Source organism: Pelodiscus sinensis, chromosome 11, assembly GCF_049634645.1.
Source record: "Pelodiscus sinensis isolate JC-2024 chromosome 11, ASM4963464v1, whole genome shotgun sequence".
Lineage (NCBI taxonomy): Eukaryota > Metazoa > Chordata > Testudines > Trionychidae > Pelodiscus > Pelodiscus sinensis.
In genome coordinates, this window is record NC_134721.1 from 34,570,794 (window position 1) to 34,847,189 (window position 276,396).

The window sequence follows — 276,396 nt, forward strand, 5'->3', positions numbered from 1 at the left end:
CAGGTCAGAAGAAATTAACTGTATAAGATGAGTTTCCAGGAACTCCCCATATATGCATTACTTTCTTGAGCATTAAATTGAGTCGCAAATAAAATAAGTCTGAAGGTTGTTTGTTCTGCAATAATGTTATGTAGTAATAGTCACATAACTGAATGTAAACTCATTCACACAAAATTTGGTTTACTTAACCACATTTCCATCCCAAAGGATTTTACTCTCAGGAAAGCACATTTCACATACAGAAGTATTCCCTTTCTGATGCAAGTGATCAGTAAGACAGAGTCATATGTGTTACCATAGCGGCAGGGAGATGACAAATGTGGAACAGAGAGGATCCTTATTCACTCTGATCCCTCTCTTAATGCTCTCAGTACTACAGCATATACTGCCTGCATGCAGCATATTTTTTACTTGGATGAAATTTTACAAACTTACCAATGATATCTGAGGGTCTCACAGCATTATATAATTGCTACTCACTACCCTTATTCCTGTTTACAGGTGGAAAACCTAAGGCACAAGAAACTCACTTACCCAAAGTCACATGGCAAGTCAGTGCCAGAGCTAGGAATGGAACCCAAGAATCCTAACTCCCAGCCCCACCCTGATCTAAGGCACTCGGCCCCAGACCTCCCTTCCAGCTGGGAAAAGAAGCCACCACTCCTGGCTCCTACACCTGTGCCTTGTCCATTGTGCTGCAATGACACCCTCACCCTGGATCTGAGGGACCTTCTTCTCCCCTCTGGGCAGGGCTGGTGGGAGGTGCCGAGAGGGGAACCTGGGAAGTTCTGAGAACATACCCAACTCATTGCACACAGGCGAAGGCCCCGGTCGGCGTTCTAATCTGCCCCACCGACCCTAGCAACAACTGCTCCTTCCTGATTAGCCAGCGCTAGGGATTTTTCTGATTGGAGTACACTCATGACGCTAAGCCAATCAGCAGGAGCCACGGGACCCTCTTCACCCCTCAGCGGTGGAAGGTGGCCGGTACCAAGTGGGCACTGGGACCCGTCCATGCCGTCTCTGAAGCAGGGGGGTGGGCTGTAGGGAGTTGAGAATTGGATTCCTTCCAGCTGCGTCCTCCCAAAGGGGGCTCTGGTTGGGTTCGAATTGAACCGCTCGCTGCTCTAAATAAGGGAAGCTCTAAGACGAGACCACAGAGCGTGACGGGGGGGGGGGGGTGTAGTTCCCATAGAGGCGAATGAGGGTGGGGTTACTAGGATGGGTGCGGATGGTATATCCCAAACGGAAGTGAGGTGTCTCTTGGTTTCAGGACTTCCGGCGAAGTGTGGGGGGGAGGAACGGCTGGTGTTGGTGGTGGGTGCAGCAGCCCGAGGGGCTCTCGGATCTTGGTGAGTCCGAGCGCTTGGGGTGCATGGGAGCCGGGGAGCGAGGGGCTGTGGGAGGAGCTGACCCTGAGGGACATAGGGAGCGGGGGGTGCTGGAAGGGGAGACCGGACCTGGGTCGGTGGCGTGTGAGAAGGGGGCTCGATACTGGGCCTGAATAAAGTGTTTTTGGGGGGTGATGAGTAGAGTGGGCAGGGTAGCGCCTGTGTAGAGGGAAGTATCTGAGGAGCTGGGAGGGGGCACTGGGGCTTAAGTACTTGTTGGGGGATCTGAGCTGTTCAGGTTGGGAAAAGGGGGACAAAGATGATGTGAGGCGTAGCAGAGCCCACATGGATGAAAAGTGCCTTTTTATGGCTTCCCCAAAAGTGCCTGAGGTGGGAGGGGTGGTTTTGTGTGTGTTTTGGTGTTATTCGTGGACTGTGGGAGAAGGGACCCTTAAGGAAATTGATGTCTTCTCTTTCCTTCAGTATTGAAAATGATGAGAGAGCACTTATGAGATAGCTCAGGTAGAAATGAACATCTCTTCCCCTTTCCAATTCATGTAATGTCTTCCCTTTCCTCTGTCTCAAATTGCAGTGAAGCTTAAAACCCAACTTGTGGGAGGACATAAGTTAAAGGAGAAGCAAGCATTAAAAATGGGTGCGGTGGGAGAAAGTATGAATGCTGGAGTTGTCCTATCTGCCTCCAAGATTGAAATGTATCCCAAGCACTTTATATAGTAAGTCTTGCTTAGTGGGAGAGGAAGGCTCAGTTCTACCTTCCAGTATGGAAGGTTGTCAGGATTCCCTGGAACCAGAATTTGAAGCCCAGTGGAGATAACATTGCCATATGGAAGGCTGATAAATAAGATTCTGCAGTATATAAATGAGGTATTTTTCAGGGTAGAAACTATAGATACCACCTAAGCACTCTTAGTACTTTCTGATGCAAAGGGAACATGTGAGCGTGTCTTGAATAAAAAATTCACCTGTCCAGTCCCTTCTTAACACACTGTCAGTTATGATTTCACTCCTTCATTTCAGAATGAACTGGTTTCAAAGATGCTCAAGGTCTGTCTCTCATATGTGCTCCCGTTTCCATCCTCTTCATCTATCCTGTTTGAGTATTATCCATGAAAAAGTATGCCCTAATACAATTGTTAGTCTTTAAGAAGGCACCACAAGACCTGTTGTTTTTGCAGATACAGACAGAGTAACACAGCTACCCCTCTGGGCCTGTTTAGACTGTAAGCTGTTTGAGGCAAGGTCCCTCAACTATGCTAGGGGTAGGCAATAGTTTTTGATGGGGGATCACTCCCAAGATTTTAGTAAGTGATCAAGGGCTGTACTTTTTTATGGAGGGTCAGGGATAGATGCAGAAGGGAGCTCAGAGTAGGAGATTGGGATGCAAGAGAGGATGTGTGGTCTGACTGAGTTTGGGTAAAGGAGGGGGTTGTGACCTGGGGCATGGGATTGGGGTGTAGGGTCTGGCATGGAGTATGAGTGCAGGAAAGGATTCTACCTGGGGGGAGGGATGTAGGATGGAGTTCAGGGTCTGAGGGAGAGTTGTGACTTGGGGTGGGGGAGAGGTGCAGAGAGGGAGGGGCAGGTCACCACTAAACTTTCCATACCTCCCCCTCACTTCAGGTCACAGTTCCCTCCCAAGCACTGCGCACACACCCACGTCACTCACCTAGGTCAGAGTTCTCTCTTACACCCATACCCCCTCTACCTCCCAGGGCAGAGAGGCACATAGAACAGATAGCAGCTTTGGGTGGCCTGGAGCTGAGGCAGGCAGGAATCCTGCCTGAGGGTCCTACTGGTCTGGTGGCTGGATTATAAAGGCTTGGTGTGCTAGATCCAGCCCAAGGGTTGTATCATACCTGCTCTAGGACTATACTGTACAGTGCCCTGTGTAATGAAGCTCCTTTCTTGGTTGGCCCGTAGATACTACTGTAGTAAAAAGGGTTAAGAATATATAGGCAGTGAAGCACTTCCAGAGCCTTTGGTGTGAAATACATTAATGAAATGTAAAATATATTAATGAGCTAGAAAACTCTAGAAATGCTTAAAGTACTACATTATTTTAATGCTAAGTGGACTGACTGAAACTTTTTGTGTGGGACATGGAAATGATATCCTTATGAGCACCTCCAAATGGTAAACCCTGACGTGTGGATACAGGCTGTTAGCATTCCTGTTATTAGCTACTTGCAATGGCTATGGTACGTGTAGCTCCTCTGTTTGAGTAACTTACGTAGCTAGTCACGTGCAGGCTCAGAAACTATCATCTAACATTTTAACCACAACTCTGCTAGCTGTTTTATATAGTTTAAAATACCTTAATCTAAACATGATTATAATTCACAGGTTTAGGGGGCAATGAGTTTTATTTAAAATGAAGCAATGAGAAAGATGTCTCAAAAAAGCATCTATAAATAACTTCCTGAAAGAAACAGGACATGGCCAAAGAAGCAATCTGAATGGCTAACTATAATACTTCTACTTGTGATATGGGAAATGTATGACAGCCCTAGTGTCTGGAACTACTTTGTCTTACATGTCAGTGTTTTGCTTTTTACAATGTGATGCTTTAATGTTCTCTCTCAGGAGTGCTGCTAATCAGTCTTCAATATTTAAACATTTGGAAAATACACATGTCTCTCTCTCTCTGCTCTTGTAGCTGGAGAATTATGAGACCAATGATCATGGGTTCTATGCCTGGCTCTGGAAGAGAGTGCTCTTTAGTTGGTAAAGCAGATAATTCTGGGAGTTATAAGACCTAATTCTGTTCCCTTGCCTGTTACTGGCATATTTTATTGTTTGTCATTATGTTAGTGCCTTGAGGCCCCACTCTGCTAGTTGCCTTCAATACACTTGCCCTGAAAAGCACATAGTCTACTTTTAAAAAGGCAGAGGATGGGAGAGAAAAGGAATGATTGTTGTTCCTGTTTTGTGACTTAGGTACAAAATGATAGTGATGTACCCAAGGACACGGAGCAATTCAGGGACAGAACTGGGAACGGTACCTAGATTTGAGTCTCAATCTGGCACTTCATCACTACAGAACCATCCTTCTCCTGACTTGCTTTGTGCTCATAGGCCATGTGCTCCTCTCCTCTCCCCCCCTCAATAAGATGTGAATAATGTCCCTATTTTCATACACCAAGAATCTTGACTGAAAGGTGCTAATCAGCATGGTTTTGTGGATAGAACACTGGGTTGGGGCTCAGGATACTTAAGTTCTATTCCTGGCTCTACCACTGGTCTGCTGGGTACCTGTGGGTAAATCACTTTTATTTTCCTGTAACTCGATTTTCACATCTGGAAAATGGGGATAATGATTAGACCACACTGAGATCTACTGTTGAAAAGTGCAATAGGAGCTAGGTGCTTAATTTATAAATGTATTAATCAAGATATTGAATGTTGTTTTTATGGCATATATCAATGAGCATTTGACCAAAGAAGTTCACATAGTAGCTAAATGCACAGTGTATAGAAGTCATAGATTCCAGGGCCAGAGAGGGCCATTGTGGTCATCTAATCTGGCCTTCTGTGTGACACAGGCCATAGAACTTCCCCAAAATAATTCTTAGAAGGGATCTTTCAGAAAAGATCCTATCCTGACTTAAAAATTTTCAATCTACCATATTTGGTAAATTGTTCCTTGGGCCTAATGTCTTCACTGTTAAAATATATGCCTTATTTTCAGTCTAAATTTATATAGCTTCATATTCCAGCCATTGGATCATGTTTGACCTTTTGTTAGATTGAAGAGCCCATTCTCAAATATTTATTCCCATATAGGTAATTACAAACTCTTAATCTTCTCTTTGTAAAATTAAATAAAATGAGCTCTTTAAGTCTATTATATAAGGTATGTTTTCAGATCCTTGAACCATTCACATGGCTCTATGCTTAAGCCTCTCCAATTTTATCAAAATTCTTGCTGAACTGTAGACACCAGAACTGGACACAGTGTTCCAGTAGTGGTCATACCAGTGCCAAATTCAGAGGCAAAATAATCTCTCTACTCTTATTCAAGAATCTGCTGTTTATGCTTCCAAGAATTATTAGCCTTGTTGGCCTCAGTGTCATAGGGCAAGCACCAATCCCTGTAGGACTGCACTAAAAATATACCCTAGTGATGGTGATTCTCCCTTTACAGTCACCTTTTGAGACTTATCAGTTAGGCAGATTTTAAAATACTTAATGTGCATTCTGTTAATTTTATTCTATTTTTAATGAAAATGTAGTCCAGTATCAAATCAAACACTTTACAGAAGTCTAAGCATATTTGTCAATCATTCTTAAAAATCTCATCAGTAAATGATACCATGTTAGCGTGACAATGTCTATTTTCCATAAACCGATGTTGAGTGACATTAATTATATTTCCCTTTTAGAATTCTTTATTAACCAACTCCCGTTACTATTCCATTCCATTACCTTGCCTGGCATCTGTCAGACTGGCAGGCCTGTGTTTGTCTAGGTCATCCTTTTTACTCTTTTTAAATATTAGCACAACATTAACTTTCTTCCTCTCTTGTGTAACTTCCCCAGTGTTCCAAACTTACTGAAAATCAACATTAACTTTTTTAGCAGCTTTTTTAAAACTTGTGGATGCAAGTTATTTGGATCTGCTGATTTTAAAATGTCTAACCTTAGTAGCTGCTTTTCTATTCCACTAGCATCTCTGGAGGATGTTAGAATACCTTCATTATGTGATATGATTATTATCTGTGTTTTCATATAATCATAGGACTTGAAGGGACCTCAAGAGGTCTAGTCCAGTCCCCTTCACTCATGGCAGGACCAAGCACCATGTAGACCAGTGGTACACAACCTGTAGGTTGGTCGCAGATGTCTTCCCAGGGGGTTGTGGCACTTAGAGCCGGCCAGGGGGCAGCCATGCAGCGCAGTGTTTAGATCCGGCCAGCTGGGGGCTGGGCGCGGCTGCGCACAGCACTTAGATCTGGTTGGCCGGTGGCTGGTCCCAGCACTTTGCAGCCCCTGCAGAGCGGGGGTCGCAGATCAAAAAACTTTGTGCACCACTGATATACACCATCCCTGACAGGTTTTTGTCTAACCTGCTCTTAAAAATCTCCAATGATGGAGATCCCACAACCTCTCTAGGTAATTTATTCCAGTGCTTAATCATCCTGACAGCTAAGAAGTTTTTCCTGATGACCACACTAACTCTCCCTTGCTCCAGTTTAAGTCCATTACTGCTTGTCCTATTCTCAGAAGTTAAGAATTTTTCTTCCTCCTTCCTTGTACCAACCTTTTACCTACTCGAAAACAGTTACCATGTCCCCTCTCAGTCTTTTCTTTTCCAGATTAAACAAACCCAGTTTTTTTTCAATCTCATAGGCTAAGTTCCTGGTAAGCTGTTGGTCCATGAGGCTGCGCAGCTTCCCGTTAAGCCCTGCACAGGGCCTTGGGGCTGCATTAGGGAGAGATGCTTTTCCTTGAGCCCCAAAGTTGATGTGGCCAGCAGGAGGGGAGGTGCCCCTTGCTGGCCTTGGCAGGGAGTTGTTGCAGCTGAGGAGTAGATTCTCTTCCATACCTCCAGCTTCCTCATGGCTAAGGCAGCTCTGTGCTGGGGCCAAATACAGCAGAACCTTCTAGGCAGGGGGACCATAAGACTCCCTGCACTGCCTCTACCCTGTCAGTGAAAGCAGCAGGTGCAGTGTGCCATGGAATCTCATGCTCCACCTCTAGGATACCTGCTGGTCACATTCGGGGTGCAACCTGCCTTAGCACCGCTGTCCATGAGCTGCCCAGGTAAGCCCAAGTCCCTGTCCCACCATGAGACCTCCTCAACCTGGAGCCACCTCCTTCACCTCAAAGCCCTCATCCCAGACTCACCTTGAAGCCCACACCCCCAGCTCAGTGTCTGTACTCCCTCTTGCACCCCAATCCTCAGCCTTGAGCCACTCCCCAAACCTGGAGCCCTCCTCCTGTCCCACAAATCTCTCATCTCCACCAGGGAACCTGCATCCCCAGCTGATACCTTTATATCCTAATCTTCAATCCCAGCCCTGATCTCCTCAACCCCAGCCCCCACTCTAGAGCCTACACCCACAGTTGAAGCCCTCACAGTCCAGCCTTCTGACCCAGGCCTGAGCCCCCTTCCACACTTAGAACTCCTCGGCCCCACTCCCACCACCTGAATTTTGCTATGTGCACCAATTTAAAGGTGATGTGTTGCACTTCACCTCCACATTGGTGCACTTAAAATTAATTTTGCTTGGGGCAGGAAAAACTAGAGGGATTTCTGTTCATTGGTCATGTTTTCCAGACCTTTCATAATTTTTGTTGCTCTTCTCTATACTTTCTCTGATTTAACCACATCTTTCCTGCAGTGTGTGGTGCTCAGAACTGGACACAGTACTCCTATTGAGGCCTAATCAGAGCAGAGCAGAATTACTTCTTGCATCTTGCTTATGACACTCCTACTAATACATCCCATAACAATGTTTGCTTTTTTTTGCAACAAGTGTCACACTGTTGACTCATTTTCTTGTGGTTCACTATAATTCCCAGATTCCTTCCACAGTACTCCTTCCTATGCAGTCATTTCCCATTTTGTATGTGTGAAATAGATAGTTCCTTGCTAAGTGGAGTACTTTGCATATGTATCTATTGAATTTCATGCTATTTAGTTCACACCCTTTCTCCAGTTTATCCAGAGCATTCTGAATTTTAATCCTGTCCTCCAAAGCACTTGCAACCCCTCCCAGCTTGCTACTGTTTTCAAACTTTGTAAGTGTACTTCCTGTGCCATTGTTTAAATCACTAATAAAGATATTGAACAGAATTGGGCCCCAAACTGATTTCTGCAGGACCCCATTTGTTATGCCCTTCCAGCATGATTGAACCAGTGATAACTACTCTCTGGGAACAATTTTCCAATCATTTTTGCACTCATCTAGGTTGCATTTCCCTAGTTTGTTTATGAGCGGGTCATGGAAGACGGTATCAAAAGCTTTACTAAAGTCAGGATATACCGTCCCACCCCTCCCCTCCCCCCATCCACAAGACTCATTACCCTGTAAAAGAAAGGTATTGGGTTGGTTTGACATGATTTGTTCTTGACAAATCCATGCTGACTGTTACTTATCTTATTCTCTTCCAGATGTTTGCAGATGGATTCTTAAATTATTTGCTCCATTATCTTTCTGGGTACAGAAATAAAACTGGTCTGTAATTCAGTGGGCTCTCCTTATTTCCCTTTTTATGGATGGGCAATATATTTGTCCTTTTCCAGTCTTCTAGAATCTCACCCATATTTCAGGACTTCTCTGTATTTTTCCCAAATGCAGAACAAAAATAGCTATTGACTCCTCTGCTTTTTCTGCATTCTTGATCATTCTACCATTTACAACTAGTAATAAACCAAACAGTTGTTTTTGTTCTTAATGTATTTTTAAATACTCCTTTTGTCTTTAATTCTGCTAGTCATAGATTTCTCCTTGTGTCCCTTTGATTCCCTTATTCATTTTCTATTTTTCCTGGATTCTGACTTGTATTCAATAGTTAACTTTGTCTTTCTTCCATTTATTATAGTTTATCTTTTGATAGCTGGAATGTGCTACTTCACTTCCCCTCTAAATGAGGTCAGTCTGGCCTATAAAATGTAATGGAGAATCCTTGAAGGAGCAGGGTAAAAACTGTCTAGCTTGGAGAAAGCTCAAGTTTTCATTAATTTTTCTGCTCAGAGCCTGGACAGTGCAGGAAAACTGTTTTCATGGTTAGGTTTATAGGCAATACAATGACAGTATTCACTTTCTTGACTGAACTATATGGATTGCATAATCACCACTGAATAAATTGAATTTTTGATGCTAGCGAAAGGCTGAACTTGGATTATGGCCTCTCTGAAGTTTTGATCTGTTTTCAGCAGGCATTTGTTTTAATATATCAGTTGGCCTTCCTGATTGTCTAGGTTCAGCCTCCTGCATAACAGAGGCCAGACAATGTCACCTAGGGATTCCTGGATCAAGTTAATCAATTCTGTTTTGAGTTAGATCATGTCAGATATTTCAGCATTCATTATACACCTCCAGGGTTGGAGGAAAATACTTCCTCTCCTGCATATGCCTCTGGTATAATGTTGGTATTAAAAACTAATCTTAGTTGTGGGTATTAAAATACCCGTGATTTCACAAAGATGTGATGCTATAGAACCTATGATGTCATGGCCAAATTCCAGCTTGGAGATTTGCTTTCTTCTTAGCTAAAATTCTCCTCAAAGTTCCATCTTGATGGATGTGTTTTTTGCTCCCAGTTATAAATTGTTTATCGGTGCTGCTGTGTAGCTGTTTAAGAGCTTCTCTCTCCTACCCTGAAGGTGGCTGCATCAAATGATTCTTTTGTTTGTAATGTGCTTTGGTATCCTTAGATAACTATTTACATCCAGGTTAAAGGAAATTTGCTATGTGATCACCTAGGGTGTGCTAGGCATTTTACAGACGAATATTAGAAGACAAGTTCTATTGCCTGGTGGGAACTTACATAATGGCTGGCCAATCTAAAGGAGATAGAGAGGGGGAATGTATTGAAAACTTTAAGCCAAGAAGCAGCAAACCAAATACAACAATGATCCACAGATCCCTTACTATGCACATTTGGTGTCTCCCCCCCCCCCCCCTCCCCCGAGATGATCTAAAGGCAGCTGTGGATTTATTTCATACCTACAAACCCATATGCTCATGTCTGTCTTCTCTCACGCAGGTCGTTGGGCTGGGGAGATGTTCCGATCAGCAATCATGATGGCTGCCAGCCTGGCTCTGACATCAGCAGTAGTGGCTCATGCCTATTATTTGAAGCATCAGTTCTACCCAACAGTGGTATACCTGACCAAATCCAGCCCCAGCATGGCAGTGAGTATACAATTCATGGGCTGTACAGGTTGCTCTGATAATGGCTCAGGCTGTCAAATACTGGTATTTAACTTGCTCTGCTACAGTGGCCATCCACAGCCCTGTGGAACTGGCTTGTCTCCAGGGGATTGGTAATGAGAGCTAGTCTTTGAACTCCCAATTTGGTAGTGACTGAAAATCATTCCTGTTTTGTGCTGATCAGAATATGGGGGCCTTGTCCGCTTTGAGAATCAAAGCTGCAATTAACTCAACAAAGTTGGCACAAATTTTCCCCCTTACTGTCAGTATCAGCAGAGAGAATGTAAATTAAGTTTGCCATGGAATTGAAGCTTTCATCTTACAGTTGAGATGTGGTATAAAAACAGAAGGAGGATTAATGCAAACTCCTGTCAATGCAGTCCTTCTAATCAGTGCTGTACAGGCTGTCCTTACTTACGTTCCAAAACACTTGGACTTATAGCGAAACAACTTAAAGCAGGGAATTTTTTTTCCCCTGTGGCTGACTTCCATTTGCACAAATTGGAAGGTTTTTTTGCACAACTTAAGAACAGGGAATGGAAGGACTTACAACACGTCAGTTCCTACAAGCGTCAGCGACTTTAGTGTGGAACAGATGTATATCAGAGTGACTTATAGTGGGGATGCCCTGTATTCCAGTCCCTGAAAATAATTTGTCATGGAGTGCCTCATCATTTACATAGGGGCTGTGTCTACACTGGGCCACTTATTCCGGAAAATCAGCTGCTTTTCTGGAATAAGCTGCGAGCTGTCTACACTGGCCCTTGAATTTCCGGAAAAGCAACGACGCTCTACTGTACAAAATCAGCCGCTATTCCGGAAAAACTATTCTGCTCCCGCTCGGGCATAAGTCCTTATTCCGGAACACTGTTCTGGAAAAGGGCCAGTGTAGACAGCCCAGTAGTCTTTTCTGGAAAAAAGCCCCGATCGCGAAAATGGCGATTGGGGCTCTTTTCCGGAAAAGCACGTCTACATTGGCCACAGACGCTTTTCCGGAAAAAGGGCTTTTCCGGAAAAGCAGCCTGCCAATGTAGACGCTCCTTTTCTGGAAAAACTGAAAACGGAATAGTATTCCGTTTTAAGCATTTCCGGAAATTCATGCCAGTGTAGACACAGCCAGGGAGAGAGGGACATCAGTGTTTTCAAAAGAGCTGAAATCAGGGTTATTTGTTGCAGAGCAGAGCCAAGTCCTGCACAGTCTTTGGCTCTGTCATTTGCTTGGATTGATTAACTCTTAAATTGGAGGCTTAGCAGTTGAGGTCCCCAGTGAATCTTGCTAGCCAGTGAAGATATTGGCTTCCATGTTCATTGTGCTTTCATTTAATTGAGTACATGTAGTGTCATTGAAAGATGATGGATTGACAGCTCTGGAGTCTCTCACGCTGCTTATCGCAAGCATAGGTAAAGCATTGCCAGCAGCAGGGTAAGTATTCCATACTGATCCTCCACTAATAGGCTTTAGCTCTGGCCTGAAGAGAATTCTGTCTCCATGGTCTGTTGTGTATTTAACCACTCCACTGAGGATGCTAATAAATGCAAACTGTGATGGTGACTGTATCCATCTGTTAAGGAATGGACAGAATCCTGTCCTTCTCCTCCCATAGTTTACTTCAGGGATCACTGGACAGCATTCAGATGAGTCGTTTCTCTTTATCAATATAATTCAGTGGCTCTTTTTTCAGTTCACTTCTGCTTTCTATTCCCCCAGGGTATATTGACCAAAACAAACACTTTCACGCTACAGCAGTTGCTGAGCAAGTAGTACTCGGAACAAGCTACTGCTTTAGTGTGGGAAGTATTAATAAGCATGTGTGCATGCAACTGATTCCACAGCTGGCTTGCAAAATTCTAGCTAAATTTGGAAAGTCTCATTAATCTGTTTTCAGTTGGGCTTTTTTAACTTAGACAGTAATGTGCAGGTGCACATGGGGGTAGAAATCTGTTCATCTCACCAGCACCACGCAGTAACCAAAACACTTTCACAATAAAAATTCCAGACCCAGCGGTACACAGATTTCACGCATCCTGAAGCACATAAGGATGTTCTGAAAGCGTTAACTGAAAACTAGTTGGTATGTTGCTTTGGGGATGGGAAATAAGATGAGAGTGTTATGTGCCTTGAAAGTGGACAGAGGAAGTCATAGCTGGTTAAAGTAGATCCCTGGGGTATTGTAAATCTTAGATTTTAAGCATTGGAAGATCTGATCTAGGTCAGGAGTGCTGCAGGATTGTTCTCGCCAGCCTTTTCTTGTGATCCAGTTTGGTTCATTAGCTCCAATGTGTTTCTTTTGGTTCAATCTCTCCCTTTTCCTTCCCTGCAGGTTCTCTACATTCAGGCTTTCGTTTTGGTTTTCCTCCTGGGCAAATTCATGGGCAAAGTGTTTTTTGGCCAGCTCCGAGCAGCAGAAATGGAGGTGAGTGAGATCTCTGGCAGTTGTAGCAAACTACTTGCAGCAGAGTCTTACATTGGTGATGAAGTTACGTAGTAGTAGAGGGCTGCTCCAAGAGCTGCATTGATTGTAAATTAATGGGGTTTTGGCACTGAGCATAAAATTATGCATCTGTCTTTGGTACTTGCGTGACCTCCATTTTGGGTGTCTGAGCATTTTGGTCTCAAATGTATTTATTCTCCCAACTTTGGTATGAGGCAAGGCACTGCTGTTACCTCATTATAAATCTATGGTACAGTGGCTGAGTAACTTGCCCAAAGTCACTGTGGTGAAGCAGGGACTTGAACCCCATTTTTCAAAACCACAGGACTATCCTTCTTTTCACATACCTAACTTGTCTTGTTGTTGAAGCAGATGAAGGACCTGGGTTCTGTTCCTTGCTCTCCCCCCACTGATGCATCATGTGGCCATGGATACAAAGCTCTTGTTCGTGTATAATAGAGTTAATACGTAGTTCACAGTGACATTGTGAAGTTTGACTATCCAAGAGCTTAGAGGTCCTCAGAGGAAAGGTGGCAGAGTGTAAAAGAAAATGATTTCCCTTAGAAATCAGAGTATATAAGTTCCTTCAAATCCTCCCATCCCATCCTTCAGCACTGATTGCTAAGACAAGTAATATGTGGGGCTGCTAACACTTTGTCTCTGACTCAGCACCTACTTGAGAGATCATGGTATGCAGTCACGGAAACTTGTCTGGCCTTCACTGTCTTCAGAGATGACTTCAGTCCCCGTTTTGTGGCCCTTTTCACCCTCCTTCTCTTCCTCAAGTGCTTCCACTGGCTTGCTGAGGATCGGGTGGACTTTGTAAGTGTGATATATTACTGAACAAGATGCCAGATTGGGGTTGACTGTTGTCTATCTGGGGAGTCATTCAATAATCTTGGTAATGAACAGGAACCTATCTAAGGCAGTGTTTCTCAATCTTTTTTTATAAAGTACCCCCTTAAAAGAAAAAAAAAAAGGTACCCCTAGTACCTACAGTTTTCAGACACCCATTTTTTTCTATCATTGCAACGTATTTGTTTAAACAACTTAATCGTAGCCGGGTGGGCAATTAAATTTTTGAGTGTAAAAAGTACAAAAATAATAAAGCACTGTAAAACTTAAAACAAAAATTCAGTTTTCTCCAAATTTCAGTTGTTGACGTATCCCCACCTTCTCTCGAGTACCCCTAAGTGTACTCGTACCACTGGTTGAGAAACGCCGATCTAAGGTACTTCTGTGGCCTTCAGAGGGATGGAAATGCTTGTCACTGTGCCTGGATTGTCACACTGCATGATGTGTCCTGTGTGTAGAAAGCATGGGAAACAGACTCTTTTGTGTCCTCTGCTAGTCCTACATTCATTTTTTCTCATTAGTGCTTCTGTAAGCACTGGATGGTTGTACTCTTCTCATGTTTTATAAGATTCCTGAGATAGGGACCATTTTTTGTTCTGTTTGTACAGTGCCTAGTACAAGGGAGGGCCAGTTCATGACTGTGGAGCCTAAGTCCTAAAGTAACACAGATAGTAAAAACACTGACTCCATAGGAGCTAAAAGGACTCAGTACTTCAGAGTGCTCATCTCTTTGGAGGATCAGCACAACACTGCGATGCCAGCAGAAAAGGAACCAGCAAGACACAGTGATACTTGTGGTGTAGATACTAAAATGGATAGAAAATAAGATTGTTCCTAAGTCAGTAACTCTGCAATTCCTGGGTATTTCATGCAGTGAGAGTGCAGAGAATGGAGTTTAGAAAAACTAGGCGGAGAACCCTAAAAGTTCATTCATTTCTTTCCAGATGGAGAGGAGTCCAAACATCTCCTGGCTCTTTCATTTCCGCATTGCCTGTAAGTTCCATTATTTTATCCCCTTTCCCTGTCTTTAGCCTGCAATACAGTGCAATTGCCATACTTTCTCAGATATGAGGCCCATCTAGGATAGTGTCCTACCTCTGAGAGAGCCCAACACCAGGTGTTTCAGAGGTATGAAAGAATCTACTTGCAAGGGAAGTCTTTAGCCATGTAGGGAGCAGGATTGGTTCAGTATGTTAACATATGTGGCTTGTGGTGTGAGAGTAATTGCTTGAAATTCTCTTCTGGTCATATGTGGAATCTCATTTTCCCTGCCTAGTTTCTGGTTCTTGAGATCCTGTTTTGATAGGATCGAATAGGGTTCTCTTGTCCGAGATTCATGGATTTCGAAGGCACGCTTTGTCCCCATTTTCCCAAAACAGCTATACAATTCATCCTCGGCAATCTGTGTTGGGAGTTTAGGACTCAAATAGCAAGAGATGCAGCTGGTCAGGACTGAGAGTATTGGCAGATTTATCTGCTAGAGAGATTCCAAAGCAGGGTTGGTAAGGTTGGGGAGTGCAGCTGCAGGTCAGGATTGAGTAGCATTGGTAGAGTTGTGCATGTGGGTGGAGCTTAGTGCTGGAATAGCAAAAGAACTGCACCTCAGGATCCAGGGGCATCAGCAGAGTGCTGTAGACTCAGGGAGAACACAGGATTGGAATAGCAGACAGCTGTGGGTCATTGAGGGACTTTGACAGAGTTGTGAGTTAGGAGCTCAGAAGTAGTATAAAAGGGAGCACAGAAAGTCAGCATTTAGAGGCAGTGACTGAACTGTGTGTTGGGAGAAAGTCCAGGACTAGACTAGCTGGGAGGGCTTTGGATCAGAACTGAAAGCTCAGAGAATGCAGGACTGGAGTAGCAGGGGATGCAGAAGTTCAGGGTTGTGGACACTGGCAGCAGTAAGGGAAGATCCAGTACGGGAATGTGGGGGCTGCAAGATGGGATTGAGGGGCACTGGCTGAGGTGTGCCTGTGGGAACAGGTCAGCTGTGGGTGAGAAGCTTGTTGTCCTCTAACTGTACTGGTAGGACAGGCTCCAGGCAAGACAGAGGTGGTTGACAAAAGGAAGGTGACAGCAGGGGGCTTGGGGAAGTGGGAGATAGTGGGCATTGGGGTGACAAGCTTGGCAAGGCAGACTTGTGTAATAATGAAAATGAATAAGTGTTACCCACGTAGAGAGAAGGGTTTGGAGAAATCATTAAAGTAACAAAGTTTAATGCAGGCATGACTTAGCTTGATTATGTGACACAAATCTCCTGGGGGGGGGGAAGTTTCTGTACTCTGAATGTTTCTTCTCCAGGACTTGACAAGCAACAACAGCTGGCCAGGAAAGATAATTTCAGATAATAATTTGCATGTGAAGGCTAAATACGCTAATGTAAAACCCCTTCTCATTTGTGTAGCTGAGTGTGAGACTATTCAGAGTTACAAACTTTTTGACAAAGATATTAATGTCTTCCAGAAAGCTGTTTATGGCTTAGATTGCTTTGTTCACCTTTAGGTTGGAGCAGAACAGCTGTTTAACAGCTCACAGCAACTTAGTTGAGGACAGGACATCAGGGAGACTCCTGTAGCTAGTTGAAACTTCAGGAAGGAAGAATGAACCTATGCAACACACTGGGGTTAACAATGGGAAGCTGAGGTTTTCAGAAGACTCTAAGGGACCCATTGACATTTGTTTGTGCTATGTGCTGGAGTCAGCTCTTGGCTGAGACTGTCATAATATAAATATCAGTGTCTGACACATCTGAATGGCTTTCAGCCCATGCAGTTAAATGTTCTGTGTATGGGAAACAGCAGTTCTGTAACTTGTACGTGGCACTTGCTTAGTGCTTCCCAACCCTCTGTGAGAAGGGTGTTGGTACTGTTTTACAGATGAGGAAACTGAGACATGAAATGAGTTGCCCAATGTCACATGGTGAATCCGTGGAAAAGTTAAGAGCATAATCCAGGAATACTGGCTCTCAAACCTATACTCTGGCTACTAGATCACACTTCATTTCCAGGGATGGGACTAGATTGTGGGAGGCCTAGCTCCTAGTCTTATGCTTAAGTCATCCATTTCTTTAGTTCTGTCAAGCCTGCTTCATGTGGGCCTTAAATCACAGTTCAGTAATTTAATTTCTGTGTCTAACCTCCCTTCTTTCTGTGTCCAGCTCTGATGCTCTTGTTGGGCGTCCTGGATTTCCTATTTGTCAGCCATGCCTATCACAGCATCCTCACCCGGGGAGCCTCTGTCCAGCTGGTCTTTGGGTTTGAGGTATGGAATGGTTCTGCCTCTGTGGGAGGAATGGAGGGAGAAAGGAATATTTGCCTTGCTGACTGCAAATCAAAGCACTGTGATGCATTGTAAGACACTGGGGCTGACTAAGCAGCCAGCGCATCAGAGTTCTCTCGGTAACTTCTGGATTTTGGTCTCTCATCTTCGTGGTTGAGTTTTATTTCTTCAAAAATGGTAGATGCAAACAAAATGGTAATTTCTAAGTCCTTTTCCCTGCCCTGAGATTTCTGATGGAGACCATCTGCTCCATGCAGGTCTGGCTCCCCAAGCCCTCTGCCTTTAAGTTAAGGTGAGTCTTTACTGCCTTCTACGTAGGCTTTCCTTCAGCCTGCTTCCTGTAGGATTGCACTCCCAGGCTATTTGCCAGGGAGCTAAGGAGAGCCTCCCTACCTTCTTCTCTCCCTGAACTCAGACTGTCTTTTGTATCCATGCATTCCTAGCTCAGAGACACCAGTTTCGTACTGTGTGACTTGGTCCCTTCACCTGGAGAGGTGGGCTGAGCTTGGCACAGGGTACAGATGAGTTCCAATGCCTTTAAAAGGTTAACTTGTCCTGTGACGTGTCTTTCTTTTTTTTTTTTTTCTTTCCTGCCACCTCAGTATGCCATCCTCATGACTATGGTGCTCACCATCTTCATAAAGTACATTCTACATTCAGTCGACCTGCAGAGTGAGAATCCATGGGACAACAAAGCTGTCTACATGCTGTACACTGAGCTCTTCACAGGTACATGTCTTCTCCACAGCTCTGGAAAATAGCTGGCCCCTTCCATAGCCCATTGGGGGCTTGTATGTTCTCCCATATCAACATCTAACAGCCTGTGGAGCCTGAATTGTGGTGCTATATGGGGCCTTCCTGGAAGCATGGTTGGGAGAGCTGGTTTGTATATGACCTCACCACTTCATCGATCCGTTGAAGGGAAGAAAGTGAGATTGAGTGTGAAAGTAGGAACTGTGTGAAAGTAGGAGCTGTGTAAGAGAAGCCTGTGGAGATCCAAAATGATTTAATGTATAGTTAACACTGAGAACAAGTCTACATTACAAAATTAAATTGACCTAAGTTACGTTGACGTGCAGCCACCACAGTGATTGATTCGGTTTTACGCATTCACACTATGCTTATTGTGTTGGTGGTGCATGTCCTTACACAGATTGAATGGGTATTGTGGGGGGCACTGTAGGACTGTTTCTGAAAGGCAGCAACAGTCACTTGTAAGCAACATAGTGTTTACATTGGCACTAAAGTGATTTAATTAAGTTGACTTAAGTGTAATACCTTCCTTGGCGATTGTGTTATTAAGTTTGTTGAGTGAGCTGGTGGAAGCTACAGTTTAGACTAGACACTTATGGGGTTAGGTCAGGGCTGGGCAAGATGTGGCCCCAGGGTCGGATCCAGCCCACCTAACACTTCGATCTGGCCCCCAGACTGCATCTGGCCATTTCTATTTACATCCTGCTGCCCGTGCCACCAAATTTCCACGCGGTGGATCAGGCAGCAGGATCCTATTTAAATGGCTCCCTACTCATGGTCACAATGCTACCCTGGCAGGGTCTGGAGCTACAAGCCTTTTAAATAGCTGCAGCAACTTTAAGCAGTTCTCCAGCAACGCAGTAGCGGCAAGGAGGGGAACCATGAGCCCTTACTGTATTTCTAACTCAAAGCCTCCAGCCCCAGACAACTCTGGGGGATGGCTAGTCCCCAGTCCTGCCCCTTCCGCCCAGACTCTGCCCCTTCTGGGGGTGTGGAGCTGGCCCATGACCATGTTGCAAAATTTATTAAGTGGCCCCCCTGCAAAAATTATTATAACCATTATTGGTTATTATTATAACCATCCCGGGTTAGGTTGACATAAGCTGCCTTATGCCGATCTAACTCTGTAGTGTAGACTAGGCCTAAAATGCTGATGGTTTGGCTCACTAAGAGTAGAATAAAAAAGCAGGTTGGGTGGATTTCTGGAGGCTGCAGTGGGTTAGTTTATGCAGGCATTGTGGTCTGGTGGGTAGAGCAAGGAGGATGGGGAGTCAAGATCCCTGGGTTTTATCCTTAGCTTCGGGAGGGGAGTGTGGTCCAGTGGCTAGAGCAGGGAAGAATTGGGAGCCAAAACTCCAAGTTCTGTTTTTAGCTCTGGAGGGAGTGTGATTGAGCTACTAGAGCCTCCTGGGTCTCCTCTTAGCTGGATCACTGACTCATTGTGTGACATGGGAGAGCAAGTTGCTTCTCTTCTGTGCCCCTTTCCCCACTTGTAAAATCAAGTCTTGTCCCTTCCTCCCAGGTTGGCTATGGGAGTTCACTTGTATTTAAGGGCAATGATATCCTCCTAGCAGAGGCACATGAGAGAGAGCACTAATCTTTCTCCTTCCTCCTCAGGCTTCATTAAAGTGCTGCTGTACATGGCGTTCATGACCATCATGATCAAAGTGCACACGTTCCCTCTGTTTGCCATCAGACCCATGTATCTGGCCATGAGGTAAGATATCTCTGGGGTATCAAGCGAGCGCGTGCTGAGTGTCTGATACTATTTGTGTGTGTCAGTGTCACTCCAGCAACTTGTGTGTCATTTCAGGCAGTTCAAGAGAGCTGTGACTGATGCCATCATGTCACGCCGTGCCATTCGCAATATGAACACTCTGTAAGTATCCAGCTGAGACTTCTTGAGGTTGCAGAGGCATTGTACAAATTGAGATTGGGGTGGGGAGGAGCCCACTGGGCCAGGCACTACACAGACACAGAGGGAGATGGCACTTGTCCCAAAGAGTTTACATTTGAAAGAGGCAAAGGGGGGGGAGCAGGAAATGGACACAGAGAATAGAAGGAACGTGCTCAAGGTCAATGGCAGAGCTGGGGATACAATCCAGATTTCCTGACTCGCAGTTCAGTCCTCCGTCAACAAGGCTACACAACCATGTTTGCACTGAATCTCCCTGGACCTTTTAAGTTTCATGAATAGAGGGGAAATCCGTATTAGAGCAGTCTGTCTTAGGATACTCAGTTCAGTTCATAGCTTGTTAAGAGGCCCAGTAGATCCCAGCTAATCCAGCATAACCCCTCAATCCTGTCCCATCCAGTTTGGAATGCCATGGGCAACGTTGGCTTCCCTTGGGAGTAGGTGGACTGTTTCATATAGCTCTCCCTGCTATCCAGCCTAAATTTCCCTTTGCTTAATTATCTTCTGTTATAGCCCCCTGCTCCTTTGTTGGCATCTCTGCCCTTGTAGATCTTCACAGAATATATAAGTTACTGCCTCCTAAAACTCTGCTGCCTCCCCAGATACCCCGATGCCACTCCAGAAGAGCTTCAGGCCATGGATAATGTGTGTATTATCTGTCGGGAAGAGATGGTGACAGGTGCTAAACGCCTGCCGTGCAACCACATATTCCACACCAGGTGAGGAAAGACTTACTGCTAATTCTTCTGCCCACACAGCAGCTTCCAGATTTCTTTCTATGAAGTATGGAGTTAGCTGCTGAAGGCATGAAAATACAAACCCTATGCTTGTGTAACTGAGAAGCTAGGGCATGGTAATTTCCTCCTTGCTCTGGTGCACATGGAACTAGGGAAGAACCAAACGACTAAAAAGGATTTGTAAAGGAATTCAGTCCTCTCGGCTATAGATCACTGGTTCCAATCCATCTTTTCTCAACTGGGATGTCTGGTCATTGCTGTATAAAGACCTGGGAGTTGATGGCTCCAAATTAGATTCCTAGCGAGCAGGTCCATGTAACAAACATCCTGTGAACTGAACTCTTTGGCTATCTTTGTCAAGATGTCATGGATTGAATGAGCTACACAGGCTGACCCCTCTTTTCCAGCTAATTGTTGGTGGGTGTCTCCAGCTAATTATTACCTGTTTAACAAGCCAATATTAACCAGCCTTTTCCCCCTCCACAGCTGCCTGCGTTCGTGGTTCCAGCGGCAACAAACCTGCCCCACTTGCCGCATGGATGTCCTCCGTGCTTCCCTTCCCACTCAGTCCCAGACGCCGCCCGAGCAGCAAGAGCAGGCACAGCAGCAGCCCCAGCCACACCAAACTCCCCTGATTCCCCAGCCACCTAACTGTAAGTACAGCTTCTCTGGACACCAAGCCAGCAGGGCTGAGCTGTTTCTCAGTAGTCCTGTCTGGTGCCATTCATCCCTGATGGGGATCACTACACCCAGCACAGACACTTAGCCACCTCTGGGATGAGGTGCAGCAGCTGGTGATCCTGGCACTGCTTGCCCTGCACTGAAAAATGGAAATTTATTACCATGTTGTACTAATACTTAATGTGCTTTGTTGGGGTCAAATTCTGCCTTTAGTTGTATGGCACAACCTCATTACAATGAGTTGGGCCATAAGGGACATAACCCAAGAAATTTGTAGAGCCCTCCACATCCACATCTGTATCAGCAAAAATGAGCTGTGGATGCCCATGGATATAAAGCGGATATCTGTGGATCTGCAGGGCTCTAGACATTTGGCCCTTGAGCTGCTGTGGCATTAGAAAATAAGAGTTATGTGTAATTGAAAGAAATTGTGTAATCCTTGAAGCAACAGAACTCCTGGCTTCTGTCCCTGCTTCTGGAGGGGGAATATGAGCCAGTGGTTGGAGCTGGGTGTGGGGGTGCTGAGGAAAAAGACTCAACTCTGCCACTCTTTGTGTGACTGCCACTCTACCTAAATGTGCCTCTGTAAAACGGGTAGTACACTGACCTACTTCCCTTGAGGCTTTGTTCATGTCACAAGTGGCTGGAAGGTGCTGGAGAAATGTAGTGGCTATCTAATATCTTTTCTCCATGGATGACCCCCTTCTCTCCTTGCTCCACAGTCCCCCAAGGAATCCTGCCCCCATTTCCTCCTGGGATGTTTCCTCTCTGGCCTCCCATAGGCCCATTTCCTCCAGTGCCTGGTGTCCAGCCACCCAACAATGCTGAGAATCCTTCTGCTGCTTCCAGTGCACCTTCCACTTCGGGCAGTCAGACAACAGGTGAGAGTCCAGTCTCACCTTATCCTTCATTCCATCACTGGGGCAGACCTCCCTCTCGATGCTCCGCCTGATTTGCTTCTGATCCTTCATGGCCCAATTGCTTCTAGACCTGTAAGTTGAGACTGTTCAAACCACTGGAGTAACTGGCTTCCTTGCTGGCAATGACTTGCAAGCAAGCCACAGAGGTGCCACAAGATGAAAACAGTTTTGACATTTGATCTGTGGTTGGTGCCCTAAGGGGAAAAGATCCTATATGCCATTCCTTGACCTTTTGAGCCAGCCAATCTTTCCAATCTGGGGCAGGATTGGACTTTTGCCCCTGAGTTTGGAAAGGCCCTGTATCCAATTCTCTGACCCAGCCAGTCCCCTTAGATGAGGGACTGGATCTGAGCTAGTACTTCAGAGAAAGAAAAGATCAGTATTCCATTCCCTGCTCCTCTGAGATAGCTAATCTCCATCCCTGGAATGCCTAGAGATGAAATGTCCATATTCCCTTACTTTCTTGATGTTATTTTAGAGTGTGGGATTAACTAACCCTGACCCTACAAGGGTATGTATGTTTGAAAACATACTGAAACCTCATTGGCTATGTCTAAATCAGATAGATGGGCATAAATGTACCATGACTGTTTAACCAAGCTATTGTCTCTTCTTTGTCCACTTCACTCATTGCAGCAAATACCTCGAGACCTGGTGGTGATTCAGCCTCTGGAGCGGATACTGCCCCTGTAGGAACAGTGCCTGGCTTTCCCTTCCCTCCCCCATGGATGGGAATGCCATTGCCACCTTTATTTGGTAAGCTAGGGTGGCTTCTTCCATCTAGGGCTGGATGGAGGAAGGAAGTTTCCCTACTGGGAGCATGGGGAGGGAAAAGAAAATATCCAAACTTTGTCTCTAAAAGCCACATAAGCCACTATGCTCCTGACAAGTTGCTAATGTTGTCTTCAGTAAATTGATAGATTTTACCAGAAATGAAAACCTTGCCTATTGGAGGGGGAACCAAGAAGCTTGCCTTGAGTCCTTTCTGACAGATCTGTTTTTCTTCTGAAAAGGTTTCCCTCCTATGCCTGTGCCACCTGCTGGGTTTGCTGGGTTGACAGATGAAGAGCTGCGTGCCATGGAAGGCCATGAGCGGCAGCACCTTGAAGCCAGGCTCCAGTGTCTGCAGAACATTCACACACTCCTAGATGCAGCCATGTTGCAGATAAACCAGTATCTCACCATTTTGGCAACTATTGGGTAACTATCCAGCATTGGGGTAGGGTTTGGGATCTTATACTCTGTTGGATACATGGTGCAACCACTGACTTGACTATAATCCATCCAGCTCTGTGTTGTAGCCATATAACATAGTAAAAGCACATTGCAATGCCATGTGATTTCCAGCTGTTGGTTCCCTGTCCTCACAGTGGTAAAAATGGGTGGTCTTCATTGGTGGTAACAGGTGTCCAAAACTTGTACCACTAATGTGTGCAGCCTACAACATAAAGTGCTGGACTGGAACTCGGGAGATCGTATTCTATTCCCAACTCTGCCACTGGCCTTGAGTTTCTCCATCTTTAAGATGAGAATAATTACAGTGACCATCTTTGAAATTTGCTAATGAAAAGTGCCATGTACAATCTAGAGATTATGTTCTAATGTAAACCCATGATGTAGGTCAGTATGGTGTAAATGTGGGGTGTGGAGCAGAAAGGTGGGTGGCTGTTGCCACAGATAAACTCCTGCTCTGAGAAGCTCAGTTCCTGGCAATATCTCCTTTTCATGGCACTGAGTAGATATTTTAAGATTGGCATGCTTGTATGGTAAATTAGCAGTGAGGTGTGAAAACACCCATATTTCTATCCTTGGGCCAGGAGTAAGCCTGCATTGCAAAATTAGGAAGATAGTTGCACTTGAATTAAGGCCAAGGTTCTGCCACCATCCCTGTGAAAGGAAACGTGAGCTAAGAAAACAGAGTTTGGAAGCCAGAAGTGGGAACTTGTGGCTAAAGTATTGTAATGGGATAAACAGGCTGACCTGCAGACATCCTGTGTGAGTTGGAGCACCGATCTCTCTTTGCCTTAGCTTTTCTGTGTATAAAGGGAAGGACAGCGATTCTTTGTGTGTCTCGTTCACTTAGATTGTAAGTGTTTTGGGGCAGGAGCACTCTTTAAGACACAAGATTCAAGTAGGACTTAATATTGAAAGTTATGACAACAAATTTTGGAAGGGATATTGAACTTCCTATTCATTGCTTAAGCTAATTTTAACTACAGGAGGTCAATGTGGGATCTGTCAAGAAAGAAACCCTTATAAGGGATCTGTCGAAAAAGGCTTTCTTTCTTGACAGATCCCCCTCTAGACTGACACTTTTTGCCAACAGTGCTGAGTTAGCAAAATGCGGTGGGCATTTTTATGCAAATTAGGCACAGGATATTTAAATCTCTGCCTCATTTGCTATGTCGACCTGCCTAATCTGCATCCCTCTGTCGACAGAGGGATGCAGTCTAGACCCCCACCCTGTGAGAGGTGCAGATTACCCGATATCTGCCTACTGTCAGGTTCTTACAGCTGTTTCTGAAGCACTTAGTCCTGACTATTGTTAGAGACAAGATTCTGGACTAGATAGACCGGGGTGGGTAATAAGTGGCCTGTGGGCTGGACACAGTTCACCAGGTTTTGCTGCTGGCGGGCCACTGGATGCTTTATTTACTTGAGTGTCCACAGGTACAGGCACTTGTAGCTCCCATTGGTTATGGTTCGCTGTTCCCAGCCAATGGGAGCTGCAGGAAGTGGTGCATGTTAGGCCACCTCTTCCTGTAGCTCCCACTGACCGGGAACAGTAAAGCATGGCCAACAGAAGTTGTAAGGGCCATATCTCTGGATGCTCAGGTAAATAAACGGCTTGCCAGCTACAAACCCTGGCAAATTGCATCTGGCCTGTGGGCTGCTTATTGTTCACCCCTGAGATAGACCAATGGTCTGACCCAGTCTGACAATTCTCTTGTAAAGTGCAGCTGTGACCCTTACCGCCTGTGGAGCCTTGAGGTGATAGCATACTACAAAGAATTAATCGTGGTCCTTTTATAGCTCTTCACATTGTAACACTCTTGTGGTTCCCTATCTGGACAGATCACCCCGTCCTACACAGCTGCCAACTACCCTAAACACTTCGACCTCCTCTCAAGAGACACCCACCAGTGAATCCACCACTTTCAATTCACCCAGCAGTACCTCTTCCCCGGGGACATCTGCAACAATGGAACCAGACTCGACAGGTCAAACAGGTAGACAGAAGTCCTCCTTGTAGGACCTTGTAGTGTGAAGCCTTACACTGTTGCTGTTTAGCTACAGGGTCTAGGACCAAGACCTAATCCATTCCCTAGGGAACCTTACAGATTGGCATGCTTGGCCAAAAGTTGTTGCAACAGGCATTAGCAGCTAATGGCAGGGGTCTACACCATGTTCATCCTAGGTGCAAGACGTTTACTATCTGTGCAGGATACAACTGCCTACAGGAGAGGCAGCATCTGTTATGCTGTTGTGTGTCCCAGCTGGGGGTTTGCTGCTGAACGAGACATGCCACGTGGCTGACGCTTTAAGTGCTAATAGGCACATTTGGCTTCCCTGAAGTAGTGGTTCTAAATCTCTTTGAAGCATGTGGAAGCAAAGGAATCTGGTGGATGTCAACCTGAACTGATTTCTTCTCTGCTTGCTGTCTCAGATCTATCTGGATTGGTGGGTGCAGAGGGATACACAGCGCCAGCTGGACATGAGGAAGAAGAGGAGCAGCAGCCTTTACCAGAGGAGCCTGACACAGCAGAGCTTCGCAGGCGCCGGCTTCAGAAACTGGAATCTTCTTCTCCCCCTTCCCATTGACACCCCTCCCACCCCTCCTTCCTAGGTACCTTGTCTTGCCTGGGTTACTGTTTGACACTGACTCTTCCTTTTGAAAAGCAGCGTGTGTGGTGGTGGTTGGGGATGCAACAAGAGAACAGAGTGATGGCAGTCTCGTTTAGGACACTGTAAACTGCATCAAGTGCTGACTTGACATGAGAGTGCTAAGGCCGCTATGCTGGGGCTTAGAATTGACTCTTTAATCTGCCATGGTTTCTCATTTAAAAACAAAAAAACCCACCACCTAGTCTGCAACTGTCCTCTCTCTGGGCAGATTCAGTCATACCCACCTGTGCACTATCTGTTCTAATCCCAGAGCCTACTCAGCAGCATTCCCTGGAAACCAGGGTCCTACAAAATATGATGCACAGGGCTGAGGTGATCAGACTCCCAGGGACTTCTGTGGTGTATCACTTCACAACAGTGGGCATATCTGTTGTTTAGAAAGTTGGCCTTCCTCGTCCCATCCACCTAACAGGAGTTGAATGGCAACTTCTCAAAGTAGTTTTCTCCTGCTTTAATCCAGTTCTTTCTACCTCTGTGACATTCATGTGACTGCTGGACTCCATCCTCAAGCAGTGTCTTCTGGGCTCACCTTAACAATGTTAATGTCTAACTGGGGTAAGTCCAAAAGAAACATGCTCCCATCAGGAAAGGGGAAAGGAGGTGTATTTCCTTAAACTACCCATGGGAGGACACCTGTTAGTGAACACAGTCTCGGCTTTTATACATAGGAACAATGTATGTAGGCAACTCAGCTCAAGGTGAGGAGTTTGTGAACCACGTTCATCCTCTGACAATACTCAGCCAGAACTTGGAAGCCTAAGGACTGCAGGATCCAGACCCTAGGTATTGCTGGTAGACATTACTAGTTTGGATAAGTTTGTGTTGGGGTAAATTTACAAGTTCAACCATTGCTTCTGCTTTACATATTTTTTTTGAATTTATTTTTGTTGAGTGGGGAGCACTGAATGGCGCAGGCTTGAGGCCTATGGGATGCTGTGAGATAGTTGTTAGATTATTTTACAGTTGATTTTAACTTTTTCATCTCTAGTGTGGGTAGAAATCAACATTCAGAATCATCTGAGGAGGCCAATAGGAGTTCTTGCAATTTAGAATATATCTTAGTGCAAGTGGCTTCAGTATTGATCACAAACTGTGATGCTCAAAGAGTTTTATCCAAATGGCACTGGGATGATTGTTACCATGCAATTGAAACTCCTCCCCTAGGTTACACTGCTTAGATACTCATCCCAGAAAGAACATTATCTGCTGAATGTAGAATGGAGTCTGCTAGACCTCTGAAACTAGAGTATTGATTTGCTTGAGTGTAGCAATGAATCTGTGCTGATGGCATAGATAGCAAAGAACTTAGAAGATATAGTTAATATTCCTCCTTTCTCTGTGCCTCATCACTAGAGAAGCACTTGTCATGTTTCCAACACTGAAGGATGGAGAAGCTGCAGTAACCACGGCTACTCAATCACCCTCCTGGCCTTTGATATCTCTAATGTTACAGCTTTCACACACTTTGCTCATCATAGTGACACTTTAATTTCTAAGGAGCTGAGAGATGAAATGCCTCTTCACTGCCAGTCTTACTTGGAAGAGAATGGGCCAGCCTCTTCCTTTGTGATTCTGCTTAAATCCATGCTTTTATGCAAGAGATGAAAGTGACTTATTGACCAGGTTCATATTATTCTATCTGTATACAGGCTATGATCCCATAGCCATTTTCTGTGAATTGTTCCCATGGATCTTGTATTTCTCCTGGCACCATGGTCAGGTTCTTTAAGAGCTGCTTTCAAGATACAAAACAGTCACCTCTGCTTTTTTTTCCCCCCCAATAGTAGTGCCCTAACAACTTCAGAAGGGCTTTTTAAGGGTTTACTGAGCTCATGTTGATTGACAGTATTAGTGGTGGAACTCCTAAAGGAAAATACCTTTGCTTTGGAAAAACAAGTAAAAATGTCCCATTAGCAGTGAGATCCTGCTCATCCAGTCTGTTTTACGACCCAGACTCCGTCTTAAAGGATGTTAGGCTAATTAGTATAAAAACATATGCCTTTATGGGTTTGTGACTTGTAACACTTGACATATGTTAGATTTTAGCAATGCCTCCACATTCCATCCAGCCTAGTTCTCTCCCCAGATACTTGCTTACACGCCAACACACCTTAAAAGACTTAACACCAAACTCTAAACTTTCTGGATTGACATAAGCAAACTGTTAGAGTTGTCATTGGTTATGGACATTGAGTTGTTCAGTCTGCTAGCAAGTAGTTGGAAGAGACATTTTGGCTACCGTGGCCACTGTGATAGGCTACTTCTGTCCCTTTTTGAGTGAGCCTATATAATTTAAAAAAACAGGAACAGTAGTTTAAGACACAGATGGGGACATTCACATCCTCAAATATTGTTTCAAAAATGTAATTTGAGAAGACTAATCTGGCTTGTATAATTGTTTGACACATCTCCTGAGTGTAAGTCATGACAAGGAGAACACTTCTGTGACTTAGGAGCATCAATCCTGTTAACTTTCAGTGGGACTGGTGGTCCTAAAGTGATTTGAAAATCCCTCCAGTATAGTTATGTGAACTCACATACCTAATGCATATATTATACAGTATACAAACCCCTGTATCTAAAAGGATATCAGTTTAATGGGGAAGTAAACCATAGGCTGGATTTAGATAGGAGAGAGGTAATGAAGGATAAGGTAAGCATTTTTGGTTTAGGGAAGATGCTCTTCAACAAGCAGTAGATGTTGTTACAGAACCAGCATTGAATGAGTCATAAAATTCCTCCTCTCCCCCAAGAAACCCCCAAAATTGTGTGTGTGGTAACCCTAAACCTTTTGTTTGCTATTCAGTCTTTTTTGATTCAGCAATTGGTATAACCCTTCAGTGCTTCTCTTAAAGTGGCTTCTAATCATACCTATCTCAGGGAAACAATCCAGAGGCAGCACTTAAGGGTTGGAAATTAGTTTAATATTTGAGTTCCTTCAGGAGAAGGGCAAAAGTAGTTAAAGATTTATATTTTTAAAACGTAGTGTTTTTGAGGCATATCAGAATTACAGTACTGGCTTGGACTGGAGTCCGAGTCACTGAAAACTAGAACTGAGCATTAAGGATAGGAATGGGTGACTGTGACAAAGGATGGTGATATCTTGCAGACAGCTAGAATCCTGGTGCTCTGGTATGGAGAGAATGTCAAAAGGCAACCAGGCTGTGCATCACTTTGAAACAAGACAATGGGCTAAATGTGCATTTGATGTAATAACTATGCATTCTTTATATCCAAATCTTAAGAAAGAAAATCTTGGTTTTAAGGAAAACGTCCTCCCCTCCAAAAAATAGCTTCTGTATAATACATACAGAAATGCAGAGTCATCTGTGAGTGTGAATTGAAAACTTCCTTTTCTCTGGTCATGGAACATTGAGGTAATGAGAGACTGCATTTTTTTCTTAGAGGGCTGCATACTTGGAACATGTGCATTTTCTTTGCTGAGCAGTCTCTCTTCATTCTGTAAAGGGACAATACGATCAGTCCTCTCAGAATTTGACATGTGTTCCTCATATATCCTCTTTGATTCCAAGCTTAATATATGCTGAGGGTCTCCTCCTTTCTTTCCCTCCTATGCTCCCAAAATAACTTGTTTGGCTCCTTATTAGAAATAACAATGGTAATATCAGGAACTCTGCAATAACAAGCCAGCCTGCATAAATAACTTTATTTCAGTATTGGATGTGCAGAAGAGGCAAAAGCTTGATCTCATTCTTCCAGGGGTTGTGATTAGTTTTTTTTTTAAAATACTGTATGCCATATGTCCTGTTGAAAAATTAAATTGAGTTTAAAAATGGGAATAGTTTAGGGAAGTGTCCATATTTTGTTTGCAATTTCAAGAAAATGACAATTTAGGAGAGGATGTGCTAAAGTGTGCCACACATTCCATGATATTTGAATTAAGAGTTTATTTGTATACTAAATGAAGAGAGAGATACAAATGAGAGAGAGCATAAGGAAATGTTCATGGCCTGTGTTCATCCGAATGGCTTCCTTTTAACTTCTCTTTCATTGTTTTTGTGTTGCAGAGATGTATGTTGGAGGTGAAGAGGGTTTGGATAATTATTTAATTTGTAAATATTGTGTACATTTTTAATAGCTTAAATTGTATATACAGCAAAATAAAACTTACTTTAAAAATGGTGTTGTAGTGCTTAGATAGTTTTTGGAGGGAAAATGTTAGGCAGCCTTGCCTACACATGGTGTTCTAGCTCTTCCTATAGTAAGTAAGCACTCCTACTATTTGCCTCCTATTAGCAACTAAAGATGATTTAATGCTGATAGCAGGCATGAAAATGGCAGGTTGCTGGATTTTCCTACATGGTTCTGCCTTTACTTAGGGGAAACGAGGGAGGAGGCCAATACCAAGCTATAACAGTGTATAGGTCTGGAAAATAAGTTACCACCAGGTATGTCCTAGAGCAGGGCTACTTAACTGTGGAAGCCCCAGGGCCCACAATGATACTCACAGCACATGCCAAGGGCTGGTATTTAAGTGTTGTTGCATATATATGCAAATAGCTTTTCACACTGATGGGCATGAATACAAAGATTAAGGCACGACTACACACAGGCCCCATTTAAGTCAGTTCTGCTGATAGTTAAATATTACATTTTATTAATGATTTCCACCCATGACAGCACTTGTAATGAGCAATGACAGTCCAGGAATTTAACTACTAAAATGCATATCAACAGAAGACCATTATCGTGACTACTACTTTGTTTTTGCTCCCACCCAGAGGCCATGTTGAGCCCTGCGTAAACCCAAACCGCACTGCAAACAAGCAGCCTACATATTGAGTAACCCTGTCCTAGAGTAACATAAGGCTTAATGTTGCAAATACAAAGTGTAACACTGATCAATATAAATATGCCAAGCTCCTCCCTTTGTTTCTAATTCACGAACACATCGGAGGCAGATGAAGGAATCTCTTGGACTCTCCCTAACCTGTTTTTCACCAAGTCTCCTATCCTCCTTCAGACTACCCAGTAGCGAGGGAAACCACAGGCCTCCTGCTTATCCACTCTAGACCTCCTTTATCCTGGCCTCTATGGTTCCCCTTTTGGGTTTTTTTGCTATAGTGGGTGCCATGGGACTCTGACCCTCGATCTTTCTCCCCTCCCTCCTCTACACAGAGGCTCCAGGCTCTGCTAATCTGAAAAGCCTCTTGTCGCTCTAGCTTCTCTTCTACCAACTCTCTATGGTTCCGCCGCATAGCACAGAGCCCTAGAAGTGTCAGCCGCCAGCTATATGCCCAGTGGGAGTCCAGAATGGGTCATGGGGCCGCTCTAGCCTCTTTCCCGCCACACACTCTGGCTTCCTGTACTACGCCAACCTCATCCGGGTCCTTCTGACCAACGTAGGCGCATGCGCACTGCTGGTTCAGTCCGTGGCGCCGTCAATCGTACTAGCTTCGGGAGAAGATGGCGGCTGAAGGGTTGGAAGCGCCGGGGAGCCCACGCTGTGGCGAAGCCGGCACCGAGAAAGCCCCCGGTGGGGGAAGCGAGGGTGGGGAGACCGGCCTGGACGTGGGCGGTGAGAGCGGGAAAGGGGGGCTGGACGGGTCAGTCAGGGGCCGGGAGAAGCCCGCGCCAGGCTGCTCCGGAAGGTGGTGAGGGGGAGGGTTCCCGTACATGGCGGTGCCGCGCTGGGAGGAATGACCCGGCTGCGGGTCTTCGCGGCGCGCTGGGAGCCCTGGACGAGAGATGGTCCCCGAGGGTGGGGGCCGGGAAGAGGGAGCCCTTCGGGCAGAGCGAGAGTCCTCTGCGGGTGGCGGAATCGGAAGGCGAGGAGTCCGGCTGGGGGCGGTTCCCCTTGGGCCGGCGGTGGAGGGGCGTCTGTGGGGACGTGCTTCTGGAGGAGAGATTCTTCGGGGATTCCCCTGGGAAGGTACTTACGGCTGAGGACCTTGGGAGAGAGGGGCCTGCCGGAGCTGTGAAATGGCGCCCCGCTATGGCGGGGCCCGTGGTGTTGCTGGTGGAGGGGATAAGGTGAGGGGTGAGGTATTTCATGGGCTGCGAAGGGCACACCAAAATGGATCCCTGTATCGGAATGATCCCTGATGTGTATGGTCTTCTCTGAGGAGTGGAAGGTTTGGTAGTCAGGCTCTGGACACTTACCCAAGAACATAAGAACAACCTTACTGGGTCAGACCAATGGTCCATCCAGCCTAGTATCCTGTCTGCTGACAGTGGCCAACACCTGATGCCCCAGAGTGAAGGGACACAATAGGTAATTCTCAAGTGATCCCTCCCGTCACCCACCTCCAGAGAAACAGAGGCTAAGGACACTATTCCTACTCATCCTGGCTAATAGCCCTTGATGAACCTAACCTCCGTGAATCTATCTGGCTCTTATTTGAACCCTGTTAAAGTCTGAGCCTTCACCATATCCTCTGGCAAGGAATTCCACAGATTGTGTGCTGAGTGAAGAAAAACTTCTTTCTGTTTGTTTTAAACCTACTGCCTATTAATTTAATTTGGTGACCTTAGTTCTTATATTTTGGGAACTTTTCCTTAGTCACTTTTTCCACACCAGTCATGTGGACTGAAAAGTCCAAGTCTTTTTAATCTTTCTTCATATGGGACCTGTTCCAAACCCCTAATCATTTTTGTTGTCCTTTTCTGAACCTTTACCAATGCCAATGTATATTTTTTAAGATGAGGTGACCACATCTGTACACAATATTCAAGATGTGGTCATACTATGGTATTATATAGAGAGGCAATAAGATATTTTCTATCTTATTCTCTAGCCCTTTTTTAACTCCTAACATTCTATTTGCTTTTTTGATGATTGCTGCACACTTAGTGGATGTTTTCAGAGAACTATCCACAATGACTCCAAGATCTCTCTCTTGAGTTGTTGTAGCTACGTTAGTCCCCATTATATTGTACATATAGTTGGGATAATTTTTTCCAATGTGCATTACTTTACATTTATCAACATTACATTTCATTTGCTGTTTTGTTGCCCAGTCACTTAGTTTGTTGAGATCTTTTTGAAGGTCTTCACAGTCTGCTTTGGTCTTAACTATCTCGAGCAGATTCCTCACTGTTTACCCCTTTCTCTAGATCATTTATAAATAACTTGAATAGGATGGGTCCCAGGACAGACCTTTGGGGGACTCCACTAGTTACCTCTCTCTTCTCGGAAAACTTACCGTTTATTCTACCCTTTGTTTCCTGTCTTTTAACCAGTTATCAGTCTGTGAAAGGAACTTCCCTCTTATCCCATGACAACTTACTTTACTTAAGAGCCTTTGGTGAGGGACCTTGTCAAAGGCTTTCTGGAAATCCAAGTATACGATATCCACTGGATCCCCCTTGTCCACATATTTGTTGAGCCCCTTAAAAAACTCTAGCAAATTAGTAATGCATGATTTCCCTTTACAGAAACCATGTTGACTTTCCCCCAACAAATTATATTTATCCATGGGTCTGACAATTTTATTCTTTACTGTGGTTTCAACTAATTTGCCTGGTACTGACGTTTGACTTACTGGTCTGTAATTGCCAGGATCACCTCTAGAGCCCTTTTTAAATATTGTTGTCACATTAGCTATCTTCTAATCATTAGGTACGGAAGCTGATTTAAAGGATAGGTTACACACCACAGTTAATAGTTCAGCAATTTCTCATTTCAGTTCTTTTAGAACTCTTGGGTGAATGCCATCTGGTCTCGATGACTTGTTACTGTTAAGTTTATCAATTTGTTCCACAGCCTTCTCTAATGACACCTAAATTTGGAACAATTTCTCAGATTTGTCACCTAAAAAGAATCTCCCCAATATCCTCAGCAGTGAAATTAAACAAAAAATTCATTTGGCTTATCCGCAATTACTTTATTATCTTTGAGTGCTCCTTTAGCATCTCAACCATCCAAGGGCCCCACTGGTTGTTTCTGATGTACAGGCAGTCCCTGGGTTACATACAAGATAGAGACTGTAGGTTTGTACTTAAGTCGAATTTGTACTTAACTCGGAACTGGCGTCCAGATTCAGCCGCTGCTGAAACTGACCAGCGGCTGACTACAGGAAACCCGAGGCAGAGTTTCTCTGCCCCAGGCTTCCTGGAATCAGCTGCTGATCAGTTTCAACAGCAGCTGAATCTGGACACCTGAGACAGAGCAGCTGGGGCGCTGCCGGGTAGGTCTCCGCAGTGCTGGTCTCCTCAGCGCCGCACCTCAGCGCTGCAGGGACCAACCCGGCAGCACCCCAGGTGCTCTACCCCAGGCGTCCCCAAGTCAGCTGCTGCTGAAACTGATCAGCAGCTGATTCCAGGAAGCCCAGGGCAGAGAAACTCTGCCTCGGGCTTTCTGTAGTCAGCCGCTGGTCAGTTTCAGCAGTGGCTGACTTGGGAACGCCTGGGGCAGAGCATCTAGGGCGCTGCTGGGTTGGTCCAGTAGTGCCGAGGAGCGGCGGTACTGGACCAACCCAGCAGCACCCCAGCTGCTCTGCCCCAGGCGTCCTGATTCAGCCGCTGCTGAAACTGATCAGCAGTGGCTGAATCAGGACTCCTGGGGCAGAGCAGCTGAGGTGCTGCCGGGTTGGTCCAGTAGCGCCAAGGAGTGGCGCTGCGGGACCAACCAGCAGAGCCCCAGCTGCTCTACCACAGGCGTCCACGAGAAAAGCCTGGTCTGCTGGGGGGGGAGGAGGCGCACTAGCTGCACGCCCCCCGCCCCCCCCCCCAGCAGACCATGGAGACGCTGGCAGTGGGACCGAGACGCGCCGCTGTGCCGCCGCCCGGGTCCTCCACGGCTTTGCTCCGCGTCTCCCTGGTCTGCCCCCCCCCTCCCCCCCGCCCCAGCAGACCAGGGAGACACGGAGCAGCTTTTCTCGCCCCAGAGGACGCGGGCGGCGGGATCTTGGCGCGTCTGGGTGGTCCCGCCACCCGGGTCCTCCGGGGCGAGAAAAGCCCCGTTCGTAAGTATGGATCCGACATAAGTCGGATCCGCGTAACTCGGGGACTGCCTGTACTTCCTGCTTCTGATGTACAGGCAGTCCCCGAGTTATGCGGATCCCACTTTTGTCGGATCCTCACTTACGAACGGGGCTTTCTCGCCCCGGAGCTCTCAGGCAGCGGGACCACCCAGAGCGCAGCGGTCCCGCCACCTCGACCTCCGGGGCGAGAAAAGCTGCTCCGGGTGCCCCTGGTCTGCTGGAGACGGTCCCCAGCAGACCAGAGGCACCGGGAGCAAAGCGGCAGCGGCGGCGGAGTCCCGCGCCTCTGAGGCTTTGCAGCCTCAGAGGCGCGGCACCCTCAGAGGCGCGGGACTCCGCCGCCGCTGCCGCTTTGCTCCCGGTGCCTCTGGTCTGCTGGGGATTGTCTCCAGCAGACCAAGGACACCTGGAGCAAAGCCGGGGAGGCGAGAGGTCCCGCGCCTCTGAGGCTTTGCTCTGGCAAAGCCAGGGAGGCGTGGGACTCCACCGCCGCTGCGGCTTTGCTCCCCGTGTCCCTGGTCTGCTGGGGGGGGGGCAGCAGTGCCCTCCCCCCCCCCAGCAGACCAGGGAGACGTGGAGCAAAGCCCCGGGTCTGTGGTAGAGCAGGTGGGGCACTGCTGGTTGGTCCCGCAGCACCGCTCCTTGGTGCTACTGGACCAACCCGGCAGCACCCCAGCTGCTCTGCCCCAGGAGTCCTGATTCAGCCGCTGGGGCTTCCTGGAATCAGCCGCTGATCAGTTTCAGCAGCAGCTGACTTGGGGATGCCTGGGGTTCTTAAGTTGAATCTGTATGTAAGTCAGAACTGGCGTCCAGATTCAGCCGCTGTTGAAACTGATCAGTTTCAGCAGCGGCTGAATCTGGAGGCCAGTTCCAACTTACATACAGATTCAACTTAAGAACAAACCTACAGTCCCTATCTTGTATGTAACCCGGGGACTGCCTGTACTTAAAAAACATTTTGCTATTACTTTTTGAGTTTTTGGCTAGCTGCTCTTCAAACTCCTTTTTGGCTTTTCTTATTATATTTTTACACTTAATTTAGCAAAGTTTATGCTCCTTTCTATTTTCTTCACTAGGATTTGACTTCCACTTTTTAAAAGATTTTTTTTTTATTGGTCACTGCTTCTTTTACTTGGTTGTTAAGCTACGGTGGCACTCTTTTGATTATCTTACTGTGTTTTTTTTAAATTTGGGGTATACATTTAAGTTGGGCCTCTATTATGGTGTCTTTGAAAAGTTTCCATGCAGCTTGCAGAGATTTTACTTTTGTCACTGTACCTTTTAATTTGTTTAACTATCTTCCTCATTTTTGTGTAGTTCCCCTTTCTGAAATTAAATGCTATAGTGTTGGACTGCTGAGGTATTTTTCCCACCACTGGAATGTTAAATATTGTTACATTATGGTCACTATTTCTAAGCGGTCTAGTTATATTTACCTCTTGAACCAGATCCTGTGCTCCACTTAGCACTAAATCAAGAATAGCCTCTCCCCTTGTGGGTTCCAGAACCAGCTGCTCCAAGAAGCAATCATTTAAGGGATCAAGAAATGCTATCTCTGCATCCTGTCCTGAGGTGACATGTACCTAGTCAATATGGGTATAGTTGAAATGCCCCACTATTATTCAGTTTTTTATTTTGATAGCCCCTCTAATCTCCCTTAGCATTTCATAGTCTCTATCACTGTCCTGATAGGTGGTTGGTAATATATCCCTAATGATTCTTTGGAACATTTAGGGTCATTTAAGATTTTTACTTCATTTTATTCTATATGATTTTTCTTTCACATATACTGCCGCTCCCCTACCAGCACAATCTGTTCTGTCCTTCCGATATATTTTGTACCCTGGTATGACTGTGTCCCATTGATTGTCCTCATTCCACCAAGTTTCCGTGATGCCTATTATATCAATATCCTCTTTTAAATATACCTCTCTGTCAGCTGAATTAGTCTGAATGGTCAACTTGCTTTGGGATAAATCTGTCCACAGGCTGTTTACACAGCAGGAAAACGAGTTTTTCATTTTGGGGTTGCACAGAAATAGTGGACCTGTGTGTGACTTTGTCGAAGGCCAGTGGAACTGATCAGTTCATCTTTTTTGCTTGATACTGTATTATGAAATAGCAGTGAGTAGTGGTTAGATACTCCTGGGTTCTAGCTGGCTGGGGTTTGGGGTGGGATCTAGAGGAGAGAGCAGAGGAGGAGCCAGGATCCCTGAATTCTGTTCTCTGCTCGGGTATGGGGAGTAATGGTCTAAGCTGCATCATAGGTAGGTGCCCTTTGTTGGTATAGTGTACTGGGATAGCTGTACTGGGAATATGCTCTTTGAGTCTTACTCTCCAAAGTTTTCAAGTTAGCATTTTTCACTGGAACTAATTTTGCAACAAAATGTAAGAAAAACTAATAGGAAATATTAGGCTCCTAGGAATTGCCAAGCTGTTACAGATCAGTGACTACCGTATTTTCTGGCGTATAGGGCGACTGGGCGTATAAGACGACCCCCTATCTTTTTAATTAAAAGATAGGGTTTCATCTTATACCCCAGCGCCCCTCTGCCTCCTTTGCTCCCAGTGTCCCTGGTCTGCTGGAGATGGTTCCCAGCAGACCAGAGGCACCGGGAGCAAAGCCGCCAAGAGCGCCTGGGCTGCCCCCCCCTCCCCCGCCGGAGCCCCTCCGCGGCTTTGAAAGCCTCGGGGGAAGCCGGCGGCGGGGCATCCCAGGCGCGCATGGGCTGCCCCCCCGCCGGAGCCCCTCCGCGGCTTTGAAAGCCTCGGGGGAAGCCGGCGGCGGGGCATCCCAGGCGCGCATGGGCTGCCCCCCCGCCGGAGCCCCTCCGCGGCTTTGAAAGCCTCGGGGGAAGCCGGCGGCGGGGCATCCCAGGCGCGCATGGGCTGCCCCCCCGCCGGAGCCCCTCCGCGGCTTTGAAAGCCGCCGCGGAGGGGCTCCGGCGGGGGGGCAGCCCATGCGCGCCTGGGATGCCCCGCCGCCGGCTTCCCCTGAGGCTTTCAAAGCCGCGGAGGGGCTCCGGCGGCGGGGCATCCGGCGTACAAGACGACCCCCGATTTTTGGGGGATGTTTTTTAACATCAGAGGTCGTCTTGTACGCCAGAATATACGGTAGTCCAGTATTATGTCTCTGGTACTGAGCACTGTCAGCTGCTTCAGAGGAAGATGCAAGAAATTTTATAGAAGGCAATTGAAGAATACAACAAAGTAGTTTGGTTTACATCTTTAGCTTGTTATTCAAAATCTTACTCAACCATCCTCCCCTTCTGTATAATACTATAGATATGCATTCCTAGAGTAGGGATATTCTGCTGGTGGGACTCTTGAAACCTGAGTTTAGTTCCCGGTGCAGTAACAGACATTCATGATCTAGAATAAGTCGCTTAGTGGAACCGGTTAGTAAAATGGAGATAATTACTTCTTTACTTCTAATGGGTGTTGTGAAAGATGAAAAGCCCTCATTAATGATTATGAAATGCTTAGATACTATTGAGATGAAGATAATATCAGTACAGAGAGCTCGTGTTTCCACCTCATAATCTTACTAAGGATGTTAAATATAGGTTAATTGAATACTTTATTAACCTAATGAATTTTTATCAGTTAGTCAACTGCACAGCCACCTCAACTTACGACCATTCACACTTATGACCAAAGCAGTCGTAAATGCAGGCTCCAAGTTACGAACGCGATCCGCGCTTACGAACAGCGCGGTCTCAGTGTAACTCAATGGGTTCTGAGATGTGACCATTCCGAGTTACAGCCAAGCGTTTGGTCCGTAACACGTTCGTAATTCAGGGACCGGCTGTATTCTGTAGTCCCTGGGGACGAGACAGCAACCTGTGCGCTCCATCCCCGCTCCTGAGGAGCCCCCTGCCACGCCGCGCTGCTGCCTCTCTGTCAGAGGCAGCAGTATGGGGTGCCAGGTGGGAGTTGGTCCACAAGGGGAGCCAGTTTAAAAACCAGCTCCCCTTGCAGACTGGCTGCCTGTCACCCCACGCTGCTGTACAGCACAGGGTGGCAGCAGACCCTTGTCCAGGGAGAGGGGCAGGGCTGAGCTCCCAGACCCTGCGCGAGCCGGAACTGAGCCGGGCCACCTGCCTGCCTGGGTCATAATACACTTTAAATGCAGAGCCACAGCAGGGTAGGTCCTGGATCTAGTACGAGCCAGGACTGAGTCGGACTGCTGGCCAGCCTGCTAAAAAATTGGTGGGTGGAGGAGAAGAGAAATGGGTGTAGTCTATAGCATTAACCTATAAGCTTTTGCTAATCGGTTAATCAACTACACTATTACATCTCTAAATCATACCCACCCATACTTAGTGTTATGTTCTGGGGGACAGATATTTCTTTTTTAACCATATTATTTCCACCTGTATTGGTACAAATAAGAAAGTGAAGTAATTTCCAACACCAAAGAAACATTACATTTCTTCCTAAGTTACTTAAGCTATATTTTGTATCTTAATTTTTGTTCCAAAATATTGCCTGGAAATAAGGTGCGTGTTAATTGCAGAACGACTGTTCTTTCTGTAATCTGTGTTTTGAAGTTAATGATGAAAATATGCCAGGTCGCTTTGGACTCTACCTGCTTATCTCCTTCTTCCTAAATACAGGATTGCTTTCTGCAATATATTCTCAAGGGCTTTGACCATCCAGTTTTCAGTGGCTCAAGCAGATGCTTTTATAGTCTGATATTTATCTTTATTAGGATGTTTCAAGATATTCGGGTATATAGCCTGAAGTTTTTGCTCTGTTCAGTTCTGTCCTGATGCTTGTATTTAATAGGGAAGTATGCGAGTAGTTGAGTCAGCTTCTTGAGTACTCGCACCCCCCCTTCCGCCTCTGTATTGGGAGGGGAGTGGAGGAGCTGGCTTAAAAGTCAGTTCCCCCTAGCACCATCTCTGATAGAGGACCGATCAGATATCATGGCGATGGACATGGTATAGATTAAGGATGTTAACTGCATTTTAATTGACTAGTCAGCTAGTCAATGGAATTTCCGTCGACTAGTCGATAGGCACTTTCACATTTCTGCTGGGGCTCTTGTACATTTCAAAGGAGGAATGGGGAACTCCGTGTACAGCCTGGGGCCAGCAGGAAGTCCTGCTAACTCCAGGCTACATGCGAGTGCCTTCTTTGAAATGCACAAGAGTCCCCAGCGGGGGCTCTTGTGCATTTCAAAGCCATGGAGCCCGGGGTCAGCGAGGGACTCCAGGGGTCAGCTGAGGAAATGCTGCGGGAGCCCGGGATTAGCTGGGGAGTCCCCAGCTGACCCTGGGCTCCAGGCAGTTGCCCCTTTGAATAACATAGATGCATGGTTTAAAGGGACAGCCTCCACACAGCTGATCCGCGGAAATGTCCCCAGCTGACCCCGGGTTCCTAGCAGCATGCAGCGTAGCATGGAGCCCAGGGTAAGCAGGGGACTCTTAAGTGGGGGCTCTTGTACATTTCAAAGGAGGAAATGCTTATCGGATAGTCGACTAGTTTTTAACTTCGTTAGTATAGATATCTGAACTGAAGCTAGACTGAGGAGGCTTGTGTTGTCTTTCATTTTATTTGCTTCATGATCAAAGCACCTTGACTGCTGTTTTTTACCCGCTATGTTGACACATACTGGATATTGAATGTATATCAAGCAATGTTGACACAACTTTGATAATATTTAACTGTTGCACATGCATAAAAGATGGTAATATCTGGCAGCAAGGCAGAGAAACCCAAGATAGACCTCTCACCTTCTCACTGATCTTAGGTCCCAGCCAAGACTTGCTCCCGAAAGCACCAAATGACTCTACCGATAAGCAGGAAGACACCAAAGCAGTGCAAGGGTGCAATGGAGTTAATGCTGAAGCCAGCGTGATGGTGTCAGGACTCAAAGACCCTGACGCTAGTGAAGGGAACTGTCAATATCCAGCCCCCAAGGAGGGACATGCAGCAGTGGCTACCCCTGTGTCAACAGAAGAACCTTCCCCCTCCTACCCTCTGGAGTTTGAGAAGTTCTGGAAGGCAGCTCAGGAGAATCCTCATGATTTCACGGCATGGACAGAATTGCTGCAGTATGTAGAACAAGAGGTAAGGGAGTGAACTTTCTTGGTGCATGGAGTTATGAAAAAGGCAATGAGGAAATTAACAGTAGTACAGGTGCCACCAGCTTCTGAAGTTAATATTTCTACAAAGTAATAGCAGCTCCTTTAATTTAGAACACAGAAATAAGTTGTCTAATGGTTAGAACTGGATCCTGTACTGAGAGGACTTTTGGGTTCTGTTCAGATCATAGCTGTGGGAGAAGATAGGGATGTAAAGGGTTAACTGGTTACCTGGTAAGCAAGTGCCTTACCAGCATGCTGGGGTAACTGATTATCCAGCGGGGGGCTGGTCTCAGCCAGAGTAGCCCCTGACCTGGCCAGAGCAGCCCATGGTGTGGTGGGCCCAACAGCGGTGCTCTGGCCAGGCCAACTGCACGGTGACTGGAACAGCCCATGCCATGGTGGGCCGGTCTGGAGCAGACCTCCACAGTGGGATCTCAGTTAGCCAGATAAGCATTCTGTTTAACCAGTTAACTTTTTAACTGGGATTTTACATCCCTAGGAGAACAGTAGGGTCCAGTGATTAAAGCAATGTGGAGAAGAGGAGTAAGGATTCTTGTATTCTATTCCTGGCTGTCAGAGGGAATTGAATAGTTAGAGTGGCAGATAAGGGACAGGACTCCTAGGTTCTGTTCCCAACTAGGGATGTAAAATCCTGTTTAATTGGTTAACTGATTAAGAGGGAAGGGGCACCTACCATTAGGGATGTGAATGACTAGTCAAGTAGTCGACTAGTCGTCCTCCCCTCCCCCGTTGTCTCTATCAGAAAGAGGCAGCAAGGGTTGGAAGGAGGGGGGGGTGTCGAAGCGGCACCGCTGTGTTTAGCCGAGGGCTAGCTGGGGAGTCCCCAGGCTGCATGTGGCATTTCAAAGTGGCAGCACCACGTGGAGCCCAGGATCAGCTGAGGACTCCCCCCCGCTGACCCTGGGCTCTGTGTGGTGCTGCCGCTTTGAAATGCTGCATGGAGCCTGATGCTGGGCTCTCCTCGGCATTTCAAAGCAGCAGCACTGCACAGAGCCCGGGGTCAGTGGGGGAGCCCCCAGCTGATCCTGGGCTCCATGGGGCGCTGCCACTTTGAAATGCTGTGGTGAGCACAGGGCTGGTGGGGAACTGCCCTGCTGGCTTTGTGCTCCTCGCAGCACTTTCACTTTTGCAGTGTAGCAACAGCTCTGGGGTTGTTTCTTCACTTCGAAGGCTGAGACGCCCTTATCAACTAATGGAATAGTCATTGCAAATTGCATTGACTATTCAATTAGTCAATAAAAATTTAACATCCCTACATTCCCCCACCCCTTCCCCTGCAGACTGGGGCTGCTCCATAATGGCCCCCAGTTAACCATTAACATCCCTATTCCCAACTCTGCCACAGACTTTTGTAGTGTTCACCTGTCTGTCTGTTTCCTCATTTGTAAGATGAGTCACTTTTGTGCAGCACCTTTTGCTTCAAACTAATTACAAACCATCTTAAAGTCTGCTTCATTCAGTCTTGCCACAAACAAATGCAACCTCTTTGAATTCTCTAGTGTTAACTTGCTTTGTCAAGGGCTAGATTTGTTCTAGCCCATTTGATTAATTTTGATGGGATAATTCTTAAATAGGTATCAGTACTAATTAGAGGTTTAATGTACCTCTCCTGCATCCTCAGATGAAAGATAAATTGCCATGTGAAAGGGAACTCAGATAATATGGAATAGCCTAAGACTTTCTTAAAATTGATGGTGTTTCCCTTTAAGAATGTGGTAGAAGTGACTCCCCCAACTTCTTATATTGTAAAATCCAAATTAGGTTTTGTCAAATGCTGAGTAAGAGCAATATGTTCTTGTTCGAAAACTTTCAGTTGAAACTGGTTTTAATGGAACATTGTGTTTTTGGTTAAAATAAACTTTTTGAGAAAAGTGTCTGCTGTCTGTGTGTAAATGTTTGGTGTGTGTGTGGGTTTTTTTTTTGTCTTTTGTCAAAAATAAACACCCCCTCTAGTTTGTAGTTGGACAATATTTTCTGAGATACACAAGGTTAATGCAGCTACCATGGTGCACAGTGTCCCCTCACAAATAGGGATGTAAAATTGTAACTGTTTAAATGGTTAACTGAAAAGCATGAACTTGTTGGTTTCTGTTACAGTTATGTGCTGGCTCCCTGGGAGTTGGCTTCACTGCATAATGCAGAGCCTGCAGTGTAGGGATATAAGCGACTAGTCAACTATCCAATAAGCAAAAGCTTATTGGATAGTCGACACATTAGTCGACTAGTCACTTACCCCCCTTACTGTCTCTATCACAGAGGCAGCAAGGGGGGGGGGAAAGGAAGGAGTGCTGGGGGGAGCTGGCTTAAAAGCCAGTTCCTTCCTGCTCAGTGGGATGGGGTAGGGGTGCAGTGGCGGTGCTTCCTTTTTGAAATGTACAAGTTTTTGCATTTCAAAGATTGAAACATTGGGTGGAGCCAGGACCAGTGGGGAATCCCCTCCTGACCTCTGGCTCCATGCAGCACTTCCGCTTTGAAATGTACAAGAGCCCCAGGCAGGGCTCTTATGTGTTTCACTTACAATGCCACATGGAGCCTGTGGTTAATGGGGGACTCCCTGCTGGCCTCGGACTCCACATGGCATTTCAATATTTGAAATGCACAAGAGTCCCCAGTGGGACTTTTGTACATTTCAAAGTCGGAACATGGACTAATCGAATAGTTGATGGAAATCCCATCGACTATTTGATTAATTAATTGATATTTAACATCCCTACTGCAGTGAATCCTCCCTGGGAGTGGGACCAGCAGCACCTGCCAGCCCCACTCCTGGGGAGTCTGCTTCCCTGCAGGCTCTGCAGTATAAACTCTGTGCGTGCGTGCGTATATGCATATATATTTATATATTCTTCTATATAAGCTTTATAGTGCAGTGCCCGAATGACTTCTTACATCCTTACTCACAAAGAGGGAGAGACTGCAATGCATCATGGGAGTTATCTGACTAAGGAAACCCATCCTATGAAAGAGAATTTCAGAACTGAAACACAAATGATACTGTGTGTGTATGTACCCTGCTTCTCCTACAAGCTCTAACTGTAAGGTTGCTTTGGGGCTGGCAGGGTTTGGTTTCCAGCTCTCCCAGTTCCAGGGCACTTCACACGTTCTTATTCCCCTTCTGCTGTCTTCTCTCTGTGCAGAATCACATCTTTGCAGCACGAAAAGCCTTTGATGCGTTTTTTGCTCACTACCCCTATTGCTACGGCTACTGGAAGAAGTATGCAGACATGGAGAGGCGTTTTGACTTCAGCAAGGAGACAGAGGAGGTAGGAGGAAGAATTACTTGGGATTTTTGCACCATGCTACTGCAGCCCTTCCAAGTTTGAATATTCCAGTGGCTAATTCCTTGTTGTATGGACCAAATGTAATAGGGCCAAAAATTCTTCACAAAGCTAGTGCAAAAGATCCTCCTTATCTGTCTCAGATATCTTGGTAACTATTTAGCAGGAATGCATTGCTTCATCAGATAAGCAGTTATTGTTGAGAGTTCATGGAGGGTTAGGGAGGTCCCTGAGGCTTGGCAAAGGGCAAATACTCTCTTGAAAAAGGGATAAAAAGACCACCTGTGGAATTATAGACCATTCAGCCTAACTTTGATACCCTGAAAGATATTGGAACAAATTAAACAATTAATTTATAAGCACCTAGAAAATAACAAGCTGTTAAGTAATAGCCAGCATGGATTTGTCAAGGACAGTTAAATCAAACTACTGTATATTCCAGCGTACAAGACGACCTCTGATGTTAAAAAACATCCCCCAAAAATCGGGGGTTGTCTTGTACGCCGGGTATACATCCCAGGCGCGCCTGGGATGCCCCTGCCACCGGAGCCCCTCCGCGGCTTTGAAAGCCTCGGGGGAAGCCGGCGGCGGGGCATCCCAGGCGCGCCTGGGCTGCCCCCCCGCCGGAGCCCCTCCGCAGCTTTGAAAGCCTCGGGGGAAGCCGGCGGGGCTCCTCCGCGGCTTTGCAAAGCCGCGGAGCATCCCATGCGCGCCTGGGCTGCCCCCCCGCCGGCTTCCCCCGAGGCTTTCAAAGCCGCGGAGGGGCTCCGGCGGGGGGGCAGCCCAGGCGCGCCTGGGATGCCCCGCCGCCGGCTTCCCCCGAGGCTTTCAAAGCTGCTGCGGCTTTGCTCCCGGTGCCTCTGGTCTGCTGGGGACCATCTCCAGCAGATCAGGGACACCGGGAGCAAAGGAGGCGGAGGGGCGCTGGGGTATAAGATGAAACCCTATCTTTTAATTAAAAAAATAGGGGGTCGTCTTATACGCCCAGTCACCCTATACGCCGGAAAATAATTTCCTTCTTTGACAAGGTAACTGGCCTAGTGAATGGGGGGAAACCAGTAGATGTGATATGTCTGGACTTTAGCAAGACTTTTGATATATTTCTGCATTATAGTTTCATAAGCAAACTAGGGAAAAATGCTGTCTAAATGAAATAACTATGTGATGGGTACATATAATTGGCTAAAAGACCATGTCCAGTTTTTATTCGCGAAGACTTTTTATGAAATGATTCACTATCAGACTGGGAGGGCATATCTAGGGAGGTCCTGCAAGGTCAGTCCAAGGTCCAGTACTATTCAATATTTCCATTTATGATTTAGATAATGCAGTGGAGAGCATGCTTATAAAAAAATTGTGAATGATACAAGCTGGGAGGGGTTGCTAACATTTTGGACAGGAGTATAATTCAAAATTGCCTTGACACATTGGAGAAGTAATTTGAAAATCAATAGGATGAAATTCAAGGAAGGCAATTGTAAAGTATCACACTTAAGGTGCATCTACATTGCACCCAAAACTCAAAATAAGATACGCAAATTTCAGCATTAATGGGAATGTTGTATAGGATACCCTCGTGATTTGCAGTTCAACGTATTCATGGATGTATCCCCACCGGGGGCAGGGGGAGGTTGGCCTCTGTGGTGAGTTCGGGAGCCACAGGGAGCTCATTGTGGGGGCTGGGAGCCATAGCTCCAGTATTTGCGAATTTTGCCATTTGTGGTGGTGCCAGGAACTCATTCACTGCAAATGGCGAGAGTCTCCTGAATATAAAATGAAGGAGGTAATTGTTCTGCTGTATTCAACAGTTACATGCTGTTAGCTGGAGTACTGTGACTGATTTTGCCCCCACACTTTAAAAAAGACATGAACAAAATGGAGTGAGTTCAAAGGAGAACAACAAAAATAAGAAGATTAGAAAAACATGACAGAAAATAAAAAGTTGAAAGAATTGGGCATGTTTAGTCTAGAGAAGAGAAGACTGAGGGGGGACTTAAACTTTTAAATAGGTAAAATAGTGTTACAAAGAGGACAACAATCAATAATGTTACATGTTTGCTGAGGATAGGATAAGAAGTAATTGACTAAGTCTGGAACAAGGGAGATTGAGGTATTAAGAAAAACTTTGATTCTAATGATAGTTAAACTCTGGAACAGATTACATAGGGAGGTTGTAAAATCCCCATACCTGGAGGTTTTTTGGAACAGATCAGACAAACACCTGTCAGGAATGATCTAGGATGTACCTCTGTAGATAATGGAGGCGGATGAGATGACATCCTGAATTCCTTCCAGTCCTACATATGTTTTTCTCTGATTGTCTCCTTTGAAGCTCTGCTGACCAGTGGGTGCTCTTCCCTGGGACTGGTCTGACACAGTTCCTGAATTAACTGCATCTCTGACCAATGTTCTCTCTGATCTTTTCTATCCATGTGCGGAATAAAGTTTTTATGTGAACTGAGGCAATTGCAAATGTGTACTACCAGTAAAAACACAAACCTAGTTGTGGGCCCTCTACTAATCATCTGGGCAGCATTTGAATTTCTCCTGAGCAGCTGCACAAGCACACAGCTCACGGGAAATGCTGCCTCTGACCCACATTTCCTCAAGGGCATTACACTTAGGTCTCAGGGCTCCAGCGTCACCTTTCTCAGGGTGGAATCCCACAATTCTCACTCTCTCCAGTCCAGTTCCTTAGGTGCAGAGCCCTGCAATTTACTGTGATTGACTCAGTAGCTCTGACTTTAGTTACATGCAATTCTCAGGGGTAATGACAGAATTATCTAGTCATCAGCCAGTTTTGTAAAGCAAAGTACCAATTATTCACAACAAGAATTGAGAAAAAAATATAAACAATAAACAGCTTATGTGCACATCTTGTTTACTACATGGTCACCTCTCTTCCATGTGAAGGCCTCGGCAAGACTAAAATATTTTGGGTCTTACTCTGTTTATAAGCCTCTCGTGCCTGTCAGTTACTGAATAATTTGACTGTATCTCAGGTCAGGGTTGTTATTTTATGAAGTTTCAAGTCCTTTGTCTGCTAAGACCTCTGATGCATGTCAGATTAGTCTGTGTGCTTTTTTCCTCATGAGGTTGAATCATCAAAGTTAGTTGCATTGTTTCAGTATTAGAAATATGCATTAGTTACCCTACTTCCTTTAGTTCCTTCAGGAAGCATACTGTATCTTATCATTTTTAGCTAGGAATATAAAAGCTAATGGTCACATATAGATGCATACAACATTTTTAAAGTCAATCTAATAGTCTTTGAATATACTACAGCATTTTTCATGTGGATGAGATGGGCGAGAGCATTATGAAGCTTCTTTTTTGATGCTGTCATTGTTGGAACCCTTTGCTCCACAGGTGTTCGAGCGAGGGCTGCAGTCCATCCCCCTCAGCATGGACCTCTGGATCCATTACATCTCTTACCTGAAGGCTACCTTAAATATGAACCTTCCTGAGTCCATACAGAAGATCCACAGGTACATAGCCAGAGTATTAAAAACACAGGACAACACTGTGCAAGGCATTAGGGGAGCCTGTAATACTGATACGAATCATTAGTGAAATACTAGAAGATTCAGGGATGTGGCTTTCTCTGGGGTGGCTGTTTGTATTGCACTGGTGGCAAGAACTTAACCATAATGCTGTGCTCTGTGCAGATTTATAGGGGGAGAGAGTCTTTGTCCTAAAAATGCAATAGAGTCTAAATAGGCAAGACAAAAGGTGGAGAGGAAAAAGAGGAGAAGCAACTTGCCTATGAAATCAGAATAAAACTCAGGTCTCCTGAGTGCCAGTCCAGTGCTCCACCCATTAGATCATGCTGCCGTTCTTTCTCCTTTACAGTGTGTTTGAGTCAGCCGTAGCTGCTGCAGGAATGGACTTCCGCTCAGACAAATTGTGGGAGATGTACGTGGAGTGGGAAAGAGAACAAGGTGATCTGAAATGCATCACTACTATTTATGACCGAGTGCTCGCCACACCAACCCAGATGTACAGCCACCACTGGGAAAAGTAAGTCTTATTCAGAATGAAACAAATCCCTGGATCTCAGCACTAACTGCCATAGTTTGGCAGTAATTGGTTCCCTCCCTTTGCAGAGAGACTATGTGTTGATTGGGGTAAGCCGTGTAGACTGTCCCTCTTTCTTTTTCCCTAGAAGAGGTGTGTTTGCAAGGTATCATAGGAATAATCTGTCTGGACATAGAAATTAGGTTTAATAAAGGAATGATAACAGCACCATTCTACCTCACTTGGGAGTGGGGGAGGGGAGTGAAAAGGGGATTGTGAGGCACTCAGATGCTGCACAAATGGGAACATCTCTTTACAAAAAATTTCAACTAGCAATTTGGCGTCTTGGGAAGGGGCTGTCTCGGAATATCTGAGATGATTTACATGTTGAAATTCTCTGCTCTGTTATATAAGGAGCTCAGGATAGATGATCTCATGGTCTGTTCTGGTCTTAAACATTGTGAGTTACCTGACTGGACCAGGCCCAAAGTCCATCTAGTTCGGTATCCTGTCTGTAACAGTTGCCCATCCCAGCTGTTTCAAAAGAAGGCATAAAAGCTCTGGATTAGCAGACATGGATTAATATGGTTCCTACATTTAGGTTCCTCCTGATCTCTAATGTTGGAGACTGGCTTTACCTGTGAAGCTTGAGGTTTAATATATCTTCCACAGTATTTATTGTCATTAATTATTCCAACTCTGGATTTTTTTATAGCCATGTAAGAATCCATTTACCCCGTGAGATTCCCGGGGATGTATGGGGAAGTAAGAATAGGACCTCTGTACCCTTCCAAGCATGCCTTAAGAGGCGACTAAGGAGGGTTGGGCATGGAGCTAGCAACCCCATCCTGTAAAAATATGCTACAAAAACATCAACAATTTCAATTTGAATAGCAAGCCAGCCTTCCTTGACTAAAAGAGGCCCTCAAAGAGGGGTTATGATGCGGGGCAGCTAAACCTGAAAGGATAGAAAAATTTGCACTCTTGCTGTCACCAGAGGCATGGGAACCTGCAGGGCCAAGAAGTATCCTTGCAACATTCAGGACCATAAACAGTAAGATCATTGGCCTGAAGTGGTCTGACAGGGTTAAAACATTAGCTTATGGGAAAGAGCAGAGCAATGCCCAGTAGAGCAACAGATTTTGAGAAGAAGATGGCGATGGATTGGCCATACACTGAGGAAGCCACCAGATAGCATTACCAGACAATCCCTATCCTGGAACCCACAGGGGAAAAGGGGACGAGGAAGGCCAAAGACTAGTTGGAGAAGAGACCTGGATGTGAATGTGAAGAAAACTGGCAAAAGCTGGAGAGAATTAGAAAAGGTGACACATGACAGAGAAGCTTGGAAAGAAATTGTTGATGGCCTATGTTCCCATAGGAGCTAAGAGCAACGAAGAAGAAGTATCCATTTATTCTTTTAATCTGGAAGAGTTTTTAACCTATTCCATAGATTAGATAACCACACTTTCTATGGCTCATTGTGGAACTTAATACTGAGGTTAAATTCACACACAAAATTCACAAAAATATATCTTTTGCAACTTGTAAACCATCACAGTTATGCTGGGACAGCCCCCTACACATCGCTTTCCCAAATAGCCAAGTTCCTAGCTGAAATTTTTTGTAAAACAGATATTCCTATTTGTGCAGCATCTGAGTACTTCTCAATCTTTTAATGGCTCCATGATCCCCTTTCTACTCTCCTTTCCCCAAGTGAATGGGAGAATGGTGCTATTATCCCATCTTACAGATGGGGAGCTAAGTGACTTGTCTAGGTTCACAGAATGAGTTTGAAGGAACATAAATTAAATCAGTTTCTCCCCAGTCTCAGGTTGGTCCAGTAGTTAGGATACTATCCTTCTTCTCAACCCACTTGCTGCCATTTTCACAGTTAAACTGTGGAAATCTCTTTGACGGGGCATTGAAGGCAGACATCTTAGTTAGTCTGAGGAAATGATTAAATACTTTAATTTTCCATCTTTAAGTTCCAGAGGGTAGCTGTGTTAGTCTGTTTGCATACAGCAGTTCCTCTGCTTTTGGCTCTTCAGAGCAGTTTGAGTGGCCAGACCTAGAGGTCCTCACTGTGACTTGAGTGGGCTTTGGTGGAGTATATCTGTCGTCATCTATTTTTCCTTCCTCCCATCTTTCAGGTTCAAGGAGCATGTGATGAGCAACTCCCCTAAAGACATCCTGTCTGCAGAGGAGCTGCTCTGGTTGCAATCCAAGATCACCACAGGAACTGTACAGAAGCGTGTGGAGACAGAGGTGGAAGAGGTGCCACCCGGGGAAGACTTGCCTCCAGGGGTGGAAGTCAAGCCAGAAAAAGGAGCTGATGCCCAGGTACCCTGACAGTTGCAGACTGTGACAGTTATACTGAGTTGGCATCTACTGTCGGGGTGGTGGTTGTTGTTGTTTGTGTTACAGTAACACAGAGAGGCCCTGACTAGTGATGGGAATGAGCTCTATTCTGCAGGGTGCTGGGCAAACACTTAGTGAGACAGTCCCTGCTCTGAAGAAGTTAGAATCTAAATAGACAAAAGATGGAAGGTAAAAATGGAAGCGCAGACAGGAAAAGGGACTTTCCCAGGATAAGCGGTGAATGACAGCCAGGAGTAGTAGTCCGGTCTCTCCTGGTTCGCAGTCCAGGGTATGCTTCACTCTCAAATAGACATGAGAGATTGCTGCAGACTTGACTCCTCTTCTCCCACCAAGAACTCACTCTGTACTGCGTCTTGCAGACTCCAATGCAATATGAGATTTCCTCAGTTTTTGCATGTGAAGGCCTACACAGTACTCAAGGTTTCCACTTTGGAGCATTTTCCCAACCTGGAGAACTGCAGGAATTGGTGGTAGTGACCTCATTATGGATCACTTATTACTGTAAGCCATGATACCTCAACATGATAGAAAGGATTAAGATGTGAAACCTAGAATCTTGTTATTGAAGATACCCTGGCAGTTCTTGTCAAAGACAGCCTGTGACCCTCCTTTTTTGGCCACATTACGACGTACTCCAGCTACGTGCTGGCTCCTTGAAATTCTCCTCTTTTAATTTCATTTGAATTAAGAAGCCTGCTTTACCAACTGTTTTAAAGCTTTAGATAGCATGGCTGTGCTCCACATCAGAGGCAGCCATTATATAGTGATCCTTTCACACATGGTTTCTTAAGATCTAAATGAGATGGAAGGTACTATAAAGACGTAGGTTATTACCATCTCTTTTCTCTGGTTCCTCTTCCAGGGAGACCTGGACCAGGACAAGATCCGGGAGCTCGTTATCTCCATCCGACAGCAAGTGTATACCCAGAACGAGACAGAAGTCAGCAAGCGCTGGAACTTTGAGGAAGGGGTAGGTAGCCATGGACTCAGCTGTAGGAAAGACTCCATGGCATGGACGAGGTGCTTAGCAGCATCCACTATCTGAGTTGATACCTCAGTCCCTATGTGCAGAAGCCTTAGGTTCTGTTTGGTGAAGGGAAAAACATGGAAGGTTTTGGCAGGAGTTCGCAGAAGTCTTTGTGTAGTTTCACACAGCCATCTCTAATGGAATGATCTAAAGCCAGAGGGGATGGCTCAGTGCTCTCAGTATTATGTTAGTCCTACCTAGACTTCCCATGGTGGAATCATTACTTCATCCTTCTGATGTAGTTAAGCTGAGCATGGTGTTGTAGTGGGGGGCTGGCAGACGTAGGGCATAACCTGAGCTCCTGTCTTTACATGAACTCAAGATTTCATAGTGCTTTTTGTAAGAGAGATAACTGGCCACATTTTGCTTCCTTTGCTGCTGTGTATTGTGGGTTTCCTCTCATCTCACCTCCAGACATGGCTGCATTTGCTGCCTGGATAGCATTTCACAAACTATATCAGGATAGGTGAGGGGATGTACTATTATGGTGCCCCTTCAACAGCTCCTCCCAGGGCTGAACGCTGCTTTGAATGTCTGCTAATATCTTGTGACATCGAAGAATCCTAGTCAGGGCTGCATTGTACAAGGCACTGTAAAGCTAAATACAGTTTCTGCCCCTGAGAACATTTTCGCTATGTTAACTCTCCCATGCCATCCTGTGACAGAGCTTGCTTTCTCTGCAGCCCTCTCTTACCTGTCTTGAGAACCTCTGTTTATTCCTCCCCACCCAAAACATTTTGCAGATCAAGAGGCCATACTTTCATGTCAAGCCCCTGGAACGAGCACAGTTGAAGAACTGGCGCGACTACCTTGACTTTGAGATCACCAGTGGCTCCCATGAGCGCACCATTGTGCTTTTTGAGCGCTGTGTCATTGCCTGTGCCCTTTACGAGGAGTTCTGGATCAAAGTGAGCACCTTCCTTCTTTCTCCTCCTCCCTAGGGGTTGCCCCGCATGTCTGAATCTTGCTGACTTCACGCTGAAGATGGGCAGTGCTGTGCTCCCCTCTTTCTCACACACCACTCCAGCTCTGCTTCTAAGGCAGTTAAGGGGATGCTATAAAAATCTCCTCATAGCTGTGTGTTGTCTTAGCCCTGGAAGATGTTTACCATATTTTCATATGTCTGAAGACAGACAGGAAATAAGCCAATCCAAAACCTCGCTGCAGTCCCAAATGTTCAAGGATTTGTGTCTATATTCTGCAGCTAAGAGCAAATTTTAACTTGAATACTTCCGGCTGCTTTTTTTTTTTTTTTTAATGGCTGTGGGTAAAGGGGGAAGCATCTGCCAAATCCTTAGGGCACACGGGCCTACTGGGGTTTACAGACCTGGAACAGAATTGTTGGATGGCGTCTCTTGCTGTTTCACAGGTTTGAAGTAAATTGCATTTACCCTCTAGCACTAGGCAGGGTCTAGCAATTCTGCTCCGCTTTAGCATTGGGCAGAGTCCCCTAGCTCTTGGACTAAGCCAGCAGCGTCTTGTGGGGTGGGGGTATAAATGCTCCCTGGGAATCAGAGTTAATTCTGCACCAGGGCCTGTCATCCCTTCCCACCCTGGCTGTTGCCCACATTTACTTGTGCAGTCAGCACGAGTTCAGGTGGTGCTCTCTTACGGATTTCCAAACGTTTCATTTATTTTTTTTTATTCTGCATGTATATTGTGGAGCAAAATTCTAACACCCTTCTTTTAAATTCCGTTGCTGCTTTTTATCTGCCCGTGTTTCCTACCTGCCTAAGAGGGTGCAGGAAATTCTGAAGAGAGGTGTGTTAAGCCCCTTAACGTGAGTGCACCATAACCTTCTCAATACAAGCTGATGTAGCAGACTTTCATACATTCTATGCCACAGAAAGTGGGCAACCTTAACGCATTCTTGTTTTTTTTGTATCCCCACTCCTTCTAATCTAGTACACGAAATACCTTGAGAACCACACTGTGACTGGGGCCAGGAGTGTCTTCCAACGAGCTTGTGGCTACCATCTCCCCAGGAAGCCTAACATCCACCTCCTGTGGGCTGCATTTGAAGAGAAGCAAGGTTAGAGGAAACTTACCCTATCTGCACCCCTCTGCTGATTTGCTGACCTCAGAAACCCTTGGTTAGCTGGAAGTTGACTTTATTAAGCAGTTCAATAGTGGGAGAAGTGGAAGAGTTTCTCATTGACATGTCACTAAGCCCACCCAACCCACTGTTTTGGAGTGTTCGCAACAGCCTGTTCAGTGAATCTTATTGAAAGGTTGAGGCCAGATCTTAAGGGACAGACATGACTGATTTAATTCTGGACTCTAAAATTAGCTCTTCAGGTGCTAGTCTCTCCCAGAATGCTTAGTGGGCAAAAGAATCTGGAAATACTGGGTTAAGATTTTAAAATCAGCTAGTGAGTTTTAGTGCCCAGCTTGACACCTGATGTTTTCTTAGGGGTTGAATGCTTAGTAGTTTGAAAATCCAGGCTCCTTTAAGATATCTCAAGTTGAACAAAATCACTAACCATTTCTCTTGGCTCTGGCCCACTTGCTTATAAACTCACATATAAGTTGGGAAACCGCACTGGGGTGTGTCTTAAAACCCCCAGTAGAGAAGAGCTGCAAAAATTATTTGAGAGTTGGAAAAAAATTTTTGGAGAGGCTTAAGGAGCTCAATCTCTTTAGCTTACAAAAAAAAAATCAAGAAGTGACTTGATTATGGTGTACCTTCATGGAGGAGGGGGGAAATATTAGATACTTGAGGGACAGATAGTTAAAGAAAGGCAGAACAAGAACTGATGGCTGGAAGTTAAAGCCAGACCAATTCCCATTAAAACAAGGCATGTTTTAAACAGAATGACCTCCCAAGCAAAGTGGTGGATTCTCTCTCTCGAGGTCTTCAAATGAAGACTGGATGTCTTCCTGGAAGATATTTCCATCAATTACATGGGGGGAAATGGCTGATTTACTAGTTTATATTACACAGGAGATCAGACTAGACAATCTAATGGTCTCTTCTAGCCTTCATCTGTGAACTGCTGCTTAGTAAGGGACACAGAAACTAAGGAGCTTCTGCCCTCAACCGTTTCCTTTAGCTGCATCCATGTGTTTAAAATGTGTTCTTGTCAGATTTATATTGATTTCAATTGCAAATATTGGCCTCTACCATGTTTAAATTGCAAACCCAAGACCATGATGTGTATCCGTGATGGTGCGCTATCCCCTTCAGTCTTTACAGGCTTAAAGCGGAGGTTAGATGATTTGGAAAATGCCGCTAAATCCTTTAAGCCCCCTAGTGTGGTAAGTTTTGCCTTTGAAACGAGTGAGACTCTCGTACACCATAGATTTAAAGCAAAATAAATATAGCCTCTAAATTCACCGAGCACCACATGTGCTTGCCATGCTACCTGTCTTCACTGCCATTGTCACCCCTCCCACATCTGTGCAGGAGATCTGGAGGAGGCACGTCGCATCTTGAAGTCTTTTGAGGAGTCCATCCCTGGGCTAGCCATGGTTCGGCTGCGGAGAGTAAGCTTGGAGCGGCGACATGGCAACCTGGAGGCAGCTGAAGCTCTGCTGCAGGAAGCCATACGGGACAATGAGGGGATGCCCCTGGCCTCATTTTATGCCATTAAGCTGGCCCGACAGGTGCTGAAAGTTCAGAAGAATCTAATAAAGGCTCGGAAGATTCTCATGGAAGCATTAGAGAAAGATCCGGTGAGATTTTGGGAAGGGGAGGGTGATGCTCCCAAGAAGACTGCAGAAGGGTATCTTGGTGAGACAGTGTCTCTATCCATATAGCCCTGGTATCCGCAGATACCATTATTGTAGATATGGATGCTGATAGCTATTTTATATCTAGAACTCTGAAAATTTGAGGATATCCACGTTATATACACAGCTATCCTCAGGGCTGGACAAATAATGCAATCTACTCACCCGTGGCGAGTAGATTGAAACTCAGAAGAGCTGGGTTCAAGCGATCTGCGCATGCGCAGATCGCTGGACAGCGCAACTGGCGAGCAGGGCTTGCCGTGGTTCGGTGAGCCCTGGATATCCTCATTCATGGATGCAAATATCTGTGGCTCATTTTTGCAGATATGGATGAGGATACAATTGTATTTGTGCAGGGCTCTATCTAGGAGGGAGCAGATGCTGTGGAAGACTGTACAGCATAATTGCATATTTTTATTAGTATATTGATTGCCTCTAGGCTCCTGCTAAGATTGATGGGGTTCTAGGTACTGCACACAGACTTTGACCAAAATGGGAAGAGGGCATCCTTTTATGGTGCTGGTCACCACACAGGCACCAAGTGAGACTTCCCTGCTGCCCCAGAGAGCTCACAGTAGTCAAGGTTTGTGAGGGGTGTAAGATTGTCTAATGTGGCTCATGGGTGTGAGTGCCAACCTCACAGAGGACACCCCAAACCGGTGGTGTTTTCTATAATTAGATTTCACTAACCTAGTAACAAATGTGAACTCATGGATCATTATAACAGTCTTATCATGGAGACATAGACAGTGCCCTTAGACTTTCCAGTCTTTATTGCCACTAGACAAACTGGACTTAGTGATTAACAGTCACTTATACCCAAAATCTTGCCACATTCAGATTGCTTCCAGTCCAAAGAGACCACTCACTTAACTACAGATCAGTTAGTACCTTAGATCTTACACCAAAGAGAATGCCTGAAACCAGTCGTTTAATTAAACTATGTAAAGATTTATTAACTAGGCAAAAGAAATAAAAGTTATTTACAGGTTAAAGCAAGCAAACATACACACACACATGAGTTACAGTAACACTCCAGTTGTCCGGCAGCCAGTGGTCCGGCACTCCTGCTAGTCTGGTACCACCTGGAACCCGGACGTGCTCCAGGCAGCCGGACAATTGGAGTTGCTCTGCCCTGGCCTTCCCCGAGTCAGCCGCTGGTCAGTTTCAGCAGCGGCTGACTTGGGGACGCCCGGGGCAGAGCGCTGCTGGGTTGGTCCCGTAGCGCCGCCCCTCGGATTCAATTTAGAATCTAATCTCTCAGAGTTCAAACAGACAGAAAGATGGAAAATTTTCCTGAGACTGTTTTTTTTCCTTCATTCAGCTTCCAAGTCCACAGGACAAGCTTCCTTGCTTATAGCATTTACCAGTTGTGATAGGGCAATTAACCAGTCTGTTGTTTGGTGATTTTCTTTGATGGCATCTGATTTCGAAAGTCCTTCTGGATGGGTGGGAGGCATATGCTCCAGTGTATAATTTCAGAGAAAATGTTTTCAAAATTATAAAGCAAAATGTACATATTTTCTTATGCATGGAAAACAGGCATTGCAAGTGAGATTAATGTATGCAGCAATTTACAAGCATTTCATAGAGTCTGAACACTAAGAATGATACCTATTTTCAGCAAAACAAATATACAGGTGAACTGGTCTAGTCTCCAGGTACAAGTTTATTCACTGTTAGATTATGTCTGCCTCCTGGGCACAAGCTGGTATTTGTGAAAGGCACTGAGAAAGTAAAACTACACTTCAGCCTGATGTTTTGGAGTGGCCCAGTCAATCAACTTTTAATATGAAAGCAGTCAGGTGAAGATTTATGGGAGTGTGGGGTATGGTAAGTAAGGATCAAAGGGCAACAACCACTCATTGGCTGTTTTGGCTTATTTTGGAATCAAAGTCTTAGTTGAATTCCAGGTTGGACCAGTCCATTCTGCCTCTCACTCACACTTGCAACTGTGTGTGATTATTTTGCTTCTTGTACTAAATCATGGTGCATTATTTTGCTGTGGGTCAGCAGCTATTATGCTCCACTCCAGAGATAGCTACGTTTTGGTAGGGCAGGAGGGATTCCCATAGATAAATGAAGAAGCAATTCACAACAAGAGCAGCTGGGGAATTTTTTGAGTGCTGGAGAGACCACCCCATAATTCCTAGAGCTGAAGGTTATGCATCCTTGGTCCTAAGATATATATTGTCAGCAGGGAGATTTCAGCAAAACTTCTCTGGTGCCTTCTTAACATATCTTTTTACTCCTGGGCCAAGCACCACATCTCTGATATTTAATTCTCCCCCATGTCATGTAGGAAAATGCAAAGCTCTACACCAATCTCCTGGAGATAGAGTTCAGCGCTGATGTCAGGCAAAATGAAGGCAACACCATGAACTGCTTTGAGAGAGCCCTGAACAGTGGCCTCCCTGAGGAGACCAAGATTGTCTTCTCACAGCGGAGAGTGGAGTTCCTTGAGGACTTTGGTTCTAGCATACACAGGTAAGAGAATACCCTATTAGTGTGGGGCTGTTTCTGAGACCCTCACCTCTTGGGTACAAAAAGGCAGATAATAATATCTGACCCGTCTACAGTGCTTGTATTCAGCAGATCCTGAAGTTGGCTGGTACCATTATCCCCCATTTTACAGACGGGGGAAATTGAGGCATAGGAGTTGCCCAGGATCACCCAAAAGGCCAGTGGTAGAGCTAGTAATAGAGCCAAGGCCTCCTGCATCCCATTCCAGGGAGTACTGGGATGCCACACTGCCCCTTGTGCCAGTACCCAGAGAGCAGAGTGTTCTTACAGTTCTCCTTCACTCTGAAAGATACCTGATTGATGGTTCTAGATTCGAGAATTAAGCTTTCTGCTCTTACAGAATCCTCTAGCTCTGGAACTGACTTTGGGTTAAACTGTAATTAATGGAGTAATGCCAGTAATGGAGTAATGCCAGCCCCCTGCCCTTGAATTACCTCTAGGGACAGTAGTTGAGACTTGAGGGCTTAATCTTCCATCTTTCAAGTCTGCCAATAAGGGAGCCAGTCTAAAGTCAGAAGAGACTTGGGCTAGAAAAGTTGAGCCATAGAGATCCTCTTGAGACTGTCACCTGATGGGCTGATCATACCACTGAGCCTGCCTACCTGACCTTTGGGGCACTCCACCACCATGTCTGGCTGAGCCAGAACCTTTGGTCTCCCCCAGCGATGGCACAGAGTTGGGTCATGGCCCACAGCAGAGCAACAAGGACACAGAGTTCCACTCAGCTCTGGGAATGCTCAGTCAAAGGGATTTGACACAGCACCAATGGAACCAGAACCCCAAATTTATCCATCTTTGCATAAAAGTTTTATACAAAGCAAGCTCATAAGTTCACTCCCTTTATCAATGAAAGAGCAAGATGCACAGTTGTTGCCCCCCCATAACAATTATTTACACCTGAGTATATTAATAAACAAAAGTGGTTTTATTAAATATAAAAAGCAGCATTTAAATGATTTCAAGTAACAGCAGACAGATCAAATTAAGTTACTAAGAAAAACAAAACAAAATATGCCAGCTAAGCTTACTACTATAAGAAATTTGTTTCAATTTCTTACCCTAACAGTAGTTCTAAAAAATTTTTCTTGCAAGTTAGGCAGCATCCTAACTTGAGCCTGATCCTTCCTCCTATTCAGTCCTAGATGTTTCCAGCAGTCATCTGGGTGCTAAGCAGAGTGTGTCTTGATGTATGGCAACTGCCTCTATTGTTTGGTTTCCTGCCTATACATAGATTTTACCCAAGGTGGAAAGCATTTGGGTTCAGTTTCAACCCTTTCACACTCCCCATGGAAAAGTACACATCAAATGGGTTCCAGCATCAGGTGACCTGGCCATGTGTCTTGGAAGGACCAATCATAGTTCAGGTGTACAGAAAAGCAAGATCATTCAGACATCATTCACAGGAGCACTGGACCATTAAGTTCCTTGAATACTAGTAATGGCCTTCATTAGCCCATCTAGATATATAAATAGATGTATACTTCATATTTCTAACTTCAAGCACAGGAATGATACATTCACACACACAGGATATGATATATACATTCAGCGGATTACAAGCTTTTCAATGACAGGTTTTGCATAAAACATATTTGAGTTAAGACCTATTCATATTCAAAAACTTATTTCTCTAAAAATATGTGTGCACAATATTACAGGACCACTAGTCTGACCAGCATCTCAACACGCTAGTGGTGAGAATGAGGTCAACAGGAGTAAAATACCCATCTTGTTGCAGGGTAAAGAGTTGGCTCAAATGGTTGGATTTCAGCATGCTACTTCTATTCGCACCCCTGGTAGGAAGCACCAAGAGCTAGTGGAAGCTCGGGGCAAAACAAAGCACTTTCAAAGTTAGAGGTGCAAAAGCTTGCTCTTGTCACCAGTGCAAATGGTAAAATGACTGATATACATGCAGCAAGTTCTCCTGTTCTTGACCATCTGTATTCTTGACCATCTGTATTCCCAGCTTGCTGACAGCGTATGATGAACATCAGAAGTTCCTTAAGCACCAGATGACTAGGAAAAGAGCCCCTGAGAATGGGTAAGGCACAGATGTTACTAATTTTTAAACAGCCTCACATACAGTTGAATAGAGAAGACAGTCAAAATATTATATATGAATTAGATCAGGGTGGCCAAACTTACTGATCCTCTGAGCTGCTCATGACAGTCTTCAGAAGTTCAAGAGCCAGGGCGTGCCTGCTGGAGCTTTCTCACAGGAGGTGCCTACCAGGGCTCCAGCCCCACTTCTATTGAAGCACCAAGCCCTGGCAGGCACACCCCACAGGAATGAACCCTGCCCTCCTAGGCAGAAACCGGAGACAACATATGGGGGAGCATGTGGGATCCCTCACAGATTTTTGCCACGATTTGCTGACCCTGCTTGTTACATGGTGTCACCAGGCCCCTCCCAGCATGGAAGCTGATGGAGCCCTCAGGCTGGAAGGTGTGGCTCAAGAGGCCGGGCAGTGCAAACATCTGGGAGCTGCAAGGAATGCTGCTGGTTTTACTTTTGCCTCTCCTTATGGAGCTAAAGCAGCAGCCCCTCCCTGCAGCTCCCATCTGTTTGCTTCCGCCTCTCCATGTGGAGCTAACACCTGGGAGCTGCAAAGAGAGGTCACTGAGCGTAAGGAAGGAATGCCTGGGGTGTGCAATTCAAACTGTTTGGGGGATAAATCTTTAAATTGTGCCTCCAACTCTCAGCAGGCACCGGTTATCTATAGTGAAAGTCCTTAGCACCACCACCTTGTCGCCCCACAATCCTGCCCCATGCCTAGTAGTTGAAAAATGGGAGAGAGAAGTAGGGGCAATGAACCTCATGCAACTCATGAACTACAGTTTGGCTATCCCTGAACTACTTGATCTCAAGGACTAGAGAAATAGAAATGGGATGAAACTGAATAGCACAAAGTGCAAGTTTGTGCACTTAGAAACTAATAACTTCATCTTTAAATCATGTGCTCGTCAGTTGGAAATGAGGACGAAAAGATGTCAGTGTGTAAGTCAGTTAAGGTATAAGGTTTACTGAGATCCATCAATGTGATGTAGTCATGTAAAGGGCAAATGCAGTCATTTCAGGTGAGAGATTTCCAGTTGAGATAAGGAAGTAATAATGTCATTGGGAAAGGTACTTGTAAGAGCTCATCTGCAGTGCTGTGTGCGAGCCTGGTCATTTGTGTTCAAGAAAGATGAATCCAAAGTGGCATGTTTGCAAGAAGGGCTCCTAGGATGATAGGAGAATGGACAGCCAGTCTGAGTGAAGACTGAAAGAAATGGGTTTGTCTGATCTGGCAAAATGAAGGTTGAGAAGGGATCTGATAGTTCTTTGAGTACACTGGAAGATAAACCTCAAGGAGGGAGAAGAGCTGTCAAACTAAAGAACAATGATGGCACACAAACAAATGGAGATAAATTGGCCAAGAATACAGCTAGACTGAAAATGAGAAGGGTATGAACAATCAGAGGATTGGTATTCTGAAACAGTCTGCCAGTAGAAGTGAATAACCAACAAGTTTGAAGATGGACTTGGATCCCAAGTTTGTAAATAGGATTGTAACATGAGGTTGCCTGTGATAGCATGGATTGGACTCAACACAGGGGATTTCTTCTGATCTGTTTTGTTTTATGGTGCACCAGAGTATGTGCTCAGACAGATCTTGGACTGCTTTCTATCCATATCTGATCTTGAACGTCACCCTACTTGATTAGGACTCTTGCTTGTCAACTGTTGTACACAGACTAAGCAGCATCTTTGATGTTTGACATTTTTAATAAAATAATGCACACGCCAGAGCCCAGACAAAGAGGTGCTGTGTGCCATACTGGATTTCCCCTCTCTGATTCCAGACTCCTCTAGGCCCTGTGCTGTGAACAGAGTTATTGATTGCATTTTAAACTTTTTTCCAGCTGCTCTGATGAACCAGAAGACAAAAAGCTGAGAGCTGAGGATTCTCATGGGATGCTCAATCCTGGGATTACTGCTGCAGGCATGGCACCAGCGATGGGCGGAGACATGAGCACCAATCCAGCAGCCGCTTATAACTACAACACCTGGTATCAGGTCAGCAGTGTTGCACTAATGCAGTTTTCTGAGCCCTGAATGCTAATGCATCTGGTAGGATTGAAATATGTGACATGTTCCCATGTTCTTTCCCTGTTTATAGCAGGATAGCAGCTCTGCTATAATTCAGATTGCAAGTTGATTACTGATTAAGAAGATTGCTATAAAATCAGTATAGTGACTCAGCATAGTGTGATTACTAGCTGTGTCTTACAGGGACGTGGGAATAGTTAGTGGATCAAATTTGGATGTTGAGCAGTGGAAAAGTAGGTTGTGTTACATTGGTGCTGAGAGATTTTTTTTTCTTTAAAGAGGAAATTAAATGCTTGAAAATGTCAACATTGCCTTAGTGGTGTCTTATGCTCTTTCAGAATTTAGAGAGTAGCTAAGTTTAAACCACAGAACACCAGGAAATTAAGAGTGAAGGTATATTCCCCATTCTTCCCCACAAAGCAACCTTAACACTGCCTTTTTTAAGCAGTACCCTGCCTACTATGCCAATAATGTCCATACTAAAACTACCACCTTGCAGATGCTACAGAGCACATGAGCACTGTAGGACCCAGTCTAAGTACCTTCTTTTTGCTAAGACAATCCTTGCATTTAGGTCAGGTGTGATGAACAAGGGCTATTTACACTCAAACATAATGTATTTTACACAGACCATCCCAGACCTGCTAAATGTTACCTCCCCTTCACCCTTACCCTGGGAACTCCTTCTAAGTTATTGCCTTCACTTATCCCTCACAAAGCCTTAGACCACAGACTACCAACAAAATCCCTTTGGGTTCTACCATGTGGGCAGGGGACTGGACTCGACCTCTCGAGGTCCCTTCCAGTTCTAGTGTCCTATGATTCTAAGAAGATACCTTTTGTGTACCTCTGTTGACCAAACCTGTAGAACTTGGCAGTTAAAAGAGAAATACTTACTCCTTTAAAGTACATGTGCACCTCCCTTCATATCACAGTAACAGGTCTTCATGATGCTCCTATCAATCCCTTCGCCATTCATTCTACCACTGAACATAAGTGGTGTGCATGCAGATTAATACTGGAATTTGGAACTCTGGAAAACAATGGCATTCTCTCTTAGAATTTCCTTGTATCTGCTTATTGTAGATTCATAGCTTTTAAGGCAAGCAATGAAAATTGGATCTTCTAGTCTGATCACCTGTATAGCACAAACCAGAGAATGTCACCCAGTTGCCTCTATATTGAGCCCAATAACTTGTGATTGACTGAAGTATCCAGTCTGGATTTGAAGTCCTCAAGAGATGGAAAATCCACCATTTCTGTTTATAATTTTATTCTTTACAACCACCTTTCCTGATCTATTTCTAGTAGCTATTGCCAGCTGTGGGCAGTAAGTAGGCAGAGTTAAGTTTGCATTGAAGGGGTAATAGTATATGTCTTAGTTCCATATTTTCTGGTTTTAAAAGATTTTTGGTTCATCACTGCACATTCTAGAAGAGCATAAGGTAGGGCTGGGGAGCCTTAACTGTGTGTTAACAAAGTTCTAGGGTCTTTAATAAAGAAGAGTGTGATCTCTGGTGATGGGATCAAAGGGCTGGGCTTTAGGATTCCTGGGTTTTGTTCCTAGCTTAGAGAGTTTTTTCAGATGTTTAGGAGAGGGGTGAGAGTTAGTTGTCTGCATTTTATTCCCAATTTTGGATGGGGAATGAGTTCTTATTGCAAAAATAGAGCATCAGGACTCTTAGGGTATGTCTACATTGTATTCCTCTTTCGAGAGAGGAATGCAAATACAGGTGAATGAAATTGCAAATTAAGCATGGATTTGAATTTCCCGCGCTTCATTTGTATAATGGCGTCTGGGCACTTTTTCAAAATACCCTATTTCAAAAGAACAAACGCCGTCTAGATGGAGTTATTTTTAAAAAAACAACAACCCTTCTTTCGAAATAACCCTTACTCCTTAAAAAATGAGGTTTAAGGGTTATTTTGAAAGAAGGTTTTTTTCTACCCCCCAACCCAATGCCTCATCCCTCCCCCAGAGCCAGGCACATACCCCTTCTAAGCCAGTGACTCCCCCAGAGCCAGGCACTCCCAGTCCCCCCCCTCCTACCCCAGCCGAATGCCTGGGTCCTGGAGCTGCCACCACACATTTCTTCCTCTGGTACTGGGGCAGCATGAGCACAGCGGCTGGCTGTGAGCATGTGCTGAAGCACAGAGCGGCCCAGCCGGCTATAATCTGCAGTCAGCCACATGCTCCAAACGGCCAGCAGGCCGCACTTTATTTTTTTATAAAATGTAGTGGCAGGCTGCAAAAAATTTTGATAGGGCTGTATGCAGCCTGCCAGAGGCCTATTTGACATGCCTGGTCTAGAGGAATTGCTCCATAATTTCAAATTATTAACCATCATAAAATGTAAACCTCCTTGCTCGAGACCCAATAATTGATTGGTGTTAGGAAGGAAGTTCCACTAAGAGTAGGTTATCCCAGGATAATTTGTACAGCAGGTAGGAATGGCCATACTGGGTCAACCAATAGGTCTCTTCAGCCCAGTATCCTGTCTTCTGACAGTGGCCAATGCCAGGTGCCCCAGAAGAAATGGACTGAACAGGTAAACATCAAGTGATCCATCCCATCCAACATTATCCATCCTTTGCCCTGACAAGAGACTAGGGACATCATCCTTGCCTTCCTGGCTAATAGCCACTGATGGACCTATCCTACATGAATGTATCTACTACTTTTTTTGAACCCTGTTAAAGTCTTGGCCTTTGCAACGTTCTTTGGCAAGGAGTTCCACAGGTTCACTGTGCATCATGTGAAGAAATATTTCCTTTTGTTTAAACCTGTTGTCTGTTAATTTCATTTGGTGGCCTCTAGCTCTCATTTACTTCTCATTACACATTTCCCCCTCTTTGCTTTCTTCAGACCAGTCATGATTTTATAGACTTCTGTCATATTACTTTCCCCTCCCGGGCCTTAGTCTTCTCTTTTCCAAGTTGAAAAGTTCCAGTTCTGTTATTCTCTCCTCATATGTTAGCCATTCCACACCCCTGATCTCTTTTTTGAGATGAGGCAACTGCATCTGCGCACAGTATTTAAGATGTGGACATGGATTTATAAAGCGGCAGTAAGATATTTTCAGTCTTATTATGTATTCCTTTCTTCCCAACATTCTGTTTGTTTTGACTGCTGCTGAACTTTGAGTGGATGTTTTCAGAGAATTATCCATGGTGACTCCAAGATCTTTCTCAAATGGTAATAGCTAATTCAGATACCCAGGTTTTGTATGTATAGTTTGGATTATGTTTTCCAATATTCATTGCTTTGCATTTATCAGCATTGAATTTCATCTGCCATTTTGTTGCCCAGTCACCCAGTTTTGTGCGATTTTGAAGCTCTCCACAGTATGCTGTGGACTTAATTATCTTGAGCAGTTGAGTTTCATTTGCAAATTTTGCCACCTTACTGATTACCCCTTTCTTCAGACCATTTATATGTTCAATTGATGCCAATATAGAACCCTGAAGGACACCACTAGTTTAGTTACCTCTGTCCATTCTGAAAACTGATATTTATTCCTACTCTTTGTTTCCTATCTTTTAATCAGTTACCAATCCATGAGAGTGGACCTTCCCTCTTATCCTGTGACAACTTAACTTTACTTTAGGGTATTTGGTGAGGGATCTCGTCAAAGGCTTTCTGGAAATTGAATATACTATATCTACTGGATCCCCCTTGCCCAGATGTTATTGGCCCCCTTACAGAATTCTAGTAGATTGGTGTGGTGTGACTTCCCCTCACAAATACCATGTTGACTCTTCCGCAAACTGTGTTCATCTATGTATCTGACAATTATGTTTTTTAAAGATAGGCTTACCAGCCTGTAAGTGCAAGGATCACCTTAGGGATGTAAGAGAGCTTAAGCTTATAGGGTAGTGGTCCACTACTTGGATTCTCTCCCCCACCCCTGCTGCTGACTCTATATCAGAGACAGCAAGGGGCAGAAGCACGGTCTCCGCTTCCCTCCCCTGCACTGCCTCTATTAGAGGCAGTCTGAGGGAGGCTTCTCTAGCAGCAGCCCCTGTCCGCAGGGTGTCCCAGCTTCCCGCTGGGACCCTTTGTTGACAGAAGCTGCTACTGGCTGGGCTGGCAGCCCCACTCAGTCCCTGCTTGTGTTGGGTTGGGGACTAAACCCTGTTGTGGCTCTGCAGTTTAAAATTCAATAAGACCTGGGGGGCTGGCTGCCCAACTCCTACTGCCCTTTAAATTGTAGAGCTGCAGCGGGATTTGGACCCAGCGCGAGCCATGACTTAGGCTTCCCCTATTGAGTAGTCAATAAAAATTCTAACAACTATTCAATTACTAAAATAAACCTCAATTTAACATGCCTAGATCACCTCTGGAGCCCTTTTTAAAAATCAGCATCATATTAGTCATTTGGTACAGAGGATGATGTAAAAGGATAGGTTACAAATCATAGTAATTCTGTAATTACCCATTTGAATTCTTTTAGAACTCTTGGATGAGTGCCATCTGGTTTTTTGGTGACTTGATACTGTTTAACAATTTGTTCCAAAGCCACCTCTAATGACACCTTGACCTGAGACATTTCCAGAGTTCTGTCACCTAAAAAGAACGTCTCTTTTGGGACTCTTCCTCATGTCCTTAGCTGTGAAGACTGACGTAGAACATTCATTTAGTTTATCAACAATGTTCTGATCATCCTTTAGTGCTGGTGTTTTTTGGTTGGGTTTTTTTTTTTTTTTTTTTTTTTTTTGGTTGTTTGGTTTTTTTGCTATTTGACTAGTTCAGATTCTTTTTTGGCCATCTTAATTATGTTTCTTTCATTGCTTCTGTTACTTAGCTTGTTAACCACAGTGACTTTTTGGGTTCTCTTTATTTGGGGTTATACATTTAAAATTGGCAGGAGGGTAGCTACTGTCCACGATCAGACAGGATATGGGACTAGGAAGTGAATCACTGATCTGATCCACTATAGCAAACTTCACTTTCCTAGCCTAGTCCATTGTTACTGTGAGCTGTTTAACAATGGTTATATTGCATTCTAGAAGTGGATGAAATGCTTCCTTTATGTATAGTATTTTAGATCCTTTGGGTTAAGGGTGCTATAGAAATTTAGTTATGGTGGCTTCACTGTCAAAGGGGAAGAAGTTAGTATTGTGCTTTGCCACACTGTAATTATGTCCTCTGTTCTGTTTCAAATGCAGAACTACGGCGTCTACGGGTATCAAAATCCATGGAACTACAACCAGTATTACCCACACAGCTGAAAGTGACAAAGTGTGAGAGATGCAATCAGTTCAAAAGATCAAGGAGCAGCCACTTTACATTTGCTTCCAAGAAAAGACATGAAAGGAAAGTGGCTATTGACTCTCTGTAAGAGAGAGAAACTGAACTGTCTTATTAAAGTCCCATTTCTCCCCTCATTGTGGTGCCCTAACTCCTTCCTTAACCCACATTATGAACTGGGTTAGATCATGTCTGATCTTCATCTCCAATGGTGGCTACTGCCTCTTTGCACTGAATTGATCTCTTTTAGTGGGGAAAGTCTAAGAATCATTTCCTGTCTGTGGTGAATTCAAACTAGCCTCACTGCAGACCAACAGGGATCCAAAAGCTGAAGTCACTTGGCAACAGCAACCCATGAATGATTCCTTACTTGGTGCTCATAGAGCAGAAGTTTTTTTTAAATTAACTTTATTGCAACAATCACCCAGGGAAGGGTCATTTTGTAAACTTTTCCTGTACATTTCATGTGGTGTAAATAAACATACAATTAATCAGACCGTATTCTTCTGTGGAGCAAAAGATGGAGTTTTGTTCATGTGGGTGTCGTAGTACAGTTCTCTCTCGGCAAACAATATTGTGCTAATATGATAACATGAGTTTTCCTGTTTTTGATGGGGTATAATATAGAGGTTACTGGAAACTTGTGCCCCTGTGGTTCCTTGCAGCTGGTTCATCTGGATCTAGATTAGTTATAAGCAAGAACACATCATCCTTAGCAGGGGACAGATAGTATTAATCAGCACAAAGAAAACAGAACTGTTTGTTTATTTAAAACCCCTTGTTCAACAGCCACTCTTTCAGTTCATTGTCAAAATAGCCTTTAATACGGATGCTAGCAGTGACTTCATTGACTTGAATAGGTGGTGGTTTCCCAGCAAGCTGAGTGAGGAACTCCTTAACTTCCTTCTCCAGGGCCTGAAGTTAAAGAAACAGAACAAAAATCATGTCTCTATTTAACTAAATCAAATTGACAACCCAAAATTTGGTTTAGTCATCAAATACTAGGCCAGGCTCTCAGCTGTTAGGATCATGTTTGACTTGGTTTAAAGCTGGGCATGCATCAGGCATAACACCAAATAGTCCAGACATGTTAATTGTGTTGTAGGAGCTGTACGAACAGCAGTCACTAGTTTTGCTAGTCTGGTATTCTGCTTCCTGTTGTGGTAGATAATTCTTTTACAAATATAACTCAATTTTCTGCACCCATGCATGGGAGGAGGAAACTCCTCAGGAAAAAGAACTTTACTTTTTGTTCTGGACTTGAATAGCATCCCTATTAGCTTTTTTCTAAACTAATGGCTGTTATGGGGAATATGTAATTGTCTCTCCAGCTGCTCAGCTCTGAAGGCAGCACTGCCATCACCAGCAGCGCAGCAGTAAGAGTAGCATTACTGCATTCCCCCTCCCCCTTTTTGGGTCAAGACTCAAATTACCATGAAATTTCAGATTTAAATAGTTGAAATTATGAAATGTACTCTTAAAATCCTATGATTGTGAAATTGTCCAAAATGGACCAAATTTGGTAGATCCCTCACTATAATTCTTTGATTTGCTGTAAGACTTTTGCAGAATACAGCCACTCCCCGAGTTACAACCACCTCTACTTATGACCATCCGCACTTACGACCAAAGCAGTCGTAAATGTGGATCCGTGTTACAAACGGCGATCCGTGCTTATGAACAGCGTGGTTGCCATGTAACTCTATAGGATCCGAGTTACGAACACTTCGAGTTACGGACCAAGTGTTGGTCCATAACTCAGGGAGCGGTTGTACATTCAATACATTTTCTCCTATTAAATTTGCATTCCATTTTGAGGGGTAAGGAGAATCATTGAATGTACACTTTTAGAAGCTGTGTAATTGTGGATCTGCTGTTCGTCCCTAGTGGAATGAGTTGGAATAGCACATACCCAGATATCACCTTCAATTTTCCTGATGACAGTCATCCGCCTGTTGCCACTAGTAATGTCCTTATAGACTGGAACGTTGTGCATCCGGGAACGTCTTACAAAGTAAGGAAGGGCAGGTGGAGTATCTAATCAAAAAAATTGATTTCAACTCTAGGCTAGAACAATGTCTGGTCTGTATGCTCCACTAGTGAGCTGCAATCAGAATAGTGACTCTGATGAAGCTCAAGTCATTTCAGTTTGCAACTCTACTCTCCCTACCACAACCTTTCACTAACATCTAAAAATTCAACTGGGTTGTTCCTGGCTAAGGCAGTCACTGGTAAATATGCAATCGGAATTTAGCAGCCTTATGCATAAAGGCAGAACAGACACCTGTTCATGCCAGTAACTTTACTAGGGAAAAACCCCCAAAAAACAAATTGTCACTTTTCTGATACCAACTACTAACAAGGTTTGTATTTCTCAAGTTTTAGAAACATAGGATAAAGTATTCCAACAGCCAGCCTATGTTGATGGAAGGACTACTACAAGCATTAGTCTCTTTCTGTACCATACTCAAAATCACAAATCTTTCAGGTTACAGGAAACGAGGCCAGCATTAGGGGCCGTCAGGAGAGACTGCTATTGTTTGACTGCCTTCTGGTCCTAGAAAAATGTACCTTTCTATACCTAAAAAATGTAGGTTTCAGAGACAAAAGGGCACCTGTTATTGCATAAAAACTTCCTCATACCAAAATATCTCTGTAGCAGGGATGGGCAATTACAAATAATGGGTGGGCCACATGATTGGCCCTCCTTCACCTCAGTGGGCTGCAGTAACCCATTGCCCTCTGGATATTCACCCCTCGTGCTCTCCCACATGCCTTCCAAACTGAGGCTCCAGAGTCACACACTGCTCCCTCCCTTCCCAGCAGTTTCAGAATGTGTGAATTGCCTGATTTGCACTCAGTGCCCACCTTGCTCCATCACAGCTCTAGGAGGGACAGAGCATGAACCAGGCAATTCATGCATTCCAAAAGTGCTGGAAGGGAGGAGCAGGTTAAGTGAGGGGCTCTGGTGCCTCAGTGTGGGTGGGTGGGGGAGGGGAAAGGTGGGCCTGCAAAGCACAGGATGCCCACTACTGGTTTATATATATCATGACTAAAACCCACCACTTTAAAAATCACATGAAAAAAAAACAATCTAATGGAAAATAACAGTGGTTGACACGCGTTCCCCTTCACTTAAGAGCAGTGGCTGTTCTGAGATACTTACATTCAGACTAAAGATGGGTTCCTTGCAACAAAGGAGTGGGTAAGAGAACCTCTGAAGGCTGGATCAGCTGGTGGATACAGATTACCACTGCCCTGCTGCTTCCCCCATCCCCAGGACAATCAAGACCTGGGGATGGGAGTGTGTGAAGTCTCCTTTCCCCACCCCCCAAGGGTGCACAGCACCAGAGGGAATCACCTGCTGTTCTCTCTAGCCTCTGCTCCCAGGCCCTGATAAAGTCTCCTCCCACCCAAGGGGCATGGCATCACAGTGAACAGAAGCAGTTCTCTCTAGCCAGCACATGCCCCAGGCAGGGCGGGGGCAGAGGCTGAGGGAATTCACATGCTCCCAGGCTCTGATTGGCCTGGAGAGTGCTCGAAGTCTTCAGTTGCAGTGCCTAGAGGGAACTGCCAGCTGTTTTAAAACTGCTGGCACTTCTCTCTAGCTGCTTGGGGTAAGTGGGGGGAGAGACTTCATGTGTTTCCCCCACCCCCAGGCTAATCAGGATCTGTGGGCAGAGAACTCTTCCTGCCCTGTCCCACCCCTTCCAGGGGAGCCCAGGTCCCCTTTAGAAATCTATGAAGTGGCTCCCTTTTAAAAATTATTGCCCACCCTTGTCACAACATTACAATCTCTGGCTCTCGGTCAATGCTGTGTAGTATTCCAGCTCTGGCATGCTAAATCAGCACAAAATAGTTGCTACCAGTAGGCTGAGTGGAATTTGTTTTGATAGATAATGTTTTAATTTAAATTTCCAGTTGTGCAAAATCGTGGACTAAGTATTTTATTGATTTAAATTTCCCACAATTGTGAAAACTTAAAACATGTTGAAATTCAAAGTTAAACTGTTAACATACAAACTTATCACATTTAAAATATACAAACTAAATAGTACACCAAATTAAGTTATTAAGCAGTGTTTTTAGGTTGACTAGCTGTGTCAGTTATCAATGAAAATATTTCAGGTTTGTGTGCATGTCGTGAAATGGACTGTTAGTGATGAACTCCTCCCAAGCCTAGCTCCAGGACAGATGCCCTATCTATACGGTTACCTGATGGAGGTCTCCAGCCAGACGGGGTGGGGTACTGGTCGTGTTTGGGGGGAGCAGGAATTCTGGTGGGTGGAATGAGTCTCTCCACAAATTTATATTCTTCAGTGGATTCGACAATCCCGGGGTAGTGAGGATCGCGGGTCTCAGGTTCGTCCCGGGACTGGCTCTGAAACGCACGGGGTGGGGGAGGGAATAACGGTCAGGCCATCCTGCCTGCAGAAGCCACGCGCAGCCCGGCCCATGGCGGGCGCCTTCTCACGGCTCTAGCCGCGCAGCGCTGTGGGGGGCGGGTCCAAGCTGCAGGCGCCAAGGACGAATCAGCCACCCGCGCGTCCCTCTCCTCGGTACCTGCCGGGCTGTCAGCTGCAGCAGCCGCCGAGCCCCCGCGCCCCACAGGCATCTCGGCCGCCTCCTCAGCCCCGCCAGGGACATGGCCGCTGCCATCTTGCTGCCGCCTGCGGCTGGAAGGTGGGAAGGGCTGTGACGTAAAAATCTGGCGCCTCCGCGGGCGACAGCCGTCGCGTGTGACGTGACGCAGTACGCAGTGCGCGCGCCCCCGCCGTACGTATATGAACGTGCGCGCGACTCGGCTAAATTCTTTTCGGCTCCATCTTGTGAAGCGGCGGCGTCTCGTGGTGAGCGAGGTGCCGGTGTTCCTCCCGCCTGAACCGGGTCTGGAGTGGGGGATGTAGAGGGGCGGGGCACGAAGCGCTTCACCCGTCCCCTGCGAGCTCAGCCGGCGAGCGGCCTGGGCGCGGGGCTGGCAGCTGTAGGGCGGGGTTAGTGAGGGGGGAGCGGAGATGCAGCCTAAGTCCCTACGGCCGGCGCCTGGCTGGGCTGACAGGCCCGCTGGGGCCGACTCCCGTCAGGGACCGTGACCCGCCAGGAGATCCCGGGCTGGTCAGCTCGGCTGGGCACGTTTAACCGCTTCTCCCCAGTGACCCCTCCTGGTTCTGTCCCCGGGTGGAGTCAGCGGGTTTTAGGGCAGGGGCGGGCTGGGAGGCAGAACCTCTGGGTTCTGTTTCAGTGGCTACGGGGGGCTGCGTGTTGCACAGCCCTTCCGACTAATCCCGGCCCAGGCGGTAGCAGCTCTGTCTGTTGCCAGGATGGTAGCGAAGTCCATCTGGGAAGGAGCATCTTTGTGCCTTAGCTGCTCTGCTACCTGTGAAACCTGGGCCATCGTTGGGAAGGTGCAGAGACTGACTTTGGTTAGACAGTGCTTGGTCTGGGCAGTGGAAGCAGAGTTCAGGGGTCTTTTGAAATATCTGCCTTTGCTGGGATTTGGGTATCCTGATTGCATTGTAGGTAATGATTTACTGCTGCAGGCTCAGTCATTTAACTCATGTTTCAATATGGAATTCACATCTAGAGAAGGGAGCTGGCAGTCCAGTCTTCTCAATTCCATCACTTGATCTTGTGTTGAAGCAAGTGACGGGACTTCAGGGTTTGTCACTGGCTCAGGAAGGGTGGGAGTAGAGTCTAATGGACTACAGCAGAGATGCTGATAGTCAAAATTCCTAACTTTTATTCCTAAGTATTTCACTGACTCAGTGTCTGCTTGTTTTCTGTTTGGATTTTATCTTTAGTGCTCCCAGTAGGTTATTGGGTAGCTGCTGAGAGCTGACAGGAAAGCTGCTTGTCTCTCTCAGGCTGTATAATGCAACGAAGGCACAGAATGCAAGACTTAATATCTTTAGGCTGCTGTGGAAATTGTCTGATTTTGAGTAATTTGCCCTAACCCTGGTTGTACTGTCCATTCAGCGTGACTGGAACCATGCAGCTGTTCATCCGTGCTCAGAACCTGCACACCCTTGAGGTGTCTGGACAGGAAACAATATCTCACCTTAAGGTAAGGAAGGATTCCCTAGCCACATTCTGTCTTATGCCACGCTTAACCGTTCTGTCAGGCTTTTCAATGCATCCTTTTGACAGAATGATCCTGTCCAGAGGGGATGGCAGAATTGCTGCTGACTTCTGATCACAAATACTGGCAGAGAACGTATTGGGCACCATATGTCCCTTTCCTCTGCTTCGTCTGTGTTGAAAGTAGCCCTGTGAGAATTAGGGTCATGGCTGCCCAAAGATGGACCACATCAGGCTTTGATCTTGACATTATAAGCTAAGCATGTGCTTTCTAGACCAGAACTTGGATGGAAAACCAAGATGTTCTGGAGTTGAATAATTAAAGAGCACTCTGAGTCTGTACCGATTCCAGTGCCCTAGCATGGTGTTGGAAAATGCAGTGCTGAAGGAAGTAGGGTGGGATAGAGCTCTGGTGGGATTGTTTTCCCCTCTTGAATTAGTACTGGTGTCAACCAGTACTCCCTAGTGTCTAGTCCTTCAGAAAAAATAGTAAACATTCCTGATTGCTTGATATCTGGCACTTTCAGTGATCCCAAATTATAATTGGGATAATTGCATTTGGCCTTTTAGTTTGAATGAAGGGCTGTTAGTTCATCCCATAATTTAGTGGTACTATTCCCCAGTGCCACTCTAAACAACTCTAGCCAGCTTTTCTATAGCTTGTATGCCTTAGTGCAGGGATTCCTCTCCCCTCCATGGCATTTGCCTCGTTCATGTCCTCAGACACTTTTGGAATGCATTCTCTTTCGTTGCAAAGCCAGATGTGACAGCTCTAACTCTCCTCGTAAATCAGTCCATCTCACTTCTGTTCAATAGTATTGGGATCTGAGCTCCATTCTACCACTCAACCTTTTTAGGATTGTGCTGCCCAGAGAGAAAGTCTTTGATCAGGAATGGTGTGCCCCCTTGGGTCACATCCCTCTGCCTTGTGCCATGGAGGGGAATCTGATACCCACTGACTTGTGGAAGGTGTTTGATTAGCTTTGCTCTCCCAGCCTCCCTAGCTGATTGTATCTTGTGTCTCTTATCAGGCTCACATTGAGTCCCTGGAAGGCATTGCACCAGAAGATCAGGTGGTTCTCTTGGGTGGAACTCCTTTGGAGGATGAAGCTATCATTGGGCAATGTGGCATCAGCGAACTTGCCACACTGGAGGTGGCTGCTCGCATGTTGGGTGGTAAGTATTAAAAGGCCCTGGTGTACTGAAGTAAAATTCCATGAGGCCCCTGGACAAGTGGAGGAGGCATGCAAAGAATTCCCATCCCATTCTCCTAATTAGCTGTATTTCAGGAGTGGATAGTCAAGCTGTTAACTGCCAGCTACAGCAGGGTCACGCTAGAGTGAGACCACTGTGGCTCTGAATGGTGCCTGGGAAAAGCCAGAGGACATGGAGGATGTCTGTGTAAAACAAGCTTGTTGGGTCTCAGCCCAGTGCACGAGGATCCAATAGCAGAGAGCACTCTGAGGCCCCAGAGTGAATGGAACACTTCAAAGAACAAACTTCTCTCCAGCCTAGGACTGAGCCCATTTGGCTTAGCTTGACCACGGGAACCTTGCCAGCCCTTTGGATGGCCATGTAGACTTCCCTCAAAAATCAAAACAAAACACAACCCACAGCGCACACGGGGGGGAGGAACAACAACCCCACAGCACAGTCTCAGCCTGAGACTGAAAGTACACTGCAGTTCTGTAGCCACGACTAGTGACTAAAACACAGGCCCTGGAATGACAAAGTTGGGATTAATCTGGTCAACTGTCCCATATACACTCTACATAATGCCCAATATCCTGTGTTGCTGAGTGCAGCTCTCTTGACTTCTCTTGCCAGGTAAGGTCCATGGCTCCCTGGCTCGTGCTGGGAAGGTGAGAGGCCAGACTCCCAAGGTAAGTGATTCTTTTGGTTCACAGATATAAAGGGGTGAGAGAGGGAGACAGGGATGACATTCACCCACTGCAGACTTTGAGAGTTTTTTGCACTTTACCTGTAAATGTTTTGAGACCACCAGAGGTTCCCAAACTAAGGCCCACAGGCCATGTCAAACCTACAAATTCATTTTGATTGATCCCCCTGAATGCAGTGGCATTACAATTACAGGGTACACATGGCCCATAATCTGATGGGTTGTAAGAGTCTGTTTACATTGAGCATCTGCAGTTCATCATTCCCAGCCAATGGGTGCCATAGGAAGCAATGTGGGCTGCAGGGACAAGCTGACTGCTGCTCCCGTTGGCCAGGAATGGCAAAACAAGGCCATTGGAAGCTGCAGGTGGCCATCCCTGCAGATACTTAAGGACATAGTTCAAGTTCAAAAGCTCTACTCACCAGATGTTCCCACAAGGAACTTAATATGTACACATGTCTACAGAAAAGCACACTCCAGGACTACTTAGAAGCCTGTTAGAAGGACTCTTCTTCATCTTTCCCTTTTTCTTATCTTCCCTCTCCATTTCCCTTTCCTACCACCTCTTGCTTTTCCCTGAGCTGCTTCCTAAGATAAAATGACTACCCACACTTACCGACTTTTGTCTGCTGTCTTGTCTGTTAACTTTAAGCTCTTCAGGGTAGGAATAGTCTTACACTGTTTATGGGGATTGCCTTTGTGTAAAAAAAAAATTGTATCAGGGTAGTCATGTTAGTTTCAGCAAAAATGAGGAATCCTGTGAGATCTTTGAAGTGCAACAGGACTAATTTGTACAAAATATGCATTTTCTACAATGGGCCTGCTCCAGGCCCCCATAAGAGCAATGATGTGGCCCTGACAGCTAAAAGTTTTGGGACCCCATGCCTGGTGGTTAGCACGAGGGGAGGCCAGGAGTCGAGTCTAGATGAGTGCTGCCTCTTGGCATGGCGCTAACCATGGGCTCTCCCTCAAAGGTCGCCAAGCAAGAGAAGAAGAAGAAGAAGACTGGCCGTGCCAAGAGACGCATGCAGTACAACCGGCGCTTTGTCAATATTGTGCCAGGCTTTGGCAAGAAGAAGGGCCCCAATGCTAACTCCTAAATCATGCACCTCACCCAATAAATCAGATGTCACTTGAGCTCACTGCCTTGTGCCTGCTTTCATTTTCAGGCCCTGAAATCAGACTCTTCTCTTTTCCCTACCCTTGCATGTGAGCTGTTCAAGATGCCCTTGAGTCCCAGCCACCCCTGCCTGCCTGTGCTTCTGATTTCTTTGGGGCACTTCAAGGAAGGGATCCAGCTGTGAGTGACCCGAGGGAGGGGTTAGGAGCTAGGACAAGGGAGGTGACCTACAGGTTGTCTTACGTGCTGCCTTAACTCAAATGTTTACATAGTGCTGCATGTTCACCGGAGCCTCAGTGCATTCAATGTCCTGCGTACAACCAACATTATGGGCTCTCTGAACAGGAAGGGGAATGAGCACTGGATTGGACTGCTCAGTGAGCTGAATTCTGAAATCACTTTTCTCTTTAAAACAGTGCAGATTCTGGAGAGACTTTATCCTGGGCACCAAAATGAGTTCTTTCTGGAAGCTGTAGCTACACTGAGCAGGAAACTGTTAATCGGTATAAACAAATAGGGTCATCAGTAGGGAAAAAACAGATACATCTAGTGACTGATCTGAGCACTGACAATCTGGGTAACTTGGTCCTTCCTAAATTGAGTAGGGAATTTTTTGGGGTTAGGGGCTGCTCACCTCTAGAAAAATCAGCCATGGGAGAAGCAGAAATTCCTGTGCACCCCCCTCCCCCCAACCAAAAAACCAAAGCCTCACTGACTTGGCCCCTGACTGAAGAGAGACATTCCCCTTGCACACCAGAGCCAGGGGGGCCCTAGGTGAGAACATTTTGGGGAAGGGGGGGGCTAGAGTGCCAGCACTGGCTTCCCAGTGCTGGCTGGGGGAAAAGCCCTGAGCCTCTGGGGGCCAGATCCAGCCCCCAGGCCTCTGCTAAACAGTAAGAGCTAGGACCATTTGGTATGCCACTTCCTCTAACATAACTTAAACAAGGTGTAAGGGGTTGCTTGTGCCAAGATAATGGGTTATGTGTGGAATTTGCTTGTTGCTAATAAGGGAAAGGGAGGAGTCTGGCAGGAGGGGGTTATACTGGAGAAAGACTACAGGAAGGCAACAAGGGGCCAGAGAAGGGGATATGGACAGCTATAGCATTGTGCTAGTGGGGTGGAGAAAGCTACAGCTATCTGATACATTTCAGAGTGTTTATGCCTCTGTTTCCTAACTGTGGGACATGCACCTCTTCCCCAGCTGTGCCTACTGGAGCCACAGCACCCATGAATAGGCTCTTCTCACCTGACTCCTAGCTGCTATGCTAATGGAAGGCTGGGGCAATCCTCTCTCCTGGGCAGCCTGTGTACTGACCCCCTCATTCCTATCCCTGAGCAATTATTTAAATTAAGAAAAACAAAACTTATTTTGAGTTAAAAGGCCAGAGCAATGAAGTGCTGGGAACTCCTTGGACAGGACAGCAATGTGTTTACACTCCCTGCCTTTTCAGGAATGGAGGGCTCTGTTTGTTATTACTGCAGCTTTGAGGATGTAATGCTGGATCTGTAGTGTTGAGAGAAGCAAGTTGCTTCTAAGACTAAAGGAAGAGGGTGTTTCATAGGGCTCTGTGTTGCAGGATTCCAAAGCAGTGCTGCTGGGGTTGTGTCTGGGGTGGCACAGGCTCGCTTTTTGGCAGTGGTGACTTTCCTTAAAACTGGGGTAGTGGACAGCTTTGGTGAGGCCACATCTGGAGTACTGTGTCCAGTTCTGGGCCCCCCACTACAAAAAGGATGCGGACGCATTGGAGAGGGTCCAGCGGAGGGCAACCAAAATGATTAGGGGTCTGGAGCATATGACCTACGAGGAGAGGCTGAGGGACTTGGGTCTGTTTAGTCTGCAGAAGCGAAGAGTGAGGGGGGACTTGATAGCAGCCTTCAACTTCCTGAAGGGAGGTTCCAAAGAGGATGGAGAGAGGCTGTTCTCAGTAGTGACAGATGGCAGAACAAGGAGCAATGGTCTCAAGTTGTGGTGGGAGAGGTCCAGATTGGATATTAGGAAAAACTATTTTACTAGGAGGGTAGTGAAGCATTGGAATGGGTTACCTAGGGAAGTAGTGGAGTCTCCATCCCTAGAGGTGTTTAAGTCTCGGCTTGACAAAGCCCTGGCCGGGTTGATTTAGATGGGATTGGTCCTGCCTAGAGCGGAGGGCTGGACTTGACGACCTTCTGAGGTCTCTTCCAGTACTGATTCTATGATAAGGGGATGGTTGGATGAAATAACATGATCTTGGTAACTAATTGACCATTCATTTCCAGTTGGAAATAGGTCAATGGAGGGATGATAGGAGTTGCTATAGGGAACTTTCTGGGTGTCTGGCTGGTGAGTCTTGCCCACATGCTCAGGGTTTAGCTGATTGCCATATTTGGGGTCAGGAAGGAATTTTCCTCCAGGGTAGATTGGCAGAGGCCCTGGAGGTTTTTCGCCTTCCTCTGTAGCATTGGGCACAGATCACAGCTGAAGGACTCGCTGCATGTTGGGGCCTTCAAAGTATTGGAAGGCTTCAATATCTGAGACATAGGTGAGAGGATTATTCTAAGAGGGGTGGGCGAGATTCTGTGGCCTGCACGGTGCAGGGGGTCAGACTAGATGATCATAATGGTCCCTTCTGACCTTAAAGTCTATGAGTCTATGACAGGAGGGGAAAGTGGTCACAGGGATGCAGGTTTTGCGGGGGGAGGGGCACGCAGACCGTGGAACAGCCTGACTACGCGTGGAACAGCCGAAAGGACGGGGGGAGGGGCGTTCCGAAGCTGAGGCTGAACACGCGAGAGCAGGGGCCGTGCTCCGAGCGTTTCCGAACAAGGGCGAAATCTCGCGAAGTTCTACGAGCGCTTCCGACCGGGAGACGGAAAGGCCCGAGCCGCGGCGGTGGCGAACGCGCTCGAGCGAGTCCGAAGTGCAGGCGGAAAGACCCGAGCGCTGCCAAGATGGAGGCGGCCGGGCCCTGCGGCCTGTGCCTGAGGGAGCGGGCCCCCTACACCTGCCCCCGCTGTAACGCGCGGTTCTGTTCTGTGCCTTGTTACCGGGGCCACGGGGCCTGCGCCGAGGCCTTCCACCGCCAGCAGCTGCTGCTCCGGCTCCAGGGCCAGCGGGGGGACCCGGACTCCCGAGCCCGCCTGAAAGAGGCCCTGCTCCGGCTGCGGGAGCTGCGTGAGCTCGAGGACGCGGAGCCCCAGCTAGGCCGCAGCCCGGAGGCCCACGATGACGGTCTGTGGGAGCGGCTGAGCCCGGCCCAGAAGGCCGCCTTTCAGCGCCTGCTGAGCAGTGGGGAGATTGGCGCCTTCCTGCCCCCGTGGAGGCCCTGGTGGCGTGGAGGGGGCCGCGGGCTGGTCCAGGAGCTGGGGGCCGCCGAGGATACCCAGCCCCCTGCGGGCAGTCAGCAGCCGGAGGAGCAGACCCAAGGCTCCGCACCCATGCACCAGCCCCGGGTGCCAGGAGGTACTTGCCCCCCCACAGGCACCCAGCAGCCAGAGGAGAGCCCAGGCAAGGCAATCACCCAGCAGCCAGAAGTGCCAAGCCCTGTGCCTGCTGTGCCTGCATCCATTCCACCACTGAGCTCCCTGACCCGCAGCCCAGCTTCACCCCTGGTGTGCTTCCAGCTGCCTAACGTCCTTTATGCCTATGTCTTTGCCCTCACACTCTACAATGGGGACTTGAGTGAAGCTGAACTACTGCCTGAGTTCTCTGACACAGTCCTGGATGTCTCCGGGGCACTAGGTGCCAGGCAGGTCTTCCATTCTACAGCAGAGGCACTGCAGGCTGCTTTCCAGGCAGTGACAGCCAGCCATTACCCCGAGTGCCCCCTGGGGAATGCAGGTGCTATCATGGCAGTGGCCCTGATTCTGATGGGGGAGAATCAAGCAAAGCAGAAAGGCTACAGCCTGGCAGCCCTCTCCCATCTTGCCATGCTGCTGGGCAAGGCCAAGAAACTGGTGCCAACAGAGGAGCGGCCTCGGGTGTATGGTGCCAAGAAGAAATGTGAATTTCTGCTCTCTTGGGTCAATGAGAACCAGGAATCTTTGACTGTCCTGGCTCTAGAGGTGCAAAGAGAATATAAAACACATTTGGAAGCAGTCAAAGAGATGGATGTAGTTACCAAAGAACTGGAGAAGATGTGGGGTGGGAAACTGCCTCCTGCAAAAAAGCCATTGATTGAGGAGTTGGACTGATGGCTGGAACTCAGTCATTCCTAATACCATCCATACTTAAAACGTTAGGGCATTGGAGTGACGACAGGCCCGTTTAGAGACTGGATTTTTTTTAAAGATAGTCTTCATTCACCAAGATAATCTTGGTGAATAGTTATTTTGAATAAATCCACCTCACTAAGTCTTGGCATAAATGTTGATCTGGTTTCAAAGGGGTTGAACTGTAGTAATAAAAACCGCAAAGTAATTGGATGTGTGCATTTTTGTCTTCCATTGGGTGGGATCCTTGGTGTGTTCCATCCACTTGGCTGTTACTTTGATGGTTTCAGAGTTGGTGTGTTCCACTGGTGCTGCGGATGTCTCTAGCTGGTCATAAAGTCCCATGCTGTGTGTTCTATATCCCACCAAGTACAGACTTTTGCAGGAATCAGTTTTAAAAAAAAGGCAGCTAAGCACACCTCAAGAGCTAGAGTTGCTGCAAGTCACAAAGCTAGCATTTCAAGAACAAACTTACTCTGGATCCTTACATCAGTGCTGACACCTGTTATAAATTACTTTCACAATAACAGACCATGAAAAGTCCTTTCTTTCCTGTGCATTAATATGGAAGTATTTCCCCCAAGTGTTACTCTGCGTCATTAGCCTGGAGTTTCAGATAGAAATAACTAAAAGACAGCTCCTTTTGAGAGAGATGCTGAACCTGTTCACAGCTCAGGAGTGAGCAAGAGACAGTGGCAGGAGAGAATGAATGAATAACAAGTGTTTTTAAAATCTGGTATTTAAATGTATCTAGTCTTATCTAGCTAATGTTTCTCTAAGCTATTGTAACTGATCACTGTTGTAGGAATGTAAGAATTGCTGGCCTGCATGAGACATGTGGTCCATATTTTTCTGTATTCTGCCTCTGATAGTCGTCTGCAACAGATGCTAGAAGAAGGTAGGCAGATGTAGAATAATCTGCCCCTGCTGCTCCGTAGGAGTTAGATTGGCTTTAAAACCTGAATAGCAAGGTTTAATGTTCCTTCTATAATGTTGTGAGTTATGACAACTGGATATTATTGATAGCCATATAAATAGTTCATTCTTTTTTTTTATAGTACTGAATTCTTCATCTCAGTGACTTCCTGTGGCAGTGAGTTCCACAGTGTGTTGTTTCGAAAAGGTCTGTTCTGTTTTATTTGTGACACAGAATGTACAGCATGGGGCTTTGGTTAAAGGCTTGCCAGGATAGTTGTTGGCAAATAGGCCGATATCCAAACTATCATAGGGTATCACAGGTGAATTTCATGTGTCTCAGGGAGGAGGGTGTCATCCTCTAAATGTTTGGAAAACTATTGATGCCCCTAAGTCCCATTGGAGAAGTGTGATTAGTTAGAGTTCTAACACCTTAGTCTTACCCTATCGGGCCCGTGGTGGGTGACAGGCTTCATATAAGGATACTTTAAGGTTCTGGTGTGAGCGCGCTTGAATTTGTAGTCTTACAGGACATGCTGTACAACTTATCTGTTCTTTTGCTTGGGCTGAGAGCTAGATATTGAGTGGGGGTTCTGATTTAAGGAGTTGTGGGGAGTTCATAAGGTTATTGTTGGGGGGGGGGCGGAATTGTGGTACTGCTACCCTTCTGCCTTGAGAGCGGAGCCACTGGAGACTGCTGGCTGGAAACCCAGCTTTGAAGGCAGAACCACTGCCAACAGCAATGGTGCAGAAGTAAGGATGGCATGGTGTGTTATTGTCACCCTTATTTCTGTGTTGCTGCTTGCAGAGCAGGACCCTTAGCAGCCACCACTCTCTAACACTCAGCTCTGAAGGCAGCAGTGCAGGGGCATGGTATAATATTACCATCCTTACGTCAGTGCTGCTGTTGGTGAAGCACTGCCTTCAAAGTTGGGCATCCGACCACCAGTTGCCACACTTCATGCGTCATCACTCTCTGGCCACCCAGCTCTGAAGGCAGCACAGATGTAAGGGTGGCCTCCCTAAAATAATTTTGTAAACCCCCTGCAACTCCATTTTGAGTCAGGAACCCCAATTTGAGAAATGTTGGTCTCATGAAAGCCGTATATATACAGCAGGGCTGGGCAACCTTTTTTAGGTTAGGGGCTACTGCCCCACACAAAAATCAGTCAGGGGCTGTGCGCAAATGAGAAGCCCCTGATTGAGAAGCAGAAAGACGTGCCTCACATTCTCCTTGCACACCAGAGCTTAGGGTGCCCCAGGCTAGTAGATTTTGTGTGCTCCAGCCCTGCAGGTGGGTGGCAAGGGGCCTGGAGCACCAGTGCGGGCTCGCCAATGCAGGGGTGGCAGAATCCTTAAGCCTCGGGGTCTCAATCCCAGCGGCCTAAGGTCCTGCACCCCGGTATACAGCAAAGAACACAAAAGACCAGATTTTATAGTGGGAGGCCAGATTTCATAACCCATGACATGTTTTTCACGGCTGTGAATTTGATAGGCCCTTACTTATAATGATATCCAGTGGTCCGCAACCCACTTCAAATTTCTTTGCCCAGCCAAAGAAGAGTTAAGGTGTAAGTTTAGAACTAGCATTCACCTGTCTTGGCTGGAAGGTGGCCTTATGAGTTGAGAACTTTATTTGGTTTGGGCACTAGCCAATGACTTAGGAGACCTGGGTTAAAATCCCTGCTCTGCTGCAGATTTCCCTTATGGCCCTGGGCAAGTCACTTAGCCTTTCTGTGCCTCAGTTTCCTCATGAGCATGGTAGGGATTATAGCACAGCCCTACCACATATTAACACTGTGAAGATAAATACATTACATGTTGTAAGGGCCACAAATAGCACTATGTTTGGGACTGTATCAGTATCCATGGGCACATGTACATTGCTTTGAAAGATCTGTGGCATGGCTGTTGCTGGCACAGGTCACCTGACTTGGGTTGGGGCTCTGAAGCTATAAAATTGCAGCATAGACATTCAAGCTGGGGTTAGAGCATGGACTCTGAAACCCTTCCTGGGATCTGAGGGCCCAGGCTCTAACCCAAAAGTCTACACTGCATCTTTACTGCCCTGCAGCATATGCCCCATGAATCTGAGTCAGCTGACCAGGGTAGATCCATTGTGGGCAACCAGCAGTCCACGGGCTGCATGTGGCCCATTGAGGTTCAGTGTGCGACCTGCAAGATATTTTGTTTTCACTGCCCATGCACAAGGTTGCCAGATTTTGTTTCCCAACAGACTGTCTTTGTCATTACAATCTTTCAGCCCACTGAGATGAAGGAAGGTCCCTCATGTAGCCCACTCACTAGCCTAGGTTGCCCATCACTGGTGTAGATTTACTTCAAGATAGAAGCATAAAGTGGGAAATGAGTCACTGGAGATCATCCCAGGGCAGAGCTGGGACTAGAACCCCACTCTGCTGAGTCCCAGTGCTCTATCCGCTATGCCACATGGCCATAAACACTCCTGGGCTATGGGCCATTCAAGGAGTCAGAATAACCGGTTCCATGCACATACCATTCTGTATTAGTCTGCAGGGTTTTCCTGACTTCTGCTGGCTTGCAACCTTTCTGAAGCACTTTGCAAAGTTTGAGACTCCGCTGTAGATGTGCCCTTTTATGTTGGTACACAATTGAGCTGTGTGGGCCTCTCATGGACCTAAGTCCTGAAGGGATCATTGTGATCATCCAGTCTGATTTTTCCCCATCCTCCAAAGACACTAGAATTTTCCCCAGATGCTAGATTAAAACTAGGGATGTTAGAATGTAACCAACTGTTTAAGCAATAAGTTGGTGCTTATTGGTTAATGGCATTGGTTACACTCAGCTGGCTCCTGGGGAGAAGGCTTCCTTGCAGCAGGGAAGCTGCCTCCCCAGGAGTGAAACAGGCAGGGGCTAGCATCCCGGTTCCCTGGGAGGCAGCTTCTCTAAGGCAGGGAAGCCTCCTCCCTGGGAGCAGAGCTGGCAGCATGTAACCACTGAGATGTTCAACAGTTCACAAAGATATTTAGTTTTACCTTAAAGACTCCAGGCAGTGGCCAGCCGGCCTGTTGCTCTAGTGTTTACTCACCCTCCTTGCTAGGAAATTGATTTCTTTCAAAATTACATTTATGATTTGTCTAACTTCAACTTCCAGCCTTTGGATCTTGCCATCTCTTCCTCTGCTAGACTGAAAATCCAAATAGCCCCGGGCACAGAAAAGAGTTCCTAGGCCAGTGGTTCTCAAAGTATTAAACAGATCTGACTTTAACTTTCTCATGTTAGTTTTGCAAACTTCATTTTAAATAAAGAAAAATATTAATTTATGTTCAACACAAAAGGGCCCCATGTTTTCTTTATTTATGGCAGAGGTGGGGAACTTTTTTGAGATCCGGGCAACTGACCCACAGAAAAATCAGTTGGGGACCACGTAAGTGAGAAGCGAAAGAAAAAAACCCTCCAAAAGTCCCCAACCCTCATTGGTGTGGCCCCCAACTTCGCTCCACTGGTGCTCCAGCCCTGAGGGGAAGGGAGGATTGAGGTTCAGGACTTCCCATAGGCCAGATTTACTCTTCTGGCATTCCAGAGTTAGTCAGTTTTGTGCCCCCCACCTCCGCGGACTCTGAGGTTGGGACAAAAATGAGGGGTTCAGTGTGTGGGACAGGGTTGCTAGCAAGAGGGGTGGGGGTTTAGGATCTGGGCAGGAGGTGAGCTCCAGGAAGGAGTGAGGGTGCGAGGTCTGGATGGGAGATAGGGTTCGGGAGCAGGCTGGGAGTAGGGTGTCTGGTGAGGGGGAACAAAAAACAGGACTATGTAGCACTTTAAAGACTAAGTAGGTTTATTAGGTGATGAGCTTTCAGGGGCCAGACCCACTTCCTCAGCAGAGTGTGGCCAGGAGGGAAGATACAGGAGCAAGGGAGGGGGCAGGAGTGGTCTAGGGATCTAATAGTGTAGTCAGTTAACCAATTCACTGATAAAAGCTTATAGATTAATGCTATAGACTACACACATTTCCCACCCCTCCATCCCCACCCACCAGTAAATTTTTTAGCAGGCTGGGCAGCAGCCTGGCTCAGTACTAGCTAGTGATGGGTCCAGAACCTACCCCCGCTGAATCTCTGCATTTAAAGTGTATTAGGAGCCGGGTGGGCAGGCAGCTTAGCTCAGTTCTGGTTCATGCTGGGTCTGGGAGCTCAGACCCTCCTCTAAACAAGCTGCTGCCACCCTGCGCTGCTGCCCCTTTATCAGCGGCAGCAGCACAGGGCAACAGGCAGCCGGTTCACGAGGGGAGCTGGTTTTTAAACTGTTTCCCCTCACGACCAGCTCCTACCTGGCACCCTGCACTGCTGCCTCTGATTCAGAGACAGCAGCACTGAGTGGCAGGGCTCCTTGGGAGCGGGGCTCAAACACAGTAGCTGCCGGCCCCATCCCCAGGGACTATAGAATAGTCGACTGCAGTGCTTTTTTTGTTAAAAAAGAAAAAAGTGCCAGTACACCAGAGGAAAAGTTGTTGAAGAGAAAAAAAAAGCCAGGGTGGGCCTAGCATTGCCCTTTTAAGAGACATGGCCCCTTTAAGACACGTGTCCCAGCTGACTGTCACACATTTCTATACAGAGGTGCCCGTATGCTCTGTTCTTTCCAGGTAAGCTCTGACTGGAGGTGCCGGTACCGCGTACCAGGCAGTACTGTCACAAAAAAAACACTGGTTGACTAACCGATAACAATTCATGAGCTTACTTGACTATTCAATTAATTGATATTTAACATCCCTAGAGTGGACTGGGGGTAGAGAGTCTGGCCAGGAGGAAGGGTGCAGAAGTAGGGTGTCTGGCCAAGAGGGAGGGTGCCGGAGCAGGCTGAGAGTAGGGTGTCTGGTCAGAAGCAAGCTGGGGGTGTGGGGTCTTGGCAGAGGGGTAAGTGAGGGGGATTGGGGTGCAGGGTCTGGGCATGGGGGAGGGCGCTTACCTGGCTTTGTGCCCCTGTCATTCCCAAGCACGGCCTCCTGCTGCTCCCATTGGCCAAAACTCCAGTCAAGGGGAGCAGCAAGGAAAGCCTGCAGTGTGTCACTGCACTGCTGTTTTCCCAGCAGTGTGGGGATAGGGGTTGAGGAGTGACAGTGCATGGAGCCACTTGCTCTGCCCCTCTCTGTGAGCTGGCTCTGCCGGGGAAGGTTGGAGCTTTCTTTCCCACCACCAACCCCTGCGTCCTCCAAGCAGGAAGCTGGAGCTGGTGCTTCAGCCCCACGGCTGCAAGGCTAGACCACCAGCACAGGCTCGACGGAAGGGGGGGCTGAGCTGAAGCCATGGACCACCTGTCAGGTGGCTGCACTTTGAGAGTGTTACCTGTGTGGCTGGTTGTTTCCTGTATTTAAGAGCTGACAGTTTGCTTATCTAGCCCTCAAAAGCATCGCAAACATTTGATTTTGAACTCAGATTGAGACTTGAGTTTAATATATTTTAATAAAATCATCATCACTTCAGTGCACTGTTCAACACGCCAGCTTTCCCCAAAAGGGGAATTTCCCCAATACTTAAAATTACAGACACAGCAAACAGACACAGCAAACCGAACTGGTATTCCGCTTCCAGCCAAAGCAGACTCCCAGCTGTGACTCGGTCTTTGGGGCTTGTATTCAATCTGGTGTTAGCTCAAGCTCATGTGTAGCTCCTACCCTGACTCCTGCCCAAACAGATCTCTAGCCTGAGTTAAATGGTATTTTGAAATCAAGCTAACTGGCCTGTAAGGGGATGGAGGTTGAAACTGGAGGGCTACTGCCACTCAAGCTAATAATGCCGTAGGGCTACAACAGCTTGAGTGACAGGAGCACATCATTTGCTAATCCCATCACTCTGTACAGCTCCATATTGTTTCACGGTGCAGTTGCTTTCACGCTGCTCTCAGTGTATATCTACACTGCTTTCTGAAGCATGACTGCAGCTTGGGGGGAGAGGAGGTACCTGTACTAGCTTCACTCTTAACTAGCCTGGCTAAAAACAGTAAAGATGCAGCAATATGTGCTGTGCAAGAATCACAGAACTGGAAGGAACCTTGAGAGATCATCAAGTCTAGTCCCCCATCACTCATGGCAGGACCAAGCAGCATCTAGACCATCAACCCTGCACATCTACATTGCTAGTTTTAGCCACACTGGCTAGCTGAAAGGTACTTTGGCTATGCCAGTCTAGGCTGCACATGTCCGATTGCTGGGCAGACATACTCTCACTTGAATTCAGCTAGAGTAACTCCAGTGTACTCATTTGAGCTAACTGTTGCAGTAAGACAAACCCTTCATCTCATCATGACCTGTGCATCTGTCAGGCTGAACTTTCTGCTGCAGCCTTGCACCTCGTTACAGCCACAGAGGAGACTTCAGATACAGTCCATTCTCAGATAGCCAGGTTGCAGCCAACCATGGTGGTTGTGATATGGTTAGATTCTTTCATTAAAGCATTACCAAATGAGCAATGAGCTCCTTCGTGGTCCCTCACAGAAGGCAATGCTTTAAGCTTGAGTGAAGCACAGAGAAATGCAGGTCAGACATCTAGTGCTGGTATGAAAACTTTGTGGGTTTTGTTATACATCCAGGTATACCACCTGTGATTAGGATGTTGGCAGGACAGCTTCCAAGATATAGAGTTTGATTTTGTTGACTGTCAAAGGGAAACCTTCCTAGAATACAGGTGATGGTGGCATGTAATCTATGTGTTACAGTAGAACCCAGAAGCTCTAACTGGGATTTGGGCCTCATTGTACTTAGTGCCGTACAAAGGAGATACTGGCGGCTATTCTCTGACTGAGTACTGACCCAAGTGGTCCAGGATGGTTCTAGAAGATTGTGCAGCTTAGTTGACTGTGCTGTCCCCTTGGAGTCCATGGTGATTTCAGTGCCCCAGTCTGGTGTCTAGTGAGGCAGTGTTGCAAGGAGCTAAGTACAGGACACTTTCCCTAGTGCTGATCCCAGTGTCCAGTGAGGTGCTAGGGGGGTGCAATGCTGCAGGAGGTGAGGCAGGGGACTCAGGATGGGGTGTTCCCTGTCATTGCTGTCACCTGGGAGGTGCAGAATCTAAATTGTTGGAGGTGCCACTCTTAAATGAGATATCAAATTGAGCCCATTATTAAATATCCCAGGCCTGTTCCAGGAGTTGGGGGCGAACCTCAGCATCTTGTTCACAATCAAATGTATGCAGTGTTGTCAGATGTACTAGTAACTACATTCTTCTGTCCTAAATAGGCCTAGTTGTTTGAGTTCAATAGGATATTTGCATATTGACATACTGTTGTGTGCTGTTAAACAGTTGGGCTGTGTCTACACTGGCCACTTATTCCGGAAAATCAGCCACTTTTCCGGAATAACTTGCCAGCTGTCTACACTGGCCCCTTGAATTTCTGGAAAAGCACTGACGATCTACTGGCAAATTGTTAGTGTTTTTCCGGAAAAACTATGCTGCTCCCGTTCGGGCAGAAGTCCTTTTCCGGAAAACTGTTCCGGAAAAGGGCCAGTGTAGACATCACCGTAGTGTTTTCCACAAAAAAGCCCCGATCGCGAAAATGACGAGCGGGGCTTTTTTGCGGAAAAGTGCGTCTACATTGGCACGGACGCTTTTCCGGAAAAAGTGCTTTTCCGGAAAAGCATCCCGCCAATGTAGATGCACTTTTTCCGGAAATACTTATAACGGAAAACTGTTCCATTTTAAGCATTTCCGGAAAAGGGTGCCAGTGTAGACGTAGCCCTGCTGTGTTCCACCTCAGAGGCAGTGGCATAAAGTGATTTCTGCATGTGGAGCACTTGAGTAACATACGATTGTATTACTAGTAAGATCCTCCCAGCAATGCTGGTACCAGGTCTCTTTCTGACCCCATATCTGGGTATATCTTACTTAATCAACTCCCTGCCATTGCAGGGACCTTGGTTCACCTTGGTCCCTCCTACTTTGTGTCTATGACACTTAGGGTAAGTCTACACTGCACCATAGCTTGAAATAAGATACGCAATTTGCGTGGCTCAAATTGCGTATCTTATTTTGATCTTATTTCGAAATAGCTTATTTTGTAGTTTGGTGCCAACTTTCGAAATAACCGGCTGTTCCGAAATGCTCCTTACTCCTCGTGGAATGAGGCTTACAGGGATGTTAGAATAGTGAGCCCATTATATTTTGAAATAACGGGCTTGCTGTATCCCAAAATAGCATTGCAGTGTAGATGTAGCCATGATAGCTTAGGCTCCTGTAGGCTGTAGTATCTTGGTCTCATTTCAGTTGTCAGGTTCAGTGTGTTGGTGGCTTGTGATACGCAGGAGTCAGAATAGATGACCTGGTGGTTCCTTCTGGACTTAAATTTGATGACTCTAGGAAAACTCTGGATACTACTTATAGATGAGTCATCTACTGCAGAGGTCCCCAGACTGAGGCACGTGCCTCTAAAGGGGTGTAGGGGAATGTTTAGAGGCACATGGGGGTAGGGAGGGAGTACCACCCAGTTCTGCCCTGGCTGCTGGCCCTGGCTCCCCATGCCTAGGATTCTGGCCACCATCTTCCTGTGCCTGGGGCCCTGGCCACCAGCCAAGGCTCCTGGTCAACACTCTGCTCCTGGCCTGGCTCTCAGCTCTGGCTCCAGCCTCAGCCCTCATACCCTTGTCTACATCCCCCCCTCCTAGAGCCGTGTCCTTGCTCCCAGCCTTAGGTGGGGTGGTAGACAGAGGTAAGGGGGAGTGTGAGGTAAAAAACTTGGGAACCACTGACCTAGTGTGAACTGTGGGGAGCACGGACAACTTCGTGTAGGTCTCTCTAGACTCCAGGATGGGGAGAGAACCATCACCTGCTGATCACACACAGCAGCTTGCAAAGCACTTTGAGTCTGTTCTATTTCTGCACCCACTCTGTGGCACAATGGCTTTCTATTGCAGTACTGGCACAAGGTGGGTTGACTGGCAGCTGCTGAGAGCCTCTTGAAGGTCCCAGAGACATAGGAGTTCAGCCTCCGTGAGCCATCCACTTTCTGTGAATTGATGCGGTCCCACAAACAAATCTACAGTTCCAAGTGGGAAACTGCCATGAAGGCAGCATCTTGTCTCCTAGGCACCGCGCCACTTGCCTCGATTTGGTCACAGTTCCTCTTCAGCCTTCACTGGCAAAGCTCGGTGCAGCCCCAAACTGCCTTTGCGCACCAGGGATAAGCAGCCATTAGTGTACAGTAGGGCTGAGGGTGTTTGGGGCACAGCAGATCAAAGCGACTTCAACTGTGGATGTTCAGAAGGTGGAAGTCTCCCCACTTGCCCTGGGGGCTGGATTTATTCCATAACAAAGAAAAAAGCCTCATCACGGGATGATCTTCTCTCCCGCAGGGGCCGGTTGCGAGCAGCATTGTTCAAACCACTTAAAGCTAGACAGTGCATAGCTCCATGGAATAACACACTGGAGGGAAAATTCCTGTATTTCCAGTGGGATGGACTTAATCCTCTTTGGGGACTGGCTCAGCGAGGACGTGTCATAGCACAGATGTGGTAGGGGATGACAGCGTGCTCCAGTGATTAGGACAGAGGCTAGTGTCCCACCAGCCTTTGGGGCAATGTCGGGCAGATGTGAGTTGTCAGGCCTGAGTCTGCATGGAGCATGCAGTGCTGGGCCACATCTCAATAAAGGTAAGGGAAGATCCTGTAGGGAACTCGCCGGCAGTACTCCTGCCAGGCCAGCCCGTACTTCCGCAGGCACTGGTGCTCGTCCCGGGCCTCCCGGTGAATCAGCAGCATGGTGAAGTAGATGACGTAGAAGTAGGGCAGGACATGTGTAAGGCCTGTGGGGAGGGAAAGACATGGTGCATGAGGAAAGGAGTCCAGGAGCCCTCCCTCTAGGGCCTCTAGTGCACTGGTTCTCAACCCACGGGCTGCTGTGGTCTGGTCAACGCACAACTGTGGCCATGTGACATCCTCAGGCCATACAGGGAGGATATATGTTGTATGGCTGCAGCCCCCATACCACACAGAGAGCGGAGTCTGTGGCCCATAATGGTAAGTAGCTTGAGAGTCAGTGTCGTAGTGGATAGTGTCTGAGAGCTGAGCAAGCTTGTCTGTGGTGTAGATTCCTCCCCACTTCCATGCCAATGATATAGTGATGCCAGCACTTTGATGGGGCGACTGGCACCCTCCACCCTGGAACTTCAGGCCAACCAGACCAAGTGTCTTCTACATGGCTGGAGTATGGGGCAGCATATTGGGGCCATCTGCTTAGGACACGACTAGGATGTTGGGCCAGCACAGGCACCTTCTCTGGCTCATGAAAGACACAATGGGTGCCCCACAGTAGACACTATTGCCCTGAAGGCTAGAGAGATGCTCCCCTGCTTTTATTGCAAAGGGCAGTAGGGATATGGCCTGCATGTCCTACAGGCTCAGATTCAATGGGGCCACAATGCTGTGGGCAGAAGGAGACAATCCCCTTGTGAGCCTTTCCCCCAGCCCCCCCATGCAGGATTTATACTCACCACAGGGCAGCGACCAAGCCAGAGCCATGATGAGATCCCCCAAGTAGTTAGGGTGGCGCACAAACCCCCACCAGCCAGACACCAGGAGCCGCCGGCCTGTGGCTGTGGGGATGGTTTTGAGACCTGGGAGGAGAAGGGCATTACCCACACGGCATCCATTCCTCCCACTCTCTTCCATTAGCCAACCCTCCCTTAGCATTCCCGTCTTCTCCCCTTCTAGGCTCCTTCACTCCAAGTCCCCCTACAACTTCCATCCCAAAGGCAGCTTCAGCTCACCAGCTACTCGGGGATCGTTGGGGTTCCTGCGGAAAGTGTTCTTCTGGGAATTGGCGCTGCGGAAGATGCAGTAGCCCAGACCTGACAAGGAGAGAACCAGAGTGAGGATAGGCTGTGGGAACTCTAGGTAAGGGATACTGGGACTTCTGCCATGGATTGGTAAGGGAACGGACTGCTCTGGAGAAGACAAAGGGATGGATGAGAATGGTGGTGGATGCTAGCCTAGAGCGTGGCATTGAGCAGGATTTTCAATCCTTAGGCTTCAGAGTGTGGCTTGAGGCTGGTCAGGAATGGATTTCACCCCAGTGTACAGCAAGGTGCATTGTAGGCTTGGTGAGGCAGGGAGAGTTTGTGTGCATTGGGGCTGGGGGTAAGATACTGTGTTAGATGAGGTCATGGAGTGAAGTGAGGGGAATATTACACCTATTGGTCATGCCTAAGTGGATCCATTGGTCTGAGGGAGGAGGAGGGGGGATATGGGCCTATTAGTTTGGTACGTGAAAGGGGATCACCCAAGCCTCACCATTCAACAAGAGGATCCCGACAGCCATGGGCAGGCTCAGCTTCTGGGGGTGGTTGACCAGGAAATAGGCCTGGAGGCTGTAGGTGAAGGGCACCCAGGCAAGGTCCCCAAAGGCCAACATGAAGCCAAACCCATCATGCACAATGTCCATGGTGGTGAGGATGGCCTCCTGCAGGACACAGTGAATTCACATCCAGCACAGATAAAAATCAGTAGTAAGAATTAAATTATTTTAAAATCCCTAAATCTCTTCAAAATTAAAATTAAAATTAATCTATGCTAAGGCCTAACCATGCTACAATATATTAAATCATTTAAATTAAAAAAAAAAAACAATATTAAGCAGGATATGTTTGCTGCCAAGTTTAAAGAAAATTAAAACATGGAACTGCTTGACATCACTGGCTAGGCACCAGGAACCAAAGTTTGTTGAATCGCTAAATCTCTTGGCAGCAGTCTCTTCTGCAGGTGCAGAGAGAATATTTTTAGATTCAAAATTTGTATCCACATCTGCATCTGCAAAATTGAGCTGCGGACATTCGCATCCATGTCCACAAGTATGTCCACAAATTTGCAGGGCTCTAAATATTTTCATTTCATCCTATTCAACTAAATCAGTTCAGCAACTGGTTGTTTTGAAGTTAAGAAATCAATTGGGAGCCAAACAGGCAGGAAAGCTAGTTTTTCTCTTCCAATCTATGAAGAAAAACTAGATGTGAGAGGATGAGGTCTATTAGTTCTAAAATCTTGAATGACACGGTGACCAGAAACACAGTTAAATTCACTAACTACAGATACTTTCTTTGTTTGTGTAATCGTTTTTAAAGAGAACATATTTATTTATAAACTTTTTTAATATGTATTAGCAACAAAGCAGTTTTATTATATTAAAAACTCTAACATGTTGTTTATAGGGATTTTTTAATTGAATTTTAATTTCCATCCAAATACAGCTGGACATAAATTGCAAGTAAACATGAATCATCATATTGTGAATAAATACAACATTCACCATCTTCTAACATAATAAAAAGTGTAAAAATTAGAAATCTGAATACATGCACAGGAAGCTGATTAATTGCTCAAATAAATGTATACATAGAGGCTACATCTACATTGGCAAGATTTTGCGCAAATACTTTTAACGCAAGAGTTTTTGCGTTAAAGTATTTGTGCAAGAGAGCGTCTACACTGGCATGTGCTTTTGCACAAGAGATGTACTTTTGCGCAAAAGCATCCGTGCCAGTGTAGACACTCTCTTGCACAAGAGAGCTCCGATGGCCATTTTAGCCATTGGGCTTTCTTGCGCAAGAAATTCATGTTGCCTGTCTACACTGGTCTCTTGCGCAAGAACAGTTGCGCAAGAAGGCTTATTCCTGAGCAGGAGCATCATAGTTCTTGTGCAAGAAGCACTGATTTCACACATTAGAACGTCGGTGTTCTTGCGCAAGAACTCCCCACCAGTGTAGACAGGCAGCATATTTTTGCGCTAAAGCGGGTGCTTTTGCGCAAAATCATGCCAATGTAGACACAGCCATATACTGTGTCCTCCTTGTTTGCAAAAAGAAGTGCTGAATTTGGTATATAGCCAGGGTACACTTGGTTGCAAATTAACATTTTTAATAACTACCAACCAATGAGAATCAACTTTTTGTTAAAAAAAAACCTCTATAAAGTAAAAATGCAAAACTTGATTAATAACAATTATTTAAATTGCTTTGCTTTAAATCAATCCATCCTGAATGCATCTGTGCTTTATATCACCAACTCCCACTCCCTTCTCAGTTGGGTCCTCTCTCTCCCAGCCTCACAGCTTGGACCACTGGACTTTCACTCTCCTCCCAGACATGGGAAGAGAACGCACAAGCCTCCTCTAGAGTTTCCTTTGTATCCCCTAGCCTAGTGCAGGCCCCAAGCCAAGGCTAAGCCAGGGATGTAAGAGCGACTCACCTCATTCCACAGTGCATCCACCACATAGAGCAGCTGGAAGGCATTGACCAAGAGCATGGCCAGCGAGGGGCTGCCTCGCAGCTCAGTTTCTTTCACCAGCATGGCCATGTTCACCAGTGCCTGGCAGGAGGGGAGCAATCAGGCAGAGTTTGGAGAAGATCTGCCTCCTACCCTGCTCCTTTCCTTGCCCCCTACACCCTGTCTGCCCAGAGAAAAAACACCTGATTGCTGAATGGGACCCCAAACATCTCTCTGACATTCTGGAGAAACCAGACTGGTATCCTCCTCTTCCCACTGCCCAGCATTTGACCAAAGGCAAATCTAGCCCCGTGTAAGACCATACTTCCTGGTTTACTCCTACCCCTGCATCAGACCAATGGGCCCATCCATGCTTGGCATCCCACACTCCTGCTGCCCCAGTTCAGACCAATAGGTCTGTCCAGTGTGGTATTCCGCACCCCTCCCCACCATGCTTGATCAGACTAATGGGTCCATCTAGGGCAGGATTTCTGGCTGTGGATAGTATCTGGTACACATGGACATCTGAGTGAGGAAAATTCCTCTGCCAACCCTTCCCACAGGACTAGTGCTCCCCTGCAGCAGGTTCTCCGATTATCCTTTGACTTAGCAAGTGTTACCACACAGGTCACCACAGCCATGGGCCCATGGGGCTTTCTGCAGCAGGGAGCGCACTGAAACCCCACCCACTTACCCAGCCCAGGAGGCCTGGACGCAACTCGCAGAAATACTTCAGGTCGAAGGAGCCGACGCGAGGGTTCAGCTCGTGGCCCATGAAGAAGTCATATATGGGGTTCCCTGTGTGACCAATAGCACGTCAGGCTACTCTTCCTTCCTTTCCCTGCCACCTTGGACCAGACCAATAGGCCCATCCAGCCCAGTATCTCCCCTGCTGCCTCAGATTAGACCAATGGGTCCAACAAGCCTGGTATGCTCCCCTCCCTGCCGCCCTGGATCAATCCATGTGTCCCATCCCGCTGGCCTGGTAGTCCCCCTTCTGTTGTGTTAAATCTGGATGGCTACATCTAGACTGGCATGATTTTCCGCAAATGCTTTTAATGGAAAAGTTTTCCGTTAAAAGCATTTGTGGAACAGAGCGTCTGGATTGGCACGGACGCTTTTCCGCAAAAGCACTTTTTGAAGAAAAGCGTCCGTGCCAATCTAGACGCGCTTTTGCGCAAAAAAGCCCCAATTGCCATTTTTGCGATCAGGGCTTTTTTGTGCAAAACAAATCTGAGCTGTCTACACTGGCCATTTTGCGCAAAAGCTTTGCACAAAAGGACTTTTGCCCTAACAGGAGCAGCATAGTATTTCTGCAAGAAGCACTGATTTCAGACAGTAGGAAGTCAGTGTTCTTGTGGAAATTCAAGCGACCAGTGTAGACAGCTGGCAAGTTTTTCCGCAAAAGCAGCTGCTTTTGCGGAAAAACTTGCCAGTCTAGACACAGCCGATGTGTCTGGTCTCCAATGGGTGCTGTTGCTGGATGCTTCATTAGAAGGTGGAAGGGTGTGAAGAGAGGAGGGCCTGATATCACAGGGGTTAAACAAAGCCTTTTAGCCCAGCTAGCCATGCCCTGCTTTACCTGTTGCCGATGCCAGGCCTGGAGGGAAGATAAAAGGAAAGGAGCCTGGCTCAGTTAGGAACTGACCAGCAAGGAGACAGGAGTGTGGTTCTGCTGTCTGCAGGATAGGTACCAAAGCCTGTCAACTTGGCCAGCCACAGGAGCACATAAACTTCCAACCCCACCTCCTAGGACACAGGGGGAAACATGCTAGAACCCTACTAAGGGGAAATCTAGACTCTTGGGGCCACGCCCCAAACTTAAGGACTATACTTATATAGTGGGCTGGAGTTTCCAGGCCAGGGCACCAGCAGCAAGGTCTGCACCCCTTTTCTGCTGGCTAATTTTGGGACCTAACCACTAGGCCATGCTGTTGGCAGGGAGACCTGGCCCCCAAAGTTTAAGCTCCCTATAAGAAAAGTGGTTCCTTCCTGACCCTTATCAGCTGACCAGATACCTCCCTAAACTCCTTGCAGTTTGCACACCACGACTGGCATCACTGTCTGCTTTACCCTGCACTTTCCATTGATACACTAGGTGTGACCTGTGTATCTAAGAGAGTGTCTCTGTGTATCCCTGTGTATGTGTGATGCACAAATGCCAGTGTGAGCATGTCTGTGCATTCACACGTGTACATAGATACATACATCTAAGTATGCGTGTGTGTGTTTGTAGAAGATTATCCCTGTGTCTGCATGCCCCATGGGAGAGGACAGACTCACCTGAGTTCCCACCAGGTGCCAGTGCTGTCTCTGGAGCAAAGAGGGACTTGAAATAGAGGAGGAAGCTGAGGCCAAAGGCCAGCAGCAAGGCCGAGAAAGCCAACTGCAGGAAGTGGTCATAGATGTAGCTGAGGCGGAGTCCGGCTGCCAGTCCAGCCCCCACCACGAGGGCTGTGACGCCCATCGCATGGAAAGCTGCCGTGTGGGAAGAGAGAAAGCAGGATTAGGAGAAAGGAGAAAGCTGATTACATACAGCATCACTTTGTGACTTTTAGTCGAGGATCCTTGTGTCTCAGCCCATTGTGTTGTTCTGGGCAACTGAGGCACAGAGAGGGAAAGGGACTTGCCCAAGGTAACACAGAGAATCTGTGGCAGATCCCAGATCCGAGGAGTCCTGACTCCTTGTTCAGACCCACTATGCAGCACTTTCCCCCAATACTATTACTTGTTACAATGAGGATTCAGTAAGTGATATGATCGGCTGCAAATTCTGGGGCAAGGCACAGTCGATTTCCCCTCCCACACCACACCTGACACCCACCATTGATACGATACTGGAGCCGCCTCTTGTCTCGAAGGACGATCCCTTCTGTGACCTGTGGGAAAACAACACAGCCTATTGGCACTGATCTCCCTGCTCTTGACTCCAACCCCTCATGACTCATCCTCCCTGGAACTTCATGCACAGCCATGTAGATTAACTTATTTTGAGCAGGTGTCTGCCTATATGATGCAGCTATCTGGCCATGATCTGGCTCAGCCCATGGCCCATGCAACTTGCATGTGCCCTTGACAGCCCATGGGCAGCCAAGCAGGTACCATTAGGCAGAGGGCACCCAGCAGGGAAGGGGATGTTCTGCCCTCTCCTCTGCCCCAGTGAGGCGAGACCCAGCATTACCTTCCCCATAGGCAGCATGTAGAGGGCAGCCTGCAGCCCGACCCAAGCCAGGAGCAACAGGAAGGTGTGGGGGTTCCAGAGGGTGCTCAGGGGTGGAAGTGGAGGCGGGAAGTTCAGCACACTGGCTTGCTCTGTGCCACATGTCAGCAGGAGATAGAAGACAGTAGCTGGCATGAGAAAGATGAGGATCACGGCTCCTGCAAAGGGAGGAAGGAGGAGTTAGAGGGACAAGGTCCCCAGGGCGATCAGAATTGTGGGTGAGTGATAGGCAGCAGCATCCCTGAGAGAGAAGACCATGCAGTGAGTCAGTGGCAGAGCTGGGAACCCAGGATGCTGACTCCCAGCTCCGCCCTGCTCTAACCATGTAGCTGCATGCACAGCCCTGAAGCACAGCTCCAGTTCATCCTGCCTTTCAGGGTACAGGAGCCACTGCCTTCCAACCCCCCTCACCCTGGCCTTACCCAGGGGCCCTCCAAACTCCAGCTCTTTGGTGCGTGGGATCTTATAGCGATCCATCATCCTCCTGATGCCCCAGCCCTCGCTACCCAGGCACAAAGCTCTCCCCACAGGAACAGCAGTGGAGCTTCTCAAACCACAGTCACTTCCTCCTTCAGGAGCGGCTCTTGTGGATCAGACCTACGGGACACAAACAGGTAATTAGCACTCTCAGAGGACAGTGGGAGTCAGCTGAGACAGGTGGGAAGGTTGGAGACACAACCTGCACCGATCTGGGTTGGATGTTTAGCTTACAGCCGTGTCTACACTGCAAAATTATGAGAAGTCCTGTGGCACATTATAGACTTTAAGATGCCACAGGGTTCCTCATTGTTTTTGCTGAAATAGACTAACATGGCCTCTCTGAAACTACAACATTATGTCGACCTAACTTATGCCTGCATGCAACCACAGCAAGGACGACGCCAGGAGGCTTACATTGGCCCAACTGTGCAGCGTAGACCATGCCTACGTTGTCTGGAGTTGTCACATACACGGGGGGTGTGAAGGGTGAGACCTCCTCATGGTCTCCTAAGTAAGTGTGAGGGGGCTCTGTGGCCACCTTCTAGGTGGTCCTCAGCTTGAGTTCAGGCCGCCTCCTCCTCCCTCCCATAGCGGGGAGCCTGTGCTGGTGCTCTAGCCTTGCCCTCCCACCCATGAGGTTGGAGCACCAGTGCTGGCTTCCTGCTGGTGGGGGGAGACAGCCCTGAGCCTCACTGCACAATCTGGCTCGCAGGGAAGAAGCATTGCACCCCCCTCTCCGCTTCCCACGGCTGAGGAAACAGCAGCATGCAGGTGTACTGCCTGGAGGCTTTCCCTGCTACTGCCATTGGCTGGATTCCAGCCAATGGGAATAGCAGGAAGCAGTACTTGGGAGTGATGCAGGGTGCAAAGGCAAGTAAGTGCCCCTCACCCCCTCAAAACCAGACTCCCCCAGCCCCTTCACACCTTCCCTCCACTGAGACCCCGCACCTTCACCCTGCTCCTGCCCCCTCCCTCCTGGCTAGACACCTACCCCCAGCGTGCTTCTGTCCCCACTGCTCTGGCCAGACACCCTACCCCCAGCCTGCTCCTGCACCCTTCCTCTTGGACACACACTGCACCTTCCCTTGCTCTTGCCTCCTCCCTCTGGCCAGACACCCCAATGCCAGCCTGCTCCTGCAACCCACCTCCCATTCAGACCCCCACCTTCACCCCCTCCTTCACTCCACCTCCAGCCCAGACTTTGCACCCTCACTCCCTCTTGCACCCCACCTCTCACCTTAGAGCCTGCACCCACATTCTTCTTTCTGGCAGCCCTGTCACACACACTGAACCCCCCATTTTTGTCCCAACCCCAGAGCCTGGGGAGGTCCACAAAATCCACTAATCCTGGAACCCAAGAAGAGTAAATCTGGCCTATGGGAAGCCTTGAACCTCAGTCCTTCCCTCCCTGTCCCTCCCCCTTCCCCAGTGGGGCTAGAGTGCCAGATGAGCAAAGCATCTCAGTTGGGGGCCACATCAGTGAGGACTGGGGGGTTTTGAAGGAATGTTTTTTGTTTGCTTGCTTGTTTGTTTGCTTCTGACTTGTGTGGTCCTCAATTGATTTTTCTGTGGGTGAGTGGCCACTGACCCAAAAAAAGGTTTCCCACCCCTGCCATAAATAAAGAAAAGATGGGAAGCTTTTTACTTTACTTAAAATGAAGTTTGATAAACTAACATGAGAAAGTTAAAGTGTTTAGTCTGTTTAATACCGTAAAATCACAAATATAATGCACACTTTTTCCCCGGGTTTTTAGGCTCAAAGCCAGGGTGTACATTATACATAGGAGCAATTTTTTAAAGTTTTAAACTCCCCCTCCCCTTCACACAAAAACTTTCCCGCTGAAGCACAGTACGAGGGCTGCCGCCCCGCCAGGCTCCCAGACAAGGTGAGGAGTCGGCGGTGCCTCCAGGCGGCAGCGCCCTGGCTCACTGCCTGCCGAGTGCTCCTTCAGGCTGTGCCTGGGGGTCCCTGCGGCAGGCGTGAGCTCGGCGCGGCGCACGGGCAGCTGTCTGCTGCATGCGCGTTTTCCGGGCGAGCCTACAGGTAGGAGCAGCACATCCTTCCCTTCCGGTCTCCTGCAGCCCGGGGCTGCCTTTGGGAAGCGGACAAGGCTGGGCTTGGTGCTGGTGGGTAGGCTCCTGGCGTAGCAGGGCAGGCTGTGTTGCCGCCTACAGCCAGAGACCAAGACATTCTGGACTTCAAAAACAGGTTACCTCCTGTTCTCCTGTACAATGGGGTGCGCATTATACATAGGTGTGCATTATACTCTCGATTTTACAGTAATTTAAATTAATATTTCTTTTCGTACTGGTTAAATTAAACGGTTCTCTCTCGCTGCAGCACTAGCAAAATGGCTCGGGTGTAATTATGTAATCAATGGCGAGTTTCCATTAGCAATTGGTGATCCACAGAAAGGTTTACATGGAGCCTGGTGGGCCACAGGCCAAAAAGTTTGAGAACCACTGGTCTATAGATAAGGGGAAGACGAGGTTACTGGCTCAGAGAAGATCTGGAAACGTTTCCAGCAAGAGTTAGATAATAGCCCTGTCTGCTCTGGAGTTCCTGGGCCACAACAGTGTTTTGTTGTAAAATATGTTTGTGGAAGGGTCTAGGGCTGGGATGATGGGGGGAGGGGGCTGCACATAAGGCCTGAGAGGGAGGAACCTCTAATGGGACCAGCAGGTGGGGCAGCAGGTCAGGTCTGAGGGCTGGCAGAGCTGGGGTGCAGAGACCAGGAGGCTGCCGGTCAGGGCAGAGGGGCATTGGCTGGCCTGGGGGGGAGGCCAGGAATAGAAGCTGAGGCTGCCGATTGATACTGGGGAGCCCCAGCAGGGCGTGAGGGGGGAGCCCGGGGCTGCAGGGCATCGGTGTCCAACAGGGAAGGCGGGTCCGTGCAGCCCTTGCACTGACAAGAGGGGAAGAATTTCCAGCTCGCCTCTTTCGCACAGCCCCGTCCCGGACCAGGGCGCCTGTCAGCCCCAGCGCCCGCCGCCCCTCACCGCTGCCTCCCTCCCGCTCCCCTTTCAGCGCAGCCCTACCTGAGAGCCCGGCTGCGTCTCTCCAGCCGCGGGGGCGAGCACGGCTCCGGATTCCCCCCGTGCGCACACCCCTCCCCCGGTGACAGCAGCAGCAGCTGTAGGGCCCCCGGTCATCGTAGCTCGTCCCCTCGGTCCAGCCCGTCTCTGCGGCCGCACAGCCAATCCGGGAGCGGGGAGCGTGGCCGAACGAGGGGCGCCGCCGGGGCGTCGGGCCTATGAGCGTGAGGCCGAGCCTCTTCTGAACCGAGGGGGTGGAACAAGCTCCCTCGTCTCTCTCCTCACTGGCCCAGAGCCGTGCTCATGGCAGTGGCTCGTCCCAGGAGCTGCCTGGGATGGGCCATGGGCGGGCCTGGAGTGTGGGAGCGCAGGGTTCACCGTTCCTGCCTTAGCTGGGAGAGGCGCTTGCGAGGGCAAGGAGGCAGCAGAAGGGAGGTGCCGTTCGGGGCTGGTTCTGCACAGGCTCCCTGCAGCTGCCACCGCTTTGGTCCCTGCGGTTTAACTTGTATCTAGGGCAGGGCGACTCAACTTGGGAAGCCACAATGATCCTCACAGCACATACCGTGTGGTTGCAGATACATGCAAATAGCTTATTTCACACAATGCCCCAGTGCTCCCAGCACCTCCTCCCTGGAGCTAGAAACCCCAACACCCTGTGACTGACTGTTCCAGCCGGCCCGACCGGTGCATCTTTCAGTGCTCACCCCACCTGGGAGAGGCCTCACCGCGGTTGTGGAGCGTGTTCCCAGTGGAGGCATAAGGGATCATTCGACAATGGCTTTCCCTGTTGATCGATCCACGTCTTGACTGCCACGTTGTGCCGACAATCAGCTGAGCCTGCCATTTTTTTTAATGAAGGGGGGGATATTTAAATCCCCGCTTCATTGACTATGTCGGTATGTCTAATGTACATGTCTCTGTCAGCAGAGGCATGTAGTCTAGACATACCCTATGTAATTGGGCAACAAAATAGCAAATGAAATTTAATGTTGATAAATGTAAAGTAATGCACATTGGAAAAAAATCCCAGCTATATGTACAATATAATGGGGACTAATTTGGCTACAACTAATCAACAGAAAGATCTTGGAATCATTGTGGATAGTTCTCTGAAAACATCCACTTAGTGTGCAGCAACAATCAAAAAAGAAAATAGAATGTTAGGAGTCATTAAAAAAGGGATAGAGAATAAGACTGAAAATATCTTATAGCCTCTATATAAAACCATAGTATGACCACATCTTGACTATTGTGTACAGATGTGGTCACCTCATCTTAAAAAAGATATATTGGCATTGGTAAAGGTTCAGAAAAGGACAACAAAAATGATTAGGGATTTGGAATGGGTCCCATATGAAGAGACATTAAAAAGACTTGGACTTTTCAGTTTAGAAAAGAGGAAAAGAAGGGGGGATATGATCGAGGTTTATAAAATCATGACTGGTATGGAAAAAGTGAATAAAGAGAAGTTATTTACTTACTCCCACAATAAAAAAAATTAGGGGTCACCATATGAAATTAATAGGCAGCAGCTTTAAAACAAACAAAAGGAAGTTTTTCTTCACTCAGCACACAGTCAACCTGTGGAACTCCTTGCCAGAGGATGTGGTGAAGGCTAGAACTTTAACAGGATTAAAAAAAGAGCTAGATAGATTCATGGAGGTTAGGTCCATCAATGGCTATTAGCCAGGATGGGTAGGAATGGTGTCCCTAGCCTCTGTTTCTCTGGAGGTGGGTGACAGGGGAGGGATCACATGAGGATTACCTGTCGTGTTCCCTCCCTCTGGAGCATATGGTATAGGCCACTATTGACAGACAGGATACTGGGCTAGATGGACCTTTGGTCTGATCCAGTATGGCCGATCTTATGTTCTTATGTCGACTAACCGATAAGAATTCATGAGGTTACTTGACTATTCAATTAACTGATATTTAACATCCCTACCTTATACTCCCATGTCCTTGCAGCCCCTGGCACATCCCAGTTCTCAATAAATGCTCTTCTAAAATTGCATGAATTAATTTGAAATTTTATTGGCAAAGATAACAACAAAAAAATCAACACAGCTTTTCAGTGAGACCGTTTAGGAAACAGCACTCATACAAAAACCCAGCTCCCGGCCGAAAGCCCCAACCACGTCTATAAACACTATCATTAATCATGTTGTGTATTGTGATGGTTTCTAGAGTCCCAGTCATGGGCCAGGATCCCATTGTGCTAGGTGCTTACACATGCAAAACCAAAAGATGGTCTCTGGCCCAAAGAGCTTGCAATTTCAGGCCACATCTACTCTCAACAGTTTTGACAACAGTATTTTTGCCACCATACAGCTGCAGCTATTCCAATATCAGTAGCACAGTCTTTGCCAGAACCGTACAGTCTCACCATGGAAGGCTGTGTCAGCAAACAGCGCACTGCAATGTGAATAAGTGTAGCAGTGCCCCCTGTGACTCTATCTGGCATGCTGCCTTGTGGGTCATTTCTGAAGTAGGGGCAGGGGCATTTTGTTCTGCATTTGTAAAGCACGGAGCACCAGAGGACTCTGACTTGGTTCCTACAGTAACACAATATAATAGTAATTACCAGTACCAGCCCTCCCATTGGGTGAACGCTTGCCTAGGTCTAAGTAAGGATAAAAGGTGTGTTTTTAACACATTCAAACCCCAGTATAGACAAAATTATTGTGGGTTTACCTTGGTAAACTAACATGCTAAAATTGCAGCTCACCTGGGCTGCATTATGATTTGAACATGCCAACAGGTTTAAGTAACAGATGTGGGCTCACACGTGTTAAAAATCACACCTTGTTCTCTAGGTAAGGCATGATCCCACTGGAATGTAGCCAGTGACTGAACCTGCATTTGTGCTAAACGGAGCCTGCCTAATGTCCACAGCATACCCATAATGCTCCAGAATTGAGAAAGCATAGCCCCTACTTTGTCAGGAGCTGTACGTTAGTATGGGATTTCAACCTATTCTGCTGGCATTAGAGGAACAGGGCTGATGACTGTGAGTATTTTAATACACCTAAGCTTTAATAAATCTCCAAGTGCCTCTACTGCAAAATGGGCAAAGGAGAATTGCTGTACAGCCGAGGGCAGGACAGAATATCCAGACTCCCAGTGCCCCTGATCTAACCGCTAGATCTCCCTGTCTTCCTGGAGCTGGAAACCAGGGAGCCTGACTCCTAGCTCTCTGCTGAGGCCCCCTCACTCCCAGAACTAGAAATACAACTGAACTCAACTCCCCTCCCCGCCCCTCCCCCATCCTTCCAACCACTAGACTCTACTCCCAGAGTCAAACCCAGATGCCTTGACTTCTAGTCCAGGCTGTGTTTATGCCTTTGGGAAACTGGTTCACGACTGAAGGGGACTGGGCATCGTTGTCTGTGCCAAGCGCATGGCATATGGTACAGCTTAAAAGCCACACAGGTGGAATCCTGTGCTGGGGAAAGGACGCAGCGCGGGCTATGCTACTTGACACAGCTGCCGTGGATGAAGGAAAGGAGGGGCATTGCTGGGAAGGGAGGGGTGGGCACACGGCAGGTGATCCCTTCCTTCTTACTACTCAGGGTCAGGTTGGTGGAGTGCAGCCAAGCCTCCAGGTCCAGCAAGCTGCAGTGGCAAAGCAGAGAGACCTCCTGGAGATTCAGGAATGCTAGTGCATGGAGCGGCTCAAAAACAGACGGTGACAGAGTCATCAAGTGGTTACTCTGCAGCCCTAACACCTGCAGGGAATGCAGGTCCTGGAACGACCTGTCTGGGAGCAAGGCTATGAGGTTCCCAGAAAGATCCAGAGCCTGGAGAGACACCAGTCCCTGAAATAGACCCTCAGGCAAAGTCTGGAGGTTGTTTCTGCTGAGATTCAAGATCATCAGCCTGTCTAGATGGTGGAAGACATCCACACAGCCCCCTGAATTCCAGACGATATTCAGAGAGTTCTGGGAAAGGTCCACCACCCTGAGCTGGCTTTGCCTGGGTGTGGCTCTGTCCTGGTGCTCAGAGCACGTTGAGAGCAGGTTGTGTGATAGGTTCAGGAACTGCAGGGCAGGGATGCCCCTCAGCTCGTTCCAGATGCCTCTGAGGTCTTGCATGCGGTTGGAAGACAAGTCGAGGAAGGTCAGGTTTGTGGAAAGCTTCCCAATCCCCCAGGCATGCTTGATCCTGTTCTGGCCCAGCAGCAGGCGCTCCAGGGCAGGGAGTCGCCCTGGCGGTATGCGTGAGAGGGCATTGTCCTGCAGATCCAGCATCCTCAGAGTTCTCAGTCCCTCCAGGGCATTGTGCTGGATGGCCCCAATGTGGTTGGACTTGAGGTTGAGGTGCAGCAGTGGGGATTGGCTTAGGCGCTGGAGAACCTCCGTCTTCAGCTCCCCCAGCAGATTGTGAGAGAGGTCCAGGGTGCAGAGGTGCTGCAGCCCAGCAAAGGTCTCCCCATGGATCTCGTGGATCTGATTGGATGCCAGGCGCAGCATTCTCAGCTCAGGCAGACCCGAGAAGATCAAAGGGCCCAACTTGGAGAGGAAGCCATGAGACATGTCAAAGGAGAGGACTCTGCTACGGATGAGCCCTGAGAAGGTGGAAGCAGAGAGGCCACGCAGGTTATTGAACCCAAAGCCCCTCCCAATGGCCCCTGAGTGCTGCAACTTCAGATGCCGTATCTGGGCACCCCCCATGGCCTTGAAGAACTGTTCAGCACCACCCACATCCCATGGGTTGGAGGAGACATCCAGGGTTTCCACTGTGATGCTGTGGAAGGGACTGGGGCAGGTGCGGTTGTACCAAGGGTCTCTATAGGACAGCAAGTTTGACGAGAGATCTAGGAGGGACAGGTGTTGTCCCCCAAGGTGGGTCAGATCCTCCCCGCAGATTGCCTTGATCTTGTTCAACCGCAGATGGAGGGATGTCAGCAGCTTCAAGCCCTGGAAAGAGGAATCAGGTCTCAGCCTCTTTATTTGGTTCCCTGTGAGATCCAGCCTTCGGAGGGACACCAAATCCTGGAAATAGCCGCCTTCCAGAACAGCCTCATCAAGGCCATTGACATCCAGCAGGAGCACCTCAAGCTGCCGCAAGCCGGCCAAAGCCATAGGATGGAGGCTCAGCTTCCTGTTGCCCCCAAGGTCCAGAAATGTGACATTGGCCACCTTCTCAAAGGCCTTCTCTCCAATGGAGAGTGATCCCCCCAGCTGATATCCCAGAGACAGTTTCCTCAGCCTCTCCAACCTGGGGAAGGAGGAGGCTGAGATGTTGGAGAGGAGGTTGAAATTCAGCAGAAGAATCTCGGTGGATGAATCAATTTCTGGCACCGTTTCATGGAGTTGAGCTTGGCAGCTAGAGATCACCGAAGACTGGGCCACGGAAACATGACAGCTCCGAACATCAGCCAGGGCAGGACTAGAGCTCAGCAACCAGAGCGCCAGGAGCCAAAAGAACCGGCGCATGGTGGCACCTACCAAAGAGTGAGAACAGTGTTACTCCACCGTACCCCCTTTTGTAATGGGACACTTGTATTGTGCCTGCTGGTGGTGCTAGATGCAGGTGCAATTCACCCATTCTGGGTAATACACTAGCTCCCTCTCATCATGGCTGGTTGATGAGGTTGCTACTGGTATAATAAAACTCTCTGGCTGTGTCTAGACTGGCCAGTTTTTCTGGAAAATCAGCCGCTTCTCCGGAAAAACTTGCCAGCTGTCTACACTGGCCGCTTGAATTTCCGCAAAAGCACTGACTTCCTACTGTAAGAAATCAGTGCTTTTTGCGGAAATATTATGCTGCTCCCATTTGGGCAAAAGTCCCTTTTGCGCAAAACTTTTGCGTAAAAGGGCCAGTGTAGACAGCCCAGATTTGTTTTGCGCAAAAGCGCGTCTAGATTGGTCACGGACGCTTTTCCACAAAAAGTGCTCTTGCAGAAAAGCGTCTGTGCCAATCTAGACACTTTTTTCCGAAAATGCTTTTAACGGAAAACTTTTCTGTTATAAGAATTTCCGGAAAATCATGCCAATCTAGACGCATTTGCCTCTCTCTTGAGGGAGTCTGCTTGAAATCCCAGGTTTGATTCCCACTACTAGTAACAACCCACCCAAAGGACTAGCGGTATACAGAGACAGCAAGAAATCTAAAAGGGGACTGGTCTATGGCTATTGATTTTAGCTGGCAGGTGCGCAGACACCATTGTGATGGTCTGCAAGATAAATCCCATAGACTGAAGGTGTCTGCCTGTAGCTGGGACAACAAGAAGGGTCTCCATACATGACAGCTGGCAAGATCCTTTGTCAAAACATATTGTTTCCCTGACAAAATGGCTTTTGTCTAAATCTGAGTGTTTTGTTGACATTTTTCATGTCATGGAAAAATTTCCACTTGTCTGATAAAAAAAAAAATCTGGAAACTGAAAAATGTTTAAATAAAATAATGTTGGTTTGGGTAAAATGTATTCATCTTTTTGTTTAAAAAATCAGCTTTTAGTCTTCAATATGTTTTTGGGTAATACATTTTGGCTACGACTAGACTGGCATGATTTTCCGCAAATGCTTTTAACAGAAAGGTTTTCCGTTAAAAGCATTTGCGGAAAAGAGCATCTAGATTGGCACAGACGCTTTTCCGCAAAAGCACTTTTTCAAGAAAAGCATCCGTGCTGATCTAGATGCGCTTTTGCGCAAAAAAGCCCTAATCGCCATTTTTGCGATCAGGGCTTTTTTGTGCAAAACAAATCTGAGCTGTCTACCCTGGCCCTTTTGCGCAAAAGCTTTTGCGCAAAAAGACTTTTGCCCGAATGGGAGCAGCATAGTATTTCCGCAAGAAGCACTGATTTCTTACATGAGATCGTCAGTGTTCTTGAGGAAATTCAAGCGGCCAGTGTAGACAGCTGGCAAGTTTTTCCGCAAAAGCAGCTGATTTTGCGGAAAAACTTCCCAGTCTAGCCACAGCCTTTGTGTTATGAAAGCAATAAAACAATATTTTAATGGAAAACTGAAACAATGCTCCCAACCACTTTTTGGTTCATTTTTTTCCATCAAAGAAACAAGAACTTCCTATAGGAACATTAAAGCAATAAAATAAAGATAATTTGCATTTTCTGAGCAGCTCTGTCTCTAACAGAACCTGGGCTTGTGTCGAACGTGGAGTGAGAGGGCCATCCTAAGGGCAGTGGAGCTAGTAGCTGATGTTGCATGGGCTGGAAGGGATCTCAAGGAAGGTGTTTGTAAAGCACTGGGCACAAGGGGGCCCTGTGCATGACTGGCGCTCTTAAGTACTACTTGGATGCAGATAATGAAGGTGGAAGGGATCTGTCTGGGATCTCGGCATTGAGCAGGTTGAGGGATGCAAGATCTAGGGGTCCCGAGCAGGTGATTTCTTTCTTTCCCATGGTGCTAGATGAGTGAGTATAGAGGGAGCTGAGAGGACACTTGATTTGCAATTTCTGTTGTGTGCTAGAGCTGTAAGGTGCAGGCACAAGTAAAGCCAGAAGGCTCTCCAGGGTAGCTGTGTGTGCGTTTCCCTCCCTCATATACTTGCTGCCTCAGGAATCGGGTACAGGGCACTGCAGCTGGGGGAATGGGGAACCAAGTAGCTTCCCTCTCCAAGGCAGTGACTTCTGGCAGTACCCAACAACTGCCCAGGAGCCTACGAGAAACGAGTGTGAGGGGGCTCAGCTCAGCTGGCAGTAACTTGCTCCTTCCTCTCAGCAGAAGGCCCCAGGGACAGCTCCCTTGGAGCAGCCATACTCACAAGGCACCCCCAGACCCGCACTGCAGGCACCCTGCTGTATCCTCTCGCTGAGCTGCCCCTTCCACCCAGCATGTCCCCCATCCCTGCTGGAGCCTCTACTCACCCTGACCAAGCGAGGATTCGTGCTGGAGGCACCACAGAGCAGTCACGTTCACCACCTGTGCCCTTTGCTGTCCACCCGTCTGCTCCGGCTTTATGTAAGCCTGCACCGCGGAAGAGGACAGCTGTCTCCAGACGCTCTGGCCCCCACCTCGGCGGCTGTTTACTCAGTGGGAGTTCAGGAACTTGCAAAATGGGAAGTTGGGGGAAATTCCCCTCTGGCCCCCTTGCTGCAGTTACTGCTTCCTGAGGCCTTTGCTGTGAATGGTCGCTGGTCTTGCTAGCAAGCTGGGGTTAGTGGCCTTACATCTTCTTGAGGCAACAAACCACAGCCATGCTCTCAGCCTGCCTGTTCTAACTGCTAGACATCACTCCCACCCAGAGCTGGAATAAACCTAGGAATCCTGACACCCAGTCTCCTACTTATAACAGTACATGTGTGAAAGGCTGATCATTTGGACTGGGACTCTGGTGACCTTAGGATGCTTCAGATCAAAACGTCCTTGTACCATCCTGGTCCCTGGTGACCAGCTTCAACTGAAAAATGAGGCTGGAGAATCCCTGAGTTATGGTTGGCTTGGATACCCTGTGGGAATGTGGGCAGATCATGGAACCACTCTGGGCCTCTATGTCCCATCTGTGAAATGGGGGAAATATTTGTGTATCTGCCTTGTTTATTGAAACTATCCTGGCAGGGGCCGACTGTCACTGTGTCTGCAGCAGTCAGCACAACAGGGCCCTGAAATCAGTCAGGGTCTGTGCAGCACCTGGCACAATGGGGCCCTGATCTCAGCTGGGGCTGTTGGTGCTGCTGCAACGCCAATGATAAATGCTGCTGCAATGTTGAAATAGTGCCTGTGGGCCCCAGCCGGGACCCCCACGTTGGCATCGTGTTAGAAGGGAGGAAAAGGAAACAAGGTGGACACTTTGGGCTGTTCTGTGATGGCAAATGACATTTCAGTTGAGCCAGGAGAGAGCCTGGCCAGGAAGAACCAGACTCCCACAATGCTTCCTCCTTGAGCTGGTATTTTCCCAGGTTGTGATTTACCTCTTTGTCAAAGCACGTTCGCTTGCCCAACCCTGGAATGTCCCTGCCTCTGAGCAGCACTGCAGGGCACAAGGGGTTACAACTTCTGCGCACACTCAGCGCCTGGGACATACTGTGCGCAAACTGCACCGTGCACAAGAGTATTACCCAACTGTGGCCCTTTCAACACAGCCTGTGCGAGTGCCAGGTTGTGGGGCACACGCTGTCCTCTGAAGCAAACAGAATCAGTCCAAGTTACGAAACCAGGGGTGTTCTGACTGCAGAGGGGCCTAGGGTCTGAGGAAGTGGGTCTGGCCCACGAAAGCTCCTCATCTAATAAACCATCTTGTTAGTCTTTAAAGTGCTACATAGTCCTGCATTTTGCTAGGGATTGGGATGCAGGAAGAACCACTCAGCCATGAAAGGGCCCTTTTTATGCAACCTCTTGCTGCTGTTTGGGAGGGTAGTAAAGAAAGAGCCAACTGCTAGACTGCTGTGAGCTGGTCACCCCAGCATTAAGTCTGGCCAGGATTTAGATGGGAGACAGGGTAGAGGTTTTGCAAGGGGTGGGTGGCATAGGTTGCAGTGAAAACCTTCTCCTTGCAATCAATACAGATGCCCCCACATGGTGGGAGGGGGTGCTGTGATACAGGGCCTGGGGTGGGGTCTCAGTGTGGGAACCTCTTCTCTCAGAATCAGTGCTGGTGTGGCATTAAGGACTGTTGTGCTGCCTGGAACAGGAGAGGAGGCATGCTCCCCTCAGGAGCAGTGCTGACACTACCGGGATGCAGTGGGGTGGGGTGGCTCCCACTGTCCTGCTGAAGTCATTTGCAGGACACTCAGTGTTGCAGTTCTAACCCCTGGTGCAGATTAAAAACACGTTCCCCAGGCATAGCAGCATTAAACGCACCTTCTCAAATTCCAGTCACCCTGCTAGTCCCAGTTAAATCAGGGCTGGAGGTGTTCCTGTTCTAAACGGTTGCTTTGTACAGTGTTAATGCTAGCCACACTCTACAGCAGCAGCCACCGCATTTCAGCAAGCAGTGAGCAGTCTTTTTGGGAACAGCTGTGTCCCACCCCAGAGGCACCAAGCGTGTGTGTGCACCACAAAGGTGTAAGTGAAGCATGGGTAGATAAATGCATCTAGCTTTAATATCTCGCATGGGTAACAATAGCAAAGAGCGGGTAGTACAGGCAGCAGTATGAATATCCGTAGAAGCCTACCAGGGACCGTGGCTACTTATTTGAGAGGCTAGTCCGTGTTACAGTCCATGATACAACATCTTCACTGCCCTCGTTTCCTGTGCACTCTAGGCTAAAGCTAGCATCAGTATGCCTTCTCCCAGTACAGGCATAGCCTCAGTACTGAGTGAGTGGTTGTTGTGTAAACAGCTGCTGTGCCTCCCCCAAGAAGTAGGTGCTAATGAGGCTTAGGGTATGTCTACATTTAAACTACAATAGCAGCACAGCTGCAGCTGCGCCACTGTAACACTTCAGTGTCTACAGCGCCTGTGCCAACAGGATTCTTCAGTTGGTGTAGTTAATCCTCCTCTCTGAGGCTACGTCTAGACTGGCATGATTTTCCAGAAATGCTTTTAACGGAAAAGTTTTCCGTTAAAAGCATTTTCGGAACACAGCGTCTAGATTGGCACGGACGCTTTTCCGCAAAAGCACTTTTTGCAGAAAAGTGTCCGTGGCCAATGTAGACGCGTTTTTGCGCTAAACAAATCTGAGCTGTCTACACTGGCCCTTTTGCACAAAACTTTTGCGCAAAAGGGACTTTTGCCCAAACGGGAGCAGCATAGTATTTCCGCAAAAAGCACTGATTTCTTACAGTAGGAAGTCAGTGCTTTTGCGGAAATTCAAGTGGCCAGTGTAGACAGCTGGCAAGTTTTTCCAGAAAAGTGGCTGATTTTCCGGAAAAACTGGCCAGTCTAGAGACAGCCTGAGACAGTAGCCCGGTCAATAGAAGAATCCTTCCATCACTGAACTACGCCACAGGCTAGGTCAGCATAACTGCATGTCCCTCCGTGCAGTTATGTAAATATAAGTGCCCAGTGTAGATCAGCCCTCCGTTATCTTTGTGAAAGATTTGACAAACCAATCCCATTTATTGGTATAATCTGCCCTCGGCATTAACCTCTGGCCTGGGTGAAAACACCTTCCTCGCTGCCCAGCCCCACTCTGGAGAATGGGGATGGAGAATCCCACAGAACAGGGCATTTTCACTCATGTGTGGCATCTGTACTGTGGCCAGCACCTCCCTTTCTGCACCTGTTAGAATTAAGAGGGAGACAAAGAATTACTCAGTGAGGAAGGAGAGCAAACAATGAATGATATTGGGAAGGCTGAAGTGGTTAATGCCTGTTTTGCTTCAGTCTTCGCTGGTTCATTGGGACCAGATACTTAATAGGGTTAATACGAAAGAGAGGCAGGAATGCATTCTAGAATAGGAGAAGAACATGTTAAAGAAGTTAGATGTATTCAAGTCAACAGGGGCTATCTAAATGCATGATAAGGTAGTTAAGGAACATGCCAGAGCAATCTGCAAATCAGTAGCTACTATCTTCAGGAATATATGGAGAATGAACAAGGTCTCAGAGGAATGGGAGGAGAACACCTATCTTCAAAAAGGGAGAAATTACCGTAAGGTGGATGCTTAACCAATTGAAACTCTATCCTCCAAGACTTCTTATCAATGATTTGCTGTACTGGGAGTATATATCTAGTGGGGTTCTGCAGGGTCTGTCCTGACTCTAGTGCTATTTAATATTTCCATTCACGACTTGGATGGTGCAGTAAAGACTATGCTTATAAAATATGCAGATGAGACAACGCTGAGGGGAATTGCTAGCACTTTGGAGGACAGGGTTAGAATTCAAAGTGACTTTGGATAAATTGGAGAATTGGTCTGAAATCAACAGGGTGAAAGACAATAAAAACCAAGTGCAAAGCAGTACCTTGGGGAAGAAAAAAAAATCAAACACCCAAATTCAAACCCAGGGGCTGTGTCTACACTGGGCCACTTATTCCGGAAAATCAGCCGCTTTTCCGGAATAAGCTGCGAGGTGTCTACACTGGCCCTTGAATTTCCAGAAAAGCAACGATGCTCTACTGTACAAAATCAGCCGCTATTCCGGAAAAACTATTCTGCTCCCACTCGGGCATAAGTCCTTATTCCGGAACACTGTTCTGGAAAAGGGCCAGTGTAGACAGCCCAGTAGTCTTTTCCGGAAAAGTGCGTCTACATTGGCCACAGACGCTTTTCCGGAAAAAGGGCTTTTCTGGAAAAGCAGCCTGCCAATGTAGACGCTCCTTTTCCGGAAAAACTGAAAACAGAATAGTATTCCATTTTAAGCAGTTCCGGAAATTCATGCCAGTGTAGACACAGCCAGGGTATGTCTACACTACGGACGTTAGTTCGAACTAACGGACGTTAGTTCGAACTAACTTTCATAGGCGCTACACTAGCGCTCCGCTAGTTCGAACTTAATTCGAACTAGCGGAGCGCTTAGTTCGAACTAGAAAAACCTCATTTTACGAGGATTAAGCCTAGTTCGAACTAGCTAGTTCGAATTAAGGGGTGTGTAGCCCCTTAATTCGAACTAGTGGGAGGCTAGCCCTCCCCAGGTTTCCCTGGTGGCCACTCAGGCCAACACCAGGGAAACTCTATTGCCCCCCTCCCGGCCCCGGACCCCTTAAAGGGGCACGGGCTGGCTACAGTGCCCGTGCCAGGTGCAAGCCTGCCAGCACCCAGCCAGCAGACCCTGCACCTGGCACGGCTCGAGCCACCCACCCGATGCTCCCCAGCCCTCCCCCTCTTCCTGGGACCAGGCTGGCGGCTCCCGGGAGCTTGCCCGGGACCGCAAGAGGCGGGCAACCGCCTGGGCTAGTGCGGACATCGTGGACCTCGTCCACGATCTCCGCACTAGGCACAGGAAAGTGGCTGTCTAGGGCAGGAGAGCTGCTAGCCTAGCCACCCAGGAGCAGGTGTGCATGAAAATCAAGGGGGTCCACTGAGACCCCCGACCCTGAGCCCTGAGCTTACAATGGCCGTCCTGGGTCAGACCAAAGGTCCGTCTAGCCCAGTAGCCTGTCTGCTGACAGTGGCCAACCCTAGGGACCTTGGAGGGGATGGACCGAAGACAGTGACCAAGCCATTTGTCTAGTGCCATCCCTCTCCAGCCTTCCACAAACCTTGGGCAGGGACACCACTCTTACCCCCTGGCTAATAGCACTCCATGGACCCAACCTCCATCACTTGATCTCACGTCCCTTTAAACTCTGTTCTAGTTCTAGCCTTCACAGCCTCCTGCAGCAAGGAGTTCCACAGGTTGACTCTTTGCTTTGTGAAGAACAACTTTGTTACTAGTTTGAAGCCTGCTACCCATTCCTTTCCTTTGGTGTCCTCTAGTCCTTCTTTATGGGAACTAATGAAGAACTTTTCTGTATGCACCCTCTCCACCCAACTCCTGCTTTTAGAGACCTCTATCCTGTCCCCCTTCCGTCTCCTCTTTTCTAAGCTGAAAAGTCCCAGTCTCTTTAGCTTCTCTTCATATGGGACCTGTTCCCAACCCCTGATCATTGTAGTTGCCCTCCCCTCTCCCACCCTCTCTCTTCCCCTCTCCCACATCCTTTTCCTAGTCTCCCCCAGTTTTGTTCAATAAAGACAGATTCCATTTTTGAACACAATTGTCCTTTATTTTGTACATCAAGAAAAGGGGCTAGGGAAGGGTAAGTGGAAGGAGGTGAGGGAGGAATGGGGCACGAGCCCCCGATGGGGAGGACTGGGCTGGCTCTGCGGGCTTCTGGGGGTGGAAGCTCTCCTACAGCCCCCCAATTGCCCCCTCTCCCCAGATGGCAGCCTGCGGCAAGTGCAGCCGGGCTGATGGCCGAGTGCTGTGATGTGCCCAGTGTGGGCACTCCGGGCACTCCAAGCCAGGACTGGTTTGCAAGCAGGGCACCCCTGAGAACTGTCTGTCCGGGGTGGGGGTCGGGTCCCTTTAAGCGCAGCCCTCGGCTAGCCTGAGACAGCATCTTCACGCTCTAAGTCCTCCTCCGATGCCCTGCCGGCACTGCTTCCGGCCATCCTTAAGCCCGGTTCAGGGTCCACTTAATGTGGACATGCTAGTTTGAATTAGCAAAACGCTAATTCGAACTAGTTTTTAGTTCTAGACGCGTTAGTTCGAATTAGCTTAGTTCGAATTAGCTCTGTAGTGTAGATGTACCCCCAGGGAGTAACTGGCTGGGCAGCAGTACTGCAGAAAAGGAACTGGAGGGCGCCATAGAGGATCTCAAGTTGAATATGATCCAACACTGTGATGCTGTTGCAAAAACAGCAAAGGTCATTCTGGGATGTAGTAACAGGAGTGTGGTATGTTGCATGTCAGACACAGGATCTAATTGTTGGGCTCTACTTGGCATTGCGGAGCCTGAGCAAGCATCCTGTGTTGTTTTGGGCACCAGACTTACATGCAAAAGGTTGCTATAAATATCAGTTGTTCTCCACATCCACACAGAATCGGACAAGAAGTAAATGGATTAGACTGCAGCAAGGGAAACGCACGTTAGTTACCAGAAAAAAAACTTTCTAACGCAAACACTAGGTAAGGACTAGAAGAGGTTACAGAAGGAGCAAGGCAGAATCCCCCTTACTGGAGGTTTTTAGAACACATTAGACAGACACCTAGCAGGGATGGCCAAGCTATACTCGAGCCTGCAAGGATGGACCAGATCAGTGGTCAACAACCAGTTGATTGGGATCTACTGGTAGATCTTGGAGCCTGTGACAGGTGATTCTGTCTGGTTTGACCAAGAGGCTGTCAAGTGCCCCTCCCCCCACTGCTGTGCATCTCCTGCCCTTTGCCTTGGAACTGTCTCCTGCTTGCTGTGCAGGACAGGCGATGGAGAGAAGAGGTGCTGATGTCAAAGTACCTCCCTCCCACTCTGTATCCTGTCTCCACAGAGCAGGGAAGGGGGCACAACAGGACTTGGGATGGAGGGAGTTTGCTGGCTGCATTTGAGAGTGGTGCAGGTCCAGGGCAGGAGTGAGCCTGCCTTAGCCCCACTGCACCACCACCCAGGAGCCACCTGAGATAAGCAGGGCCCAGCTGGAGTCCAAATCCTGAAACCCTACCCCAGTCATGAACCCCTCCTGCACCCCGAGCCCCTGCCCTAGCCCTGAGCACCCCTGCATCCAAACACCCTCACAGAGCCTGCACCTAGAACCCTGCCGGTACCCCAACTGCCTGCCCCGAGCTCAGCTCAGAGCCCCTCTCACACTACAAACCCTTTAATCCAAGACCAGAGCCTGCACCCAAACTCTCTGCCCCAGCCTGGCGAAAGTGAGGGAGGATGGGGAAGGGAGGGAGGATGGAGTGAGCAGGGGCGGGGCCTCGGAGAAGGGGCACCGAGGAGGCGGGACAAGGGTATTTGGATTTGAGGTAGATCTTGAATTGCACTTAAATTCAAAGTGATCTTGTACTCAAAAAAGGTTGGAAACCCCTGGACCAGATGATCTCGAGGCCCCTTCCAGCCCTACCCTGCTATGATTCCATAAATCGCACAAAGCGAAACGAGGAGGCAGAGAAGGAACGGGCGAAGAGATGAGTTTTGAGGAATACGAGAGGCCGTTGAAGATGGCAGTTTGAAGAGGCAAAAGCTCTTGCATTTACCTCCGGTAAGGACAGAGGAAAAGGCTAGTGCTGGATGGGAGGGGCCGTTCTGAGAAGGGGGCGGGACATCTTTATCCAGACCTTGCAAGTAACAAGGCACTAGGGAAGCCGTATATAATGGGGGGTGGGGGTGGGGAGTCTTAGAGATTGAGGCCGATGGAGGGGAGCCAACCCCGGAGCTGGCAATGAGCAGCAGAGATGTGATAGACCATGGTATGTTTTATTCAGCACATTCCCCACTCGGCCCAATAAGAGCCAGGCTAGCAGCAATGGGCATGTTCACAGGGCATCCCTCCCTCCTCTGATATGTTCACAGGCCATTCTTTGCCATGCTCCCAGGCACTCCTCCCAGCCAGCTGGTGTGGGAAAGGTCCAGTGGAACAGATGAGTCTTAGGGGTACAAGTGTCCGCTCTCCGGCCAGGAGTAAGCTGGCGTCCGCCTCAAGGCTCAGTGGACTCCCCTGGCATTAGCCCCTCTCGCAGATGACCTCGATGACACTCTGCTCCATGGGCACAGGGTCCAGGCAGCGGTGGGCCGTGCTGCCCACAATTTCATCTAGCAGGAAGTGCACCAGGTTCTCATCGCAGACAAAGCGCCACAGGTAGAGCTGTAGATAGTAGCAGTCCACCTGGATCTGCTGTAGGCCATAGCGCCCGAAAGTCCGCAGCCGCACACACTCCAGGAAGGTCTTCAGGCTGATCTTGATAATGCCGGTCAGGACGGAGACCTATGGGTATAGGGGACAGTGCTTGAATGACCTCCCCTCCCATGCACGTAGAGAACGCGGGGGAAGAATGCTCTCCAGGGCTCCCCACATGGCAGAAATCTCTTGTGGAGGAATGAAGCCAGATCTGGGCTGCATTCCCAGCCAGCAGGCAAGGAAGTCAGTGGCAGCCAGGGAGCAGGGAAGTGAGAGGGAATATGGAGTGGATGTGTGATGGCTCTGGAGGAAGGGTCAGGGGAGGTCTGTGGGGAGCTCTGTTCCTCCTCTAATATGTTGGTGGCGGGGTTCCATTGAAGATTAATGGATCCTACGGCCAAAAGAGACCACTGCGATCAGACGGAATGAGTGGTAGGGACTGTGTCCCTGCTCTAATGCCTGGGTGAGAGAGGAACTAGAGGATTGGTTGGCTTTAAATGGGCTCTGATCTGTGGGTGACTCTCCCACCCCCCTGGGGTGGCGGCTCTGCTCACCTTGTTGAACTCCACAGGGCTGAAGATGTCGATGCGCTCAGAGAACAGCTTCTGAATGTTGCTCAGGAGGTTAGTGTCCAGGGGGGCACTGCATGGGGGAAAGCAGAGACAAGGGGTTACACACACAGGCAGCACAGAGAAGAGACTGGATCTGGACAGGCCTCCTCACCTGAGGCTGCGTCTGGAGCCTGGCTCCAAGCCTGCTCCTCTGGCTCAGGCCGCTCACCCTGAGATGTAGCTGGGAAGGCAGGCCCTCCACTTCAGCTCTGCCAGTGCCCCTCAGTTCCCCCCACGGCCCCTTCTATTCCAGCCCTGCCAGTCCCCTCAATCCTAAACCACAGCCCCTTGCTAGTCCAGCCCTGCACTCCCACCTCCTGACCTACTCCACACCCAGGTGCAGCCCTTTCCTCCCCGCCCTGCCAGTCATAGCCCCCTGACCTGGGCGTGTAGCTGGGTGCATAGCGGCTCTGCTGCCGGGAGCTGCTGTACACGGAGAAAGTCCTCTTGCTGGAGTCGCTGCTCTGGGCCTTGCGGATGCCCTCTTCGTACAGTAGCCCCACCTGCCCAGGGGGAGACAAGAAGCCCAGGTGAATGCAGGGTCCCTGGGGTACAGGAAGTCCTGGGTCCCCCTCTCTCCCACTGACCTGCACATCTATGGAGGTGGTGTCCTCCACCACCCTCTTCATGACGGCCCGCACATTGCGCGGCTCAATGGTGTTGACCCAGTCGCGCGTCTCCACGCTTTTGCGCAGCATCTGTGAGATGATCAGCCCCTGCACCTTCACGTAGTGGTTGAGCAGCCTCTGGGCTGTCTCACGGGCCTCCGCACACAGGCTAGTAACCGGGGTGATGGGCGTGTGGTCCTAGGGAGGGAGAACAGCGGGTCAGTGGTGCCAGACAGGGCCCTTTCCCCAACACCCACTAGCTCTGCGTGAGGGACACTCAGAAGGGACGGGCTGCCCTGCCCTTCCCCCCATGCCCTGTAGCACCACCAGTTCCATGTGGGTCAGGGTCGCTCCCCATCCCACCTCGCTTCCCTACTGGCTCTGTGTGGGCAGAGGCTTCACCCCCCCACACCCAATTCCTCATCAGCTGCGGGGGACGGGGCAATCAAAATGGCATGGGATGCCCCCATCCTACCCTGCCCAGTGCCGTCCAGCCATCACTTCCCCCCCAGGCTGCCCCAATCCCTAATGCGTTCCAAGTCCCCACTGCCTGTGGGTGAGGATGGAATCTTATGCTTGCTGAGGGACAGGTCAGAGCAGCTGGGGCATGCAGCAGAGCTTGCAGGGTGCATGCCTATTCAGTAGGTCGCCCACTGACGCTCTCGGTCAGCCCATCCACAGATAGCCCATCCCTTCCCCATGGCAGATGATTCCCAGCCCCAGGGAACAATCCCTGAAAATGTGGCTGAGTCACATGCCCTGGGGCCATGTCCCAGCACACTCCTCTTTGGGGCTCACAGCCCTAAGAGGGAGATGGCCTCTCTCACCCTGTCCCGGTCCATCCCACTAGCCCGATGGCAAAGGAGGCCTTGGGGAATGAGGGGCTTTGAACTGAACACAGGGCCCCTGGTGGAGGATACCCAGAGCCAGCCACCAGGAACTCCCCGCCTGCCATACTGCAGGACAGGAGGCTTCTGGGATTGAGGCCAGGATCCTCCTTGCCCCGGGTCCCAGGGATTGGCACCTGCACTAGGAACTGCTCATCGGTCAGGGTGAGGATGTAGCTGATGGTGGAGGTCTCGTAGTCCAGGCAGAGGCGGGAAAGCAGGAGCAGCAGGGTGGGGGGAGTGGAGCCACCCTTGTCCCCGGTGGTCTCACAGAACTGCCGGGCTGTCTGGCATATGGACTTGATGAAGCCGACGATGAGGCCCTCGCGGACACCCTGGCTGCAGAACTCACCCTGGGGGATGAAGTGGGGGAGGGGACGGTTCAACACTTTCTCTTACTGCTTGATAGAGTGGTTCCACCTGGAACCAGGCAGCAATCCTGACAGCATCTCCCCACTCCACGCCTGCTCCCCCAGAGCACTGCCTGTGGCATACTCCCAGACAACAGGCCTGGCAGGGCTATGAAGGGTAACTCGCAGAACTGTCATAGTGGGGGAGCCATGGGGGACAGTGGGTTGGGAGAAGTTACAGGGCACAGGACTCAAAGGGATCTCCTAGGTTACCGAGTCCACCCCTGCTATCATGAGCAACTAGGCCAATATGACCCAGCCACTAACTCCCTTGGAAAACCAGCTGGGCTGTTTGTCCCCTACTCCTGCTGGGAGGCTGTTCCAGACCCTTTCTTCTCTGGGGGGTAGAAATCGTCTCACTGCCAGCCCCAGCTGATGCCTGAACATTTTATCCCCATCTGCTCTTGTGCCAACATTGTCCTTCAGCTTCACTATCTCTTTGCCTTCCCTGAGGTTTGCTCCTCTGCTGTACACAGTCAGATCCCCTCTTGGCCTTCATCTGACCAGTCTAAACTAGCCCAGCTCTTTTAGTCCCCTCTCCTATGATCAGTTCCCATTTCCCCTCATTAGCCCAGGAACTCTTCTCTGCACATGAGCCACCCTGAAAATCTGCTACAAGGGGCTTTTCAGTCTAGCAGACGAAGGCACAACAAGATCCAGTGGTTGTAAGTTGAAGTTAGATAAATGTATCCTTGAACTAAAGACATTTCCTAGCAGGGAGGATGAGTGAACAGTGCAACAGCTCCCCAACGGAGCAGTGGGCTTGCCACTGCCTGGAATTTTTCACTGGTGGGGAACTAAGGCCTGGGGGACAGATGTGGCCCCCCAGCTTCCCTGGATTTGGCCCCTCAAGGCTCAGGACTCCCACCCGGTATCGGGGAGCCTGTGGTGGCGCTCTCAACCCTGCCCCATTCAGCCCCGTGATGGGGTGGGCATACAACATCTACTAGCCTGGGCCCCCACTAGGCTCCGGAGTGCAAGGGGAATGTGGGAAGGTCTCAGCTGGGGGCTGCATCAAGAAGGGTTTCTGTTGGGTTTTTTTTGCTTCTCCCTTGTGTGTGGCTCCTGACTGATTTTTCTGTGGGTCAGCAGCCCCCGACCCAAAGAAGGTTCCCCAGCCCTGCTTTAAAACAGAACTAGATCTTTCCAAAACACATGCTTTAACCCAGTGACTGAAGACAATTCTACGGTCTGGCTGCATGGGAGAGGACTGGGTGATCACAACAGGGTCCCTTCTGGCTTCAGACTGCATGAAGGGCCCACATGACTCCTTAGTTCAGGGGACAAAACACACCACTGAATTGGGTGCCAACATAAAGGGTGCATTGCTAGCGGAGTCTCAATTGCATAAAATACTCGCAGGGGGGTAGGAGTCAGAAAAGCTGAAAGCCAGTTCGGAAGTCAGGGAGGGGCCTGCGGCAGTCAGGAAATCCCTGCAGACTGATACAGAACAATATCTACAAGGCGTGTGCTCCCTAGGGAGGCAGAGAATGCTGGGGGTGAGGGGCACAGCAAGGCCCGGACCAGTCTCCAGAAAGCACCACCTCTCTGCCCCCAGCTCTGCTCCTGTCCTGCCTGCAACTACATCCCCAGCTCCCAACCCTGTGCCTGGCCCTGGCCCCAGCCTCAGCACTGTTCTGCTCTTGGCCACAGGCCCAGTTGCCAGCCCCCACAGCAGCCTGACTGTGGCTCCACCCTTGCCCCCAGACCTATCCCCACCTGTGGCCCCAGCCTCAGGCCTCTTATCCCTGTCCATGTTCCCCCTGCACATGGGGGTGGGACACAGATGGGGTAAGGGGGTCACCACAAAGGTGGGGACTATGGTGTTATTCTCACTCCCTGGAAGATCCATAGCCAAGGATTCGGTGTTTATGGCCATGTGGCTTAGAGGATAGCACACAGAGACTCAGCAGACTGGATTCTGCTCCCACCTCTGCCACTGTCCTGCCGGGGGACCTTTGGCAACTCATTTTCCTCCTTGAGTCAATGTGTATCTTTGGGGCCATATCCAGACCTACCCTGGCATCTGAATGCCTTACAGTCTTCAACATAGCGATCCTCACAATACCCCATGCAGCAGGCCAGTCCTATAATCCCCCTTATCTAGATGGGGGAAATCGAAGCACAAGGTTACAGAGGAAGTCAGAGCAGAGCAAGAAATTGAACCTGTCTCTGAAGTCACAGGCTAGTGCAGGGGTGGGCTGCCGGCTGGATCCGGCTCGCCAAGCCCTTTAATCCAGCCCATGGCCCACCACTGTGGCAGGGAACAGTGCTGCTCAAAGCAGCTGGCTGCTGCCTGTGGCTGTCTATGCTATGGGGAAGGGGCAGTCTTCATGCACTGTCCCTGCCCCCCAGCAAAATCTCTGATCTCCTATTGGCTAGAAACTGGTCAATAGGATTGGAGAGATTTTGCTGGGGGCAGGGGCAGGGGCAGCACATGAAGCCTGCCCCCAGCGCAGACAGCCATATGGAATAGAGTGCTGATGACCAGGGGCTGGTTGGGTAAGCGCCTCCCAGCCAAAGCCTCTCTCTAGCACCTCATCCCCTCCCACAACCCAACTCCCTCCCAGAGCCTGCACCCCCTCCTACATCCCTACCCCAAGCCAGAATCCTCTCCTGCACCCATACCCTCCTATGCACCCCAATACCTTGCCCCAGGTCACAACTTGTTTCTTCACCTAAACTCCCTCTCAGACACCACAGTTTCTCCTGACCCCAGTACCCTACCCTGAGAGCTCGTGTCTGTGCCCAACCTCTGTCCCAGACCCCGACCTCCCTCCATGGAAAAATGCAGCCCTTGGCCACTTACCAAAATCTTGGAATGGCCTCCCCCATTAAATATTATTGCCCACCCCTGGACTTGTGCCTGAACCAATGGACCATCCTTTTGGGTTCTTCATCTCTACAAATAGAGCTAATGATAGCAACCTCCATGACACAGAACTTTGAAGCTGTCCTGATGAAAAGGGTGAGAAGAGCTAGGAATTGCTAAGGGGCATCAGAACAGTTGGAGGAGCAACTGAATACACCTGATTCTCAACCTCTAACTTCCAGGGCTCACAGTCCCCTCTTCCTCTCCTCACCTTGAAGTATGGCTTGTTGGAGAAGGTGATGTCCTTTGCTGTGAAGAGATGGACGTAGGCGAGCACTGACTTGATCTGGTTAAGGACGGAGGCCGACATATTGCCCAGCAGTTCGGCCAGGTTGGGGCTCTCCTTGCCTGCCAGGCGTGGGGCAGCTAGCGACTGGCGCACATCAGTCAGACAGTCCTGATAGAAGTTCTGCAGGGCCAGCAGGTACTGGCGGATGCGCTCCTTGGTAGCCCGCACCACAATTTCTGTGCCCTCAGCTGCCACATTGGAGGCTGGCAGCAGCTTGGCCAGGGCTTGTAGGCGCCGGTGGAAGCGGTCCAGGGCCCGCACCAGCAGTGAGTTGTCCCCGACCCCTTTCTCCAATTGGATGCGCCGCTCCACCAGGGAGAAGTATGTCTCCATGAGGCAGTTGACAAAGGCCACTAGCTTGTCCTGTGCCATGCGGGTGATGTCCTGCACTTTGTCTTCTCGGCTGACAAAGAGCTCCTGATAGGAGGCAATCACCAGGCACATGTTGCTGACAAAGATGTTGCAGCCACGGTCAATGAACTCCAGGATGTCATTGATAGGAGCACCTCCTGGCTGCCCCAGCTCTGTCTCTAGGGTCTCCAGCTCAGCCTCCAACCGGCAGCGGGCATGAGAAAGGAACTCGTCACACAGCTCCTCTGCTGGTTCATCCAGCTGCAGCAGCAGCTCCACACACTCAGCCAGGTCCTTTGCTCCAGAGCCTCCATCTCTGCCAAGGAGAGAAAAGGGCATTGGAGATGGCAGAGGAGCTGAGATATGGATCTCCACCTCCCCCACTCTCAGTGCATCTACAGTAGGGTTTAAAGGACGGTTATTGGAATTAGCAACAACAGCTAGCTCCTGGACCTGAATCCAGTCCATTTATCACAGCTGGGATGATGATTCTGAAACCTAATCTTAAATCTCAGCCTTACTGATTTCACATTGTCATTAAGTTTCAGAGTTAACAACCTAACTGAAATGAATGGGGGCAGTTGTGTGACTAAGTTAATAGTTAACCTAGTTCACTTTGAATCAGACCATTGCACCCATCTACTCTGGTATCCCTCCCACTCTAGATCAGACCAATGAGACTATCCCACCTCAGTCTTTGTCCACTCCCCCAACACTGAATCAGATCCAAGGTGTATACCTGAATTTCTCCCGCAGCTTCTGTGCCAGGTTGGCCATGATCTTCTGGCAGTCGTCCTGAATGCCCTGGAAGGAGGGCATGTGCTGGTACTGGTGCAGGATAGAACGGGCTTTGCTGTAATAGCGCACTGCCTGTCCATAGGCCTCCAGCTCTACACACTTGGTGAGGCGTGCAGGCAGCTCAAAGAGAAACTGCAGCTTGCGCAGGAGTGTGTGGACCCCTGGGACCCAGAGAGACCCTGTTAGAGGCAGTGCCAGCGTTCCTTAGCACCTCCTCCCTACGCTCTTCTCAGGCAGTTTATAGCCTGGGGCTTTTAATGGACCCACCCACCACCCCATTTCTAGCCTGATTCTTCTGGTCACTGGGTGGTTTGCTGGGCTGTTCTCTGCTCTTCCCCCTCCATCAGCTGCCATCTTGGCCATAGTTGAGGGAGAGACCATGGAAACACTGCTCTTCTGAGCTGTGGAGAATAGCAACCACTGGCCAAGAACAGGAATGAACAGTGCAGCTTCAGGGCTCTTCCTCTCAGGCTTTTCTCCACACCTCATTTCTAGCCTTGGACATCCCGAGTTCCTGCTGCCTGAGAAGAGACTGGTGACTTGACCCAGCCAATGCAGAGGACAGCACTCTCCCAGAATCCTCTCTGCTCTTGAACGTCACGTAAGATTTACTGTGTCAGATACAACCAATGAACTCATCTACCCCGACAGCATCTCCATGCTATCTCTGCTACACTGGATCAAACCAATACACCTAGTCAGCCCGGTATCCCTCCAACCTCAAATCACATCCTTGGACCTTTCTAGCTGGTTCAGAAGATGGCTTGTGGACAGTACCTGAGAGCTTGGTGATCTGCTCATGCTGGTCTTGCAGGGTGCTGCTGATGCGGGCGCTGAACTCTGTGATGACAGCCATGTTGGCAGCCAGGCAATCCATCTCATCCTCCATCTTCTTGAAGTCATTCTTCATCTTGCGGATTGTGTCTGGGGAGTAGAAGAATGAATTCAACAAGGCCCAAAAATTCAGTGCTAAGGACACAGGTCTCCCTCATTCCCCACATCTGGAGGATTGGGATCTGAGCAGCCCTGCATGTTACCTGTGGCTGAGATGAACTTGTTGTAGTTCTCATACACCAGGGTTTGCATGTCACTGTCCAGAGAACGGATCTGCTTTACCATGTCAGTCTCACAGTCCATAAGCTGGGCTAGTGAGCACTCCTTCCGCAGCTAGGAAGAGTAACAGTAAATAAAGGGCATGGACAAAGATGCCAGTCCTGCCACTGTTCTTCAAACCCCCCCTGCTTCCTTGCTATCCCACCACTGGGCTTTATCCTACAGTTCTGCCAATGCCTCTCAATACTGATCTGCAGCCCTATGCAAGCCAGGCTTACACTATATGCCTTCCCCAGCTCTGCTGGTGCATTTTAAGCCTGATCTTCAGTTCCCTGTTATCCCAGGACTGGGCTTCCTCCCTACCCTGCCAAATTCTATCAATGCCCCTCAATCCTGACCTGCAGCCACTACAGTCTCATACCTGGGCTCCCCTATTCTCCAGCTCTGCTGGGGCCCTTCAGTCATGACCCACATCCCCCTAATATTGGGGGAGGGAGGTGCATGGGAGGGAGGAGGGTCTCCAAGAGAAGCAGGCCATAGTCCCTAGCAAGGTTGCAATATTGAAAGGGGCTTGACAGGATGGACTTTCTGCAAGAGAGGCCGTAAAGTGGAACCCTTTGGTGGAGCATCCCCGGGTGCAGTCACTGCGGTCACAGAGCTGCGGGGAAGGCAGTGTGTGGAGTGTCCCGCAGGAGTCTGGGTCCCAGCTAGGGGTAGACCAGGCAGTGGAGAGGGGCGAGCCCTGGAAGTCAGCATGGGAGGGCAGGTCCGGCACAGGGGTCAGCGTGGGGGGCTCATAGAGGGATCCTGGGGAGGGCCTTGATACGCGGGGATCCCGAGGTTCTGTGGGTCCCCACTGGAGGTGAGCACATCCGGGTCAGCGAGCACCTTAGTGAGGAAGACTTCCGGGTCGAAGTGCGCCCCGTTGATGTCAGTGGGCCCCCCGAAATCCTCTCCTGGGGCCAGGCCGCCCCGAGCCTCCCCCGCCGGGTCCGGCAGCCCGTAGTAGAGCTTCAGCATCCCGTGCGGCCGCCGCTTCCCGCCCGGCGGCTCCGAGCCGCCCTCGGCCGGGCCCGGCAGGGGACCCCCCTGGGCAGCCGACATCTTCCCCCGGCGAGAGCCACAGGCTGGGAAGGGGGGAGCAAAGCCCAGCTCACTTCCGGGATCAGTGACGTCCTGTTGACATTCCCCAACGGCGGTGAGGTCACTTCCGGTATGGGTAGCGCCCTGAGCACGCGCCGCTGGTGCAGACCAGCCCCTGTGTCTGCGTCTCTGCGTGAGCCTGGACTGGCCGGAGGCGGGCAGCGCTAACCACAGGCCGGGGCCTTGCAACTGGTGACATCATAGGTTCCGTGTGGTTCCCTGGACCTGTGGCAGTGCCCTGTCATGCTGCGACGTCACCATGTTAATCGTCCAACTCTACGTACATATGAGTGAATCAGCCTCCTGCACAGCTGTGGTTTTATCACATCTCCTGGTCCTTATTTTACCAACACCTTCAAACTGATTTATGATGTCATCCTGTTACTAGAATTTCTCAGTGGTTACATTCGTTTTCCAAATTCAGCACTATCAACATAGGACTGAATAAGGATCTCAACTGCTTAACACTTTACAAAGGCAATTTCCCTTCTCTGAATATACACATCTCCACACCAAATGAATGTGTGAATGACCCACTTCCACTCTCACTTGATTAGATTCATGAACACAAGCAACTTCTTTCTTATTTATACCCACGTTTCTGTAACTTGCACTCCAATACATCTGGAGAAGTGGGCTTTACCCATGAAAGCCTATGCTCTAATAAATCCATTAGTCTCGAAGGCAAAATACAGGCTGTGTGCCGGATCCGGCCCACCAAGCTGCTGGATGTGGCTCTCACGCTGCTCTGCCAGGACTCTCAGGCACAGAGCAGCCAGCCACTTCAGAGCAGCTCCACACTGCTTTAAGCAACTGGCTGCTCCCTGTAGCTCTCTGCTCGGAGTGCTGGGGGAAGACTTCATGGAAACCAACGAAGGGAGCTGAGAGATTTTGCTGATGGCGGGGGCAGCCCGCAAATCCTCCCCTTCGCCCCAGCACCCAGAGAAAAGAGACACAAGGAGCAGTAGTGGGCAGGGAGCCTGCCTCAGGGTCCTTCAGGGCTTCTGACCAGGAGTCATCTAGGTAAGTGTTCCCCTGCCCCAGCCTATCTATGGCACCCCAGCCTCTCCCTCTCCCAGGTCACCACTGCTTTCTGACCAGGTCATCATCCAAACCCTCTGCATCCCTCCTCCCTAAGGTCACAACTCGCTCCGAGATCCTGCACCCCCTTTTACATCCCTCCCCCAGGCCAGAATCTTCTGCACCTCCTCCCAGAACCCTGCCTGCATCCCAAGCCTCTACTCCAGATCTCAACTCCCTTCTTCACCCAAACTCCCGGGTTTCCTTCTGCACTCAATTTCCATCCCAGACTGCCCCATCCCACTTAACATAATCTTGGAGTGACCCCACATCCAAAATTATTGCCCACTCCTGCTCTAAGGTGCCACAGGATGATTGTTTTTTCAGTGGTTACAATCTGTTAGTCTAGATCCTAGTTTAATCTGTGGATCCATCCACAAACCTAATCTATCATCTAATCTATCCATCCATCCATCCCTTTACACACCCTTCTATTCTAATGCATCCAATCATCCATGCCCTCTCACACTATTTAATCTGTCCAAACAACCATTCATCCCATTGCTAGCTAATATCCCATATTTGTTCATGTAGCCATCCATAATCTATCATGCATGGGGACAATCTAATTTAACACGGTGGTATCTCAAATTGGGACTAAGGGTTTCTAATGATTCCCCATCCTGTGTTTTCTTTTCCCCTCTCACAGTGTCCCTCCACTCATACTTCTGCAATCTCTCCTCCTAGTCCCTATGGCTTGGCTGCAAACTGTTCTAGAACTCATTTTTTTATGATCTCAGAACCACTCCTAGCCTGCAGTGAGGTCATGCCATCACTACAACCAGCCTCCAGCCTGCCTTCTGGAGCTAGTCACTCCTTCTTGGCATGGTCAGCAGGATAATTACCAAACACTTGGTTCTTACACCTAGCACAGGATGGGGAGGCATGAGTTGGAAGGACCCTTTTGTCACTATTACTTTCCCCAGCAAAATAATCTTCACCATTGCTTCCTTCCTGATGTTGCTAGTGCACATGGGTGTCTTTGGGGGAGACCTGTACCACTTCTTTGTGACCCAGAAATTCAATCTTATGAGCTTTCATGGCACCACCGTACTACTGGTAAGAGGAGTCCCCTTGCTCTTGTGTCTTGCAGCTTGACCTAGAGGTTAAGGCACTAGCCACAGGTACTTTAGACTCCTGCTTTCTACTCCATGTTCTGACCTCAGGCAAATCACTTCATCTCTGAAGTGGAGATAACCCATCCCTAATGGACAGGGACATACAGGTTCTGGCCATTGTCAGACCTGAGGTCCCACTAAGGTTGGCCTTTCCTGTGCCACTAATATATTTGAATACTGAGGTATGACTATAGCATGAGGGGGGCAGTATTAGAACTCCTGGGTTCTATTCCAATCTCTGAACAGGAGCAGGAAGACATTTATGAGGGAAATGGGGTCTAGCAGGTTAGCACTGGGCAGTGACAGAGGAGGGAAGAGTTCTGACCATCTCCTTTTGCACTGGTCTCTGCAGATATCCCATGTGATAAGTTTTTACTGGGCCTTGCTTGGAACATTTTACACCATTGAGGCTCATGACAGAGTTCTCAGGGGGGTTGCCCTGACCTCGTTGGGTAAGTGACTCCAGTTAATGCCTGAACTGATGGGTGTTTTCAGCAAGGGCAACAGGAGAAGCGCCACTTTAAGTGGTGGGGAGAGGAGGGGGGCCTAGAGTCAAGACTACTGTGTTCTATCTTCAGCTTTAGCTGAGGACTGTACTCTAGTGGGAGCACCTTCCACACCCAGCAGACAACCCAACAATTTGCATGGGATATGGCTGCTGTAATTTAGGCTCCCCACCTCAGAATCAGAACCAACTGGGGCACAGCCAGGTGACTCATGTATGTGAGAGCGAATGTGTGGACACTCCGTTGTTTTGGGGGACTCAAGCACTTTCTCCCCCAGCTGTTTAGCTGTCATGTGGGTCCAGCTGCAAAGGGTACTTGTGAACTCCATTCCTTTGACAAGGGCTCTGATTCTATCCCCTTTAGTGATGAACTTCGCCCTCTTTGTGAGCCGCTTCTGCCTGGACTACTTGACTATCGAATACAGGGAGGAGATTCACTGAGACCCAGCCTGACCTTGTCAGCAGCCTTGAAGAGGTGCACACACAGCATTCACCCCTAGCTCTGTTGGAATTAGGAAGCGGGGAGGAAAGGGGGCAGTAACACACTGCTGAGGCTGTAGCCAAAATCAAGTTTAATAACAATACAGGATATTGCTGTAGTGCTAGAGACAGTGTCGTTCATTAGTCACATCATCTTCCTGGGAGGTGGGAGCAAGGAAGTCATGACAGCCAGAATCTTCCCAGATGGCCAACCCTCAGTGGTAGCATTTGGCCACAGGGCTCCTCCCATTCCACAGCAATGGCCCATCACTCAATTCCTACCCCAACAATGATCATAGGGTAATGCTAAGGGGCACAACAGAGGGGGAAGAGGTTCTGACATCCCTCTCCCAATAGCCACCCACCTTCCCCCCTCCCCCCGCCGTGGAATCCTAGAGGACTCATGTTCACAGCTCTCCTTTCCACTGGCGGTGGCTTTTGAGGAAGGTGATATTTTTCCTCTATTGCCTTCTAGGTTAAATTCTATACCACCTGCTCTACTCCGGAACTAGCAGATCCAGACAGTCATTGTCAAAGAGGGGCGGGAGCTGGAAAGGTTGCAAAACAGCAGATCTGCACTAAGGCGCAGTCAAAGATCTGGAAGCATGAAAGGAGTGGGATTGGAGGTGACTGGATTGGATTGGTGTGGGGGGCAGGTTTCCTCTCTGGTCACTGAGACTACTTGGTGTATTTCACACCCTGTGGGAAGGATTATTTCCTATCAACCATTTCAATAAATAGAAGGAAAGAGGCTGTGTTTAAAGCATGAAATCCTTGCCCATCAGAGCTGACAGCCCATAAACCAGGAAGTCTCTTCCTCTTCCACCTCCCTTCTTTAAACTCCAGTACTAACCAGCATGTCCCATCCCCACCCTAAACTCCAGAACAGGGCAATACTTCTCCCCTCACACCCCCCTTCCAGTGGTGGACATCCCACAGCCCTCATGGTGTCAGCTCTGTACAGACCCAGAAGTGACCAGCTTTGGAATTTCACCCACCCACTCCTATAGGGTCAGGGGGACACCAACCCCACCCCACTCTTGTTAGTAAAATAATCACACCCAAGAGGCCCAGACTCCTTCCCTTCCCCCTGGTATTATGAGATGGGAAGTGAAGGTTCCCTTTACTAAGATGATGGCAGGAGAAGGGGTTTCAACATCTCATGGCTGTAAATAATGCAGGACATAGAGTGGTGGATCTTAGTTTTCACCCCTCCCATTCTGGTAAAGTTAAGGACCAGGTAGTTACTGGTGTGAAAAATCAGAATTGATGAAAGTATGTTACACCTCTCCCATGAGGGGGCAGGGGGGAGGGAGAATAAGGATGTGACAAGGGGCTGGTTCCTGTCATTTGGTTCAATGAGAGTTCTCACCCCCGTTTGCAAAACTAGTTGGGATCCAGCACCCATTTGATTTGAACCCCCAAAGGATGTGTACAAGGGGAGGGGGGGATGATGGGAAATTCTGTACCACTCCCAGCAAAAGAGAAGGGCAGTTTTATGTGGGGTCTATAGAGTGGGATGCCCCATTCCCAAGCAGGAAAGGAGGCTTCTGTTGGAACAGGCCTCCTCCCAAAAGTCTTAGCAGCTGGCTGGATCAAACAGATCCTCTGTCACCCATCTAGTTGAGACCAGGAACATAACTGCACCTTCCTCCCTGGGGCAAAGGGTTTTTCAGGGATAAGGTTGAGGAAAGCACAAGTAGAAGGACTTAAAACCAGAGAGCTCTGCAGTGCTTTGACTACAGGAATGGACCCATCAAACCTGGGATGTTTTTCACAAGGCACCTCTGAGGAAGCAGAGGCTGCCCAGGATTAGAGAATGGAAAAGGGGAACAAAAGGGCCCTGAACCCTTTCAAACACCTGCATTAAGACAATCACGTTCTCACCCGCTAAGACAGATTGGGCTGGTAGGGTCCAAGTTCTGGGCAGTTGAGGGACTTGGGGGATAAGCCAGCTCCTAGGAGAAGGGCATCAAGCCGAGGGTTGAAGGAGCCAGATGCCATTGTCAGGGGAGAAGGGCTGTAATACCAAGTAGTTCACACTTCCAAGAAGGTGCAGGGTATTTGCCCTTCAATGTTGCTAGCACCCAGCTTTCTGCAGACAGGCATGGAAATGCCCCATTTTCCTGAACACTCACCACCAGCAGGAAACTGAGACTTGGGGCAGGGAAGTGACTCACTTGAGGTTGCACAGCAGGGTCAGCAGTCATTGGGAACAGAACTCAGGATCCTAGCTCCCAATCTCCCTGCTCTGACAAACAGATCACCCATTCACTGTGGGCTGGCAATGGAACCCAAGAGTCCAGGCTTCCATTCTTGTGCTGCCTCTCACTTACCCCAGTCCTTAGCCACACTCGCACCAGCAGCACAAGCCCTCCCCGGTTACTAGTGCTTGAAGCTTTCCTCTTCCCTTGTCCTGAACAGCTCCTGGGGCTGATTCTCAGCTGGAGCAGGAAGCGACTACAGGGCTCATTCCAGCCCACGGTGGGGTCCCCAATCCATAGCTGTACAAGTCTCTCCATCCCTCCCAGTCCTGCTCTGCCCCACCCCACCTAGAGATTTATTTGAGTCTCATTTTTAAAAAAGAGGCCAAAGTCACTTCACCCCCCCACCCCCATCAGTTTCATGTTTTGACTCTCAGCTGAGCTGACCCAGCAGTGTCCTGGCTGGGGGCTACCCCTTGTACTCCCCCCAGCACCCCACTTGCAGCTGCCAGTCCCCAGCATCCCTGCCTTGGCAGGCCAATCTCGGAGCCCAGGGAGGCATCACCAGCTCAGTTCATTCCTGGCCCACCCGGATGTGAGGGTTAAACATGGGGTCCAGGTTGGGGTCGTTGTCAGCCGAGGCCCGGCCCAGCTTCGACATGATGATGATCAGGGTAAGAAAGCCAATGCCGCCGATCAGGAGGATGATGACAAACCGTTGCATCAGGGATCGTGGCTGCCGCTTCTTGGATCCAGAGCGACTCCTGCCAGGGGGACTTGTTATTAGCATGAGAATAAGCAGTGCCCAGAGGCCCACAGTGAGAGCGGGGCACACTAGGGCATGTGCATCATTAGCAGTACAGTACCATAGTAGCACCTAGAGACCCCAAACAAGACTGAGGACACATTAGCAGTATTATGATAATACCTACAGATTCCAATTGAGATTGTAGCCCTATCACGGATGTGAAGTGGTTCCTCCCACCCCACCACTGACCACTTACTTCAGAAGCTGTGCAAACCAACTGAGCGCTGGCCGCCGGCGGTACTTGTCCTCATCGCAATCGATCTGGGTACCTGGTGCCCTGCCACCTCCACCTTCTCGAGTGTCATAGACCTTCCGCGGTGTAGAGGCTGCTGGGAGATGGGGCATGTTAGAGTGTAGCAGAGAGCCAGAGGCACCAGGAATGAAGAATGCAGGCACCCCCAACCATATTTTGTCCCTCACTCCTCCAGACTAGATAACTCTGAGGCAAAAGATTGTGGGTCCACCATAGCTAACAGGGCTGAGGAAGAACTGGTTTATGGGTTATCTTGACCCCTAAATCAGACAGGAGTGAACAAAAAACAGGCATAGATGCTACAACTAGGGGTGCTATTGCACCCTCTGGGCTGAAGTGGTTTACATTTTGGTTTAATGGCTCTCAGCATGCCCATTGTACAAATTGTTCCAGGACCCGTGGTATCAAGGACATGACACACACAACTGCAAGCCCACTCAGAAGGCAGCCACTGAGTCCTCATTTCTTAGGGGCTGTATCTCACTGAATACCACCTCCTGCAGGGGAGGACAACTGCGCTGCTCACCTGCATTAATGGTGATGGTCTCATTGCTGGCATTCCCCATGTCGATGACTGAGTGCTCCTCCTTCACGCCCCCATTGTTCACACCCTGCTGCTGCGGTGGGGAGGAGAGGCCCGGTGAGGCACTATAGGAATAGGTTGAGAGGGCACTTTGCTGCATGGTCTCCTCTGAGCCAGAGCCTGCAGTTGCTACCAAGAAAAAAGGGAGCAAACTGAATCCAGTGTGGATTGGGGGAGCCTAAGATGGGTGGCTTCCATCTACAAATGTGAGACAGCAAACTATGACCCACTGGCTCCATGATTCTCCATGTCAGGGACAAACTATAACTTATGCCCTAGAACTGAAAGGTCTCATATCCCATTCCTTAATCCCTGAAAGCCAGCCAGTCTTCCCCTCCCATCTCTTGAGAAAAGACAATCGACGAAATTGGACCCCTTGGTCTCATCCCAGACAACAGGGAGATGGCGATTCTGAAACAGATGTCTCAGTTGGTCTCAGCCAGTGTGAAAGGAGGGGATATCAGACTAGATGGGCCACTAGCTCTGATCATCTGAAGAAGTGGGTTGTGCCCACGAAAGCTCAGGAAACCATCTATATTTTTTGTTAGTCTTTAAGGTGCTATAGGACCATTCATGTTTTAATTTTTTTTAGATCTGATCTGTGTGGTGAGGGTGGAAGAGGTACATACTGGGCTGTATAGGACATGTTCAAACATCTGTGGAACCATTTTTATACTCATAGCCTGACAGCACTCACCAGAGAAGCTAGACCAGTCAGTGTAATCTGTGGTATCAGGTGACTCTGTTTCTTTGATGTTATCAGCCTCATCAATCTGAACAGAACAAAAGAAAATTGCATCAGCCCTTAGACACCAAAGCAAACTCTTCCCTCATCAACCCAGCCAATCCCAGACTTTGTCTGCTGCTCAAGCTGGAAACTAGACCAAAACTGGTGTCTCTTCTGTGCCATCTCCCAAGAGGACAAAGGCTGAATATCTTGTTCCCCATCTTCTGATGAACAGCTGTATCCATCCAGCTTTGCTGTCCTCCTAGCTCCCATCTTGAAAACTCCAGAGAGCCACAGAACAAAGGGGGAACCTCAAGGGTAATCTCTTACCAGTGGCAGCCCAAGCCCAGCCCGAGCCCAGTTCACAGTCGAAAGTTTCTCTCGCAGTACTGATGCCACTGGACTGACCAGGTTGGCTGGAGGGAAGATAGGACCCTGGCAGCTGGGACACTGGTAGCCAGCTGGGGCTGTGTTCTTTGGGAGCTGGTTTGCCATCTCGTTGAGACATGACCAATGAAACAGATCTGCAAAGGTAAAGAGCATGGAATGTCTTTAAGTGAAGGGTCTAGATCGATTACTCCCCAGATGTCTCTTAGTCAGATTTACTTCACAAACATCCCCCCTTCCATTAGTCCCCAGGGGCAGCACAGCTGCTGGAAGGTGAACTGGAGATCATTCTGCTATAGACACTGTATTCATCCATTCACTTCTCATACTTGTATGGTCTTTACTCCAACACTCAGAGGCCAATTGGCTCTTAAGTAGCACAAGGGGGTGAGGAAATCTGTATTTAGAGATACTCGGTCTGAAAAAGAAGTCACAAAAACAGAGTAAACAGAGTCATGCTGACAATCACTTTTCTGACTCAAGTTTTAAATTTGCTTTAAAAATAACCAGACTTTGGGGGCCCAGTCTGTCACTTGCTAATGAAAAGAAAACCAAGCAAAACTGTTGAAATGCCCCAAACCCATGGCTTAAAGCACCTCACCATAACACACAAGCCGGGCAGTTTCTTTAGCGGACAGGAGGGTGTTGCAAAGACGACAATTGGGGTTGTAATCACTATCCTGAAGCCACTGGAGATAGGACTGAACAATGCACTGGAAAATACAAGAAGTTAGTGAGAGAAAGCCCATGGCTTGGAGGAGGTAGGGGTTGCTATTGGAGAAGCAGCACATGAAAAGACTTACAATTTTTAAGGCCAAAAGCGACCATTACATTTAGTTGAGTTTGAACTCCTACTACAATCCCAGAATCTCCCTCAGTGATTCCTGCATCAAGCCCATAACTTGTGTGTGAGCTGAACTATCTATTGAAGAAAGATGTTCACTTATTACTTAAAGACTGCAGAGGACAGAGAATTCATCATATCCCTATGGGGAAGCATTTGCAGATGGAAACATCCAATGAGGTCCATGCTAACAGGACCAAAATTATATAAGGATCAGACAAACCATGAGGATGGAGTCTACTGCTAGATATTAACAGGATGCACCATTCCAGAAGACATGACACAGGATGGGAAAAGCTTGATAACCAAGAACTCAAGTTGATATGTGGTAGGAGAGGACTTTGAGCGCAGAGGACCTTCAATTAGTACCAACCTGGATCAAATACAAGCCACTGTCCAAGAGGGGAAAGCCCCATATCCCATTCCCCACCCTTCTGAGCCAGCCAGTCACCCTCCCTGGGGCCAGATTGGAACTGATGCCCTACAGCAGGGGTGGGCAACCTGCAGCCTGGGGACCAAATTTGGCCCACTACTTAATTTCATTTATCTGGCAGCAAATCTCCATACCACAAGCATTCCCCCTAAGTGCAGGGGAAATCAGGGAAGATGTGTGTGCTGTCCCACATCCAGCTCTAACGGGAACAGAAGCCAAGAGAAGCTGTAGCGGTGGTGCCTGCAGGCATGAGCAGCATGTACCATGCAGAGCTGCCTGAACCCACTGCATAAGGACTTCTTCTGGGAGCAGCACAGAGCCAGGTCATGCAGGGGCTGGAAGCTGCCTCAGGTAAGCAACACCCAGATGGAGCTGACAACAATGTTCCCTCTAATTTTTTCCATCCATGTGCACCCAGGCATATTTTAATATTTACCAATAGAAAAACAAAGCCTAACTGTGGGCATGCTGCCAATCAGCTGGGCAGCATTTTAATTTCTCCTGAGTGGTTGCACAAGTACATAGATTACAGGTAACACTGGACCACACCCTGAACCCCCTCCCGGAACCCAGCTCCTTCCTAGACCCCAGGTCCCCACTGCTCCAGGTCAGAACCCCCTTCCATGCCCACAACCCAACTCCCTGCCCTGAGCCCACTCCTGCAATCAAAACCCCTTAACCCCAGCCCCACCCCAGAACCTGCGCACCCTTCCAGAGCCCTCATCCCTTCCTGTATCTCAATCCTCTGTCTCAACATGGAGTTTCTCCTGCACCCTGAACTCCTCATTTCTAGCTTCACCCAGCACCTGCATGCCAAGAATCATGAGCACCGTCTTGTCCGATTGTGGGGGAAAGCTTGAGATTGATTTTTTTCTGTACTCCAGTGGCCCCTTACAGAAAAAGGTTCCTCTCCCCTGCCCTAGAAACTCCCATTCCCTAGCAGTCCTGAGATGCCACAACTCAGCAGCCAGACGGGGGCTGGAATCCAGTTACCTTGGAATGGTTTGCGACGAGGCAGCTCTCACAGACATTCACTCGGTGCTCAAAACAGAAGAGGTTGGTGACTTTCCTTTTGGGGCATTTGCACAGCCCCATGGTGCTTCACTAGTAACACAGCGGGAGAGAAAGGGCACTCAGCAAAATCAAAGCCCAGACCGACCCCACAACCCTCCCAGTGGTAGGGCAGAACCCGGGAGTCCAACACCCCCCTGCTCTGACCACTGGACACCACTTCCCTCTCCGCTCCAGGGAGGAGCCCAGCGATCCCGGCTCCCATCCCCCACTCTGACCAGGGGACAGCAGGCTCCAGGAGTCCTGGCTCCCAGCCCCACTTTGCCCCTCCCCCTCCATAGGGTACCCCCTGGACTCACAGGCTCTACTGGGGCTGAGTGCGCCGCTGCCACGTCTCTTCCGGGTAGGGTGCAGTTTGATGACGTTCCAACCTAACCGACTCCCCGCAACTCGGCGCGTTCCGGGGAGGATCGCGTTCGAAGCCTCGCGAGAAGGGACCAGACGTAGCGGCTGCGTCACTTCCACTGTGGCGGCGGGCGATTCGAACGGGGCTTGGTGGCGGTTTCCCACCCGCTTGGCGCGGAGCGGCCGGGCCCAGGGATGGCGGGCGGGGGCCAGAGGCGGACCCGGTCGGCGGGCGCGGCCCCAGCAGGGCGCGGAGCGCGGGGGGGTGAGTGTGGCCCGGGGCTGCCTATGGGGCGCTGGGGCGAGGGTCTCCCTGGCGGGGAGCGGCCTGTGTTGCGGAACGGGGTGTCTGGGGGCGGGGCTCGGGGGCACGCGCGGGCGGGTTCTCTGAGGGGGGGGCCTGGGCAGGCGGGGGGCGTGGCCGTTGGGGGCGCTTGCCCGGAGGGGCGTGGTCTCGGGGGCAGCAATGCCCCTTAGGGGGATTGCAGGCGGAGCCGGCTTAGAGCGGATTCCCCTCCCTGAGAGCAGCATGTGGAGGATCATTTGCTGGAGCGCTGTGGGGGGCTGGAGGCGCAGGGTATGAGGAGGAGGTGTTGCTCCCTGTGGGCCTCTTCCCTGAGGCTGGGCCAGAGTTCTCACTGGAGGAGCAAGGTGTAAGGATGTTAAGAGGCGGGTACTTGAGTAATCGTGTTGTGGATACAATTTGTATCGATTACACCATTAGTCAGTGTGCGAAAGTGCTCAGGAAGAGCCACCCCTGCTGCGGCTCTGCAGTTTAAATGTAGTAGGAGCCAGGTGTGCAGGCAACCTAGCTCCAACTACAATTAAACTGCAGAGCCGCAGTGGGGGTAGCTTCTGAACCTGGCATGAGCCAAGCTTGCTCAGTCCTGGCTCAAGCCAGCATCCCCTGTCCGTGGAGGGTCCCACTGAGGAGCTTGTGTCCTCCCACACCCTGTACTGCTGTGGGGCACCAGTGGAGGCTGGTCTGGCAGCAGCCTTAGTCCATGGGGGGTTCCAACTCCCCACTGGAGCTCCTTGTGGACAAGGGCTGTGCTGGAGCAACCTCCCTTGGCTCCCACCAGAGGCAGTATTGTGGGAGAGGAGGGGAAGTAGCACCGTGAAGATGGTGCTGGGAGGAATCAGCTTTTAAGCTGGCTTCTCCCAGCTCCTGCTACCCCACCCCTGCTGCCTTTGATATAGAGGCAGCAAGGGGGAGAGGAGAAATGCTAGTAGTTGACTTGACTACCTGACTATGCAATAAGCCTATGCTTATCAGCTAATCAACTACTCTCTTATATCACTGGTAGGGTGCGTAGAAATGTTCTTTTAGTTTGGAGGATTCCTTGGGAGTAGGATGCAGGACTGGAGGGTATTTCACAGTTTCCTAACATGGTATGCCTATAAAAAGGCAAGCACCAGGAGTTAGGAAAGTACTGAGAGGTAGTTAAATGTCCCCATTTTGGTAATTTGTATGAAGAGGCTTCCTCATGCAGTGGGAACAACTAATTTTCAAACATGTTTTCTCTTTGTCACTTTCAGATGCTGTCTCTCTTTGTCCGAGGCGTAGGTCCGAGAGGATTGCAGGGTCTCCTACCAGGCGTGCCTCCCAAAGGAAACCTTTGGTAGAGAAGAAGATAGTGGGGAGCCCAGTGAGTAATAATGTACTCCTGTTAGTCCTGAATGTTCTCAAACCCAGCTGTGGGAGGATTTGGAGTATGCAGTGGAAGCCCTGAAAAGCTAGATTTCCCATTCTGGACAACTCAACAGGCTGTCAGCTTTAAATATTGTCCTGAGTTGTGCCCTCAGTCCAGAAGCATCCCCTGTGCAGAATCCCGTGATGCTCTGATCACTTTTATCTACTCACCCAAGGCACTTTCCAGTTTGTACTGTTTCTTAATTATTTGGATCATAAGCTCTCCAGGGCAAGTGTCTTACTCAAGTGGTTTGTTTTAAGGATGTTAAGGAATGGGTATTTTGCTAATCATGTAGTTGTTAAAGGGATGCTTGCTCTGGGACCACTATGCCTCTGCATTTTAAATGTAGTAAAAGCTGCTGGGCTCTTACTACATTTAAATGCAAAGGAGCAGCAGTCCCAGACCTGAACGAGCCAGGACTGCTTGGTCCCGGCTCACGCTGAGTCCAGTGGTCCCTGTTGGTAGCGGCTTGGCTGGCTGTGGGCAGGGGATGCTCCAGCAGCAGCCCGTGTCTGCGTGGGGGCCCAGTGGCTACTGCTGGAGCAGCCTCCCCTATTCCCTGTCCTTGCTGCCTCTGATAAAGGCAGTGGAGGGGGAAGGCAGAGAGGCAGGTGGCACGACGGAGACGGTGCTGGGGGGAACCAGCTCTTGTTCTCTTCCCCCCTACCCTGTCCTTGTTGCCTCTCATATATCCCTAGTTTGTTGTACAATGGAGAGTACACTCCTTACTATTGCAAGGCAAAGGGTGGGCTGCAAATTTGCTCTTTGCTTTTCAAAGGCTAAGACGTATCCTTGGTCCTCTAAGGAAAAGCTACAGCTTTCCAAAGGGTATGTCTACAGTGCACGGCAATTTCAGGATACCGGAGGTATCCCGAAATAGCTACCCCATGTGTACACGAGCTGCCCATTATTTTGAAATATTTTTCTAAATAACGGTGCATTATTTTGCCATCCTAGTAAACCTCAAAATAGCGCGTTATTTCAAAATTTGGCACTGTATAGATGCACCAAATTTCAAAATAGTCTTTTGACATAGATTCGAGATAAGATACATAATTTGTGTAGCTCAAATTGTATATCTTATTTCGCATTTAGGGAATTTTGTAGACGCACCCTAGGAATGGATTGGACAGATGTGCAGACAGTACTGTGCTTGGAAATATGAAAGCTGTCAAGAGTGTAAACTCTTTGCATGTTAAGGGAGCTTTATAAGTAATGCGCCCCGTGGTGGGCTTAGCTGTTGGCACTGTGTACAATAGTTAGGGCTAACTAGAAGTTTTTCCGGTCTGAAATCCACTCAGTGGCCTGCGAGAGTGAATTCAATTTCTTAGTCCAACACCACAAATTACTATGTTGCTTAACTGATTTACTCACTGGGTGTCATCCCTAGCAGAGAATTGAATGGGCTGCAGAGGATAAACCCTTATTTACTAGAGATAATTGGGGAGGGTAGGCATTGCCCCTATTGTACTTGGGCTGTGGATAGGCAGAGCCAAAGATTTTAAGCCCATCACACACCTGCACCCATTCTAGTCTGGTAGGCATACCTGCATACCATAAACTAGAGAGCCTCAATCATTTTTGACTCAAACCCATTGCTTCTGTTTGAGCTTCACCATGCCTTACTAGGAGTTAGACTTCGAGTATAAATAGTATCATATTTTTTATTTCTAACTTTTCATACAAGAATGATACATGCTCCAAAATAGGATACACAGATCCAGCAGATTGTAAGATTGTAACTGATAGATTGCATGTGGTATTTTATTTAAAGCAACTTCAGGTTATGTATATTTATAGTCATAAGCCAAATGTCATGAAGCATGGGGGAGTGGAACTGTCACAATTACTACTCCCTAGCACAGAGTCCAAGTGACTAGGCAGATGACAAGGGTTTTTTGAAGTATTTCATCAGCTTGGCCCTGTGGACTGTGAGAACACTTGCTCTAGATGTGGAAAGAAACCAGGGTCTATGTTAGGATTTTGTGGTACCCAATGATAACCAAATGAATCAGGTGTTTGGCGAAATCAAGTCTCTTCGATGCTTCGTTCAGTTCAACGAATCTTTATTCAATGTGCACAAAGGGAGACCCTGGTACAAAATCAGCCAGAGCCCCTCGAGAGAAGCCCCTTCCTTTGATATTTTGTGACACATGGCAGTTACATAACAGGAACCTTTGGCGAATCATATCACATTTCCATATATAGACTTGTTTACCACATGTTTGTACGTTTCCACTCCACCTGTTGAGCCTCCCCCTTGGCCTCTTTCTGGAAATTTTTTTATATATATCTAGAGAGATGATGGTCACTGGGCTACTGGCTTTCAGCAGAGAACTCATATACCATCCTTGAGTCTGAACTATTATGCATCTGTCTGATCCAGGAATCCTTGTAAAAAGCCCAAACCCTCTGTCAGTTGGCATCAAGAGATCCCTGAGTCACAGGCTGCTTAGGAGTTTCTGCCATCTGGACCCTCAGGAGAGGCAGAGGAGCAATTTCCACTTTATTTGGCTACATCTAGACTGCAGGCTTCTTTGGGAAGACGCTTTTTCGGAAGAGATCTTCCAGAAAAACTTATTTCGAAAGAGAGCGTCCACACAGAAAAAGCGTAAAGAAAAAGCGATCTGCTGTCTCGAAAGATTGGTTGGACGCTGTCTCACATTTAAGTTGTGGTTACTATGAACAGAGTGGCCACTAGGGCATCTGTGCTTTTTCCTGGAGGCCGCCTCTTTCAAGAAAAAACCCTCTTCCCCGTCCACACACGCCTTTTTCTGGAAAAGCTCTTTCAGAAAAAAGGCTTGTTCCTCGTAGAAAGAGGTTTACTACTGTCGGAAAAACCCCTGTGTTCTTTCGACTTTCTGTCGAAATAATGCAATTGCGGCGTGGACGTAAGTGTAGTTTTTCTGGAAAAACTCTGCAGTGTAGACATACCATCTGTGACCCAGGAATGCTTTTTTTTTTTTTTTTGCCTTTATTGATTCAGTGTTCCTGTGGTTACCAGAAGACTCTCTGCTTTAAGCAAACTATTGTCACTTCCCCAGAAATCAAGGTCACTGTGGGTCCATTTATCAATAATAAAGTTCATGGGCCTCTAAGCCTTATCATGGTAACTGCATAAGCTAATATGTTACAGGATGCAGATGAATAGGTTCCTTGTGTTACTGTTAAATAAAATAAAATGCTAAAGGTAGCTCAGTGTATCATCCAAGATTATTTGTGTTCCAGTGTGATCTTTCTTTCCTTGAGCACATCTGTCTGTTTTGTCTTATGCTTAGATTGGAAGCTTTGTGGAGCAGGGCCATTTTTAGTTATTTTACATCACCTAGAGCAATGGGGTTCTAGGCTTTACTATAGTACAAGAAATAAATAATAAGTCTTGTTTCATTTATCCTATTTATGCAGCTTCCAGCTCCAGTGGTGAAGCGATCAGTCTTAGTGAAAAAGATCATGCCCCGAAAACAGCAGGTCTGTGAGTCAAATCTTCCTGTAGCTGTCTGTCTGTGTACACACATGAACTGAAATCTGTTTTGATTGTACCGCCCAAGTCCAAACCAGCCCCAGACCACACATCGCTTTTCAGCCTATAGGATATATATACAAATAAAGAATTAAAGTTAGCATAAATTTGATTAAGGACTCTCCCAAATTCACAGCCATATAAAATGCATCACAAGCCACTATCTTTGTGTGTATGTGTGTCTGTGTGTGCGTGTGCACACGTGCGCGCTTTTACCGTATGCCATACAGATTTCACCAGGGCAACCAATGTTTCTCAAACTAGGAGTACTAGCCCCAAAGGACAGTTGCAGAAGCTATTAAGTCAGGTTATTTTAGGGGGTCCATGGTATTGCCTCCCTTATTTCTGTGCTGTCTCCAGAGCTGGAAAGCCAGAAAATGGCAGCTGATGGCTGGAGAGTGGCAGCTGCTCCTTGCCAGGCACCCAGCTCTGAAGGCAGCATCCTTTTAACATACCAACTATGCCATCCTTACTTTTGCACTGCTGCCTTCAGAACTGGGCAGCCAGAGAGCAGCAGCTGCTGACTGAGCATCTAACTCTGCAGGCAGCAGCACAAAAGTAATGGGAATACCATCCCATGCCACCCTTTCTTCTGCACTGCTGGTGGCGGTGGCTCTGCCTTCAGAGCTGGACTCCCGGCCAGCAGGTGCACAGAACTTAGGGTAGCAGTACTGCAACCCTCCTTACAATAACCTTGCAACCCACCTACAACTTGTTGGGCGAGGACCCCTACAGTTACAACTCCATAACATTTCAGATTTACAAAAGCAACAAGGAGTCCTGTAGCACCTTATAGACTAACAGATGTATTGGAGCATAAGCTATAATTTGGCTGTTGCATGAATTTGACGAAGTGGGTCTTTGCCCACGAAAGCTTATGCTCCAATACATCTGTTAGTCTATAAAGTGCTATAGGACTCTCTGTCACTTTTGCAGATCCCGACTAACACGGCTACCCCTCTGATACATTTCAGATTTAAATAGCTGAAATAATGAAATTTATGATTTTTAAAATCCCATGACTGTGAAAATGAGCAAAATGGACCATGAATTTGGTAGGACCCTATTTATATGTGTACGTGTTGTAAAGAAGGTCCCAATCAGCAAGTAAAAGAAGGCCATGAGAATTATTAGTATTATGGTTCAAAAAGAGCTGCATTAACAAGATGAAGGAAAACTGCCCAGCTCTCCCCACTCCTTTTCTGCTAGTAAGCAAGGAGTGATAGGGGAAGAGGAGGAGATAAGATTTACAACAGTCTTTCTTCAAGGCCTTTTCTTTCTTATCTGGATTAAGACTCAAAATAAGGGTGAATAGTCTCAATTTGGTTGTTAGTTGAAGCCAATAATTGGCAGTGATTTTGCTTGTTTGATAAAGGGCATAAAAAGTAAACTCTTAAAAAGTTCATTGCTAATATCTTCCTGACCAATATGTAACTAACTAATATGGGTCTAAGCACCTGTGGGTTTAGTTTGTTTGTAAGCATCTTGATCAAAAGCTTATAAATATTTTGTTCCTGTTTGGATGCAGTAATTTGCTTACTAATTAGACTGTTTAGGCACATTTAGAGCAACTGTATAATTTGGCTGTTGCATTTAATAAAGGAATTTATGGATTAATGTGGTGGTTTTCCATGTCAGTATTAATGATTTCCAATATTATTGATAATTCCACCATAACCCACTGAGAAAGGAAAAGCAAACCTCATTTTGTTTCTGTTTCCAGCTCTGGAATGGAGGGCTGTCCTTTAGAGCAGAGTGGACTGGATGACAGGACTCAGGCTATTAGTTCTGGCTCTGCAGAAGGTTTTCTGTATCATATGTTATAGGTGAAGCAAAGAGTACTTAAATGAGTTGGGAAGGATTATGCAAGGCTGTTATTAGGACCCAGGAGTCCTGGCTTCCAAATCCTGCTGCTCTAACCCAGTAGTGACTGTTCTTCCAGAGCTGGGATAGAAATACAGGAGTCATGGCTTGCAGCTGCTTCTCCTTTATGGTAAGTTGGGTGCGATACTGGTAGAAAGACTGTGTCCAGTTTCTGTTTGCAAAGCATAGTTATGAATGGTTCACTGTCAAACTGCAAGAGTGTATAGAGAGGGCCCTCTCTTGGGTCCAGTACTACTCAATGCTTTATTAATGACTTGGATAATGGAGTGGAGAGAATGCTTAAAATCTGTGCATGACACCAAACTAGGAGGGTCTGCGCTTTGGAGGACTGGATTAGAATTCAGAATGGTCCCTACAAATTGCAGTTCTTTTTACTGAATTTCATTTTGCTGATTGCAGATCAAAATACCACATTTAGCAAGAAAAAAAATCAAATGCACTAGCACAAAATGGGGAATAACTGGTTAGATCAGTGTTTCCCAAATGGTGTTCTGTGGAACCCTGGATTTCCGCGAAGTGAAAATAAGGATTCCGTGAGAAAATTCCGTTACAATAACATTTTATGATTTAAAAAAAAGTATGTGATTTTTGTTTTTAAATATGTGAAATTAAACTAAATGTTGATCTCATGACTGTTATTAGGGGTTCAGCAAAATTCTTTTGAGTTTAAAAGGGTTCCGTGGCCAAATAAAATTGGGAAACACTGGGTTAGATGATGGTACTATGGAAAAGGTTTGGGGGGGTTTAGTGAACCACAAATTAGATATAGTTCAGCAGTGTAGTGCATTTTCAAAGAGGCTAGTATCATTCTGGGATGTATTAATAGGAGTGTCATATGAAAGAGATGAGAGGCAATTGGCTTATTCTGATTGGAACTGGCGAGGTCCTGAATGTCATGTTCTATCCAATTCTGACCTCTGCACTTTAAAAAAGATGTGGGCAAACTGGAGTGCGTTCAGAGAAGAGGAATAAAAATGGTAAAACCTCACCTATGTGGAAATATGGAAAAAACTGGACATGGTAGTCTTGAGAAAAGAAGCCTGATAGGGACCTGATAGCATTATTCAAATACATTAAATGATGTTATAATGAGGCCAGTGATTAATTGTCCACTGAAAGCAGGACAAGAAGTAATTAGCTTAATGTGCAGTGAGGGAGTTTCAGGTTAGATGATAAGAAAAGCTTTCAAACCTAAGGACAGTTTAGTCTTGGAATAAGTTACCAAGGGAGGTTGTGGATCCCCTATCATTGGAGGATTTTAAAAACATGTTAGACAAACACCTGTCAGGTCCTGCCTCAACACCGGCAGATCACTTCCAGCATACGTAGCTTGCAGTATTTTGTACTGCTACTTGCCTGGAGATGTTATTAATGGCACAGATACTGTGTGAGCACCTGTTTAGACTTACAATATTCCCATTCTGATTGCCACATCCCAGGCTCCTATACTATGGGGAATCCTCAATGAGCCCAAGTCACTGTTAAGAGGTACTGAGAGATACTCCCCACTGTTACTTAGCCTCCGTCCATTTCTTCAATAGCGAGTCACTCTCTGGTATCAACACTTTCCTCATGCAATCTTTGGGGGCTCTGAAAAATACTTTTAGTCAGTACTGTTAGAGCATTCTCTGGAACCACCTCACCAGCCTCCCTGTTTAATCTCAATACTGACACAAGTTCAGGTCTCTTCCCAGGGCCTGGAACCACCAGTATCTACACCTCTGGCCACCTCCCAATGGACCACTGCTGGCATGGGGTCCTACTCTTTGGCCTCTTCACCCCATTCTCATCCAAGGGTCTTTACCAACGTTTTGTCAGCTATAGCAGCCTATCTTTGCCAGATAGGTAGGAAAAGATGATGATGCCTAGTGACTAGCTCCTGAAAGGCCAATCCTCAAAGTACAAAGAGCAACAAGCAAGACCCTCTCATTTCTCACTGTTTCATTCACTGTTTCTCCATCTCAAAATGGAGATGTTTATCCTAACACCCATACAACATATAGGTTTAATCTGGGACATTCTGGGCCACTCATCCTTCCAGAGCATACTTATCTGAGGGCAGATTCACCCCCATGTCCAACCTTGTTTCAGTAATCTAACAGAGTCCACTAACCCCTGCAAGTGTTCACCTACAACTTCTGGATCATGTGACAGCCTGTATGTTTACCACTCCCATTTCTGATGTGTTCAAGCATGGCTGAGAACCCCCCACAAACACAACCTGTCCAAGCAGGTGTCAGTACCTCAGAAGGGCCTTGATTCTCTGGACTAATAGAAGGACCCACAAAAGGAGTTCTGTTTGTATAGCAACCTTCAGTGAAGAGCATCACCATATGTTGGGGTACAAACCCAAAACTTCACAGTTCAGGGCAAATGGACAGCTCTGGAGGCAATACTCCATCTCAACATATTGGACCACAGAACAGTCAGCTACACTTGCCATCACTTCTTACACTGCTGTGCTGTTATCCTTGATGCATAGTATTACATCAAACAGTATGGAGGAGCAAAATCCCTGTCCTTATGCACCAAAGCCATAAAACGATGGTACTGGTGCCCATCACACTGGATACTGATCTAAGTGCTTTTCTGCAGCCTTCCTCTCGGATTTCTTTTGACCCCAATTCACCTTATCTAGATATCGGGATCAGTCATCCATCCCAGTCTTATGGTACTTCACTTCAAAGCATGACTACTCAATGGCTCTCTGATAGAGAACAAATCTGCTCTCCAGCAATTCAGATGGTGCTCCCCAATAGCAGAAAGTGCACAGTTAGAAATACTAATCTGCAAAAGTGGAAATGCTCCAGGTTTGGTCCAGCCATCAAGTTATTCTTCCTGTAAAATGTTCTTTAGCTCACAATCTCAATTACTGCTGAATTTAAAATCACAGGCTTCTTGCTGCGCTCCATCAAAGTTCACTTAGCTGCCATCCCAGCTTGTCATCTTCCCAGAGAAGGCCTCTCAGTCTTTGCTCAATCCGCTGCTGCAAGATTTGCCAAAGGTCTGTTCCACATCTTCCCTTCGATCAAGGAACTAATCTCACTTTTACTTATTGGTGCTCTGAGGAAACCACACTTTGAACATGTGGGAAGTTGCTGCCTCCTTCATTAGTCCCTCAAAACCTTGTTCCTTTTTGCCATTACTTTGAATGGACAGGAAGATAGTGGAGCACGGAGCCTTGAGAGCAGACCCACCATGCTCATTTTTCTACTGAGATAAGATGACAATGGTCCACATCTTTGCTTATCTCCTCAAGTTTCTTCTGAATTCCACATTAGTCAGAAGATTAACCTACCAGTATTTTACCCCAAGCCTCATTCTTCTAGACAAGAAATGAGGATCCAATACACTGAATGTTAAAAGAGTTCTTGCCTTTTACCTTGACAGAACTAGACCCTTTTCAGGTTTCACTGGGACTCATTTCTGTTGCAAAACAAATGAAGGGACATCCATTCTCCACCTGAAGACTGTCTATGTGGTTTGCAGGTTGCATTCTATCATGCTATGAGTTTTCAGGGGTTCATCCCACTCTCCAAAAGTTATTGCTTGTACCACCAGAACTCAGTCTATACCTGTAGTCATTTTCAAAAATGCATGCATCTCAGACACCTGCAAAGCAGCCGCCAGGTCTTCGCGGCACACATTTACCAGTACAGACTGAAACGCTCTTAACTGGGATTCTCTGGTCCAGCAACATCCATGGTCTGGCACAGATGTTGCAGGACCAGAGAGTCCCAGTGGAGGGCCAGTGGCAAGGATTCCTGCAGGGCTGTGGGCTGCCCTGTGGGGATGGGAGGGCAGCTGAGTGGTGCAGCTGGCTGCCCAGAGGGGTCAGTGGGACCAGCAGGAGGTGGAGAGCCAGCCAGGAGGCTGGTGGCTGGGCCAGGACAGCTTGTGGCAGGGGTCCAAAAATGACCTCCCCTTTTCTGGCAAAATCCCTTATCCAGGACCGGTCAGGTCCTGAGGTGCTGAACCAAGGAAGTCCAACCTGTATTACACTCTCATGCCCCATTCCAGTACTGATGCAGCCTTTGGTGGTGCTATCCTACAAGCCGTATTGAATCCACTTTTTTGGCATCCCTCCTCCATTGTGGAGGGCCTACTTGTGGGTCTGAAGATGTGGAGCGCCAATACAGGCTCTATTGAAGGAGAGGTTATTTACCAAGTACAGTAACTGAGTTCTTCAAGATGTCCCCCTATGGGTGATCCACTTACCTGCTCTCTTTCTCCTCAGCCCTGGAGTATCTTTCTTTTGGGATTTCTGTGGTTGAGAAGGAACTGCATTGACATCAGGTCTAGCCCTCCCTACATACCTTCATATCTGGGCACAAGGATCTCTGGGATGCTACGATGGAGCCCTGAACGCTGTGGACAAAAATCTGCAGTCAAGAGCATGTATGTCCATGTGGAGCACTCATAGGGCATCTTGAACAATTCAAGTTACTATCCCAGATAAAAAGCTTCAGAGGGGTAGCCGAGTTAGTCTGTAACAGGAAAAACTTAAAAAACATGTGGATGGTATCTGAAGAAGTGGGTTTTGCCCACGACAGCTCATGATACCATCCACGTGTTTTGTTAGTCTTTAAGGTGCTGCTAGACTATCTGTTGTTTAAGTTTATCCCAGATAAGTAATTTCTCTCTTTTTGATAAAGAGCTCAGTCAGCTTAGTTTTTCTCCCACCATGAGGCATCTTCCCCCCAGCCTGTCCCTAAATCATTTTTTGGCTGAAGTTAGTTGCATTAATTTCCTTTTTTGCCTTCCAGTCTGCTGTTGCTTTGTCTGAAGCTAAACAGACCTCCCCCACACAAAAATTATTGTAACCTCTAGGACTTTTGTGTTCATGTTTAATCCTTGATTCCTTATACTGGTGTGGAGTAAATGAAAACCCCACTGGGGGATATGGGATAATTAGATACCTGACATCTTGTGGGGGACAGTTGAGCTACCTTCTCTGTGCATTGCTGAGCACGTTCTCATCCCAGACACCCACTCCTGAGGGATCAGAGTGTTGAGTTCTGAACTGAGACATCTGATGTTTGGGAAAAGATCTGACTTTTATGAGAGTCCTAACAGTTAGCATTGGGGATGGCATCTCTTTCGAAACACACGATAACAATGTCCATGCTGTGTATGTGCACGTCTGGCTCCAATGTTACAGACATGTTTTGTGTCCTTTTGTGACCCTGTGTCCTGCTGCAGCCTTAGCACTAACTGTAATTTATTCATTTGTTCCTCCAAGGTGACTGGTACTGCTGTGGCTCCATGGCGCAGCCCCAGGGTGAGTGTCTATGTTCTCCTTTGGGTTTGAGTAGACAGTATATTGAATATGAAGGGAAGGGGATGGTCCCTTGGCAGAACTGGGTTCAAGTTTCTGCTCTGAAAAAATCTGGGTCTTGGTTTCTGTGTCTTAGTTTCTCATCTGTAAAAACGGGGAAGATGTTATAGGAGATATGGACTAAGATTCCTGGCTTTTGGGGTGATGGTGTGACCTAAAAGTTGGAACAAGAGGGATTGTAGGTGACAAGTAATTACTAGAGTTGGGTTTGCTCCACACACCTGGGTTAGTCTTTGAACTTGGCTGAGCTGCCTTATATTTCCCATTTCCTTTAGACAGCCCTGAGACTGAAGTGTTGATTGGCCCTGCCAATAAGAAGCAGTTGAGCGACTGCATAGAAGATAGGGCAGTCAGAAAGATAAAGCCACTTTTTGAATCTCTTTTTTCCTTGCAGCTATCCCAGAAAGCAGGAAAGGAGAACTTCCCACTGGAGAGCAGCGAGACCAAAGGATATGGAAGCACCGATGCTAATCCAGTCTTGGCATCATCTCTCCCTGCCAACACCTCAGGCCCTGTGGCAGTGGAGAAGCCTGTTCTGTCTACGGTTAGCACCAATGTATGTGACTCCTCTCCTCCCCAGGATGAGAGGGATGTGCTGATGTCTAAGAAAGTGCGCCGGTCCTACAGTCGCCTGGATGCCTCCTTTCATCACAGCTCCCCAAGGCACTATACCTCACCCAGTTCTAACCTGGACATGTCCACACCCACGTTTAGCCATGGCTTGCAGAAGGGTTCGCTCTTTGGCTTTGAGAAGCTCCTCGTGCCTGATGCACTGGCAGACGTGTCTCCAGTGGGTCAGGTTTGCCCTTCCCAGGAGTTGCCCCTGGCGCGCAAGGCACTGGGCTCCAGTAAGGAATGGGACACAGACATTCCTGGCATCTCCTTTCATAAAGAGAAACGGAAGAAAAAGAAGATCCCCCAGATAGATGTGAGTGTTGCCTTTGGGATTGGTGCTTGGACGGGAGGAGAGGGTAGATCTGGTGGGCAAGGACCCCGTGTTCTGTTGGTGGGGGGTGGGGTGGGAAATGGTGCTGCTCTATATCAGCTTGTGCTTGTTACAATTACAGTTTTGTGTTTTTCCCTTTTTTTAACTTCCCTTCCTCTGCTCTAGAAATCTGAATTGGATGAGTGGGCTGCTCAAATGAATGCAGAGTTTGAAGAAGCCGAGCAGTTCGATCTTCTTGTGGAATGAAGCTTCTCCGCAATACTAATCTTTTGTATATAGAGCTGTAGTATTAGGTGTGTAATGGCAGTAGAGTGTTTTCAGTCTAAAAATGAATAAAGTGGCTTTGTCTCTCCTAGCTTTAGAGCACAGCCATACTGGTCATACACCAAAGGGCCTGGTCTCTTATCCACTCAGGGGAAATGTGCAGCTGCCCAGGTGACTAGGAAGGACCCACCCAGGGAAAGATCAGCTCCTGCATAGGCAGCCTCATCATCTATTTCCAGGCACTGCAGCCAATCAGCTCTCTCCATTTCCAGGTCTGGGGCAAACCAGGTGGGCTGCTGAGCAGATTCCTCTCTACCGTGGGAACTCTGCTGAACCTCTCAAGCCAACTGAGTAGCTTATGCCCCCTCTCATAGTCTAAAGCAAGGAACACCATTTTTACACTTACATTTCATTCTTTGAGTCATGAGTTCTAGGATGACTGACCTGGTCTGGCTGGAGTAAATTTCTACTTTTTGCACATGCCACAATGTATTCCGCACATGAATGGAAAAAATTAGAGGGGAATATTGCCACATATCCAGCCCTCCTCCCCTTTAACTAGTTGCTTAAGCCTGTGATTGCTGGGATCATCTCTGGAACCCTTTTTTAAAAATTAGCATCTTCCAGTCATTTGGTACAGAAACGGATTTTTAAATGATGAGATGCTACTGTCTGTGGTTTGTAACCTAAGTTCCTAATAGTGTAAATACACCACTTTATTACTGTTAATTTGTAAATTAATGTTACATGTAGCAAAACTAGAAGTACTAAAAATTATGGCATTCCTATAACCCCCACTGGAATGGGTTGAGCTTATGTTGAAAGTCAGTGCTGCTACTTTCCCCTCCGTCTTTCTACCTTGCCCCTCTCCTTCACTCAGGGTGGTGGGAGCAGATGGGAGAGAGAGGAAGGCCCAAACCCCACAGAGCGCCTTGGCTGGGGAAGGATGCCAGCCTGATGGTCTTCTAGGGGCATAGCTGGTCCTGTTCCCAGTCTCTGCACCTCTCTGCCTATGGGGGAGGGACTTGCAAGATTAGTATGAATAATGACACTGGAAATAAAATGTTAATGTTTTTCATATTTGTTTAAACAGTTTCTAAATCCATCCCAATTTCATACAAAAAATGTAATTAAACCCTGGTAGTTATAAGCAATGTGAAGAATAAGAAAGTGTCATGGTTGCCTTTTAGTGGCTGGTGTTTTGGCCAGCTCTATCTTTTGTAAGGCACGTACCAGGGCTCCCTGCAGCTAGGTCACTTTCCCCACCTGGGCTGTGCTGGTACCCGTTTCTTACACAGGTCAGGCAGGGAAGTTACCTAGATGTGGGAGCCCTTCAGTTGCTCCTTGCTCCCCCCATAAAGATGTGATGCATCCAAGTTAGTTTTCCCATGTGGGTGCAGAAGGACAGGGAATTAGGAGTGCAAGAAGGGGAGCAGGCTTTTGGGGTGGTATTCCCTGTAAGCTGTGCACTTGTGTGGTCATTCAGGAGATCAGCACAGCACTCACACCTAGGTTTTGTGTTTCTACGGGTAGTGCACATTCACCCATGCATTGGTGCATGTAAAAATGTATCCTGCAAAGAGATTGAAAAAGATTAGAGGGAACATTGCTTTGGGGCAGCAGGAGGGTATGAAAGCCAAGGGTCCCAAAATGTAAGTTTGCCCAGAGTGCCATTTTCCCTTAGGCTGCCTATTTCCCAACCCATTACCCAGAAAGCTTGGCTCCTTGACGTTGAGCCAATGAGAGCTATTGTCACAACCACTCTTCAGCCTCCTTGCAGAGGGAATAGGCAAGGTGCTTGAGAGTAGGCACTTAGAGGCCAATACCAGGTTTGAACAAAGCACCCCCATTGGCTACAGCCATGACCAATAGGAGATTAGCCATGCCCTGTTTTAAGATGCATGTGCTTATGTCCTGAAAGGTCTTGCCAATATTTCCCTCCCTCCCTCTGAGGTGTTTGGTTCAGGGTGGCAGAAACAGTTCAGCAGGGCTGGAGCTGCTCTAATGTGGGCTCTTCCTGCCTTGCCCCCAGGAAGCTCTTACACTTGGGCTACGTCTAGACTGGCCCCTTCTCCGGAAGAGGCATGCAAAGCAGGCAAGTCAGAATAGGGAAATCTGCGGGGGATTTAAATAAAGATGGCCGCCGCTTTTTTTCGGGCTTGGGGAAAAGCCGGAAAAGAGCGTCTAGACTGGCGCGATCCTCCGGAATAAAGCCCTTTTCCGGAGGATCTCTTATTCCTACTTGCAAGGAAGGAATAAGAGATCCTCCAGAAAAGGGCTTTATTCTGGAGGATCGCGCCAGTCTAGACGCTCTTTTCCGGCTTTTCCCCAAGCCGGAAAAAAAGCGGTGGCCATGTTTATTTAAATCCCGCGGGGGCTATTTAAATCCCCCGTGGATTTCCCTATTCTGACTTGCCTGCTTTGCATGCCTCTTCTGGAGAAGGGGCCAGTCTAGACGTAGCCTTGGGGTGACTTTCAAGAGCCTTGCACACGGCATATCTCAGTGACCAGCTCCCTACCTGAGCATGGGGGAGGCCGCAGGGACCCTGTCTGAGTCACTCCCCACTTCGTGGGCTTTCTAGCACAGGGTCATGCAAATCCCCTCAATTAGTCCACCTCTCCCCCCACCTCCTTGCTCCGCTGCTTTTTACCCCTTTGGCTCAGTACAGCCTCATGTGCACAAAGCCTGTGCCACTGACATGCTTTGCACCCACCCCTCTGTGCTGCATTGCCCCATGAAAAGCCCCAGGCAGCACGAGGCCCTGGCGCTATGGAAAGATGGGAGACTGGACCCCTGCCATTGGTAGCAGCACGAGGCCTGTCAATGTTACATGCTCCAGGCTCAGGAAGGGAGGCTGAATGCTACATCACTAATGTCGATGAATCTAGGCATCACTGGTGCTTCAGCACAAGGCTCAGGCTGTGACAACGTGAGTTGCAACGTCAGTGCTCCTGTGCACCCAGCTGAGATTTCCCCATCCCAGAGCCTACGTCCTGCATGTCCAGAAGCCATGGCTCACCTCTCTGTGCACAAAGCACAACTACCTCTCCTCCCACCCCAAAAAATCCCCCTTCCCCTTTTCGTCAGTCTTCGGCCTCACTCTGGCAGGGGTGAGAGGCTGTTTTTCCCCAGCCCTGGTACTTGTGCAGCTCATCAGTAAATGCTTCCCTCCATTTCCTGCTCCCCTGTAGGACTTTGACTCTGGAACAGCTAATTTTGACTCTACAGAACTTCCAGGGAGGACAAAGGGGGCAGGCAGGATGGACTGTGGGAATGGCAGTCAGCCCTCTGCTGCCCTCTGATACAGTCACTAGTGAGGAGTTTGGGGGGGAGGCTGCTGCTAGCAGTTTTGTCACTGTCCCCTACCTCCAGCCACATTTCCCAACTGCTTGTTTAAGAACTGATTAAATCCATGCTCCATTGATCCCTGCTGGGGATGCCAGTAGGGAGCTGGTTCTAACCTTGCTGTATCTTTGCTGAGGGCAGAGGGATCACATGATATCGATCCAGGAGGGGAGGGGAGGGCTAAATGCTGCTCTCTGGCTATGGCAATGGAGGCAGAATCCATGTCTAGTTTGTGCCCAACAAGGTTTGAGGAGGAAGCCAGACTGCAATCAGCCGCTGAGTCCTTGGGCCTTGTTCATCTACAGGTGGGAGTGGGAGCAAGTGAGTCACAGGGAGCAGTGGGGATGAGTCGGGATCCTGGGTATGTGTGCAGCATCCTTATTCCAACACTCATCCCAGGTCAGACTCATGAGCTGGTTTGTTTTGAATGGCTGGGGCTATAAACTCCCCCCCCCCTTCAATAAATCCACCCTTGAGGTGGCTACCAGAGCGAGGGATCCCAGGCAGCCCCAGTTAGCTATGAGCACAGATTGCTGAGCTGCTGGGGCAGTGATGCGGGAGGGAGGCCTAGAGAGGACCTGGCTAACAGCAGAAGGGGACTTAACCCCACCCCCACACGCTGCTGCTCTCCAAACCCTGTGGCTACGTCTACACTGGCATGATTTTATGAAAAATGCTTTTAACGGAAAAGTTTTCCGTTAAAAGCATTTTCAGACAAACGCGTCTAGATTGGCAGGACACTTTTCTGCAAAAGCACTTTTTGCGGAAAAGTGTCCGTGGCCAATCTAGATGCGCTTTTCCACAAAAAAGCCCCAAACGCCATTTTCGTGATCAGGGCTTTTTTGCGGAAAACACTACTGTGCTGTCTACACTGGCCCTTTTGCGCAAAAGTCTTTCGGAAAAAGACTTTTGCCCGAACGGGAGCAGCATAGTATTTCTGGAAAAGCACTGACAATCTTACATGAGATCATCATTGCTTTTCTGGAAATTCAAGCGGCCAGTGTAGACAACTGGCAAGTTTTTCCGGAAAATCAGCAGTGGTCTGTGAGCCCTATACACCTGAGTCTTTGACAGCTAGGACAGAGTCCCTTCACAGCAGGCAGCTAGGGAGGCTGATGGGTGCCCCAAGGTGGTGCAGAGAGAGCTCGTTACACCCGAGATGTCGACTGCTGGGACAAAAGTCCCTTCGCAGCGGACAGCCAGGGAGGCTGACGGGTGCCCCAAGAGTCTGCCCTGTGGAGGTGGCACGACTCAACGCTCAGCTCTTACTGCGTTTACCCCTGACAGGCTGTGGTTCTTTTGATTGTGTTTAGTTCTGTTACAGCAACAGGAGGAGTCAGGTTAAAGCTTAAACAGTTACTATTTTATTGTTACAAGGCAAGCTTAGCTGTTAACTGTTACTGCTGTGTTACAGATGACACAGCCACTACAAAGACAAAGACAGAAAATACAATAACAGTCACTTAAAGGTACCATGGAACTCTTTTGGTTCTCTGAGCTCTTATTGAATGTATACAAAGACACCTAGCAGGTATATTCTCACCCCTGCGATCCTTACTCCGGCGAAGCCAGTGTTTCTCATACGAGACGAAGGTGTCCCTAAAGTCTCAGAGGTCCAAGACTGCCTGACCAGCAGGTATGTGGGTGGATCTTATAGAATCATAGAACCATACAGCTGGAAGAGACCTCAGAAGGTCATCAAGTCCAGCCCCCTGCTCTAGGCAGGACCAATCCCAACTAGATCAACCCAGCCCAGGCTTTGTCAAGCCGAGACTTAAACACCTCTAGGGATGGAGACTCCACTACTTCCCTAGGTAGCCCATTCCAGTGCTTCACCACCCTCCTAGTGAAATAGTTTTTCCTAATATCCAACCTGGACCTCTCCCACCATAACTTGAGACCATTGCTCCTTGTTCTGCCATCTGTCACTACTGAGAACAGCCTCTCTCCATCCTCTCCTTGGGAGAGAGAATCCTTGAGAGCGAAATTCTGTCTTCAAAGGCTCCAGGGCCTCCAGAGGTGCTGGAATAACAATAGCCCTGAATGCTAGACAGGAACCAGATAACAGCGGCAATTGGGCCAGTAGGCGATCGGGGCCTCGAGCCGCCCTTGGCTGGTACCAGTATTGACATGTCTACACACCATCTGGGAAGAGGAATCTGCTGCCCCATCAGAAAGAATGTCTGGCCGTAATGATTTAGTTTCCTCCACCTCACAGGTGCAAATTAAGCTTTGGACCCCCTGTGGGAATGGGCGTAACAAAGATGTGCCAACTTAATTGGCATTTTAATGACAAGAGAAGCATCTACGTGACCACAGGGATATAAAGTGGGGCCCTGTGTCCCACTCTAATTGGCCAAAAAGGCTAATGGCATATTAGGTTGCATTAAGAGCAGCATTGCCAGCAGATCCAGAGATGTCATTGTGAATGGCCAGACAGCAATATGATAGTCAAGTATGGTCCTCTTAACACATTACCTGCATCCTGCTTCAAAGGCCTTTTAAGACTACACTTGAAAGAGAATCCTCTGAACTGTCAGTCATGCTTAAATTCGACACTTTACACTCAAGTTTGAATAAAGACTCTAATTATCTTACCCATTACACAGATAGCTTCCCCAATTATCACCTCTAATATCATTAGCTCACAGACATTTGCCTCCCCCCCCATCCGCCTTCTGTTCTGAAATTTGATTTGTCCTTTTCATATGAGTTCATTTTTTTAAATTGTATCCTTTGGTATATATGGTTGTGACAATTTTCTTCCACTATTTGATCTGAGGAAGTGGGACTGGCCCACGAAAGCTCATCACCTAAAAAACCATCTTGTTAGTCTTTAAAGTGCTACATAGTCCTGTTTTTTGTTTCAGCTCTTAACAAGGTGCCTCCTTCATTAAGTGTGCTTGCTTGTAAACCCTGTAACTCCCTCCCTCCCCCATTCAACACAAGCATTAAAGATACTGTTGCTGAGAAATAATGCATTTGTATTCCCTAAATACAAAGAAGCAGGGACAGAGAAGGAGTGCAGGACGAGAGTGTCAGAGGGGAGAGGGAGGGGCAGAAGAGAGAGTGGTGTATTACAATTCCTCTGTTCAGCAATCACACAGGTGTGAGAATGCCTTTTGTTCTGGGACACATCCCTGGGGGTTGAGTGTTAGGCTGCCCTTGACTCTCCCCAGCACTCCACTCACTTAATTTCACCCTGTCCAAGTGGGTGGATTTCATTTGTGCATTGAACTTGTCATCCCTACTATGTTTTCATCTTCAGCTCTGTGAGCGCCAAACAGCTGGGCTGTGTCTACATCCCTTTCCGGAAAAGGGATGCTAATGAGACACTTCGGAATTGCAAATGCCGCGGGGGATTTAAATATCCCCTGCAGCATTTGCATGAACATGGCTGCCGTTTTTTTCCAGCTCGGGGTTTTGTCAGAGAAAAGCGCCCGTCTAGACGGGATCTTGTGGAAAATAAGCTCTTTTCCGCAAGATCCCTTATTCCTCCTTGAAAGTGTAGGAATAAGGGATCTTGTGGAAAAGGGCTTATTTTCTGCAAGATCCTGTCTAGACTGGCGCTTTTCTCCGGCAAAACCCCGAGCTGGAAAAAAGCGGCAGCCATGTTCATGCAAATGCCGCAGGGGATATTTAAATCCCCCGCGGCATTTGCAATTCCGAAGTGTCTCATTAGCATCCCTTTTCCGGAAAGGGGTGCCAATGTAGACACAGCCCTGGAGGAGCTGGACCTGGGGGAGTGTGCAGCAGGCTCGCTGTTGCACCCACTATAATGAAAAGTGAAAGGCAGACTTCATAGGTTGGGGTGGGGAAGCTTTTTTGGGTCGGGCTGCTGACCCACAGAAAAATCAGCTGGGGGCCGCACACAAGTGAGAACAACAACAAAAAACCAAACCTCACTGACATGGCCTCCAGTTGAGAAGGAGAACGACACTTCCCACATTCCCCTCACACACCAGAGCCTATGGGGGCCCAAGCTAGTAGATTTTGTGTGCTCCCGCCTGGGATCCCAAATGCTGAGGGGAGCTCCAAGCCTCAGGGGCCAGATCCAGGCAAGCCTTAGGTTCTCACCCCTGTTATAGGAGATACATTGTGACATGAATAACTTCATCTCTTCGCATAAAAGTGCAGGGTTGCCAGATTCTGGTTTCCACACTCATAATTTTTTCCTACCAGTATTGCTAACACAATACAAGTGTAAAGCAAGGGCACGTGGTTACACTGTTACATTTTTAAACAACTTTTTACAACCCTAGTCCTGACTTTCAGCCCGGTGCCCTAGCCACTGGCATTTGAACACAGCAGGAATACAGAGCAGCTTTCCCAATTCCCAAGACCTGAGATGCCAGCCCATGCCCCCGCCCACACCTAGAGCGGCTGTACTGCTGCAAGGCCATCGGGGGAGCTGTGGGTAGGTAGATGAGGCCAGGGACCATTCCTCCTACCCTCCCTTGTCTGCATCACATGCCCCAGCGCCCATTGTATTGACACTTGCTGCTTCTGCTCCACTAAGCCGCCTGGTCTGGTTAAATAACCATGGCAGGGGTTGGCGTCAGAGCCAGGCAGGGGTTGCCAGTGCTGTGAGCAGCTCTTGGATGGTGCGCCCTGTTCTGAGGATGAACGCCTCAGCCATCCGGAGGAAGTCCTACAAGAAAGCCCAGGGACAGGCAGGGCCCTTCCCTCCAGTGCACTGGGACAAGGCTGATGGGGGCCAGGTCCATGCTGGGAAGCTGCAGGTGATGGAGAAGTTCTTCACCCCGCTGCAGCAGCCCAAGAAGGGGAAGGGCTCAGAACGGGAGCTGAGCCGGTGCCGCCAGCAGTGGATGGAGAGACGGATTGACCACTTCTCGTCCTCCTCCTCCTCAGCTGCCTCTTCCACCACCACAGCCTCCTGGTCCTCAGAAGCCAGCCTGGAGAAGGAGGCCTTCTTGGCAGGCGGCCCCAGGTCCCAGCCCAAACATGCCCAGTCATGTGTGGACATCTCCAGAGAAGCCCGGGCCTTCCACCGGGGTGGGGAGGGGATTGCCAGCTACAAAGCTGAGGAGCCTGTCTCCTTCCCCAGGCTGAAAAAGGGACACAGCCAGAGCGCCGACCGACTGTCCCAGCCACGGTGTCCCCAGGAGGTTCAGTCCCCACCTTCTGCCCATGCGAGCAGGGACAGCTGCCTCTACAAAGCCAGCAGCCTGGAGAGGAGCTTGGTCTTCAATGAGCAGGCCGAGATCTTGGCCCCACGGCTCCAGAGGCAGGCGGAGGCCCCAGCACCCAGCAAGAGCATCCTCAAGAATGGGACTGTTGCCAAGGGTGATGGGCTGCGCAAGGCAAAGTCCATCGAGACCATCCCTGTGCGGACAGGTGGGAGAGAGCCCTGGGTCCCACCACCCCCCAGGGCTGAGGAGGAGCTGGAGCTGCAGCCGGAGCTGGGGGCCACCAAGAAGCACCACAGCATGGACCAGATGAAGCTAGTAGAGGAGAAGCTGAAGTTCTCTGCATTCCTCAATGAGATTACCAGGCAGGTCATGAGCCCATCGAGCCTCAGCTCCCTGGGCTGGAAGCCACCAGAGGCCTCTCATGCCAGCAAGAGCTTTGGCACCGACAGCTCTGAGTCCAAGAGCTCTGGTAGCAAAGCCAGCTCACAGGGGTCCCTGGCTGAGAGCCGGGAGGGCCAGCACCAGCAGGAGAGGGGCCCCCATGGCAAGAGGAGGGGAACCCAGAGGGATCACACCAACTCAGCACCCTCCGGGCACACAGACAATGGCAGCAGCTCAGACATAGGCACAGCCCCCCATACCAGGCCAGGCGGCAAGGAGGAGAGGCCTGGGGAGGGCAGGCTGGGCCATGGGGTAGACACTGAGGGCCACGAGCAGCCCCCTGCCACCAGGAAAGTGGAGAAGCAGCAGGCCAGCTCCCTGGATGAGCCCTGGAGCAAGGACCAGCCACTGGAGAGAACACAAAAAGGCGGAACCCACGGCAAGGTAGGTGGCACTAGTCACTTCAGCCCCACCCCAGTCCCTTCCTGACCCTCCACCCATCTGGTGCAGCCAGACCCTGCAGTCCCATAGATTCCCCCTCCCCTGACTTCCTCCAGGTCACCTGGACCCTACAGCCCCACCTCCCTTGACTTCCTCCAGGTCACCTGGACCCTACAGCCCCACTCCACACTCCACACTCCACAGCCACCAGCATTTCAGGGTTGTCCAGACAAAGGACCAGATGCAATTCACTCTGCAGCCTGTCATCCAATTCCAGCTTGGGGGCAGGGGCTCTATCTCCTGCTCTGGTGGGGCAAGGGGGGGGGTCTAGTGGATTAGAGCAAGGGGGCTGAAGCCAGGACTCCTGGGTTCTATTCCCAACACTCTGTATGACCTTGGGATAAGTCCCTGTGTGTTCAAGGGGGCCACATGGACTCCCTCGGGGATCTTGTACTGGGCATTGGTGTTTGCTGAAATTTGTCTCTGTCTCTCCAGGAGCTGGAGCCACAGGCAGCCAAGATGGAGCCAGCAAAGTGAGTATTGAACGTCGCCCCCGCCCCACCCCCGCCCTGCAGCCTCCAGCCTAGAAGCATGTGCCATTTAAGCTGCGTGTAAGAGACACGCTCACTGTCCGGCTCTGCTCAGCACGAGCCAGGCCTTAGCCGGGGGGGGGGGGGAGGGTGTCCAGTCTGGGCCCTGCACTGTAAGGAAGAGGTGGACAAACTGGAGAGAATTTGGAGGGGAGTATCAACAGGATGTGCGCGGCAGAAAGCTGCCCCGAAGGGCATGTTTAGCTGAGGGAAGAGAAGGCTGAGGGGACCTGGTAAGAGTTTCAATATGTGACTGGTTATTACAATGAAGTAGGGATGTTAAATTGCAGGTAATTGACTAATCGAATAGTCTATGCATTTTGCTTTGACCAGCCAATAAGCCGTCTCCGCCTTTGAAGTATAGAAACAGCCCTAGGGCTGTTGCTACACTTTAAAGGTGAATGCGCCACGTGAAGCCCAGGGTCAGCTGGGGACTCCCCGCTGACCCCGGGCTCCATGCAGTGCTGCCGCTTTCAAACGTCACCACAGGAGCCCAGCATCAGGCTCCTTTTAAGCCGGCTCCCCATGAGTACCAGATCCACCTGCTCCCTCGCCCCTGCACTGCTGCCTCTGTTAGAAAGGCAGCAGCGTGGAGGGTGAGGGGGGCAGGCAGGAGCTGGTTTGCGCGAGGAGCCAGCTTTCAAGCTGTCTCTCTGCACATGCCAGATCCTGGACCGACCTGCTCCCCCTTGCTGCCTCCTACAGAGGCAGGGAAGGCAGGCAGGAGCCAGGTGCAGGTGCCTCTATTAGAGGCAGCAGTGTGTGAGGGTGGAGGGGGTTAGCCACTGAGCAGCCTCTGTCCAGGGCGAGCCTGGGTCCACCACAGACAGAGGCTGCTTCGCAGCAGCAATTCCTGTCCATGGGGGGTCCAAGCTCTGACCCCCCATGGACAGGGGCTGCTGCCGTGGAGCTGTCTCTGTCTGCGGGAAGCTTGGGAGCCCTGCGGACAAGGGCTGCTGCTGCCCCATGCTGCTGCCTCTGTATCAGAGGCTGCAGCACAAGGCGGGAGGCAGCCGGGCTGCGTAGGAAGCTGGTTTTTAAACTGGCTCCCCTTGCAGACCAGCTCCTGTCACCCCTCTGATAGGCAGCAGCGTGGGGGGGGGGGGGCTTGCTGGAAGTGAGACCAGAGCGCACTGGCTGCTCTGGCCCCTGGGGACTATTGAATCACCATGCAACTGCTAAAACGTCATGCGGTACACAACGATTCCATTGCATGCCATCTAACAGCCCAGCTTCCAGCTCGAGCACAGCAAGCTCTGCCCCCCCTCCTCCCACATCTGCCTCCTGTGACCACAGAGAACTGCCAGGGTGCAGCACACCCTGAGCTCATCTCTGATCCACCTTCCATGGCCTCCGGGGCAGAGAACAGCCAGCGCACCGCATGCTCTGGCCACAACCCCACTGCTGAAAACAGGACAAGTGTGGTACCCAATGCCAGCTCTTCCTCCGCTATGGGGGGCAGGGGAACCCCAGGGGCCAGTCTCTATCCCTCAGTGTACAAAGGGGCCGTTCTGCTCCAGAGAATCTGGCCCCAGAAGAGCGAGGGGCACTGCACTTGACTAGATGGGGATGGGGTATTCTAAGAGGACCCTGCATCCATGGAGCGGCTCTACTGGGGGAGGGTCTGTAGTGGTTGATCCCTGGTCTGTGGGAAGGTGGGGGGGTGGGAGGGATGCAGCTGAAAGATCCATTGGGGAGCCAGGCCAGCAGATGGAGCCCAGTCCTAGCTCCAGTCTCTCCAGCCAGGTTCACGTCTCTGGTATGACAAGACCTCTGGGGCGCAGATTCCCCACTACCAGTGCTCTCTGTGACCCCAGGTTGCCCAGAGACCATGGTGCACAGCAGGCAGATGGAGCAGGTGCAGGGGCCAAGTCTGGCCCTGCTGGGCAGCAGGATCTGCAGCTGACCTGGGAAGAGCTGGAGTTGCTGAAGGAGAAGTTTAGCAGGTGAGGGATCCTAAAGCCTGGCCTTGGGGTGGGGGGCTCTTCGCAGCCACACCTCCAGGAGGTGGAGTCTATTACAGCCCTAACCCCTTGCAGGTTGAGTTGGCTCTCGCAGCCATGCCCAGCAGGGGGTGGAGTCTAGTACAGCCTTTCTCCCCTTGGGGGTGGAGCTTGTCCTCAGTTTCACTCACTTGGAGGTTGAGTCTGGCATAGCCCCATCCTCTTTGGAGGCATCAAGGCTATTCTCACAACCCTACCTCCTGGAAGACAGGATGCTCCCCCATATGCACAACTAACCTGTGGACTCCCTGCTGCAGGAACAAAGAGTCTAGAGCTCTGGTTGGTGGGGTTGGCTTTCCAATTTGCCATTGTACAACTCCGAGTCCCTCCCCCACTTCTCAACCCCCTGGGCCTTTCTGGACATCGTCCCATAGGTGTGGCTTATCTCCCCCTTGGCCTCCTCTGCTCTGCCAGCAACACAGGTGCCTATAAGAGACCGGCCCCCATTAACAATAATCATGTCTGCACTGAGAGAAGGTAGAGGTTGGGAATGTATCCCACTACCTCCACCAAATCACACACTGAGTCACATGGCTTCATGGTCTATATGCTCCACTGTTGGGCACTCAGCAAAACAGCATCCTGACATTGCTCTCACAAGCTAAGCAGAATTATATTTGGTTAGTATTGGGATGGGAAACCACCTAAGAAAATCCACAGTCCTGCAGAGAGTGGGGTGGGGACTCAGTAGGTGATGCTTTCCCTTCACAATCATCCTCAGCACAGTGTCCCCCAAAGAGGGCTGCATCTTGGTGCTGGTCAAAAGATTACTATATAAACAGCTCCCATGCCCCACCCCAGAGGTGGCTGCATCTTAACACTGGATGTGGGATCCCTGTATAAACAATCCCCACATCCCATGTCAGCATCCCACGTCTAAAGGGAGGTTTTCAAGACAGTTTCATTCTCTTGGCTGTTTCCTTCTAGGCTGCAGGAGGACTATTCCAACACCCAACGCACGAACCAGCTACTGGAGGAGAAACTTCACCTCATTGTAAGGGCAGCTTCATTGTTGGGAGAGGGAAGCCCTGGATATGGGCTGACAGACCCCTCATTGAAAAGGAGCAACCCCATGATCAGATCCACGTGCCTGCAGACTCAGCTGCCCAGACAGGGAACAGCCCACTGCCTCATTCAATGTAGGCTCTTATACTGGACGTATGGCTGTGATAGCTGAGCCTCTAACAGCCGCACTGTCCATATATTGAGTGCACCGTGTAGCGACGCTTGTGAGGGGCCTGATTCTTCCACCCCACAAGCTCCCCCATCGTTCCGATGAGACATGATACCAAGTCTTGCCCCTCAATGGAGCGCACAGCTTCCCTGACAATTGGCACCTAAGTCCAGATATTAACCAGGGTACCACAGCCAATGGTCCCTCTAATCTTTTCAATCATGTGTGGATTTTTTCCATCCATGTGCGGAATAAATGTTGTATATGCACCAAGAACTGTGCAGAAACACAAACCTAGCTGTGGGTGCTCTGCTAAACAGCTGGGCAGCATTTGAATCTCTCCTGAGTGGCGCCCAGCTGACAGGAAACACCCATCCCAGCCAATTCCCAAAGCCTAAATTGCTCCCTGCCTGGTGGTTTCAGTCAGACACAGGTTCACCCTGCATGTCCTATCTCCAAATGCTGTCCAAGATTGTTGTGCAGATGTTAAACGGCCCCCCTGTCCCACCCCAGACATGTCTATATCTCAGCGCTGGGGCACCAGGAGCCCCGGCCCTGCCTGCCCTCCTCCATTCTTCCTCTGAGCCTCTCATCTTGCTGTCTCCCTCCCCACTGCAGGTTCAGAGCATGGCAGCTGAGAGACAGACCCTGAACCAGCGCATCACCGAGCTGCTCGAGAGGCTCATTAGTGCCCAGAACACCATCTGCACACTGGAGAGACTCAATGTGAGCTTGGGGTGGGGGAGGCGGGAGGCTATGGTGGGGCAGCCAGAGGTGGGGCTGGGAAGGAGTGGGGGATGCTTCCAGCTGTGCAGTCAGAAGTGCAGCCCCATGGAAACGTTGCAGGATTCCAGACTCAGTGGCGGCCTCTTGTTTTTAGAGCAAAACAGCAGAGGAGCTAGTGCCACGTGCCTTCGGAAAGTCGGGACTCTCAGCTTTCTAACAGCACGGAGAGAGCTGGGCTAATCCCCACGATGTCAGAGATATGGAGCCTCAATTGCCCCCAGCCCTGGCACCTTGCAAGCTCTTCAAACACCAGTGGCCCCAGGGAATAAGCTGAAAAGCAATCAGAACAACGCGAGGTGTGTGTGGGGGGTCCAGTAGTTTGACAGCCTGTGGGGCTACCCATAAATGCCACATGTGCCGGAAAGCTGAAAATCCCAACTTTCCATCAGGGCAGGTTTTGCAGTCTCAGTTTGAAGACTTGAGGTAATCCTGCACCTTAAACAGCAACGGCTGCAAGCTCTAGCAGCTTGAGGCTGCTAACCCAATGCTAGCACTCCAGAGCAGGGAAGTCAGCCAGAAAGGAGTCAGGCTGATGGGATTAGTAAATCCAGCAGAGCTACAAATGCCTGACTTGAGGGTACAAATCATTCAGGAGATACCAGGCTTTAAACCCCTGCTGGTCCCTCAATCTCACTGCACTGGGCATGGCCATGCTGGGCTGGTGTGACAGTCGCTCCCCCATCCCCACAGATCTCGGCGCTGCTGTCAGAATCGGCAGGGAAGCACCGTCACATGGAGAAGGCCGATTCCACTGACAGCCTCTACTCCCTGCATATCTCCAACGTAGCGCCCCCTCCCGCCTTCATGGACAGTGCCTCTGAGGCCCACACCACCACCCCCAGCCAGTCTGACTCGGCCACAGAGGCCAACAAGCCCGGCTGCAGCTCTGAGTCGGACACAGCCATGCCCAACGGAGACAGGACTCAGGCACCCAACTACCGCAGTCTCCCGCCTCCGGGGCAGCTGGAGAGCCATAGGAGAACCACGGCCTTCATGCCATGGAAGCAGCAGTGCTCTGGGGAGCTGCTGGAGCATGTCAACTCGACAGAGAGTGAGTGCAGCACAGAGGAAGGGGCCCAGGTCCACGCCCTCCCTATGCCGCGCTTCCTCTACCTGAGGCAGGAGGCGCTGGTGGCTCCCTCAGTTCCCACCCTGCTGTCCACTGAGGCCCTGCGCCCTCCATCCCCACAGGATGTGCTGCTCGGTGGACAGCTGGAGTTAGTGCCAGTGCCGGAGCTCAGCAGCACTGACAGCTCTGATGGGGAAGAGGCTTGTAGCCAGGGCATGGGGGAGAAGGAGCCAGGGGTGACTCTGGATTACCAGTCAGCCCAGAAGATCCTGGACAGCCTGCTGAGGCAACACCACTGCCTGGAGACGGAGCCAGCGAAGGCGAGTGGAGGGGGCTATCAGGACAGAAGCGAGACAGGCCAGGCCAAGGAGCACCAGCGCCAGATCCGCTACTACTGGGACTTCAAGAGCCCAGGCGAGGAGCAGCCCCCACGGCATCCGGCCCAGCATGGAGGGGGCACCCTGCCCCGGGCCAAGGGCAAGAAAGTGTTGCCAAGGGAGCAGATATGTGGGGATGGGGTGATGGACTCCACATTTCTGTAAGAAGGTGGAGGGGGCTGCCCATGGGCAGATGAGACCCCCACTCCACAGCCACGTCATTGACCCCAGCCATTTCTGTCTACCCTTCACCATAGCACAGAGCTCGGGGGATAAGGGTCACCTCACTGAGCATAGGGAACTGTATCTGGGTTTGCTACAGACCACCTGGGGGGGCAGATAGAGGCAGAGAGGAGAGTGGGGGGACTCGCTGACCCAGAGAGATCTGTGGGGAGAGGACAGGCAGGCCAGAGAAATGAACACAGATAGAGCCCCAGAGGGATGGGATGGGGGAAGGACAGACGTAGCCAGAGCTGGTGGGGACAGGCAAACTCAGACAGAAAGGGGGGGGACACAGAGGAAAGTAGGGGGTATCCCACAGCCCCATGTGGGGCCAGAGCATCAATCCAGGGCTGACCCTGGATCCACCCTGCTGCTCTCCTACTGGCCCCACCTGTATATACTTTGCTGACTTTGACCTGTCCCACCCCTACCTCCCCTGTACACAAGCACTGGGACCAAGCCACCTGCATGAACCGACCGACCCCCTTTCAATTAACATTTCTGAGACCAACGTTAAAGGAATAAACGCCTTAGGCCAATGGGTGTTTAATTTCAGCTGCGGAGCTGGGCTGGTACATGGGGAAGAGTCACCTGCGGTTGAGCTGAAGCATCACCAGGGTGGGTCTTGAGGCTGTTTATAGAGAGATTCCCTCAACAGCTCCTGAGATGCAGGTTCTGTCTCTAGTTCTGGGAGGGGCGTGAGGTCTAGTGGTTAGAGTGAGAGCCTGGCGCAGGACTCCCAGGTTCCTTTTCCCCTCTGAAAGTGGAGGTCTTTCTGGCTGCCAGGCTGTCTTCTCTAACCTTCAAATGTCTCCCTTCCTGGAGTCTAACCCCCACTCTCTGCTCCACCCTACTTAGCCCACCCCCCACAGCCCAGGAGTCCTGACTCAGTGCATGCCCACAAGACCCCACACCCTTCTGAGAGCTGTGTATAGAATCCAGACGTCCTGTCTCCTCTTGGGACGCTCACACCCCACCAATGCCCATCCTAGGGGGTGGGGAATGGAACCACCAAGGTCCCTCCCATCTGTTTCCTCATTGAGCTCAGATGGCAGCTGTTTTATGGGCCTGTCCAAAGGGCACCATTAGGTGCCTTCAATTGGGGGCTATTGTAGGGGAAGGGAGATAAGGCATCTGGGAGGTAATGAGTAACCCCATGGGCCCAGGTGACAAGGACGAGAGGTACAGGCTGATCCAGAGGGCACAGGGACATATCTGCCACTATAAAGGGCTCACCACACTCACCTCCCCAACAGCAAGAGGCTGGCACCCATGGCAGGCTGTGGGATGAGCTGCCTAAAGATCCTGGGGGCTGTGTTTGGGGGGGGCCTGCTGCTAACAATTGGAATTCTGTTGGGCCACTTTGCCATCCCCAAAGGGGAGACTGGCCAAGGAGCACCCAACTGGGTGAAGACCGTGGGCCGGGATCTGGATGAATCCCTGCTGCAGAGCTTTATGGATCAGGTGGAGAGCGGGAAGATCCGGGAGAATCTGAAGTAAGGAGGGGAGGAGAGATGGAAAAGCCCCATTGAATTCGCCCACATTCAGGTGATCCAGGAGCGCTGGGCTCTTCAGGGCAGGATCACCCCCTACACTCCCTCTCTAGCCCTATCCTCTGGGGGACAGGATTCTTCCATAGAGTCTATTCTCCCATTGGGCCAGCTAGCCTCCTCTCCGCCTATGGCCAGGCTGGAATCAGTGCCCCATAGAGGGAGATGCCCTGTATGCTCTAACTTCTAGCCCCCATTCTGGGAGAGGAGTGGGGTTTAGTGGTTGCAGCAAGGGGGGAGCAGGCAGCAAGGAGCCAGGACTCCTTGGTTCTGTCCCCCACCAGTACCTGCTGAGCTGCTGTCTTGAGGCAGCTGGGATCTTAGGCAGTCCACTGTGCCCTCTCCAGGGCCCTGGCCGCCCGGCCCCACATGGCCACAACTGAGGGGGACGAGGAGCTCGTGAAGCTGATGCTCAGCCGCTGGCAGGACCCACAGACCGGTCTGGACAGCGCCAGCGAGGATGTATACGGCGCATTCCTGTCCTTCCCTGACCCACAGAAACCCAACAGCGTGACCGTGGGTGTGTGGGGGCACAGTGGCAGGACTGGGGTCCGGGAGGGAAGGCTGAGCAGGGGGCTGGAGGGATGGGGTTTGCAAGGAGGGCAGGGGAAGTGGGTGCAAGGGTGAGGGGGACATTAGGGAAGCTGGGCACAGAGGCTTGTGGGGTGCTAGATAGGCCCTAAGGCCGTGGTCCCCAACACGGTGCCCGTGGGGGAATTTGCATGCACCCGCCAGGTGCTTGGGGCTGGCCTGGCCCCAGGCACATTGCGCACGGTGAGCGCCGGCCCCGGGCGCGCGGCACTTGGCGGGGGGGGCGCCGGCTCCGGGCACGCGGCGCTTGAGGGTGGGGGCGCCAGCCCCGGGCGCGCGGCGCTTGAGGGTGGGGGTGCCGGCCCCGGGTGCTTGGAGCGCGGCGGGGGAGCGCCGGCCCCGGGCGCACGGTGCTTGGCGGGGGGGCGCCGGCCCTGGGCGTGCAGCCCTTGGAGGGGGCACCGGCCCCAGGCGCGTGGCTATGGGGGGGCCCCGCCCCCGGGCATGCGGCTATGGGGGGGGCCGCCCCCGGGTGCGCAAGTGTCCCCGCCCCCTGGCGCCCGGCGGGCGAACGGCCACGCCCCCTGGCGCCCAACAACCTCAAAAGGTTGGGGACCACTGCCCTAAGGCATCTGGGTATAGAGAAGGGACAGGCAGCAGTGACTGGGGTAGGTCGAAGGGGGAGATTAATGCAGCTGAGGCCATAGAGCTGGAGGGCCAGGACAGGGTAAAGGGGGGCAGGGATAGATGAGGCAGATGGGGGCAAAGGTCGGCATGGGATGTCCCACAGTAGGCACCCTTCAGCTGATGAGATCTGCCTCCGTCCCCAGTGGAGAACAGCAGCCTGATCTTCTCAACCCGGCGCAGCGAGAAGAATGTGACAGCGGACCAGGCCCATGCAGATGTGGTTCAGCCCTATGCTGCCTACGCCCCCCCAGGGACTCCCAGGGTATGGAGTGGGGCTGGGTATAACCCCTGGAGGCCTCAGCTCAGCCGCCCTCCACTTGTGCCCAAGGGCTGTCAGCCAGCTATCTTATCTCCTCTCCCAGTCAGGACCATGCACCTTCTTTTATGAGCCCATCAAGGCTGCGGGGATGTCTGTGCCTAGGGTGACATGCCAACCACTGCGTATCTATGGAGACAGACAATCCTATAAACAGCTGTCACCGAGCCATCAGTCATTTATTCCCAGCCAACCACACAGGGTGTTACTCCAATAGCTGCCCTCAGGCTGGGGAGGCAACAGCCGTCTATCCCTTCCATCCCCTTGCTGATGCCCACATGGCCATGGAGCCAGGCAGACATACTTCCATGTGACAGCCACGGAGCCCCTGGGATGAACAGCAAACATCCTGCCAAGGGCCAAATACTCATAGATAAACCACACATGCCCTTTGCCAACAGCTACATGTCCACAGAGACAGTCACGCCAGCTGGCACCACGAGACAGCCACATATTCCCAGAGACACATCGTCATGCCAACTGCCATGTATCCTGAGGGATAAACAGCCGCCCTCAGCCCATTGCTGTGCCAACAGTCAGGGATCCCTGGAGACAAACAGGCCTCCCCTCCCCACGCTGACAGCCACGTACCATGGAGACTAATGGCTGCTCTCACACCAAAGACCTAAGTGGGTCCTGTCCTCTCTACCTTGCCCTCCCTCCCCTGCCCCTCTGATCCTCTCTCTCCCAGTGCCCTGGGGTTGACCCTCTCTTCTCCCCTCAGGGAAAGCTGGTCTATGCCAACCAGGGCAAGCGCAGTGACTACCAGGAGCTGGTCAATATGGGCATCGACCTGAATGGCACTATTGCCATCACCCGCTATGGGGGGGCTGGCCGTGCCGACAAGGTGAGGAGTGTTCAGGGCCTACAGGTCTCAGACACCAGGTGGCCCCCTTGCATGGCAGTGGGGGGGGAGCCATTTTCTCTCTTCCTGCCCCCTCATCCAGTTGCTCCCTCTCTGCCCTTCCATCCTAATTACCCCTATCCCTTGTCCCCTGATTTTATCCTATCACCCCTCTCCCCGCCCCATTACACCAATCCCTTTCCCCAACCTCTGACCCAAGGCCCCTTCAAAAGAACATAAGAACGGCCGTACTGGGTCAGACCAAAGGTCCATCTAGCCCAGTATCCTGTCTGCCGACAGTGGCCAGCACCAGGCGCCCTGGAGGGGGTGGACCAAAGACAATGATCCAGCGATATGTCTCATGCCATCCGTCTCCAGCCTCTGACAAACAGAGGTCAGGGACACCATTTCTATCCCCTGGCTAATAGCCTTTTATGGACCTAACCTCCATGAAATTATCTAACTTCTCTTTAAACTCTATTATAGTCCTAGCCTTCACAGCCTCCTCTGGCAAGGAGTTCCACAGGTTGACTATGCACTATGTGAAGAAAAACTTTCTTTTATTAGTTTTAACCTGCTACCTATTAATTTCATTTGGTGTCCTCTAGTTCTTCTATTATGGGAACTAATAAATAACTTCTCTTTATTCACCCTCTCCACGCCACTCCTGATTTTATATACCTCTATCATATCCCCCCTCAGTCTCCTCTTTTCTAAACTGAAAAGTCCCAGTCGCTTTAGTCTCTCTTCATATGGGACCCATTCCAAACCCCTAATCATTTTAGTTGCCCTTTTCTGAACCCTTTCTTTGAGGTGAGGAGACCACATCTGTACACAGTATTCAAGATATGAGACATCCAATCATCCCTGTCCCCATTTCCCCCGTTCCACCAGCCCCTGCACTTCCTGCCCAAAGTCTGTCCCCCATCTGGTCACCCCCAAAGTCTGATCAGCCTCAGGGACAGGGGAGGCTGGAAGAGTGACCCTCCCCAGGATGGGGAGCTGGATGGAACAGTCATGGAATGCCACCAGGGTGGGTGGAAGTCCAGCAGGGAGAAACTGAGGCAGGAATAAGAGCACACTCACCATATGTCCTCCAGTCTGGGCCATAGTGTGTGCGTGTGTGCGGGGGGGAGGGGACAATCCATCTCCCCTTTGCACTCCAACCCCGGCAATGGTGGAACGGGTAGTCTGACTGATGCGAACCCCCAGGCAGTGAACGGGGCAGAGTTCGGTGTGGCTGGCGTGGTGGTGTATACAGACCCTGCGGACATCAATGATGGGCGGGCGTCTGAGAAGGAGACTTACCCCAACTCCTGGTACTTGCCTCCCTCCGGTGTGGAGCGGGGCTCTTACAACGGCTACTTCGGAGACCTGCTCACGCCCTACTACCCTGCTAAAGGTAACGTGCCCGGGCAGGGCAGGGCGGGACTGGCTTTGACCCACAGTGCCTCTTGCTGCTCCCACCCATGAAGGGATGGGGTGGCTGTCCCAACCCCCTGCCAGTGAGGCCGAAAGCCTCCTTGAATTGAACCCCCGACCCCTGCTCTCATTCATCCAGAAAACACCCCATTCTCTACCCCCAGCTATATCCTGTGGTGGGGAGTTCTGCAGATCAACCAAATCCATGTGGGGAACTGCTGCCCTGGAGTGCCCCCTATTCCCTGGACTACAGAGCCCATCTGTCCTCCTCCAGCCCATTCACCCCACATCCTCTCCTTCCCCCACCAGCTGCACAGAGCCCAAAAGTCTTGTCTCACAGTTCTGTGGTTCTAACCACTCCCCCTCCAGACCCATGAATAGGACCCAGGAGTCATGACTCCCTGGCTTCCTGGTCCTCCTTGTGGTCCCCTTAACACCTCAGATCCCCGTCTGGACTCTGCCCACCTTCTATGGCAGCAAATGAACCCCTCGTCCCTGACAGGGCACTGGGAAATGAGCCCCTTTCTGATCCATCTGCCTCTCCCTCGTAGACTTCACCTACAGGATCAAGGAGTCAGAGATCCAGGGGATCCCGCCGATCCCAACTCAGCCAATTGGCTTTGAAGATGCCTTGATGCTAATCTGGTGGGTGACTAATTCAGTGGGGTTCAGGCAAATGAGAGGTGAAATCTGGCAGATTTCCCTTCCCCCGAGGCTTCTCCCTGCCCTACTCCCCACTAGATTTGCAGTCGTCTCCCCTGGCTCCCCATTTACCTGTAGCAGGACACAGCAGGTGAGAATTGCTAGTGGCTGGAGTACAGGACTTGGGGAATATTCCTGGCTCAGCCCCCAGCCTTCTGGGTGATCTTGGACAAGACACTTCCCCCACGTTGTACCTCAGTTTCCCTATCTCGAGAATGGAGATAATGGCGCTGAGTGAGAAGCAGTGGAACAGGTGGCCGGGGGCGGAGGGGGGGGGGCGCGCAGGTAATACACATGTGCACTGTCAGCTTTAGCCACTAGGTGGCAATAACAACTCAGACTCCAAGTCTCTTTGTTAAAAACACAATCATGACAGGCAGGGAAAGAAGGCCCCAAAAGGAAATGCAGCCAGGCCCCACCCCCTTCCCCTTCCGATTCTAGCAGTGATGCACCACTGAGGTCAGGACATTCACCTGAACTGAATTACCTGGATCATCAGCTCTTTGGGGCAAGAACCCCACTCCAGAGGCGGCTGCATCGCAGGCCCAGGCAAGGTTTCCTGTATAAATGGCCCCCACACTGGACCCAGAAAGAACTGCATCTCAGTAGTGGGGCGGAATAACTGGGGCTCCTGGGACTTCCACCGTGAGATAATACCTAACGCCCAAGGCAATGGGCAATGCCTCATCGTGCAGTCCTGCCTGCCTCATTGTGCACCTGCTCTATTGTACCCACCATCACTCCTCCAGGGCTATGGCTACACTGGCGCGATCTTGCGCCAGAGATATGCAAATGAGGCTAAGCGTGGAATATCGCCATGCCTAATTTGCATATCTAATGAGTCGCCATTTTTGCAGAAGAGGCTCTTGTGCCAGAAGGAGCTGTCTACACTGCCCCTTCTTGCGCAAGAAAACCCTCTGGCGCAATGCCGTTATTCCTGAAAATAATCAGCGTAGCAGCATTGGGCAAAAGGGTTTTTCTTGCGCAAGAAGGGGCAGTGTAGATGCTCCTTCTGGCGCAAGAGCCTCTTCTGCAAAAATGGTGACTCATTAAATATGCAAATGAGGCTCAGCGATATTCCACGCTTAGCCTCATTTGCATATCTCTGGCGCAAGATCGCGCCAGTGTAGACATAGCGCAGGGCCAGGAGGATTTTATGAGAAGTGGATGGAACAGCCCAATAGCACATATTGCCTTAGCTAAAAACACCAAGCACGAGTGTACAGTGAAATGTATATATGAAGGGAGTGTGGTTCAATGGCTACAGCAGGAGGAGCTGGAAGCCATCCATCGCCTGGGTTCTCTTTCCAGCTCTGGGAGGGGAGTGGGGTCTAGTGGTCTGAACAGCAGATTTGCGAGCCAGGGTTAGACGGTGATAGGGGGAGGCTAGGACTCCTGGGTCTGTCCCAGATCTGGGAGAGGCACAGGCCCCAGTGGGCTGGGGAAGAGGTAGCTGGGAATCAAGATTCCTGCGTTAATTTCCCAGCTCTGATTCCCTATACACGCCCTGGGACTACTCTCTTCACTTCCTGTGCCTCTGTTTCTCCATTAGGGTTGCCACATGGTTTCACAAAAAATACCGAACCCCACCCAAAACCAACACGCTGGGAAAAAATTCTGTTGAGCAAAAAGAAAAAGGCGCAGGAAAAGTTGTTGAGCAGAAAACAAAACCAAAAACCAAAACCAAAACCAAGAGCCGAAATGCAGTCGCGGCCCCTTTAACTCCCAACCTGAGTGATCTGCGCCACATGTCCCACGCGGCCTTTCATCGGCACCCGCGACGGCTACTTTCTGAATGTTTTTACTGGACGGCAGGCACAAATACCGGTTCAATGCTGGACACTTGGCAACCCTAATCTCCATCTATAACACAAAGACACCCACCCTGCACCTGCTGGAGAGTGTGGAGGTCCCCGGGGTTTGATTGATTCATGGTGTAAAGCACTAGGAGTGTCCCAGGGAAAAATGCCAGAGACTAAACACAGGAATGTTCCTACCAGGGGTGGGAATGCAGCCTTTGTGGCCAGGGAAGACGGACAGAGGATGCTGGGTGCTTTTGGGGAGGGGCAGAGACTCTAATAACCCCATTTATCTCTGGCCCTATGTCTTCTAGCAACTTGGATGGCCCTGAGGCACCCTCAGCCTGGCAGGGCTCTCTGAACTGCACCTACAAAGTAGGGCCAGGATTTCGCACGGGGGGAATGTTTCCCAACACCAGGTATGGACGGGGCCAGGATTGCATCAATCCCACCAAAATCACCTGGGAATCTCTACTCCTCCCCCATGCCCTGTGCAGACTCAGCCCACCCCCCCCACCCCCCCCGCACTGCCTAGTGGTGTGTTCCCAGTAGACACAGAGATTAGGTCAAACCATACAGTCTGCTTCCTGGGAGGTAACACTGCTTCAGATCTCATCTGTCAGGACCCAAGCCAGAGAGACCAAGCAGGTGGCTCCTGTGGTCCAGGGCACAGCTCACCCACCTTACTCCAGGCTGGCTTTCTGCAGACTGACTGCTGCTAGGCCCAGATCCATGCTTCAGTGCTGAGCCCCCTGCCTGTAAGCAGGACCAGAAAAGTCCCTGTGAATTTAAAGTGATCCCGAGCTGAACAAGATTCAAGACACCACATCATGACCCTAGCTGACCCCAAATCCCCCACTCCCACTGCACTGACCCCATCTTCCTCCAGCACCAGTTCCCCTCTCCAGACTCCCTCACACAAACCCCTCCCCCAAACACACCAACTCCTCCGATCCTACTGCACCAACATCAGTTTCCCCTCCCTGACCCTCGCTGCAATGATCCAAAGGGCACATTCCCCCAAGCTCCTCTGGGATCCTCCCATCCTGACCCCCATCCCCATTCCCCTCTCCTTCCCCATCATGTCAACCCCCACTGCACTGACGCTGATGCCCCCCGCCCCCTGCTGGGCTGACCCCCGCTGCTCCTGCTCTCCCCACAGTGACGTCCAGGTCAACGTCCACAACCAGCGACGCATCAAGAACTCCTCCAACGTGATGGGGTTCATCCGGGGCAGTGAGGAGCCTGGTGAGTGTCCCCCAGAACCACCACCAAGCACCCCCACTTACCACCACTCCCAACCCCCATTTTCCCAATCCCCCAACCCCAAGACAGGAATGTCCCTCATACTGCCCCTCTTCCCCCCCCCACACCCATTCCTCCAAGCTCTCATTTGCTTCTCCTGCCCGTGTCCTGGAGCACCTCTCAGTGGGCTCCCCTTCCCCCATGCCCAGTGACCCTCAGCCCCCCTAGTACGGCTCCTTTACCATCTGGGCTCCCAGACAGCAAGCTCCCCAGACACACTCCCTCCAACACCCCCATCAGCAGCAGGGCTGCAGCTCTCCCCTCCCCTCCACAGACAGGTACGTCCTATACGGCAACCACCGGGACAGCTGGGTGCACGGTGCCATCGACCCCAGCAGTGGCACGGCTGTCATGCTGGAGATCACCCGTGTGCTGGGCAAGATGCTGAAAGAAGGTGAGCATGAGGTTTGGGTCGGGGGTTCACTGGGGTGCAGTTATCCCTAGTGCACAAGTGGGGAAACCGAGGCACAGAGCGGCCTTGCTCTCAACGTTAGCAGCACATCTGTGGCAGACCCCAGTTGACCGGGCTCCCAGAACCGCCCTGCTCGAAGCGTTACGTCTGAATCTCCGGGGTGTGTGTGTGTGTGTTTCTCCACAGGGAAGTGGCGTCCCAGAAGGTCCATTATCTTTGGCAGTTGGGGGGCTGAGGAGTTTGGTCTGATTGGCTCCACCGAGTACACCGAGGTAAAAACCTACCCAAGCAAGCGGAGGGGGGGGGGGGGGGATGGTGGCTCCTCTTTGGAGGGGATATGGTGGAAGGGGGCTGTGACTGCTGCCTCCTGCTGTGCCCAAGGAGACTGTCCTGGTGTATGTGCTGATTGTGCTGTAGCTGGCCAGGATAGTTGCAGAACTGGCCTGTCACTCTGGGGGACTCTTCTCCCTGCCCCAGAGCCTGGGCCCAGATCGGGGGGCCCATGCCGCTCACCTGATCCCATTGCACTAACCTCTGGGTCCCCCCATTGCTCAGGAATTCTACAGCAAACTGCGGGAGCGGAGCGTGGCCTACATCAACGTGGACATCTCCGTCTTCGGTGAGTGTCCATCTGTCCTGCCTTCCTTCCTCCACTCTTGCGGCACTATCCCCTTCTCTGCGCTGTGCAGAAGGGCCTCGCCACTGGGCCCCGGCGGGCTGGGGTGTTTGTGGGGAGACGGGGAGGAAAGCGTGCATGCGAAAGTGCACGTGCAATCAGCTGGGCACAAGTGTGAGAGCCTGTGTGCGACTGAACACGCGTCCAAGAAGGTGCACCTGAGTGGTAGTGCAAGAGCACACATGGCAGAGGGTGGAACTGAGGAGCCATGCAAGGAAGAACATGTGCAAAGCTGACACATGTGCAAGGGAAGCACACGTGCAAGAGCGTGCAGTTGGACATGCGGCCACGAGCATGAAGCTCAGGGCAAGTGCCAGGGCCTGCAAACAGTCGGTGCCAGCATGTCTCAATGAGAGCCGTGAGCAAGCAGTAGCACAAGTGTGCACAGGTGCACGCATGTGCAGAAGGGCACATTCCGCCAAACATAAGCAGGTGGCAAAGGGGGCAGAGGATGCTAGCCTGGATGTGCTGTGGTGTGGCTGGGTGGGGAAAGCACCCCAGAGACCCAGGGCATGGCAGGTTGCCCTATATGAGCCAGCACAGATCCTAACATGGCCTCTCCCTTGCCTTCCACAGCCAACGCCACCCTGCGAGCCCAGGGGACGCCACCTGCCCAGAGTGTCATCTTTGCAGCTGCCAAGCAGGTAGTAGGGGGAGGGGCATCCGTGTGTCTCTCCCCTCTCCTCCCACAGGGGAGTGTGACTCACGTGCACCTCTTCTAGGTCCAGTCCCCGGCCAGCTCCTCAGGGTCCGTCTATGACAATTGGAGAAACCACTTCAACCGCAACAGCCCCATCTACGGCAACATCCCCAAGTGAGACCCAGTCAGTGGGAGCCTCCCCCCACCCCTCTCCAAGGGTGGATCACAAGGAGTGGGAGGGACAGGAAGGGGGCCCAAGATCTCCTACTCTCGCCCCTTTCTATGGCTGGCACTCAGGAGAAAGCCTCATTGCTGGGGCAGTAGCAGATTGGGGGGATACTGGACTGGATGGGCCCATGGGTCTGAACCAGATTCCACTCCACTCAGGGATGTTTCCCCTTCCTGCCCCTCCCCCCTGCCTGGCCTGAGCCATTCACCACTTTCCATTCCCCGCACAGCTTAGGGACCCTGGGTGCCGGGAGCGACTATGCCTCCTTCATCCATTACCTGGGCATCACCTCCATGGACATCGCCTACACCTATGACAGGGTAAGGACACCTGCGGCCTTGGGATCATGGGATCATAGAATCATAGAATCCTAGGGCTGAAAGAGTCCAGCCCCCTGCCCAGGACAGGACCAATCCCAACTAAACCATCCCAGCCATGGCTTTGTCAAGCTGGGACTGAAAAACCTTTAGGGATGGAGTTTCCACCACCTCCCTAGGTAACCCATTCCAGTGCTTCCCCACCCTCCTACTGAAATAGTTTTTCCTAATATCCAACCTAGACCTCCCCCACTGTATCTTGAGACCACTGCTTCTTGTTTTGCCATCCGTCACTTCTGAGAACAGCCTGTCTCCATCTTCTCTGGAACCTCTCTTCAGGAAGTTGGAGGCTGCTATCAAATCCCCCCTCACTCTTCGCTTCTGCAGACTAAATAAGCCCAAATCCCTCAGCCTCTCCTCGTAGGTCGAGTGCTCCAGCCCCTAATCATTTTGGTTGCCCTCCGCTGGACCCTCTCCAGTGTGTCCACATCCTTTCTGTAGTGGGGGGCCCAGAATTGGATGAAATACTCCAGATGTAGCCTCACCAGTGCCAAATAAAGGGGAATAATCACTTCTCTAGATCTGCTGGAAATGCTCCTCCTAATGCACTCTAATATGCCATTAGCCTTCTTGGCTACAAGGACACACTATTGACTCATATCCAGCTTCTCATCCATTGTAATCCCCAGGTCCTTTTCTGAAGAACTGCTACTTAGCCAATTGGTCCCCAGCCTGTAACAATGCTTGGGATTCTTCTGTCCCAAGTGCAGGACTCTACACTTGTCCTTGTTGAACCTCATCACATTGCTTTTGGCCCAATCCTCCAATTTCTTGGCTCCATTCCTGCCCTCCAACGTATCTACCTCTCCCCCTAGCTTAGTGTCATCTGCAAACTTGCTGAGGGTACAATCCATCCCCTCATCCAGGTCATTAATAAAGATATTGAACAAAACTGGCCCTAGAACCAATCCTTGGGGCACTCCGCTTGACACCGACCACCACCAGACATCGAGCCATTGATCACTACCCATTGGGCCCGACAATCTAGCCAGCTTTCTATCCAATTTACAGACCATTTATCCAATCCATACTCCCTTAACTTGCTGGGAATAATATTGTGGGAGATGGTATCAAAAGCTTAGCTAAAGTCGAGGTATATAACATCCACCAATTTCCCCATGTCCACAGAGCCATCATAGGAGCTAATCAGGTATGACTTGCCCTCGGTGAATCCATGTTGACTATTCCTGATCACATTCCCCTTTTCCAAGTGCTTCTAAATGGATTTCTTGAGGATCCCCTCCATGATTTTTCCAGGGACTGAGGTGAGGCTGGCTGGTCTGTAGTTCACTGGAATGTCCTTCCCTTTTTTTAAAGGTGGGCACTACATTTGCCTTTTTCCAATCATCCGGGACCTCTCCCAATCTCCATGAGTTTTCAAAGATAATTGCCAAAGGCTCTGCAATGACATTTGCCAACTCCCTCAGTACCCTCGGATGCATTAAATCCAGACCCATGGATTTGTCTATGTCTAGCTTTTCTAAGTAGTTCTTAACCTGTTCTTTCTCCACTGGGGGGCTGTCCACCCCCTTCCCATACTGCATCGCCTAGTGCATTTGTCTGGGAGCTGACCTTGTCTGTGAAAACAGAGGCAAAGAAAGCATTGAGTACTTCAGCTTTCCACACATCATCTGTCACGAGGTTACCTCCCTCATCCAGTAAGGGCCCTACTATTATTGCTAATATGCCTGTAGAAACCTTTCTCGTTACCCTTCACATCCTTGGCTAGCTGCAATTCCAATTGCACTTTCGCCTTCCTGATTGCTCCCCTGCATTCTCCAGCAATATATTTATACTCCTCCCTAGTCGTCTGTCCAAATTTCCGCTTCTTACAAGCTTCCTTTTTGTGTTTAAGCTCCCCGAAGATTTCTCTGGTAAACCAATCTGGCTGCCTGCCATATTTGCTTTTCTTGCTGCGCATCGGGATGGTTTGTTCCTGTGCCTTCAATAAGGCTTCTTTAAAATACTGCCTGAGCCGCCCTCTCTCCACAGACACGGCCGCAGCCCCAGATCCCTGCCCAGGTTGGCCTTTTATTGGGCGCTGGAAAATAGGCAGGGGACTGTAGCACTGGGCTATTTTGCTGCTACCTCGCAGGGGGCGCTCTCCTCTCACAGTCAGTGCAGACCCCTGTGTTGTGCTAGGGGGCACTGTATTACTGGGAGTGGAGTGGGGGGCTCAGTAGTGGGTGTTCTCCCTCACAGTGCTGACCCAGTGTGGGGCTAGGGAGCAGGGCAGGTAAGTCAGGCAGAGGTTTTGCTGGGGGATCCACCTCGCTAGGGGATGAAGGGGGCCTTGGGAACTGTGCCCCCTTTGTTTTCAGCTGCTTTGCCCTTTCCCTGCCCTAGAACAAGACATCTGCTCGGATCTACCCCGCCTACCACACGGCCTTCGATACCTTCGACTATGCTGACAGGTTCATCGACCCAGGTAAAGGGGCAAGGCGTTCACCTGGAGTGGGCCTGGGGACCTGGGCACCGTGGAGGGAGGTTTAGGATATGTCTGATCTCTTTATCCCTGTTTGGCCACAGGGTTCACCAGCCACCAGGCTGTGGCCCGGACGGCTGGCAATGTGTTGCTGCGGCTGGCCGACAGCCTCGTCCTCCCTCTCAACGTGAGCGACTATGGAGAGAAGCTGGATGAGCTGTACAATGTGGCTGCTCAAGGGGACTTCCTGGCCAACCTCAGTGCCAGCAATATCTCTCTTGGTATAAGTGTGACTCCTGGGTGGTATCCCCAACAGTCTCTGTCTTGCTGTGCAGCAGGAACTGGGGTGGTATCCCCAACAGTCTCAACAGTCTCTCTCTTGCTGCGCTGCAGGGACCAGGGTGGTATCCCCAACAGTCTCTCTCTTGCTGCGCTGCAGGGACTGGGGTGGTATCTCCAACAGTCTCTCTAACTGCACTGCAGGGACCGGGCTCAGTAGGGGGCATTCCCCCCTCTTGGTCAGTCCCAGCTCCAACAGCCAATTGCAATGATGGGTGCACTCCCTACAGTCAGTGCTTAGCTTGATGCACACCTTGGTGCTAGGATTGGGGCTTAGCAAGAGGCACTCTCCCCTTGCAGTCTGTGCTGACCCCAGCACAAGGGGGCACTGGCTGCAAAGAGCAGCGCAAGGAGGTGTGGGAAGGTGCTGATGGCATAGGGAAGGGCTGCAGACCTGTTCTCTTACACTTGGCCCTGCCCACCTTGCAGACCCTTTGAAGGCTGCGATTGGTCGGTTCAAATTGGCAGCGGCTGATTTCAACCAGCGGATAACAAAGCTGAAGGAAGAGGAATCACCCAGGTGAGACCCGCCCCAGACTGCACGTGTATCTGCATACACTGCATGGGTGGATGTGCATGCACATGCCTCTCAGCCTGCCTGCCTCTGTACAACTGCATGCTGCACAGCCAACAGGCACTGTGGAAGGGGTCATGCATGTGTTAGCATGTTCACATACGTGTACACGGCCATGCTTGTCCAAACATCACCTGTGGGGTGGGATGTCTCTCCTGCTCTATGGACAAAGGACGAGTGGTCCTTGGACCCAGAGAAGCAGGGGTCTGAAGTCCTTAGTGAAGACCCATCTGGGAATGAAGCATAGAGTGGAAGGTCTCATCCAGTTCTCTGGAGAGTGAAGGGTTGGGACAAGCTCTGGGGGGCAGTAGGCAAGGCTGGGTGAGCTGATGGTGCCCCCCACAGGGGTCTCTAATTCTACTCTGGTCTCTCCTTCCTACCTCAGTCCTCTCCAGATTCGGATGGTGAATGACCAGATCATGCTGCTGGAAAGGGCCTTCCTCAATCCCCTGGCGTTCCCCAACAAGTACTATTACAGGTAATGCCATCTGGGGGCTGGGCAGGACACCCGGGTTCCATTCCTAAGGGCCCATCTTCACCAGTCCCTACTGGATCCCGACGGAAATGTGTTGGTTGGAGGGGCATCAGCAGGACAATGAAATGGAGGAGGGGCACAGGGCCGCGAGGTTAGAGAAGAGGAGTCTGGAGTGGGGATTAGGGTTTACGGCTGGGGGGGGGGTAAGAGTTGGGACTCCTAGTTTTTATCCCCAACCCTGAAAGGGAAGTGTTGCCTAGTGGTATACACATGGGGGCGGGGTACTGATATTCAGGACACCTGGAGTCTATTCCCAACTCTGCTGCTGACTCGCTGCATAACCCTGGGTAAGCCCCTTCTCTGCATGGCTGTTTCCCCATGTGTATCACAGGGCTAAGGTGATTTTGACCTCTCCCGTTCTCTTTCAATCCCTCAGCCATGTGATCTGGGCATCCAAATCCTCTAATCATGCCACCTTCCCAGGCCTGGCCGATGCCTACACCAATGCCGTGAAGACAGGGGACTGGGACCAAGTCCGGAAGCACCTCACTATTGTCGTGCAGGCTGTGGAGAGTGCTGCCTCCACCCTGGAAGCTGTAGCCTAAAATCTTGGGGTCCACCCCATCCCACCCTGTCGCTTAAACCCCAGCAGCTTACACAGCTCAACTAACCCTACACAGGGAGCAGTCTGGGCACCCCATCAACACAGGACACCCCCTCTGTGTCCTGTGCTGAGCTGATGGTGTCCCCTAGTGTGGACATTGGGGGGAAGAGCATGACCCCCTCAAATCCGAGTGAAAGGGGGTAACCTGCTCACCCAAGGGCCTTTTGTGCTTCATTAACCAAGCCTGGACTATTAAAGCAACAGATGATGCAGTGGCTGCTTCTGTTTGTCCATGCGGGTGGTGGGAAGCGCAGGATTGGCCTGGAGTCTCCCAGGATCGGCGCCAATCTCCCAGTGACTGCTGGAAGCCTCCCTGGAGATGGAAATAGGCTATTTCAGGAAAATGACATTAGGTCATGTTGGGAAAAAACCCTCCTGGAATAGCTCCCGTCAGATCTGGCAACCCCAAGGGTGGAAGATGAAACTCATAATGGCGCAGGGAGGCTGTCTTGGCCAGCATGAGCTTTGCTTCCACAGCGAGGTGGCCAGCTTGGACCTAGGCCCTGCTGCCATGGGTAAGGCAGCCATGACGGGACCCCTGGACCTCACGTTCACGGTGTGATCGCCTCCTGAGATAAAAACTGACCGCTCTGACACCAGCCATCCTGGGTCTGGCCCAGACATGAAGGGTTTTTTGTTTTGTTTTGTTTTGTTTGAAAAGCCTATACTGTAGTTTTCAGTCTGTCTCCCTATTGAAACTCCTCTGGCCCATCCCCAGTGGTGCTGGGGGACAATCTGTGTCACCCAGGCTACCAAATGTAATGGGTACGTGGATTTTGGGGCCTGCTGCCGGAGCTCTCACCTCCACAGCTGCCTGTCTTCTACCTCCCAACCCTTCATCAGTTCAGCTCCCCCCCACCCAGCCTGACCTCTGCTCCTCTGGGGACTTTTCATCTCCCTCTCCCAGGCTTAAAGGGCTGTTGTGGGGTACCTCTCCCTCTTCCAGGTGGAGGGAGCAACTCTCCCTTCCCAAGCTGGGTGAGGATCAGTCCTGGGGGTGGACAGCCTGGAGCTGCTGGGCTCTTTGCTGGCTTCCAGCCGGGCTGAATTTCATGCGGGGAGTTGGGGTTCATCCCCAGATGAGCTCCAGCCCCATGGGAAATCCATCTTATCACACACTAAAATATTGTGAGTTGGGAGCACTGTCCACGGCACATTATAGGCCCCCCCCAACTGCAGAGTGGAGGGGGAGGGGAGTGGGTCAGGACTCCTAGGTTCTATCCCCACCTCTGGGACAGGCACTGGGGTCTTGCAATTAGTCTAGGGAAGAGTGCTGGGAATCAGGGTTCCTGGGTTCTGTTTTCATCTCACCCAATGCCTCAAATCCCAGTCCTGTTCTCTCTCTGCATCTCATTTTCCTCATTTCCAAACAGCAGTAACAACACTCCCCCACCTCTGGGCCTCACAGCCCCTGCTAGCCTGGCATGGCAGCCATGTTGGACCACATGGGTGCTACCTCTGAGGTGCCAACATCCAGGTGTCCAGATGTCACAGTCCAGGGCTACTGCAGTTGTATTTCCCCTCAGTGGCCCAGCAAGGGCTCCCCACCCCCACCCGAGCAGGGATGTAAAATCCCATTTAATTGGTTAACCGGGTAAATGTAGCGTTTAACTGATTAAAGGGAGGTGGGTGGGGAGGCCTGGGCTGGAGCAGGAAGGGCTGCAGTAGACCCCTCACCACAGGCAAGGGCTGCTCCAGCCCAACTGGAACAGCCCCTGCTTGCAGAGGGGGGTTGCACCAGCCCAGCAGGGTGGGCAGTGGGGGGCTCTGCCAGCCCCATGGAGGGCTGCTAACTCTCAGCCTGTGCAGGGCCCTGGCGGGACTGCTCCCAGCACCAATTAACCATTACCCAGTAAGCATCACTCGTTAAGGCACGTGCGGATGTGCACCACCACTAGAAACACATGGTGCTGGCTGTGGGTGCCCTGCTAATCCGCTGGGTGGCATCTGAATCTCTCCTGAGCAAGTGCCCAAGTGCCCAGCTTACAGGAATCCCTGCTGCCCAGCTCTTTGCTCTCCTGCTGGAGGCACAGCTCTCTCCCTTCTGAGCAGAAGACTGGCAAGCTGCCCAAGTCAGACCTGCTTGCTTTCTCTTTAGAGGCAAGCTAACAGCTTGAAGATACCACCTAGCACTTCCTAGGCAGGCCTGCATTATTCTTAAAGCAAAAGGTGCTGCAGAGGAAACAATACACGCACCTGCTCACATGCTCATGTTTACAGGAGCCCCAATCCCAACCTGGATTCTGGCAGGCACAATCTATCCACCCCGTCCCTCTCCATCCAGTGGGTTTCCTTGTGGTTACAACTACACCAAGGCTGTGTCTAGACTGGCAAGTTTTGCCACAAAAGCAGCTGCTTTTGTGGAAAAACTTGCCAGCTGTCTACACTGGCCGCTTGAATTTCAGCAAGAACACTGACTTCCCACTGTCTGAAATCAGTGCTTCTTGCAGAAATAATATGCTGCTCCCGTTCCGGCAATAGTGCCAATGTAGACAGCTCAGATTTGTTTTGCGCAAAAGCGCGTCTAGATTGGCATGGACGCTTTTATGCAAAAAGTGCTTTTGCGGAAAAGCGTCTATGCCAATCTAGATGCTCTTTTCCGCAAATGCTTTTAACGGAAAAACTTTTCAGTTAAAAGCATTTGCGGAAAATCATGCCAGTCTAGACGTAGCCCAGTAGTGTGGGGACTCAGAAGGCTCCATCCTTCCAAACCCAATGGGCCCTTGCCCCTCTGCACCCTGGTCCTACCAGTTTGCTGGATCAGGAAGGTGTCTGTTTAAAACCAGGCTATTTATCCAAAAACTCCTTTCTTTGTCTCTTGGGCCCTTCAAAATCCAACCTGATCTCATATCTGCATACCTCTCCAGGGGTGTCGCCTCTGGAAATGTGGCAGCCTGGATGAATTTGCCAAGTCCTGCTGTCTCCTATTGACTCATCCCATGGAAATACATGCAATTCCTCAGTACTGCAGACCCCATCACATTTTCAATACAACAAAGTGCAGAGATGTTAAAAGTAATTCAGGTCGATAACCCTCAGCCCGGATATTGCCAGCCTGTCACAGCAGGATGATCTGAATCCATAAACCAGACAAATGCCAGTGCACTGAGCACCTGGACAGACATCCCAGAGCAGGGACAATCCTGGGAAAACTTGCTGGTTACCATGGCACAGCAGCCATCTTGGATCACGCAGGTTGGGCCCCGCTATCACGGCATGGTGGCCATCTTGTGCTGCTACCATGGTGCAGTGTCTTCTTGGACCACGTGGGTCAGGCCCTGCTACCACAGCACAGAGGCCATATGATGAGGCCCTGCTCCAGTGGCATGACAGGCACCTTGGACTGCATGTCTTTGACAAGGCTCAATTTGCAAGGAAGCTTGGCTTTTAGGTGCCAAACACAGCAACAGGCAGAAGCACCACGGCGGGGCAAGTGGGACTCCCTCCAGCCCAGCAAGCTGGCACAGACTGCAAGAGCAATTGCACATAACAAGGACCTGTACCAAATGGACAGCTCTCGCTTACCCTGCAATCTCGGTCCCGAAAATACTGGAGCAGCTCCCAGCCCTGATGGAGCATCAGCGGCCCCCCAACAATGGCAGCTCCCAGGGATCTCCCACTCCTTCCTGCAGGGCTCAGGGCTGGGGACGTGAAAGAAAGATGAGTTCGGTCTAGACACTTGGAACTGGGACACTTGGAACTGGGACTCTAGACACTTGGAACTGGGACCCATCCACAGCCACCCTGGATCTGGACAGGGAGCCTCTTCCCAGCTCCACCCAGCTCCTGGCCCCACCTCTCTGTACTCACTGCAGGAGAGCAGCTATGTGTTGACACCTGCCCTTCAGATGTGTGGCCAGTGGCTCTGGGTATATGTACACTGCAAGGCTATTTTGGGGGACCAGAGGTATCCCGAAAGAGCTACCCCGCATCCAAGGAACATGCCTGTTATCATACATATAGTAGCCCAGTGTCTGAGACTCTGGAACACTGAAACGCTGGCTGTTCCCTCTGGGCGGTGCTGTTGCCTCCCGCCATGGTGCTCGGCTGACTTCTGTGCCACTCAGCAGGGGTCCCGCGTGGCGGCCTGGCTGAGCGGCACAAAAGTCAGCCAAGCGCCATGGCAGGAGGCAACAGTGCTGCCCAGAGGGAACAGCCAGGGGGTGGGGCCTGGATGAGTGTGCATCTCAGGAAAGGGCACCGGATTCAAAAGGAGGAAAGCGGAGCAGACACAGAGGACGTGGAGGAGACAGAGAGGAGAATGGAGGAGGTGGAGGACAGCGAGAGAGAGAGTGAGAGAGATGCAGCAGGAGGAGGAGAAGAGAAACACAGAGTGATAGGTGGGATGGGGAGAAGAGAAAGAGAGACAGATGGAGAGAGAGGCAGGAGGTGGATGAGAGCTGAGAGAGAGAAAGCGAGGCAGTAGGAGGAGAAGAGAGAGAGGCTGTTTGCACCACTTGCTCCCCCGCGGAGGCCTGGTTGAGCAGCGCAGAAGTCACCCAAGCACCACGGTGGGAGGCAAAGAGGGGCGGGGAGGTTACATACATGCCCAGGGGGTGGGGCCTAGACGAGCGTGCATCCCCGACGGAGACAGAGGAGAGCGGAGAGAGAGTGAGAGGCAGGAGGGGGAGAAGAGAAAGAGAGAGGCAGGAGGCGGAGGAGAGCTGAGAGAGAGGGGGGGGAGTCAGTAGGAGGAGGAGAGAGAGAGTTGGAGCGAGAGACCAGAGGCTCAGGAGAGAAGACCGACGTGGAGGAGAGACCTGAAAATCCCATCTTATGACGGGCTAATTGGCTAGTTTTGAATATAGTAGCCCAATGTCTGAGACTCTGAAATGCTGGCTGTTCCCTCTGGGCGGCACTGTTGCCTCCCTGGCTGTTCCCTCTGGGCAGCACTGTTGCCTCCCTGGCTGTTCCCTCTGGGCGGCACTGTTGCCTCCCTGGCTGTTCCCTCTGGGCAGCACTGTTGCCTGAGTCATGTCTTTTGCCTTCAGCCGTGGTGCTCGGCTGACTTAAATGACAGAGGTGCTGCACGGGGAGCGTGGGGCCCAAATGGCCACTTGCACCGCTTGCCCCCCCATGCAGCCCGGCTGAGCGGCGCAGAAGTGAGCCGAGCATCACGGCGGGAGAGGAAGGGAGGGGCGATGACGTGTGGAGCCTGGTCGTGTACTTCACCGTTCCGCCCCCCTTTGCGCCCCCCTTCACCTCCCGCCATGGTGCTCGGCTGACTTCTGCGCTGCTCAGCCGGGCTGCCGCAGGGGAGCCCAAACGGCCGCTTGCTCCACTCACTCGCCTGCGGTGGCCCAGCTGAGCAGCGCAGAAGTCAGCCGAGCATGACAGGGGGAGGTGAAGGTCGGCGGGGCGGTGACGTGCAGCATGATAACGGCTCCAGGCCCCGCCCCCTGGCCGTGAACGTCACCGCCCCGCCCCCCTTCGCCTCCCGCCATGGTGCTCAGCTGACTTCTGCGCCGCTCAGCCAGGCCACCGCGCGGGAGCAAGCGGCACAAGCGACCGTTTGGGCTCCGCGGTCCCCCGAGCAAGAGGCAGGAGGGGGAGGAGAAGAGAAAGAGAGAGACAGAGAGAGGGGCAGGAGGCGGAGGAGAGCTGAGGGGGGGGGAGGCAGTAAGAGGAGGAGAGAGAGAGAGAGACACGGAGCGAGAGACCGGAGGCTCAGGAGAGAAGACCCACGTGGGCTCAGGAGAGAAGACTTACGACGGGCTAATTGGCTAGTTTCAAAATATTTTTCAAAATAACGGATGTGCTATTTCACCATCCCTGTAAACCTCATTGCAGGAGGCATAAGGGGTGGCTTGAAATAGCACTTTATTTCAAAATTTGGTGCCATGAAGACGCGCCAAATTTCAAAATAGCCTACTTTGAAATAAAACGGAAATAAGCTACGCAATTTGCATAGCCCAATTTGCATAGCTCATTTCCATTTTAGAGTGCAGCGTAAACACGCCCTCTAGCTGCTGGCTAGGCAGGAGCAGGCTGGGCCAGTGCTGTGCAGGGAGTGGGGCAGGCGCTCAGTAGGGGCTCTTTCCCCTCCGTCGGTGCTCTGGCGAAAGTGCTGTGCAATGTTGAGCTGCACTGCCAACCTGAAGGCTCACTCATGTCTCCTGGCCACGAAACCTGCCTAGCGCTTTTCCCAAGAGCCTTCAAGTATGACCAGTATGACCCACTCAACTCCTCCTCCCACCGTAGCAGCTGATTACAGGAGTGTGCTGCATCTGCTGCCCCCCAGTGGGTAGCATTTTTGTGCACTCCCCCAACCCCACGAGGCAGCTGAATCCCAGCCCCGAGCAAAGGAGCTCTTATAAATGGCTCTCAGAGGTGGTTGCATCTCAGCATTGCTAAGGGAGGGAGCTGCATATAAACAGCTGCTTCCCCGGGGCCAGGAGAAGGAGCTCTGTATGAACAGCTGCTGTGCCCATCCCAACGGCTGCTACATCTCAGCACCAGGATCCCTGTATAAACAGCTGCCACATCTCAGTACTAATGTAGAGACTCCCCCTCCTATAAGCAGCAGCCATCACCCATCTCTCAACTCCCTCGCACCAGGGGTTGGGGATACATCCAAGATCTCACTCACCCTCCTTCCCCATACAGTGGCCACCAATTATTGCATTTTAAGAGTCCTTGGCAAATTCTAGCCCCTCAGAATCAAAACAGGAGATTCCTGGCCCCTGAGCCCCTCTGCTCTACAGCAACAGACCCTGTCCCTCAGGTCACCTCTCCACCCCATCTACTTCACACTCGGCCTCTCCCCAGACTTGTTAGCCACCTAATTCTAGCTAGTGTCTTTAAGCAGAAAGCCTGGGGAAAATCCTTCAGGAACTGTGCAGGCCAAGGTCACCTTTAGCTTCTGCTGAGAATCCTCCCCCACAGGGGATAAGGGACAGGATTCCACAGCACTGGGTGTGTGTGTGTGGGGGGGGGGGGTGTCCAGGCTTGTGGGCTGCCAGCAGAGAGAGAGAGAGAGATCTGCAGCACCTTGGGCTTTGAGGCCATCAAGCTAACATCCCCATGGCTAATCGGGGGTATTAATCTGGCCATTTGCAGCTGGGCCAGGCCGGGGATTTGTGAATTTAAAAGGCACCACCAGCTGTTCAGCCACCAGAGCAGGGCAGCAATTTAATTAATGGGGATCCAGGCGGGGGGCGGGGGGGGGAGTTATCTGCACTCACTCTGTCTCTCTTTCTCCATACTTCCCAGCAGCCCTCAGATAGTTGGCAACATCTCAGACTCATGGGCATCAGCAAATCAGCGCCCCATGGGCCCTCTCAAAGGCTGTGGCAGATCACCTAAGGCTTGTCTCCAGTCTCAGGCCTGGTACTGTTTGTCTACAGTAGCCCCTATAGGCAACCTCCATTAGGGCTCCATTGTGCACTACCAGGCACTGCACAGACCCCAAATGAGACTGGACCCCCTGTCATGCCAGGTGCTGCACAGACCCCCACTAAGATGGGGGGCCCCATTTGACCAGTACTACCCAAACACACAGCAAGAGACAGGCCGTGCCCCAAAGAACATAAGCAGATAAGAGGAATGGTAATTTTCCCTATTGCATGGGGGAAATCAAGGCATGGAAAGGAACCATGATTTAGTCCGAGGTCACATGGAGTTTGGCCGATCCAGGCGTGCTGACTCCCAAGCTAGTGCCACTTGGCACCACGATCTTCAAATTCCTCCAGATTCAGAGGCCCTAGCTCAGGGGAGGTTGAATCACTGATGTTCTGGGCTCTCACACAGGCCTCTGCAGAGGTTGATCTGGCACTTGCACGTGCTGAAATGTAACCTCAGCATCCCAGCCCTGCCCCAGGAGACAGACACAGCAGCTTTTTGATGCGTCTTTATTGGCAGGATCCAGGGGGAGCAGGAAGTCTCAGCAATACATCCATTGGGAAGCACAAGCCCCTCTCCCCAACCCCAACCACCCCTGTCCCATTCCCTCCTCCCATAGGCCTCAGACCCATGGACATGGGCCAGTAACACAAACCAGTGGTGGAAAAAGTACCCAAAAAAGGTACTTGAAAAAGTAAAAGTACTGCTACTTTGAAAAAATGTAATTAAGTAAAAGACGAAGTATCCTTCTAGAAAACTACTTGAGTAAAAGTACAAAAGTATCACATCCTAATTGTACTCAAGTATCCAGAAGTAAGAAGTAGCTGTCCTGTGGAAATCTATAATTAACTACCTGAATTATCTTAGGGCACCATTATTTGGGTTGGGGGCCACTGATTTGCAGAAAAATCAATCATGAGCCACACCAGTGAGGGGCAACACCCCCCAAAAAAACCCAAACCCCTCACTGATGTGGCCTCCAACTGAGACACCCACTCCCCTGGCACTCCAGCCCCACAGTGGGGGAAGGAGGGTAGAGGAGGCAGGGAGGACCTAGCTTCAGGGCTTCCCAATGGCCAGATTAACTCTTTTGGGATCCCAGGGTTAGTAGTTTTTGTGAGCCCCCCCACCCAGGCTCTGAGGTGAGGTCAAAATGGGGGGTTCAGTGAGTAGGAGTGGGGTAGAGGTGGGGATGAGGGTGGGGGTCTGGGTGAGAGGTAGGATGCTGGAGTGGGCTGGGAGTGGAGGACTGGCTGGAAGGAAGTGCAGGAGTGGGCTGAGGGTGGGGTGTCTGGAAGGGTGGGAGGGTGCAGGAGTGGACTGGGGCTGGGAGAGCTGGGTGGGAGGGAGGTATGGGGGATGGATGGGGTGCAGGGGCTGGCCATGAGGGGAGTAGGGGGTGCTTACCTAGCTCCACACTCCCTGCTGCTCCCCGCTGCTCCCCTTGGCCCAAATCTGGCCAATGGGAGCAGCAAGGAAACCCTTCCATGAGCAGTTTCCAGCACCACATTCCCTCAGCCGGAGGAAGGGGAGCAGCAGAGCACGGTGCTGTGCTTCTTCTCTCCATCATGCTGGATCTGGCCCGTGAGGCTCGGGGCTCCCCACCCCTACACAGATACAGGTTTTGAATGAAAAGGTGTTGATGTGGCTATTAAAAGGCTTCTTCATTGGCAGGGTCATGGTGCCTGTTGATTAATTTGTGTTTTAAATTGTCACTGCATAACATGGGATGCTTTGCGCATGCGGCTGTGCTTTAGCAAATCAGAATGCCGGCTTGCGCAGCTGTCAGTGGGGTGCTGAAAGGAGTGAGTAACTAAGCGCTTCCGGAAACGGGACTGGAGTAGAAAGTACAGTGTCTTCCAAAAAAACCTACTTGAGTAATAGTCGCAGTATCACAAAAATACATTACTTGAGTAAAGTACAAATACCGAAAAAATGTACTTGAGTAGCGTAGTGAAGTATTTCTACTTATTTACTTTCCACCTCTGACACAAGCCGCCCACTGCTCACCATGTGGATGGGCCCCACGTGGGAACTCTTCCTAGCTGCAGATCCCACCCCAAGAAAAAACTTTCACCTGCCCCATGTCTGTTCTCCCTGTGCTGCCTACCCCAACCCCCACTTCTGGGATCCCTGCTCTGGCTCCACCCCCAGGCTGCACACCCCACTCTACCTGTCCCCCCACTGCTGGGAGCTCCCTGCTGGCTCCACCAGCAGCTTGCACTCCACACACCACCTTCCCTTCCCAACCGCTGCAACCCCTCCCCACCCCCTCTGTTTTCCCCACACCACCTGCCTCCCACATCTGGCACTTCCCATGCTGCCCAGCTCCCCCACTGCTGGAAGCTCTCTGTTGTCCCTAAGTGCAGCATGAGCTCCCCACTCCCCATCTGTGCTCCCCCTGCTGCCTGCCTCCTCCATCAAGCAAATCCGATGCTGCCCATCTCCCCCACTGCTGGCGTCCCTCCCTGGCTTGTACACCCCAATGCAACTGTACTCTACCAATGCAACTTCCTCTGCTATGTGGGGGGAGGATCATTTTGAAATGTGGGAGGTGTCAAGGTCATCCCTACCCTAGCCAGCAACTTAGCAACCTTGTGGATCACATCAGCAATAAATTACCAGAGTTCCCACCCCAAGGACCCCGCCTCTGCATCAGCCCTCCCTTGGTCACTCGTGCACAGTGTCCGGCAGGCCATGGGGGGATCTGAAGGCATCAGGAATGTCACACTCCAGTTTGCAGATGACCTTGTAGATGGATTTCTTCCAGGAGGGGTCAGCATCACAGCCCTGGGAGATGGCACTAAAGAACTCCCGCAGGGTGATCTGGGAGACCTCCAGGAACTTGCTGGGGATCTGGGTGGGGGGAAAAATACAAGATACCACCATCACCCATGAGGACTGGTGAAGCCTGGCCCAGGAAAGGTCTTAGCAGGGCTGTTTTATTTCTCTCCTTAGGTCAGTTTTCTTTTGTTGGTTGCTCCCAAGTTCACCCCAGGCCTGCACTCCTCACCTCAGCCGGGATCCCTCCCCAATCCTCACTTCCCCTTGCACCCACTCTCCCCTCCCAGATCCCAACCGATCTGTGTGCGCCATGTTGCCTGCCTCCCTGCTGCCAGAGCCCCTGCGCACCTCGTAGTCATTGGCTTTGTTGTAGTGCTGGTTGAGGACACGTGCCAGCTCCGAGTCCCGGGTGACAGTCAGTGCCTCGGCGCTGGGCACCCCATCGCTCAGTGCCTGGCGCGAGAACTTCTCCATCTGGATGTAGAAAAACTCCCGGAAGTTGCTGAACCACTTGATGAGCTGGGATGTGATGCAGCGATTGAACTGGGGCGGCAGGACAAAGAGAGACATCGCTATCAACACAGCCCTGCCCATAGCAATGATCCCCTCCCCGTCCCCCAGTTCACTGAAAACAGGGGAGTGACCCACTGTCCCTGCCCCAACTCCCAGGGAAAAGGGAGGCCCAATCCCCCCTGTGCTATCTTCACCTCTCTGGGAAAAGAGGAGGCTGATCCATGTTCTGCCCATTCCCTGGCAAGGAGAGGCTGCCAGGGGACCCCACGCCCCAGCTCCTGTTCACCTAAGAGCATTTCTGGCTATGGGGCAGGGGGATGCTGCCAGAGCACCCACACATGCCATACAGAAAGGGGTCTGGATCCAGGAGGAGGGGCCATGGCTAAACTATCCCAGAGTTGGGGAGGTTCTGCAGGACCCACCTTGACATCAGAGAAGTAGGTTTTGAGCGTCCCAGAGCTGGGGTAGCGAGTGTAGAAGAACATCAGTTTGGCCTTCTTCAGGTGCCCAGGGGTGAGGCCCTCCTGGGATTGACGGCGTTAAGGAGCAACCAGGGAAGGGTTATAATGGGGACACCTCGGTGCAAAGCCCTCCAGAGAGCAGCACCCTCCCACTCCCCCCCACCAAGAAAGCTCTGAGCCTGGCCCGAGAGCAGAGAATAGAACCAAGAGTCCTGACTCCCAGCACCTCCTCCCCACACAAGCCTCACCTTTCGGTCTCTTCTCTGTGCCCCAGCTCGGCTCACGTGCGTGTGTCAGAGTTTGGGAAGCAGTGGGGGGGCTTTCAGGGGAGGAGCAGTGTAGGGGAGAGGGCAGCATGGGGGACGCAGTCAACAGAGGGGGCACAGTCAATGGAGCACCGATGTGTAGGGCAGAGCACAGAGGGGAAGGGAAGGGAGTATGTAGGATGGGCTGCAGTCCGGGGAGGGGACGGTGTGTAGGGAGGGAAGCAGTGGGGGAAGGGGGAAGGGGCAGCAGGGGTGTCTTTGCATCCCACCCCCACTAATCCCAAGGATTATTCCCAGAAGGTCCTTTGTGGGTTTCAGGAGGAAGCTCTTTCCGAGCTGGTGCAATCGGCTTAGGGTCCAGCTCAGCCTGGTTAACCATTAAACTTATGCCAGGCCACAGGGGACTAGCAGTGGGTGGGAGTGTGGGAGCAGGTAATGATCACACCTGCCCTGCCAGCACCTCACAGGTGGTAGCCAGGTGTGGTATGGGCAGGGCAGGGCCAGAGGGGAGGGTGGCTGAGCTGATAGCAGGCTCAGTGAGTGTATGGGGTGCATGAGGTGGGAGGCCAGGAGTCTGGGAATGGGTGTGTATGCTACAAGGGTGCAGGGGGGGAGAATGGGGCTGTGCGTGGATGGCTGGGTCAATATATGTATGCGAGATGGGGGCTGGCGTGAGGGAGTTCAGCAGACAGGTGTCTGTGTGGGGATCCATAGGAAACACCACGCAGGCAGCAGTGAATGTGTGGGGGCTAATCTGGGGCAGAGCGCAGAGGCAGTGTGCGTGAGTGGATGGGCTGGGGGAGGGTGTATGTGAGTGAATGTGTGGGGGTTCATTAGGGACAAAGTGTGGGAGTCAGCATGTGTGGGTCAGTGTGCGCATGGAAAGTGAATGGGGGTGGTTAGTTCCAGGTAGTGTGTGGAGGCAGTGCAAGTGTGAGGGTTAGTTTGGTGTGTGTGTGTGTGTGTGCAAGTGTGTGTGTGTGTGTACACGCATGGGTGAGGGTCAGAATGTGTGTGTGTGTGAGTGAATGTGAGTTAGTTCAGGGAAGAGTGCCAGGGTAGGGTGTGGGGGATCAATGGAGACAGATGGTGTGTGAGGGTGAATGTGTGGGTTAGATGAGGGCAGGGCATGGGGGCAGTGTGTGTTGGTCAGTGGAGGGCTGGGTGTGTATAGGGATGAATGTGTACGGGTTAATTGTGGGCTAGGTGGGTGTGCAGGTCAGGGGGATGTATGGGGAATGTGTGGGGGTGAGATGGCCAGGGTACGAGTGTGGATCTATGGGGGACAGGATCTGTGTGTGAGGGTTAGTTGGGGCAGGGTGTGCATGGGGGGGAATGTGCGGAGGTTAGTTGGGGCAGGGTACATGAGTAGATCTGTGGGGGACAGGATTTGTGTGTGGGGTGAATGTGTGGGGGTTAGTTGGGGGCAGAGTGTGTGGGAGAAGTGGGGCGTAGGGACCAGAACTTTCCCTGTTCTCCCCTGTCCTGGCTGCTACAAAAGGATATTGAGGGCCTGTAGAGGGCTGGCTCCAGACCATGGTGCATCTCTGTGGCCTGGCTCTTGGGGAGCTGGCGGTCAGTGGGCCCAGCCAGCTGGAAGAGGGCACAGTGTGGCTGCAGCAGGTGGCGTGAGGACAGCTTGGTGCGCAAGCTCACACCCTCCCAGTAGGCCTCACCCGCCGCTCTGTCCTTGAAGGCAACTGGATATGGGGGTACAGCCACGGGCTGGGGGAAGGTGCCAGCCACCAGCTCAGGGGGGCCACGGGGCAGGCTCTTCCTCACCACTAGAGGCAGTGCCTCTGTCTGGTCACTGGGGTAACTGCGGGGAGGCTCCTCCGGTGGAGGTTGCTGGCGGGCAAACACCTGCACGACTGTGTCCACCACTTGGGTCACGGCTGCCCCAAGCTCCTCCTTCAGGGCCTCGGCCAGGGTGCCAGGGTGCCTACTCCCTTCCCCAGAGTGCTGGATGTTGGCTCTAGCTCTGCCTGGCTCCTGGGACCAGGCTGCCCCCACATTGCTGCCTTCCTCCTGGGCCATCCCGCTGTAGATTTGGCACAGTTTCTCCTGCAGCTGGAACACTTGCTCACGCATCCTCTCCAACTGCTGCTTGAGCTGGCTCCGCTCCTGGGCCCGGTGGGTGCGGCGGTACCCGGCACTCGCTTCCTCCAGGCCCCCATCATGGTATGAGCCGCTGATGCTGCACACAATGTTCTCTACCCGGGCTCGCTTGGCCCAAGCAAACTCTTTGGCACCTTCTGGATCCAGACCCCTCTTTGCTGGGACCTCCCCATCTCCCTGGGAGGACTCGCCAGAGTCACAGGCCTCTGCCAGCTTAGCCTTCACGCTCCTGCGCAGCCATTGTGAAAGGAGATCACCGTCAGGGTGAGGGGCCGGCAAGTCAGCGCAGCCCCTGGCTGGGTTCTGGAGGCTAAGCTGGTAGCTGGGGCCCTCCAGCTGCTGCTCCTCTAGCCGCTCCAGCTTGAGATTGGTGCTGGAGAAGGACATGGCTATCAGGAGTCTGCAAAAAGAGATTGGACGCATGGGAGCTGGGGAGCTTGCCGGGCCCCTTGCCCCTCACGTCGCACTGTGCTCCGGGCATTAGGGGCAACACTGAACATAAGGAGAGAGCCCCCTACTGAGAACCTGCTCTGTTCCCTGCAGCACAGCGCCCCCTAGTGCTACACTAGGGCATTGGGACAATAAGGGTGCTCCCTACTGACTCCCAACAGGCTCCTCCTTTGACCTTTCTCACTGGAACCCACTCTGAATGGGGGGGGGGTCTTTCTGAACCCCACCTTAAACAGTGGGCTGGGGCAGTGAAGGGGTTAATACAGCTGGTGGACCTTGGGCTGGCAGGTTGGGGGAGGGTGCAGGCCATTTAAGGGCTGTAGGCAGATGTGCCACTGGGACAAAGGTTCCCCCCTGCAGCAAACTCTCCCTCCTCCCAGGGTCCCTGGCCAATGCAAACAGGCCTGGCTGCTCCCTGAGAAGGCAGCTGGGTGAGATGTGTGGGGCTGATGCAAACCGGTGGCCCCCTGCTCAGCACCACAACGCACAGTGCCTCCAACCCTCCACTACTCCCCTTGAGATCCTTGCTCCCACATCCCCCCAGGCCTGGGCAAAGGCCGACCTCCCCATTCTCCCTCTGCTGAGAGAGCCCTGTTCCCCAGGCCTAGTCTACAACAGCCCTATCTAGCCCCACCTCTGCTGAGACTCCCTCGCTGCCCTCGGCTGCGGCAACCCCTCCCCCTGCTGAGATTCTCCTCATGTCCAGACTACGACAAGCCCTCTTTCATGGCTCCAACCCTGAGGTCAAAGACCCTCCCCCCCCGCCATGTCTAGGCTGTGACTGCCCCATCTTGATCCCTCCAGCAGAGATCCCTGTTCCCCAATGGTCCCGCAGGCTACAGCTAGGCAGCCCTTCCCTCGCACCCCCTCCCAGACTCCTACGTGGCCAGAATGCTGCTTCCCACTTTGTTATCCCGACACAAGAATGCAACCCCCCACCCAGAACAACGACAGAGCAGTCTGTGTCCTGGATAGAAAGCAGTAGGCGGGGGCAAGGGGCGTCTGACAAGCCCCAGGACACTGGCTGGAGGGGGTAGCAGCAGGATTCTGGGCTCTGTGGCTCTCATTCTGGCTAAACTTCATAGTAAACAGACAAGCCCTCTGCCCTCCTCCCTGCCCCCTATATAGCCCAAACCAGACCCTGTCTCTCCTCCATCCATCTCCCCTCAGCCAGCCCCCTGCATCTCCTCCACCTACAGCCTGCTTCCTTTCAGCTCTCCTACATCCTCCACCCAGACCTTCGCTGCTCCCCTACATTTCCCACCCCAGCTCTCTCCTAGCTCCCTGCTGCCAAGCCACTTCACATCCCTCCCCCCCCCCCAGCCCTCTACCCACACCCACCCAGACCTACATCCCCTTTGGCTCCCCTAATCACCCCACTTCCCCAGCTTCTCTGATATCCTGCTACACCCCCGGCACCCCACTCCCAGACCTTCTCTGGCCCTGAACATCACCTGATCCAGATTCTGCAATCAACTCCCAGCCTTTCCCTGTTCTCTGCATGCTACCCCTTACATTCCAACTCCAGTGTCTCCTCACCCAGACCCTGCCACCCCTCAAGTTCCCCCACCCTGCTCCTAAATCTCCTTGCCCTCTGTTCTCTCTCCCCAGCATCCCTGGGGTGACTGCAAGTCCCCAATTGACTCTGCCCCTTTTCTCCATGCTGCCGCCTGAAGGCAGGTGCCAGAAGCAGATGGTATTCTGACTCACCGCTCTGCAGGTACCTACCCCGGGGAGAGCTCCTGTGCCCCGATCCCTGGTGCCTGCCGGTCTCTGCCACACTGATTGACAGAGCCGGGAAGGACCTGGGTCATTCCTCTGGTGACATCACACCACGGGGACACAGCCCCACGTGGGGAGAGAGGAAATGCCAGTAGCAGGGGAGGAGCTGAACCATGATTGGGCAGAGGGTTATCCCCTTGTCAATCTTGGGCCAGAGTGGGAGGGGGTGGACAAACTGGACCCAGATGCCAAAAGGCAGAGACCAGAAAGGGAAAAGGAAGTGCTAGGAAATAAATGAGCCTGGGAACCCACTCCCCTGCCAGAGCTGGGGATATAACCCAGGTATCCTGACTCCCCATCCCCCCTCTAATCTGTGACACCCCTCTCCTCTCCCAAAGAAGGGGAGGGAACCCAGACTCCTAACTCCAGGTTCTCACCAGAACCCACTGCCCTTCCAGAGCTGGGATAGAAGAACCCAAGAAACCTGACTCCCAGCTGCTCCATCTCCACCCCTGGCTAAGTCAGGTGGCTCTAGCCCTCACCTCCCAGCTGCCACTCTGAGGTGCTGTAAATCACACCATAAAGCCAACGATACTTCCCCCGAGGCAGCTGGCAGCCGGGCAGTCTTGGAGTAGGAAGGGACCTGCCAGAATCCAAGAGACCATTGTGGGGGGAGGGCAAGGTGATCAATGAGACTGCAGTGGGGGGGGTCAGGGAATCAACAGGTCTAGGGGGGTCCTAGATGGTTGGGATCTGTGGAATCCCAGAAGGAGGGAAGGGGCAAGGGGAATTGCAGCCCAAAACTGTGACATTTATGGGGCAGCTGTTCAAACAGACAATCCCCTCCAAACCATGTACCCACTCACATTTAGACACCCACCTCCTGCACCCAGGGCACAGAGCAATTCACACAGGGCCCATTATCCAGCTGTTGCAAGGCTTCCTGGCTCCCAGCCCTGCTGTTCCAACTACAAGACGTCACTCCCATCCCTGTGCTGGGGACAGAACCCAGGAGTCCCACCCTGACTCCTGTATCCCGCATCCTCAGCGCTATACCCTACTCCCCCGCCCACTGGGTCTTAAGGGTCTCTTGCCCCGTCACCCCAGGACTGGTGTAATGAGCTAAGCCTGGGAAGCCTTTAGCCAACCCATCAGGAATGCGGGTGGGATTAGTCCGGGCCTTTGGCCGCCACAATAACCACCCACCCCCATACGGTGGGTGGCAGACTAGGGCTTACGCACAAGTGCTGTGTCTGCTCCTATATTCACGTCTCGATGCATCCAAAGGATTTGTGCCCCCCCTGTGCTGCCTGGCCCATTCACTGCTTCCATTCAGCCCTTAATCTCCAGCCCCCACCCCGGCCACTCTGCGCCTCTTGTTTTCTGCTTGCTGGCATTATCCGGGCCTGTTTTCATGCCCCTTTGACACAGCAGAGTTCCAGGGACCACAGGGTCTTTGCACAGAAATGCACACTGAAGTGCAGGAAGTTGTTCCCCTAGAGGCATGGAGAGGGGGGGTATGTCTACACTACCCCGCTAGTTCGAACTAGCGGGGTAATGTATGCATACCGCACTTGCTAATGAAGCCCGGGATTTGAATTTCCCGGGCTTCATTAGCATAAGCGGGGAGCCGCCATTTTTAAATCCCCGCTGCTTCGAACCCCGTGTAGCGCGGCTACACGGGGCTCGAACTAGGTAGTTCGGACTAGGGTCCTATTCCGAACTACCGTTACTCCTTGTGAAACGAGGAGTAACGGTAGTTCGGAATAGGCACCCTAGTCCGAACTACCTAGTTCGAGCCCCGTGTAGCCGCGCTACACGGGGTTCGAAGCAGCGGGGATTTAAAAATGGCGGCTCCCCGCTTATGCTAATGAAGCCCGGGAAATTCAAATCCCGGGCTTCATTAGCAAGTGCGGTATGCATACATTACCCTCCTAGTTCGAACTAGGAGGGTAGTGTAGACATACCCGGGGAGGGGGGCAGTCTTGACTCTTCCCACTCCCTCTCCTTCCGTGGATCTGGAAACAGAACCCAGGAGTCCTGACTCCCAGTAGCCTCATTCTAATCACTGAACTTCAACTCTCCTGCCCACAAGGTCTTCAAGGATCTATTCCCCCCCCCCACTCATACCTCCTGTATCTGCTCCCCGGGGCAATTCTGGAAGGTGTGCAGACTGGCAACTCCTTTGTGCCCTGGCATGCAGCTCCTCCTGTTCTGTGATCAGTGTCATAGGTGGCCCAGGGGACTAGAGATGTGCCACCTGCTTTCACCTGTGGACACCTGGTACCCATTGTGCTAGGCATTGTATAGACTCACAATCGAGATCAGAGCCCTTATGCTGGGTGCCACACAGACCCATGACGAGACCCCTCGATCTGACCACCGCATAGTCTCCAGATGGGACTGGGGTCCCCGTTGGGCCAGGCACTGCACAGACACAGACCCTGCCCTGAAGAGTTTGCAGTCATGGCAAAGGCAGGATTATTCTTCCCATTTGTCAGACAGGCAACCTGAGTCACAGAGGGGACAATCACCCAGGGAATTTGCCAGAACCAGGAGTTGAAATTCAGCTGCCCTGAGTTTCAGGCCAGCAGCTAATCCCTGGAACACCCCCTTACAGGGCAGACATGGCCCATCTGGGTCATTGCAGAACAAAGTTACCTGCTCTGATGACAAAATTCCCCAGCCCAATAAAAATTCCAGATAAGCGGATGCATAAATCTCCCAGGAGAGACAGGCCCCTCATCCATTACCTGAGGATCTGTCACTTATCCTGTCACACACATCACAGGCAGGAATTTCCCAGGGGCTGGAAGGTCCCAGCTTATCAGTCCTAGCTGGGCCCCGTGAGAACGTGGGCCTCCAGTTCCTCTTGAGAGGCTTCTGCGTGTTTGCCTGGGCTGTTTTAAGATTTAATTGGACACCATAAAGGGGAGGGAGGGAGAGGCACCTTGGAGGGAAATAAATACAATCCATATTCTCAGGCTGTCGAATTCTGAGTTATAGACATCCCCCACCCATTCTGGGGATACACGAAGGTGCCTGGGAATGGAACATGGTGTTTTTTCCCCCTATCTAGATGGTGCTAGTTCCGGTCTGGTTCAAGTGGGGTATTGGCTGGCACCAGAGGCCTGGGAATGGGATGCAGCACATTTTGCCTCTAGAAGGTGCTGGCTTTCATCCGGGTCAGGGGGACTGCCTGGCTCAGCAGAGTAGGGAATGGGATATAGGATCTTTCCGCTATATGGGACACTAGCTCATACCTGGCACTAGGGAAGACAGGCTGAATCAGAGAATGGAGACTGGGACAAAGGCTGTCCTAGTTACACGGTCGGTGGCACCCCTTTTGTGTGTCTCAGTGCACATCCTCCTCAGGTCTCCGAACTTTGCCTTTCCAGGGAAGATTCTCCTGCTCTTGGCCTGGGTGTTGGGTACAAACTGGGCCCATGCCCCACCTGCCGGGTTCAGGCACAAGCAGATCTTCCCTATGGGTGCCTGTGACTGTGAGTACAGCCACCCCTAAGTTCCCTTATCAAACCCAGGGATTACTGAACCACAGGAACAAAGCACCAAGGAAAAGCTTCTAGCCCAACCAACAACCTAGGCATGGGGGTCTTTTTCCTGGTTTCTAATCATGCTTCTGGTGGGCAGCCTGGCAGGGTGCATTGCCCCCCACAATTCCACACAAGCAGACCTCCAGGCTTCAGTCTCAGAAAACCAGTTCTCTTTCAAACAGTGGTGGGCGATCTGTGGCCCATCGGGGTTCTATGTGGGGCCCACAAGACATTTTATTTACCATTGCTCATGCACAGGGCTGCCAGATTCTGCTGGTTTCTGTCCTCATAGTTTTTCCCCCCTACCAGTATTACTAAAGTGGCACGCACATAAAGCAAGGGCACGGTAAGTGAGGTGCCTGCTGATTGTACACACTGACTGTGAAAGCCCTGCGCTCCCTCTGCAGGCAATCAAAGTGCTGCCACAGTTCAACCAGCACATCCTGCAAATTCTAGGTATGCAAGAGGTTAGCAAAACTATCCTGGGAGCCTGTCTTGGTTACGACAATCTTTTGACCCCACTGAGATGAAGGAGGGCCACTCATGCAGCCCACTCACTAACCTGGGTTGCCATCACTGCTTTCAATCCTCCCAGATTTTAGATTCCTATCCCCAGAGCTGGGAATAAAACCTAGGAGTGCTGGCTCCCAGCCTTGCCCTCCCCTCCCTTCCCCTCATCCTAATCCCTAAGGGTATGTCTACACTAGCCCCCTAGTTCGAACTAGGGTAGCTAATGTAGGCATTTGAACTTGCAAATGAAACCCAGGGCAGAACAAAGGTCCATCTAGCTCAGTGTCCTGTCTTCTGACAGTGGCCAATGCCAGATACCCCAGAGGGAGTGAACAGAACTGGGATTCATCAAATAATCCCTCTCCTGTCACCCATTCATAGCTTCTGACAGAGGCAAGGGACACCATTCCTACCCACCCTGGCTAACAGCCATTGAAGGACCCAACCTCCATGAGTTTAATTCATTCATGAACCCTGTTAATGTCTTGGTCTTCACAACCTCCTTTGGCAAGGAGTTCCACAGGCTGACCGTGCCCTGTGTGAAGAAAAACTTCCTTTTGTTTGTTTTAAACTTGCTGCCTATTAATTTCATTTGGTGACTGCTAGTTCTTAAGTTATGGGAACAAGTAAATAACTTTTCCTTATTCACTTTTTCCACACCAGTCATGATTTTATAGACCTTTATCATATCCTCCTCTAGTCTCCTCTTTTCTAAGATTAAAAGTCCCGGTCTTTTTAATCTCTCTTCATATGGGACCTGTTCCAAACCCCTAATCATTTTTTTGCCCTTTTCTGAACCTTTTCCAATGGCAATATATCTTTTTTGAGATGAGGCAATCACTTAGTTTGGTGAGATCTTTTTGAAGCTCTTCACAGTCTGCTTTGGTCTTAACTATCTTTAGCAGTTTAGTATCATCTGCAAATTTTGCCACCTCACTGTTTACCCCTTTCTTTGGATCATTTATAAATAGGTTGAATAAGATTGGTCCCATCATGGACCCTGGGGGGACATCACTAGTTACCTCTCTCCATTCTGAAAATTTACCATTTATTTCTACCTTATCTTCTGGCAATGTGCAAGGGATGTGTGCATGTCCCAACCCTCAGACACCACGAACAAACCCCATTCCAAACTCCCAATTTTCTCTCTCACACACACAGAGCCTCACAAAGCCCTCACCAATGGTGGCAATATTTGTAGAATTTTTGGTGGTGCCCAGAACAGGTCCAAGTTCTGCTGTCTCTACCTGCCTAAGGCACTGTGAGGGAGTTTGGCTGCTAGGTGCAGGCAGGAGATTGGGGTGCATGGGGAGTAGGCTATGGAAGGGTGCTAGAGTGCAGGAGGAGTGAAGGCAAAGTTCCCTATAATTTTTTACACTTGTGTGCAGAATAAGTGTTATGTGCACTGAGGCATGTGCACCACCAATAGAGACACAAATCTAGATGTGGACGCTCTAATAATCAGTTGGGTGGCAATTTGAACCTCTCCTAGGTAGTCACCCAACCACACAGCTTACAGGGTCTGCTGGTGAGGAGTTAGGCTCTGGAAGGGAGTTCAGGTTTGTGAAGGGGTGCAGGCTCTGGGATGGAGTTTAGGTGCTGGGTGCGGACTCTGGGCTGTGGCAGGGAATTGGGGTGCAGGCTCTGGAAAGGAGTTTGGGTATGGAAGGGAGTGCAGGCTCTGGGCTGGGGCAGGGGACTGGGATACAGGCTTGAGATACCAGAATGGGTGAGGATTGCTGTGTTTACCTGAGGCAGCTCCTTGGACCCTCACCCCTTCTGGCAGTAGCTCCTAGATGAGGGGGCCAAGGGATCTCCACAAGCCGCTGCCCACAGGCACTGTCTCCACAGCTCCCATTGGCCACAGAGGCACTTGGGGCAGGGGCAATATGCAGAGACACATCCAGTTCCACCCAGGGGCTGTGCTAGCAACCATTGTCAGATTGGGAAGCAGTGCAGAGTAAGCAGGAAGCCGCATTAGCTCTACTGCGCTGCTAAATTGTCTGGGGGCAACAGGCGAGATCAGGGGGAGCAGCAGGTAAGTTGTGTGGATGTGACAAGCAGGACCACAGAAGAGACCCAGACCCAAACTTTTGTGGAGCTGGGCCCCTGGGGTCTCATATTGGTGGAGCACTAGCACCAGGCCCATACCAAGCATTGTCCCTGCCCTCACCTGTGAAACCTCACATAACTCATCCCCCATTGACACAACTTCCCACATACAATGAACACACACAACCCCTCTAGACAAACACAACCCACCATGAATCCTCAGTGATTTACTCACTTCCCCCCACATTCCATCTCACAGTACCACACACTCACTTCCCCTAGACATTAACACAACACTCCAGCATGGCAGACCCACACCACACAGGTGCATCAAGGTTTCCTGGGGGCACTGGACCAGAGCAAGCAGGGGGCCTGCTCCCCACACCTTCCACCTGCAGCCCCGCCCACAACCTCACACCTTCTGCCCCTGTTGTACCCTTGAACCCACCCCATTCCTCCCTCATAACTGCAGGCCCCATTGCTCCTTTCTGCCCCTCTGCACTGTAGCCCCAAGACCAAGGAAGTGTTGTGTCCCTCCTCCCTCCCCTCAGGACCCTGGGGCCACGGCCAGGAGTGGAAGTCAGAGCTTCTCCGGTGCCGGGGCCCACAGATGGGGTCTGAACACTGGAGCATGGAACAGGGTCAGGGCACAAGGGCTTCTCCTGCCTGCCAAGTGTTGCTGCCAGGGAACAGGGTTGGGGCACAAAGATTTCCCCTCTCCCAGTGCTTGTCTGTTGGGGGCAGGGCTCCTCAATTGGCCAGGGACCCTGAGCATGAGCCTGGTGACCCCACTGGCTAATCTCCCACTTCACAAAGGCCCACAACCTCTAACAAGCCAACATTTATTGAAAAGCTTACTTCTACTCCAGTCCATAATTCTAGGGGGCTCTGGGCTGTGCCCTGCATCCCAGCTAGAGCAGGGCACACTGGCTGTCATTCTTTACAGTTCTCCACCATGTGGATAAGGGACTTCAAATCCTCACACCAAAACACCAGAGCCAAATTAACTCCCATAAACACCAAGATCTGATACAGTTTCCTGAATCACAAACCATGGAGAGGGGACTAAGGCAAATGATTCAGCACAAGGAAGTCCAATGTAGGAAGCTGAGCCCATCAACAGAGAGAGATCATCCAGAACCATCCAGTTGCACTAGACACAAGTAAGTGACTTCCTTTAGCCCCCTTTTATGCAGGGAGAAAATGAGGCAAAGGGAGTGGCTTGGCAGAGGGGACACACAGACACTCACTGACAGCCACTAAGAAAAGAGAATGCAGGCGTCCTGCCTGCATCTCTTACTCTACTTGACTCCTCTTTCCCTGCAAGAAACAGAAGCCAGGAGCCTAGCCCTCCTTCTCAGCCTTTCACAGAGACAGCAATAAAACCCACAAGTCCTGAATCCCAATCCAGTTCAACCCAGACCCCACACCCCTCCCAAAGCAAGGAACTCAGGAGTCCTGGCTTCCAATGCCCACCCCAAGTCTCTCCAGATCATTAGCTACAGGCATCTTCAATGATCTCTAGCAGGGGGACCTCCCCTCGTTTACTGTCCACTAGCAGCTGTGAGTGGCTGTGGACTAGTACACTGGGGTCCCTGAAATCTGCTTTCTGGAAGACCACGGCTCCATCCAGCATTGTGATCCCATGATCATGGCACAGCTCCTCCATCTCCTCAGGGCTGTCCAGTGCCAGCAGCTGGGCAAGCCAGGCCAAGGGGCAGCGGCAGTTCTTGGCACTGAAGCCATGGCTAAAGGTGAGCAGTGCCAAGCGCCGGGCAGGGCCCAAGTGCCGATGGAGGGCACAGCTTGGCAGGTAAGGCAGAGCCCGCACCAGGCGGAAAAACCTGGCCCAGTCACGCTCCAGGTAAGCCCAGTTGACAGCCAGTGCTGTGCGGAGTTCAGGGGAGGCCCGGACAGGGTCTGGGAGCTGCAGGATCTGGCGCAGCGCTTCTGGGAAGCCTAGGGTTGAAAAAGGGCAAATCAGAGGAGAGCTCCCTGCTGAACCCCCAACAGCTGCTCCCTGCAGCACAGTGCCCCTCCCTGACCACATGCCTCTCCCTGTGTCCGTCTCTCTATACTGAGCCCCCTGCACTGTTTCTGCAGCCCAGCAACCCCTAATGAGCCCTCAATGCCATCTCATGCAGCACTATGCCCTCTACTGAGATCCCATCCTGCTCCCGACACGGCACCCACAACTGAGCCCGTGGCACCCACTGCAGCACAGTTCCTTCTATCGAGCCCTCTGTGTTGCCCTTTGCAGCAGTGCCTCCTACGGAGACCTTGTTCTCCTCCCTGCAGCACAGCACCCACTCCTGGGCTGCAGAGGGACAGGAGCTCAGGATCCCCCACTGATCTATCCACCTTGCTCCCTGGAGCACAGGATCCTCTGGCATTGCACTGGGCTCAGCACTAACTGCCCTCTCCCACGCCAACACTCTACTCCTTGCATCGCAGTACCCCCTGCTGGCCAACATGTCCTACTCTCTGAAGCACAGTGCTCCTTACTGAGCTATGCATAAGAACAGCACGCCCAACTGAGAAATGAACTAGGCCTGAGTACAGCCCCTGTTTCGCAAGGGCCCCCCTTCTGCGTGCAGCACAATGGGCCCCCTCTACTCCTTCCACATTGCTCCCTGAAGCAGTACCCACTTCTGCTCCCTGCAGCACAGGGCCCCCTAGTGCTGCTCACCCAGGTTGTAGAGGAGGAAAAGGGCCTGGAAGGCTGGCTCCCTGTCGTGACAGCTGTCTCGATAGCAGCGCCGCAGCCAGCTGAAGCACTCCTGGAGCTGAGTGCTGTGGAGGTGGGGGTCAAAGTGGGCAGGGGGTTCCTGGCACAGCCGGTAGCCAGCATGGAGCAGGTAGCCCAATGATCTCTCCAGCAGGGCCACACACGGAGCCCCCTGTAGCCGCTGCAGCGTGGCATCCTGGCGCACAGCACGTAACCGGTCAGAGACAAAAGCATAGACCTCAGCTGGGGGCAGGTCAGCTCGCGATGTCACCTGGCCCAGTAGGTAGCGCACAGTGGTCAGCAGCACTGGGGCAGGGCGCAGCTCCTGGGGCCGGGGCAGCTCCTTGCCAGCAGCTGGACGGGAATACTCCTTTACCACACGGTCAGGGTCCCCCTGCCGCGTCCCTTCCTGCAGCTCCAGCCGGTGCAGGCGGCCCTGGCGCTCACGCTGTGTCAGTTCACTCTGTGGGCACATCCTTGGGCACGTGCCCACCAGGAACTCATCTGAACCCCCCATTGGCCAGCCACCTGCACAGAGACAGAGAGAGTATGAGGATCTAAGGGGGGATTGGGGCCCCACAGTGTGTGAGGCAAGATGAGGAGGGATCAGGCCCCCCCTGTGGGGTCTCTGAGGAGTGGCAGGTCCGAGGTATGGGCCCCTCCTTGTGGAGCCTGGTAGGTGGTGGACCTAGGAAAAGACTTGGAGGTCAGGGCTGTTCCTGGGGGAGAACTGGGCCAATCCCAGCAGCACCCAAATTATATCTGCCTCCCACAGCCTTACCCAATGTCAGGAACAGAACCCAGGAGTCACAGCCCCCCTCACCAGCAGCCCCACAGCCCTGCCCAGAGCCAGAACCCAGGAGTCTTGACCCTCCCCCCCCCCCAGTAGCCCTGCCCACTGCCAGAACCCAGGAGTCTTGACCCCCCCCCCACCAGTAGCCCTGCCCACTGCCAGAACCCAGGAGTCTTGACCCCCCTACCCCCCCTCACCAGTAGCCCTGCCCAGGAGTCTTGACCCCCCCTCACCAGTAGCCCTGCCCACTGCCAGAACCCAGTTGCTCCTCCCCACAAGGGGCTTGCATCGGATTCCCCCACAATGCACTGCGCCAGAGGCTGTTTCCGCCTGCCCAGGCAAACCGCCCGTCAGCACGTGATATGACCAACCAATCGCTGCCGTGCAGGGCTGAGGGCGGGATGGGCTGCTGGCTAGTCCGTTGGGGGGCGGGGCGTGAGTCCTAACGTCTGCGTTCTGTCCCTGGCGGGGTCCCCGCGAGCCAGGACTCCTGGGTTCTATGTCCCCGCGACGCTGGGAGCCCTGCGCGCTTTGTGCCTCCGTCGCTCTCAGGCTGGCAGCTGGGCGCTTTGTCCCCCTGCTGCTTGCAAAGCGCTTTGCAGTTGGGAGCAGGGAAGGGAGCTCCCTCCCCAGCCTTTAGGGCGAGGGCGCCACATCCCCGCTTAGCCCGGTATCCCTGCTCCCAGAGCTGCCAGTCTCAGCTGCTTGAACGGCAGGTGAAGGAGCCTTCAGCAATGGCATAAGCGAGTCGCAGGGGCAGATTCCTCCTGACACCCATTCATCACAAGTGAGCTCCTGCCCTGAAGCACGATTTCTGCCCCTTCCCATAGCCTAGGTGACATTTTAATCTTTGCTCTGGATGTTCTCATTCAGATCAGCCAATCCTGGGCTGATTCTAACTTGGCTTCAGTGAGACCTTGCGGCAATGAGAGTCCCACAGGCTGTGTGCAGACATTATAGGATCAGACCCATACTCCTTCACATTCTGAGCAAATTTCACCTACAATTTCAAGAAAGCCCTAAATCCAGGCTGCAGCCATACCCCAGGACACTGAATAATCAGAGATTTTTCTCCATTGACCCACACCTCCCCAGCAGTCTCTCAGACACATGATGGGCAGAAAACTTAAAGGCAAAATACATATAACATGATTTGACTCCTGGATTCTACTCCTGGCTTTGGGAGGGGACTGCAGGACTAGTGGGGTAGACTGTGTTGTTCTTCCAGGATACCGGAAGTTCCCAAAATAGCAATGCTGCATCTTTAAAAGCTCCCACTATTTCCCGAAATAGCGGGTGTGTTATTCCGGCGTCCCTGTAACCTTCGTTCCACGAGGGTTAAGGGATTTGTTGGAATAGTGCCTTATTTTGAAATTTGGCGCTGTGTAGACAGTGCCAAATTTCAAAATAAGCTCTTTCAATTTAGACTGAGTAAGCTATGCAAATTGCTTAGTTTATTCTGACAGAAGGGTGCTGTCTAGATGCACATGTGGTTACAGTAACAGGCTCTGAACGCCTGGGTTCTATTCCCAGCATTGGGAGCCAGACTCAGCCAAAGGGTTTGCAGGGCCCAAGGTGGCACACTGTGGTTGGCTGTGCGGCATGGCTGAGTGGCTGCCAGGGCAGTAAGTGGCCAGGCGGGCACACACCAAACAGCATGGGGCCCTGGCAATTGGCTTGCCCTAAGGTCATGCCTGTTGGGAGCAGACAGCAGTATAAATGGGGCAGGAATCTAGGGTTCCTGGACTCTTTTTCCAGGATTGGGAGGAGGCCAGAGAGTCAGGTCTCTTGGGTTCTAGTACCATCTCTGGGAGCGACTCGGGGGTGGGCGGAGGGAGAGGGAAGAGACAGGATTCCTGAGTTTTTTATTTCACGTTAAGAGCATCCAACAAACAGCAGCTCTCCAGAACTGTCAGCTCTCTCCAGCTGCAAGAACCCATCAGAGTAGTTACAAGCCTCAGAAACATTAAAAGATAGATCCTGCTAGCATTCTGCAACTGAGGTAGGGGAATGGTAAGTGACTTGCCCAGTCACGCTTGGAGTCTGACAGCACAGGGATCAAATCTAGGTCTTTGGAGTCCCAGCCATGGGGCCTTAACCACAAAACCTCATGGAAAGGCTCTATCCAGTCCTACTCTATATGGTAGCCACAGTCAGCAGGAGGAGGACTGAATTCAGGCCCTTCAATGCAAGCAGCACAGGCCTCTTCCAGAAAAGCCACAAGAAAAATGTCATTAGCAGGCAGCAGTAGTAGTAAACTCTTAGTCATTGTGTGGACCAGGTGAAACACAGAGAACTTGGGTATTACCCAAGCACGGCAGTGAGACAGCCCAAAAGATTCTCCTAACAGTTAAGATTAAAAACCCTGAAGTAAATAATTTTCCCTCTTCTCTTTCTCTCCCAGAACAAGCACATCCCATTGAACATTTCCCCATCTCTGGGTAAGGCTCACCTGCTTCTCTGAACTGAAAGCTGTGTTTGATGGGTAAACTCAAGAAGGAGGATGGGGTTTTATAGATTAAGTCCCACCCATTGGCAGGCTTTATCTCAGTGGAGGGTGGGGCTAAGAGCCTTATATGTAGATGAGCACTGCTAATCCAGCTGTAGAGTGACTGACTGATGAAGGAGAGTGGGGTTAGTCATGGCAATGGGATAAATCTGTAAGACTTTAGTGCAAAGGAAAGGGGGAATGAGGGTGATATGGTGAACCCTGGTATGGGGGGAGGGAGAGGAGAAAGGGGGCACATAGAAACCCTGGATTGTGGGAAATGGAAGGCACACAGAATCCCTGCCATAGGGGAGAGAGGGCAATGGAGGACATGCACATATTCTGGTGTGGGAGAAAAGCAAAAGGGGACACACAGAGCATTAGGCTTGGAGACAGGTGTGAGGGAAGTTACCATGAGTCCTTCAAATAAAGGGTTGTAGCCCAAAGGCCTTTTGCTGCCAACTGGCAGAGAGTAGAGTGGTACACAGGGATACAGGCACCCCAGAGGTCACCAAAAAGGTCATGCAAGGTCTCTAGTAGAAGTGAGACAGATGGAAAATGTGAGGAGTTGTGGCTCTGCTGCAAATTGTGTTCTCTAGGCCTTGCAGTTAAAGGCAGGGCACTCAAAGCAGCATGTTAGGCACTTATCTCCTTGGGGGCCAATGGTGTCTCCCAGGAGAAGGCTGCTAACACACTGAATCAACTGAGGTGCTCCTGGAATCTCCAGATGGAAACTAACAGGAAGAGGGAAATGCTGGAGCAGGAACAGATGAGATCCCTGTTTTCAGACCAAGCTCCAATGTTTAGTTTGGTATTTCTAAAGGTGCAGCAAAAGGCCCTGGAATCCCTCAGTCTCCGAAGACAGGCTGACAGAGTGCTTGAGCTTATGAAAGGGGATCTCAACCACGCTGGCTGAAAAAGATGGGAGAAGGACATAGGGCAAGCTGTTCTACAGGAAATGGGGTAACATCTTGTAAGTTGTAGGCATATGATAACCTTGTTTTCTATGTAACCACTTGTTTCCAGTGTTCTTCCCGTCCGACATTGGAGCCTCTCTTCTCTGTTTATAAAGTGGTTGGTTTTCCCTCTGGTTAAGTGCTGGGTGTTCAGCGGTGCAGGAAGGTGGAGCTGTCTCTTGGAAATTGACATGTGTGGTTCCTGTGGGCATGATGAAACTGAGCACAGTGGGTCAGAGGCTGGGCACCCCAGAGTGACAGGAGGAGGACTTGGGATGAGTGTTTGCCTAGGGCTCAGCTGTACAGAGAGAGGGAGGCCAGCAGAGGCTGGGCTTGTGCTGCAGGAGTCAGGGGGATGCTCCAGAAGACCCCCTCAGGCCAAGGGCAGGTGGCAGTGAGATGCCTTGCTGCTCTGGCATCCTTGGGAAACATCCCCTGAGAGAAGTGAGGGCTGTGCCCAGGGAGCTGTGGGGGAGAATGGAGGGCAAGGAGCCCCTGATGTGTACAGTGGGCTTGGCCAACAAGCTACACAGCGTCCTCTGTGTTCCAATCCCCTCTTCTCCTTTCCTCCACCCCTCGAGTGGCTGCAACAGAGGATACAGGACTTGCTGCTGTCTGAAGGAAGAGCATTATGTTCCCATGTGCAAGTCCCTGATCTCCTGTATCCTGCTCTAAGAAGAGAGGGGAGCTACGGAGCAGAGTGGGGTCTGGGAGTCAGGACACCAGGGCTACGTCTACACTGGCCCCTTTTCCGGAAGGGGCATGTAAATTTCAGCAGTCGTCGTAGGGAAATCCGCGGGGGATTTAAATATCCCCCGCGGCATTTAAATAAAAATGTCCGCCGCTTTTTTCCGGCTTTTAAAAAAGCCGGAAAAGAGCGTCTAGACTGGCCCCGATCCTCCGGAAAAAGTGCCCTTTTCCGGAGGCTCTTATTCTTACTTCAAAGTAAGAATAAGAGCCTCCGGAAAAGGGCACTTTTTCCGGAGGATCGGGGCCAGTCTAGACGCTCTTTTCCGGCTTTTTTAAAAGCCGGAAAAAAGCGGCGGACATTTTTATTTAAATGCCGCGGGGGATATTTAAATCCCCCGCGGATTTCCCTACGACGACTGCTGAAATTTACATGCCCCTTCCGGAAAAGGGGCCAGTGTAGACGTAGCCCTGGCTTCTATTGCCTGCTCTGGGAGGGGAGTGAGGGCTAGAGTCTAGAGAATTAGAACAAGAGGGCGCTAGGTGCCTGGTCTGCTGGGTTCTACTTCCAGCTTTGCCACCAGTTTGGGAGAGGCATGTGTCTCTGTGCCTCCGTTTCTGCAAAGCAGGGGTGCTGACTTCTCCCTCTGTGCTTGCTCCCCTTTGCAAATAGCTAGGAGCTTCCAGACTGTCCCCTTGTCTTGTGCTTTGAATAGTCAGAAGAATCACCCACTGTCTGGAGAGCTGCTGTTGAGACAAACATCTTTAGTAGTGCAGAGAAAGGTTCCCTTCACCATACAGCCCTGTGCTACAGCAAACCAGAGAGGTGTGTATGTGGTGTGTTTCTAGCTGAGGGCTGTAGTCTTGCTTCTAAGCCCAGGGGGGACATGAGGGAAGGGCTGCAGGTAAGTCACTGACGTGTGAATGTGTTGGTCCTAGAGCTCCTTGCAAAGGCAGTTTGAGGTTCAGATCCCAGCCTGGCACGTAGATCATGGCTGGAGATGAGTCAAATGCAGCTGGACGAGCTCTTCTGCCCGGTGTAGATACTCGGCCGTCTTCTTCTTCACTGCTTCCCGGCGGGTGGGATCAGGGTCTCCTGGGCAGGGAGAGGAGAAAGGCACAGATAGGCCCATGACTGCAAGCAACGAGCTGGCTCTCTGCATTGAGCAATGGTGCTAGACAGCTCCTCCTGCAGTGAAACTTATGACACTGAGGACTTGTCTTCAGCTGCAGAAATAATGCAAGTGGGGAGTGGCTTTAACTCAGGCTGGTGGGCCCCAGATGGGCTCGAGGCGGTGTGAGTGAATCTCATGAACTGCTTGCATAGCAAAATTACAGTGTGACTGCCTGCTAGTGCTGCTTGAAGGCAGGTCATCCTTCAGTGCGTTCCCCTAATGCATCCCCATCCGTGTGCCCCCAAAGCACAGAAAGACTCTTTCCCCAGTTCACTGGAATCAGAGCCACTTAGTTTGTTGCGGCGCTAAGATGCCCCCCAAAATCTCAGCACTTCCCAGCTGTGGGGACAGACATCAGCTGAGGCTAGGCTAACCCAAGAGAATTCACAGGCAGACACAGTTAACTCTGCAGGGAAGACCTGCTCTTGCAGAATGGTGGGTAGAAGTTCATGTCTCAGCATTATGTCAGCCAATCCCAAAAGACTGGCAGTTGTCTGGGCTGAGGATCAGGGATTTCAGGACCATGACCTACTTCTGCAAACTTGGTGGCTACATCTACACTGCCATGATTTTCCGAAAATGCTTTTAACGGAAAAGTTTTCCGTTAAAAGCATTTTCGGAAAAGCATGTCTAGATTGGCAGGATGCTTTTCCACAAAAGCACTTTTTGCAGAAAAGCATCCGTGGTCAATCTAGATGCGCTTTTCCGCAAAAAATCCCCAATCGACATTTTCACGATTGGAGCTTTTTTGCGGAAAACCCTACTGTGCTGTTTACACTGGCCCTTTTGCGCAAAAGTCTTTTGGAAAAAGACTTTTGCCCAAACGGGAGCAGCATAGTATTTCCGGAAAAGCACTGACTATCTTACATGAGATCGTCAGTGCTTTTCCGGAAATTCAAGCGGCCAGTGTAGACAGCTGGCAAGTTTTTCCGCAAAATCATCTGATTTTGCGGAAAAACTTGCCAGTCTAGACACAGCCGGTGACATCTCGAGAAAGCATCTGTGGGTCTGTTCTTTACTCTGCTCTATTCGCCACAGTAGCCCAGACTAGACATGGTGAGGATCCAAGAAGCTGTGAAGTACCCTATGTTAATTTGCAAACCCCTGCGGAAATAAAGGGTCCACTAAGGAACGAGGATGGGAAAAGATAGTCAAAAAGCTCCAGCAAAATCTGTGCTTGAGCTAGAGAGGAAAGGGAGCCCTGGCAAAGGGAAAATCTCACACCTTGGGTAACCTGGCTCTTCCTCCCTTCTGGCAGCAAGCTGAGGGCGGCTGGCTCCTTTGCAATATCTGTCCTCAATGGGGAGTTCTTTGGGGCAGGGACTATCTGTTCTTTGTTTGTGCAGCACCTAATGCACAGGGTCCAGATCCAAGACTGCAGAGGCCAGTGTAGCCTCACTATTCGTTCGGACCAACAGAAGGGAGGCCCAGTTGAACTCTGGGGCCTTTCTATTTGTCTGGCTGGAATGTGGGAACTTATGAAAACTGCCTCTAACCACATCTAGATCTCCAGGGTCAGTCCAGGCAGCAGCCCCCCCTGTGGATATGGGGACAACCCCCATTTCCACTAGCACTCAGGCCCACTTGGTGCTGCAAGCAGAGGCTCTCTGGTGCCATCTGCTGCTGTCTACACACATCACAAGCAGCAGCTTGCTCCTGCAGGCCAGGCTGCTTGTTATGCGTGTATGGAAGAGGAGCTGGTGAGGGGTTCAGCAGCAGGAGGAGAAACAGGCCATTTCTGAGGGGCAGCACGGGTCAAAGGCCTGGCTGGGCAGGCAGCTGGGATATATTTGGCTGGCCAGCAATAGGGAGGGACCCACTGGCTCTACCTATGCCACGAAGGGTAAGAATAGAGCTCACTGAACCAGCCAATGGCTGGATCAGTCTCATTCCTGCGAGCAAGCGCATTGGCTGCTGGTTTCCTGCTGCAATGTGGGGAGGGCTGTGCCACCACAGCTTGGGAGAGTCGCCCTGTGTAGGGTGATTTCGGCGCCCCTGACAGACCGGGCCAATTCAAGCCTGATGGAATCGAGGCCTGTGACTCGCTCTGTGCGGGAAATGGAGGGAGGACCCCGTGACACTGCCCACAGGCCCAGGCACTGAAGGGGCTACTAGCTGCTGTAATAGTCACACCTGTGAAAGCACAGGAGGCAGCTGAGAGTCAGAACTCCTGGGCTGGATGCCAGGCGAGGGGAGAGGAGTCCAATGGTTATAGCAGAGGGCTGGGAGCCAGGATTCCTGCATTCTGCTCTGGCAGCCTCCATGTCATGTGGGTGATGTCACTAATCATCTCTGTGCCTCACTTTCCCCTCTGTGCTAAGAAGGATACCAGTTTATCAATGAGGTCCCCTACCCTGGCCCCGTACCTTGCACCCCCTTCAGCAGGATGTCCACCCCATTGCGGTAGCCATGGAGGGCCCCTGCGTAGTCTTTGGCTGCTTCTCTCTTCAAGGCCAGTGTGATCTCCTCTGTGGCCACTGCCAGGTATCCTCCAGGGTCCAGTCCCTGTATTGCCTCCTGCTCCGCAGGCTGAGAGATCTGCAGGTCCCACAGGGCATCAGCTGCCAGCTCAATGTCCTGGCTGGGGAGCAGCTCTGATCCCACGGCCAACGTGGCCCCCTGGAAAGGGCTGGTTGAGCATTGCTCTGAAAGCACAGTGTGTGTGTGTGTGGGGGGGCATGTTAGAAGGGAGCAGGGACCCCATGCCTGCTTCATGAGACCAAAACCCTCCATTTCCTCCCTCCCAGTATGGAATTACCAGGGCCAGCTTCCCACCACCGCACCCGCCAAGTGGCCTGACCCCGCCTAGGCTCTATGCCCCACTTCTGCATCCAGCCAATGGACGCCAGTTCTGATCCAGTCCCAAGTGGGACCACGCTGAGACTAGATCAGAGCTGATGTCCCCTAGCAATGACCCGCATCCCATCTAACCCCTCCTACCTTCCTTGACGAAGGGGTCAAAGAAGGCCAGGTCCTGGACAGACAGAGGGCCATGGAGAGGCGACCCACTTTCCTTCTCCTCTTCCACAGAGGCAAAGAGTAGATCCAGATCCTCCTCTGATTTAGCAGCCGGTGTGGGATCCCCTGTAAACCAGGCACAAAGCATAGGAGAAAGTGTAGATGTCTGGACTAGACCCCCAGATCTCCTACCCGCCCAAGGAGCAGCTCCACCATCAGCTGAGGATCTAGCTCTCAAGGCTTCAGTTTCCCCTGCTGTACAGCCAGGAAAATCACTGAGAGAGAGCTGTTTGGGGCAGGGACTGGCTCGCTGGGTTTGTTGGCGCTACTAACACCATGCCCACCCGAGTCATAGCTGGGGCCTCTACATGCTCTGTAGCTGAAGTTTCCGTAGTCCGGCAACATCTGTGTCCGACATCCCCGTGGGCATTCCTGAGCTGGAGCACTCAGGGAGATAAGCTAGGCCCCGTGCTCAGCAACTCCTCCCCTGCCCTCCCAGTGCTGCAGATAGCTCACTTGCAGCATTTAAGCTCAGCGAGGGCCGGGGAGGAGCGGGGCCGGGGGAATGCTTGGAGGAAGAGGCAGGGTGGCTGTGGAGCCCCACAGCCGGAGGGCAAGAGCACAGCCTTGTGGCTGGTGGCAAGGGCAGGGAGTGTAGCCCAGCAGCCACAGGGCTCAGTGCACATCTGCAGGGCTGCCATCCTGAGCTCCACAGCCACCCTGCCTCTTCCCCTGAGCATCCCCCCAGACACCGGCTCTGTTAATGCCGGCCCCTCTGCTGCCACTGGAGCAGAGCCCCGCAGCTGGCAGAAGCAGAGGATCCAGCATTGATCTCCCCATATCCAGCAGATTTCATGGTTCAGGACCAATCAGGTCCTGAGGGTACTGGACCAGGGAGGTACAATCTGAACTATTAATAATAAAGCACATTTCATAATAGGGCCTGTAGGGACTACTAGTAATGAGCATGCTATAATGGGGTGCAAATCTCAGCTGGTTCCAGGTACTACTGTAATACTACAGAGACCCTGATCTCAGCTGGGGCCTCTGATATGACCATACTATTAATGCACACCCAATATTGTATGAATGCACTCATACAATGGGGTCCCGACCACAGCTGGGATCTCTAGCTGCTATTGCATTAGCTTACTGCTGCTGCTGTGTACCTCAGTGGAGTCCCAATCTTGGTCAGGGTCTCTGGATCCTGTACACTCCAGTTTTACACCATAATGGAGCCTCTAGGTACCGCCACCACATGAATCATGCTGCTAAGTGCATCTAGGCTGGGCCTGAGACAGGACAGAGCCTGAGATCTGACAATCTTTACAGGCGAGCACTGAAAGTGAGCCTTTCATTAGAGGCTCAGAGCCCCAGCGCTGCCTTTTGTTCATTCCCTCCCTGGTGCTGGGCTGTGACTATGGCTCTTTGTTCCCTTCTCCTGACTCGCCTGCTGTAATGGTAGAATCCTCTCATTCCCCACCACCACCACCACCACCCACATGATGCATCATCACTCATCCCCCCGAATCAGCTGAATGTCATGTGCCTATGGTGCATTGTCCCCTAATCCTGCTCTTTGGTCTGCAGAGGAGGCCCAGAGTTCTGAAGCGCCTGCTGCCCCAATCAGAGCCACGGATAGTCAGTGCTCTTGGAAACCAAGCTCTTGGAAAGGGCAAAATCCTTCATGGAGATCAAGGCTGAATTTGTAAATGGTGTGAAATATCGAAATGCAATGGGAGTTGGGGACCTAATTCCCAATCCCAGCCTCCAGTCCTCCCTGCCAGGAAATGGACCTTAGTAATGCCACTTTAGACAGCTGATCACTGGGCTAGTCAGTTCAACATGATCCAATAACAAGGGTGGGACTTCAAGATTCCTGGGTTCTATTCCCAGCGTGCCACCAACCTACTGGGTGACCTTGGGCAAGTTCCTCCGTCTCTGTTTCCCACCTTTTATCTATTTAGACTGTGAGCTCTTCCAGATTGGGACCATGTAACACAATGAGCCCTGAGCTCACCTGGGGCCTGTAAGTGCCACTGCAATCCTGGTAATAATGGGGTCCTAATACAGGGGAGGGGATCCTTCAGGTAAAACCTAAATTCTCCTACTGTGGTGCACCCTAGACCAGTGAGTCCAGCCACCTTTCAGAGGAGTCTCCGCTGTACACTGGAGAGGTAAGGATCTCCTCAGCCCAAGCTTTTCAAGGAGGATGTAGAGCAACTGAGTGGGCCATTGGTGCTACCATGTGTGTGAGCAGCCCGATGTATCAGCAGTGAGGGCCCTTCATCCTCCCACAATATAAATAAGAATTGCTCAAATCTCTTGCCATCTGAGTTTCAAAGCAGTTTCCCTTCCTGCTCCCCGTGCCATAAGCACAAGGCTGGTGTGTCTGAGTAGCCAAGGTCAGGGTTAAATGATATAAATGTCACAGATGAACAACACAACATTTAACGGAGCAATAATATTTTGCCCCTCTTTTGTACCTTTCCTCTGCGGAAGTCAAGGGCTTTGCCCACAGCAGTTAATTAACCCTTTACAGCCCTGCGGAGAGGCTGATCAGTATAATTGTCCCCATTTTGCAGACTGAGGAAGAGCAGCACACAAAGGGGAAGTAATTTGCCCAAGGTCACACTGGGCGCTCATGGCAGGGCCAGAAACTGAACCCAGAAAACCCAGCTCTTATCACTTGGTCAGGCTCCCCCTCCCACAGCTGGGGATAGAAGCCAGGAGTCCTGATTCCCAGTCCCTGCTCTAACTTCCATGACTCCTCTGCCAGAGATGGGGACAGAACCCTGACTCCTGGTTGCCCTGCTGTAACCTACAAAACCCACAGCAGGATTCTCATACCTGTCTCCTCTCCATCTCCCCTGTTGTGCTCCTCGCATGCTGCCCTTACAGCTCCCAGGGGCGCTGGTTTCTGTGGTTCCACTTGCTCCCCTCTGTGCGGCTCCAGTTCCCCATCAAGCGGCTCCGGCTCCCCATCGGGCTCCAGGCTATGCTGTCCCAGCTCTGCTACAGATCCCTGAGCATCATCCCCAATATCCGTGCCCTCCTGTGGCACTGGGATCAGAGGGGGCGGCAGGATGCATAGGTCACAGGCCTCCAGTGGTCTCTTTATCTCCCCATCCTAGAGGAAGGAAGCAGCATAGTGAAGGAGGAGCGGGGGTTTGGGATGCTAGACTGGTCATGAGGTCAGGGATGGGGTATTGGTCTTGTGCTGCTCCACTGGCAGCAGTCAGGAATGCTCCCACACACACGGCAGGGAGGAAGGCCACACATGGGGGAAGTGACCTGCCCAGGACCACACAGCAGGTCAGTGGCAGAACCGGGAAGGGAACCCAGATGTCCAGATACCAGCCAGCCCCCCTCACTTACTGTAACCCACCAGGTCCTGCATCCCTCCCAGAGCTGAGGGAAGAACCCAGGACTCCCAGCTCCCACTATTCTAACCCATTTAGTCCTGACTGTCACCTTTCAGAGGAGTCTCTGCTGTATGCTGGGGAGGTGAGGATCTCCTCAGCCCAAGCTTTTCAAGGGGTATGTAGAGCAACTGAGTGGGCCTGATGATGCTACCATGTGTGTGAGCAGCCTGATGCATCAGCAGTGGCCCCAGAGCACCTAGGGCCCTCTCAGCCCACCCAGCCCAGCCCTACTCACATACCCTGAAGAACTCCTTGAGTTGGGGGCTGTTGTTCAGTGCAGGGATGTGCACCGTGAATCTCAGCATGGCCTCAGCTGCTTTCCTGCGCTCCTCGATCACCTCGGGCTCAAAGCGGCCTGCGGGACAGAGCTCCTGTTGCACTGTGATGCAGCACCCATCTAGCCTCTCCAGGCAGACCAGCCACTCCCCCTCTAGCCCTATGGTACATTTCAGTTCTGCCACCCTTAAGCCTGGACATCCCACCACAATTCACTTCATGTGGTATGATCCACTATGCATCCCTTGTCCTGTGAATCTGGTGTGAGCCCCCTGCAGCATGTCCAGCAATGACTGCCTTTCCCCTGTGGGGACATCAGCTCTAATCTGTCCCCAGGGCAGGGGATTGGTTCCAGGTGGCAGGAAATGAGATATGGGACCTTTCCCAGCTCTGATCCAGTCCGAGATCCCAATAAATTAGACTCATTCCCATCTGCAGCTCATTTGGTGACCTGGGTGTGAAGCGTCTTGAAGGGTGGGTCTAACTGCCCCACACCAGCAGTCTCTGGGGGTGGGTTGGGGACTCAGACTGCTGTGTCTGGGTCAGGGGGAGGGGATGGCATCTGGGTATGTGGTAGGGGCAGTAAGAGAGTGCTGAGTCTGTGTGGGGACCTATGGGAAGTTGCAGGGTGCTGGGGGCATGAAAGGGAGCTGTTGGGGAAAGGGAAGAAGGGGACTGTGCAGAAGGCGCTGGATGTGTGGGTAGACATTATGGGATGCTGTGGAGCACTGTGAAGCAGAAAAGGCTATGCGGTAGGGGGGCTGTACTGTGGGGACGAGGGAGCTGACCATGGGGGAGGAATGAGGGAAGCGCTCTCTGCCACTGCTCCTGCTCTGGGAGTAACCAGAAGAGTCTGGCTGTTGAGCCCCCACCTCTCGGGAAGCCACTTACCGAAGACCTGGGCTTTGGGGAAGGCAGGGAACTCCTCCATGCGCCGGAAGAGATTGCGGTGGATGTAGGACAAGTCTCCATGCAGCTTCTTGAAGTCACTGTAACGTTTCCAGATTGTGATCTGAAGGACAAGAGCCCCCCAGGTGCCCCAGTTAACTAGCCACAGACATGCGCTGAGCCCACAGCTTCTACAGTCCCAGGGACCCTCCGCTTTTCCCCCAAACTGCAACCCTTCAGCTCAAACCTCCAAATCCAAATCTATGGACCCAGCTCCTTCCAGATAGAACTTCTACTTCAAACTCCTGGATTTCTGCCTTCCAAAGCCCCTGGAATTTCACCCCCAGATTTCAGTCACACGATCCCTGCCCCCACAACCTTTGCCATAGGACTCAAAGCCCCAAAACTGTCCCCAAAACTCAGCTCTATCAGACCTCAAGTTATGGGACTTTTCCCATCACTGCTGGGCAGCTGTGAGTGTGGGCTAGCCGGTAGTGGGGACCCCCCCCCCCCACACTCTACACTGAGGGATGGCTATGGATTTCATCCCACCCCTTCTTCGCACCCCTCCCCTGCACGAGCCATCAGACGGGTTTAAAACAGTCACCTCCTTGACATCTTCTGGTTTCGTCTTTGAAACAAACTAAGGAGGGAAGAGAGGAGGAGTCAGCAACTTCTGAGCCGGGAGGTGGCAGTGGGGAGGTTCAGGGCAAAGGAAGGGACCAGCAGGGCATGGGGCTATCAGGCTAGGAGGCGGGAAATGTGATGTCCACAGCGCGTGGGATGGGGAGGCAGGACACCCACCGGGGCCAGCCACGGGCGTGGGGGGCATTTAACGGGACGTGCCTTTGACCTGGGACATCCACGTGCCTCGGCACCGTCCCACGTGGGTTTCCCGGGACCCAGGGCTCCCCCTGCAGGACGCTTCCGTCTTAAAAGGGCCACACCTACGACGCCCCAAAACGGAGCCTCGGAGGGGACCACTCGCAACTTCCCACCTCTTAAAGCGGCTACGCAGTGTCCCTCACCCTGGAAAGTATCGGGAACAAGTCCCACCCCGCCTGCACGCGCCGTGCGCCCTCCTTAAGGTGGGCGAGCGAGGCGCCCTCCTTCCATGGGGCATCGGCAGCCCCAGCTGCCCAGGAGGGGCCCTTCACCTTAAAGGGGCCGCGCACAGCTCCCTGGGGAAGGTCCCAGGCGCTGCCCCTCACCTTGGCTGTCACTTTGTACTCAGTGTGGCCCTTGGGGTGGCTCCTCGGCTCCGTGACCGTGTAATAACGCTGGTACTCATCCTTCACCCTGCAGGCCATCTCCCTCCGCACACTGAGGCTGCGGCCCCTTTAAATCTTGAGCCCGCCCCTCTCCAGCCCCTAACAGCCCCAAGCAGCAGTGACCGCCGCCAGGGAGCGTGGGTTTGCCGAACAGCCAGTACGCATGCGTGGCCGGGCCTCCTTGCCCTGTCCCAGCCCAGGGAGCGTGTGTAAAGTACAAAACTGCAGGCGAGCTGAAGAGTGAAGGGCTCCTCTGGAGAGTGAGCCCTTCTTAGAGGCAGGGTAAGCAAGGAGTCAAGCCCAGGTGTACAGGGAGGAAGACTGGAGGGCCAAAGGGTAATTGGGCGGAGGTGAGGTAAAGGGAGCAGGTTACAACTGTGGCTCTCAATCAGTCAAGTCAACCAGTGTTATGCATACCCCTGGGATACACACAGGACTTACAGCGAATACATCAACTCATCTGAATATCTGACAACTTTTACAAGAGGCAGCAGGAAAAACACTAGCTAAGTCAGTACAAGCTAAAATGTCATAAAGCTTGTTTATGCTGCTCTGTATGCTTCACACTGAAATGCAAGTACAGTATTTATAGTCCAGTGGATTTATTTTATGATTATATGGTAAAAATGAAAAGCAAGAAGTTTTTCAGTAATAAATGCAAATGCTGGGACATTTCTGTATTTTATGCCTGATAAAAGATTTACTCAGCGTTGCTTGGGTCCTTAACTCAAATAAGTTTTGTTTTTCTTCTTTTAAATCATTGTTCTGGGGTGGGGCTGGGGATGAGGAATTCAGTATGCAGGCTGCCCTGAGGAGAGTAGACAACCCCAGACCACTCTTACCGTAGCGGTTTGGGGCCAGGTGAGATGCACCTGTCCATGGCTGCTGCAGCTGTAGTGGGCACAGCCATGGTGTGGTGGTGTGCATATCTCCCAGCTGGGGAACAGACAAACACTAAAATATATAAAAGGTGACCCTTTCTCCATCCTTGCTATCTGCTGGCCCAATGCAGTTATAGCTCTCCTAGTCTCCACCTCTGCCCCCCGTCCCCCGTAGTCATTTTGCATTATAACTCCCTCCTGCCAAACCCCACCCTTTCCATTTTATGAGAAAATCAAATCCATGCACACCCCATTATCCTGGCTCAACCCAACCCTGACCTTGCTTTAAGTTATGATAAGAGGAAGCTGCATACCAAATCTGGTGGTTCTAGCGCTTACTGTTCAGGAGGAGGTCTTGAACAAACGGATAGACATTACTAAAATATCTAGTAAGATTTTGTAAGTAAGTAGTTTAAGTGAGTTTAAACTTGGGGTAACAAGACAAATCAGATGTCTGCAAGGGGTCACAAGAGGCTATATGACAACGGAGAAAAATAGAGAATGGGGAGACTGTGCCACCCTTTTACTGCTGATGCACTTCACAAGCAGGCAATAAGGTTTGAAATCCAGATGCTTCCCACAGCCTCAATCTGCATTTCCTGTTCTGACCCCAGGCAGGTGCTCCAGCCCACGCAGGTTGGCACTGAGGGATATCTTAAAGCTGAGGTTCTGCCATCTTTGTATGGACAAAACTGACCAGAGGCCATATTTGCGGCATCCCAAAAGTTCCCACTGCCTCGGGGATCTTGGTCAAAATAGCACCTCTCATGGCTCTGCTATCCCTGCTCCACCCCAAAGGTGCTATGCCAGAAGGAGGCGGGGGGGGGGGGGGGGGGAGGCGGGTACAGAGTTTGCAAAGCAAAAGGAGATTATATGCACTGGAAAGAGGTGAATTATTAAACTATCTCAATCATTAAAATGTGCTGCCTCTGGGGTGGGGTACAAGTGCTGCTACTACAGGGATCCCTCATATAGTGCTGAGATGTAGCTGCCTGTGGTAGGGAGCAGGGGCTGTTTATTCAGTGCTCCTTTGGTTGGCTCTGAGATGCAGACACCAGAGACTGGGACAGAGGTGGCTGTTTAATAGCTCCTAGTAACAGTTAAGAACAGGAAGTGAATCTTTCATTGCTTAAAACAACAGAGAATTCAGGATAGAGTGGGAGGATAAGGGAGAGCCTTGCAGACCCTTTCCCCAACCTCGAGTACTTCTGCCCCCATCAGCAACTAGGCTGAGGCTGCAACTCGTCTGTGAGAAACAGATGCAGTTGCTGGACATGTGGAGCAATCCCTAAAAGAAGTTCATCTCTCCGAGGAACCTGGTGACATAAGCCAAAAGTGCAAGGCAACCCACACAGAGTCAATGAACCCAGACACAGCAGACTACAGGCCACTGATTTTATTAGCGCGAGAAATGAAAAATGTGAATATTTCGTACAGGCAGGGTTATTTGGGGAGAGTTGGGAGGGGGAGGGGGGGAAGAGGAATTCCTTTCTGCCAGTCCTATCCGTGTACACAGTTCAACAGGCCTTGTGCTTCAATGATGGGGAATTGCCACCACTCCCCACACTGTAAACGATCTGGCTCCTGAGGTTCCCCAGCTTGCCCCATCATTTAGGGCAATTGCCAGCATTAGAGCTCAAACCCTGAAACACATGTGGAAGACCCAGGCCTTTGGGTCAGGGGTACTAAGCTCTGTGCCAATCCAGGGGACATTTGGGATCCAGACTTAGTCCAAGGGGAGTTGCTGTCCCGGTGACTGACTGCTGGAGGAAAGCATGATGGGAGCTGTTCAAAGCTTGGATCCAGCCCTCAAGGAGGAGGGGGGCCATGTCTGAGGCATGATCAGTCTGCCGTGAAGATCCGGCTGGAAATATCATCCAAGAGCCAGTCGATCCCCGTCAGCAGGTTTTCCCCAGTGAAGGCACTGCAGGCCTGGATGCACCAATGGTGGCTTTTGATGCTGTCTAGTTCCAAGGCCTGAAGGGAAGACAAGATGATACTGAGTTACCTGACTGAGCTGAGACCAAACCTGTCCTCAGTCCACATCTCCCAACACTAGCACACACCCCACCCCTACTCCCTCCCTTACTTGCAACCTGGTACAACTGTGGCACAGAGAGAAGAAAGATCATACAGTGAGTCAATGATCAACTGGAGACAAACCAGGAGCTGAGGCTGCCACTCATCTGGCGTAACTCTTCTACTCCATTCCCCTTCCAGAGCTGGGAAGAGAAGAGCTGACTCCAGTCCCTCCCCACCCTACCCTACAACCAACAAACCCCACTCCCAGTGGTGCTGGAACACATTTTTTTGGGGGGGAGGGGAGAGGGAGCAGGGGTGCTGAGCAGTGCCCTCACTCTTATCCGTCCATGCCCCTCACTGACCCAGGCTGGGGCCCCTGGGCACAGGACTGGTGCCCTGACATGGGGACAGCAGTGGGGACACTAGGCCCAAAACCCTGTACCTATGTCCATGTCCCTTGACCAAGATCCCTAGTTTGCTTCAGGCCAGTGGCTCTTACCTCACGAATGGCATTGGAAGACAGTGCTCCTGGCAGGTCCTGCTTGTTGGCGAAGATGAGCAAGGTGGCTCCAGCCAGGCGCTGTAGGGAGAGAAGCACAGGCTAAGCTGCATGGCCCAGTTGTCTTGGCCCCACCATTCTCCTGTTAACCCTTCAACCACCCTCCCAGTCAGTTAGCAGTTGGACCACAGTTCTCCTGCTCTGTCCCAGACAGGGATTGTTTTTGAGTCTTGAAAGACCTGGAAACAGGGGGACAAGGATCCTCTCTGCAGCAGAGGCAGGCCCTGCTTCCAGCAGACCTGCACCAAACCAGGCCCCTCTGGCAGCCCAAACCAAAGCCTGGTTCAGCCAGAAGCTGGCCCACCCACCCACAGGATAGTGCCCAAAAAATATACCCCCTCTCCAAGGGACTTCATATAACCTATTGCATATATTCCACCTCCTTTCCCTCACAGGATACATCTGCCCATTCTCCAAGACACTTGGCACACCCTCCTCCCCCTTTCCTCCACAGGTGCAGTTCCCACCTCTTCCACCAGGAGGCTCTGCAACTCCTGCTTGCAGACCTGCAGGCGCTGCTGGTCAGCACTGTCCACCACCCAGATGAGACCATCTGTGCTCTCAAAGTAGTTGCGCCAGTAGGAGCGCAGGGATGTCTGGCCTCCCACATCCCAGATGTTCAGTTTGAAGCTGGGGAACAGAAGAAAAAAGACAGAGTATGGAGGTAAAGGGACAATCAGGCAAGATCCCAGTATGTAATATGGAACAGGCATCCTGGACGAAGGAGGGGATGTTTCTTCTGTATCTGGCTGGCTGTGAGAAGACCAAACCTTCCTGGCTCCAAATTCCTTAAGAACCACAGAAAGTGAGCAAGGGGCTGAGCTGGTGATTTGGAGAACCTCATCTTGCTTTAGGTAAGCCTGTGGGGGCAGAAGAACCACACCCCCATAATCCAAAGGGTTAAGCTCAAGGGGGAGCAGGAACTGTGAGGTATCTCTGTACAGAACTTGGAGTAAAGAATACAGAACTGGCTGGAGACCAGAGTTTATTAGGCAGTGAAATCAAGGGTGTGGTATAGAATCACAGAACTGTAGGGTTGGAAAGGCCCTTGAAAAGTCATCAAGTCCAGCCCCTTGCACTGTTGGTAGGCCCCCAGCAAACCTATACCATTCCAGACAGGTGTTTGGCCAACCTCTTTTTTAAAAAGTTCCATTGGTGGTGATTTCCCAACCTCCCTTGGAAGCCTATTCCACAGTTTAACTACTCTTATAGTTAGAAAAAAATGTTGTAATATCAAACTTAACTCTCCCTTGCTTCAGATTAAGCCTGTTGCTTCTTGTTATCCATGTCCACTGAAGGCAAGACAACTGATGATGGTCCTCTTTAAAGCAGCCCTTAACAGAGCTGGACACAGTATTCCAGAGTACAGTGGAACCATTACCTCTTTTGAATTACATACACCACTCCTGTTAATACACCCCAGAATAATATTAGGCCTTTTACACCTGCATCACATTTTAACTCAATTTGTATTATTCAATTTATTTGATTATTCAATTTGTAATCCACTGAAACCTCAAGATCCTTTTCCACAGTGCTACTGCCAGTGGCTAAGGGGATTTGAAACTAGGTCTGGGCAGAGGTTGAGGGTTTGCAGTCTGGGGAGAGGGCAAGGATCAGACTTAGAAGGGACAATCCTGTTCAAGGGATGGATGGGAGGGGCAGGTTTTGGGCCCATGGATGGATCAGACACTCTGCCCGGCGCTCACTCCCTGTGCTCCAGGGTTTTGATGTTGAAGCCCAGTGTGGGTGAGATGGTGTCGATATCCTCCCCGTTGAACTTCTTCAGGATGGTGGTTTTGCCAGCATTGTCCAGACCACTGTGGAAAATGTGTCAAGGAGAAGGCAGCTCAGTACATGGGGGAGGTGGGACATTCGTGTCACAGCTGGATGGTGGCTCAACCCATAAAAAAGAAACTCCTAGTAAACTCCCCCATCCATCACCCTTTGGTACACTCCTCTTTGTATTCACTGAATACAGGACAGCTGGTACATCCCACCCCCCTACCCACAACATAGAGAACCTACCCAGGACACTTGGTAGAGCCCAGATCAGATACATCCCTTCCTCTCAAACCCTTGGTATAGCCCAGGCTCTCCCACCCCTACCCCCAACCCTTGGTACAGCCCAGATCCCAGGCCCACAAGACACCCCCCCAACCTTTTGTGCAGCCTAGCCCCCAGCCCCACAGGTTACACCCCTCCACAATACTTGGTACAGTCCAATCCCACAGGGCACACCCCTCCCCCAGCCCTTGGTACAGCCCAACCCCCCAGCCCCACAGGATACACCTCTCCCCCGACCCTTGGTATAGCCCCATTGGAAACCCGCCTCCCACAAAATCTTGGTACAACCATCGCCGCTCGCACTTAAAAGCCCCTTTTATCCTGCAACGTTTGGTACAGCCCACCCTCCCCTTGCACAAGGATACAGCATGAGAAGCCGCAGTTCCCGCTCCTTCTGTCGCATCTTCTTCAGGATAGTCAGCAGCCCCATCACCAGCAAACCAGCCGCCTCTTCCGCCCCGTCCGGCACCGGCTTCCCACAACCAGCGTCCATTGGGCTACGTCGCCGCCAATCATCATGGATCTGATCACTATTGGGTACACTCACTACAAGTCCCGCCCTTGCCGAAAACCAACGAGAGCAAGCCCTGCCACCAGGAGAAATACTCACTGGGCTAGATTTTCCCACGTCGCCACCTAGGCGTCGGGACTGAAATCACAGATGCTAACCCCAGGAATCACAGAGAGGGCGGACCATCGGCTGGCCCACAGCGTCACCTACGGGCGGAGAGTGGTACTACAACCCCTCAAAGGGGTTCATTTACAAGTCGGTAGGGAAAACTAGCCAAGCTAAAAATGGGACAGTTGGATGGGACCCCTTCGAAGCCAGGTGACCAGCCAAGGGTGAAAGCAAACTGCTGCTGTGGGGGCTGTGAGAGACTGTAGGTGGAAGAATCAGCTAAGCAGCAGTGCACCCCCAACAGCCAGGCTAGCAGCTACTGGCCCTGACCCCACCAGCTGGGTTCCTGCCATCTCTGCAGGCAGCACAGATCCCAGTGCAGGAGAGAAGATGCACTGGGGGCTTGGCCATGTCTGGGCCCAGTTTGTCATAGCACAGGTTTGTGTTTATTTTGATGCAGATTCTGGAGATAGAGCTAAGAGCAAACCGGCCATCCTTATTGAAAGCAAGGCCTCCTGCACACCAGATCCCTTAAGACAGGCAATGGCACCTTTGTTTTCACCGGTGTTAATGTCTCCCATGTTACTGAAGATTGACTTTCCGCAATCACAGCTCAGAGCTTCTGTGCACATTACACTGGGGGTAAGGACTGCTATGGGGTGCTGATTCTGCAAAGCACCCATTACTTGCATAGCTGGTGGATGATATACTATGTTTAGATTAGGGATGTTAAGGAATAGTCGACCAGATAGAGGCAGCAAAGGAGGTACTTCAAAGCAGCAGCACTGCACAGCTGATCCCGGCTCCATGCTGCGCTGCCACTTTGAAATGCACAAGAGCTCCCACTGGGGACTCTTGTACATTTCACAGCTGGCATGCTGCCTGCAGCCCCGGAATTCCACATTCCTCCTTTGAAATGTACAAGAGCCCCAGCGGGGGGCTCTTGTACATTTCAAAGGAAAAACGCAAAAAGTGCCTATTGACTAGTCGATGGAAATTCCATTGATTACTTGACTAGTAAATTAACGGTTACTTAACATCCTTAGTTTAGCTATCTATTACTGAAAGGAGAGGGTGCTGCAACAGCTGCAAAGCACCTAGCTGGTGCTATGCAATGTGTGCAAATGCTTCTGCATCTCTCTACTAGAAGTGCTGCAGCACAACCAGGCAGCTATTGAAGGTGGTGAGCAGAGAAACACAAATTCAGTACAAGTAACCAACAGCAGGGAGATGTGCAGCCATTCTTCACTTCACTGTCACCGCCAAGTCTCCCTTGCCTATAGAACAGACTGAACTATTTGATCAGTGAGAAAACTGGTGTCACCATTCTGGGACTGAATGTCATACTAGCAGGTGATAGTGGAGTATGACCTCTGGAGAGCAAAGTCCCCTTTACCTGAGCAAATGAGCAAACACCCTCTGCCTACCTCCACAGGGTCCAACCCTCAGGAGTAAGAGAGAAACCGGTCCTTCAACCCTGCACAGGAGTGAGCCTGGAGAGAGGGGACACTTTTGCTTTCCTAAGGGGAATGAGGCTACTGGCAACTAAAGTAAACAATGTTGTAGGAAATAGTATCTAGGAGGGCACTGACTTTATTAATCACCAATAAGCTTTTGGGAGAAGTTATTTCTCTATTCAACTCGTCCCAGGTAGCAATGAGATCACATTGCTCTCCTCAAAAGACGAAGGGCCCGACTGTTGTTTGCTTCAGTTTGTTCCATTACGACTGTCAGCTGGGAGAGGGAAACTGGCAAATATAGGACAACCCCCAGTGATCATAGTGATAGTGGTAAAAAGGCACCCGAGGCTGCTATAGCTTACTCCCCTTCTTGTAGAGCAGCAATGGGCAACCTAGGCTAGTGTGGGGGCCATTCAGGCCCTCCATCTCAATGGGCCACAAGATTGTTGTACCCAGGATGGTCTCCTGGGCTACGGTAGTTTTGCTAACTGTGCTTGTGTACCTCGTGTGCTGATTGAACCGTAACAGCGCTTTGATTATATACATATCGCTTTAGTAATACCAGTAGGAAAAAAGCTAGGCAGACAGAACTTAGCGGACAACCCCATGAATGAAAAACTGTAAAGAAAAATATCTTGTGAGCCACACACAGAACCCGATGAGCAACATGCGGCCCCAAGGTCACAGGTTATCCACCACTGCTGTAGGGAACAGCTCAGAACTGCTATACCTCTCTGACTGCATCCAACTGGAGGAGTGCAGCATGGTACTGCTTTAAATAGGCCAAAACCAGTCCTTTTGTATGTAATTTGTTGAAAGTGGACCCAATCCTGTGTCCCACAAGCTTCTAACCCCCTTGGGTCTGAGAAGAGACTAGTCCCTGTTGCTGGGTCTCTAGGGTGCAGCCTGGCTACTCTCGGCCCCAAAAGCAGTGCAGCAGTCACTAGTTGCTTACACCTCTTCCTCCCACATGCCCACACCCATCTAGCTACAGGGGCTTCTAGCTTAAAGAACAATGTGAAAGGAACACAGGTTTAGTAGAGGGAGTTCTTTGTTGCCCCAGACACACACAACCCACCAGTGGAGTTATATCTCTTTGCAAAGTAACAGGTACCAGATATGCCACCTGTCAGATCTCAATTCTGAGAGTCTGAGGTGAGCACCAAGTTTCAGGCTAGGCCTGTACAAGGCCCCTATCCTCTATGGCATTCAGGTTCCATTACCTTCAATGGAAGTTATGGGCTGAAATACCTTTGAGGATCTGGGCCTAAGGCACCTTTACTCTCTGCTTTAACAATGTAATTTACACCCACTACATGATCCCTTTACTGGAGGGGGCAAAGGAGCTATGGTGTGAGAATCTGGCTGTAGCAGTTTGATGTGAGAACACCCTTTTGCCTGGCTGGTTTCATTCCACCAGAGCTATCCCACTCTTTTCCCCTAATAGCACACACATCTCAGCTCAGTGCTGGGAAGGATTCCTGCTGTCGGGCTCTATTAAGGAGCTGCAAGTACTTTGAAGAGAAAATGAGGAATAGGGAAGGTCATTAGAGGCAGATCCCATTCTAGGACCACACCCATAGCCTGGGAACTGTGTTTCCCCATTAGGAGAGCCTGTGTGGCCTAGGGGGGTAATTCACTGGACTAGGGCTCTGGAGAGTGGGGTTCTCTGCCACAGACCTCCTGGGTGACCCTGGGCAAGTCACATTCCTTCTTTGTGCTTCAGAGTCCCCTGAATGAGTGATGATTCTGACCTGCTTCATAAAGTGATCTGAGATCTGCTAAGAGCCAGGTATTGCCATCATCTGGGTGCCTTAAAGCCTCCCCTCCTTTCCCCCTCCCCATTGTGAGGCAGGGATGTGCTATTATCCCCATTGTACAGATGGTGGAGCCCAAATGACCTGCCCAAGGTCACACCAGCAGTCTGCAGCAGAGCTAGGAATTAAACCCAGTTGTTTCTAACTCCTGGGCTGTTGTCCAACCCCCGAAGCAAGCAGCCCCACCACTTGCTCTGTGTGCAAAGTGGGAGGGGAGGGATGGTTCCTTCAGCAGCCTGAGATCAGCGGGGAGAAGATGTCAGGGTCTGTGGCTGCTCAAAGAGAAGCCCCTACGCAAAGCCAGCAGGTCATCTTCATTGACTGGCAGGGAACCAGGGACTGAGGCAGAAACAAAATAATCAGCAGCCAGCCCAATTGCTACTTAAACAAGGATGTTTATTAGTCACAAACCTTGTCCCTAGAGCCTCTGCCTTTGTGATGCTCTACCAGCTGCCACCCACCAGTCCCAGAGCCCCACGCTGAGCAACACATTTCACTCAAGCCCAGTTTGGGCTTCAGCTGAGGGCTGGAGCCAGGGTTCAGAGATACAGAAGAAGCCAGCTGCTCTCAGAGATGCTAGGGCTTCACAGAGAGGGCTGCCCTTGGTGTTGAAGGAGTTCCAGTGCTAAAGATCAGGGGAGCTTGGCATTAGCTAACAATGCAGTTCTGGGTTCACACACAGCTCTTCGGGTGCTCCTCAGTCCTGGCTTGCAGCCGCATGCATTCCCAGGCTGGGCTCCACTCCCTCCCCCCCCCAGCTCTGCCAATGCCCCTTAATCCCAACCCGACTCCCCCTCTCCATGGTTCTATCAATGGCCTTCTCAATCCTGACCCACAATCCTCTGGGTTCTCCTCCCAGATCTGCCAATCCCCCTCAATACCTACCACAGCCCTCCTGCTACCCTACCTTGGAGCTCCTCTCACACAGCAGCCAATGCCCCCCCCCCCAACTCCCACTCATGTCCTGCACCCTCCACTTCTGAGTCTCTTCCTAGGCTTCTCCTCAGCTGACACTGCCAATCTGGCTAGCGGCGGGGATGGTTTAGTCCACTGGGGAGTAGCAAAATAAATTCAAACCTGTCTCATGTAATTCACAAGGTCAAGTTTAACACAGCTCTCTGAACATGGGAGGCTTTATAGTTACTGCTGCTCAGAGTCCCCTAGACAGGGTAACATATTCCCCTGCTCCAGCCTACAAAGCACCAAATGCTAGTTTTTTTACCCTGGCTCTTGGCCTCCTCACACACACCTACCGGTCTCAGTAGCAGCTCGCCATGCCCATCCACTGCAGTCCCCATGCTCCATTCTTCTCTGCTGGAGCTAACTGCAATTAATAGGGAGTCGAAACTCCTGCCTGAGGTACTCGGTGGTAGAGACGCCTCCATTCTTATCTCACCCACAAGCTCTGTTGGTCCCATCTCCATGCAGGACGTCCCATGTCAAGGGGCAGGGCTCATGGAGGGAAGCTGTGGAAGGCGCAGTGTTGGTCAAGGCCTGGGCTAGACAAGGAGGCAAGGTGACTCCTACCCAGAAGCAGCAGTTCAGAGATCTTTCTGAGGCAAAGCGGCCCAGCCAAATCTGCACTGCCTTGGTACAAAGCGAAGCTGCTCCCGCCAGTCACACCCAATCGAAACGCTGCAGGAGGAACCTTGTTATCCAGGACGAAAGAGGGATACCCTGGATTGCTACGCCAGAGAATTCACTCCTGTCCCAACACCTCAAAGGAGAAAGCCACGCACGATGCAAAGCATGCCAGCCCTACCAGCCGGCATCCCACCCACCAGGTGATGAAGAGCTCTCAGCACCTTGCACATCAATCCCGCCCCAACCATTAATCCTGATCACAGGGAAAGACCTCTCCCAATTGCTAGCTCCATGCAGATTTCCCAGCCAGCGGGCAGAGCGGAGCCTGCTCCCGTCACCTGTTACCCAGCAGCCAGGTGTGAAGAATCTCACCGAGCAGGGAGCCTTCCGACAGCATCCAGTGCACTGTGGCGGGGACGGAGCTCACTGCTTTTGCAGAACAAGGGGTGGTGGAGTTGGGCTGAGAGGAGGGGGGGGGAGAGAGAGAGAGAGAGAAAGGGGCCCAGTCCACTCTGCTCTAGGAGAGAGGAAGAAGAGAAGAGAATTTCAGCTGGAGGCTCCCCAGCTCCAGACTTTTCAGTCCTATTGCAACCTGGCCATTCCACACAGGGACGATGCCATGAGCAGGCGGTTGTGCCAAAGGTCTCTGGGCTGATGAGGAAGAGAGCACACACTTTGATGCAGTAGTGCCTGGGACTTGAAGATGGGATCTGTCAGCTGACCTAGATCTGTATGTTCATCTTAGGCCACACTCTCAGGGTAAAAAACTCAAGCCCAGTTTGGGCTTCAGCTGAGGGCTGGTGCCAGGGTTCAGAGATACAGAAGAAGCCAGCTGCTCGTGTCTTGTGGCACGAGTGGGGCCACCTACCAGAGCCAAAGGCCCATATTTCTTCAGGAAGCCAACGCTAACATTAAGTACCTTAAGATCATTATTTGTCTTCTAAGTTGCTGGATTGGACATCAGGGGACTTGGGTTTGATTCCCTGCTCTGCCACAGCTTGCTTTTATGAACTTGGCCAAGTCTCTTAGTCTATCTGTGCCTCAGTTTCCCCATCCTTACAAAGTGAAGAGTAGCGCTGCCCCATCCCACAGAAGTGCTGATAAGATAAATCCATTCAAGACTGTGGTGCTCACATACTGTGGAAATGATTCACAGCTTTTAAGACAAGAAGGACCCAATCTGATCATCCAGGCTCACCTGCATACTACACATCAGAGAATTCCTATTCCCACCGCCTGTAATTTGTGTCAGTGAGAGCGCAGCTTTAGCAAAGATAGCTAATCCTAATTTAAAGACTCCAACCAATGGAGAATCTACAACATCCCTGGGTCCACTGGCTAATTCCCTTTGGGGTTAAAAATTTGCCTGATTTCCAGTCTGAAGTTGTCTCCCTCCAACATCCAGCAACTGGCTCTTGTTTGGCCTCTGTCTGTGAGATTAAAGACTGCACTACTCTCAGATCTCCTCCCCACCTGCAGACAGTGATCAAATCATTGTGGGGACCACATAAAGTCTTAAACTAGATGATCGCTTTAAGGCAGGAGGCACATGCTTTCTGAAGGGATTTCTAATACTACCCCATTAAGATCTCAAACAAACATGAATCAACCCTTCCCGCTTTTCTCACGGAGATCTACAGAGCTGCCCTAAGGTCACCAGGACACAGAATCCAGATCTTGTGCTGTCTGTGATAGAAGCACATGACTGTTCCTTCCTCCTGGAGTGCAAGGGAAATGGCGGTGGGGGAGGGAGAGGAAGCGCTTACCTCCTGCTTCATCTCAGGTCGGATTCCCCATGCGTGTCTAAGGCTCACAGTAGTTAGAGAGAAGAAACTGGGAGATCTTCGGGGAATCCCCCAAGTCATCTTTCATCTCTGCTAGTGGGATGCTTGGTGGGTCCTCCAGAAATCCTGCTCTTCCCCTGACAGGTCAGCTGAGGCCAAAAGAGTTCCTGGACTGGGGGAGGTACTTTGATGTAAGGTCTCTTTGGGAATAGGGTCAATCTAGAATAGATGGGCAAGTTAGATTCACTCGTCCCTCCTTCCTGAGTCTTTAAAAGGTTCTAGGGGCTTTGGTTTCCCCTTGGCCTGGAGGAGCTTGGGTTAATAGCGGTCTTCAGCATAAAAGGCAGAGATTTAAACACAGAGCTAGGATGGCACAAGGCTGCCAGTTCCAAAGGACTCTGTGGAGTCAGCAAACTTGACAGTCCAAACAGGATGGCACAGAACTCAGGCAGACAAATGTCATTCCATGAACTGTGCTGAAAGCAGACATCACACTCCCTCTTTAGATGCTTGTGGGACTAAGACTTGCTCCCTAGTGCTCCCCTATGGCGAGATCCAGATGGTTCTGATTGGATGCTCAGAGCGGCTTCCTTTGAGCCGCACATCCCTTTGCACGCCCTCGCTCAGGGGATGGAAGGAGGCTGTCCTTTGAGCCTGGGCTAAATGGCAATGGTGCTGCTACAGCCCTTTCCACCAGAGGCTCTCCAGGCACAGAAAGGGCCACTCAGTGTCACATATGGGGAAACTGAAACATGGAGGGGTGGTAGACTCTTCCTGCCCTACCACTACACCATCCCCCTTCATCCCCCACTCCCCTGCTCACAGCCTCATCTCCAATAAACACAGGCTCAAAACTCATCAGGGAGGTCTTTCTGCCTTACCTCAAGCTGCCATGGGTAGATCCCAGAGTGAGACGATTACCCTGTTGGCTCTTTTTTCTGCTGGGGGAATGAAAGGGCCTCTCTATGCCTTGTCTCTCACGCCAGTGGTCCACCTAGCTCTGTATCTCACAGGACGTCAATAGATGGCATTACCCAATGTTGTACCAACAGGGGTGCAATTCCTGGCCCCAGCCGGTGACCGTGTTCTGCCCCGAGTTTGCTCCTAGGAAAGAAAGCAGCTCAAGCTGACTATTTGGCAGCGCAACAGACTCCAATGCGATCGTCTCTGACACCTGAAGACTAAAAAGCCAATGGAGGCAGGGGTGTGCTAGCCCTAAGCAAATGCATGCAGGGGGATCTGGAATAACCAAACAATCCCCAGGCTGAGACATGCATGTGCTAAGGACTGGGTGAGTCCCTAAATCTTCAAACCCAGAAAAGGAGGAACGTGAGCCAGAGGACATTACCAGGGAAGGGGGCGGGGAACGCTTTAAATAGGCGGAGGCAGCATCCCAGCAAGGAGTCAAGATCACTTTGCACATACAGTGTGTACCCAAAGATTTCAATGCAATCTCTACTGCGGGGAAACTGAGGCACAGCGAAAGGTCGGGAGCCACTGGGAGTAGAACCTGAGTCCAGCTTGCCTTGCGCTCTCTCCAGAGGGTGCCCTCTGGACTGCTGAATGGCTAACCAGAAGAAGCACAGGTAGGAGACAAGGGGGGGTGGTATATTCACTCAAGCTTGTAGTGGAGGCTTCATGCTTCCTTCAGGAGGGTGGTGGTTAAAGGCATAGTGCTGTCTTGAATCAGCTCTGCCTGCACCTTTGCAGCCGAGATCCCTTGCCCCCTTACGCCTCCGAGCACCGGGCTGTGTATGAAGAAAAAAAAAATCAATGTGGGGGAGAAAGGGTTAAAATGTTAGATACCTGACACGGGAGGTGTAAACAGGAGGGGATGGGGGGCAACAAGGGGCTTGCAATACATCAGAGTTACAGGTGCACTGCCAGAGTTAGAGCAGAGGAATGCTGTGACGAGAATGAAGGAGGGAAACCCAGGCAGCCCATAGGATTGCTAACAAGGCATTCTCCATGGGGAGGGCACAGGGAGATGGGAAGGGAAACGAGTTGCCCCATTAACCAAAGCAACCGCAGCAGAACAGGCAGCGCGATACGGTCGAGCGAAATCAAGATGCCAGTTTTGCCGTTCGCCAGGCACAGGGGACAAAGGCAGAGAACGAAGAGCCGCACGGAAGGCTGGGCACAGTTAAAGCGACGCAGCAGCTGATTTGACAACGAGACGCCGGGAAGTTCTGTACAAGCCGTTTAATCATCAACGTAAAAAATGAAAAGGGAAAAAGAAGCCATGACATGGACGAACTTTGGATGCACAAGAAAATCCACTTCCTTTTGTGATACCAAGGTACAGAAACAGAAGGCGGAACTCCGCCCCCCCCTCCAGTCCTAGCTATGGATCTAGAGACATACATTTCAAAACTCTGCTCCGCAATGCAGGCCACACCGAGGGATTAGCCAGCAAAAAAGAAAACGAGCTTTGCAAGTTACAACAGTTAAAACTGATGAGAGGGAAAGGAATCAAGAAAGAATCAGCTCTGAGTTTTGAGCACAATCATCTTAGCTTTCAGTGCAAGCAAGGGCTGGTTCGTACTGGCGGGCAACAGGTCTTCCAAATGGGGATTATTTTCTTAGTGACTGAATCAAAACAAAATAAAACACGAGGAAAGGAAAGCAGGAGGGGAAGCAGGTGAGGGGGAAAAGTAGAGAAAAGATGTAACCTAACAAGCCTTGCAAAGTAAGAGCGTTGAGAAGACCAAAGCAACAAGAAAGCAGGTTAATTTCTTAATTGGAGGGGGTGGGGGAGGGAGACAAACTCACTTCTCATCAGTGCAACTTGACCTTCAAAGGAAATCTAGGCTCTTGCTCTCTCTTTCTATATATATACATACATATAAACACACACAAAAGATTCTCTAGTTCATAGGAGCCTATTTACTGCTTTTCAGGAGGCATGGTAGCCTCCATCAACTGTGGATAGCATCAGAGAGCTAATTTAGGAAGGAGTGGCACTGCCTTATTCCAAGAAAAACAGTGCCAATAAAGAGTTCTAGGGCTTAATTACGCCCTGCCCCATGCCACTACCCTTTCCCCATCAAAGCTAAGATCTCTGGTTACTTACTACTATGAGCACGCTAAGATTAATATGTCTGGGCATACTGAGTGGCATACCCATTGCTGTATTTCTCATAGTACTCTCCTGCACTGTAAGTGGCACCCATGCTGTACTGAGAGTAAGTAGCTGCAGCTGCTGCTGCAGCTGCCACTGCTGCATAACCCGTTTGGTTGTACACTTGGCTGTATGTCTGGGTGGCAGCCGCAGCAGCGTAGGGGTCGGTATATTGGGCCACCACAGCGGCTGTCCGCCTGCCCACGGGGCTCCTCTCTCTGTACGCAGTGGGGGTAGAAGGCGAAGGTTGCAGGGCTCTCTCGTATGCTGTCCTGGCAGTCATTGCACGGTCGTAGAGCTCATAGGCATAGTGGTCATAATATTCCCGGTCATACCAAGATCGGGGAGCATAGGGGGTGTAGGGAAGTGGTGGTTGGGGGATGCGTCCCCTGGGGAAATAGTAGCTGGGGGAGGCAGATTGTGGAGGTGGCACAGAGGTCCCCTTGGTGGTCTTAAGGGAGTTGTTGCTCTTGGACAGTGTTACAAAGATCTTCTGGTCCTCCAGAGGCATGTCGTTGAGATTCAAGATGGCATCCATGGCTTCTCGCTCCTTGGCCATGTGGACAAAAGCGTAGTTCTTGACAATGTCACACTCCACCACCTTGCCAAACTTCTCAAAGAGCTCCTTAATCTGGGCTGTGGTGGCCTTGCTGGAGACATTGCCCACATAGATTTTGGTGGCATTGCGAATCTTAGAGGTGGCGTACTCCACTGTCAGGTGGGACCCGTAGAACTCCTGCTTGTGCAGCTCGCTGATGGCCTTCTGGGCCTCATCCTCCTTCTCCATGTGCACAAATGCAAAGTTCTTTAGGATATCACACTCGTTCACCTGTCCATACTGCTCAAACAGCTTCTTCAGCTCATCCACTGTGACAGAAGGGGAGACACCTCCCACAAAGATCTTCACCATGGTTGGAGGCTGCAGGTCCAGTCTGCAATGTACTCAGGAATCACCTATGCAAATACCACTGAGACACAGAGGGGAGAAGAGTTACTTCCTGCTCACATTCGCACGATCACAATGATATCAGGTTCTCCACGGATGGTCTCAATTTGTGCTCTCTACACTCTCCTAGACCAAGATCTCAACAGCAGGGGATGTGTCTGATTGGCATGTCATAACTTTATGGCCCTATACTTGGGATGTTAAAATACTGTTATTTGTGTAAATGTGTAACTGTTGAATTTTTCAACGGTTACATGTTTATGCACTGGGGAGGGGGGGGAGGAGGGGGGGGGGAAGCTGGTGCTCACAGGGAGTTGGCTTTTAAGCCAACTCCCCTGCCAACACTAACTCCCTGTCATCCCCACCCACCCCAGGCTGCTCTCTCTGTATCCGGGCGGGGCAGAAGCACGGGGGCGGGGCAGAAGCACCAGCTCCCACCTGATCTCTCCTGCACTGCTACCTGCCAACAGACACAGCAGCACGGGAGCTCGTATGCCTGGGAAGCTGGCTCCCTGCGTATAGCAGCTCCCGTCTATCAGGCCTCCCTGGTGCTGCTGCCTCTGCATCAGAGGCAGGGTGCGTGAGGGTTAACCGATGAGCCCAGGCCTGTCGGTTAACGGCTACACGGTCACATCTCTGCCCTACACGGGGTACCACAGTGGTGTGCAGAAACACCCCGGACGGGCCGGCGGGACGAGCGGGGGCCGGCAGCCGGGGCCATCGCCTGTGGAAGTGGCCGCCTGCAGGGACTGCAGTTAGCACCACTGAGGAAGTTCTCCCCTCCCCCCCCCAGGGTCAGGCAGCAAGTCCTCACGTGGCTCCCAACCACGCCTGCCACAAGGGAGAAGCCTGGTGGCCTGGGCAGGGGGCGTGGCTCGAACCAGGGGGCCGCTGATCAAACCTCAGCCCCGTGGCCAGGCCTCTCGGGTCCCCGTGGGGCCAAGGGCCTCTGTCCCCCCCCCCCGCGCGTCACTCAATGGAACCGCCCGTGTGTGCCCCTGGCCGCTCCCATCTCAGCGGTATCACCCCTCCCCCGTGTTTCCCGATGACACCAACCCCGCATGCGCACTGACCACAAACCAGCCCGCCCTGCCCGCACGCGCGAGCAGCGGCGGGACCCCGATCCCTCCGGCGCCTTCCCTTCCCGCTCGCTGGGACTCACCGCGGGAGAGGGCGGAAGGGCCAGGGGGGACCAAAGCAGCCGGAGCACCCGTTGGACGCCGACTGACTATTCCTCCAAAGCCACAGAAACAAGATGGCGGCGCCCACTTCCGGGCACCCCCGGAAATCCAGCACCGGCGGCGGAAGCGATTAAGGCGCCGCCATAGTTGGGACACGTGACACCCCCTCCCGGACGGGCTTGTCCCGTGGCGGCGAGTCGCTCCCGCCCAGGCTGGGGGAGAGTTTGGGGGCGGGTTTTGTGCCAGGCGGGGCCACCGCCCCAGCGAGGCGACTCTGCAGCTGGGATCCCCCTGCCCCCAATCGCTGAAGGGCTTGTCAAGGCAGGAGCTGCCTTTGAAGCTACCCAGCCCCAACACGTCCCGGGGATGTCGCAGCACGTGGCCCTGCTCCACTGGCCAGGAGCGCACTAGGGTCAGGGCGCGCTCCTTCCCGTGAGAGCGCACAAACGAGGAGAGGTCGCAGCCTCTCTCTACTGGGCAGCTTAGAATTGCGCCTGCATTGCCCTAGGCTAGTGCTTCTCGAACTCTTTGGCCAGTGGCCCCCCTGGGCTCGTGCTGTTAATTACATAATTATGTCCAAGCTATTTTGCTAGTGCTGCAGCTAGGGAGAATAGCTTAATTTAACCAGTACAAAAAGAAATATTAAACATTGTGCACTCTCTCATGTTGTTGCATAAATTGCAAGGTTTCGTCCCCTTGGAGGCTAGTCTGATTTACCCCAAGAAGAGAGTCACACTTTCAGGCTGGGTCCAACTCAAGTTTATTGGTTGCAACCACGGTACGGCTAAGGAACTCAATGTTCAAATCAGAGCCGACCCCCAACATCTCATATGCAGGGGTTTTTATAGGGTTAACATCCTTCCTGGTTTAGGTGCCTTAACATGATAGGTTACTTCATTTTTGACGTTTAGCATTCCTATAGGTCAGGTTAATTTTCCAAACGAGGTTAAATACAGTGCCTACTTGCTGACTTTGCGGTTACAGCTGTATTACATTCATTCACTCTTGCTGAACAATGGGCAAGCCATACTTCCCTTTTCCCTTTCCTGCTTGAGCCGGTCACAAGTTTAAAGGATGTGGAATCTATCCATATCTCTACTTAACAGAAGACTGGTTTCACCTCCCCTTGTCTCCTTATTAGAAGTTATTACCTGTGACAGGCCTTGACCTTTGTCATGTCTTACTCCTATACAAATAGCAAATATATCTAAGCATTAGCAATGTATGTATATTGTACGTGCCCCTCATAGGGGAATCAATGGCTCCGGGGGATTTGACTTCCCTTTTACACATCAATGTTAGTATATCAAACTTATTATTTATGTCCAACACAAAAGGCTTTAGTGTTTTCTTTATTTATAAAGGGGATGGGAAACCTTTTTTTGTATTGGGGACTACTGTGCCACAGAAAAATCAGCTGGGGGACTACACAAGAAAGAAGCACACAAAAAACCCTCACTCGTGGCCCCCAACTGAGACAATTCACTGTTCTGGTGTTTCAGCCCCATAAGGGGAGAGACAGTGAGGACGGAGGTTGTGGCCAGGAGAGTGCAGGAATGAGCTGGGGATAGGGTATCTGACCAGGAGGGAGGGTGCAGGAGCAGGCTGAGAGTGCGGGGTCTGGGCATGAGGAGGTGGGAGAGAACTTGCTTTTCTGCCCCACACACTGGCCAGTGGGAGCAGTGGGGAAAGCCTCCAGGCTAAGGATGTTAACTAGCGGTTAATTTACTAGTTGAGTAGTCCATGGAATTTCCATCGGACTACTCAACTAGTTCGTAGGCACTCCAGCATTCCTCCTTTGAAACATTTTCAAAGGAGGAATGTGAAACTCTGTGTGCAGCCCAGCGCCAGCTTTGAAATGTACAAGAGTCCCCAACAGGGGCTCCTGTACATTTCAAAGCAGAAGTGCCCTCATGGAGCCTGGGGTCAGTGGGGGAATCAGAGTCCCCACTAACCCGGACTCCATGCTGTGCTGCCAATTTGAAATGCCACGCAAAGCCAGGAGTCAGCTGGAGTCCCCAGCTAACCCCAGGCTCTGCGTGGTGCTGCCACTTTGAATTACCCCTTCTCTCCCTCCCACCTTTGCTGCCTCCATCTGATAGAGGCAGCAAGGGGGAGGGAATCAACTAGTCCTTAACATCCTTACTCCAGGCAGCACAAGTCATTCACTGTTGTTTCCCCAGTTAGGGAAGGGGAGGGGGAGTGGCAAACGTGTGGAGCCACTTCTGGATCAGCTTTGTAGAAGCTATTTTATGTTTAGCTAGAAGCCATCTTGTATATCAGAAACCATTTCAGCTTTTCTCTCAAGCACGTAGACCAGAGTGAACTTTCTGTCACCCCGTGAGAAGAGGCCTACAGGATGGGCTATTGGTATGTGTTAATTGGGCTGGTTGGGACAGGAGATGTACTCCCTCGTACCTGTCTGCCATCTTGTTGATAAGGCTTTGTTTTTCCAAATTTAATTGAGGATTTCTGTAATTGGATGCCCTGACGTCAGACTGTTTGGCTAAGGGTATAAAGATACTAGGATTGATTGTATTAGCAGCCTTACTGGGCCCGGCTCTGCTGTGACCACATTTGGCTCATGCTGTGCTTTATTAATTAATAAAGCTGTTTGTTAGCTGCCTAAACACAGAGGAGCGTGTTTTTGCTTCGACAGCTTCTTTCCCATGGGCTGGCTCCAGCGGGAAGGCTCAGGGCTCCCCCGCAGAGGGAAGCCAGCGTTAGCACTCCAACCTCATGGCAGGAGGGTGGGGGGATGTGAGAGGCTGGAGTACCAGCACCAGCTCCCTGCTGTGGGGAGAGGGAAGGAAGGAGGGTGGAAGGAGGGCTGAGCTCAAGCCACAGACCACCAGGAAGGTGGCCATGGACCACAATTTGAGAACCAGTGCCATAAGCAAAGGAAGACAGCACTGGATGGCTGCAGATGCTGGCGTGTAACAGATAAGATTTCCAACATAAGAAATGTACAGTGGAACAAGGGTCACACAGAAGAGCTGGAATAGGATATGAAGCCTTTCACTGGTAGCCTTTCACAGTCTGCTCCTAGAGCAAAGGGGGAAGGGGAATACATACAAACTGGTGCAGGAACTAAGTTACAGGTTATTCTACCTTCAGAACACTCATTCCAAATTTGACTCAGGTCAGGAATGGCTGAATGAGCGTAGGTATTGCCTGGCTAGACTAGGCCCAAGCTCCATCTAGTCCAATATACTCTCTCCGGCAGTGGCCAGTCAGTGTCAGACTGACAGTCATTCAGTGATCCCACAGGATACAGCTTATAACTGAGCCCCACTCCCACTCGACAAGCAGCAACATAACCATCACCACTTTAATTGGCAGCCTCAGTCCAAGGGCCACACAGCAAAGCAAGGAAAGTTGTCTTTTGGTGGCGGATCACAGAGACAGGATCAATACCCAGAGGCTGTCAACTCAGTAACCTCCTTCACAACACCACTCAAACATGCCTCATTCATTAGAAACAGGACCTGGTCTGTGTACAAAGAGATAGTGTTAGTAAAGCCCTTTAAGTGTTGATATGTGCCTAGAATTATTGTTTTTAGAAACAGAGGTAGGACAAAGAGCAGCAACGTGATTAATTGAGAAAGGGCTGAATTTTGTTCTTTCCTCAACTTAGATGTTTTCCCTTGCTCTAAAGCTTCATTAACAACCTGGCTTCAAGGAATCAGTCCTCTCTTCTCTTCTATGGATTCCCCAGGTTTCACCCTCTGCAAACATATTGCATTATGAAGCTATTAGCATAGCATGAGGACCTTTGCAAGGGGTAGGATATTAATCCCTTTATTCCTACCCTCCAGCAGGTGGCAATTGAACCACAGCATGGAGCTATAGATTTGGGGACAGGCTAGTCTTCCTGGGCCCTCCCCTCTTATCCCCCCCTCCCTGCTTTTCCCTCTGCTAGTTCCACACCTCTGCCCCCAATTCATCTGTTGCCATATCCCCTGGCTCCACCAGCCCATCCCTTCCTGCTCCAGCCTCTTGCCGCCTGGACTGCACCCAGTCCCTTTCTCTTCTCCAGCCCCCTGCCTCCCCCTGTCTGTGTCTCTCCAGCCCCAGGGGGCACTCCTTCACTGCCTCCATTCTTCCTTCCTCCAGTGACGGATGCCCCAATGTCTCCTGTAATCAGGCAGCATTGTCCGCCCAGCAGGGTGGAGACACCAGACTGACATCTCACTTCCTCAACACGTTTATACACCCCACACAAGAATTTTTCCCATTCCCTGAGGCCTCCCAAGCTAATGCCATGTTGCCTGGGCCATGTGATTAGAGGACTTTTTCTCTCTCTTGAACATACACTTTAGGCCCAGGTATGTCTACACTGCAACACTATTTCAAAATAACTTCGTCCGTGTCTACACAGCGGTCAGTTATTTCAAAATAGTGTCGAAATACTGTCACGCTGGAGAACTTCAGGCTCCAACTCCTGTAACCCTTATTGTACGAGGAATAAAGGAAGTCAGAAGATACGCAATTGATGTAGCTCAATTCACATAGCTTATTTCAAGTTAAGCTCTGCAGTGTAGACGCACCCTTAGTCTCCCCCCAGTTCCTTCCCTACACAGCAGAATTGTGGAGCTGTTGGGGCAGTGGGGATTGTATTCACTCAGTTCACTCCATTATGTTCCATGCCATTTCTACTGTTCTGTGGCAAGCCTGTGTGTGTGCCTCAGTTTCCTTGGACACTGCACCAATGCCTAGATAGGAATAGGAATATCAGATGTGACTCTCAATAAGGGAGGCTGCCCCAGTCCCACCACGTACACAATGGCCCAGGCTTTCTGTAACATGAGCCTGGAAAGGGGTGGAACCAGGTGACATCTTTTGCCAGGAAAGCTGGAAAAGGAGAAGGTGGGGCTGGCTACAGGGCTGGGACCAGTTACTGAGTGTGTGAGTCAGTCTTGGCTGGCTTAGGATACAGGGAGGGGGCTCTGGGCCCCTCTCCCCCCAAGATGGATTGTACTGACTGCTTCTGCTTCCTGTGCTAACAAGTCTATTCTACCCTGTATCCCTGTGAACTAATAAATCTTCTGTTCCACCTGCTGGTTGAGGGGCACATCTGGCTACGGATGTGGGTGCAGGGCCCGGTGACTCCCCACACCTTGGTGACAGGCTGATGTGATGAAAACATGTCATAACATCCTGTTGGCATGGTGTGACATGTCACTTTCTGTTGCCCATTGGACCTGACATAAGTCACTGGCACACAGACCTAATACAGACTTTGTCACCTTGTAGCATGAAGGATGCGTTCAATAAGTCTCTGGCATACAGCACCACAGCATGCAGTACGGTACCATACAACATAAGGGGTGTGTTAAATAAGTCACTGACCTATAGCACCATAGTAAGGGTGTTAAATTGCGGTTATCTGGCTAATCATGTAGTTGATACAATTCGTATTGACTACACAATTAGTCGATAAGGACTGCTCTGCAGAGCCACAGTGGGAGTAGCTCCAGAAGCTAGCTTGAGCCAGGAGAGAGAAGTCTCGGCTCTTGTCAGCTCTGGGAGGCACCAGCACTACAGCTTTGCACTGGGCTCTTACTACATTTAAAATGCAGAGGCGCAGCATCCTGGACCAGTGCGGGACTGCTCAGTCCTGGCTTGAGCTGAGTCCAACAGCCCCTGCTCACAGTGGACAGCCCTGGCTGCCATGAACAGAGGCTGCTTGGCAACAGCAGCCCCTGTCCATGGGGGGCCTAGCTCCCCTCTGGAATTCTTGCGGATGGGGGGAGGGGTGGGCAGGGCAGCACCATAGAGATGGTGCTGGGGGCAACCGGCTTATAAGCTCGCTTCCCCCTGCACTGGCTCCTGTTTCCCCCCACCTTGCTGCCACTCACAGAGGCAGCCGGGGGGGGGAGAAGGGGGAGAGTATAGTCAATACTCCAGTCCACTACCCAACAAGCTTATGCACCTGTTGCCCATGTGACATGAAATAAGTCATTGGCTCATAGCTTGACAGTGCAAAATATAAGGAAAGTTGAAGACCAGACGAGGAGTTGGAATGCCTTCTCTGTGCCCCATATGAAATGTTTCCACACAGAGTAAGAGTGCTGTGAAATTTGTCACCGCTCAACAGCAGCATGAGCTGAGTCACTGATCAATGGCAACAGGGTGTTAAATACATCACCGCACCACCATAACTTGTTGGGCCTCTGCCCAATTCCCAGCAGGACAGGTGTCCCCGTGACACAAATCCTTCACTGCAAAACATTACCACCACTCCCAGAAGCTAATGATGTAGCTGTGTGCTCAGTTATACCAGTCCTGCTGGATCAAGGCTAAAGCATCATGGCCTATCAATCATTATTACTACTACTATTATTAGGGTTACCAGATGTTTTCAACAAAAATATTGGACACACTTGACATTACAACACAATCTACATTACATCTTATTTAGAAAATATTGGACATTTATATTTTCTCATTTATACTTTCTCAATTTGTTTCCCAAACAGAAAGATCAAATACTGGACTGTCCGGTTCAAAACCGGACACCTGGCAACCCTAACTATTAGTAGCAGTAGCAACAGTATTGTAGCACCAAGGAGGCCCAGTCATGGACAGTTAGCAAGACATATGTTAGGTGTTGTAAAAACACAGAAAAACTAAGAGTTTCTGCCCCAGAAAGCTAACCACCTTAATGTAAAACAAGAACGTATGAACAGCTATATTGGGTTAGACCAATAGTACATCTACCACGGTATCCTGTCTTCTGATAGTGGCCAATGCCTGAAGATTCAGAGGAAATGAATAGAATGGGGCAATTACGAGTGACTATTCCTTGTTATCTGCAGGCAGTTAGAGGCTTAGAACACCCAGAGCACTGGATTGTATCCAGGGTTCCCTGTAAGGTGCGCATCTGCGCGAATGTGCACCAGAAATTTCAGTCCCACCCAACCCCTCAGCAGAACCACGAGCCACGGCCCCAGGTGCTCTTAAGGAAGTGGGGGCACAGCTGCATGACAGGTGGCTGCCCCGTCCCAGGAGCAGCTAGGCAGCCACCATGTAACCTGCATGGCAGCTGCCAGAGCTGGAGCCTGGGCCACAGTACTAAAAATAGCACCACAGCCCTGGCTCCAGACCCGGCACATGGGACAGCCGCCCACCACACAGCCCTACCGCTAGGGGCAGCTGGGGCCATGGCCGCTGGGGCTGGGACCGTGGTACTAAAAATAGCACCGTGGCTCCGTCATGAGGCAGGTGGCTGCCCTGTGTGCTGGGACTAGAGCTGGGTCATGGTGCAGCTGTTCCTGGGCTGGGGCCAAGGTACTAAAAACAGCACCAGAGCTCCAACTCTACCCACCTTGCTGCCCAGCCCTGGCATTAGGCATTTGAGGGGTGCAGGTATCAGGAAGGCAAAAGGTGAGGGAAAGGACAAGGGGAGAACTAAGGGGAAGGTGGGGGTGAGGACAGGAAGCGGCTTGTGCTGAGGGGAAGGAGGGGGCCAGGGCAGAAGAAAAAAAGAAGGCACCACGGGGCAGGGTGAAGGACAGACAAATGCCAGGGGGCCAAGAGGAGACAATTAGGGGAAAGAGCAGGAGGAGCGGGGGGTGGGTGGAAAGGTATCAGTGGAGGTGGGAGAGGGGAGGGAACAAGGTGATGGTGGAAGAGGAGAGGGGAGGGGCAATGAGGGGAAGAAAAAGGAAAAGGAGAGGGGAGGAGTGGGTGCCAGGAGAAGACAGATTGAAAGGGGGGTGGGCATGAGGAAGGAAGGGATGAAGCAAGTGATGTGTGAGAGCACAGAGAGGCATGAGTAGGACAGGGGCAGAGGGTGGTGAAGGGGTGAGTACCAGGGAGGAAAAGGGCAACGGGGGCAGGTGTTGGGAAGCCAGGGCAGGGAGGGTAGTGAGAGGCACCAGAAGACTAGAGAGGGTAAGGGAATGTGCAGGTGTCAGGGGAATTGTGAGGATGAAGCAGAAGAGCAGACATAGGGAGGGGAGGGATGGGCACCCGATGGCAGAGGAAAGAGGCAGAGCAAGTGGGTAGAGAGATGTGTTAGGAGAGGGGATAGGGAAGGGAGCTAGAGGAGGGGTGAGCACAAGGGAGAAGGGAAGGGCAGGTTCAGGGGTCAGAGAGGATGGGGAGGGGAGCAGGTCCCAGGAGGGATGAGGGGAGTGAGAAGGGCAGGAGCCAAGACGGCAGAGGAGGGTGAAGGATGGTGGGCAGCAGCAGGCACCAGGGGAGCGGATGAGACATGGCAACAGAGGGGAAAAGGGAGAGGTTTATAACTTGGGTGCCACAGTGGCACACATCTGAACATACGCACATGACTTCAATATGGGTGCACAAGACAAAACTCACTCCGCTCATGGATGCAAAATGTAGAGGAAACACTGGTTGCAACCTTGATCATTTTGGCTAGTAGCCATTGATGGACCTGTCCTCAATGTACTTATCTAATTCAAGAGAAACAAGATGGAGACAAAAAACAGGACTATGTAGCACTTTAAAGACTAACAAGATGGTTTTTTAGGTGATGAGCTTTCGTGGGCCAGTCCCACTTCCTCAGATCAAATAGTGGAAGAAAATTGTCACAACCATATATACCAAAGGATACAATTTAAAAAATGAACACATATGAAAAGGACAAATCACATTTCAGAACAGAAGGGGGATGGGGGGGGGAGGTAAATGTCTGTGAGCTAATGATATTAGAGGTGATAATTGGGGAAGCTATCTTTGTAATGGGTAAGATAATTAAAGTCTTCATTCAAACTTAGGCGTAAAGTGTCAAATTTAAGCATGAATGACAGTTCAGCGGATTCTCTTTCAAGTGTACTCTTAAAAGGCCTTTGAAGCAGGTAATCAAGTCGAGACAATGTCCTTTCTGGTTGAAATGGCAAGAAACTGTTTTTTCTTTGTGATCTTGTCTAATATCTGTTTTGTGGGCGTTGATCCTTTGGCGAAATGTCTGAGACATTTGTCCAGTGTACATAGCAGACGGACACTTTCAGCACAAAGACAGCTTCCCCAATTATCACCTCTAATATCATTAGCTCACAGACATTTACCTCCCCCCCCCCAATTCCCCTTCTGTTCTGATATTTGATTTGTCCTTTTCATATGTGTTCATTTTTTTAATTGTATCCTTTGGTATATATGGTTGTGACAATTTTCTTCCACTATTTGATCTGAAGAAGTGGGTCAGGCCCACGAAAGCTCATCACCTATTAAACCATCTTGTTAGTCTTTAAAGTGCTACATAGTCCTGTTTTTTGTTTCAGCTACACCAGACTAACACGGCTACATTTCTATCAAGATGGAGACAGACACAGGAGTACTACAGGTAGATACAGACAGACGGGGAGAACAAGGAAACAGTCAGACATTATCTGTCAGCATGATAGGTTGGGGTCTTAGCACACCAACAGCCTAATCACTGCCAATTTTTCTGTTGGACGCACATTAGAAGAGAGTTTTAAGGAGGGTTTTTAAATAGATAATGGTCTAGAATGCTAAATTGCATTTCACTGCTGGGCCACAAGGTGGCACTGTGCATAAGCACCTGATTTAACCTGCCCAACTACAGGCAGTCCCCGGGTTACGTACAAGATAGGGACTGTAGGTTTGTTCTTAAGTTGAATCTGTATGTAAGTCGGAACTGGTGTCCAGATTCAGCCGCTGCTGAAACTGATCAGTTTCAACAGCGGCTGAATCTGGACGCCAGTTCTTACTTACATACAGATTCAACTTAAGAACCCCAGGCATCCCCAAGTCAGCTGCTGCTGAAACTGATCAGCGGCTGATTCCAGGAAGCCCGAGGCAGGGGCTTCCTGTAGTCAGCCACTGGTCAGTTTCAGCAGCGGCTGACTTGGGGACGCCTGGGGCAGAACAGCTGGGGTGCTGCCCGGTTGGTCCAGTAGCGCCCAGAGCGGCGCTACGGGACCAACTGGCAGCGCCCCAGCTGCTGTAGCACAGGTGTCCGGAGCAAAGCCACGGAGCACGGGGGCAGCGGGACAGCCCAGACGTGCCGTGGCTGTCCTGCGGCCCTCGGGCTCCGTGGCTTTGCTCTGCTTTGCTCCCCGTCCCCCTGGTCTGCAGACCAGGGGGACGGGGGGGGGGGGGCAAAGCAGAGCGAAGCAGAGCCAAGCCGCGGCGCACGCGATCAGCTGACAGCCCAGACGTGTCTGGGCTGTCAGCTGGCCGGGCGCTCCGCGGCTTGGCTCTGCTTCGCTCTGCTTTGCCCCCCTCCTCCCCCTGGTCTGCAGACCAGGGGGACGGGGGGGGGGGGGGCAAAGCAGAGCCAAGCCTCGGAGCATGTGGGCAGCGGACAGCCCTGTCCGCTGTCCACGTGTTCCGCCGCTTTGCTTCCTCTCCCTGGTCTGCTGGAGACCAGGGAGAGGAACGGCCCCGTTCGTAACTGCGGATCCGACATAAGTCGGATCCGCGTAACTCAGGGACTGCCTGTATTAAGGATATCATGATGAACACATCCTGGCTATGTCTACATTCGCGGCTTCTTGTGCGAGTAATATGCAAATGAGGCTAAGCGTGGAATATCGCTGAGCCTCATTTGCATACCTAATGAGCCACCATTTTTTTCAGAAGAGGCTCTTGCTCAAGAAGGAGCATCTACACTGCCCCTTCTTGCGCAAGAAAAACCCTCTTGTGCAATGCCGTTCTTCCTCTCAAGTAATAGATGTAACGGCATTGCACAAGAGGGTATTTCTTGCGCAAGAAGGGGCAGTGTAGACACTCCTTCTTGCACAAGAGCCTCTTCTGAAAAAAATGGTGGCTCATTAGGTATGCAAATGAGGCTCAGCGATATTCCACGCGTAGCCTCATTTGCATATTACTCGCGCAAGAAGCCACGAGTGTAGACATAGCCCCACTGTGTAAAAGCAAGGTCTGTGACCAGTCCATATTTGGTATGGAAAAATATGACAGTGTCAGAACTAAACTAAGAACAGAAACAGAAGGAAAAACAAACAAAGTTCGCAAACAGAGGGGACAAAGAAACAAAGGTTGCAGACTCTCATCGACATGCCACTCTTCAATGCTCCAGAGAACTTCAATGTTGACAATTAAGAATGGACATACTGGAAATAAGATTTTGCATTGCTATCAAGCTGCACAAAGAAAATGGAGATGTACAGATATCATCTTTAATTTATGCTCTAGGGAAGCAAGCAGGGTGTATCTTTAAATCTTTTTAAAATGTGGTTAAAGAAAGCATCTTTCCATCAGAGAATTCAAGAACCAAGGGGAAATGCTGAATGGTTTTTAAGTTTTAAGAACTCTGCATACAATGGCTGAAAATTGTGATTTTTGGAAACAGCAAAACATGAAAATATGAATCTGGCTGTTGGGTTAACAGGTAAAAACCCTTCGCAGTAGCTCCAATTAAGACGAGAACCAGCCTTACACACAGCTTTTCAAATTGCAAAATAGTCTGAACTGGTGAAGCAGCAAAACCTAAAGCAATCTGACAAGCCTGAAACTAGCTTAGAATCTGTAAACAGACACTTGGGCATTAAAAGTGAGTATCATAAAACCCTTAAGGAGAGGAGAGAGAACTCCCAGGCTATGGCTATGTACACACTACAGTTTATGTTGATAGAAGTTATGTCACTCGGACTGTGAATAAGCCACTCCCCCGAGCAATGCAGGTTACACCAGCCTCAGCATGGGTGTGGACAGTGCTTTTCCAACAGGAGAGCTTGTCTCACTTACATAGCTTTCTCCCATTGATTTAGCAGGAGTGGGGAACCTCTTTTGGGTCAGACACCACTGACCCACAGAAAAATCAGTTGGGGGCCGCACACAAAAAACCCCTCACTAACATGGCACCTGAGAAGGAGAAAGACAGTCCCCACATTCCCCTCACACACCAGAGGCTAGGGGAGCCCAGCCTAGTAGATTTTGTGTTCTTCAGCTCCACGGTGGGGTAGCGGAGAGCTGCAGTGCCAGCTTTCTAATTCAGGGGAGGCCTGAGCCTTGGGGGCTGGATCCACGCAAACTAGGGGCTTCATTTGGGCCTCAGGCCTGAGGTTCCCCACCACTGATTTAGAGCATCTGCACTAGCAGAGCTACGTTGTGAAGCTGCACCATAGCCTAAGGCCAGGTCTACACTAGACCCAGAAGATCAGCTTAAGGTACACAACTCCAAATACATAAATAACATGGCTGGAGTCGACATACCTTAAGATGACCTTGGAGCCATCTCCACAGCAGGAGGCCGATGGGAACCAAAGCTCCCGTTGGCTTCCCTTACTCCTTGTGAATCAAGGAGTACTGGTGCTGACCAGGGGGCACCCTCAACATTTGATTTAGCAGATCCTTACTATGCCCACTAAATCAAATGCCAGAAAATCGATCCCCAGCGCGGCATGTGGAGACGTGGCCTAAGAGGGATACATTCTAGATTACACGCACAAGGTATGAAAAATGTCATATTCCAAAAGTTTATGCATGCCCAGCTATAGACACATAGTATAATGCATTTTACAGCTGTTAGTGGCACCAAAGCCGTCAGGGAGTTGATTCATATTACAGACAACCAAAAGTCACTGTTTCTGAGAACTATTACTTGTGATGAAACAGAACCTACCTGAAGAGTGAAAATAACTACTCATGGCAGTTGATTATTCTATTGACTTTAAAATTGACTCATTTCAGAAATGACTTACAATCATCTTCCAACCCTTTCCAGAGCTTAAATTTGATACCGCTCTGCCTAGCCCTGGAGATATTTTGAACTGCATCGGGCTAGTTCACTGTAGAAACAACTTACAAAGGCAAAAGCTATGCATTCACAGTCCATGCGATCAAAGAATCAGTGTGAAAGTCATGATGGGCCTACTGAGCAAGGTGAGAGGGCTTGATGATACTGGACTTTTGAAAGGAGGCCAGTGTACAAGCACCTCTACCAGTGAGACCATGAAAAGACAAGTTGCAGATTTATGCAAATTCAGAAATAATTTCCTGGCCATAGTAGACTGTCTTTCCAGGAACACAGAAATAATGTACTTGAAAGATACAATATGGTTCAGTGCTAACAAGAAACTGAAGTGCACTTTTGCTCATTTCAATATTCCAAAACAACTAGTGATGGATCTCAGACCACAATTCACTGCAGCAGAATTTAAATAATTCCAAATGAAATATTATTTTACTCATATTACTGGCAGCCCACATTATCCACAAGTGAATGGAGAGGTTGCAACAGCCACACAGATAGCCAAGAAAAGCCTCCTACAGGAGGATCTATTCTTCTCTCTTCTGAGTTACAAATCAGCGCTGATAGCAGCTACTGGACACAATCCAGCACAATTCCTGATGGGAAGACAACTCAGAACTACTGTTCCAACTTTGGAAGAGAACCTATTTCCAAAGTGACCAGACATGAAGAGAGTAGCTGAAGTGGATAAAAGTGCTAAAAGCACATACGAACACTTTTATAACAGATGTCACTCATTTAGACAAAGATCACATCTATAATCTGGTGACCGTGTTCCCGTCGAACTGGATGGAGAAAAAGAAAGGACAACTTGAGGTGCTGTAAACAAAAGAATTCAGTGCCTAAATCATGTAATCGAGCCTGACAGTGGAGAATTCAACAGCAACTGTCAATATCTACAGTTTGTTCCTCAGAATGAACAATTAACAGAGCAAGGGCTACAGATGGTAGATGCAGGACAAGAAGACAACTCAAAGATTCCAAACTAACCACAGCCAGTTGTTGCAGCTAATGGACAGCTGGATGGCTGAGTTGCTATATGTTTGGGTTGTGTAATTAGAAAACCAGTATGATTGAGAGACACTTAACAGACTAATACATACTGAATTTCAAAGATAATGTGCTAGTGTAAATATTGTAAATGGTAGGAAAGTAGAATTTTAAAGGGGGAGCTGTAATGGAAAGCTAACCTGTGTTATATTCTCCAACTAGATGGCATGGAGTGTAAAGACCTTATTTAAAGCTATATCTCCCCTGGTCTACACTAGGGAGTTATTTTGGCATAACGCCCCTTATTTCGAAATAACAAGTGTCCACAATACCACTCCCAATATTTTGAAATAATGAGTATTTCAAAATAAACATTATTCCTCGTTGAAAGCAGGAGTTATTTCAAAATAGCAGTAGTGTGGATGCTCCATTGCTGCTATTTCGAAATAACTACTCCCCAGAGTCATTCAAAGTAATTACTCCCCAGTGCTTCCTAGGGCTTTAAGTTGAGATAGCGTGTCCACATTAAGGGAACCTGCCTCAGACTAATTTCAAGGCCTCCCTGTAGCGTGGACATGCTATTTCAAAATCGTTATTTTGGGAGTTATTATTTCAAAATAAGTTATTTCAAAATAATTTCCTAGTGTAGACATACCGTCTGGCAGAACATTCAATGATCGCATGATAAATACATCTAGTGCATAAAAGATGGGGCTTATCTGGTACAGGACCATGACAATAATGAAGTAGCTCTGAGGGTGTTTACCAGGAGTTCCTCCCAAGCCTAAGTGGCAGCATTGGAGAAAGCATGAAGGTGCTTAGTTGAAAATTTAACAAGTGGATGAAGCAGGCTGCATCACGGGCCAGTCGGAAGTGGGAGTCAAGCTCATGACCTAATACATTTGTTAGTCTCTAAGTCTATGTCTACACTACCAGGTTATTTCAAAATAATAATTCATGAAATAAATATTTCAAAATAAGCTTATTCCTCTTCAGAAGCAGGAGTTATTATTTCAAAATAACAAGCCCATTATTTCAAAATACCAGGATTGGTGGTGTGGACACTCACCTTGTTATTTCAAAACAAGGGGAGTTATTTCGAAATAACTCCCCAGTGTAGACATGCCCTTAGATGCCACTGGACTGCTCATTGTTTTTACAGTTACAGACTAACACGGCTACCCCTCTGGGAAGTTCAGTACTGAATGAGAGATGACAAGTCAAGTGGGGTTAGGTCAGGAAGGGCCTTCAAAGTGAAGGCAATGTTTATGTTTGGTAGGGTAGAGATTAGGAGGGCAGTGAAAGGATGCAAAGAGAGAAGAGACTTGGTGGTGGGCTAGGAAAATGATCTTTGCAGCTGCAGTTTTCTGAATGAGTATGAGTGGGGCAAGATTTCATGTCAGTGAGAGAGAGAGAGAGAGAGAGATTGCAGTAATTAAGACATGGGATAAGAGCCTGGATGAGAGCTTCAGAAGGGTGGTGCCTAAGAGATGTTTTGCAGGGAGAGCGTGCAAGAGTTATCCAGAGAGTGGGTCTTAGAAAGTAGTCCAAGTTGAACATGATGTCCAAGTTACAGGCCTAAGCGACGGGCAAGACGGTGGTATTGTCCACAATGCTCAAAAAGGAAGGTAAACAGGGAGGGTTGGGATAGGGTTGCCAACCCACAGAATTTTCATTATGGACAAAATGGGAAACATTTACGGACAGACACATTTTTTTACAGACATAATTTTTAATGGTAAACAATATTAAATTACATAAATTCCCAATATGCTGACTCAGTGGGATAATATAAATGATAACATCACGTGGATCACGTGATTCACATTGTCACCTCCACCATTGAGCTAAATAAACAACTAAAACATCTAATTTCCTCTGCTCCACAGTAAAATGGCTGAAGCAGCACAGAAGAAATTTAATTGATATAGAATAATTGCCGTTTTTTTAAATGTTATTGCACTTTTACAAAATTTACGGACAGCTACTTTTTTTTTTTTTTTTTTAAACAGACTTTATGGACATGTCCAATTTTGGCTAATTTTTTACGGCCTGTCTGTAAATTTACTGACGGTTGGCAACCCTGGGCTAGGGGAGGAAGATGAGGAGCTCTATTTTAGTCATGTTGAGTTTGAATTGTCCGCTGGACATCCATGTAGGGTTGCCAGGTGTCCGGTATTTTTGGCTCCTGTCCGATAAAAAAATTCAGAGAATACCGGACACCTGAGATGTCTGGTATTTTCTGAATTTTTCCCCAGCCAGGAGGCAAAAATGCTGGGCACCTGGCAATCCTACAAACACTCAGCGCCCAGCCTCCCCCCGAATCCCCCTCTGGCCTCCAACACTCCCAGCCCCCATGCTTACCTGGTTCCCCAAGGCTGCCAGCACAAAATGACTGCTGGCCAAAAGACCTAGGGGAAGCAATGCTTTCCCTTGGTCTTAGTGCTCAACTACTCCCCTGTTCCTATCCCTGCACTTAAAGGGGACATGCTATTTTAATGCTGTTTTGTTAAAAAAACATTTTTTTTGCTCAACAACTTTGGTCTCCCCCTCTTTTTTTCCCCCTTCAATATAATTTTTTCCTGGTTTTTTTTGGGGTGGAGGGGGGTGGAGGTGGGGAGGGGGGTGTTCAGGATTTTTGTTTCAACCATCTGGCAACTCTACATCCATGAGGAGATGTCAGAAAGACAGAGCAAGATTTCAGGTGGTTAAAAGGAGCCAGAGCAGCACCTGTGAGAGCCACCCAGGTAGCGATGGCATTTAATTTGTGTCTGAGAGTATCAGAGATAAGGGGGAAGAACTCCCTAGGCTGGGGCCAATCAATGATTAACTAAATCCGCTTTAGTTCCTGGTAGTGATAAGGGCCTGCTGTACTCCTTTACAGGAAACACCAGAAACAATCTGATAAGGATATCAACAACAGTTAGGGTCCCTGATGAGAACGGCTTACAAGTGGCACGTAAACTAAGCTCATAAACCCACAGGTGTTTAACTCTCCCCCTGTATTGGCTGATTATATAGTCAGTTGCAGTGTGAGTGCCACTCCTAGAGTCCAGGGTTAATGTTTATCCTAGCAAAACCTGTCTTAGATGATTAGATGGCTCCCATTATCATGGAATCTGAGAGCCTCACAGTCTTGATGTAGCTTTGCCCTTTTGGCCCAAGCAGTTAGTCACTACCTGGGGCATTGTAGGGCTGTTTCCATTATAGAGTGTGGGGTACCTCGATGTGCCAGCGTTTATTCGACCTTAATTCCGCGGCCCGTCGGGGACATCAGTTGGCGGCTCCTTCACAGGGCCGTGAGCACGGGCGTGTACTTGGCGCGGTTCACCCCTATCCCAGACACCTGCCCCTTTTGCGGCGTGAGGGAGAACCTGGCGCACGCCTACCTCGAATGCGCCAGGTTGCAGCCCCTATTCCGGCTCCTCCAGAACCTCTTATTGAGGTTCTGGCTGCACTTTTCCCCTCACCTTTTTATTTATGCACACCCAATCCGTGGCCCCACAAAGTCGCGAGACCTCCTCGTCAACCTCCTCCTGGCCTTAGCGAAAGCTGCCATCTTTAATAGCAGGAGGAGGATGCTAGACGAGGGGGTTCTCTGCGACTGTGGGGCCTATTTCCGCTCCTCCCTCGTGTCACGAATCCGGGCAGAGTTCCTCTGGGCGGCGTCCACTGGCTCCATCGACAGCTTTGAGGAGCAGTGGGCGCTGTCCGGGGTTCTCTGCTCGGTGTCCCCATCCGGCTCCCTTATTTTGAACCTCTAGCCCGCACTTCTCGATCCTTTAGTCATTATTTGTCCCAAGCAATCAATTGAACATGGGTCCAGTGTCCCTCCCATAAGGTTGGGGAGGGGCTTTTAGAAGGTGGGCGGGCTCTGCCCGCCCACCATCCCATGATTTCAAATAGGTAGTAGGAGAAATTAGTGAAATGAGGTAGGTAATCTTATCTGCTCACGAAGAATTTACTCCAAGTTATGTTTCCTTGCATGAAGTAGAAACTAACAAGGTAGTTACCTTGCTTTGAAATCCTCAAGTCTGCTCCTTCAGTGGGCTCTGTGTCTAGGATTGCCAGGTGTCCAGTTTTTGCCTGGACGTTCCATTATTTCTGGCCTCTGTCTGGTATTTTCTGTTTTTTTTTACTGGACATGTAAAATGTCCAGTATTTTCTGTTTCTCTCAGTTGGAAGGCTGGTGGGAACATTTTTCCCCTGCCAGGTCGGGGGGGGGGAGGGAGCATGGGGACATTTAAAGGTACAGTGACCTTTTTTTTTCCTTCAACAACTTTGGCTCCCCATTTTTGTTTGTTTGTTGCTCAACCAATTTTTTTTCCTGTCATGTTCAGGATTTTTTTGTGAAAGTATCTGGCAACCCTATCTGTGCACAGGAAGCCCTGCCTTTCTGCTTCCTCTCTAGATCCCATAAACAGCTTCTTTTTTTCCTGGGACTGGCCAAAATGACTCTCTACAGCCCACGAGAAGGAGCTTGATTATGGGGCCTCTCCAGTTACAGGTTAACTGGATTTGTATGCTCTCTCCACGGTTTCTCAATGGCACTCAAGTTTTTCCAGCTCCCAGCCATCACTTCTGTTGGCTGGAGATCTGTGCTTCTCTCTCTCTTCTGACCATTTTTTTTATGGCTGCAGCAGTCCCTGTCTCATGCTGTGATATGCCAAAATCCCAGTCCTTGGGCTTTGCTTTCTCTCAAAAGGCTATGAATAATCTGTTGCCCACAGTTACAAATGCCCTCATAACTCATTTTAAGCAGGCACATTTATTCTTAAGGTAAAAGCATTACAGAGAAAACATAAAAAACCAATAAACAGATTTAAAAACATGCTGAACACTCCAGGAGTTGCCTCATGGGGCCCAAGTAGACCAAAGTCTTTCTAACCCCTCTGCATGGGTGGAGGCCTCTGGGACAGAAATCCTGGCCAATCACTGGCTCAGAACAAAGGCCTGGTGTCCGTTCAAACTCATCCTTTTAGATCAAAACCCCTTTCCTTTGTCTCCTAGTCCCTGGAAAACCTAGCTTGAGGCAGTCTATGCAAACCCCTCCAGAAGCTGTACCTCTCTCAGTTGCTTCAGTCAGGTCTACTCCTGGAAATTAGGTCAGTATAAATATGTCACTCCAAGTGTGAAAAATCCACACTCTTGACTGACACTGTTCAACTGACTTAACCTCAGTATGGCCAGCCCTAAACCAACAGGAGAATTCTCCCATCAATGTAGCTAATGCCACTCGAGAAGGTGGGCTTCCTAGGCCAATGGGAGAACCCCTCTTCCCAGCATAATGTGTTCACTGAAGCATTACAGAAGACCTGCCCTCAGAAATTTACTGTAATAACCCCCTGCTGTTTGTAGCACCTGAGTAGCTGTTTGTAACCCACCCCACTGAGCAGAGTCACACATAAACCAAAGATACTGCATCCAATTGTGCTGTCTGTCTGTGGTCCTATTTCTGCTCTCTTGTTGCCTCACATCTCTGAGCAGCATCCCAAGGACCCTGAGTCCTTGTACTCCTTTATGGGATGCTGGCTGCTAGGGTTGCCAAGGGGTTCTGATTCCCAATCCCCATTGCCATGGGTGGCAAGTAGGGTTGCCAGATACTTTCACAAAAAATACCGAACATGGCGGGAAAAAATTGGTTGAGCAAAATAAATAAATAAATAAAAACAAAAAAACAGGGGACCAAAGTTGTTGAGAAAAAAAAAAAACCCTGCACAAAAAGAAAAGAGTCACTGCACCTTTAAATCCCCATGCTCCACACTCCCCCACCCCCACCAGATGTGGCAGGGGAAGAATGTCCCAAGCACCAGTGAAGATTCCTCTGGGGAAGGCTAGTTCCCTGTTCTGCCTATGATCCCACCCACACTCCACTCCAGCCCTGCCCCCTCCCTGCTTGCTTCTTCCTGCCACATTCCTCCACCCTTCATGAGGTCCCCAGACCACCTGCCACTCCCTATCTCTCTCCTCTCCTCTGCAAGCCCTCTTCTCCCCAGGCTCCTGCTTGTCCGGGTGAGTAGGTGGAGGGACATGGCAGGCAGGAGGCTGGAGGGGTGGAGGAGAGGGGGGATGCAGCAAGTGGCTGTCAGTGGGGACCTCTGGAGGAGGAGAGTAGAGTGGAGGAGAGGAGGGACTCAGCCAGGTTGCGGCAGGCTGTTGGGGCCTTGGGAAATGGGCAGAGCAGGGATGGCAATAGGTGAAACTCAGGAGGGGCCACCACAGTCCAGGCATCTGGCAAAGAGGGAAGTGGCTGCACCAGACATGACGGCGGCTGCCCTGGCCTATTGTACCCTCTGCCTGTACCCACTCTTCTAACCGCTACATTGCCCCACCACCACCTACGCTGTAGCCAGCAAAGGAACCCAGGTGCCCTGTCTCCCAGACCTTTGTTTAATCAACTAGACCTCACTGTCTTTCACTGTTTACTGCTAAATAGTAACACTATATCTTGAAGAGAAAGCGTCTGACATGGGACAGATCCTCGCTGGTGCAAATCTTGCATGAGGCCTTAGATTGGAAGGAGCAGCACTGATTTGCACTATCGGAGGATATGCTCCCAGAGCATATTTAAAGCCCAAGGACTTGTCTTCATTAGGCAAAAAGGCAGGGATTTTAGCAGGCCTACGCTCTCCTTGGGGAAAATCCTAATGTGGATAAAGCGGGGGTGTTTCTTGCATTGTCCCTCTCGCACAGGCACATCCACCAAAAATCTCTCTCACACCCACTAGCAGGGTGCTGCGTAGCATCTGCCTTGGCCAGATAATCCATGTAAAAACTCTGAGCTACCTAGTTTGTGCTGGCATTTCACCCTGCCTTCCTCACCACAGGGTACGAAGCACCCACCTCGCCCTGGAACTGGCTGGCAGGGCAACAGGATGGTGAGGAAGCTCTGAACAGACCTGGGGATGGGGCAATCCTAGCCAGGAATGAGGAACCAAGTCCCTGCAGAAAAGTGAAAGTATGTAGGGAACTGGCCAGGGGACAAGAAGGAAGGAAGCCCTTTGGCTCACCCACAAAGAAGGAAATTCCAAACACGTGTCTTCCAGCTGAGCCAGACTTTTCTGAGCAAAGGGCTGGTTTAGGATAAATCGAAACTGAGCTGTGTATATAAAGGCTGGCCTCATGAATGTACGAGGCTCTTAGGAGAGGACAAGCAGCCTGTGAGGGAGGGCTGGGCCGGCCCAGCGAATAACAGGTTCTGTGAGGATGATCACAGGGTGCCGAGCCCCCTCGACCCGAGTACACACTCTTTCATAGTGACCTGTCACCTCAAGATCTGACCCCATGCATGTACGCAGCATGGAATGGTTTGGAGGTAACCCTTCATCCCAGAGCAGCACTAGCTGCCTCTCCGAGGACTCACAGGACGGGAACACTCTAATGGTTGGAGCGGTAAGTACAGAGAGAGCTGTGTGTTAGGGAGATTAAGTGAGTGTGTGACAGAGAGAAGAGTGTGAGTGAGACAAAACTGCAGGTGTGTGTGCATGTGAGACAAGAGAATGTTGTGTGTGGGTTGCAGAACTGTGTGTGAATGGGACAGCGTGGATGACAGAGAAAACTGTGTGTGGGTGACAGAGAACTGTGTGTGGGTGTGTAAATGGGACAGCGTGACAGAGATAATTGTGTGTGGTAAGTAGGTGACAGAACTGTGATTTTGTGTATGTGACAGAGACCACTATGTGAGTGTATGTGTGACATTTGTGTGTGAGGCAGAGAACTTGGTGTTGTGTGACCGTGTGTAAGAGAGACAGAGATCTGTGTGTGTGTGACAGAAAGAACTGTGTATGTGTGTAAGAGAGGCCTGTGTGTGTGTGACAGAGAATTTGTGATAGTGTGTGTGAGGGTACGGTTAGACTACACAGTTTTTCCGGGATAAGAGAGATTTTGTGTTTGAACATTATACAGATATTTTGTACATATCTGAATGTGTGGGTATGTCAGAGCTTGTGTGTGTGCGTGTCTGCCTGTTGAAAGGTAGATTGTGTGACTATATATGATATGACATTGGGCACCAAAATGGCAAATGAAATTTAATGTTGATAAATGTAAAGTAATGCACATTGGGAAAAATAAGCCCAAATATACATACAATATGATCGGGACTAATTTGACTACTACAACTACTAAGAGAGATCTTGGAGTCATTGTGGATAATTCTCTGAAAACATCCACTCAGTGTGCAGCAACAGTCAAAAAAGAAAATAGAATGTTAGGAATCATTAAAAAAGGGATAGAGAACAAGACAGAAAATATCTTATTGCCTCTATATAAAACCATGGTACGCCCACATCCTGAATACTGCATAGAGATGTGGTTGCCTCATCTCAAAAAAGATATATTGCCATTGGAAAAGGTTCAGAAAAAGACAACAAAAATGATTAGGGGTTTGGAACGGGTTCCATATAAAGAGAGATTAAAAAGACTTCGGCTTTTCAGATTAGAAAAGAGGAGACTAAGGAGGGATATGATAGAGGCCTATAAAATCATGACTGGTGTGGAAAAAGAGAATAAGGAAAAGTTATTTACTTATTCCCACAGTATAAGAACTAGGGGACACCAAATGAAATTAATAGGCAGCAGGTTTAGAACAAACAAAAGGAAGTGTTTCTTCATTCAGCGCACAGTCAACCTGTGGAACTCCTTGCCAGAGGATGTGGTGAAGGCTAGGACTTTAACAGGGTTCAAAAAAGAGCTAGATAGATTCATGGAGGTTGGGTCCGTCAATGGCTATTAGCCAGGATGGGTAGGAATGGTGTCCCTAGTCTGAATTTCTCTGGAGGTGGATGACAGGGGAGGGATCATGTGAGGATTACCTGTTGTGTTCCCTCTCTCTGGGGCATGTGGTATTGGCCACTGTCAGCAGACAGGATAATGGGCTAGATGGACCTTTGGTCTGACCTAGTGTGGCTGTTCTTATGACTGTGTCTGTGCTGGATTGTGTGTGTGTGAAATGTGTGGAAGATGTAGGGAGACATGCCGAGGGTCAGTGACAGGCATTCTGTCACTCATCCTTTCACGCCCAGCACTTACTACAGAATCCCCTCAGATGGTAGGGCTCGGAGACCTGCTGGGAAACTGCCAGCCTGGGTGGGAATCTTGGCTTGTGCCTCCAAATCTCCTGGGACTCTTGGGTGCTTTCAAAAGCCCCATCCCTTGGGTGCATGCCCTGGGTCAATTCAATGGCTGTGATGAGGCACAGTGGGACAGGGTCAGCCCTGATCTGATTCACCATTGAACCATGACTGGTGTGGGTTCGAAACAGCCAGCGTCAACATCCACGGTCCAGTGTGTTGCATTATCCAAGAGTCCGGTTCCTAGGGGCAACTTTGTTTTTGGTTTGGGTTCATTTGGGATGATAAGGAGAAGAGACATCCTAAAGTCCTGATTGCCATCCTCAGCTCTAACCACTAAACTCTAGCCGCCTCCTTGAATCAAGAATAGAACCCAGGTGCCCTGACATGGTGTCCTGTTTTAACCCACTGGATCCCACAGCCCTAGGGTATGTCTACACTGCAGAGTTTTTCTGGAAAAATGGTTGTTTTTCCAGAAGAACTACATTTACGTCCACAACGCTATTGTGTTCTTTCGACAGAAAGTTGAAAGAACGTAGAGGTTTTTCCGAAAGCCGCAAACCTCTTTCTACGAGGAAGAAACCTTTTTCCGAAAGAGCTCTTTCAGAAAAAGGCGTGTGTGGACAGGGAAGAGGGTTTTTTCTGAAAGAAGAGGCCTCCAGGAAAAAGCACAGGTGCCCCGATGGCCATTCCGTCCATAGTAATCACAACTTAAATGCAAGATAGTGTCCAATCAATGTGGATGCTATCTTTTGAAAAAGCAGATTGCTTTTTCAATGTACTTTTGCTGTGTGGATGCTCTTTTTTGAAAGAAGTTTTTCTGGAAGATCTCTTCCAGAAAAACTTCTCCCGAAAGAAGCCTGTAGTCTAGACATAGCCCTAGAGTGCAAAACTCCCTGCATCCTTCCTCCCCCCGCCCCAAATGGCCCATCCAGCCCTCTACCTCACTGATAAGGGAGTGAGTTGGGGATCAGCTATAATGCCCTCTGTATTGGGGAGCCCCTTAGCTGAGGCCCAGCCAACTCATCCCAAGCCTCACTGATTGATTTGTGTCTTAGAATTCTTTGGAAGAAAAAAAGCTGAAAAGACGTCAAAAGAACCGTGCAGCTGCCCAGAGGAGCCGACAGAAGCACACAGAGAAGGCAGACGAGCTCCATCAGGTCAGCGGAGGGGATTAACGATGATAAGATAGGATGAAACATGGGTTCTGTTCCAGGACACCCCAAAGAGAAAACTCCCCAGTGAACAAGTTAACAAGAACTGATGCAGGTGATCAAAACTGCATAACTACATGTGTCCTAAGACCCATACTCCTGGTGAATGGGGATTCTCTGTCAGCACATGTGGCAAGGCCTTGAGGTGGGGTTCCATGGTGAGATATGCTGGAATCAGAGCCTTGGAGGAGGGAAGATCACTCTCTCTAACCCCAGAGTAATCACTGGCTCTTTAAGACCCAAGCATTGGATGATGGGAGGTGTCTGGGGCAGCAGGCAGGATAAGGAGCTGGGGCTCTGCAAGATGATTTTCTGCAGCTCCAGAAAGTTGGGGGTTTTGTGGACCAAAAATAGCTACATGCATTAAGTGTGGCCCCAGGTCCCCTCACAGTTTGCCGGCGTGGTGTCTGGTGTGTTCATGTGAAGTCAGTGCAGGCCCATGATCAGAACAGGAGACTGGGAGTCAGGACTCCTGGGTTCTGTCCTCTGCTCTGGGAGGGGAACACGGCATAGTGGCTAGAGCCAGGGGAGCTCTTCTGGAACTCATAGCTCCGGGGCTCAACTGGAAATGGCAGTGACTAAGCCCTCTCCCTGCTCTAACCTGTTAGACCTCCTCCTCCTCTCCTAGAACTGAGGCTGGAATCCAGGAGTCCTGGCTCCCATCTCAGTGCTGCGTATTAGGCCTTATCTCACTGTATGCCTATTCCGTGCGTGTTATTATGCGTGTATGGTGGCAGCACCCATAGACTGTTACGCCCACTTTGCTTGATGCTGCACAAACACATAGTCATAAAGGACCCTTGTAGCCTTAAAAATCTATGAACTCAAGTGTGCTGACTCCTGAGCCTTGCATACCCTTTGACTTCCACTGCCTGTCAATCCATTCCATTTGGGATCTGTGGAATTTCTAGCCCTCCATTTTCTATTACATCCCCTTAGTCAGGCAGGGGTCTTCCAAACCATTCCTTTTGCAAACAATTGGTTAAGGTGACACTGTGTCTAGCAGGGACACAGGGCTGTGCCTGACTGAACTGTCAGAGGGAAAGTGATAGCAAAAGCACCCAGTTTCCTGGACTCTGGCAGGGAACCAGTGAGAGACAGGAAAGGCAGAGCAGGGTCATAGCATGTGCTGGCAGGATGTGCACAGTCTCTGACAGTGCCCAGCAACAGAAGCATCAGAAGAAGGTGTAAGACTCCCATAGAAGTAGATGTGCGCTACTCTGGGCCCCTCATCAGGCCTCTTTCTGGTCTCTACTAGTCAGAGCTCAGCTGAAGCCCACAGTTTAATAGCCCTTCCACACTGTACCAACATTTACTCCAGCTATCCCTGTTCTGCATATCGGTCTACACACTGTTTTTTCTGAGTCTTGCCAAGCTCTTGGCCCCAGTGACTTCCTGTGGCAGAGAGCTCCACAGGCTAAGCCCATGGTATGTGAGTGAGCATTTTCTTTTATTGTCTTTCTTTCCCTTCTTTCAATTTCATTGAATGGCCCCTTGTTCTCATGGTAGGAGACCAGGAGAACAAAAGCTCTGATCTGCCTTCTCTAAAACAGTCAGTATTTTAGAAACTTCCATCCTGTCCCCTCGCCTTTATTTTCTTAAAACCCATCCCAGACTTTTCAGAGAGTATTTCCAGGTTTCTGACCCCCCGCTCTTTCTGCAATATCCTTTTGGAGATGGGGTGACCAGCAGTGCATCCAGAATCTCTCTCTGGCACCAGAAAGGTATTTGCACCCCATTAGCCTAGTCACTGAGCATCTCACCACCCTGAAGGCATTTTCCTCTCCACACCCCAGTGAGGCGGGGCAGTGCTATTAGCCTCTTTGTATAGATGGGGAAAAATGAAGCACATAGGAAACTAAGGGATTTGCCCAGGGTCATACAGGGTAGCTGTAGCAGAGCAGGGAATTGAATCTGAGTTTCTCAACTGACTCTGACCCCTGGGTCCTTGTTCTTTTGCTACCCAGTATTCCAGAGAGGCTGCACAATCAATGTATAGAACAGCACTAGAAAATGTTCTAATTATTCTTTACCCAAAGTCCTTTTTGCCCCCTTAGCCACTGCCGCACTTCACCTTCAATGTGATCAAAATTCTTAAAAATCCCCAAGCACCACTTGTGGGAGGGGTTAGGCTGAAGATTGAAAGGCCAGGGAAGTGAGTGGCCATGCTGAAGGCAATGCTAATGCAGCTGCCGGGCTCATAATGTAATGAATGTGCAGGCAGAGCTGTGCCTCCTGCTGGAGAGTACTGGACCTGTTCAGTCAGGTGTGCTAAATCCAGCACAGGGGGTGGGGTGTGTGTGTGTGTGTGTGGTGGGGGGGGGGGGGGGGGAAATCAGGGCTCTATCTCTGCAGCAGCATAATGATGTTATTGGCCATGGATTAGCTACAATTCTTAGGGCCTAATTCTGTCTCTCTGCATGACCTGGTAGAAGCAGATATGGGTGTACCTTGGGACAGAATTTGGCTCATGAGACAGTGACCAACCTATTCATCCAGCACTACGTCCTGCTGTGTGGGCATTGCTGTGAAAGCACTAATATTGCTGCGCCCTGTTTGGAGTCAGCTTTGCCCCACTGTTGCTGTTTCCTATCCTGCCACCTGGCTGTGCCAGCCACCACATCATACACCAGGGGCCACTGTTGTTCTGCACAGAAATGGCTAGAAATCATATAGCAGATCTTCCTAATAATTAAGGATAAGATTATGTCACGGATCCTCTGGCTTCAGAGACCTCTGTGACATTTTCCACTTCAGCCTGAGGGGGTGGGCTGGAGCTGTCAGCCAGCGTGGGGGTGGGGGGACCTGGATCTCCAAGTCATCTGTCCCAGAAGTCTCATCCATGGAGGCGACAGTGTCCCCAAAGCCCTTAGCTGCTATGGGCAGCCCTGAGTGCTCCAAGCCATGGCAGGGGTGCATGCTGGACCCCTCCCCTCTTCTGTAGCCAGGCTCAGGCTTCAGGTCTCCCCCCGTCACCCTCATTTTGTCACCGTTATTTTGTTTATGGCCTGTCCCTGCTTTTATGAAACATAACCATGACACAATCTTAACCTTACTCATAATCAAGTAGTAAGAGTGCGAACTGGGGATAGAACCTCTCAGATCCCCCTCACTCACACACACACATTCTTCAAAGTGGCTGGCATTTTAGTCTCACCCCTTCTTTCTTTGCCAGCAACACGAGATGCTGGAGAAGTCTAACGCTGCCCTGCAGAAGGAGATTGAGGCCCTGGAGAAGGAGAAGAAGAACTGGATTCAGACGCTCAAGGACCATGAGGCCACCTGCCTGCTTGGTAGCCCGGACATCTGCCAGGACTTGCTGACTTCTTCCTTGACAACTCAGCCCTCCCTTCCACTTTGGCTGGTCGAAGGGCTGGACCTGGGGTTACAGTGACCCTGACTACCCCATGGGGATCATAAGCCAAGGAGGGAGTTAAATTGGGAGAGAAGAACTGCTGTACTGGATTAGACTGCTGGACCCATCCAGCGCAGTATCCCTCCCTCCCTGCTGCCCTGGATCAGACCCACAGCCCAGGTTGTTCCATCTTCAACCTTGGCCAGAAGCAGGTACTTGAAAGGACAACACCAAATGTCATCTAGGGGATGGGCTGGTGGATGGATGCAGCCTCGCTTCGTTCCTGGCAGTAGACCTCTCCACAATCAAACCACTTTCCTCACAGAGAGGGAATTCCTGGCTAGTCCCTGAGCAAACCCAGCCTGTTGTTCCACAGAACCCAGCACAGTACAGGGAGCAGGCAGTCCTGCCTGATGCCATCTAACTCTAAAACCAAATCAGACTAATGACCTGTGAGGAGACTAATAAAATTCACACACCCACCCTGCAGCCAACACCTGACCCTGCGCCCGTCCAGCCTGCAGTGCTCGCCACCGTGCTACACAGAACTGGGGACTCCAATCAAGTGCAACGCTAGTGCTAGATCTTATCCATTTAGCCCTCAGTGCAGCCCTGGTACCTTATGGTGTCCAGGCTTTTTGCCTAGTCTTAAGCACAGGGTGAATTTCACCCTAAGGAGCCATTACCAAGCTGCTGTTTATACTGAAATGGAACTGGTGTTTTCTCAGGTTCCTAGCTCACCAGGTGCCGTGTTTAACAAGACAGCTATGAATTTCTGACCTTGCAAATGTCTAGTCTATGTAACTGTGTTTCTGCATGAGCATCTACTGGCTCAGATGTTTGCCAGCATCTACTGGCTCAGGTGTGAACCTTAAATTACACTTTGTTTATTCTCTTGTAAGATGGGGTTCAGACTTTGAGGCATAGGTAGGCTCACTTATACTGTGAGCTAAGTGAGATCAGACTCCCATTATCACATTACCCGTATAATCAGATGCCACACACTCACAGACTTTAAGGCCAGAAGGGACCACCAGGATTATCTGATCTGACCTTGGGCACAGTGCAGCCTACAGAACCTTCCCCCATCCCATAATAAACCCATAACCTTTGGCTGAGCTACTGAAGTCATCAAATCATTATATAAAGACTTCAAGTTTCAGAGGCTCCACCCTTTACACTACAGGCTTAAACCTGCCTGTGACCATGCCCCGGGCTGCAGAGGAAGGCAAAACCTCCTCAGCCTGTCTGAAGAGGAGTATGGCTATAGAATATGTGTGGGGCAATGGAAACAGCTACAAGCATGGTCGAGAGCTCTGCCATCTGCTACCATACAGTTTTTAACATATTCACCCATTCTGACTTGACAGACCCCTGTGGCACACAGCTGCAGTATGTCATGTATCTGTGCCCTGGCAGGAGTCCTAGACGAGGGGTGGGAAACGTAAGGCCTGGGGCCGGATGCAGCCCCTGGCTTGCCTGGATACAGCCCCCGAAACTCAGGGCTTCTCCACAGCATTGGGGAGCCCGCGCTGGCATTCCAGCCCCCTGCTGCCTCCCCGTGGGGCCCCCCAAGCTCTGCTGTGCGAAGGGAATGTGGGAAGTGTCTTTCTCCTCAGCTGGGGACTACATCAGCGAGGAATTGTGGGGGTAGGTTGGCTTCTCACTTGTGTGCGGCCCTCGACTGATTTTTCTGTGGGTCAGCAGCCCCTAGTCTAAAAAAGGTTTTCCTGTCCCTGTCCTAGACCATTGGATGAGTTACGTCAGAGATCACAATCACCATCCTTACTCTACAGCTGTGTTGCATCGACAATTTATATTGGCTGTAGGAGTTAAACTATACAGTTGCCAGATTACTTGGTTCAGCAATCAGCTACCATAATTCCTCAAAACTAACCCCATAACAACCCTTCTCCCACACAGCCCCAGCACATATGTGTCACTCATCACCCATACACCAAGGAAAGCCTTCCAGGACTGACACTTTGAAACCTAGAGTATCTCTTGAGTCAGTGTGCAGCAAAGCAGCTCCATGCCCGGTGAGAGAGTGTTCTGCTTAGCATGTCGCCAGGATCAACCATCTCTGGGCTACGGGAGGACCAGATGGGATGGTAGAGCCAATTGGGTCTGTGGCAGTTGAAATGTGACAGCCCGTCAGAGAAGATGGGGACAACAAATGGGAGGTGGTGTCTCAAGCCATGAGGCAGCTCCGTACACAAACTTTGGAGCACACTTACAAACAGCAACATTGCTCACTACACCACAGCATATAGAAACCAAGAGCCCTGAAATATTACCTCCCGATGCAGCTTTACTGCCACTGCCCCCTATTTCCTCATCACAGAGACATGCCACTTTGTGCTGGGTTTACATGTTCATTGCTGTGATGTTCAGTGAATTAGTTGACAGGCATATGGGGGAAGCCTGCCACAGGTACCTTAGGTGCCAACTTCCCTTCTAAGTGAGGAGGTGTGACGGACCGGGCCGTGTCCGGGCACAGCTGAGGGCGTCTGCTCAGGGCGAATTGCTCAAATCCGGGGCTCCTTACAGCCCCCAGACTGATGACCTCTCCAAACAGGCCACAAACCAGTCCCACAGAGCGCTTCAGCTGCCTGCCTGAAGCCTCATGAGCAAAACCCCTCCGACACCCCAGCAATATCCGTGCCTCAGATAGCCCCGGGCCTCATACACAGGTGGGGGGTCCTAGCACCCAATCCCACCTACCCGGAACAAGTTTTGTCCGGTCCCAAGAAACCAGCCACAGATCCCTGGTCAATTTACCCTCTGGACCTTACCCACAAGTCATGCTGGGCCAGTCCTTTAGCATCTAACAACTAAAGGTTTATTATCACAATAAAGAAAAGCATGAGAGTAAGGTTGTTAAAGAATAGTACGTTACATGCACCGAATCTCCCAGTCCTCGATGCAGGCTCTAGCAGAGATGTTACAGCTGCTGGTTTAAAAGTTCTTGTTGCACATCCTAGCATCAGGATGGGTTCACAGGTCTTCCGGGCTCTTCAATCCCTGCACTGCTGCCTCTGGGATGAAGTGCTGAGCTGAGAACAAAATGGAGTCCCCCACATGGCCTCTTTATACCTCCTTCCTGGCCTCTTCTTGGCTGAAGCCAGTCACCTGGCCCTCAGCCTCTCTCTCCTGGCAGCTCTTAGGTCTCTGCCCTCATGCTTTAGGTGTGTCCTTGGCCCATGGAGTGCCATTGTCCCATAGGGCCTCGCTAATTAGCATGTCCATAGGCCAGGCTCTGCCCAATGCTCAACCACATTCAGAGAAATATTCAGCTTCCACACAGATTACAGATTCCTACCTATACACACAGACACTATACACTTACATAAATAGCGTACACAGGATCAGCAAACAGTAAGCTCCCATTCAACACCCCACATGGCCCCCTTTTATATCATTTTTGGGGCCAGCACCCCCACCTATGGGTGTAGCCATGATCTGGCTGCTTCCCTCAAATTCCAGTAACGTGACAGGAGGGGTGCTCAACTCCCCCTCTCCCCGCACTCCACCTCAGGCCCTGACCCTGCCCTGCCTCTACCTTATTTCACACTTTCCTCCACCTTATTTCACATCTTCCTCCACCTCTTCCCTGCCTTCTCCCCTGAGCACGTGCTGCCCCACTCCTCTCCCTCCAGCCCCGAATTTTCTGAACACCACAAATCAGCTGTTCACGGTGCTCCTGAAGTGCTGGGAGGATGGGAAAGGACATGGCCAGCAGGGCCAGGAGTGGGCAAGAAATGCAGGAAGAGGAGCTTAGCACTAGTGGGTGCTCAGCACCTATGACAGGTACTGAAATAATCTGATTCCAAGCCATACAGAATTGGGCCCAGTGCCCACACTTATTGGTGAAAGGGGTATCATTACCAATACCACTCTAATCCTTGGGCACAGACCCAACGCCACAGAAAGAGAGCTACTCTCACTGGTCACAGAGAGGCTAAAGGAAGGAGACCACGAAGGAAAAATGCCACGTACAACAACACAGACTTTTAGTTGCTAGTTAGTAGCGCAGTAGCACGTAGGGCCAAGACCAAGATCAGGGCCCAATTAGGTGTGTACATTAGTTGTACCGAGGGGGTCAGACAAAGATCGGGGCTCCTATTATGATGTGTGCATTATTAATATTAGGGAGATACCTAGGAGCCCCAGCCAGGAGCAGGGCCCATGATAATACATTCCTTAGTGGTAGTATTATTGGTTGAGTCCAATCTATTTCAGAGCATGAACTCACCTCTACCTAATGGGGGTCAGAAGGTCAATGGCCCAGAGGGCAGGTTATCCCCTAAATGTATGGCTCCTTGCAGCGTCCTGGGAAGCAGCTAGCATTGGCCAGAGTCAGAGATAGGACTAGAATAGGTTAGGGTTGCTAACCTAGTTTCACTGGGAGTCTCCCAGAATTAGGTAGGTTTGCTGATGCCAAACCAGAAGACTGACCACTAAAAGTCCTAGGGTGCAGCAGGGCTAAGGCAGGTTCCCTGTCTGCCCTGGCCCCATGTCACATCTGGAAGCAGTAGTCATGTCCCACCTTATGGTATCTAGATGGGGGGCAGGGACAGGGCCCAGCAAGTTTCTGCACATTGCCCCATCCCAAGTGACAACTCCACAGCTCCCATTGGCAGGGAACTGTGGCCAATGGGAGCTGGGGCCACAGGGAAGGATGTGGCATGGGGCCAGGGAAAGCAGGGAACTTGCCTTAGCCCCATTCTGCTGTCAACCAGCACTCGGAGCTGCCAGAGATAAGAACTGCCCAGCCAGAATCTATACCCCAACCCTCTACCAGTCCTGAGTCCCTCTCCCAGAGCCCAAACCTCACACCTGTACAGCTCTGCCAGGCCTCTGCACACTACAGCAGCCCCAGCCCCAGCATGGGGGCCAGGAGCTTGTAGCCAGCCCCAGCACAGGACTGGGAGTGGGAGCGGGCTGAAGCAGTTAAACCTAACCCCAATCCTTTTACCCAGGCTCACACACACACCAACACCTCAGGCCCAGCCCAGAGCCCACTTTCCCCAAACCCCGCCTCATCCTGGTGAAAGTGAGCGAGGATGGGGGAGAGTGAGCTACAGAGGTAGGGGGGATAGAGTGAGTGAGGGCAGGGCCTCTGATAAGGAGTGAGGCAAGGGCTTTGTTTGGTTTGTGTGATTAGACAATTGGCAGCCCTTGGCTGTTAGCCCTACAGGTCTGTACCTCCTTGCAACACATCCAGCACCAGCTAAAGTGCAAATTTAGGAGTGCTATGTCTAGAAGTTTCTCCAAGAAAAATTAACTAGAGCTAGTTGGGAACCAGAATCCCTCTTTGCAGGAAGATACTGATGTTTCATTTTGAATTTAAAAGCAGAATTTTGGAAGTTTCCTGAGAAACAAAGATTCCAAAACATTTTGAGTCATTTTGTTTCAATATGGTAAAACTGGGTCATTTCAACAATGACAAATGTTTCACTGAAACTTTTATACAACTGTAATATTAACTTCACTATTGGTTATAGTTCTATACAGGCAGTCCCCGGGTTACGTACAAGATAGGGACTGTAGGTTTGTTCTTAAGTTGAATCTGTATGTAAATCGGAACTGGCATCCAGATTCAGCCGCTGATGAATCTGGACGCCAGTTCCGACTTACATACAGATTCAACTTAAGAACCCCAGGCGTCCTGATCAGCAGCTGATTCCAGGAAGCCCGGGGCAGAGCAACTCTGCCTCGGGCTTCCTGTAGTCAGCCACTGGTCAGTTTCAGCAGCGGCTGACTTGGGGACGCCTGGGGCAGAGCAGCTCGGGTGCTGCTGGGTTGGTCCAGTAGCGCGGCCACTCCTCGGCGCTACTGGACCAACCCAGCAGCACCCCAGCTGCTCTGCCCCAGGCATCCTGATTCAGCCTCTGCTGAAACTGATCAGCAGCGGCTGAATCAGGACTCCTGGGGCAGAGCAGCTGGGGTGCTGCCGGGTTGGTCCAGTAGCACCAAGGAGCGGTGCTGCGGGACCAACCTGCAGCGCCCCACCTGCTCTACCACAAGCCCCGGGCTTTGCTCCACGTCTCCCTGGTCTGCTGGGGAGGGCACTAGCTGCGTCCCCCCCCAGCAGACCAGGGAGACGTGGAGCAAAGCGGCGGAGGACCCGGGCTGGACCGCGGCGCTTCCAGATCAGCGCTGCGGTCCGGCCCGGGGCCTCCGCCGCTTTGCTCAGCATCTCCCTGGTCTGCTGGCTCCCCCAGCAGACCAGGGAGACGGGGAGCAGCTTTTCTCGCCCCGGAGGAGGTGGGCGGCGGGACCAGGCGTCCCGCCGCCCCAGTCCTCCGGGGTGAGAAAATCCCCGTTCATAACTGTGGATCCAACGTAAGTCGGATCCGCGTAACTCGGGGACTGCCTGTGTAGTCCATCTGTAACATGCCATATGTATGTTCTTTTTAATGTTTTAAAATAAAAGTCTAAACAAAATGACTGTGTCTACACTGGCCACTTATTCCGGAAAAGCAGCCGCTTTTCTGGAATAACTTGCCAGCTGTCTACACTGGCCACTTGCTTTTCCGGAAAAGCAATGACGATCTACTGTAAAATCGTCATTGTTTTTCCGGAAAAACTATGCTGCTCCCGTTCAGGCAAAAATCCTTTTCCAGAAAAACTGTTCCGGAAAAGGGCCAGTGTAGACAGCACAGTAGTCTTTTCTGCAAAAAGCCCCGATTGCGAAAATGACGATCGGGGCTTTTTTCCGGAAAAGCGTGTCTACATTGGCCACGGACGCTTTTCCGGAAAAAGTGCTTTTCTGGAAAAGCATCCTGCCAATGTAGACGCGCTTTTTTCGGAAATACTTATAACGGAAAACTGTTCCGTTTTAAGCATTTCCGGAAAAGGGTGCCAGTGTAGACGTAGCCAATAAGTAAAAAAGAAGGAAATAATAAAACACGACACTGATGGAAATTTCTCATTTTGTTTCAATATTAAACAAAACTGATTTTGACAATTCTTTTTTCTTTTCTTCAGAAAGTTGAAATTTTTTCAACCAACTCTAAAATTTACCCTCACTTCATGTACCCTTGCTTTACACGTGTCACTTTAGTAATACTGGTAGGAAAAAAACTACATGGATAGAAATCAGCGTAATCTGGCAACACTGCCCTTGTTAGGGCTCCATGAAATGTGAGCTTCAAATTCTGTGGTGCTCTACGCCGCTTGTAGTCTGTGTATTGTTGGGAAAGTCCTGGGTAAGTCACTTCCATCTCTGTGAGCCGTGGATCCCATCCAAGAGAGTGGGGAGAGCCATCTTTTTTGCCTGTTTAGAATGTGAGCTCATCTCATGTGTGCAGTGCCCCAGTCTGGGTCGAATGATACAGATATTACTATATCAGAGTAGCAGATGTGCTCCTGTCTGTAACTGAAGTAATTTAATGGGGGGTGGGGAAATAAATGAATAATGGACATGCTTTATTTCAATTATTGTATTTTTCGAAAATGAAGGCTGGAGTGAGGGTTTAGGGTGAGAAGAGGCATGGGGTAGGTGGCTTAGGGCAGAGAGTTGGGAGGTGGAGGGGCTCGAGGCCGGAGGCTCAGAGCAGAGGGTTGGGGGGTGGGAGGGCTCAGAGCAAGGGTAGGAGTGTAGAAGTCAAGGCAGGTGGCATATGCAGGACCTAGGACAGGGGGTTCAGGATAGGAGATGGGGAAATGGCGGTGGGCTTACCGTTGTGCTGCTCCAGTGGTGTCTCCTCCCAGGGGGCTAGGGCAGCGCTCCCTGGCCAGCAGCTCCTCTCGAGGGCCTGAGGGTGCACTCCCTGGATGGTGGCTCCTTCCAAGAGGGGGGGATCTAGGGCTGTGCGCTTGTCGGGTGGGGCTCTACAGACTGCCCCCAGCCTCCAGCTGCCCCCCAGCCTATCTGAGGGGAGGCAGTGCCCCTGGGGGTAGCCCCCGTCCTGCTGCTGCCTTCCGATCCTGTAGCTGCCCTCCACCCCCACCCTGCAGCTGGTTGGGGATGGAAGTGCTTTGGGGGCTACTCCCGGCCTGCAGCAGCACCCTCTATCTTGCAACCTATTTGGGGGCTGCACTGGGGGTTGGTCAGGCTCTGGGGGCCACCCTTGACCTGCAGCACTTCCCACCCCCGCCACACACACACACCACAGAGCAATGATTTAAATGAAGAAAAACAAAATTGAGTTAAGAACCCGAGCAATGCTGGTAAATCTTCTAATCTCTTATAAACGAAAGTATCAAATAGTGAACTTGTAAAACAGTGTATTATTCCCATGTCAGAAGTTGTTATTTTATTCACATTGTGGAGCACAGCTGTGTATGCAAACACAGTTAAAATTTGTCACGGCAGAACTTCAAAAGAGCATCGCCTGGGTTTGCTGCCTGGGAGTGGGGTCTGGCAGGTCAGGCATTCTCAGTAGCCCAGGGCTGGCCAGTCATACAGTTGCGTCAGTGTTGCTCGCCACTTAGTGAAGGCCGGACCGTGACCTGCAACAGCTGTTCTGCCGTGTTACAAGGCATGATTCCAAAGACACTGTGCCCACAGAAAATCTGTATTATGTTGGACTGAAAATTTTAGTAAGAGTTTTTAAATAGGAATGTCAACGTGTAGTCAAGTATACAATTAACTGATAAACCTAGGCTTATCGGCTAATCTTATTGACTACACACATTTCCTCCCCCTTGATGCCTCTGTACCAGAGGCAGCAAGCAAGGGGGAGGGAGGAGAGTGGGAGCTGATGCCATGGGGAGCCAGCTTTTTAGCCAGCTCCCCACGAGCACCAGATCCAATGGAGCTGCCCGAGGCAGCAACATAAAGAGTGAGGGGGGCAGGTGGGAGCTGGTACATGCAGAAATCCGGCTTTCAAGCTAGCTCCCCATGTGTATCAGCTCATGCAAATCACTTGTCCCCCTCCTGCTCATGCTGCTGCCTCTCTATCAGAGACAGCAGCATGGGGAGGGCAGGGACAGGGGAAGCTGATACGCATTGTGAACCGGCTTTTAAGCCAGCTCTCCTCACATGCATCTATCAGAGGCAGCAGAACAGGGTGGGAGGCGGCAGGAGAGGCTGCCACAGAACAGCCTTCATCAGTAGAGGGCCCAGGTTTGCCAGGCACAGAGGCTGCTCCATGGGATGCTGGTGCAGCTTCTGTCAATGGGGAGCTTGAACCTGCCATGGACAGGGGCTGCTGCTGCCCCACACTGCTGCCTCTATATCAGA

General features: G+C 50.2%; 18 protein-coding genes across 38 annotated transcripts; 8 read left to right on the forward strand and 10 right to left on the reverse strand.

The window, feature by feature from the left end:
* Positions 1–1,208: 1,208 nt before the first annotated feature.
* SYVN1 (synoviolin 1) lies at positions 1,209–29,852 on the forward strand. 2 transcript variants are annotated; one of them, XM_006136580.4, is made up of 17 exons: positions 1,225–1,352; positions 1,924–2,065; positions 10,068–10,216; positions 12,556–12,648; positions 13,336–13,488; positions 14,466–14,514; positions 16,676–16,779; positions 17,400–17,526; positions 19,168–19,267; positions 19,364–19,429; positions 20,068–20,184; positions 20,689–20,855; positions 21,606–21,764; positions 22,440–22,559; positions 22,817–23,003; positions 24,879–25,033; positions 25,471–29,852. In XM_006136580.4, exons 2-17 carry the CDS (start codon positions 2,008–2,010, stop codon positions 25,623–25,625), a joined length of 1,959 nt encoding a protein of 652 aa, XP_006136642.2. In that variant the 5' UTR covers positions 1,225–1,352; positions 1,924–2,007; the 3' UTR covers positions 25,626–29,852. The 2 variants fall into 2 exon arrangements, with proteins under 2 accessions (XP_014435796.2, XP_006136642.2); XM_014580310.3 differs by lacking the exon at positions 1,924–2,065 and having other exon boundaries at positions 1,209–1,352.
* Positions 29,853–31,081: 1,229 nt separating this feature from the next.
* Positions 31,082–67,574, forward strand: LOC102457330 (pre-mRNA-processing factor 39-like). Its single transcript, XM_006136579.4, has 14 exons — positions 31,082–31,248; positions 40,413–40,732; positions 43,908–44,033; positions 47,418–47,536; positions 47,901–48,068; positions 50,219–50,408; positions 51,310–51,417; positions 52,218–52,382; positions 53,380–53,506; positions 54,881–55,149; positions 57,509–57,693; positions 59,696–59,770; positions 61,636–61,789; positions 66,992–67,574. The coding sequence occupies exons 1-14, from the start codon at positions 31,137–31,139 to the stop codon at positions 67,052–67,054; spliced, it is 2,181 nt and encodes a 726-aa protein (XP_006136641.3). The 5' UTR covers positions 31,082–31,136; the 3' UTR covers positions 67,055–67,574.
* Positions 67,575–67,820: 246 nt separating this feature from the next.
* MRPL49 (mitochondrial ribosomal protein L49) lies at positions 67,821–71,769 on the reverse strand. Its single transcript, XM_075939143.1, has 4 exons — positions 71,637–71,769; positions 71,289–71,454; positions 68,986–69,110; positions 67,821–67,988 (listed from the first exon to the last, which is right to left on the reverse strand). Exons 1-4 carry the CDS (start codon positions 71,730–71,732, stop codon positions 67,842–67,844), a joined length of 534 nt encoding a protein of 177 aa, XP_075795258.1. The 5' UTR covers positions 71,733–71,769; the 3' UTR covers positions 67,821–67,841.
* Positions 71,770–71,801: 32 nt separating this feature from the next.
* Positions 71,802–76,188, forward strand: FAU (FAU ubiquitin like and ribosomal protein S30 fusion). The gene is made up of 5 exons (XM_006136577.4): positions 71,802–71,923; positions 73,050–73,137; positions 74,183–74,327; positions 74,979–75,034; positions 76,026–76,188. Exons 2-5 carry the CDS (start codon positions 73,063–73,065, stop codon positions 76,149–76,151), a joined length of 402 nt encoding a protein of 133 aa, XP_006136639.2. The 5' UTR covers positions 71,802–71,923; positions 73,050–73,062; the 3' UTR covers positions 76,152–76,188.
* A 2,783-nt stretch (positions 76,189–78,971) lies between these two features.
* Positions 78,972–80,567, forward strand: ZNHIT2 (zinc finger HIT-type containing 2). The gene has a single exon (XM_006136576.4). The coding sequence runs from the start codon at positions 79,100–79,102 to the stop codon at positions 80,339–80,341; it is 1,242 nt and encodes a 413-aa protein (XP_006136638.2). The 5' UTR covers positions 78,972–79,099; the 3' UTR covers positions 80,342–80,567.
* A 4,537-nt stretch (positions 80,568–85,104) lies between these two features.
* Positions 85,105–101,515, reverse strand: TM7SF2 (transmembrane 7 superfamily member 2). Its single transcript, XM_075939142.1, has 11 exons — positions 101,233–101,515; positions 98,136–98,310; positions 97,675–97,871; positions 97,318–97,372; positions 96,777–96,971; positions 95,188–95,291; positions 94,476–94,595; positions 92,526–92,694; positions 92,003–92,083; positions 91,727–91,849; positions 85,105–91,039 (listed from the first exon to the last, which is right to left on the reverse strand). The coding sequence occupies exons 2-11, from the start codon at positions 98,191–98,193 to the stop codon at positions 90,879–90,881; spliced, it is 1,263 nt and encodes a 420-aa protein (XP_075795257.1). The 5' UTR covers positions 98,194–98,310; positions 101,233–101,515; the 3' UTR covers positions 85,105–90,878.
* Positions 101,516–103,238: 1,723 nt separating this feature from the next.
* Positions 103,239–109,209, reverse strand: LOC102463208 (toll-like receptor 5). Its single transcript, XM_014580301.3, has 2 exons — positions 109,058–109,209; positions 103,239–106,675 (listed from the first exon to the last, which is right to left on the reverse strand). The coding sequence occupies exon 2, from the start codon at positions 106,665–106,667 to the stop codon at positions 104,703–104,705; it is 1,965 nt and encodes a 654-aa protein (XP_014435787.2). The 5' UTR covers positions 106,668–106,675; positions 109,058–109,209; the 3' UTR covers positions 103,239–104,702.
* Positions 109,210–116,955: 7,746 nt separating this feature from the next.
* VPS51 (VPS51 subunit of GARP complex) lies at positions 116,956–126,461 on the reverse strand. The gene is made up of 10 exons (XM_075939145.1): positions 126,163–126,461; positions 125,259–125,388; positions 124,999–125,145; positions 124,163–124,382; positions 122,995–123,739; positions 119,639–119,854; positions 118,594–118,812; positions 118,388–118,509; positions 117,950–118,037; positions 116,956–117,482 (listed from the first exon to the last, which is right to left on the reverse strand). The coding sequence occupies exons 1-10, from the start codon at positions 126,376–126,378 to the stop codon at positions 117,222–117,224; spliced, it is 2,364 nt and encodes a 787-aa protein (XP_075795260.1). The 5' UTR covers positions 126,379–126,461; the 3' UTR covers positions 116,956–117,221.
* Positions 126,462–128,278: 1,817 nt separating this feature from the next.
* Positions 128,279–151,979, forward strand: LOC102455031 (sororin). Of its 2 annotated transcripts, XM_075939147.1 has the most exons (7): positions 128,279–128,556; positions 128,968–129,067; positions 138,795–138,904; positions 142,355–142,417; positions 149,596–149,634; positions 150,086–150,619; positions 150,803–151,979. In XM_075939147.1, exons 1-7 carry the CDS (start codon positions 128,323–128,325, stop codon positions 150,881–150,883), a joined length of 1,161 nt encoding a protein of 386 aa, XP_075795262.1. In that variant the 5' UTR covers positions 128,279–128,322; the 3' UTR covers positions 150,884–151,979. The 2 variants fall into 2 exon arrangements, with proteins under 2 accessions (XP_075795262.1, XP_075795261.1); XM_075939146.1 differs by lacking the exons at positions 128,279–128,556; positions 128,968–129,067 and adding an exon at positions 137,320–137,520.
* Positions 129,676–137,352, reverse strand: ZFPL1 (zinc finger protein like 1). 3 transcript variants are annotated; one of them, XM_006136571.3, is made up of 8 exons: positions 137,210–137,352; positions 136,833–136,943; positions 135,164–135,275; positions 134,506–134,699; positions 134,146–134,221; positions 133,392–133,568; positions 132,809–132,941; positions 129,676–132,568 (listed from the first exon to the last, which is right to left on the reverse strand). In XM_006136571.3, the coding sequence occupies exons 2-8, from the start codon at positions 136,932–136,934 to the stop codon at positions 132,379–132,381; spliced, it is 984 nt and encodes a 327-aa protein (XP_006136633.1). In that variant the 5' UTR covers positions 136,935–136,943; positions 137,210–137,352; the 3' UTR covers positions 129,676–132,378. The 3 variants fall into 3 exon arrangements, with proteins under 3 accessions (XP_006136633.1, XP_006136631.1, XP_006136632.1); XM_006136569.3 differs by having other exon boundaries at positions 133,392–133,577; positions 137,210–137,350; XM_006136570.3 differs by having other exon boundaries at positions 132,809–132,938; positions 133,392–133,577; positions 137,210–137,348.
* An 8,579-nt stretch (positions 151,980–160,558) lies between the features above and the next one.
* LOC102462719 (uncharacterized) lies at positions 160,559–166,964 on the forward strand. Its single transcript, XM_075939148.1, has 5 exons — positions 160,559–160,755; positions 162,630–162,758; positions 163,743–163,809; positions 164,608–164,715; positions 165,466–166,964. The coding sequence occupies exons 1-5, from the start codon at positions 160,742–160,744 to the stop codon at positions 166,384–166,386; spliced, it is 1,239 nt and encodes a 412-aa protein (XP_075795263.1). The 5' UTR covers positions 160,559–160,741; the 3' UTR covers positions 166,387–166,964.
* Positions 166,965–167,722: 758 nt separating this feature from the next.
* Positions 167,723–182,597, forward strand: NAALADL1 (N-acetylated alpha-linked acidic dipeptidase like 1). Its single transcript, XM_006136565.3, has 19 exons — positions 167,723–167,939; positions 168,341–168,513; positions 169,355–169,473; positions 170,252–170,374; positions 171,584–171,773; positions 172,345–172,438; positions 174,609–174,713; positions 175,457–175,542; positions 175,874–175,993; positions 176,198–176,283; positions 176,567–176,630; positions 177,264–177,331; positions 177,410–177,501; positions 177,786–177,876; positions 180,280–180,361; positions 180,463–180,639; positions 181,127–181,217; positions 181,657–181,749; positions 182,183–182,597. Exons 1-19 carry the CDS (start codon positions 167,731–167,733, stop codon positions 182,349–182,351), a joined length of 2,232 nt encoding a protein of 743 aa, XP_006136627.2. The 5' UTR covers positions 167,723–167,730; the 3' UTR covers positions 182,352–182,597.
* A 7,646-nt stretch (positions 182,598–190,243) lies between these two features.
* Positions 190,244–199,575, reverse strand: LOC102454192 (prospero homeobox protein 1-like). 2 transcript variants are annotated; one of them, XM_075939150.1, is made up of 5 exons: positions 198,072–199,575; positions 195,282–196,293; positions 193,471–193,578; positions 192,884–193,078; positions 190,244–192,607 (listed from the first exon to the last, which is right to left on the reverse strand). In XM_075939150.1, the coding sequence occupies exons 1-5, from the start codon at positions 198,155–198,157 to the stop codon at positions 192,422–192,424; spliced, it is 1,587 nt and encodes a 528-aa protein (XP_075795265.1). In that variant the 5' UTR covers positions 198,158–199,575; the 3' UTR covers positions 190,244–192,421. The 2 variants fall into 2 exon arrangements, with proteins under 2 accessions (XP_075795265.1, XP_075795266.1); XM_075939151.1 differs by having other exon boundaries at positions 198,054–198,136.
* A 5,436-nt stretch (positions 199,576–205,011) lies between these two features.
* Positions 205,012–208,063, reverse strand: SAC3D1 (SAC3 domain containing 1). 4 transcript variants are annotated; one of them, XM_006136602.4, is made up of 3 exons: positions 207,936–208,063; positions 206,871–207,437; positions 205,012–206,140 (listed from the first exon to the last, which is right to left on the reverse strand). In XM_006136602.4, the coding sequence occupies exons 2-3, from the start codon at positions 207,424–207,426 to the stop codon at positions 205,677–205,679; spliced, it is 1,020 nt and encodes a 339-aa protein (XP_006136664.2). In that variant the 5' UTR covers positions 207,427–207,437; positions 207,936–208,063; the 3' UTR covers positions 205,012–205,676. The 4 variants fall into 4 exon arrangements, with proteins under 4 accessions (XP_006136664.2, XP_014435812.2, XP_075795267.1 ...); XM_014580326.3 differs by having other exon boundaries at positions 207,900–207,993; XM_075939152.1 differs by lacking the exon at positions 207,936–208,063 and adding an exon at positions 207,843–207,880.
* Positions 208,064–212,578: 4,515 nt separating this feature from the next.
* SNX15 (sorting nexin 15) lies at positions 212,579–221,949 on the reverse strand. Of its 4 annotated transcripts, none has more exons than XM_075939156.1 (8): positions 221,767–221,949; positions 221,163–221,198; positions 220,559–220,679; positions 219,631–219,746; positions 218,817–219,096; positions 215,949–216,092; positions 215,375–215,546; positions 212,579–212,929 (listed from the first exon to the last, which is right to left on the reverse strand). In XM_075939156.1, exons 1-8 carry the CDS (start codon positions 221,863–221,865, stop codon positions 212,920–212,922), a joined length of 978 nt encoding a protein of 325 aa, XP_075795271.1. In that variant the 5' UTR covers positions 221,866–221,949; the 3' UTR covers positions 212,579–212,919. The 4 variants fall into 4 exon arrangements, with proteins under 4 accessions (XP_075795271.1, XP_075795270.1, XP_075795272.1 ...); XM_075939155.1 differs by having other exon boundaries at positions 215,375–215,653; positions 221,767–221,946; XM_075939157.1 differs by lacking the exon at positions 221,767–221,949 and adding an exon at positions 221,554–221,674 and having other exon boundaries at positions 215,375–215,653.
* A 2,139-nt stretch (positions 221,950–224,088) lies between these two features.
* On the reverse strand, positions 224,089–227,911 carry ARL2 (ARF like GTPase 2). The gene is made up of 5 exons (XM_006136561.4): positions 227,721–227,911; positions 226,998–227,108; positions 225,756–225,918; positions 225,229–225,309; positions 224,089–224,684 (listed from the first exon to the last, which is right to left on the reverse strand). Exons 1-5 carry the CDS (start codon positions 227,846–227,848, stop codon positions 224,550–224,552), a joined length of 618 nt encoding a protein of 205 aa, XP_006136623.1. The 5' UTR covers positions 227,849–227,911; the 3' UTR covers positions 224,089–224,549.
* Positions 227,912–231,626: 3,715 nt separating this feature from the next.
* LOC102462236 (uncharacterized) lies at positions 231,627–240,009 on the reverse strand. 10 transcript variants are annotated; one of them, XR_012906509.1, is made up of 4 exons: positions 239,849–240,007; positions 237,743–238,708; positions 236,145–236,367; positions 231,627–235,723 (listed from the first exon to the last, which is right to left on the reverse strand). XR_012906509.1 is itself a non-coding variant. In XM_075939160.1 (4 exons), the coding sequence occupies exons 2-3, from the start codon at positions 238,648–238,650 to the stop codon at positions 236,256–236,258; spliced, it is 1,020 nt and encodes a 339-aa protein (XP_075795275.1). In that variant the 5' UTR covers positions 238,651–238,708; positions 239,849–240,009; the 3' UTR covers positions 231,627–235,723; positions 236,236–236,255. The 10 variants fall into 10 exon arrangements, 4 of the variants coding, with proteins under 4 accessions (XP_075795275.1, XP_075795274.1, XP_075795276.1 ...); XR_012906513.1 differs by having other exon boundaries at positions 231,627–234,791; positions 235,501–236,367; XR_012906510.1 differs by having other exon boundaries at positions 231,627–234,838; positions 235,501–236,367.
* Positions 240,010–260,047: 20,038 nt separating this feature from the next.
* On the forward strand, positions 260,048–271,755 carry BATF2 (basic leucine zipper ATF-like transcription factor 2). Its single transcript, XM_025178176.2, has 3 exons — positions 260,048–260,955; positions 263,693–263,794; positions 267,024–271,755. Exons 1-3 carry the CDS (start codon positions 260,848–260,850, stop codon positions 267,240–267,242), a joined length of 429 nt encoding a protein of 142 aa, XP_025033961.1. The 5' UTR covers positions 260,048–260,847; the 3' UTR covers positions 267,243–271,755.
* The last annotated feature ends 4,641 nt before the right edge of the window (positions 271,756–276,396 follow it).

Coding starts and splice junctions, on each gene's coding strand:
- SYVN1 (XM_006136580.4), top strand. CDS start 2,008: ATGCTGGAGTTGTCCTATCTGCCTCCAAGATTGAAATGTATCCCAAGC. Junction 10,217..12,555: donor AATCCAGCCCCAGCATGGCA/GTGAGTATACAA, acceptor CCTTCCCTGCAG/GTTCTCTACATTCAGGCTTT. Junction 12,649..13,335: donor TCCGAGCAGCAGAAATGGAG/GTGAGTGAGATC, acceptor TCTCTGACTCAG/CACCTACTTGAGAGATCATG.
- LOC102457330 (XM_006136579.4), top strand. CDS start 31,137: ATGGCGGCTGAAGGGTTGGAAGCGCCGGGGAGCCCACGCTGTGGCGAA. Junction 31,249..40,412: donor GACCGGCCTGGACGTGGGCG/GTGAGAGCGGGA, acceptor CACTGATCTTAG/GTCCCAGCCAAGACTTGCTC. Junction 50,409..51,309: donor AAAAAGGAGCTGATGCCCAG/GTACCCTGACAG, acceptor TTCCTCTTCCAG/GGAGACCTGGACCAGGACAA.
- MRPL49 (XM_075939143.1), bottom strand. CDS start 71,732: ATGGCAGCGGCCATGTCCCTGGCGGGGCTGAGGAGGCGGCCGAGATGC. Junction 69,111..71,288: donor TGGCTGGAGACCTCCATCAG/GTAACCGTATAG, acceptor TTTTTTGATTAG/ATACTCCACCTGCCCTTCCT. Junction 67,989..68,985: donor AAATTGAAGGTGATATCTGG/GTATGTGCTATT, acceptor CTTTAACTTCAG/GCCCTGGAGAAGGAAGTTAA.
- FAU (XM_006136577.4), top strand. CDS start 73,063: ATGCAGCTGTTCATCCGTGCTCAGAACCTGCACACCCTTGAGGTGTCT. Junction 73,138..74,182: donor AAACAATATCTCACCTTAAG/GTAAGGAAGGAT, acceptor GTCTCTTATCAG/GCTCACATTGAGTCCCTGGA. Junction 74,328..74,978: donor GGCTGCTCGCATGTTGGGTG/GTAAGTATTAAA, acceptor TTCTCTTGCCAG/GTAAGGTCCATGGCTCCCTG.
- ZNHIT2 (XM_006136576.4), top strand. CDS start 79,100: ATGGAGGCGGCCGGGCCCTGCGGCCTGTGCCTGAGGGAGCGGGCCCCC.
- TM7SF2 (XM_075939142.1), bottom strand. CDS start 98,193: ATGATGGATCGCTATAAGATCCCACGCACCAAAGAGCTGGAGTTTGGA. Junction 96,972..97,317: donor GCTCCAGTATCGTATCAATG/GTGGGTGTCAGG, acceptor CCCACACGGCAG/CTTTCCATGCGATGGGCGTC. Junction 95,292..96,776: donor GGCACCTGGTGGGAACTCAG/GTGAGTCTGTCC, acceptor TTGGTCACACAG/GGAACCCCATATATGACTTC.
- LOC102463208 (XM_014580301.3), bottom strand. CDS start 106,667: ATGCGCCGGTTCTTTTGGCTCCTGGCGCTCTGGTTGCTGAGCTCTAGT.
- VPS51 (XM_075939145.1), bottom strand. CDS start 126,378: ATGTCGGCTGCCCAGGGGGGTCCCCTGCCGGGCCCGGCCGAGGGCGGC. Junction 125,146..125,258: donor CAAGTTCATCTCAGCCACAG/GTAACATGCAGG, acceptor TCTACTCCCCAG/ACACAATCCGCAAGATGAAG. Junction 123,740..124,162: donor AAGCTGCGGGAGAAATTCAG/GTATACACCTTG, acceptor TCTCCTTGGCAG/AGATGGAGGCTCTGGAGCAA.
- LOC102455031 (XM_075939147.1), top strand. CDS start 128,323: ATGGTCAGCAGGATAATTACCAAACACTTGGTTCTTACACCTAGCACA. Junction 129,068..138,794: donor GGTTGCCCTGACCTCGTTGG/GTAAGTGACTCC, acceptor TGTCACTTTCAG/ATGCTGTCTCTCTTTGTCCG. Junction 150,620..150,802: donor AGAAGATCCCCCAGATAGAT/GTGAGTGTTGCC, acceptor CCTCTGCTCTAG/AAATCTGAATTGGATGAGTG.
- ZFPL1 (XM_006136569.3), bottom strand. CDS start 136,934: ATGGGGCTGTGCAAATGCCCCAAAAGGAAAGTCACCAACCTCTTCTGT. Junction 134,700..135,163: donor TGCCCGGCTTGTGTGTTATG/GTGAGGTGCTTT, acceptor TTACCTTTGCAG/ATCTGTTTCATTGGTCATGT. Junction 132,569..132,808: donor TGGTTTGCACAGCTTCTGAA/GTAAGTGGTCAG, acceptor TCCCCCTGGCAG/GAGTCGCTCTGGATCCAAGA.
- LOC102462719 (XM_075939148.1), top strand. Junction 162,759..163,742: donor CTGAAGGAGAAGTTTAGCAG/GTGAGGGATCCT, acceptor GTTTCCTTCTAG/GCTGCAGGAGGACTATTCCA. Junction 164,716..165,465: donor GCACACTGGAGAGACTCAAT/GTGAGCTTGGGG, acceptor CCATCCCCACAG/ATCTCGGCGCTGCTGTCAGA.
- NAALADL1 (XM_006136565.3), top strand. CDS start 167,731: ATGAGCTGCCTAAAGATCCTGGGGGCTGTGTTTGGGGGGGGCCTGCTG. Junction 176,284..176,566: donor GCTCCACCGAGTACACCGAG/GTAAAAACCTAC, acceptor CCCATTGCTCAG/GAATTCTACAGCAAACTGCG. Junction 177,877..180,279: donor TCGCCTACACCTATGACAGG/GTAAGGACACCT, acceptor TCCCTGCCCTAG/AACAAGACATCTGCTCGGAT.
- LOC102454192 (XM_075939150.1), bottom strand. CDS start 198,157: ATGACCCAGGTCCTTCCCGGCTCTGTCAATCAGTGTGGCAGAGACCGG. Junction 196,294..198,071: donor GCACAGGAGCTCTCCCCGGG/GTAGGTACCTGC, acceptor CTCTTTTTGCAG/ACTCCTGATAGCCATGTCCT. Junction 192,608..192,883: donor ACAAAGCCAATGACTACGAG/GTGCGCAGGGGC, acceptor CCCCCCACCCAG/ATCCCCAGCAAGTTCCTGGA.
- SAC3D1 (XM_006136602.4), bottom strand. CDS start 207,426: ATGGGGGGTTCAGATGAGTTCCTGGTGGGCACGTGCCCAAGGATGTGC. Junction 206,141..206,870: donor TTTCCTCCTCTACAACCTGG/GTGAGCAGCACT, acceptor TTTCAACCCTAG/GCTTCCCAGAAGCGCTGCGC.
- SNX15 (XM_075939155.1), bottom strand. CDS start 221,865: ATGGCCTGCAGGGTGAAGGATGAGTACCAGCGTTATTACACGGTCACG. Junction 221,199..221,766: donor AGTACAAAGTGACAGCCAAG/GTGAGGGGCAGC, acceptor TTCCCTCCTTAG/TTTGTTTCAAAGACGAAACC. Junction 220,680..221,162: donor AACCAGAAGATGTCAAGGAG/GTGACTGTTTTA, acceptor CTTGTCCTTCAG/ATCACAATCTGGAAACGTTA.
- ARL2 (XM_006136561.4), bottom strand. CDS start 227,848: ATGGACGCTGGTTGTGGGAAGCCGGTGCCGGACGGGGCGGAAGAGGCG. Junction 227,109..227,720: donor GAACTGCGGCTTCTCATGCT/GTATCCTTGTGC, acceptor CATTTTCCACAG/TGGTCTGGACAATGCTGGCA. Junction 225,310..225,755: donor AGAGCCTCCTGGTGGAAGAG/GTGGGAACTGCA, acceptor CTCTCCCTACAG/CGCCTGGCTGGAGCCACCTT.
- LOC102462236 (XM_075939160.1), bottom strand. CDS start 238,650: ATGGTGAAGATCTTTGTGGGAGGTGTCTCCCCTTCTGTCACAGTGGAT. Junction 236,368..237,742: donor TATGAGAAATACAGCAATGG/GTATGCCACTCA, acceptor CTTCATACACAG/CCCGGTGCTCGGAGGCGTAA.
- BATF2 (XM_025178176.2), top strand. CDS start 260,848: ATGCATGTACGCAGCATGGAATGGTTTGGAGGTAACCCTTCATCCCAG. Junction 260,956..263,692: donor ACACTCTAATGGTTGGAGCG/GTAAGTACAGAG, acceptor TTTGTGTCTTAG/AATTCTTTGGAAGAAAAAAA. Junction 263,795..267,023: donor AGGCAGACGAGCTCCATCAG/GTCAGCGGAGGG, acceptor TTTCTTTGCCAG/CAACACGAGATGCTGGAGAA.